This window comes from Peromyscus eremicus, chromosome 16_21 (genome assembly GCF_949786415.1).
Source record: "Peromyscus eremicus chromosome 16_21, PerEre_H2_v1, whole genome shotgun sequence".
NCBI classification, from domain to species: domain Eukaryota; kingdom Metazoa; phylum Chordata; class Mammalia; order Rodentia; family Cricetidae; genus Peromyscus; species Peromyscus eremicus.
This window is the reverse complement of record NC_081432.1, coordinates 55705096-55993453: the sequence shown is the minus strand read 5'-3', so window position 1 is coordinate 55993453 and position 288358 is coordinate 55705096. Positions and strand designations below refer to the sequence as shown.

General features: G+C 39.8%; 2 protein-coding genes across 3 annotated transcripts; one reads left to right on the top strand and one right to left on the bottom strand.

Moving 5' to 3' along the window:
* The first annotated feature begins 3033 nt into the window (after window positions 1-3033).
* On the top strand, window positions 3034-57426 carry Opn5 (opsin 5). The gene is made up of 7 exons (XM_059244005.1): window positions 3034-3163; window positions 7070-7189; window positions 15457-15627; window positions 19024-19358; window positions 32840-33081; window positions 36245-36302; window positions 57296-57426. The coding sequence occupies exons 1-7, from the start codon at window positions 3034-3036 to the stop codon at window positions 57371-57373; spliced, it is 1134 nt and encodes a 377-aa protein (XP_059099988.1). The 3' UTR covers window positions 57374-57426.
* A 43744-nt stretch (window positions 57427-101170) lies between these two features.
* Ptchd4 (patched domain containing 4) lies at window positions 101171-280217 on the bottom strand. Of its 2 annotated transcripts, none has more exons than XM_059282079.1 (3): window positions 279618-280217; window positions 220791-221271; window positions 101171-103481 (listed from the first exon to the last, which is right to left on the bottom strand). In XM_059282079.1, exons 1-3 carry the CDS (start codon window positions 280215-280217, stop codon window positions 101848-101850), a joined length of 2715 nt encoding a protein of 904 aa, XP_059138062.1. In that variant the 3' UTR covers window positions 101171-101847. The 2 variants fall into 2 exon arrangements, with proteins under 2 accessions (XP_059138062.1, XP_059138063.1); XM_059282080.1 differs by having other exon boundaries at window positions 279792-280217.
* Window positions 280218-288358: the final 8141 nt, after the last annotated feature.

Sequence of the window (288358 nt, the reverse complement as noted above, 5' to 3'; positions counted from 1 at the left end):
TCTCTGTCATTAGCTTCCCAGACTCTATACGGTAAAATTTTCACAGGTGCTGATGGATTGAATCTCATGTTCACAGATAATTTATCACCAGTGGGAATTTTTGCCGTGATGACAAGAACTTAGGCCTAGTTATGTCTCAAGTTATCATTTAATTTCTAATATGGATCCATGGAGGATAGAAGATATATCCAAACTGTCACATTTATTGTAAGGCTCCAAGAGCTGTTTAAAACTTGTATGCATGATCAGGAGTGGGAAGTGATTTTGGCTTTGTGTGTGTGTGTGTGTGTGTGTGTGTGTGTGAACTGTTATGAGAAAGCCTTAGGTGCCTTTATTTAGGGTGAAAGAGTTCCTGACTAGGCAGTGGGAGCAGTGGGTATATTTTATTGCTTAAAGGTTTATGCTAATATGAGTAATCAAAAGTCCATTAAGTCTGGGAAAAGTAGGTATTCTGGCATGTAAAAATTAGATAGGGCTTCTCGCCTCTATGTGTTTGCAAATTTACCGTGTTGGGCTGAGGAGATGGCTCAGCAGCTAAATCTCATACCCTGCAAGTGTGAGGACCAGAGTTTGCATATTCAGAAGTAAGCACAAAATATCAGGTGGGCGTGGCATCACTGCAGCCTTGGGAGGCAGAGACATGGACAAGGAACTTGCCAGCAAGAGTGACATCTGCAAGCTCGGGGCTTGACTGACAACAATGTGAGAGGGACTGAGGATGATCACCGGCATCATCCTAGGCCTCCCTCCACGTGTATGCCCCGCACCTGTGCTCCCACCCAAGCAAACGGGCCCGTGTAACCATGACAACCACACACATTGGGAAAGTCGGAAACAGAAAAGAAATTCACTATCTCGTTGATAATGGGCGTCAGATGTGATTTTTCCAGAAGTTGCCGTAGATCAGAATTTAAGGATTTGCTTGAGATCTGAGGGTGAGTGCCAGGTCTGACAGCCCTCATCTTGTGTTTCTGAAGCTAAGGATTTAGACAGCCAGAGTGCCTGAAGAGCTTGGGATGGAAGACTTTACCAGAAGGAGGGCAATCAGGAGCTTGAAAGATAGAAAGAAAACCCCTGGCTTGGGCAGGGCTGGAGGAGCTGGAGTGGGCCCGCCAGCCAGGATTTCCAGTTCAAGCCCCCTGTAGCTCCTGGGGAGAATGGGAACGGGTATTAACCACCAGAGTGTCCTCAAACTGCAGTAGCATCTGTCACATGCCAGTTCTCACCGAAAAGCCCTGTGTGGGCTGTAAACGGTCCGTCAGAAAGGGGTTAAATCTGTCCTTTTACTGAAACTGAAAATACCTCTGTGACATCTACGGATTGCCGGTCCACCCTGTGTGAGGCTGATCCTGATGCTTCTATTGTCTCAGAGGGCGGCGCAGCGACACCTACTGGTTCAGTTTGAAATGAGCTAGCTCCAAAGTGGACCCTTGGAAGTAATAGTTCTCCTCTTCTATGCTAGGACTTAATGACTGTCCCACAGGACGTTGTTACCTCAGCAGTGTGTGCCACTTTCCAGAAGTACCGACTCCTTCCTTACCAGGGAGGGGTAGCGTGGGACTTGAGTTTTTGCAGAGTTTTTTTTTTTTTTTTTTTTTTGGTAAACCTTTCAAAATCAAAATTCAAAAGATCAATAGCACAAAATTCTGTGTGTTTTGGAGGGTTCCTCATTGCTCAGGGTCTTGTCCTGGGCTTGAAGGAGGGTGGTGGTGTTCTCTGTTTTAGGAAAATCTAAACCTTCCTAAGCCTGAACTTTGTGTGCCTTAATCAAGACTCAACTCTTTTCTAAACAGCCTCATTTTTTTCCCCTAAGATTTATTTCATTTTTAAGCATGTGATTGTGTGTATGTGAATATGTATGCTAGTGTGTCTCTGTGTGAGTGTGTGTATGTATGCATGTATGTGTGTGCATGTATGTGTGTGTGATTGTGGGCATGTATGTGTTTAAGTGTGTGTGTGTGTGTGTGTGTGTGTGTGTGTGTGTGTGTATGTGCATAGTAAGTGCCAATGCCTAAGGTCAGAAGAACCAAATCCTCCTGGAGCTGAGACACAGGTGACTCTGAGCTACCCAGTCTGGATTCTGGGGACCAAACTCGGGTGTCCTATAAGAGTACTGTGTGTTCTTAACCACTGAACCAGCTCTCCAGCCCTTAATTTTTTTTTATTATATATGTCTTTAACATTTATTTTTTGAGAATTTCATATACATATACCATTCCTTCAACTCCACTCCAGCTCCCCCAGGTCACCCTCCATCTTAATTTCATCTTTTTTTTTTTTTTAATAGCATACTGAGTCTAATTTGTGTTGCCCGTATACACACGGGTGCATGGCCACCTACTGGACCGTGGTTAACCCACCAGAGGCCACATCCTCAAAGAAAACTGCCTCTCCTTCCCTTAGCAGCCTTCAACTGTCAACAGCTACTTAGCTATGGATGGAGGCTGGTGCACCCCTCCCCCATTTGTGAACAGCCTCAACTTTTAGGTTAACCTGGTCAGTTTCTGACCTCTTAGCTTCATTTAGTGAAGTACCCATGATCCTTTGCACTGAATGCTCTGTTTCTACCTTTAGAGAATTCTACAGCTCACCAAGCATGTAGGGAACGGAGACGATTGGGCTATCACTGTACTCTTGACAAGTCAAGCAGTGTACACCCTGCCCACATTTCACACAGTAGCCTCTCTTAGTTCAGATCTTTACAAAGTTTGCTAAGGAGCAATAGCATAAACCAGTCTTCGGCCTCTTATTCACTGCAGGGAGGCGTGAAGAGGCTCAGAGGAAGCCTGAGGAGAAGATGCCGTCTTGCCCAGACTGCAAATTGAACAACGGAGTGTTGGTGTGTTTACGTCATTTAAGAAAAGCGCTGAACTTCTTTTCTCCCTAGGCACTAATCACCCATAGGGCACCGGAGTGTGCCTTTTGTTTTACAGAAAACGGCGCATCTGTGAGCAGATCCAAAGGGACATATTATTCTGTCTGTTAAGATCTCTGCTGATTTGCTTTACAGACCCCTGGTGGTGTGAGAACAGCATGGCCTTAAACCACACTGCCCTGCCCCAGGACGAGCACCTGCCACACTATCTTCGAGATGAGGACCCCTTTGCTTCCAAACTTTCCTGGGAAGCGGATTTAGTGGCTGGCTTTTACCTAACAATAATCGGTAAGCTTCCTTAATGCTCTGTGTCAGAGGCTGCATTGAGAGAAGTCACAGGCTGGGTTGATTTTGCACAAACGATTCTGATACTTACATGGATATTAGCGGAGGAGGGGAAGGCGGGTTGGCATTATGGCAGTCAATCAATGTTTCATAAAAACAACTGCTACTGTCCTTAGGGGAAAATACTCCAAAGAGCTTTCACAGTGAATTCTTTAGAGATTATTTCATTTTGGTCACTTAACTAGTAGGTTGGCTTTTTGAATATCAAAAGGGTGATAACGAATATATTTCTGTCCTAAGAGAGCGGCCCTTAGACCACTTGCTGGCCCTGTGTTTCAGCTCTCTCTTCTCACAACCCAGGGAACTGTGGCCCAGCACAGCGGTGACAGCGGACACTGCCTTAGAAATTGCCCCTTATCAACACTGCTAAGATAGAAATTACACTGGTGATCAATGGAAACCAGCCTAGGGTGGAAAGATTTTTGTGTAGCATTCACGCAGGGTTGCTTCTGTCTGTGGTTAGACTGTATTATCCAACCCAGCAGCCACCCGGGGCTCCTGGGCACACAAACTATTACCTTTCAAATGAGCAAACTGTAGTGAAAATGCATGCTTCCTAGTGGAGGTTTAGTCCTGGAAAAATAATGTACAAATATCTCATTAAGAATTTGCAATGTAAAATGCCCGTTGAACTCGTAATTTCTGGATTAGATGAAGCATCTAATTGCTAAAACTCTTTTACATATGTGCTTTTATGTTACTTAATGTGGCTACCAGAAAAAGTTAAAGTGTATGTGTAGCTCATGTTTCTGGTTTATATTATATTTCTGTTGGATTGCACTAAGGCAGACAGTCCAGATTTATAACATTTGGCTGGGTGTGGTGACACATGTCTTTAACCCCAGCATTTGGGAAGCATAAGCAGACAGAACTCTGTGAGATTAAGGCCATTCTGGTCTACAGAGAAGAGTTCCAGACCAGCCAGAGCTACACAGTGGTATCCTGCTTTTAAAATAAATAATTACAAAATTTATTTAATTTAAAGTTGTCATATTAAGTTTGGGTGTGCGATGAGCAACTGCCTTCCATCTTTAGGTTTATATGTCTTTAATATTTTCAGATGTTGGTTCAAACCTGGTTTCTCAACCTCTCTTTCTTTCTCTCTCCTTTTTCTGTCCCTTCCACTATCCCTCCCTCCCCTCTTCTCTCCCTTCCTGACGTCCTTCATCTCTCTCTGACTGGCGAAGAAATTCATGTAATTCCTGAACTTAGAAAAACTCATTAGAAAGTTCTCGAGATCCCTCTATGGTCAGTGCTTGAGGCAGAAAGAATTCGTGAGATTAAAAAACATGCTCTATTGCAAAATAATTCCCAGGGTCGTTGTACTTACCATGAGCTTTCAACTACTTTTCATTTAATTCAAATTTGTCCTTTCCAACACAAATATACGAAGTGGCTGGGAATAGAGTAATGAAAAGCCCTTTGCTGGAATAGAGACTGCTTCAGAGTAAAGTCCACATCATGTTTTTATTTAACTGAGCAATCGGAAGAGGCAGACGAGCAAGTATTTCATAAATTGAACTTAATTTATTTTAGTCAGTTGCAAGGGATGGTTTGAAAACAGCATCTTTAACCAGATAAATGGCTCTAGGCAACGTAGCAGTTGGAGGACTCTGAGCTCATTCCTTCCTAGCTTGAAGGATTCTAGCAAGAGAGTCCAGCAGTGTGGGCGGGAAAACGAGAGAAGTTCTCACTTGATGCATGATGGGTTCAAGGGAATCAAAGGCAGATGTAAGTCTTGAGTCAAGCTTAGAAATTAGGTGTTGACCAAAGAGTTCCCCAAGCGAAGGAGTGTCAGATGAATCGGGGAGAGAAATTGAAGTCACAGACAGTCATGTGGGATGAGGGAAGAAGGGTAGATTTGGATGAGGATGGAGGTGCTTGAACTCTTTCTAGACCCATGTCTTGCCCATGTGTGGTTGTTACATGTCTAGGTCCCCTTTTAGGAGCCAGAGTGGACAGAGCAACATTCTTGGTCATTTTTGTTAAATACTAGGAATTGTAGGGGAAACTGCAGAATGAAACCCCAGTTTGGCAGGCAGGAGAAATAAATGTGAGACCCATTTTCCACTCTCCACTTTTTCACATTAACACCTGCTTTATTAACTGCCCACAGAGGAAGGCTTTTTGTCCTTCTTATTTGCAAAAGATACAGGATTTTGATGATCAAAAAATGTCCACCCCATAGTCTCTATTGTCTCAATCTTGTTTTCCTTAGTGTTAAAAATACATGTGATTTATCTTAAAGCTCATCTGCAGACAAGGTTGCTTGTGGAAACAATGGAATAAGGCATTTAATAGAATTCATTATTTTTTAAATCACCATGTGCACTGGGTGGAACCCTATGAAATAGGGTTAGTAACAATGTAAGGAAACGCAAATAAGAAATATTCTCAAGAGATGCTGGCAGGCAAAAGGGCATCAGACAAACCTTCTAAATTGACTGCGTGTGAATACTTAACTGTTTTTACTCTCTTTTTTTGGATATGACATGGATGGAATATGTCTTATTATTTTTGAGCTGCATTTTTGCACTTTCTTCTCCCAGCGTGCCTTGCTAGATGGTTTCTTATCAGGAGACAGGAATTGCCTTTCATCTGCTTTAGACCTGTACAATCCCTTCAACTTTTCTGCCCTTTTGCTTTAAGAAAGCTAAAGAGGCTTTCACGGACCATGAAGCGTCTTTGACTCCAGAGAGCCAGCATCTCCTAGGAGCACAATGCAGTCAGGTCCTGGTGGCTTTGTACCATCAGCAGAGACACACATTTTTCCCGCTTGTGCCCCCCCAAATGAATTGTGGTGGAGAAATTAAAATAGAAATTAAAACAGACAACTCTGGGTCTCTCCGTTAATGCTTTCCTTATTCCTTACTACTGAAGGCAGCTGTACCAGATTCCCATTTACACACAGCTACACTATGAAGCAAGAATTCCTGAGGAAATCTACTCTACATGTTAAGCTATGGAAGTAGGTGTATTCTTTTCTTAAATACAGTCAGTAGATAATGGGTCTTTTTTTTTTTTTTTTTGAATTTTAACTGGGTTTGTTAGAACTTTGGAACAGTTTTATTGTAATACCCAAACCAACTTGTCATTAATAAAAGAGTATGCAACCTTGGGAACACACGTATGTCATTGTTGTTAGGTCTGGTGGGTTGAGGGTCACTTTCTCTCCCCTTGGTGGGAGGGGGAGTGCCCATGTTATCAGTTGTTACACACTTACCCTTGACACCTAGACCAGTGCTAGCGGAAGGCATTCTGTGTTCCAGATACTGAGGGTTCATACCACCTCAGGAGTCGAAGCCCTGGGGTGTCCAGGAGATGACCCCTTCCTTGCAAGGGGTCACAACAGCCACCTCTGACCACACCTTTCTCGCATGCTGGTGCTCCTATGGAAGCCCACAGTGGTACTAAAGTCACCCTCTTGGTTGACTTTATCTTCAGGACATATAAATAGTTAAGGGGTTGATCCCAGTTATCCAAGGGAGGGAGTCTTATAAAGCCAATACTTTATAAAAATGGCCAAGGAAAACACTCTGCCCTGGGGGCCGGTACAAGAACTGACCATTGGGATTCCCACATCCTCCTGAGCCTAACTGGGAAGTTAGCGGTTCCAATGTCTGGGTAAGTTCAGTCCTGCAATCCCTGACTCCTATTCCTTTCGAGGCAACCCATCCCTTGCCTGTCATTCACAATTCATGCTTTTGATTTCATCTTCTTAATTTAGACTTTTATTTAGTGGCCTCTCATTACCCTCTGAATCTGTGGTATCCATTTTTGAAAGTGTTTCATGTGCAAGTGAATGCTAATCCTCATTCTAATGACGGGACATTTTATTTTTCTTTGTAGGGATTCTCTCTACATTTGGAAATGGGTATGTCCTTTATATGTCTTATAGACGCAAGAAGAAACTGAGACCTGCTGAAATCATGACTATCAATTTAGCAGTCTGTGATCTGGGGATATCAGGTAATATGGCCTTGCTGTTCCTTCTTTGTAGGGTTAAGATCTTAGTAGTCATTCTAAATCACTCCCTGGCTCAGAGCCCAATCTTGTCACCACCCACTTCGTTTCCACCTTCACCAAGCATATTTGCCGTGTCTGTGGACAGTCAATGAAACGTCTGTTAAGGCCGTTTAGAGAGAGAACATGGAGTTGGGTGAGTAGGAAGGTAGCAAGATTCTGGGAGGAGTTGGAGAAGGGCAAAAACATGATCAAAACATATTGTATACAAAATAAAAACAAAAATTCCTTTCTTTTCTTCCTTGCCAGTGGTTCTTTTCTCTTATCTGTAAGTGAGATGAGCTAATGTTTATCTACGTGCAGTTTTGTCCTTGGAAAAAGGTATCTTTGCTGAAATACTTTTGTCCAGAGAATGGCCCTGGCCAGATGTATGTTAATGAAAAATGAACACAGCTGGGGATGGTTCTCCAATGACCCCAAATGTACAGGGAAAGTTGTGCCCAAGATTGAGATGCAGTCATGAGATTACATGTACACATAACATGGAGATGCACGGTAAATGGGGAGAATCATAGCTGTTTTTGCACAAGAAGTTTACAACAAGAGACAGCCAGTTCATTCAAGAGGCAATAATTCCATAACGCCTTGTGTGGTGGTTTCCTCTAACAGAACCCTTAGTTCTGATAGGTTGGCCTTCTGAACTCTAGTTGTCACTGCTGTATACTCCATGGACTTTTGCTACCAGCGGCTCTCAATACTCCTGTCCTTCCACATAGCACTAGAATCCCAGGCACGCGGCACTGTGGCTGGATCTTTCTTCCTTATTTATTTTTTTTTCCCTTGCACATATATATGTGTGTATATGCATTTTCACATATTTGGACAAATTTGTATGGTTACACATTCATATGTATGTGTGTGTGCATGCATATTCACCTGTGTGTGGTGCACATGCAAGCGCGCGTGCGTGTGCGCACAGGTCAGAAGCTGATGTCAGTGTTTTCCTCCATCCTTTGCTACCTTATGGACTGAGAGGGTATTTCATTTGGATTCTTAGCTCACCAATTTGCTTCTCTAGCTATCCAGCTTGCCTTAGGGAATCCACTCTCTCTGCCTCCTATGGGCTGGCCACTCAGGGTCTATATGGGTGCTGAGGATCTGAACTCTGGTCCTCACATTTATATGACAAGCACTCTACCCATAGAGCTATTTCCCAAGCCTATCATTCAGATCTTGCTGTGCTCCAGGCATGTTAAATGTTAAGGATAACATTTCAGACAACACAAGATACTGTACGTATCTCAGAGTGCATTGGGCTACAGATTGGGAATCTAACAGCCCATGGCTTTGCACTCCATGACTGCTCTCCCACTATCATGGAAATCTGGTGAAAACAAACTGTAACAGGACAGTATCTTGAAGGGAAAATACTGGCCAAAGACAGTGACAGGTCACCATGAGAGTCCAGGAGAGCTACTGGGCCAACAGTGGTCTTTAATTGTAACTTAAAGACGATCACAAGCTTCTGCTTCCATGGTCCTTCAAGTGAGCTGCACAAAAACATTACTGGGGGGCACTTAAAAGTACTCATGTCGGGAAGTTTAATTCAGGGGGTTGAGAGGCTCAGTGGGTAAAGGGCTTGCTATGCAGCTGTGCACGCATGGAGTCCTGAGTTTGGATCCTCAGCGTCCATGGGTGGGACAGCATGTATCCATAATCCTAGCACTGGAAAGTGGAGACAGGAACCCCCAGGGGGCTTGCATTCCACCTTCAGGGATAGACTTGGTCCCCCAAATAAGATGATAGAGAAAGACATCCACATTGACATTTGGTCTACACACGTGCATAAACAAATGAGTGCACCTGCTCACACACGACACACGCAGACACACACAGAGAGATACAGACATACATCAACCCACATGGCTACCTCCATGCATTTCCAGGCGAGTAACTGTGTGGACAAAATTGAAAATTGGATTTTTCCCTTGCTTCTTAGACTGTTCAGATAGCCCAGCAAAGAGGAGCTGTAATATTTTTTCTTTAACTGTAATTCATTTAAGAAAGAGTAATTCCGTGTGTGTGTGTGTCAGCCTTTCTATAAAGTGCCAAGGTTGCCTAGCTGATTTGGATTCAAACATCAGCTAACCAGTTGTGGTTTCAGGCTGTTAGTGAAGTGTTTGTTTTTACGTGGAAACTTTTTTTTTTAAAAGCACAGTTTCTCGCTGCTCTTTAAAAATAGTATGTCTCTCTTCATAAACAGAATTTTCTACTATCACTAGTTTATAAAAATTAAGCTTAATATTAATCCTCGACCTGTCGAATTGCTACAATATTAAACAGCTGACGTGTTGTCCTCAGAGATTGCCTGCTCCCGGTTACTTGGGGAGGTGTTACTGGGTAAGGATAGACCTCAGTATCAAAAGCCCTCATGTGGTAAATGTGCGTGTTCAACAGAAAAGGAATATGGCACCAAGCCCCTTTCCCTGTGTGTGAACCCTGAGGTTTGTGAGTCTGCAAAGTGACTGACATTTGGGCTGTGGCCACGCGATGGCGCTAGAGCAGCAGGAATGGTCTGGTTTTTCTCCATCCGCTCACCTAAGGCTGGCTCCCTTGTTCTGAGTGTAAAATGTCTGTCCTAGTGAACTCTGCCATTTCAGCTACATCCTTCACCAGTGAGTAATACCTGACTGTTGCTGAAGGCTTACGTAGATCAGGCTCAAATTAAAACACCCTCTTAATTGGTCTGATGCATTGAAACTGTTCCCGGCCCTGCCAGTCTGCCCTGAGATCACAGAAACTGCCTGGCCTCCTACCTTCCCCTGCAAATGCACTTTCGGGAATCTACCAGAACGCGTTTTCTTCCATTTGAATTTTCTCTAGTTAATCTCGGTCATGTTGAGTGTCTGTAATACACTTTCTTCCACTACATCCTAGAATTTTCGGTCTTTTCCCTTACCCAGCTGCATTCTAGTCTAAATACTGAAGCACATTCTAAGTCAGACGTGTTGCATATATGCAGCTAATGCAGGTTGTCATAGGCACAAAGGCTCGTGCTGAAGGACATGCAGGAGAGTCAGGTGGAGAGTCAGAGAAGGTAAGCCGCTGCCAGAGTTCCCTCCAGGCATGTTGCATCAGCAGATCTAGGGGTTGGAAGTCCTGGACATTGACAGTGAAAGCAAAGCCAAGCAAACAAAATACAGTGAAAACAACAACTGGGGTGACTCTAACAGCAGCCAGGCTGAGGAGTGTTCTACTACATGGAAGAGACAGACAGACAGGCAGAGAGACAGACAGACACATACACACAGATGGGTGGGTGGATGGATGGATGGATGGATGGATGGATAGATGGATACTCGTAGCTGACCCTGCCTACAAGACACGTCAAGAGCTCCATTGACTCCAGGCTGAGCACAGACGTATGCTCATAACTCTAGCACTTGGAAGGTGAAGACAAGCAGATCAGGAGTTCAAGGTCATCCTGTATCTTCAGCTACAGAATGCATTTGAGGCCAGTTTAGGTTACATGAGACCCTGTCTCAAGAACCAACCAATCAACACACACACACACACACACACCCCCCAAATAAAACTCCACTATGGATGGAGACCTGGCACAGATACCAAGTTTGGTCTGTAGGCCACGTTTATCTTCTCTGCTGCTTTGGCCTCCACACCAGGGGGTTCCTCACGAGTTTGGAGTCTACTGTCTGTCTTCTCTGCCAGAAGACTCTTCAGTCCACTGGTTCTGCCTGTACCTAAATATCACTCCCTACGTGAAACAACGCTTCCTGTCTATCTCGGAACTCCATTTCTCTTTACCCCAGTGGTTCCTATCTGTCATCCTGTCATATTCTCTCCCTGCTCTCTGGGCATGGTTGTCAACACAGCGAACCTTGTATTTACTAAGAGATATCTTGCGTTTGAACTTTACATTGATTAAAATGCCTCTCTTGTATTGGAGTGAGCAATAACTCAACAGAACAAGTGAGACAAAGAATGAACAGAGGAGGAAAAACTGCAAGAGAACATGGAAAATCTGGTTTTAATCTAAAAATGAAAGAGCTTAAAGAAGTTATCGCTGAACAATTTTTGCTAGTTTTCTAGAAATAGTACCCAAAGTAATGAGTTTTCTTACAGGATTGTCTCCATACTTTTCATTAAATCTCCTCCCCTCCCTCCCTCTCCCTTCCCCCTCACCCCTACTCATTCCCGGTGTTATCCTTCCTAACTAGTCCTGTGTTCCTAAACATTTTCAAACATCAAATAATGTCATAAAATGGCCATAAATAAGATGATATTTTTTTTTCCTGATTGAAAGGAGGTTGGGCTCTCTGTGTCCAGTTTCCCCTCACCCACACAGAGTCACACACACACAGATGGTACAGCTTTGCACACAACCATCCACATACCTGTATACATGCAGACATGCACACATACTGAGCCATACACAAAGGCACACATATACACATATGAATGCATATATATATACATACGCAGAAGTATGTGTGCTATCAGAGGAGCCAGAGGGAGAAGCATTTGAGAATTACTGTAGTGGTAAAGTTTCTTCCAACTCCAAGATTCCTCCCAGTTTTCATGTTCTGAATCCTTTCATTTCCCTGGAAATACCTGAATTTCTGTTTTGTATTCATTGACAATAACCACAGGAAATAGTAAAATGAAGATATATCTATACACATCATGTGATCATACATATATATCGTAGATAAATTCAAAATTGAGCAAATATGTGTGAGACTAACACCTCTGTGGCCTTTCAGTCTCCCATTCTGAATTCAAGGTATATAATGTCTATGGTTTCTCAAAATAGGTTTTCCCCATTGTCTTAGTTAGAATTTCTATTGCTGTGAAGAGACGCCATAACCATGCCAACTTTTATAAAGAAGAACATTTAATTGGGGCTGGCTTACAGTTTCAGAGGTTTAGTCCATTATCATCATGGTAGGACATGGTGGCACACAGGTGGACATGATGCTAGAGAAGGAGCTGAGAGTCCTACATCTTGATCTGGAGGCAACAGGAAGTGAACTGTCACACTGGGTGTGGTTTGAGCATATGCGACCTCAAAGCCCACCTCCATGGTGACACACTTTCTCTGCATCTACCCAACAAGGCCACACCTCCTAATAGTGCCACTCCCTATGGGCTAAGTGTTTAAACACGAGTCTATGGGGGCCATTCCTATTCAAACCACTACACCCATAGATACCTCCCCATTTTCTCCCCCAAGTCCCCCTTTTCAGGGCTTAACTCTGAGTGTATGAAGTTACATCTGATGTTAAAAACCATGTTCACTCTCTCACTGCAGGAGTGACTGTATTAAAAGTTCAATGAGAACGGGAAACTCATGATCAGTGCATAAAAATTCATGAGCCTTTAATAAAACAAGATGTATTTCTGGTTAAAAATCCTCAACAAACTAGTGTGACAAAGGAGTGCCTTTGATTAAAAAGCATTCAATAATAAAATATTAAAACTAGCTTCCTTCCTTCCTTTCATCCTTTTCTTTTGAGTTGGGATCTGGTGTGGCCCAGGATGGCAGCAAACTCACTATGTAGAACAGTTTGACTTGAACTCCTGACCCTTCCGTCTCTACTTCAAGAGTGCTACAGTTATGGGAAGTGCCACCATGTCTGATCTGTGTGAACTGAGGATTGAACCAGGATCATGTGTACACCAGGCAAACACTCCAACAACTTATTACATCAACCAAAACCTTTAAAAACATTTGTTTTAAAATTTGTCAATACATGGATGCCTACTATGATTACTTGTGTTTAACATTATTCTGTAAATCTTCGACATTACAATAACAGAAGAAATAGAAATCAGATGAGTTGAAAGCTCTCGTTACGTGTCATTCATGAGACTGCACAGTGGGGTATCAGCAGGCTTGGAAAGTCAGTAAACTGCACACATGAAAAAGCTTAAAATTCCTTGCATTGAAATATTTCTTGGTCTAAGGGCTATTGTCTTTTTTTATTATTGAAAATAGATTCTTTTTTCATATAATACATTCTGACTACAGTTTCCCCTCCCTCAAGCTCCCCTCCACACCCCCGCACCTTCCCTCTCCTCCAGATTCACTCCCTTTCCATTTCCTTTTAGATAAGAGTAGGCCTGCAAGAGACAACAACCAAAAACAATAAAAAAAATGCAAGAAAAGGCAAAAGCCCTCACACCAAGGTTGGACAAGGAAACCCAACAGGAAGAAAAGGGTCCGAAGAGCAGGCAAAGGAGTCTTACTTCAGGTTCTTCTTCCTCCCTCCTTGGATGAGGCCTATTTCCTAATCTGTGGAGTAATTGGTCCCATCAGCAGGGTCCATGGTCAATACATTTGGGCACAAAATATTTTCTGAACTGGAAGTTTGTAAGTGTCTTGAATTTTCACCATCAAGGACTAGAATAGGTACCATTTGTTGGGTATTGTTTGACTGGCTGAGTATGGTTGTTTTGGAGGCCATGTTACAGGTCTGCCAATAAGGTTGGTGTGTTGAATAGACACTTGAAGGGCACTGTAGAAAACTGTTCCCAGGAACATTCGTTGAACACTCAAGCTTGAACATCCAATTTCGGATGGGAGCAAACAATATAGTGTGAGGGCAGTCAAGGAGGGAAACCAGCTTAGAAAAAATGTGCTTTATGAGAAATTTTCTCTCAAATATTTTAGTGTAAATATAGTGTCCTTCTTGCTCAGTTTTGAAATTAACCATTTTAATAAAAGATTAGAAGTGACCACATTCTTGTCATCACCCCCTGGAGTCCCATCTCCTGTACTCCCTGAAATGAGTCTGTTTGAGATAGTTATGATAGTAAGCAAAGTGATAATTATTTTACAAGAATTCTTTGGCTATTGGGAATGAATAAAAACTTTTCAGGGTAATTTCAAACCTGGTTTATGAAAATTCTATTTCTAAATACTTGAAAGGGGTTTTCAGATGGCTCTGCCAGCATATATTAATATAACATGACACTTTCATACATGGATATAATATATTTTAATAATATTCACTCCTCTGTTATCCTCTCTCATTCCCACACCTTACCCCTTCCCTAAGAGCCTCTCGTCTAGTTTCATTTCCCTTTTGTGTGTGTTTCAGTGATTTTTTTTTATTAGGGTTGCTTACAGAAGCAAAGGTACCTTATGAGTGTACACCATTGAAGGATATACCTCTCCCTCCCTCAGGAACCATTAAGTAACTATCATCTCCAGGGAGGGATGGACAGCCATGAGCCGCTTCCCTCCCATGGCAGGGTGTTGACAGGCCTGGTACAATCTAGTACAGCTCTCGTGCAGGTAGCCACACCTGCAGTGAGCTCAGCAGTGGGACAGTTTGTCACCGTGTCAGCATCTCATGCTCCTTCCCATCCCCTCCTGCCACTCTTACATTCTTTCTGCTTCATTGGAGTTGTTCTCTGAGAAAGAGAGAGAGAGAGAGAGAGAGAGAGAGAGAGAGAGAGAGAGAGAGAGACAGAGGTGTGATGGCCTGACACTCAACAGTCATTTATTTTCAGCACTTTTGCCAGTTGTCTCAGAAGTCACTATTGTTAACAGCAAAATGACATTTCTCTGGCCAGAGCTGACAGCGGCATTAATCTATGGACAAAAACATAGTTATTTAGAAGGCATACAGTGCCTCTTTAGCAGGTCTTCAAATTCCCCGGGGCTTCCCAAGCCATCAGCGTTTGAGTGGGTTTACAGTTCCAGATGTGCACTTGACCTCTGGAGCAGGCTTCAAATCCAGTCAGCACACAGTTGGTTACGCCTACACCAGCTGTGGCATTATTCATTATTGCACAAGTGGACTCATGGTATCATTACTGAACATGTCATCTACACTGATTAGGATTGCTGAGGACAATTGTCTTTCAGCAGTCTGCAGACCACCTTCAAGCACTAGGAGGACTATCCAACGTGAAGCAAACTTTCGTCCCAGTTCCAGCTTGATCACTTTATGTCTATGACCAAGATCTGTTGTGTCTTCAACAACAGGGTTTTATTGTTTATTTGTCGTGGGCCACTGATGAACTGTCAGAATCTTACTAATTCATCAGTTCTGTGTAATGAAGTATGTGTGTGTGTGCGTGCGCGCACGCAAGTGTATAGTTATATACACATCTTGTGTATACAAGTGTATACTCACATCTCGAAGTGTGTTTGTGGGGAGGAAGGGCCAGGCGAGTCCAGTGAGCAGGTGGAGAGGTTTTAACGGCAAGGGACTTCCTTTGACCACTGCCTGGTGCTCTAGTTGTAGGCAAGCCGTTCACCATCATCTCCTGCTTCTGCCACCGCTGGGTGTTTGGCTGGTTTGGCTGCCGCTGGTATGGATGGGCTGGATTTTTCTTTGGCTGTGGAAGCCTTATTACCATGACTGCTGTTAGCCTGGACCGATATCTGAAGATCTGCTATCTATCTTATGGTAAGTTGGAAGGTTCCTTGTTCCCTAGTAGTGACAGTTAGATGGTTTGAATGTTAGAACTGTACATATTCTTCACAGTAAATAAAGGTTGTTAATAACTTCAGTGACCAAGGATACTTCTATTCATAGTCTGTCTTGTTCTTCTATATCTTTTGATCTGACCCGTATCAATGTATATTTCCTTTAGTACTACTTTCACAATAATGCCTATAACTTTTAAATGTCTCACTTTTTTTTGTATAAAGTGTGGAAATGTCTACCACATTTCCTCATGCAAAAAACAAAAACAAAAACAAAATGCATGAACGTGATCAGGTCTGGGATATTTAGCTGATGACCTACTCCGTTTTTGTAATTATAAGAAAAATTGTCTGTGATTCTCCCTTAGGACTCAGGTTCCCCATGTTTTGAGAGATGGGGAATTCCAGAATGTTCTCCAGGTTTAGAGAGCCATACAGATGTTCCTACCTGAAAGGACACACACACTGAAAGACTGCTCTGCTGGTCTCTTTTGGTATTGGTAGGTAGAAGAGCAGCTGACTAAGGGAACCGGTGAGGCAGGACTAATGGGGTTTTCAGAGCCCTCATTTTCAAGATTGAACTAATCTACTGATTAAACTTTCAATACTTTTGGTTCTGGGGATTCTGGGAATTTATTGAACCAGAGGGAGAAAATTTGGGAGCACTTAATTTTAATATTGAGAGTTGGACCCACCCAGGAAGTGGTTCTGACTCCCTTTGCATAAAGCTGTTTGGACTGGCAGTCAGTTAGAGTGGCTAAGGCCGTAGGACAGAGGATGACCAGCACATAGATGTGGCAACAGTTTATAGTACCGAGACTATAGAGAAGATTGTGCATGGGGCAGGAGGAGGGTAGCTGTAAATGTTTTCATGATTCAAAACCCATTAAAAAAATGGCATCTCTTTTTATAAACATCTGAAACTTTCAGTAGAAACAGCCTGAGTCAGAATGTAAAATTATACAGTTTGGATGACACCAGAGTCTAATTCTTACCATAATCTTATTTTTTTTTTTTTAGCACAACAAGCTTATTTGTAATAAAATCATAGATTTTATAGACAAGAAGATAGAAAGCTCAACTTCCTGGGGGTATTTGAGGAGTACTAAACCTTGATCTCTGTTTTAAAATGTCGTCTTGAGTTTAAACTTTGTATCAGCTAAAGAGAGGATGCTATTCTATCCATAACCAGAATCATGTCAGGGCAAAAACTCTATGAGAAATGTTTATATTATTTAGATTCTTCTAAGGTTGACCCTCCGTGATGTTTCTTCATTTAATCTGATTCACTATTGGACCCTCCACACAGTGTTCTCTAGCATATTGAAATTTAAAAGGTCACTTGGGGACATGCAGACCTTCCCACCATGTAAATGTTGTAAACGGTCATCCCCGAGAGATGACTGTTTGGCCTCTTGACTAATTCCAGTGACCAGTGCCGGGGAGCTTACTATTGCACAAGGCAGCCCATTCTCTGATTGGTCTGCTCTCATTGTTACAATGTTATTCCTTATATTGAGACAAAACTGCCTCCCAGTAACCTCCACCCATTGGTCCTAGTTCTGACTTCTGGAGCAACACAGAACCCATCTACTAATCTACTCCTTCCTGTACTTGACAGCCTTTCACCATACTGGAATGTAAGTACGAAAGCATCTCACTAAGTAACCCTCACTATCAATGCTTATCCGTATGCCTATGCACCTCCTTATGAGTATATGTCCATGATCTCTGCCAGTGTTTGATGCGTTAAATGGATAACCAAGAGCTGACAAAACCTTTGTGGTTACCTGATCGCTCCCCTTCTCAGGTTGGGCTTGAGGAAGTCTTGTGCTTCATGATGTGTGATGTCGCGGATTTGAGAAAATGTAGACAACCGAGCATAGAAACAATTTATTCTGTTTTTTTTATTAGTGACGAGACATACGCACACAGGAGTTAATGTTCAAGTTTAGAGTTTGCACAATTGACACGATTTCATTTTCTTTAAACTTCATCCCCTAGCATGCACAATGCCCTGGATTCTGCCCCCCAGCACCATATAAACTAGTCGCAGTGGGAATGCACACCTGTAATTCCAGTTCTTGGGAGATGGGGGCAGAGGATGAGAAGTCTAAGGACATCCTCAGCTACAGAGCCAGTTTGAGGCTAGCTTGGGTTAGAGACTGTGTCTCAAAACAGGCCAGAAAATAAAGAAAGCGACAACAAACCCACAAGCCACATGTCAGCACAACTTCCCTTCCTGTTAAGTACGGTGAGCCTTTAAAAAGGCGACATGACCCTACCACCCTCAGAAGAATTGTGGTCTTAGTGACTTAACTCTCACTTGCTCGTAACAAGCGAAGCAGAAGCAGACTCGAGTGCACGTGGAAGAAATCACTTAGCTTCACTCCGTGTGTGTTCGTATTTCTTCCCTGCTACTGTGCAACGAAAGCAGTGAGAAGCCCCCCCCCTTGCCTCCTGCAATGTGATGGGTGAGATGCAGAGAAAACTTCCAGGCTGACTGCTGCCGACCCAGCTTTAGTGACTGCATTGCACTTTGGGAAATGATCACTAGTCCTTTGCAACCTTTAAAAAAAATCATTTTAAATTACTGCAGCATTTCTTCCTCTTGGAATTCTCTTTTGCTTAAGAAACCACACCCCTCAGCTTTCTGGAAGACAGTTTTTTTTTTTTTTTTTTTTTTTTTTCTCAGAGTTACTCTCACAGCATGTGTGACAACCTAATCAGATTCTCTGCCTTTCTCCCACCGTGGTGGTGTGTGCTTGACCGTCCCATGAATAACAAATAAACAAAAAAATCTGCATGAATTTCCAAGCACAGTCACCCTCCTTAGCATCACCACACAGGGGGGTGGTGGTGGGGTGGTCAGGATCAAAACTCACTCAAAGAGTAGACAAAGAAGGGGTGTAGGCACAGGACAGTTTTCAGGAGTAAGGGTGTTTGAAAGACACAACCAATCCTTTGTGGTTTCTCATCTCCTGGGAAGGACTCTCCTTTAAATGCTTGGACCACTGGCTAACAGACTCTTGAGATGTTTTCCCAAGCTCCTCCATTGTCTTCAACGTGCTCTCCTCCTCCTGCTGTCTGCTTTCCTACCCCTCTACCCCGTGTCACTTCTCCCTCAGGAAGCTCCTAGGTGCCTAGAGAAAACTGTCCCTGTGAATTCTCTTCAAATTGCATCCTCCTGGACAAAGGCTCCAGCTCTGGAACTTTCCCTCCCGTGACTTCACTCTCCCCCAGGCTTCAATTATCTGTCCACGTCTCCCAGAATTCAGTGGAATAAATCTTTGGAGATGGAATTTGACATGTCCAGGGGAGGTATATGGGTGTAGGGCAGGTTCCATGTGGGTAATGCTCTTTTTTCCACCTCCAGGGGTCTGGCTGAAGAGAAAGCATGCCTACATCTGCCTGGCAGTCATCTGGGCTTACGCTTCCTTCTGGACCACCATGCCCTTGGTGGGCCTGGGGGACTATGCCCCCGAGCCCTTTGGAACCTCGTGCACCCTGGACTGGTGGCTGGCCCAGGCTTCAGGTGGGGGTCAGGTGTTCATCCTGAGCATCCTCTTCTTCTGCCTCCTGCTCCCAACGGCTGTGATTGTTTTCTCTTATGCGAAGATCATCGCCAAGGTGAAGTCCTCTTCCAAAAAGGTAGCTCATTTCGACAGTCGGATCCATAGCAGCCATGTGCTTGAGGTGAAACTGACCAAGGTAACTGCAGTCACTTTATAGATGTAGTTTTGAACAGTCGAAACATCAAAGGGTGAGAGGGATAGGGACTGTTGGGACCGGGAAAACCTAGAATCCCTATTGATTGTTTACGTGCTTCTGAACCTTGTTAGGCAGGGCTTGTCTAACTTCTGTTCTCCAACAGTCTCTCTTCTGTTCCCTAACTCTCACCACACAAATATTTACCAAATTAGTATAATGGTTTCAGTGGGGCTTATTTTTTCTATTGGAATACCTGTCTGACTATCTATCTATCTTGCTTTATCTATCTATCTATCTATCTATCTATCTATCTATCTATCTATCTATCTATCTATCTATCTATCTATCTAATTGAGCTATCTATCATCTCTATCTATATGTGTCTGTCATGACACCTAATACTTCACAGCCTCTACCATTTTGCTTGGACTCTGGTGGGCATTTTAAGGACATTCTACCATTCACACTGTTTACTGAAGAAGTTCATCACAGATTGTTCCTGAAAGGGTTGTATCGTTCAGTAAATGTGAAAGAACACAGATGGCAGTTCTTTAGTTCTTTAGATACTGTGGTAAAAGAAAGGAAGACAGAATTTGACAACAGATAAGGCTTTGAATTCCAGCACAAACATTGCCCTGTTTGTAACCCAGCACTAGACACCTAGCTTCTTTTAAAATTAATTGATTGATTTTTTTTACATTGTAATTAAGATATAATTATTCTTCCTCTCTTCCCTTTCTATCCTCCAGCCCCTCCCATGTCCTTTCTCTCCAATCCCCTCATGTCCCCCTCACTCTCAAGTTGATATCCTCTCTTTTTTGATTATTATTGTTACACACACACACACACACACACACACACACACACACACATTGACAAATCTATAAGAACAACTTGCTGAGTCCATCTTTGTTCTGTGACACCCAGCTTCTTCGAGTCCATTTCCTCACTGTGTAACTAGAACAGTAACATCTGGGTTTGGAGAGACAGCTTAGTAGCTGGGAACACTGCTCTTGCAGAGGAACCCAGTTTGGCGTCCAGCATCCACGCGGTGGCCCATAACTCATCTGACACCCTCTTCTGCCTCCTTAGGCACCAGACATGCTCAAACTGTACATACATGAAGGCAAAACACCCACACACATACATGAAAATAAATTTAGAAGGAAAAGCAGTGCAACTCCCCATCATGCTATTGTACACTGACACTGTTTTTGACCGATTTCTGCTGAAGAAAGAAGAAACAATCTCACAGGGCCCTTTCTCTGTCCTCCATTCAGCTCTGTTCAGGATTGCTCAGCTTCTCACTCATTCAGAGCTTCTACTCTCCACAACACCAATGGTCCAGAAGTGTGTAACTTCAAGGCTACAGGCCAAGATTTTAGCATCAAAATAAGCTCATTTTCTGTGTTATTATCTTGATCTGCCTTCTTTTGGTCTGATTTCATCTAGCAAACTATGAAAGGGCATCTGTCTATAAACCTGTCGGCTTCTCTCATTATTCTTTTTTATGATGGTTTCTCTGACTCTCACAGTAGTCCAAAATTTCACAGATTACAAACAGAAGTATAGTGTGTACTTGTATATACATACGTGAATCGTTCACACAAGTGCACAATCTGTATGTACTTTCTGTTTCTGTGGCTCAATATAACCTCACCTTTCTGTCTACATTTGACCTTGTGAAACAAACTTACTTCATTATTGGCCAATGAAAGTAAATTCAGTAGCCCCAGGGCCTCCCCTTCTGTTCTCAGAGCTGCCTGTGAGTGCTGAGGAGGTCTTCAAAGCGTCATGGTGCTAGCTGGTTGGAGAGCCTGGTCAGGTTTTTGTTGCTCATGGGCCTGGCTTTGCTGAGGTATCTAACTCCTTCTCTTCTTGCTGTGCAGCACACTGCATGTTATTTATCCTAATCACAAGGCCTCAGTAAGCAGTGTCTCACCTCCGCTCCCCTCTCTGCTGTAACCCATGCAGCAGATACTCTGAACGTAGCTAAGACCCTGATGAAGGAGGCATGTGCTTTTGGTTTGTTCCTCCTCACACACGCAAAGGGCTTTGTTGCTTTTCTCACGCAGCCCTGATCTCTGGCGCTCAGCTAGGAAAGGCCAGTTCAGGACTTGCTCTCACCTCCTCTGAGCTCCTTTCTTGCCTCTGGACTATACACATTTCACCTGTTGGAGTGGAAAGCTGACTTGTATTTTCTTGTGCATTCTCAACCTCACTTAGGCCTCTGGCTGTGGACACTCAATTGTTTTTCACCCCCCCCCCCCAAAAAAAACCCCTTTATTCTCAACTATTTTTCCCTCACGTAGCTTTCAAGTTTTCTTCCTTCCTTCCTTCACTATCTCAGATAGCCCAGAGTGGCCTTAAAGTCACTATGTAGCTGAGACTGGCCTTGACCTCCCAATCCTCCTGTCTCCACCTCCCAGGTACTAGAATTATAGGCATACTCTACTGTGGCCAACTAAGCTTAAATTTCTGTTTTGATATTGAGATGCCCAAAAATGAATGTTTAGTTATCACACTTCTGCTGGTAAAATTATTCACACAGTGCAGCAAACCTCTTGCGGCTCATCTGATAAGGGATAGCGCTGTGGTTGGAAGACAATGTCAGGAAGGACACATCAGTTCTTCAAACATTATCACGTTATGTCCAGACCTGGAGTTAATCAAGACCCTGGCTTCCTCTTACTGTCCCTCTCACTATCATTAAACACCCCTAGCTGTCCCTGGATAGTTTAAGGCCCCCACTGCAGGGCACAAGAGAGTTTGGTATTTTGTCTTTAGTGGCACCTATCATACTGAGCCAAATATTTATCTCTCTGTCTTTGCAAAAGAATGAATGTAGTACAGGCACGTGTCACATTCTGTTCGGTTTTGCATTCCACAGCCTGGCACTTGCTAGATGGCAACCACAATGGATGGCATCATTGAATACAAGGTTAAGGCGACCCAATTACCTTGATAACTGTAAAGTGGTCCTTTGACTTCAGGCATGAGCGTCTGTTTCTTTGGGACATTGGGTTTTGCCTCATTCTTTCCCTTTGTGGCTGGCTTCATTGTTTTACCCATTGATTATTACTTGTTGGTGAGGTATCAGGTTCAGGGGACTCCCTATGTGGATGCTAAGGGCAGTTAGTAGAAATGCTTGCTCTTTTTAAAAACCAATTAGTTATTTCTCTTTGTTCTCTCTAGCTTTTCCAAGCTTAAAGGCCACTTCTCAGGGAAGGATTTTACAAATGGAATTCAGGTCTTCCTATTAGGATGTTTCACTGAAATGCAATTACTTCTTGGGAATTATCAAATTTTTAATTCGTTTGCAATTGCACACTCTACTCGTGGCTGCTTGTTCAATGTCCTTCTTTACTACCATCCAACAGGGCCTGAAGGGAAACCACATCCTTCTGTCACCTCATGTCCCCAGAACCCAACACATTGCCTCTTAGCATGTTAAGTGCTTAATATATATTTGCGGAAGGAAAGAAAAACTAGTCCAGAGAGACACAATAATAAAAAAAGGATTTCAAAGCAGTGGTCATTTCCATTTTTTCCACTAGCCCTATGAGAGCATGGACGCACACTGTTAACATTTGTTACTGATGCTGGTCGTCAGGGCTCGAATTCTGTGCTGAGAAATCTCCAACATTATTAATCGTTGTGGAGGAGTAGGAGTGAGAGCTATGTGATTCAAATTAAAAATGCCAGAAAAGCCAACAGTTTACTTCCTAGTCTCTCTGTCTCTGAGCTGTGGGACACAGCTCCTGTCACTAGCCATCCAGTCTTGGGTATCAGGGTCTAGTAAGGGCGGACCCCGGGCCAGAGTCCTCCTCACCCTAGGTGATTTGTTCTAATCAGAACCACTCCCTGGCTGTGGCTTGAGTGTATCCTTTCCTGAGCCTCAGTTCCGAGTTACAGCCCGAATTGCATCTTTTGATAAGTTCTACTCCACTCAGTGGAAGTCAGTGCTGTGACTTACAACCCAGATTCCGGTATGACCCTGCCTTGGGCAAACCATTCAATGCATAAGGCCTTAGTTTTTCCTCATCTGTGGAAAGGGTGTAAGACAGGGAGAGGGGACCATAAAACCAAGTGACATTGTCATTGACTTTAAAACTCTGTGATTCCGCCAACATGGTTCTACACACCGGTTCATTTGAAGGCCTGCTGCGGCAATTTGGCAAAAGTAATGCTAGCTGGGCCCTGTAGCTGTTTGCCTACTCTAAGCAACAGTGTACTATCTAAGGACCTTGGCTCACCTATAATGAACACACCTCCACCAGGTCCCTTACTCTGTTGAACAGGCACTTATAAATTATTCCCTGTTCATGAGGACAAGCCATGGCTTAGTCTGGGGATATCATGTTCAGTTTTAGACTTAAACTCCCAAACACAGATGGGCAAGATGAGTGACCTAATTTGTCTCCTCTCTTTCAGTCTTGGGTTTTGCTTGTTTTTAGAGTAGTGGTATTTTAAGGTTTGAGAAAATTGCAACTGGAAAGTGTGGATTTTTTTTTTTAAGCATGAGCTCATATTTTCTGCTTGGCTCATAGCCAGGGCTCGCAGATGGCAGGCGCCCCAAAGACTCCAGAAAAGTTTCTTTGCAAGTTTGTAGAAGAGGGTGTGAGACAGCTGAACTCAGTTGTTACTCTGTGGGTAAAACAAAAGGAACTCAAAGCAGACCTGTGTAGGTGGAAGTTTCTTGGTCCCGCCTGGCCCCATGGTCCGACAAATCTCTCCCACCTGTGGTCCTGCAGCCACTTAGAAAATAACTACACAGAGGCTTATATTAATTACAAATTGTGTGGCCTATGGCTCAGGCTTCTTGCTAGCTAGCTCTTTCATCTAAGTTAACCCATATGTATTAATCTATATGTTGCCATATGGCTGTGGTGTTACCGGTCTGCTGGCATCTTGCTGCTCCTTGGGCAGCAGGCTGGCATCTCTCTACCTGTCTTCTTCCTGTATCTCTGCTTGGATTTCCTGTCTGCCTCTAAGCTGCCTTGCCATCGGCCAAAGCAGCTTATTTATTAACCAATAGGAACAACATATATTCACAGTGTACAGAAAGATATCCCACAGCACTCCCCCTTTTCTGTCTAATCAAAAAGGAAGGTTTTAACTTTAATATAGTAAAATTATATGTAATAAAACAGTTATCAAGCAAGAATTACAAGTTATGATAGCTAGGCTATTTGTATTTGATAAAATTAAAGAAAATATTCTATCATCTATCCTATATTTGTGAGTCTAAAGTTTTGTATCTAATTTACCTTTTATCATAACTAAGGAAAAATATAATTATAACTATCTAGTCTTCAACTCCATCAAAGACCCCAGAAGGACATAATTATTACTTGAGTAAACAGGAAGTACATTATAAGGGCATGTAAAATTCTAGAAATGACAGAGACATCTGGCTGCCTGGACAGTCACCTAAAGTTCTTCTGTAACATTGGGGAATCCATCTTCAGCCTACAGGCCTAGAGTCTCTCCAAACTTCTTAGTGAAGCAGGAAATTTGAAGGATTGTCTTCCCTATTTGCAAAGTTCATCAGTCACTTTCCTCTGTGTCCTGCAGAATGTCTGGCAGTATCTTCTGTGAAGCAGGAACCTGAAGAACCATCTCACCTTGTTTTGGCAAAGTTCAGTGGTACTTTCCTATGGGTTCTGTATGTCTAATTTATACAACATATTGTCAAACAGTCCAGGTAAGAGCAGTTTCTTGTCCAAGTGGCTAAATTTTGCCATAAAGAAAGCAAACTCCATATGGAATTTCTTCGATGTCCCTCATCTCTTCTGAAGTAGATTGGTGCTCCCAGGAGCAGATGTATATCAATGTCCAGAAAAGTTTAAGTTCTTACAACATTTTAAATGTTTCTGTAGGTCTTTGAAGTGTTTAAAGATTACTTCCCTAACTGAAATATAGCTTTGTATACCTAAAAAACTTAACTAAACAAGACTATAAGTTTGATTGTCATAAATGACTATTAATCTGTATTTCTTAATATATTACAATTTTAAATGAGTTACATAAACATAACACCTTAAGCAAGAGTAGAAATATACACACAGTATAACAAAATTAACTTTAAATTTTTATCAATAGACTAAAATTCATAGCAATGTAAAATATTTCAATCAAGCTATTGCTTTTAAAAAGTAGATTCAATAATCTACCCTTTTACCCTGTCATATCGATATCCTCATTTCTTCTTTAGCAAAAGATTGCATTTATAATCAACCACCCTTAAATAAAAATAAACATTTATAAACTATACTTTGGGAATTTGTGTAGATGTAACCAACCGTCTTATTAAATAAGAAACACAGAGCTGATTCAGAGAAGAAAGCCAAGAGGTCAGAGCTAAGAGCCTTACCCTTTCTGCTTCAGCGATCCTCTTCAGCCAAGAGAGCTCTCCAAAAAGGACCTACTTCCTGTGTGTTTGTCTTTATATAGTCTTTCTGTTCTGCTTTCTCATTGGTTGTAAACCCAAACACATAACTGCCTCATCACTGCCTGTCTGTAGAGACTTCCAGGTCTTCTATGGTTGGTATTGAGATTAAAGGCATGTGTCTCCAATGCTGGCTGTATACTTGAACACACAGAGATCTACCTAGCTCTGTCTACCAAGTACTGGGATTAAAGGTGTGCTCTACCACTGCCCAGCTTTTGCTATGGCTCTAATAGCTCTGACCCCCGGGCAACTTTATTTATTAACATACAATTAAAATCACATTTCAGTACAAATAAAATACCACCATAAATTTGGGTGTAGCTTTTCACACTACTTCCTGCTGATTGGGGTGTTGGCAATCTTATGGGGATCCTGAGAAACTTTGAGATAATGGTCAAGTCCTGGGAAGACCGGCTATAACCTTTGTTGATAGATACCACCTGTTAAGGTTCAGGAGGTCTTACTTGATCAAATCTGAGCAAGGAAGCCTCTTGCTTCCTATGGAAACAAAAGCAGAGCCTCCTTCTGAAGCAACATATCCTTAGATCTAAATTTTGAAGTCAAGATTCCTTTAAAATATATATATATATATTGGTTTAACTTTGCAGCCTTTACAATCAAATGTCTTTCTGCAGTCAGCTCATTAACAGTCAAAAAATTTAAAGAAAACACAATATACATAATCCAGACTCTCTATATAATTTCCATCTTTATGTGGCTATTTCTTTTTTTTATTATTTCTATTGTTTCTTTAAAGACCTTATTTTTTTTAAAACTATTTATTTCTTTATATAACTGCCTATACTAATTTTCTTCTCTCTTCCAAGCCTATGTACATTTTTATATACACTGTAAACTGTTTAGAAGGTTATTCCATCTGAATCTGTTTTATTGTATATATGTAATCCTTTTCTGACCAGGAGAGAGTTTAAACTGTTAAGATGCATGGCTAGGATAAAAGTGGCAGCCCTGGTCACTGAAGTTCTTCTGTAAAGTTATTCTGAAAGTTCAGCTTCCCAACATGGAGGAGGTACGTTTACTGCCATCTCTGAGAGTCATGCTCACAGCCAACTCTGGGAAGCAGTGGGTCTATTCCTCCATCAAGCAGCATGTAGTCCAGAAACCTTTCTTTCTTTTTTTCCTGTACTAGTAAAAGCTAAATCTGCCACACAGTGAGTTGCACACCTTGGAGATGCCTCTGTATAGCTCAGCGGCAGGAATCCACCATGCTGTGCTCAAGCTTGAATGCCGCAGTCTCTGTCCCTTGGCCTGCATGAGAGACATGAACTAGGAAGCTGCTCTTGGCTCTGTTTTAGAACCCCCTTTTAAAGCTTTCTCAGGTTTTAGGTGGAAATTCTTGCTCCATGTTGGAACACCAGACATAGGCAGAAGTTTCTTGGCCCTGTCCGGCCCCACAGTCTGGACAAATCTCTCCCATCCTCAGTCCTGCAGCTGCTTATAAAAGAATTATACAGAGGTTTATATTAATTATAAACTGTATGGCCTATGGTTTCAGCTCCTGGCTAGCTAGCTCTTTCATGTAAATTAACCCATTTCTATTCATCTATATGTTGCCATGTGGCCATGGCATTACTAGTCTGCTGGCATCTTACTGCTCCTTGGGCAGTAGAGGACTGGCATCTCTCTTCCTGCCTGTCTCTTTCCTATATCTCAGCTTCAATTTCCCACCTGCTTCTAAGCTGCCTTGCCATAGGTCAAGGCAGCTTATTTATTAACCAATGGGAACAACATATATTCACAGTACACAGAAAGATATCCCACAGCAGACCTGCTTCGGTTGTTGAATGACTTAAGCTCTTAGAAGGTAGCCAGAGAGCATAGGTATCCTTACTCATGTTTTTACATACGTGTGAGGGAACGGAGGGACAAAAAGCTATGGCACTATGCAACAGTCAGGTTCCCCACCTTTTTACTTATTTTCTCCCCCCTTCCTCTCCCTCCCTACTTCTTACTGTTTTTTTTTTTCTTCAAGAATATACTGTATAGTATAGGCTGGCCTGGAACTCACTCTGAAACCAGTATTGGCCTTGAACTCATGGCCGTCCTCCTGCCTCTGCCTCCTGAGTGCTAGGGTCACTGATATGCATTCATATTGGCTTTTTACTTTTTTTGCATTTTGATAATATCATTTAGTGATAAGCATACCTCACATGGAAGACAGCTGTCCCAGAAATGGCATTACTCTCTTTTAATCTGTTTTCACTGGTTGTGGGCAAATCCATATACTTTCTAAGTAGATCTATGATGATATATCTCAATCTTTTCATCCATCCCATACTTAGGTCAGTCACACACTCTCCTGCAGTGGGCAGGACCCTCTACTACCCCCTTCTCTTGGTGCACTGATTTCACCTCAGCCACCAACTTAGCATTGCAATCACTTGTTTGGTGATGTAATTCCAACAGTGATGTTTATTCCATCTCCTTGGCCCTTCTTTCAGCTTTTCCTTTCATGTCAATTCTATGGCCTCCTCCCATCCATTTCATTATTCAATGAAGCATGCAGCTGAAGCCTGACTCAGATCTGGGCAAAGGAGCTTGGTGGGAGGAAGTGGACTCCTGAAATGGCTGTGCATAGAGCAATAGGGTTTTTGTTCTTCTTAAAGACAGTGGAGCTATACTAGGACTGAGACCATGGAGAGACACAGTATCTCATAGCCAAGGACTCTGCATCCTTCCACCAGGTCCCTCACACTGAGAGGATGGGACCTCCCTCCTTAGAACCCTTGCCTGCTCTGATGATGAGGAGGCATGTATCAATTCAAATATTTAAGTTCATCCTCATTACCTTATGACTGTGTTAACTAGCTAGTTCACTGGTATTGAGCACACGTAGGCGACATTACTTTGTAACACTTACTGCCAACTTGAACTAGAGCTGGGGAATAATGACATCCTTGGGTCTTCTGCAGCAAGACTTATTTAAAATGAACCGAGTTGCAGATGTGTGATTCTTTTGTACAAGCTAAACACGAATCCTGTGAATTTCCTCCCACAAAACTGTCTAATTTAAGAACTGGAGGTTTTAGTGCTTTGTCAGTGAACCAAGAGACAGTGACGGGAGTGAAGTCATTAAAAAATAAACAAGCTGGGAAGGGTGATGGGCGCTGAGGCCTCTGTTATCACTGGCTTAAGGATATCTGGGAAATAAAGGTTGGAAAATTGAAATGAGATTGAATTGGGTTAAATGAGGGCTGAATGGATAAAAAGTTTAAGCCCAGTCTAAGCTTTGGAAAAATGTCACGACAGTTTCAGAAAGTGTGTGGCAAATATATTAGAAAAGTTAGACATTAATTTAGTTGTGTTGGTGTGTGTGTGTGTGTGTGTGTGTGTGTGTGTGTGTGTGTATGCCCATATTTGTCACATTGCATAAATGGATGTCAAAAGACAGCTTGCAAGAAGGGGTTCTCTCCTTCTCCCACGTGAGTTCCTGGGATCAAACTCAGGTTCTCCAGCTTGGTGGCTTTGCTTTACTCTGTGAATTATCTCGCTGGCCCAGATGTAGTATCTAAATGATTGATGTTTTATGTAATCTAATTTAAAATGAGGCCAAAGGAAATGGATTTGCCTCATTCTGACTTTGCATACACACACAAGCACCACCCTTTCCTCACATCTCATCCTGACACTTTCTCTCTGCGTTAGACTCGATTTCTCCTGATTGTGTTTTATTCTGAAGCCACAAGCACCACAGTACTTAATTGGCTGTGTAAAAAAAAAACCCCAAAACCCCCCAAAACAAAACAATAACCCCACAGTATATCCAGGTCTTCTGTATCTTTTAAGAAAGAATAACATAGCACAAATGTTATAAACCTCTCTTGTTCCTCTTGAAATTCCCATGAAAGTAGAAAATATTATAGGCTTTGTGAGAACTCATTTTTTTGTCAATGACTTTGGCAGCAGCACAGGAAATGGCTTTTGAGATGGCATAAAATCATCCTGTGCCTCACCCTCGCATCCCAGATGGGGGTTATCCAGCTGCTAACACAAGCCTTATTCATGTCACTAATGTTTATCTGGGCATTTAGGAAAAAAGAGGCCTCACTGTGCACCTCGGGGCACCTACTCTTTACAAACAAAAGTCCCACAAAACCAAACAGAAAGGACTCCTGTGTATGTTTCTGTGGAATGATGGAAAAGCAAGTTGAGGAGGGTGTTTAGTCAGAATGGGTTAGAAGTGTTGAGCACAGAAGAGAAGTTTTAGCTTAAGATGCTGAAGCATGGTTGCAGGCCCTGGAGCAGGAGTTTTGGCTACTTTGGTTCATCTACTGGGGATTCACATTCTCCAAAGAGTGGAGCAAACAGCGTTACTGAGGTTTTTCTGGCCTGCCATTAGTTTTGAAGATGAGTTTTAAAATTCTTTTTTTAAAAGATTTATTATATTTTTTTGATCATGTGTATGTGTATACATCTATGTGTGGATATGTGCAGGTGAGTACAGGTACCTGCAGTGACCAGAAGAGGCACTGAGTTCTCTGGAGCTGGAGTTACAAGTGGTTGTGAGTGAAAGCACAAGCTGCCCTCAACATGGATCCATCTCTGTCTCTTCAGCCTCCTGAGCCTTGAAATTCTTGAGTGAAGTTCTGTACCCTCAGAACATATTTTGCAAGCTCTCTCTCTCTCTCTCTCTCTCTCTCTCTCTCTCTCTCTCTCTCTCTCTCTCTGTGTGTGTGTGTGTGTGTGTCTGTGTTTGTGTCTTTGTGTGCGTGTTTCTGGGAATGAAGCACATGCTAAGCAAGTTTCTTATCACCAAACTCAGCCTCATGCTTCATTCTTACATATCTCACAAAGGTATGTTTCCATGGCAACTCATCTCGCACCCATGCTGCTCTCTAGGTTACAGACAGACAAGTTTTGGATCATTCCCATAATAATTATGCTCCTACTAATTCATATGGAAATGCACATACATCTGTATGTGCTCAAACAAGACACATGCATACAAGCTTTATTATCAGAAAAAATAACATCCAGCTGTGCCACTGAAACAAAAGAGCCTCTATAAATATTTTTAACATGTTTGTACAACATGTTGGTCTCATTCCTCTTCATAGCACATCATGACCAGGACATCGGGAATGGTTATCTTTTAAGTCAAATGATGGGAAGAAGAAGCAATGAGAACTTTGTTAGCACCATTCTTACATCTTCCCAAGATCTGAGGATGCTCAGAGATAAAAAGTGAGCATCACTAAATCTCAAAGATGAATCTGATGAAGAGCCTCATTCTGTTTTTGTCATCAGGCCATTTTAGCACGCCTATTGGTCAGATCTGAGTCGTGTACTACCTATTATGTCGACTTCATAAAACTAGGAGTGGGAGAGGTGCTGGGAATTATAAAGATGAAGATGCACCAAGAAAATGAAAATGAATGCAGACAAACCAAAGGGGAAGCATACCAACATGCTGATTTAAATATACTTTCATTATTTATCTCAGTGGAAGAACAGCAGTGTAAGAACACTTAGAAGTTAGTAATGCTCTCTTTTAAGTGGGGCCTGAAATAGCTCACTTAAAATAAAATCCCGAGCCTGGACCTCATTGTCTGGTGTTAGTCCTCTCATGGAAAATCTTATTTCTTGTTTAGGCATTTGTCTAAACAAATCTGTGAAGAGTGGGGATTCTCAGTGGGCATGGTGTGTTTGCTTTTCTTTTCTGTGTCCTCCACACAAAACACAGATTCTCAATACTGCTGGTTGGCTGAGTGGACCAACAGTGGTCTGTCTGTCTGCTGTTTTCTCCAGGCAGTTTCTCCCTACGGGTTAATCTTCCACGTTTCTGCTCACAAACCTCTGAGAGCTGCAGAGCACGTGGGGGCTAAAACTCAGTAATACATTTTCACAAAACCCTGAACACATGTGTATTCTCGGCCCTCCTGGCCTTCCCTCCCTGTGCAGCTTCCTCATGTCCACACAACTTCTTCTTTTGCAGACGTACAACTTCCACTTATACATGGGTGCTGTCCCCAGAGCTTTTCTCATTTCTATCTCTCCAACTTGCCCAAGTCAGGGTCTCTGCAACACTCTTCGCTAAGCTCTTGCTTATTCCAGTAGGAAACAAACTTGCTCTCCTCTGAGCTGGTGTCAAAACCACATCCAAAAAAAAAAAAAAAAACAAAACAAAAAAACAACATCCAGTCGTGTTGTGTTCTGCTGTTTATTGTGCTCTAGAGGGAGACAATTCGGGAACTGGGACATGCTGGGAAGTCCCATAGCGCTCAGTTTAAGTGTCTTGTCCAAAGCGTTTGCTAAAACTGTTTACTTGAACTAAAATAACTTGTTAGGATCAGCAGCTGTAGGGTACTCGTTAGGGCGACACTATTGAAGAGATTGAGTTTGGGACGGTGAAAACCCGTGAGGGTGTTTTAAATTGTATTTCGAATTATTCTGTGGCCTGAAAATTAAGAGGTTATTTTAATTTTGTGAGAGAAAATCACTTTCCATATTGCTTTGGGTGAAGCTCCCCAACTTTTTTTTGTGGGAAATTTCTGTCACCTGAGCCTCAAACTTGTGAAAAATTTGGACCAGAAGAAACAACATTTAATAAAAATCTCTGAGAAAAGCACACATTTGAATTTCAAACCAGGGCAACACTTCTCAGTTTCCTGAGGCAAATGGAGATGATTTAAGGTTTCATCAAGATGAACTTATTTTTTGTCAGGTCTTTAAGTGAATGTGGGTTGAGAACCCCGGCAAGCTGAAGAGAACTGGCATCATTTTATTATGATCTCTTGCCCCAAATGTAGGCAAAATCTGACAGCTATTGTAGGGTTACATTTTGGGTCTTTGGGTACATTTGAATTCTAAAGTGGAGAGAGGACAGGATGTGGCAAATGGGATAAAGAATTATGCCAAGTTCTCAGAAGTCGTTGGGAAGCAATCTCTGTGACCGAAAAGGGACTTTTTTGGAGTGAAGGGCTTGCCCCTCCTTCATGCCTGTCACTCACTCTGGATTGCTCATGAATTCTCTTGACCCCCCTGTCTCTAACTTGCCCCATGTCAGGTGGCGATGCTGATCTGTGCCGGCTTCCTGATTGCCTGGATTCCCTATGCGGTAGTCTCCGTGTGGTCAGCTTTTGGAAGGCCAGACTCCATTCCCATACAGCTCTCCGTGGTGCCCACCCTTCTTGCCAAATCTGCAGCGATGTACAATCCGATCATCTACCAGGTCATTGATTACAGATTTGCCTGCTGCCAGACTGGTCGCTTGAGAGCAACGAAGAAGAAGTCTTTGGAAGACTTTAGGTAAAATTCAGAAGCTGGAAATGAATTGTATGTTCTTTGTCTTAAAATGCTTGGCAGTTTAAGCAGACACTCAGGTTGAAGTTGAGTTCCCAAGGAGCTGTGTTAGGAGGACTTTGTTTTCAGTTCATCAAAATTTCTGAAACCAAGTCATCAGATGTATATGGGCTAGATGACGAGCAGATACCAAGAGGCATTCCATTTTTGATCCTGGAGCCACCAGATGCCAGGCTGCGTGTATTGGAGCAATCACTAAGTATCAGTGGTTGTGAACTTCCTTTGGGGGGGATTAAATCCATATCAGTCCGGGAGCACCATTCTACGTGGCAGCAATAAATTCTTGTGAAAAAATTACTGGCCACTGTTGTTTGGGGGTATCAGTGCTCTTAGCTAAAATCAAGGGACTGAGGCAGAAGTGAGGGAGCAGGGTGAGCCCATTCCTTTCTCCTTGTTTTCTCTGTCAGGCTTTTTTAGTTATGTTCTGAGGGAGAGAAGCCATTCTTTCTCTGTGCTTGTGAAGGAATGGGTTCAAGGACAGTTAAGGCTGGGGAAGCCGTTCACCTTTACACAGGCAAAAGGCAGCAGGGTAGGAACTGTCACTTAAACATCGGCCTTTTTCATTGATGCTGTTTCTGCTGCATGGAGTACAAGAGAATCTGAGACTCCAGAATTGTCTTTTTCTAAAGGCCCAATACTCAGAGTGAGTGAAGAGCTAGGATTGTAGGGGTGGGTTTCTCCTGTGTCTATTCAGAGCCTGCCTTTGGGTAGAAAGTAGAAAATGCATATTAAGTCATTGCCTAGACTGAGGAGGGAGGGAAGGCTTCAGGGTCTCTGGTCCTCTTCAGTTATTACCTGGAGACCAGGTATTATTCAACACTCTTTCCTTTACTAATGGGTATTAGAGAAAGATCATCATGAAGACACGGAATTTTGCCTTCTGATGCTCTGCTTTACAGCTCTTCTGAACTTGGCTTTTTTTTTTTTTTTTTTTTTTTACTCTATAAGTACATGATCAAATAAAAATAATCATGAAATTTATAATTTAACGACAATATTGTCATTGTTGCTGTGACAAAGGGACAGGATCTACAATTTGAGACAAAATTAGTGCTTAAGACAGTAGTTTATAGTAGTTCGACTTTTGAGGGGCATATTAGTTGCTTAGAGCCTCAGATTGGGATGAGCTGATAATAGGAAGTTCTAGTAATTGAACCAAAGGATGTATGGGAAAGGCCTTGTGACAAATGTGGGTGGCCTTTCACACTGGTGATTGTGGAAGTCGTCTCTTTGGAAATGAGTAGTTAAACCCAAAGGCTAACATCCGTCTCCTTAGGGAGTAATGAAGCGTTGTCCTTATCTTTATTGTGAATACAGGTAGGGAGAGTAATTTTCACAGAGAATTTTGGGAGAACGTGATGGAACATTTCTTTATTTAAAAATGATGACGTGACAGGGATGGCTGGAGGCACGCTTCACCTCGCTCAGAATGTTGCCTTGGACCGGCTCTGCAATTTGCACGTTTACTCGCAAGTGTGAGCAGTGCATAGATATTCAACATCCAGCAAGAGAAAGAGGGAGAGAAAGTGACTTTGGAGTCTAAGCCTTTAGGAAACTCAGTCAGGCAAGAGACAGCTCGGTTCACTTGTTCTCATGAAACATTTATGCGGAACACAGTGACGGCTTTTCTGAAGAGGACAAGGACTCTCCCATGTTGCTCAAGTTTCTGCTTCTTCTGAGGAAGCTGGCATCAGGGCTGCAGCGGTGAGGTGACCTTGGGTTCCACAGGTTGGAGTGTCTTCTGGGAAGCCATTTTGAAGAGGTGTTGAGCTGTGCAGGGTCTGCTCCAGCGGACTGCACAAGGGTGGAAGGCATCTCTCAGCGTTTCTCTTATAAATAAAGAGAACAAAATGATTTCTTGTTTATCTTTGTTGTTGTTAAGAGACAAAGTGCTTCTTGGGTGAGGTGAAGGGATGTGAAGCCAGTTCAGAGCAAGTCAGTGGACTGAAATGGGATTAACCGATGGTATCTTGGCTCTTCCGTTTCTGAGATCTGAAATGTATTGGCTTTGAAGAAGAAAAAAAAATTGAATTCCAACGGAAACGCTACTGTGTAGAATATGAGCGTATGAAAATAAATTTTGAGTTAATTTTAACAGTCCTAGAAAAGTAAAACTCAACCTTCCACAGCCAAGTTCCCTGAAGTTTTGGCAGAAGGTAACGAGCCAGACAACAAACACAAAAGACCCCAGAATTCCACACATAGAGAAGACTCCTATTTGGAATGGCACTGCACTCCTCATTTGGGTGTCAAGATGGAGTCTCTTGTAGATGTGTGACTGAGATATCTCAGGAACTCTGAAAACTCCATCAGCAGAGATTCAATGGTCTGGGCTGGGCCTGAGTTTCAACCATTTGGCTGAATCACTTTCCCAGGTGATTCTCATCACAGCCATCTTTGAAAGCAGAGGCCGAGAAATGAAAATACTGGTGGTGGAGGGCAGAGTTATAGCTCTTCGTCTCAGCCTCCACGGAGACCTATGAGATCATCTGTGGCTGATGACGGGAAAGAGACTTCCATTGCTCGGGTAGAAAACAATGTCCAAAGACTCACTGGTCTGTGCTATAAAGGACAGACACATTTCTCATTTCTAATACGTTAGAAGATGAAGCCAAGGGAAACCAACACCCCAAGTTCTGGGATGCCTCTTAACCATTCGGTCTCCCTGACTGCTCTAGTTTAGAATCTGCCTTTGCAGGGCTCAAATGAATGAGTGCAAGAAAGTACAGATTTCACGGGATTTTATGGAATTTGTTGTAAAGAAGCAGCCTCCATGCAGAAAGCTTTGTCCAAGAGACTTTTTTTTTTCATTTTGAATACTCTAGAGTTTTAGTTTTCTTCTTTTTTGAAAATTTGAAGTTTTTCGTGCCTAGCCTTTTTTTCACAAGTTGTTTTTGTTTCTTTTTCTACCACTTGATATAAAATTGCTTTTCTTTAACGTCTGAAAATTTTATAGATGTATACAATATATCTAGATCACATCTACGCTCTCCTACCCCAGGCTTCTCTGAACCAGTAGTGATGGTAGTTCAGTTGACATGATAACATACTCAGGAGTGTGTGGATGTGTGTGTCTAGATGCATTTCCTTGTCTCTTCTCTGTTTCTAGGCTGCACACTGTAACCGCAGTCAGGAAGTCTTCTGCCGTGCTGGAAATTCATCAAGAGGTATGAAGATGGACACAGCATCACTCATGGACACACTTACTCACATGCTTGCCTTTCCACTGTTCCTAACATCCAGTCGTGGCTTCACTCTTGTCTTTAAATTATATTTTTATATTTTGTATATTCCCCCTCTTTCTCTTGAAGCCAGGGTTTGTTGGGAAATTGCAAATGGAAACTAGGCTAGGACTTGCTGAATACTAGGAAGGAAATCCCTGATACTCTCTTTTCCTTATGCCAAACCTATCCCACACCAAGTAGGATTTGCCTAAGACATTAAGAAAAAATGTTTACAAGTTTTATTTATTAGGGTATTGTTTTACTTATACCATCATGACATCTTCTTTGTCATCATCATCATCATCATCATCATCATCATCATCAATCTTCATCATCTTCATGATTTCTGAGTGTAGGACCAGGGATGGTGTGCCTGTGGTTCACCTAGGCAGCTGATCAATGGGACAGTGTGGTGCCATGGTTACTTGGTAGGCACTAGATTCTCACAGCTCTTCTCTTCTCTGCTGGCTGAGGGTTGAACTCTATGCTGGTGGTGATGGGAAGGAGTACTAAGGGAAATCAGCTTTGTCTGAAAACCCTGAATGGTTTTCTTGTACCTCTGAATTTGATTACAAAAATAATTCCCATTGATGGCAGTTTCATTCTCCTGGGTTTTCATTAGGTTCTAGCTAATTATATACAGTGAATAGGATAGGGCACTACTAGCCATAAGTACCTAAGGAAGGGATTTAGTGGCAATACTGTTTATAAGTACTGTTTCTTTTCTTTGCTTGTTCTTTGTGACCTTAGTTTTTTTTTTGTTATTGTTCAATTTATCCCACAAGTACCCTTTGAAGCCCAAGGTTAAAGAGTTAATGAGAAGGAAGGATTTCAAAAGCAGACTTGTGTCCTTTAACTGCTAAGGAGAAGACTAAGACATGCAAATACTCCACTAGATAGGCATTTGTTTCATCAGTGTCCATCTGATTTTTCCCTCCTTCCCTGGGGAATAGGCCCAAGAAGGTATCCTCCATGCTTGTGCATTGTCTACCTCCAAGTCTACTGTGAACATAGCCTTGTCCGTCAACCTTGTTTCTACTCTTTCGATAACTGCTAGAGAGAAAAGCAAGAAGTGAGTGGCCTCTCCCCTGCACTGATGATTTATTTACTCCTTGCATTTGAAGGTTTATAGAGAACCAGCCACTCCCTCAAAGGCTTAGCCCTTTGTGTATGACAACTTCAGCTCCTCTGAGTTTATTTTCCTTGAGGGTTGCAGTAGGGATGAAGCAGGAGTTTGTGCATGTTGTTGGCTTAGGATAAGTGTTGAGAAGATGCAACAAAAGAGCTGTGTGATGAAAGCAAAAGTTAGCATCTCTCTCTGGGACTTAGAGCTACTAAGTTGGGATTTGAAGAAGGACACAATTGTTATTAGAAGGGAGAGGCAAGCTGCTCATAGACAGATGTGTAATTATAGAGACATGAGGGTGAGGAACCTAGATGGAGGGGGCCAGAGGTTTAGAGCACAGATTCAGACTGTCTAGTAGTTTGCACCTTAGCTCTATGCCCTTGGCAAGCTTGCAAAATGGGGAAAGGAAACAATATCAAAGGGTTGTTGTGAGGTGTAGATGAATGACTAGGAAAAAGCTACTCAGCACTCTACCTATTAGGGAGGATGCACTCCCAACATATATATAGCTGCTCTTACTATTAAAGTAGGTGGCAATGCTCAGTAGAAAGGTGGGCAAGAGTTGTTCTGCACAAACCCATTGGGAAGTTATGGTGTTTGCAATGTCTAGAATGACCAATCTGGTGGCATGGTGGAGGGTGGATTTCTTGGTGAGGATGGAGGGTCATGACTGTACATTCTCACATTTATTGGGGACTTTGTAAAGGAAGTACAATTTATGAAATCCTGGATGAAGGGATGGCAGTGGCCCTGGAAATGAAAACAGAGCTTTCAAACGTCTTAAGAAGTAGGAGTCCTTGGCAGTTGATTGCATGGCTGCATGGTGATAGAAGAGTTATGACGAGCTTTGAGAAGTCTGCCTGGGAAGTAGTATGGATAGAGAAAGAGTGTTGATTTCAAAAGACCCAAAAGGATTAAAGCAAAGGAGGTGTTTTGAGGAGGTGATTTTTAGATGAGGGGGAGGGGGAGACTGCAGAGGTGAGTCCACTCAGTCTAGTGTAGTCTAACAGTGAAAGCTAATATTGACCTTTACAGGAGTCCCTAAACGTAGCGTGCACACTCTCATTTATTAACTAACTAAACTGTGGACTTTAGCACAGGTTTAAAGAGCATGTACAAACCAGGATTAGCATAGTGAGGAGGGAAAATAGAGTTTAAATATTAGGAGCTTTGGGGAAAGATCCTAGCATTAGTTTCTCCTACCATTTTGAAATATATGATTTAAATCCTCTGTGCTCCAAGTCCATGAGCTCCTGCTAGCTTGGGTCAGCTGTCTCTGTGGGTTTCCCCATCATGATCTTGACCCCCCCAATATAATCCCTCCTCCCTTTCTTTGCCAGTTCTTACTTTAAATTGCCTTCTTTCTATGGGCAGCCATTTAAATGTAGCTTATTCCATTAAAAAAAGAATGGATAAATGAATTTGTGAGAAGAGATTGAGAGCTTAAATGCCCTATGGAGTTGAAAATTTGATTTTCAAGAATTATGGTAAAATCCAAAAAACATTTAAACTATTTTTAGAGGAAGGCAGCTGGAATATATCTTGTAGTAAAACTCTATTTGATCAACCAAATGCAATTTTCTTAAGAATCAAACATTAAACTTATTTACAGCTTAGTTGATAACTGCATACTTCATTTCATCTACTTTTTCCTTAAAAAAACCATGCTCTTTGATAATCTATAGTGATGTGAACCAGATTCTGAAGAGCAATAGACAGTCAAGGAGCATGAGGAAGGAAAAATGGCAGCAAGTTCTCTTAAGTGTTGGGAAGGGCTAGAAGGTGCCATCATGCATCAAAATACCAGAGGGCATCTAGTGAAGGTATGTAGGAAAAGGCTAGTATGTAGCATTCATCAGCTTTGGATTCATAATTATTTTAGTTGTGATGGAGCCAGGTCTCATTGTCCAAAGGGTTAAAGTGGTGACCATTATTTCATTCCACTTTACTTTTGATTAATGCATATTCATTGTGCATATTAATGGAGTTCAATCTGATATGCCTATATATTCATTCATATATATATATATACACATATGTACACACACATATTTATACAACAAGCAGTGACAAATCTTGCCTCTCTTTATCCATTTCCTCTCCCTTCTCAATTGCTAGTCATCACTGTTTTGTTTTCAGGTCCACTCTTCTTTTAACTTTCACACATGAAAGATTATTTAAATTATTTAACTCAATGTAATATACACCAGTTATAGCTATTTTGTTGCAAATGATGGAATATTTATCTTCTCTATGGCTAAATAATATTCCATATGCACACCATACCCCTTCTAACATATTGTCTTTCTCCATTCACCTGTCTACAGGTACCTAGGTTGCTTCCATTTTAGGAAATAGTAAATAGTTTTCATGCTTCTAGTGAAAAGTTGGCAAAAGGCAAGATCTTCAAAAGTTATAGGGAATTCAGTAAGAAAACATCTTCAAAAGTATATTCTCAGTCAGCATGAACAGCCTAAAACCTCAAGGTATTAGTGTACTCCTTAGATAAAACCCTTGCTCACCACTGTGGCTGTTGTGAAATTGAATGTTTTGCTTTTTAAAGATTGTACTACTTTCAACATGTGTATTCACAGGTCGTAGTAGTGGGTAGAATAATTCTTGAGATTATTCTACTGCATAGGTTTGAATCTTAAGTGACTTTTCTCAGGTATGTGAAATATCTGTTCCTTATTTCCGACCTCTGCTGATATGTCTCAAGTACACCATGATATTTGCAGTAGACAGATGTTTATCACACAAAACATAACTGAGAGAAAAATCACTCCACATTGTACAAGGATTTCATTGGTTCTGTTTTGTTTTGGTTTCAACGTTGGCCAACTCTACCCACATAAATATTACATTGGCTCATTCACTCTAGCCAGGAGTTTTTATTATGTGTTTGCAATATATAGTGACCTAAAGGTTTTGGGAAATATAAAAGAAAGAGAATGTGTGTTTTCATTCTCTTAGGAATTGAGTGTCAGCATCAGGAAATATTGCCAACTCTCTGTATGTTTATATAGCATCTTTATCTCTCTATATGTCTATATTATCTATATCTGTGTCATCTTAACAAAAGGTCACAACTGTAGTAGTTTCATCCGAGCTTGATGTTTGAACTTCATGAATTAGTTATGTTCTGGGAAAGAAAACTAATTTATGGATTTTTTTCTGGAAAACAGAGATAAAGTATAGGAAACAGAGCATAGGAGTTTATAGCACAGTTTGGGAATTAGCCTTATATAATACCAAACACATGTTACCCAGGAGATATGTGGGTAAATGACCTTATTTCTCCATGGTCCTCAGTTGTCATAGCTGATGAATAGGGACAGCCTTACATTATTATAATTTGTTTTAAATTCATGCAAAGTCTGCAAGGTTATTAGGAACTGTTGGGATCCTTGAAAGGATAAAATAAATAGAAGCATCTAGTGTTGTCTTTATTAGAACTACTTAGTCAATCTGCACGAGACTCATAGGGCTATCATGAGGTCTTCTAAATGTTCTAGAGGGTATCTGGATCTGTAGATCTAGGAGATTTTCACTCTTCTTGAGAAGGTTAAAAACAACAGGACTCTGTGGAAGCAGCTATTTTTAATGCTTTCACAGGGCATCACTAGTGTTAGGCCTTGGACCAGAGATGTTTCCTGTGTAAGGGACATTTGGGGTATAAGAAGTGCTTCAGAGGAGGTTTGGTTCATTCCAGTAAGAGTCTCCAACAAGGATAAAGGGGTTGTGTGGCAGGGTCCTGTGCTGTTGTTCCCTTTAGGGGATGGGTCATGTAGGTGCAGAGTCAATGACACAGACTCTGGGAGAATGTTGAAACCACAAGCTCAGTTTATTCAGGAAGAGGCAAGCATTATATACCCTCCACCCCACCCTGGGGGAAGGTCTGATGAATATACTTCTGCTAGTGTGATATAACTGCTTCTCATTGGTCCAGGTCATCTCCAGATCATGTCTCAGCTGTTGTTGCTAAGGCTCTTAGGCAGATCCAGGTTGGCTCTCAGAAAATATCACAGAAACAGGTTTGGGCCAGCTGGCCCTCAAGCCTGTTAGGGATGAGTCATCCCACAGGGTTGGACAGTCTTGCCTGGCTCTGATAGAAGACCCATGGTATTCTGGTACCATGTTGCTGAGTGGAGAAAAAAATTCCCTACCATATGTGCACATGCACAGGAACAATTAGAAATCTTATTTGGCTTTCCAGACAGTTCAGAAATTCTCACTTACCTCTGCTTCCTACCTGGGGAGTGTATTTAAAAGCAGAGAGAAAACTGGGCCTGTGCTGTATGTCTGTCATCTCAGAATTCAGGAGACTTGTAAGTTTTGTGCTACCCTGGGCTTTATATATGAAACAAACAGACAACAAATGAAAAACTACCAAACAACAACAAAATATATCAGAGATTGTGTTTGGAGGGCTATGCAGAGACTTTAATCTACTAGTCTCTATGACAGTGTGCTTTAAATTCTTGCCACCCCAAATGTTGACAGCACACCCAGGATTTGAGTGCTTCCTAAGAGCTGATTAGAAATGTAGAAACAGGATCATATAATTGACTGATCCAGAATGTGTAACTTAATAAGGCTACATGGGTACCCACTGGCATTGGTTAAATCAATGGTTCTCTTAAGAACAGCATGGTTCTAAGACTTGTTCCACTGTGTATGTGTGGTGAGGATTAGAACTCACCTGAGCATCTTAGCCGAAAGTCAGGTGTGTAAAAAAGAGAGCTTGTGTGCTGAAAGTGTTTCTGGATCCCAGGGACAAGTGTTCTGTGAGCAGAGCACTTTCTTTAGTGTGTGTGTTTCATTAGGACAAAGGGACAGTAGAGCATCAGGTGTCTCAGGAGAACCTTTGTGAAGACCTTTGCAGAAGGCTGTAGGCAGAGTCTGGTCACCTCATGGAAGCAGGGAAGGGAAGAGTGAGTTGCATGTGTCAGTCTTTCTTCATAGACAATTTTAACAATGGGGATTATCTACTGCTCTGAGCATTTGTTCAGAAAGGGTATTTTTTCCCTTGATACCCAAAGTTATACTTTCCTGGCATTTTCTACTTTGAAAGTGCTATTTGCTTCTATCACTCACCTGACCCACATACACATACTCCCAAATGAACAAAGTCTAACTCGTTGGAAGAAGAGTGAAGCATCTGGTCCACCTGGAAAAAAAAAAAACTAGATTTGCCAGGAGGCAGGTGGGGTTTATCCAGACTGCCCAGAATTAGCTCTGGAGCTATGCATTTTGACATTTTATGTGTGTAGAAGCAAGTCTATGTGACAGCACAGGCTGATGAAATATTTTAAAGGGTTTGGAGGGGAGAATAATGTCATCAAGGCAGTGAGTTACAGTTCACATTCCCAGAGTGGATTAGTTGGCACCTTTCTCTAAAAAATGCGACCAGGCCTGAGACTTGTACAAACACTTTCAAAGGCCCGTGTTGCAGCCATTCGCTACCAGTGAGGGATTTGCAAGCTAGCCAAAGGATAATCCTAGCTCAGGTTGAGCCCGAGTGTGAGGTACTTATGAATTTATTCTCTTAGGATGGGGAAAGAAGCAGACACTCTCACAAAGAGGATACCTCTTCAAACTAGGGAAGATTTTATTCCAGGATGAGAGTACATCCTAGCCCTGTCTTTTTAAGCTATTTTCTGTTACCAATATATGGAGGACCTGAGCAGATCTAGAGGTTAGCAGTTGGGTCAGCCTGGGAACTAGACCAGATCAGCACCCGTAGAAAAACAGCTGGAACACAGATGTTCACAAGAAGAGCTAAAGCAGCCGAAGTGTATATGAGCTGTTCAAATATGGTAGGAATTAGAGCGAGAATTGTAGCTAGAGTTTTCCTTCCTGGCCCACAGTCAGGACAAATCTCTTTCACCTGCCAGTCCCACAGCCGTTCAGACCCAACCAAGTAAACACAGAGACTTATATTGGTTACAAACTGTATGGCCGTGGCAGGCTTCTTGCTAACTGTTCTTACAGCTTAAATTAATCCATTTCTATAAATCTATACCTTGCCACATGGCTCGTGGCTTACTGGCACCTTCACATGCTGTTTGTCATCGTGATGGCTGGCAGTGTCTCTCTGACTCAGGCTTCCACTTCCCAGCTTTATTCTCCTCCTTGTCCTGCCTACACTTCCTGCCTAGCCAATGGCCAATCAGTGTTTTATTTATTGACTAATTAGCAACACATTTGCCATACAGAACATCCCACAGCACTTCCCCCCCCCCTTTTTTTCCAAAAAGGAAGGTTTTAACCTTAACAAAGTAAAATTACATATAATTTGGGAATTTGGGCATAGCTTCTCTTACTACTTCCTGCTGGAGGGGGGCGCTGTATCTTATGGGGATACAAAGAAAATTTTAGGATCATGGAGTAGTCCGTGAGGCTGTATCGTCTGAGCCAGTTGCCTTGAAACCATTCTGGATGTTAGATCATCTGGGCCATGGTGTCATCGGAGACCTTTCAGGGGGTCTTGGCTGGTCAAACCTGATGTATCTTAATCTGGAACAAATCCATAGCCTCTGGCTTTCTGTGGGAACAAAAGAGACTCTTTTCCAAAGCAACATACCCTTATATCCAAATTTTGAAATCAAGATATCTTTAAAATATGCATATTGGTTTAACTCACCTTCCTTTACAATCAAATATCTCTCTGCAGTTAAGAATCCCAAAGACAACACAATCCACATTCTCTGTGTAATATTCATCTTTATGTGGCTTATTTTTTCTATTAATTTTACTGTCTCTTTAAAGACTTTATTTTTTAAAACTATTTATTTGTTTATATAACTGTATATATCACCTTTTTTGTCTCTTTCAAGCCTACGTATATTTTACACACATTGTAAACTATTACATCTGAATCTGTCTCATTGTAAATCTATTGCTTTAAACTGCAGCAGCTGTGGCTGCTGGCTCTGCCCACCTCAGCTTCCCAACATGGCTACGTTTACCACCAGCTCTGGGAGCTATCGTGGGTCTATGCTTTTATCCAAGCAGCATGTAGCCCAGAAACCTCTTTTTTTTTTGTTTTGTACTAGCAAAGGCTAAATCCACCATGCAGCTTAATGTGCCACTTGCAGAGGCCTCATTCCTGCTATACTGCAGGTCAAGTGTGCACACTAGGAACCTGCCAGTAGCTCAAACCGGCAGCTGCCGCTCATTTGAGAGAGACAATTAGGAACTGTTTTTAGCTCCATTTTAGAATCTTTTTTCTCAGTTTTTAGGTGGAAACTCTTGCCACCACATTGGACGCCATTTGTAGCTAGAGTTTTCCTTCCTGGCCCACAGTCAGGACAAATCTCTTTCACCTGCCAGTCCCACAGCCGTTCAGACCCGACCAAGTAAACACAGAGACTTACATTGGTTACAAACTGTATGGCCGTGGCAGGCTTCTTGCTAACTGTTCTTACAGCTTAAATTAATCCATTTCTATAAATCTATACCTTGCCACATGGCTCATGGCTTACCGGCACCTTCACATGCTGTTTGTCATCGTGATGGCTGGCAGTGTCTCTCTGACTCAGGCTTCCACTTCCCAGCTTTATTCTCCTCCTTGTCCTGCCTACACTTCCTGCCTAGCCAATGGCCAATCAGTGTTTTATTTATTGACTAATTAGCAGCACATTTGCCATACAGAACATCCCAGATGTTAGCAGAGAATGGAGGTGCATGTCCATATCTGAGAGCCAGCAGGCAAGACTATTTCCCATCCTTTTGGGTTGCAGTGGCTGCTATTGGTCAAGGCTTTGCCAATGAAGATAGGCATTAGAGGACTCAAAGTTGGTAACTATGTGGGCAGAGGAGGGCCACAACTTGTTCCAGGAAAATATGGAAAAAAGTTAGCTTATAAATGCTGATATACAAAGTTGGCAGGTATGGCTTATTTAGATTTATTTTTTAAATACTTGTTTTTGCCTTACTCTCTAGATAAAAACTCTAGCAGTGTTTATTATACCATAAATTAGCAGGCACAGGATCTGTGTGTTATCTCATGCTAGAGTACAGTAAGTTTCCTTTGAAGTCACACTGATGTATGTTGAGGGTCAGAAATACCTAAATAATTCTGAAGGTTGGTTTTTTTTTTATTTTGGCTGTCATAGTCAGGTGATAGGTGAGGGAAAGGTGGGAGCAATGGAGTGCATTCAGCAGGTTAGTATCTTAGTTTCATTCAGCATTGTCTGGATTTCATTTAACACGGCTGTTAGTTAACCATTTAGCAATCAATACAAGCAATTTTCAAGTAGAAGAAAATCATTCTTATCAGTCAGGCTGCTGCTGTTGCTTCAGTGTCTCACAAAGAATTTCAGATTAACTTCTGGTGGCAAAATGGCTAAAATCGTAGCAGAAACTATGCTTGCCCAGGTCCACCCCACTGGTTTTACTTCTGGTGACAAATATAGTTTAGAATTATGGGAAATATGAGATAGTGAGTCCCAGATGACAGCCTATGTTATATTGATTCAGACGAGTCCACATGGTCATGGTGCAATCTCATTCCAGTGGGGACACAATTAAAGGCTGTATAAAAGGTTGAAACTCAGAGTGCTCATCAAATAGAAAATTTCTCCAAGGAAAATATTAACCGTTTCAAGTTCAGCACCTGTTGTGATTTAGTCTGGTGCAGAAGTCTGCAAACCCCAGCCCTGGGGCCTAATCTGGCTCACTGACTATTAAACAAATAACAGAATGACTATTTAACTGTTAAATAAATAAATGACAGAAATAAAATTGTATTGGCATGCAACCATTCCTTTCTATATTGCCCATAGATCCTTGTCCTTTTGAATAGTTGAGAGACTCTATGTTGCAAAAGGTTTTCAACTCCTCAACCTTTATCTTAGGTTTCATAAAATACGTACTTTTATACTTTATAGAAAAAGCTTTGCCAAGATCTTCTTCATTGTCTTAAAGAACCAGGGGACATTCTTCACTCTCTATCAGAAAATTAAGACACAGAGAATTGGTGTGGTCTGCTCATGGCAGAGCTGCGCTTCCCCTCTCTCGGTCAGCCTGTAGCACCGTGCTCTGCTCCGTGACTGACAGAGATTCATCTGCACTTTTTTTCTTTCCCTTTGCTTGCTTTAAAATCTTCATCAGTGGCCTTGACAACACTTTCCTCTTTGTGCTGTAGTTACAAATGCACCGGAGAACTAAGAGCTGATGGCCATTCCCTCTAAGACCCTGCACACCAAGCTTTAACCATATGGGATAAGGAATGAGTTGTAGGGGGCTGCTGTTACAGCAGAGAATGACTTCAAATAGACAGCATCGGTTGAATGCTTTCTTTAGAGGAGGTAGGCACAAAACGAGGTGTGCTTCCTGTGTGGAAAGAGGCCATGATGCGGCAGAACAAATATTAGTAAGTAGATAGTTGCATTGCATCATGGGAGATGCTGTGATTGACGTTACTGAGGGATCTGTAAGAATATAAAAGGATTGTTCTGAACCACACGGTGTAGGGAGGAGTTGGGACCAGAGACAATCTTGGAAGAGGAAGTCTCAAGTTAAGAGTTGTTCAGAAATAGTCTTTGAGAGGGTCTCAAAATCAGAGAGTTTTGTGAGGATGAGCACACCACATCAATATTCTAGAACAGTATTTCTTTCTTTCTTTTTTTGTTTTTCGAGACAGGGTTTCTCTGTGTAGCTTTGCACCTTTCCTGGATCTCGCTCTGTAGACCAGGCTGGCCTTGAAGTCACAGAGATTCGCCTGCCTCTGCCTCCCGAGTGCTGGGATTAAAGGCGTGCGCCACCACTGCCCGGCTAGAACAGTATTTCTGGAGATCCTACCAAAGTGGGTAGTATCCAGGGAAAAGGGTCATAAAAGTCTTTGAACATCATGCCACTGAGGTCAAAAGCTTCCATTATTCTTAGTTGGTGTGGGAAAGCATAAGTTTTTAGTGCATGTAAGTTATTTTCAGATCTCCATTTTAGATGACAGACACATTGGTCCTTGTTCTGGCCCAAGCATGGCCCTCTATCAGAATTGCCTGCCAACCTTATTTAACATGTGAATTACCTGGGCCCATTCCACAGTCTGTGGACTATTATCTGTGTGTCTGTATTCAAGTGAATGTCCTAGCTAATTCTTATACAGTCTATGATTTAGAAATTGATGTTAGTTAAAGGCTGATGAAGGCCCAAAGAAGGCCTGTAGAGGAATGATAGTTAAAAATTAAAACTATTTTAGAAGTGAAAATGAACAAGTGTTGATAGTGGGTTGAAGCCTGGGTATCAAAAAAAAAAAAAATGCCATTTGTTATTTAAAGATTCCAGGCTTCGGTTATTGACATGGAGTAGAATTTCTTCCCCTCTCAATTCACAGACTTCCCCGAGAGCTTCCCTTCTGCTCACTCTGAAATGAAACATGCCAGTCAGTTTGGAAACAAATGCCCAGTTTATTTCCCCAGGATTCAAAACTATGCCCAGAACAGTAGGATGCAATGTGTATTTATACATATTTGCAGTCAAGAGTCTGATACACAAGATGGCCTGTTCATGAAACTGATTTAGCAAATATGAAATGGAGTCTGGCACAGGGCAATTCAGTTTAATTAAGAAATCTGTTCTGTGGGCAGATTGTCCACTACAGAGCCAACGAGGACCTGTTCAGGAACCACCATCATAAAGATGTGCCTCCATGGGAAAGTGTTATTTGACTAATTTTTTTTCCAAAAATCATTCCATACATTTGTTGATCAAATGAAATCCGTAGACTACACAGTGCCCCAAGCTCACTGCCATTGAAAGTGGGACAAGTGGTCCCCCATATGGGTTCAAGGGACAAGCACAAGGACACAGACTTCTTTGATGGTTCTGAACTGACAGGAGAACAACACAGAGCTTGTCCTAACTCCAGCACAGTCTTAAGCAGCATGCATACTGGAAGAAAAAACATTGCTAATACATTCATCAGAACTAGTTTCTGCCCCTGGTTAGTTACATCATCTTGGCTCCATTAGCAACTGGCTTGTAATGTTGAGTAAGACATGAGTCTAGTCATCAGGGCACTACTGTCTAACAAGAAAGGCTGAGTTAGGGAGTGGAAAGAATTGGCCTTCAAGGAGGAAGTTTGGCTTCTTCAGACTCTAAAAGAACAAATTCAACTTCTAAGCATAGGTGGAGGGCAAATTCAACTTCTAAGCATAGGTGGAGGGGCAGAAACTGGCCCCAGAGAGGCCTGAGCAGAAAGAAGGTGGTGAACTCCTTGTACCCAGTAGATTCAAGGGCATATTAGAACATCAGTTGGTTCAAGTGAGCAGGGAGGAGGTTTTGGACACATCTGTAGTCGACTCCAGGAAGGGTGAATTTCATTCTGGGCAATGATTAGAAGACAAGGAAATGATGAAAGTGGTGTCGAGAGCAAAGGGGCCTGGACGTGTAACTGTGGTTGTTAGAAGGCTCAGAAAGGGAGTTGGATGAGACGTACCTATGGATCAGTCTGCCAGACCAACTGCCTGTGCACAAGAGGGAGGTTCTGAGAGAAGCTGTTCTTGAGAACTGGACCCACACAGTCCTTATCCTTTTGGTATATATATGGGACATCTAGGGCTGCATTTAATTTTGTGCTTTTTGCTGAAGCCTAGTTTTTGCTTCACTATAAGGGGGATAATCAACTTGTCCACTGAAAAAGGCACAACCAAAATGCTTATCCCGGGCGTGGTATCTGCTGAGAAGGTGGCTTACTAATGTTAGCTTTTTGCTTTTCTACTTCTATTCTATTTATCTTGCTAGGAGAAAGGAACTAATAAACAATGTAAAACAATGGTATGGCTTTGCAGCATCAAAGCCCATTATTTTATTTTAAAACAGTGACAGTTACTGAGTGCTAGAAATCCATCCTACTATGGCCAGCAATGAGCAACCTGACTAGTGAATAAAGGCCCCTATGTTTCTTTTTCTTTTTTTCTTTTTCTTTTTCTTTTCTTTCTTTCTTTCTTTCTTTCTTTCTTTCTTTCTTTCTTTCTTTCTTTCTTTCTTTTTTTTTTTTTTTACCAATATAGTCTTGTGAAAGCTCATTTGGAAAGTCTGACTAAGAGTGGCAGGCTGTGTGTCTATCTGGAATATGACTTGTTTTTATTGTGCAGATGTGAATGTGGATTGGTGAAAATGTGTTTTTGTGACTGGAAATGCAGTGTGGGTTCACATAGGTAGAAACATCCACTTTTGAAAGTTGAATTACCTTTTCTTAAGACTCCCCCACTCCCAAGGATCTTCCTCCTTAAAGACTTTGGGGAATTTGCAGTCAAAGCAGGTCAACCTATTGTGAGCTTGGTGAGCCATTATCTCCATGACTCAATACAAGAGCTTTTTTTAAAAAAAAAACAAAACAAACAAACAAAAAAAACAACCAAACTTGTAAACTGGAACAAAAGTGATGACCTTAAGTTCTTAATTTCAGAGGTAACTCTTAGGTGAAGAAGAAAGTCGTTGTGCCTGGCTGGGAGTGAGATGAAAGAGGAACTTTAGAGGGTGGAAATACACCCAAGTGCCTTATAAATTTTGATTGTATTATAAACACAACCAGGTTGAATGAGAACGGCCCTCCCGGAGACAATGAAATTGGCCAGTTGGGAAATGACTAATGCATGGACACAAACCTTGGTGACAGGCAGGTGTGTGAATGCCCCAAAGTGAGTTCAAGCAATAAAATACACGATTCACCTATGCAAGGACCTCAATTGTTCATAATTAGACAGGACGGGGTACATTTTAAAACAATGGCATTTGGAACAAAAGAGCATTTAGAGAGAATTTGTCCAAAAGGCCAAATGTGATCGCTGCTTGCTGATTTCACTTTTAGCGGTAAAGGTAATTCTTACAATGTATTAGCATTTTGGCAAGTGAAATGGATTCTGGCCCAAATGAAACTTCCTTAGGATTTTCTGGCAGCTGGAAACCCCAAAGACCACTTCAGTTAAAATGAAGAATAGACTGTGGTTGGTATGTAAAATAAATGAAAAAATTTAATAATAAAAAAGGATTCCCCCCCCCCAATGAAGACTAGACACAGTTCTTCATGTCAAGTCCACTATCACACAGGAGATAATTGTGTTATTAGTGCTGTCAAAATTTTACTTGACTGAATACAGCAGCATATCTGACAGGCAGGGAAGAGGGAAGACTCATTTAAAGACGTAATTTATACTCTAGGTTTAAAATGCAAAATCTTTGCTGAAAGGTTGATGTTCCCATACCTCCACACACCCCATGTGGACTTGGCTTGAATGTGGTTACCATGAGTGACCTCTTGGGGTTTTGAAGTGTGAGAAGAGCCTCATCCCCAAGTTTGGTAAAGAAGCCAATTATTTACCTCTTCTTGAATAGGAGTGTAAACCCCAGTACAGTAGCCATTTTTCTTAGATTTGCTGTATATATTAAAAGATAGTCTGGGGCTTGGCGAGATGGCTCAGAGGATAATGTTGTCTAGCCCCAAGGCTGCTCAGCTGAGTTTGATTCCCAGGAATCACACTGGAAGAAGAGAGCCGACTCAGACAAGTCTTTCTCTGCCTTCTGCTTGCGTGCCATGGGACATGTGTGCTCCCCTCACCCCCAAAACACACAAAATAAATAAGTAAAATGTAGTACACCAAAGAAAGTAACAGTCTATCTGTATGTACACATGTATTTTTTCTGGTTTATTTAATGTGTTTTCTAACACTTCCATGGAACTTTTTAAACACGCACAAAAGAAGATGCATGGTGTGAATGTTATAATGACATATTTTATATTCATCACCCAGCTTCAGCAATGGCCAACTGCACTCAGTCTTTCTTCTTTCATAAGCCTGGCTAGAGGGCAAGTAGAAACAGGAATTTCACCGGAAAGAAACAAATCAATGTGCCCTGAAACTCAGTCAACTAGAAACAAAAACTAGGTGCATCCATCCATTTCTTTTCTTCCTCATCTCATATTAAATTCTTTTCTAAATTGAATTGATTTATTTGTGTGTTTCAAATCTGGGAAGCACATTGCCATGGCATGTATGTGGAGGTCTGAGTTGGTTCTCTTCTTCCCTTTTGCAGGTCTCTGGGATTGAACTCGGGTTGTCAGGTTTGGTGGCAGGTGCCTTCACCTGCTGAATCCCTTTGCTGACCCTCTTTCATACATTTTGAGGAGCTTAACATTATAGTGTAATGAATATCTGACTTTTGAGAGCAATATTTCTCAAAGCATGACCCCTTGAATCCAGCCCTGCAAAGTTTCTGCAGAAAGAAAGTGTTTTAATCTTCAAAGATGTCATGCAAAGTGTAGATAACACGCCTCCATTTTGAAGAATTGGCCTATGCACGGATGGTTCTGAGTACATTCACGTTTCCTCATAGGAATTCATCCATTTCTAAACTTAACTGGTTCTGAAAATCCTTCTTGCTTGGAGGTTCTATTCTTGTCATAGGAAGACATTTGAAGCGATAATATTTCTAGCCCTGATCAGGCACTCACTGGGTGCTGAATTCCATGTTAAATCCTCTTATATGGGTTAGTTCCTTTACTTAATCCTCACTTAGATAGTCAGATTCATTGGGATTTACTCATGAGCATATCACCCCATTTCAGAAGAGGAAATGGAAACTCTGAAAATGCTTTCATAGCACCTGAACCAGTGCAGGGTTTTCTGGGGGCTGTGTGACACCCCTGAGCCTGAGTTCTCAAGCACCACACTGCATGTGACAGGGGAGTTATAACAGCAGCTGGTGGCCTGAGGGACCTTTGGTGGTTCTGACATATTTCAGGTTCCTTGTAGAGACAAGGCACAACAAAAGGCATTAGGCTGGAGCCACTAGGAATTTATTTAACAGTAACGTTTTTGGTTTCCATCGTACTGTGTGCTCTTGTTAAAGCTCCCTTGTCTTAACCAAACTTTCCAATGCTTTGTGAAAAGGGAGGAAAGGATGGACTTCTGTTCAGCAGGTAAGGTACAGAATGTGTATGCCTCACCCAAGGTCACAAGCACATCTTGGGACTGGAATTAGAACCTTTTATTCTGGGACAAGTTTCTTTTGGATGCATAGTGAATATTGCATTCATAAATAGAATGTACCCCCAAGCCTGTATTGTTCTAGTTGATATGACTGGGAAGGCTGAGGAATATGACATGGGATGTCACCTTTATCCAGACCCACTGGACAGAGGTAAACGTTCTCCTTGGACCGCTTTTCTCAGAATCTCTTAGAGGCAGGAGCTCATGCTTTCATTAGCATTTAAGGAAACCTGGGGCTGACCTATAAATGGCCATGGCATCCCTTCACTCCTTTAGACCATGGAGACCTGTTGATGCTCTTTGTGATGTCTCCCACCCCTGCATTGTAAACTCTAGTCCTTGTCTCTTATGAGTGGCATCGTCTCTGCAGAATCTATCAGTAGCTCATTAGTGGACTTATCCATGATGTCCTTTGGAGAGGCCAGAATAGAATCATGAAAGAGACATGTGTCACCCCTATCATTCATTCTTAAAGGTCAAAGTGTTGCCTCCTAGGTAACATGTTAGCTTTATTATCTAATGAGTACAAACTTATGCAAAAACTTACAAGTATACAATTCTATTCAGTGCCTCATGGGAAGCAGGACAGTTGTATAATGGCTACAGAGAATTAAGCACCAACATTAGCAGAGCTTTTGCAAAAGTAAAGCAAAACAACAAAACAAAACAAAGAACAGCAAAAAAAAATCCCCCAACCCAACCTGAAACAAAACAAAACAAAACAACCCCCAAGCCTCTGATTCACGGGCTTTTATTCAGACTGAGCTACACTTGCATGGAGATAGGGAACATTTGGTTAGAGGCTGCTAAGAATGAACATTATCAGTTCATTCAAGTAGGTCAAGGTAAGCAAATGTGATTTTTTTCCCCCATGTGCTATAATTACCAAGGGCAATTCAGTCAGCTTTAGTGTTGCATGTATCTGGGCCATAAAATTATGTAATAAGCAATCATTCATTGCAGGTGATTAAAAGGGAATGTCTCTAGGTAGATTAAAAGAGGAAAGATACAGAATGAAGCATCTTGATCCCACTACTTATTATATCCACTCTCATAATTATGAGGTGGTGTAAACTTATAGCTTGCTGTTAAAAAGGCGGTGCCACCGAAATACAGCAGATAGCATTGATGCTGCAGTTGGCTCTCCAGGTCTGGGAGTTGCTTCTTATGCTTTTACAGTGAGTTCTTGGGAGAATAACTCTGTGAGCCTTGGTGTGCTTATCTGAAAATTGGGATATAACCCTTAAATTACTTTTTGGTGATGGAATGATATAACACACAGAACTGCCAAGTCCTACAAGTAGTTTAAAAATGGAAACAACAAAGCCAGAGCAGAGAAATGGTCACAAGTACCTTCTCCTAGAACTTGACGAATAACACAGCAAGGCTGCAAGAGAACTGGAGAGGACACCATGAGTTCAGGCTTTCCCTCTTGCAGAACTCCTGGAAGCTGATTGGATGTTTTGTAAAATATCCCCCAATGGCTATCATTCCACATTAATATTATTGAGGGAAAGGGAACCTTGGAGTACAGCGTGAATGGGTAACATGCTGAGGGGTTCTTCAGATGGATTTCTTAAAGAGATAGAAAGTTGGCAGCGACAACTTCATAAATAAGAAGACAGGGACTGAGGGGCTGGGTTGGTGAGTAAGGCATTTGCTGCCCACATGTGAGGGCTTGAGTTCAAATCCCAAGCATCCATAAAAAAAGCCAGGTGTGTCTGCACACCTGTAATCCCAGCACGGGTTGGGTTAGGGTGTTCAGGAGGATTGCTAGGGCTTGTGGGCTACCAGCTTAGCTCTAGGTTCAATGAGAGAGCCTCTCTCAAAAGGCAAAGAATAACAGAGCAGGACCTCTGATTCCTTCTCTGGCTTCCAAGAGCAAATGCAGAGGTGTACAATCAATCCCTGTACGACATTCCCACAAACACTATACTAATATACACACCACACTCACACACATAGCTTCTCCCTCCACATATAGCCCCTCCCCCTACAATAAATTTAAAAAAGAGCAAGAGGGAATATACCCTTTTTCCAAACCAAAGGGGAATGCATGAGTGGAAGTCTGGGGACACAGACTTGAGAAGAGGATGTGTAAGTATGCAGCTTATAGTTTATTGGGGGAGACTGAAAGGGGAAACCAGCAGAAGTGAAGAAGTGTTCAGCATGGTGAAGTGGAGAGGGGAGGGGAGGAGTTCAGCCTGATCTGAAGATGATCTCTGTAGTTCCCTGTCTTACAATTTTCACGTGTTGTCACTGTACAATTCTGGACAAACTTGTGATTTGAGAATTGCTAAATGTCCAAATGCAACGTCACTACTCATTTACTTCAGAGTAATGTAACAGGCTTTCTTGGACCACTAGCCCCCAAATCATGACATGGAGACCTATTATTAATTATGAATGCTTGGCCTTAACTTATGCTTGTCCCACTAACTCTTAGAACCTAAATTAGCCTATTTCTCTTCATCTATGTTTTGCCTTGGGGCCTTTTTAACCTTTTTTTTTCATTCTGTATGTCCTACTCCATGTCTGACTGACTGGAGGCTGACTGGCTGGCCCTTGGTGTCTCACTTATACTCTTCTCTTACTCTCTTGAGCATAGATGTCTCCTCCTACTTATTCTCTCTGCCCACCAGTGTAGCTGAAGTTTTCGGGTCTCCCTGAAAACTTCAGCTATGCACCATCCCCCCATCTCTCACCTTACTAGCTATTGACCATTCAGCTTTTTATTAGACCAATCAGGTGCCTTAAGCAGGCAAGGTGTCTTTACAATTAAACACACACAGCATAAACCAATGTAACACATCTTTACATAGTTAAACAAATGCAGCATAAACAAATGTAACACACCTTTGCCTAGTCAAAGTAATATTCCACAACAGAGTATGATATATAAAGATTACAAATAGTTTGAGTGACAAATTGAATTCTTGGTGGAAAACTGTTTCTTCTATAATTAAGGTTGCTATAATGTCAAGAGGAGAGCAAATACAGACATGTGATAGTTCACTCTAAAGAGGCTAAAGACACTTCAAAACAATCAGGGAGAATTTTTAAACATTTTGTTAGTAATACAATTTTATTGGCACAAATAAAATAATACTACACATGTAAAGAAAGTAAAAATAATCCATCATTCTCCTTTATTATCATCTTGGTATGAAGAGAATGGTGTGTATCTGTCTATAAAATACCTTACCTCATGTATAAGCAAAACACTTTAAAGAGGCAAAACATCAGACAAAACTAGGGAATTTCAAAAATGCTTCAGACTTTTCATCCTTAAAATTAACAAAAAGTGGGTTGAATCAGGATAGAAGAATCTGGATTGAAGGCTTATGGGTAGAGTCTAGGGGTGGTCACCAGAAGGCATTGAGAAAAGCATATTTGCAAGATATTTCTAGAACTATTGCATTTGCAGGATCCTAGATGCTAATTAGACTTCTTCCCTTAACATCCCCATTTCCTTAATCAAGTTTGACAGAGAAAGCTATATGATGGCATGCCAATCACTGATTATCACATAACATTAGCTCTTATCAGAAGAGTGTATTTAATAGGTATCCATGAAGAGAGTGACAGAAATCAAGGGAGAGAGACATGGTCCTGCTATCAGAGCATAGAGAGTCAAGGACGTGGGGTTAGGTAACCATCAAGAGAAGCAGTGGAGTGAATTGAGAACACGGTATACTTGCTGTATATGGTTTTCTCTCTGTGGGATAAGGGAGGGATGTCTGGAGCGGATGCGCAGTCAGATGAGCTGAGCCTGAAGAAGTGATCTTGCTTCAGACATTTATGCTTCAGTCTGGTGAGTGTAGTATAAAGGAGCTGGGTTAGAATCTCCAACTTGAAATACACCAGAGGCATAATTCTATTACTCCAAGTTTATTTGTTTAAGTCTTTTTAGGGGTGGTGTTTCCTTGATATGTAGTGCATTGTCTAAATTGTGAAATGATAAACTAATACTACCATAGATATACAACATATCTTTCTACTTCATGGGAGAATTGAAGGAAAAAATCTATTTGTTTCTCTATCATCTATATCCATCCACCTATTATCCATTCATCCATATAAGCACATGCATGTATACATGTACCTTTGCATACACATGTGTATTTTTGGGTGCAAAAGATCCATCTCCCATCTAAGTGTTTTGTAAAGATATATGGTAATAATTGCATTATATTTGAGGTTTTCTGAACATGGGTTGTATTCTTGTGGTCCTTGGTTATACTTCAAAAGCAGAAGAATATCTTTACTCATTTCCCAGAGAGGCATAAGACCATAGTTCATTCTGGTTTTAAGTTCAGCTGAGTTCAGATTCTATTCTTGAATCTCTCCCTTTCCCATTGGGTTTCATCCTTAGCATCTTTCTGGAGTGCCCTAAGGTAAGCATTAAACATTTCTGCTCCAGTGATCATTGCTCAAATATGGGTAAATCCATACAAATCCGAGTCTGGCTTCAGGGAGTGTGGGTTGGGGTTGTAGACCATCTATATCAGTGGTTCTTAACCTGTAAGTCGCAATCCTGTGGGGTCGCATTTCAGATATCTTGCATATCAGATGTTCACATTACAATTCACAACAGTAGCAAAACTAGAGTTGTGAAGTAGTAGTGAAGTAATTTTGTGGTTGGAGGTCACCACAACATGAGGAATCGTATTAAAAGGTTGCAGCATTAGGAAGGTCGAGAACCACTGATCTCCACCATTCTGCATCTGTGAATAGTACTGGGAAGCTGTTGAAGGCAGCCTGACGTTAGCAGACATGCACCTCAAAAATGTTGTTGTTCTCTCAAACAGAGCAGTTCCAGATTTACTAGTGCCCATGTTATGGATGGAGAGAGTCACAGTAATGATGGTGACTGTGACAAGAAATAAGCATCTGTGTTCTGAGGCCGAGAAACCCCGCACCTGTCCGTCAGGGCTTCAGAAATAAGTGGCCAGCTTCAATATACTCTTTGAAATGCCGAAAAAAAAAAAAAAAAAAAGCTTGTAGTGTATTCTTTGCATTTGTTTTTAAGTTGAGAAAATATATGGTCAGCGTTGACTGCAGTGCTGATATCGAAGTTTAATTATAAGTACATAGCATGTGAAGTGTCCACTCTTCAGTCTTTATAGATGATTAAAGTGGTCCGAGATGAAAAGCACATCCTAAGCCATGGGAAGGTGCATCGTACCTTAAGCTTCCTACTCATTGTGATAGTAACAGAGCTTATTGATGCATTAACTACTGTGAACATGCCCTTGAAACCATCAACCACTTGTTCTTGTAGACGGTTAGAATTTGGACCATTTATCTGGGAGACTTCTCAAAGAGTCCTCTGTCAAGTCAACCTGTACATAGCACTTGTAAGTACTCTCTATGAGAACATTCAGAAGATGTTTTAGCATTTGACTCATTGGTTTTGTCCCAGCTGTGTGTCGAACTGAAGAACAGTTTATTGACTGTACTGGGGAAGGATGGATTAGTACTTTTCATCTTTGTCAGTTTCTCTTTGCACACTGAAAATAATTTTCTTTGGAAGCCACAGCTGCTGTTCAAGTACATTTTTTTTAAATAAAGAAAATATATTGCACCAACATTCTGAGCCATTTTTGTTTTGTTGGCATTGTTTATTTTACATCTAAAGAATCGGCAATATTGTACGCCTCTGACAGGACTAAAATAAAGGTACCTTATATTAAGGGAACCAGCCCAATTGCACAATTTGGTAATTCTCCATTTGCCCATAATGATGATTTGTGTCGACTTCTCTAAGAGCATGGAGCTTAGGAAAAAATGTTCAGTGGTTGGGAATATTTCTTTTCCTCCCTTTCTATTGGAAACAGCTTTTCTCTCATATAATATATAGTAACATAAAACACAACCTAATATATCAAAACAAGATAAAAATAGACAGAAGGAAAGAGCTCAAGGAAAGGCACACGAAAGGGTAGAGATGCAGAGACCCATTTGTTCACACAAGTCCATAAAAAACCAATAAACTGGAAGACATGATATACATGCAAAGGATCTGTAGGGTAAAAAGATAGAAAATTAATATAAATAAAATAAAATAAAAATAAAAACAAAAGCTGTAATAAAATTTAAAAATAGAAATAATAAAAACAAACAAACCCCTCCAAAACCTTGACAGGTCATTATGAGACATGGGGCCTCCAAAGATGCTGCTGAGCTAGTTTCCTATTGACCATCAAGATGGCCCCTCAACACACTCCTTCCTCTAACCAGGCCACCCTCCTAATAGCCCATTTTATCATTGTATGAACTGCTGATGAAGTGAGCACCCTGGTGATCTAATGGCCTCTCATGGCACTAGCTGTGGACCAAGCTGTTAACACATGAATCTTTGTGAGGGACACCATGTCCAAACTGCAGCATAGGGTAACAAAGAGCAAGCCAGAGAGAAGAAAGAGCTCGACCATTGTATGAAATTCATTACTGCAAGAAGCAAAAATCTCAACTCCGACCATGTTTTTAAAACTTGAAAGGGGTCTGGGGTGGACAGCATAGCCCAGTGATGGAACATTCCCTGAGCACATGTGAGGTCCTAAACATAATTGCCAGCACTGCAAAATAATAAAAAGTATTTTTAATTTTTTCTTTTATCGAAAATAGATTTTTTTTCTCATACAATATGTCCTGATTATGGTTTCCCCTCCCTCTGCTGCTCCCTGTTCCTTCCCACCTCCTCTCCCATCTGGATCCACACCCTTTCTGTCTCTCATTAGGAAACAGACAGGTTTCTAAGGGATAATAAATAATAAGATAAAATACAATGAGATAAAACAAACCTGACACATCGGAATTAGACTAGACAAACAAATGGAAGGAAAAGAGACCAGGAGAAGGCACAAGAATCCAAGAACCTCCCGTTCACACACTCAGGAGTCCCATAAGAACAGTAAATTGGAAGTCACAATTCACACACACACACACACACACACACACACACACACACACATACACACACACACAGGACCTGCAGGGTAAAATGAGAGAAGGAAAATGTAAAAATAAATAGTAATAAGATAAAGTTATAAAAACAATAGGAAAAACCCTAACATGACATTGTGAGACAAGGAACCTCCACAAATGCCAATGAGTTATTCTTCAACTGGCCCTCTGCTGTGGGCATGCAGCTTGCCCTTAAGAGTAGTTTGTTTCCCTGTGAGACTGACTCCCTTGGATGAAACTGAATTTTCATTTGCAAGTGGTAATCAGCTGGAGATAACTTCTGGATTAGGGATGGGGACCTGTGTCCCCTCTTCCTTTCAACTTTAGGACTCCATCCGGTGCAGACCCGTGAGGGCCCTGTGCATGCTGCCTCAGTCTCTGTGTGTCCACATGTGCAGAGATCCTGTTGATTTAGAGGGCCTTATTCCCTTGGTGTCCTCCATCCCCTCTGGATCTCACACTCTCTTCACTTCCTCAGCCATCCTCAGAGAAGCTTCTTCCTCTAGCAAATGGGAACTCATACAGAACCCACAGGCAGACATTATGTAAAGAGAGAGACCTTGAAACACTCAGTCCTGAATGAGATGTCTCCATGGAATCACTCTCCTCAGGGCTCAGGGAATACTGAGGAGGAAGAGGCAGAGTGTAAGAGCCAGAGGGAATGGAGGACACCAAGGAAAGAAGGCCCTCTAAATCAAGAGGATTAATATACATATGAACCCACAGAGACTGAGGCAGCATGCACAGGGTCTGTAAGGGTCTGTACCAGGTCCCCTGCGTATGTGTTATAAATTCCAGTTTGGTGTTTTCACAGGATTCCTGAATATGTGAACGAGTGGGTCTCTGTTTCTTGTGCCTTCTCTTGGTTCCTTTTCCTTCTGTTTGTCTTGTCTGACTCTGATGTGATAGTTTTTGTTTTATCTTATATTTTGGTTTGTTGTATTTTATTATTATCCCTGAGAAGCCTGTTCTTTTCTAATGAGAGACAAAAAGGGGGTGGATCAAGATGGGAGGGGAGGTGGAGAGGAACTGGAAGGAGTGGAGGGAGGGGAAGCCATAATTAGGATACATTATATAAGAAAAGAATATATTTTCAATAAAAGGGAACACTTTCAAGCCATTTTGATGATTTCAAAAAGAAGCAGCCTGGAGAGAGTATGTTTGTGAGTGTTTGTGCTTGAGGCTGGACTAGCAGAAAGAGCAGGAGAAGGAAGAAATGGAGATCAGCATAGACACAGAAGTCAATCCAGATGCAGGAAGTGACAGCTACAATTTTGGATCCTTTAAAATATTACTGCTGATAAGTCATACTCTTTCCTCAAAGGCCATGCTATGGTAACATTAAGCAAATGTAAACTCCCCCCTCCCCCCCCCCAGCCTCTGCTCACAAACATACTCTCTCCAGGCTGCTTCTTTTTGAAATCATCAAAATGGCTTGAAAGTGTTCCCTTTTATTGAAAATATATTCTTTTTTATATAATGTATCCTAATTATGGCTTCCCCTCCCTCCACTCCTCCTATAAAACTTATTTCTTGCTTGTGTCATGACCCAGGTGTCCCCCAGAAGGACTTAGCCCCACACCATCTTCCAGGGTCAGACACATTTCACTTTGTGGAACACCTGTCTTCAGGAGAGCAGAACCTCAAACGGTATGATGCTATGTCATACCGTGTTTTATGTTGCAATCCCACCACTGTCCATTGGCTAGCCCTGTCCTGTGACTCAATCCAACTGTGACAAGGTACAGAAAAGTGAGTCTTACTGAAACCCTAAGAAAAGATACAAAAGTTTTGTTGAACACAGGACTCTGTGGTTTGTTTTCTGATTTTTTTTAACAGTGAGGGCATCAACTCTGAATTTTTTGAAGTCTTTATTAATATGTATAAGGGGAATGGATTACTGTTCATTATTTATTTGATTTTAAAAATATCCTTTCTTTTACTTTTGAGATTATATCATTTCCTCCTCCTCTTTCACCTCTCCGAATCTTCCCATGACCCCTTCTTGCTTTTTTCTAAATTTATGGCCTCTTTTTTCATTAACTGATTTTTAGAAGATGTATTTTTCTTTATTTTTTAAATTAAAAGTATGCATTTGGGTCGGTGTATGAGAACATCTACTCAAAGGGGCCAGAAGGGGGCATCAGATAGGTAGCTGAAGACAACCATTTGTGAGTCTCTCAGGATAGGTGCTGGGAGCTGAACTCTGGTCCTCTGCAAGAGCCATATAAGCTCTTAACTGCTGAGCCACCTCCCCAGCACCAAATATGCATTATTATTATTATTATTATTATTATTATTATTATAGTTGTAGTAGTTCTTCTCTTTCTCCTTCAGATATTATTTATTTATTTTCATTTTTATGTATGTGTGTTTGCCTGAGTACAGGAGCCCACAGAGGACAGAGGGTATTGGATCACATGGAACTGGAGTTGTAGGAATTGTGAGCAGACAGACATAAGGGTTCTGAGAACCAAACCTACATCCCCTGCAAGAGCAGTGAGCTATCTCTCTAGCTCCTATGAAGTTCCATTTTAAAAGTATAAAGCATACGTATGGTGGTCAAAGAATGATTCTCAGGACTTGGTTCTCTTCTGTCTCATTGCGAGACTCTGTGACCCAACTCAGGTTGTCTGTCTTCCATGCCAGTGTCTTGGCCTGCTGAACCATTTTGCCAGCCTTTCACTGAGTTCTCACTATACACACAGAATCTACAGTGCTCATTCAGTCCTTTCCTCAATGGCCTTCTCTAGATGAGATAGATTTCCTTATTATCCCTCAACCATAGAAGATAAAAGTGAGAGTCAGTCAAGGACTTCTCGGTAAGAGTCAGTCACCTGCTGCTGAAGCCTGTGCCCTTATCACACCACATTGTTTCTCCAACTATGTCTCCCTTATATATATCTGCTTGGGTTGACTCTTTGTCTTGACTCAGAGCAGGTGTTTTGCCCATCTGTGCATGATCTCATGATGAACGGGGAGTGGTAAAATACCTACCTCCTACTCTCTTGGCATTTCAAACCAAATGTGGTAACAGCTCTGGTAAATCTAGTACAATATCCTTGTCATTTAAGCGTGATTTTTTTTTGGAGGAGGGTATAGGTAATATATTCACATGGTTTAGCTTTTAAAAGATGAAAGAATCCAGAATGAAAAATCCACCAACCATTTATATCCCCTCTCCACACATTTTGTAACATGAAACCATCACTGTCTTGTTATGATTTATACACAGGCCCACAGCTGTGACGACAGTTCTTCTCTAGAAGCTCAATAGGACCTTCCAGCTGATATTTAAATTAATACCTTAATTAGCGACTTTGGTGTTTTGCTGGTGGTTGTAATTTGAGCATTATGGTCAAGACCGAGATAGATAATATCATCTTGGCCACGTCAGAATGAAGTTGATATTAAAAAACTGAATATGTGGTCAGTGACCTAAAATTCAAGAGTTCTTATTTCAGTCCTGCTTTTATTTTGATACTGGGCCTGCTATCACTCCTCTCAGCTTCTTTGAGCACAGCTCTAAATAATGACTAATATTTGTATTCACTGTAACATTGTCAGAAGGAATTATAAATACAAACTTGATGAATTTAGTTTAGATGACATTTTAAGTATATAATCATTCTGCAGCTTATGTTCTTATTCTTAATTTTGAATTATAAACCAACATCACAGGTTTATGGATATAGCCATCAAATGGTTTTTACAATGTTCATGTCAACATTTAAATTGGAGAATAAAAATAAAATAGTCCAAATAAACCAGAAGTTAATTGTTCTGTTAAGTGGTTTAATGCAATCTGGATAATGTATTCTCTTTCAGTAGAGACCCTGGTTCCTTTCACCTCTGGCTCAGTCATTCTCAATCGTTAAAATAAAAAGAGTCTTAATGTTCTACATGGCTGGGTTAACAACTCCTGTCACTTCCGAACTTCTATCACATCCTCGGAGGCTGGAGGGTTAAAAGGATAAGATATCAAGTACATTCTTCCTCAGGACACACCTTGAAAGTCCCATATAGCATCCCCCACAATCGTCTTGCCAGGACTTAGTCACATAATTACATCCAATTACATTGATGACTAAGAAAAATGTTTTTCCTATTTAGAGGGCATTCTTTTTTTTTTTTTTTTTTTAGTAGCTAATATATAGAGTTAAATCAATAAGGGTAGAGGAAATGGGGGACAAATAGCAGTTTCTGTCACATCTGTCTGACAGTATTAAGCTTGCACCATCACACAGACACACCACCACCTACCCCTCCACTTTCACAAAGGAAGGTTAGCCCCAAGTCTCAACTGGTTAATAGTTTAGGAGAGGTTAATACATTAGAAGATGTGGATGACATAACTACCTCTGTCAGATTTGGGAAAGACATCCTGGGCCTGGTACCACCATTCACTTCCATCTTACACATGAGATGGTGTTTGGGCTAGGAACTAGGTGACTATGATGCACAGTCTTATTCACAAACTAGTGGATGATGGAAACACGGACACTACAGCACGGATCAGCTTGGAAGATGTTTTGAAGCTTCCCTGTGTTCGTGAGTTCCATCTGATAGTTCTGGGTCTTCCGATGGAAAGAATCCTTATTATTTGCTTCCCTCAGCCTCTGGCTTTGTTCTGTTGGAATCCTCTTTGGCACTGTACTGTCCACAACTATACATGAACATACTAGTAATAGGAAACCACTGTATACAGGGATGTCAGATGTCCCTCTTAGAAATGCCATCAAATGGAGCAGTGCCAGGAGAATGGTAGTATTAGAAATGATGGAGAATGCAGAGATCCATGGCCGAGTCCCAGGTGGAGCTCCAGGAGTCCAATCGGCAAGAGAGAGGAGGGATTGTCTGAGTGAGAGATATTGAGACCATGATTGGAAAAAGCACAGGGACAAATAGCCAAACTATTGGAAACGCATGAACTGTGAACCAGTGGCTGAGGAGCCCCCATGGAACTGGACCAGGCCCTCTGGATAAGTGAAACAGTTGATTAGCTTGAACTGTTTAGGAGGACCCCAGGCAGTGGAGCCAGGACCTGTTCTTGGTGCATGGGCTGGCTTTTTGGAGCCTGGGGCCTATGCTGAGACAATTTGCTCAGCCTTGGTGTAGGGAGGATTGGACTGGGCCTGCCTTGGCTGAGTCTACTAGGCTGGGATGACTCCCCAGGGGAGACCTTGCCTTGGAGGAGGTGGGAATGGGGGGTGGATTGGGGGGAGGGCTGGGGGGTGGGATGACAGGGGAATCAGTGGCTGATATGTAAAATTTAATTATAAAATAAAAATATTAAAAAAAAAAGAAATGGTGGAGAAAAGGCAAATGTGTGCCAAGGTTTAAATGTGTTCTTCTAAAAGTCAGGTGGTATTGAAGCTTGGGCAGTGTGATGGTATTAACAGGCAAGAACTTTAAAGATGATGGGGCCATAAGGGCTCTTCCCTATAAAAGAGATTAGGTCCTTTGTAGAAAAGGCTTCTCCCAGCATCTGGGCAAGTATTGACTTGTCTTTCTGTCTGTCATCATGTGAAGACACAGTCTTCTTTTCTTCTGGAGAACATAACTTGAAGGTACTACCTTGCAAGTAGAGAGCAGCCCTTATTTATTTGTTTGTTTGTTTTTTTTAAGACAGGGTTTCTCTGTGCAACAGTCCTGGCTGTCCTGGAACTCGATTTGTAGATCAATCTAGCCTTGAACTCAAAGAGATCCACCTGCCTCTGCCTCCCAAGTGCTGGGATTAAAGGCATGTGTCATTACCACCCAGTTGAGAGAAGCATTCAGAAAGCTGAATCTGCTGGGTTCTCAGCTTCCAGATCTATGACAAGGTAAGTTTCTGTTCTTCATAAATAAACCAGTCATGGCTGAGAATGTAGCTCAGTTGGTAGTGTTCTTGCTTAGTACTCATGAAGTACTAAGCTTGTTCCGCAATACCACATAAATGAGGCATGATAATGCATGCCTGTATTCCATCACAGTGAGATAGAGGTAAGAGGGTCACTAGGTCCAAGGGAATTTTTGGTTACACAGTGAATTTGAGACCACTCTGGGCTACACGAGAACCTGTCTCAAGATAAAACCAACCAACCAACCAACCAACCAACCAATCAACCAACCAATCAACCAACCAATCAACCAACCAACCAACCAACCAACCAACCAACCAACCAACCAACCAACTAACTGGTCTGTAATATTCTGTTATAGTAATACAAAGGGAACAAGACAGTGTGAGACACACTAAAATAATGTGAGAAGACTAGAGGTCAGGGTAGATGTATCTGATAATAGAGAGAGTAGTGTCAATGATGCTGAGATACAGCCCTTTGTGCCAAAGCAAATAGACATGATTCTGAGAGTGGATGGTAAATGGGAAATGTGGAGGATCTGAAAAGATGACCAGAAACATTCAACTTTCCAGAGATAATTTTGATGGCTTTTGAAGAATGTTAGATGAAAATATTTATTAAATTAAAAATTGAAATTATCCATAGTAAGTAAAATTGCTACTGTCTTTTGTATAATTGTAAAATGGAAGTAAAATTGGATTTCATGTAATTTGAAGATCAAGTCGAAGGGGAAATATAATGCCACATTTTCCTTAAAAAGAGATACAAGCATTTTCTCACTTTCTCCCAGGTAAGATCTAAAGATTCAGTAACAGGGAAATTACTTCATCTCAGCAGACAAAGTGACAGGGCTGTCTCATGAAAGTCTATTCACAGTAGTGTGTTTCCATCACCATAAAGCAGCAACACACCTCTGCTGAGACTTTGCACATTAGCAATTCATCACGTCGTGAATTCCTGTTGGTGTAAAATTCCTCTGATTAAGATGAGCAGGAATATGAAGTAATTCTCTTCCTTGCCCCTCTAAACAAGTCACATTTAGTATTTCTTCAAGGTCACGTTCAATGAAAATAGGACAGGGCTATAGCTCCTTAGATGTGTACTGATGACTGGGTGTTCTCAGCAGAGGCCTTCTGGCAGAACAGCAAAGCTAACTTATGAAAATGCTTAAGAAAGCAAAATTGCTTTCCAGACAGGAGTTCCAGAAGATTCATGGCCCATCATAACCAGATTTTTCTTTTAGAATATAACAATAAGCCTAACAGGAGAGCAGCAATTGCAGTGAAGGCATGCTTTCATGAGCAGAACAGACGTTTCCCCTCTCTGTAATTTTCAGTGTTTCTTTCCAACTGGCTTCAGTGTGTGTTAGAAAATGCATGAGAGAAGCCAGTCCTTTCCAGTTTGAAGGATGTCTGGCAAGCTGTATTCAAAAGACCACGTTACTTCCTCATCTAAACTTCCAATCATTCCTGGCAAACTGGGTTCAGAAGACCATGTTACTTCCTCATCTAAACTTCCAATCCTTTTAGTCACAACTGGAGGTGTGGAAAAATAACTTTGTTGTCTATTGAGTCAAGAGAATGTAGACGGATTGGATTTACCTGATAGGTATCACAGAAGGGCTCACATTTCCAGAATGAGTCTTGCTTTGAGAGCATGGGGTGAGCTCAGGCTCTGTACTATCCTAGGTTCGAGAAGCTCGTTTTTTAACCAGGAGAATGGAGGGGATCTTTACTTCACTATGTACTCAGGATGAGTAAGTGAGATGAGCTATTGAAATATTGAAAGCATTTAGGACAGTCCCTGGTGTATATCCATTGCTGATGGGAGTGCATACCTGTACAGCCACTATGGGAAATCAGGGTGGAGGCTCCTCTGGAAGCTGAGCAAAGATCTACCTCAAGATCCAGTTACACCAGCCTTGAGCATATACCCAAAGGACTCTACATCCTACTACAGAGACATTTGCTCAACCCTATTTATTGCTGCTCTATTAATAGTATCCCAAATTGGAAACAGCCTAGATGTCCATCAGTGGATGAACGGATAAAGAAAATGTGGTACATTTACACAATGGAATGTCACTCAGTTGTTAAAAAGATGAAATCATGAAATTTATAGGCAAATGAATGGAGCTAGGAAAAGAAAATTATCCTGAGTGAGGTAATTCATACCCAAAAGACATACACAGTATGTATTTGCTTATATGTGCATTTCTGTCAATTCTTCAAGCAAGATGGTTAGAATTCATATAGTCACAGAAGTTAGGTATAGAGAAGGGACTTGAGGGGGAGGATCTTCCTAGAAAGTGGAAATAGCATAGCTAGTTACAAATAGACAGGGGCATGGGGAGGATCAAATGGGGAGGGGAGGGAAGTGAGAGGTAAGGGAGGGAATATGGGGAGGGACAGCTAAAACTAAGGTTCCTTTGAGGGGTTGTATGGAAACCTAATACTGCAGAAGCTTCTTCAAATATAGACATATATGAAAGAAAATTAAATGCAATCAGGAAATAACTGGAGAGACAAAAGCCCAAACTAGTCATCTCTCACCACCAAACGAAACCGACATGCCAAGGATGGGTTACATCTACTCGAGCTGTTGGCCAGAGGGGCCCCATGGAAACCTCTACACAACCCCAGCATTGCCAAGGCTCTCCAAGGTTGCTCTCCATAAACTTATGGTAAGGCCCTGTTGCTGAAGACAACACGTACATAACACACTGAACATGGGAAAGTCAAACTGGCACCTCCCTAGAGCCTTCACTCCCACCGACGGGTGTTGATGGTACTGGAAGGTACTCCACATGCTTCCAGAAAAGAAAGGTAAGCGCCATCCCGACTGCAGACACTGTGATCTATAGTTGTGACCTTCCTGGAAGATGCATTGGTGTAAAAGTGACAAACTGTGGTGGGAGTAACCAGACATTATCTGATTATAGTTAAGGCCGATTCCATTAGATGAAACCCATGCCAGACGCTGCTAGGGTAGACAAGAACCTGAGACCAGACAGGCCATGGGCTTAGGGGAAAAACTATTGTTCTGTTAAAGTAACATAGAAATAAAATGACTCCTTATAACGACATTCTGCTATGTTCATAGATGAGTGTCTTGATCAGCCTGCATCAGAGAAGCTCCTTCTACGGGAGATGGGAACGAATACAGAGACACACAATTGGACAACATGCCGAAAGTGAGAGACTTTGTAACACTTAGTCCTAAGTAGATGTGTGGTGGCTTGGAAAGGATTGGCCCCCAAAGGCTCATAGCTTGGAATGCTTGATTATTAGAGAGTGGCACTACTAGGAGGCGTGGCCTTGTTGGAGGAAGTGTGTCACTGGGGGGTGGGCTTTGGGATTCCAAATGCTCAAGCCTGGCCCAGTGTCTCTCTCTTCCTGTTACCCACCCATCCAGATGTAGAACTCTAGGCACCTTCTCCAGCACCATCTCTGCCTGTGCACTGCCATGCTTCCTACCATGAAAATAACGGATTAAACCTGTGAACCTGTAAGCCAGCTCCAATTAAATGTTTTCCTTTATAGAGTTGTCATGGTCATGGTGTCTCTTCACAGCCATAGAAACCCTGACTAAGACAAGATGACTCCATCAAATCCGTCCCCTCAGGGCTCAGCGAGTTCAGGAGGCAGAAAGATTGTAAGAACCAGCAGGGATGGAGGACACCAAGGAAACAAGGACTTCTGGACAAAAACAGGACTGATGTCCATATGAACTCACAGAGGCCGTGGCAGCATGCGCAGGGCCTGCCCAGGTCTAAGCAATATGGAGTCCCAGTGCTAAGGAGGAAGTAGGCACAGCCCGATCCCGTACCCTGAAGCTAGCTCTGACTGATAACCACTCAAAGAAGGAAAAATTAACTTTCTCCAATGGAAAACAAGTATACGAACTACACTTAAGGCCAGCAGTAGATGGCCAACACAAAACGCACTTAATGGTATTTTTGAAGGCTTTTTTTTTTCATAATGCTTTGTCTGGGCATTTAAAAACACAGGTCAAAAGCTTATATTTTATGGCTTTTGATTTTGTTTTTCTGTGTTTTCTGCATTGTGAAAGTGTGTGTCTCTGCATCTCTGAGTTTTTCTTGTTCTTTTGGCTCTTTTTTTTTTCTGTTTGTTTTGTCCTATTCTGGTGTGCTAATTATTATTAGATTCCTGTTTGTTTTATTTTTTTTTAAACCTGTTTGTTTTCTTTTTTTTTCTTTTTTTTTTTTTCGAGACAGGGTTTCTCGAAACCTGGGACTTTGTGCCTTTCCTGGGACTCGCTTGGTAGCCCAGGCTGGCCTCGAACTCACAGAGATCTGCCTGCCTCTGCCTCCCGAGTGCTGGGATTAAAGGCGTGCGCCACCACCGCCTGGCAAGCACATCTACCGGAAGTGGGGTACTAACTGTTTGTTTTCTAATGGGAGCAAGGAAGGGTGTGGATTTGAGTGGATGGGGAGGTGGGAAAGATGTGGGAAGAGTTGGGTGAGGCATAACCATAATCAAAATATATTATATTCCAAAAATCTATTTTCCATAAGAAAGAAGAGGCAGTTTTTTATGATATAAAGAGAAAAAATTCAATATTTTTTTTAGACTGAAACCTTGCTTTTTAAAGTGAAATTAATTGCCATTTATCACAAATATAGCACCAAACTATGCCAATTAAAAATACATACACAGTGAGAGTGAGAGATAGATAGATGATAGATAGACAATTAGATAGATAGATGATAGATAGACAATTAGATATATAGATGATAGATAGACAATTAGATAAATAGATGATAGATAGATAGATGGATAGATACATAGATGACAGATAGAGGGAGAGAGAGAAAGAGACAGAGACAGAGAGACAGAGAGAGAGAAGGGTAGCTATAGATTCACGGTACAGTTATAGATTCATGGACTGATGGACATTTAGGCACAAATTATCACACCTAGTGTGGACTGCTAGAGGTTGTGGCCTTGGTTATTTGTTGCCAATACTTAATTCTTTGTGTTCTTTGAGCCTGATATTCAGATCTCATTAAATCATGACCTGCTCTCTCAATGTTATGCCTTCATATTCTCAAGGCCCAGAAGCCATTTTGACTCCACATGCTTGCGAGGCCTGTGGGAAAAAGAATTCATTCCTCTGGTTGGAAAGAGAGAGGGAAGGAGAAGGAGGGAGGGAGAGAGAGAGAGAGACTTTAGATATTCAGTGAACAGATCTGGGAAGTGGACCCTGAGACAATGTGGGAATGATAAATATCATTTCAAGATACTCAGAGAAGGAGCCACTTACCACAGAGCCTGAGGCTTAGCATTTTCCCTCCAAACAGAGTGCAAACACTGGAGTAAAAAGGACATGAGGATCAGCATAGCTGGAATGTTGTCTGTTCTTCCTTCTCACTCTGCTCTCGAATGAGCTGTTAGATGCCGGTCAGTTTTCATCTCACACCTGTCACAAAGAGCATCTCAGAGTTCTTCCTGCCTACCTTCCCTGTGGAGGGCTGGACCGTTGGGCATTGGAGATTTGGATTTGTTCTATTCTCCTTCCATATTTTTCTCAGGTTGCTTTGCTTTTGATGATAGGGATGCTCACAGGCTATTATCCACGGGCTTGAGCATATAAAATTTCCGATACTTCCATTTACCTTTTTATCTGGGCTGGAAAAACCATGCATTACTTTAGCAGAGGATGCAAGTTTCCTTTCCAGCACCAACAATGAGCAGCTGCCAACTGCTTGTGAGTGCACGTCCAGGAGAGCCTGACACTTCCGGCCTCTGCAGCTGCAAACATGCATGTGCATGTACCGACATTCAGATGCTTGCATAAACTTATAAGTAAAAGAAATAAATCTTTAGAAATAATTCATATATATATTTCATGTATTGTGGACTGTCTCTGTATATATATATATAGATATATATCTATATCTATATATATCTTTTATACTTTATAAATACACACATATATCTAATATGACTATTGATAATATACAACATACATATATAATATATAACACAGTACATAACACATATACATACTACTATATATAAATAAATACATACAATACACACACACATACCTAACACTATATGTAAACACACACATACAATACATACATACAGTGCATTCATGAAGACTAAATGAAATGATTGTATATGGAAAGGGGGAAGAGAAAAAGGGAAAGATAGGGAGAGGGGTAGAGGGAGGGAATGAGTGAGGGAGGGAATTTCTCTTATTCTTTTTTTTTTCCTAGACAGGTCTTACCATGTAGCTTTAGATGTCCTGAAACTCTCTCTGTAGACCAGGCTGGCCTTGAACTCACAGAGATCTGCTTGCCTTCACCTCTCTAGTGTTGGGATTAGAGATGTACACCACTATGCCCAGCTGGCAATTTCTATCCATAAGATAATTTACAAATAACTCATCAAGGGGAGACATAATGGACTGGGAAGGTCACACTTCTATGCCTTTCTGTCATAGTCATTGATAGTACAATGAGATTGTAATGACAAAGCATCCTGGATTAGGTAGGCCATAAACAACAGACACTTATTAAGGAAACCCACTGCTAACTCGTCTCTCCTCTCTGGTAAGAAGATCTGGAGGTATATACAGATTCCCACAGAGTCTTCTTGAATTCTGTCATGGAATAGATGGCCTGGTTTGGTCCCTGGATTAGAAAACATTTAGTTACAAATTGTCACATATGGCATGGACTGCTGGAGGTTGTGGCCTTGGCTATTTCCTGCCAATAGTTCATTCTCTGTGTCTCTTGGGCCTGGTATCCAGATTTCATTAAACCATGGCTCGCTGCTTGCTCAATGTCAACTCTGTATTCTCAAGGCTCAGGAGTGTCTGACTCCACGTGCCTGTGAGGGCTGAAAGGAGAAATGAATGAATTGTCTGGCTGATTTCCAGCATTGTTTGTGGTGCAAAGTGGCCCACCATGAGCCTGTCTTCCCAGGATGTCCTTTCTTTAAGGTAGAACACAGGAAAAGTCCTTGGTATTTAGTTCCTTCCTACATCCCCAGCCATGTCAAGGACTTTCCTAACTAGGAAAAACTGGAAATATTCATGTCTATGACCCTACCTTAAGACTGAAAAATAACTGCTTGGAAACTATGTGAGAAAAAGCCCTCCATGCTTTTAATTTTATCTTGTTATGGGTGATTATGGCTGAATAAATTAGAGCTTTGGATGACTAAGTTGAAAATAGTTGAAATTAATATTCCAAGAATATTCCATTTGGTAGATTTTTATCTAGAATCAAAATTAATTTTGACTTATTTAAAAATTTTATCTATTTATTTATTATTTTGTGAGTGCATTCATGTGCATGTTGTACTTGTTGTGTGTTTGTGGTGGCCAGCAGACAATTCATAGGGATTAGTTCTTGCCTTCAAATATGTGAGTTCTGGGGATCTTCAGGCTAAATGGCAAAAACGCTTACCTGGTAAGCCATCTTGCTAGCTTCTTGGATTCTTTGGGCAGGCAAAATATTTCAAATGGGTGAAATTATTCTAGTAAAAAAGAGGACTCACAAAAAGAGACAGCCCAATGCAGGCAAGTTGATGCACCAATATGAATTTAGAAATCAACATGAATATGTGGTCTTTGTAAGGAGATTTTCCTTTCTCAAGAATGGAAGACACAATAGCAGTAATAATACTTACTACATTACTATGTGACAAAAATCCAAGAACTTTACACATTATTTTGTGCAAACATCTGAGCACAGTATGAGAACATGGAATAAATATTTGATGAGTGAATCAATGATGAAACAAAAAGATAATTGTCTCTCAGTGTATTTCTGTTGCATCTAAGCCTTCATATTTTAAAAATATTTTTTCTTTAATTTTTAAATTCATTTTACATACCAACCACAGATCCACCTCTCATCCCTCCTTCCTCTCTCCTCCCATTTTCCCTCCCCACTCTTCATCCCCTTCTCCAGCAGGGTAAGTTCTCCCATGAGGGAGGGATAGCTAAGCCTCCTACATTCAAATGAAGCAGGACCAAGCCCCTCCCCACTTTATCAGGGGAGAGCAAGGTGTCCGACCATAGTTGATGGGATCCAGAAAGCCAGCTCATGCACCAGGGATAGATCCTGAAGCCTTCACATTTTTAAGGGCTAAGAAAGCCTAAGCATTGGAAGAGAGAAGTAGCTCTCTGGGTCTCAGACTCAAGTGAACGGTAGATTGAGGTTTTAAAGTTTTTTTTTTTTTTTTAATGCAAAGTTTCATTGTAACTTGGTAGAAAACAAGGAAATAAATAGGTATTTCACATTAATGTTAGTTATGACCTCTAATTCCCTTCTATGGTGGTTGGGACCTTAGAAAGGACCTAGAAAGTTCTTCAGATCTGTTCTTGAGAGAGAACAGGTGGATTTTTTTGGGGGGATCATGGTACAGAGATACACTAATATTCTCCATGAAAAAGCTCTGAGGGAGACTAGAATTGACATGGGTCCCACTGGGTAGTGGCCTGTAAAGAAGCTTAAGGCTTAACAAGGATGTGTCTTCATTTCAGGGAGGTCTCCAGTTTGCTTCAGAAGCAAACCCCAGCAGCCATCTTGGTCCTTGTGTTCTTAAACAGAAGTCAGATGGGGGAAAGCAAGCAGGCGAGGATTTCATTAGGGCAATCAAGGAAGCAAGAACACACTCTCAGAAAAAGAGAAAGAGTGGGCTGAAGAGAGTCGCAGCAGCCCCAGAGCTTTCAGGCACAGGGCATGTATATCTTCTCTCCCAGTTATTCAGCCCTAATGGTTCCCTCCCTAGGGTGGCACTTCCAGGTGAGAAATGTGTTTTCTCAGAACCCCGTTTATACCCAGAATCCAGACTGCTAAAAGGAGAAGTGTTGGATACAAGAATATGTATAGAGGGTTAAACTTTCTGAACATGCTCTCTTGGTGAGGAAGTCCGTTTCATCTAATCTAGCTAGAGTTCATTACTACCGCTGCCGCCGCCGCCGCCACCACCACCACCACCACCACCACCACCACCACCACCACCACCCATTTTCCTTTACCCCCTGCTTTCAGTTCTATAAGCTGACTCACCTAGACAAGTCACTGTCTGCTATCTCTGCATCCTCTCTGGAGGGCTCTACCATCACTTATTGTTCTTTAGGTCTTGTTCATTTTTCTGTCTTTCCCAGAGCCAGATTCCTTCACCTCCCTTTCTAAATATAACCCAGTTGTACCCTCACTAACTTCTTAATGTAAGCCATTTAAAACATTTCTCTGAAGACTCTGAGTATATGCTTAGCTTTACCTCAAAGTTGGCATGGGTGAGAACAAGTCCAGAAAACAATTTCCTGTCTTTTGAGTGACAGATGATGGCCTCCCAGATTCTATCATAGCCATAGGAAAGTATCCTTGTGACCACACAATATTGTCACCTTTGAGTCTGTGTTCACTAGGAAAGATTTTGCTCCTGAGATAACCAGGGGCAAGGAGGCAGACAGGGCTCAGTGGATGGCCACAGTCGGGCTGAACTCAGTGTCAGGGACTGGAGAGGTTTGTCCTGACCAACCCGGGACTGGAGTGTATTTCCTAGACCTTCCCCGTAGGAAGAGTCACAGCTTTTGGCCTCTGGGTAAAGAGAACCTCTCCTTTGAACTTGGGAACTGTAGAAAACCTCAATGCCTCAGTCTCCCCCAGGAACTGAACATTTGACTACCCTCTGTCAGGCTCCATGAAGGACAATAGCAATCAGGTCAGGGAGGTCTCTCTCCTCACAAGCCTACAAATACTTTGCACAGCGTTTTTCTTATTCCTACATCCCTTCTCCACTCACAGAGATGTGAATTTTCTTTACTTTGTGCTCTTTCGACTTTGTATGGACTTCAAACAAATAACCTACTATTCAGTTTATCACTTTTAAAATTATGTCGGTCACTCTTTACCAAAATGCATAGGACTTTTCACAGAAAATTCGTATCTGGCTGTTTCTCTCAGAGTCTACCATGGACTAGTTGATAAACTGAAGATTACTGAGCATGGACAACTGAACGGAAGATTCAACAGTATTTCAGTGTGGTGGTGCCATACATGGACTTGGAAAAGAATGGAAGGTCCTATGAATAGCGCAGCATTTCTCATCCCATAGCCACCGGAGGCCAGGAGAGACTGTAGATGAGTGTCTAGGGAGTTGAAGGATCCTGAGTCCATGTGGAATGTAATGATGACATCTTCATGTCACCAGGCTGAGTGCCATTTAGGAATAAAATATAATGTAACACAGGGAAAAAGTAAGTAAACTGGCAGTGAGCTCTACCTTCATAATTTATAATAGTTGTTGAATATACTTTTACTCATGAAGACAAGAAGTATTTATGTATCAGGCAACTTGTCAAATATCCATAGCTTACAAATTATAGAGTCAGGGTGTGCACACAGGTCTAAGAGTCTCAAAAGATAATTTATCTCTCAGAAAACCAAGGCCATGCCGGGCAAAACCTTCTAGGGGATTTTTCAAATGCAAGATAGCACATGATTACTGGTGTCAAGCAATAAACACTTTAGAACACATATTTTTATGATTGAGATGTGGTGGACATGATCTATAACTGTGCCCCTACTGAGAGTAGAAAGGGAGGGACACATGACTGCTATAAGAATAACTGGTTGAATGTGCTGTGACTTTGTAAACACACAATAAAAATCAAAGTTGAGATCAGTCTAGTGATCCTCTTTAATGGTCTAGCAGTGAGGTACTTGTTCACATCATGAATGATTCTCCAAATGTGAAAGAATATAATGGGGCTACACAATAAATGTAGGCTGCCTCCATAAATGAATACGTCTCTTCTGATACAGCAGTAGAAATGGAAATTACTTGTAGCTCAGATGTTTGGAGGGCCTTACAGAAGACCCGAGTCAGGGAAGCTTTCAGGGAGGAACCTCTGGGTTTCCTCAAGAAGCCAGGCACTGATGGAGCATGGCCATGCAGGCCTTTTCCTTTCCTGAATCCTGTCAGGAAATCACCAAGGTGTAAATTCTCCAATTCAAATCAGCAAGAAGAGGATCAAAGAGTCACTGACAGTTAGTTAAAAAGGCTCTTTTGAGATCATGGTACCTGCCGGCCTCAACAGTTTGATGTGGCTGCCAAGACAGCTAGTGTGGCCATAGGCTTCATGAGGGAGGCCATAAATCCCCACCCCCAGAATAAAACAATATTGATGTGTTAGAATTTCCAGTTCTGGGCAAGATGCTTCCAGAGCTCCACTGAAGAGCCTGGTCATGTTCACATAGGGTGACCAGTGTGATGGGGTGTCTACAGATCATGTCATCTGAAGTCAGAAAGACTGGAAACTTCATTTTCTCATGAGAAATTTTTAAGGTAGAACAAGAGGATTCTCTTTAAATATTTGGTGATCTCTTATGTGACCCATAGGTAGATTTATTCTGATTGGACTGAGTGAACTTATACATCAGATCAGTCTAAGGCGGGCATTTCTAACAATTACTTGAGAAAAACTGTTGCTTTTGGAGGAAGTGAGATTTCCATTGAAAGATATATGCACTGGGCAGTGGTGGCGCATGCCTTTAATCCCAGCACTTGGGAGACAGACAGGCAGAGACAGAGTTCAAGGCCAGCCTGGTCTATAGAGTGAGTTCCAGGATAGCCAGGGCTACACAGAGAAAACTTTTCTTGAAAAAAAAAAAAGATATATGCAAGCAGAGCTAGACATTTGCGCATAAGACCCCCAGAACCCACATAAAGGCTGAACGGGTATTGTGGATGCCTGTAATTTGAGCACCTGTGAGGTAGAGACAGGGGCTCTCCAGGACAAACTGCCTTGGTAGATTAACTGAAATTGGCAAGTTCATGGTTCAGGGAGAGACTGCCTCGATAAACAAAGTGGAAGGTGACAGAGGAAGAAACCTGATTCAGTTTCAGGCCTCTATGCACAGACACGACAGTTGGGTATATGTGCAAGAATGTGTGCCTGAACACACACAAAAAGAGGCTCGGTATTTGGAGAAAGGATTGCAGCTTTGATTAGAGGGTTGGGCAATACATATCACACAACCTAGAGGAGACACAAGCTAATGAGACACAGGGTCTTCATTTCTGGTATAGTTCAATCAATCAGTAAGAATTTGAATATGAGAATTTCTTTAGCCAGATTTCCAGAAGGCACCCTATAGTGACCAGAGAGACAAAGGCCGGGATTTAGATGCCATTGATAGTTTTCATTCATTTTATAGATAAGGATAATCATTGCCATTTAGCTGCTTTGACTCAACCTGTGGTTCTCAACCTGTGCATTGTTACCCTTCTGAGGGGATCAAACAACCCTTTCAAAGGGATTGTACATCGGGTATCCTGAATATCACACATTCACACTACAGTTATGAAGTAGCAACAATATAATTTTATGGTTGGGAGTCACCACAGCATGAAGAACTGTATTAGGGGTCACAGTGTTAGGAAGGTTGAGAAGCTCCGAGTCTTAGAAGCATAGTTAGAGGAGCCTTTCTGCCTTTGCATTCACCAATGACTCTCCAAACTTTCCAAAGACCTTGGGGCTTTGGAAATAAAGTCAGAGGAATGGCAGGCTCCTGTGTTCAGAGGTGTGGTTCTCATTTGCTCTAGGTATTCAATTTCTGCCTTTGAAGAAAGGGTTCTACAGTGACAAATTCAGAATCCCTGCTTAGCTATTCCTCTGTCTGCTGCAGTCTTCATGTGAGTGGGATAATGGCACGGACTCTCTGGATGCATCAGCTGCCTCTTCAATCATCTATCAGCATGAGAACCCAACAGAGAATGAACAAGCGGTACTTATTTTGTATTCCCTGGCTCAGATCTGTTATGTTCCTCCCGACTTGCACTGCTACTGTGTCTCTGTTCCAGTTTTCCTAGCTTTGTCTATTTCTGTATGTGTACTAATCTAACCACGTCCAATCTTTTCTTATACTATTGAGTCTTGCAATTTGTCCCAAACTCTTTTGGCACTGGAAGTGGCCAATCTCCTTCATTTCAGTGGTATATAAAAACTATTTTCATCTCTCAGACTGATGCCACAAGTCACCCCGAATAGCGCTGACCTATTTATTTCTTATTAATATTACAAACACACTTGCAGCTTGCTCTCTCCAATCTTTGTCCAGCTTTGCTAGTCAACCCCTTCTCTGTAGTGCTTCTCCTCACTGCCCCTCTACACCCAGGTTTCTGGTCAAATTCCTGTAATTTCTCAGCCCACTTATTTGAGTTCTTCCATGCTTGCCTCTTTATGCCTGTACTTTAATTTTTTTTCTCTCTCTTTGATGCTTAGCAACATTGCCTGCTTTAGGATAAGTTGTAGATTTCATTTTTCAGTGGTTCTGATGGGGGAATGTCTTTCTGTATACTGTGAAAATATGTTGCTCTGATTGCTTGATAAATAAAGCTGTTTGGCCAATGGTGAGGCAGAAAAAGGTTAGGTGGGACATTCTAAAGAGAGAGAGAGGAAGGAAGAAGACAGAGCAGGGGAGACGCTGCTAGCCGCTGCCATGTAAAGATACCAGTAATCCATGAGCCATGTTGTAAAGTATAGATTTATAGAAATGGGTTAATTTAAGATATAAGAGCTAGTTAACCAGAAACCTGCCGTGGCCATAGTTTAAAAACAATATTAGCCTGTGTGTGTTTATTTGGGTCCGAGCAGCTGCAGGACTGGTGGGTGAGAGAGATTTGTCCTGACCAGGCAGGACATTGGAAAACTTTCAGCTACATGGTTCAGAATTGAAAATGAAGACGTAAAACAATATTTGACTCTAGGGGGTATGGTTGACACCTCTCTGTAGCAAGATTCATTTCTGCTCATTTAGTGATGTTGTCAGCTTTCCAGATACAGGAATATGCAGAACCTGAGGAATTTGCAAGCAAGGTTTCAGGAACATTATCTAAAATGCCTTTTGAGGTCTGACTGTATGAACACATTCTTTATATATTCATTTTCTGTTCCATATTGGATGATTTTTTTTATTAAAGCATGATCCTCACAGTTCCTTTTGCAATGAATTAGATACCCATTGTTTTTCCCTTTACTATTTTTTTTGTGTGTATATACTTGTTTGTATGTGTGTGTGTGTGTGTGTGTGTGTGTGTGTGTGTGTGTAGGCCAGAAGTCAATATTAGATGCCCTTCTTATTCATGCTCAATCTTATTTTCTGAGACTGGGCTTCTCATCTACTCAGCCAGGATGATTGGTCAATTAGATCCAAGAACCTCCCTGTCTCGTTCTACTCATAGTACTGTGGTTCCAGATGTGAGGTACTGTGTCCAGCTTTTGTTGTGGGCTGGGAATGGGTCTTTACAGTTGAAGCCATCTCTCCAGCTCCTCTTATGATTGTATTCATTTTCCACCATACTAATGGTAACTTTAACAAATAGTACTTATTGAGGTCTTTATTGTTCAAAGTGCCATCTTTATTCTCCTTTCCTGTACTAACTTCTAAGAAGAACATTTTACTCATGGGGAAATATTAGTATACGACATTCCCAGTGTAGTCTTCACAGCATTCACATCTAGACTGTCAGTGTTGTGAAGTATGAACTAGTTAATTCGTAAGTAAAGATCCAGAGGTTATAATGCCAATGTTAAGAGCAGAGACAGGCAGCTTAGTTCTTGACCAGTTTTGTTTTAATGTTAAAATATTTACCCTGCACAATGATGCTGAGTTTGAGCTAGCTTGGACTACATAGAGATATCACCCACCAGCCCTCCCACTCACTGTAACACTGCTTTGAAGCCTGTTACAACATCTAACCTTTCTGCTATGTATATTTTGGGTCATGATGATTTTCCATTGCAAATACTTACAACTGATTGACTTTTAAAAGTGGTTTTTGGACTTTAACAGGTTCTGGAAGAGGTGAAAATTATTTCAAGTTACACTTTATTCCAGTTAGAGCAATAGTGCATTGATCCTCAGTGGGGGGTGGGCAAGAAACAATTCATACTTTTGCTAAGTCCTACTCAAGTGGTAATGACTAAGTGGACTCTCATCACTACCAACTTACGGTATTTATCACATTCTCCAGAGGCTTGGTGAGCGGTTATGTTTGTCAACTTGACACAAACTAGAGTCATCTTGGAGGAGGGAGCCTCAGTTGAGGAAATGTCTCTATTTCAATGGACTGTAGGCAAGTTTGTGGGACATTTTCTTGATTGATGGTTACTGTGGGAGGGCCCAGCCTATTGCGGGTGGTGTCACCCCTGGGCAGGTGATGCTGGGTTGTATAAGAAAGCAGGCTAAGCAAGCCCTGGGGAGAAAGCCAGTCAGCAGTATTCTTCCCTGGTCTCTGCTTCAGTCCCAGTCTCCAGGTGTCTTCCTTGAACTTCTGCCCTGGCTTCTCTAGATGATGGACTATAACCTTTAAGTCAGCCTGTCTTTCTTCCCCAAGTTGCTTTGGGTCCTACTGTTTATAACAGCAACAAATGTCTAGCTAGAACACTTGGGATGGGAAGCTAGTGGGAACAGGTGAGCCTTCAAGATCAAGGGAGTGAAATTACAATGATGCATGACCTTAAACTTCATCTTTTGGAGGATTCTTTTTGTTTAGTCTTCCCATTTTTCTCAAACAACTTGTTCCTAGCACACTGGCAAGGCAGTCTCTTTGGAGAAGAAAACTCTGCTAGTATTTTCCTTACTAATTAATGATTTCATAAGGGATTCATCAGTGGCCATGCTAACACACATTATTTAGTTCATGCCTTTTTGATTATTCTTACTCATATTTTCTAGGGTGTCTTGGTTGATCTTGACTGCCAGCTTGATAGGGTTTAAAATTACCATAGAAACATACCTCTGGTCACATCTAGGATGGAATTTCTAGATTAGGTTATTGGAGGTGAGAAGACCTTTAAATGTGTCAGTATTTCTTGGGTTGGGATCCTAGACTGAAGGAAAAGAAGAGAGCTGAGCAGAATGCACAGATCGCTGTTTCTTGGCACAAGGACACAATGTGACTAGATGCCTCAAACGCCTCCCAGCATAATTTGCAGCCGTGATGAGCCAGAATAAACATTTCCTTCCCTCAGTCATTTTCCTCAGAGACATTGTCTCAGTAAGATGACAAGTAACTAATATATGAAGACACTTGGGTGCTGAAATTCAGTGGTATGGGCATTTTCTCTTTTAGGATATGGAATGGAACAACAAAGATTTGCTAGATATGGACATTTCCCAGAGTTCTTTGGAGGAAGCCTGGCAATGTTGAGGATGTGATGTTAGCATTTTGCCCACTTAGGGAGTAGATAAGAAAAGTAACTTTTAAGTAAACGTGATGATGTCTTCGGTCTAATCAGCTTTTAGTTACATGGAAGTTCTGCTGTTAATGTGTTGTGATAGCAGTGAGATGTGACTTCATTGTTTCCATAGTAGTTGGGATTTAACAAGCCCTCAATCCAGATGTGCTGGCTGCATACAGTCTCATCTATAAACCACAGGCAGGAGATGAGAAGACCTGGACATAACTTTTGACACTTTAATAGCATGCTTCCTTGGAGAAAGAACCACACAATTCATTTTCTTTGACAAAACTTTAATTAGAAAACCAGACTCTTCTGCTTATAAAAATTATACAAGCTGATAAATTCTGGTAAGTTATAGAGAGAATATTTGTATGAACATTTTATACCTAATAAAAAAGTTAAAATTATTAACAGCATTCATCAGATTGATTTTCTGTTCACATGGTTTTTCTAGTATAAAAAAGCATTATAGTCATCAACCTTTATATAAATCTGTATATATTTATAATAGCTTTTCATATCAGGAATATTCATGTTTAAATAGTGCTACCACTAAGTGGTAATGAATCCAAGCTGCCACAGCTGAAGCAAAGTTTATGATCGAGGCTGCGTAGAGAAACTTTTGAGTCTTTTAGGTCTGGCCAAAGTTATCTTTTAGAGAAAACCTAGATATAACTGACACAGTGGCGCTCCACCTTAAAAACATTACTTATTGTTACTGTTGTTTTAGAAGATTCTAGAAGGATCACATTTTCCTTTCTCTCGTCAGTTTTGTACCAGAGGGATACTATGTGCTGGTGTGCTATACTGCCTTTGAAAATAATCTTGGTCCAGCAGAAAAAGGAAATTTTATTTTATTTTTCTCTTTAGATAGTAAGAATAGATAGGCATTCACTATATAGAGTTTTTTTTTTTATGCCCTCTACCAGATCACTATACCATTTAAAAATAACTTGCCTTTTAAAACTTCTGTCCTGGATGGTGTTGGCATCATACTGCCTGACCACGGCAAGATGCAAGAATAGCTTGTGTACCCAATTAATAAACGAGGATCCAGACAGCGTGAAGTAGTCACCTGTAACAACAACATTTCTTTATTGCATTCTGATTTTTTTTTTTCGGTATTGCCTTGCAAGGCTGGCTTAGTTTCATACCACCTTAACCCATAGTGTTTCCTAGTGTTCAATGTGCTGAATGAGTTAACAGTTCCTTACTTTCACCTGGGAGGCGGTAACGACAAAGCCGTAAAGCGAATAACACAATGACGATGGCTCTATGCTGAACACACAGATATTAAACACACTAATAGATGCCATTAAGCATTCTTTACAAGCCACTAAAGTTTCTTTCATTTATAATAGCGTTTCCATCCACCCGCAGTTATGTGCATTCAGGCTTGGTTCCTTGAGGAATGAGGGCGGCACATTTATGGACACAGTCACATGTCTCAGACCCAAATCCATCCAAAACAGTTCTCAACGCATTCCAGTTGGTTTTGCTTGTAAGTGGGAGGGTTTCAGGGTCAGCTCGTTTCCAGATAGATTTAATTGATTGCCCACCTAGTCTCCTGTATGTTCCCTCGAAGCTGTTGGCTGGAATGATTACAAAGGAGAGGCCAGAGGAAAGCATCATGTTTATAGGAGAGGAGAGGCTCTCAGGCAGAAACATGGCTAAGTAGCAGGCACCTCCAATTTTAGATGTAGGGGCAGATGCAAGAAGAAAATGATTGTGGCCTGCCACATTCACCTCTCCCCACAAGCCAACTCCCTATGTAGGACACACAATGTGTATGACAGAAATAGCAGATGAATTCAGATCACCTCGCCTTTAAAATTCCAGCAGGTAAAAAATTTAAGTAGCAATTTCAGCAGACAGCAAGGCAGAAACAAAACAGTAGAAATAAAAGTTATCACGTATCCCAAGACACTGTTACCTGTAATCATTGATTCACAGAACTTTCCACATGCTGAAAACTGCATATAATTAATATTGCATTTAAAAGCAAGTAACTCAATGCTACTTCCTCAACATAACATTTGTTATTTTGGAGAGAATCTATTAACTGAGTCATAGGACACAAAATCTATGAGATCCTGAATGGACAACATGACTATGCTCTATTTTCTGTCTGAGTCAGAATTCCTCTGGAAAGAATTAAACGACAAATGTTAAGGAAAACGAGGCATGGTTGACATGAGAGAAAACTCACAAGAAGAGAAATTTCTCTGTGAGAGAATAAAACAAAACCAGTACCATTTGTATAGAAAACATCTATTCATTCTTACACCTGAGGATTTAAACCCATCACTTTCCCCTTAACTCTTCCAACAGTTAGAGGACTAGTTACCTATCTTACAGAACCTGTGTCTTGTTATGAGCATCTGTTTTTAAGACTAATAAATAAACCATTACTATGCACTTGGAAACAGCAGGTACAATGCTAATAAATTATTCATAGAGGGAAGAAGGCAATGCTCTAAGCATTGGATGATGTATTTCACTCGTGCAGATGCCAGGCTGGCTTTGTGTGCTTGTGTGCATATCCCAAAAATTCCAGAAGAAAATGGCTTAGGGTGGGATCTTTTACTTCCTTGTGATAGCAATCATCCATGTTTTATTATTATGGATGTGTGCTAACTTTTTCCTGATTCAAATGTATTTCTTTTTCTTTCTATTAACAAGCTAGGATGTGAACACAATCCCTGTGCTACCAAAAGAGATCATGGCTTTTGTTAATATTTAAGCTACCTAGAAATATTTAAAGGATGGTTGGCTATAAGCTAATATTACTGGGAGGGAATTCACAGGCAAGGGAGCTTTCAAATTCATTGTGAGGTTGCCCATGCTTGTACTCTTGACAATCTGGAAGCAGAGCCTCTCTCAGGGGTATTTATCTGATACTTAGGAGAATCCAAAATGAAGTGAGACAGGAAGTGGGAAGGTGGAGGGCAGACTGAGAGATGTCTCTCTTCCTTCATGAGTCTTTCACTCAGAGTTAAGGTCTGTAGAGTGCTGGGTAGATCCAACATCTTCTTCAAGGTACCCGATGTTCATTTCCTTTACAAAACGACAATCTAGTATCAAGGCTCATAGTTCTCAAGTATACAAATGAATCACCTTTTGAGTTTTATTGCTTGTGACCAGTTTCTCCATGAGCATCTTCTAATAGATTACGAGCAACTTAATGGTAGAGACCACACCCTGGAGTACTTTATCCCCGCCATGATTTAATACAAGTTCAGTGTAGTCATATGATACAAATGCATAAACTCATCTATTAAGAAAAGTCAAGAATAACACAATTTAAAAATAAATGAGCAATTTTGAGCACTTTAGACATGAAAACATACATTAACTTGGAAATCAATAGACAAGACACATTCTTTTCTGATAATATGTCATTTTTTATATTTATATTTTTATGTCATTGTTTATCCTAATTTAGAGATTATAGCCATGTGTTTGTAGATTTCTTTGTCCTTCCTGGAACACTCTCTATTTGTTAGTACTTCTATCCAATCTCTCAATATTTCCCTTATTTTCTGATCTCTTTTTTCTAAACTCATATTTCCAATTTCCCAGAATATTGTTGATTACCTCACAGGTCCAGGGCTATTAGTGAAGTACAGGTTATAAGTATATCCAAACAGACAAATGACAGGCTTAAATATCCACTAGATGGTTCAAACAATTTGCTTGAGGTGTATCCAAGTGGGTAATTATACTAAAATTGTGTTCCCAAAATTTAGTTGCTTCTTCTATGACAAAATCTTAAGATTATAGATTTGAATTAGTTTTATGTACATCTCTATCAGTTCTCTAGCAAAGCATAACCCCCCTTCCTCCCAAAAACCCACAAAGTTGATGTTCTCCGTGGTGAAACTCAATGAAGAAGAAAGCATGTCACTTGGTGCCTCTACACTCCTCACTTCTGTGGACACCCATCAGCCCCTGTCTACAGAGATCTCATAATCCCTCCAGTAGTAAATGCCAAATAGACAAACACCAGGTTAAAAAGCCAGGAGGTTATTTTCTCCATTCCTCTGAGTTCTATTTTCACAGGTTAGTTACATTGTTTCGTTTCTTTAAGTCACCCTCCCTTGGTCACTGCCATGCTAATCAGAAGTGGCAACAGATGAGAAGAGGACTTCATTTCACATTCTTTGCAAGGTTCCTGTCACACAATAGCATTATCTGCTAATCTCCTTATTTGGGTCTCAATTCTTTCTGGACTATTCTATTTGCTAGTACTTCTTCTTTTGAGATAAGTTGCAATTTTTAGAAACTTTTTGTATTCATATTAACTGATATATCTAAGCATATTAATTTCAAACATGTGGATTTGTGACTTATCATTTTTGCATTGTTAATACACTAATTAGTTGGTAGGGTATCCTTGCCTTTAACCTCAACATCTTGCTCAAATACCTCTGGCCCTTCTTGATACTTGCTTCCAACAAACAGAAAAAAACTAGTAATTTCTATTTACTATGGCAAACAAATATTAACTAGGAAGTTTGTGTGGGTTTTAGGTTAGGTTAAAAGCAGGTATATGATGGTTTTGGAAAATGTTTCATTTAGTTAAAGCAAATGGTTTACTGTTGTATCTTCTGCTAAGATCTAATTTACCCCTCTGAACTATTTGAATATTGTTTTGCCTACCACATAGAATTTGGGATATTGTGGCACATTCCAGATACTTAACAAATATTTTTTGATGAATGATCCAGTGAATGATACAGGAGCCTGTTTCATTTTCTATTCCCTCATCTTAGGTGATTTCCTTCATTTCCAACTGATGAACAGTTTCTTCCAATTAATAGTTTTTCTGTTTCTTAAACTTTGGCTGTGACCTCCCAGTGTTAAAAACAACCAAGAGCTGTATTTAATTATAATGTCTCAATAGCAAATGAACAAAATACTACCTGGAACATTTGCAGGGGAGCTCTGATATTACCTGATACAAAATTTACAATTCTTTATTGTTTTGGTATGTCCACATTAACCTTTGGTGACCTAAGAACTAAAACATCACTTTTGTTAGAAGGCTTAAATAAAGTATTCATTTACTGGTCACAACCATCTTCAACACACACAATTCTCTCTTGTAGACAATTCTCTTTTTCGATTTGTTAAAGTTCTCAAAGGAGTAACTTGCTCCAAGTGTGTTAAAATAAAGATTTCCCAACCATATTATAACGAAACTATAACACTTTTCAGAAATATGAAAATATCCATTCATATAGTTGGTTACTTGTTAATCTTTTGTTCACATCCCTTTTGGTCTGGTCCAACATGGTTTCTATTTAGTTACTTTCCTCATCCTGAACTTCTACTGGAATGAAAGGGGAAGTCAGATTTGAGTTGTCTTTGTTGAGGTCCAGATTCTCCAATTACTCAAGCCAATGAGTTGTTTTCCCTTAAGTAGTCTATTCTGCAAGTGGTTATCTACAAAGCATCAGTGTTCTTTAGGATATAACTGGTTTTCACCCTGACCTGAGAATACCTTCTTCCCCAGCTTTCTAATATATACTTATCAATACTCTGGCAACAAGGACACACTTTTCTAACAAGGCATGACTCAGTGTCTGCCAAATGCATGGATAGTAGTGTTAAGATGCTCCATGGTCAAATGTATTTGAGAAATGGAATGTTTCTGGTGTGGTGCCAGAGTGCTTCTGGGGAAGCTACCCTTTGCCAGTGTTGAGGACATTTAAGTTTCTGGTAGCAGTTCTTGATTAAGCAGGGGCAGAAAGATTTTCAAATGCTCTGGGATTTATTGTATGATTTAAGCCTGGAGTGTGTACCTGGAGTCTATGATGGTTAGCATTGGCTGTCAGCTGGACTGAATTGAGAGGTGGTTTCTTTTTATTAAATATGATACAATAATGTTTGACTTTTGCAAACTTCGTATAACATTGCTCTGGATACTTCAGCACCTTGGGAAGATTTATGCAATCAAAAGACCTTTACACAGAAGCTACTGTGTGTTCAGTCTCTTCCATACCATGTGGAAAATAACACTTGATCTATTTAGCCTAATAGTGTTCTTTCTTCTTTATTCTTTCTGGTCCTCCTGCCCATTTGACACACACCATGGCCTTAGAGTTGTCAGATTCAGCAAATTAAAAGAGCGGATACATTGCTAAGTATGCATTTCATATAAGCAACAGAGAGCATTGCATGGGATCTGCTGTATGGAGAGTATCCATTGTTATCTAATTTCAGGTTTAAGTCATGTCCTGTGCATTATCTGACACCTTATACATTCCAGTTAAACCCTTTATACTAGAACTTCTGTAGAAATGATCATCTTTCATGCTATAGGCCTTAGTTCAAAGTATGTAATTTTTATCCCTAATAGGAGAAAACTTCTTGGCAGATTTGTTCTAAACACAGATTCCTTAGTCTTATATCCAGAGATATTAACAGCTTCCCAGATGAATCTCATCATCAGTTTGATGCGGCAAGTACTGTCTCAAGTGAGGTGGGCTCCTTTCTGCAGCCTGGAATGTCTTCCATTGAGCACTTAGGCCATATGGTCTTTTAGATTTATCAGCAACATGTCTTGCTAAACTACTGCTCTTTTCAAACGTCTACATCTACGACATAAAAGTGAATGTAGGTTCCATAGGCCAGTCACCTCAGCATCAACTGGGAGCTTGTTAGACATGAAAAAATTTCAGGCCTTATCCTAGACTTCCTGAATTTGAGAGCTGACGGTGAGGTCAAGCATTTAGGTCCGAGTAGTTAGCCAAGCTTGTGAGTCACTGGTATCACTTTCTTTCTCCCAGCTGCAGACAGTTACTTTGCTTAGTAGCTCACCACTCTACAATCCTTGCTGGGCATTTGTACTCTTCTCCTCTCTGCATTCACTCTCAGACCCTGGCACATGAATGGTATTTAAAATTTTTCATGGAGTCCAAGGCTTGGTGAGTAATTGAGTTAATGGACAATTATGTAATTTTGGCAACCTGGGAAAAGCTATGACTCAAGGGGTACAGCACAAAGGTAGGCGGATGACCAACCTGCATCCACCACATTGTGTGGCAAGGTGCCAGTAAATCTCAAAGCGTTTATGTTCTTAAGCTGCTACACACACTGTCCTCATCTATCCACTTGCTCTCTCAGGAGTGTGCAAGGAGAGTATGAATGTTCCCGGATGATGAAGTGCTGTGTTGAAAAGCATGTACTTATAAAGGAAGACTGTTTGACATTTCTGGTATTGACAGGAAAAGAGTTGCAGTAAATAGAGGCATCCATTGAATTATGCAACTGCTTTGTGTAGGGATATGTTGTGAAAACAACTTTATATATACGCATCTAGCATTAATCAGTGCTGATGATTACAAACAACAATATCTACATGGTGGAATAAGACATATACTTTACACAAATCTTCCAGAGGAGGTGGTTCATGACCAAATCTCAGGTCACAGGAGAGCCAATGGTCTTATATCTAAGCCTGCAATGCTAACCTCCCTGAAACACAACATTTTAAGAATCATTTGCTTATCAAGTTAACATAATTGTTACAATTGTAAACATTGCAGACAAATCTAGATGGTACAGATTTCTTAGCTGCAAGACATGCATATAAGAATTTATCATGTTCCTGAGAGTCTATCAGTCTTATAAAAGATCAGATATACTTACTTATTTTTCTAATATTTTCCTTCTTCCTCTTTTGACTCATCTTTTATTTGTTGTAGTTAAAGAATTTTGATAATGTAAACCATATTCCCCTAGTGTAAATACGTTAGAGGATCAGATCAACCACTATGTAGATAAATTATTTCCTGATTTTTTTGTTTTTGTTTTTTTTAGGCTAATATTTTGTTTTAAGAGCTGTAAATAAAAGGGTACTTTCATGCTCAAATCACAGAAATATGATTATTAAAATAAAATTAGAATATTACAGTGAGGATATTATGCAAAATATGAATGATTGGATCCTATAGTAGTATACCCTACCAAAACCACAGATTTGAACAGACATTTGAAGTTACTTTATTTATTTGAATTAGTACAGAGGCTAATTTTTAATTGTGTGACACCATATTCTGGTGCTTTGGACAACAGAAATAAACCTTTGATGTCTATGTTATATTGTGGGTGAAAGCTTTTCCCTTACAGTATTGCATTCATTTTTCTCCCTTTTTTCTCCTTCATTTCCTCACTATCACATCCTTATTTCTGGCCAATAGTATTACATTTTTCCACTGTGACACAATATTATGCTAACTTATGTCCTTGGGTCCAGGTCTTTTATCACCCACTCAGCCTAAATTGATATCATTAAAGAATAATATCTGTACGTCTTGGCTCTGGTAATAATAATTTTGATAAGGAATTCTCGAGTCCCCAGAAGTAAACATAAAATCTTCAGTCCCATGTTCATGGGTTCTCATACTCAACTTTCCACTCTTCTGATCAACACTGAAGCTAGACTGTGTTTGTAGATCCAGGGACACTGCCTGCCCTTGGTTCCCATGACTTTGTTGGCTTCCTGCCACATGGGATACCCTGTCTGTAAGTTTCCCGGTTTTAATGGTAAAAATAATGTGCTGTCTCTGGATTTGCCTCTGCTAGAATTAACACTTTACCTTTGGATATGTCCTTTGGGATTTAAATTTCTGACATAATAATGGATACCCCCATTATTTTGTTGTGTTAATTTTTTTTTTGTAACAGGATCTATGTCTGGCTATGTTATCAAGAATGATTTTGAGAAATTTGCCATCATCCTGCTTCAGCACCCTAAATGGTGGTTCATAGATATAGTATCATCATTCTTTGTTTGGGACCTTAAGATTTTTCTGCTTAGTGTAATCACTTTGTAAGTGTTCATTGGGTTGACATGTTTGGCCTGTGGTCTAGCTACTAGTTTTGAAATTCAGCTGCATAAGGGATCACTAAGGGACTTACAAATTACTGACTTCCTTGTCTGATATCCAGTCAGGGCACTCAGGACTTTGAAAGACTTCTCTAGGTCATAGTGATGACCACAAGACATTGCAAATCACTGACTGTGTAGATTCAGACATTATTCAAATCATCCCTTGGGGTGGCTTTGTTGACATCCATCTCCTCTGGCCAGTTGGTTGGTGGCTTTAGTGTCTACCCCAATTCTGTGAGCAAAGGACCTTTTCAAACAATACTGAAAGATAGCCTCCCTATACCTTATCTATAACTCGAACTGACACCACTGGCAAATTCTTATTTCAGATTCAAAGGTTAACATGTCCTCCTTATAACTTCCTTTATTACAGCAACAAAAAAAATAATTGGGGTTGCTGTTTTATTCGGAATACCAATTATGACTAACACTTCAACTATACAAAATGAAGTTGTTAATATTCAAATGAGTTATTTCTAGACTTAAAAATTATGCACATATATTATATTTCACCATGATTTTAAGAAAAAGTAAAAGTGAATCATATGCAAGTGATTTTAAAAAAATGATTGAGGGCTGATGAGATGGCTCAGCTGATAAAAGGTGCTTGCAGCCAAGCCTGATGACCTGAGTTCAGTTCTCGGGATGCATATGATGAAGGGAGAGAACCTACTCCTAAAATTTGTCCTCTCACCTCCACTTGTATGGGGTGACATGAGTGTGCTCCTACATACAAAACAAACAAACAAATAAACAAATGTAATAAAATTATACATATGACGTGGAGCATTTTAACCAACTCGTTGTCTTAAATTTTACATGTAGAAGAGGATGAGCAGGTGGAGGGGTAAGCTGTGAGGTTATTTCTCATGTCATTTGCATCTGGACTTCTCTGTACAGACAACTGTTACACAGGCACACTTGAAAAGATGAGGCATCGTGCCCCAGCAACAGTGCTAGTTACAGTGGACTCTTCCTTGAAACAATCTGTAGAGTAGGATAATAATCCGGACTCTGTTGTATGACTAACTTGAGTGGTTAAATGCTTGAGTTGCCTTTCCTGGAGATTTTGGGACCCAGTCTATCAGGGTCCATATTTCTGGGCTGTACTTGGAGGGCCACATGATGCATATGATATGACCATGTAGCAGCTGGCATATGCACAAGCCCCTGCCAGAAACTGGCTCGTGGCACCACTGCATACTAAATAAAAAAAAATCTTATGTGATGTTCTGAGTTTTGAGTACCTGACTTTCATAATAGCTATAGAAGTAAAGAAATGAAGACTATTGTGTTTAACTTGTGTAAGAACATAATTTTAAGCCTGGAAATGTTTTTTAGAAAAGAGTTTTTTCTTCATGAATGCACTTCTCATTCCAAATGACCCCCTTAGGTCCTGGTAAGCATTTACAGCATCCTCACAATATATTCTGTTGCACCTGTACCCACTCTGTGAGGTGGGGCCACAGCCTTAGCCTGGACCATGTGTCCAGTCCTCACCCCCAACACCTTTCCTCCCTCTTCTTGTTCCACATTTAGATTCTTAGTGTAGACATTCATGATTCCCTCTCCAGTTTCCTTAAATATCACATAAAGGAATTTCCTCTAGCCACCCTGTTGGGAGATCTAACCTTGGTATTCTTCTGAATCCTTTTTTAAGATGTCAGTGCAGGGACCCCTAGTAATTGCTGAGTAAATGAACAAGATCTAAGCCATTGAGAGAGGACATAAATAAAATCCAGGCCATGAGGAGTGAAGGGCAGCTTGAAACCTCTTAGAGATTTAGATATATCAAAAAATTTTCTGATCTCTTCTAATCTTCCCCCCCAAAATGCCAAAATAAACTAACAAGAAGACACCAAACTAAATCTTTTTTTTCAAATATTTTAAAACTTTTTCATTTGTTTTAATTTTTGTACCAATACGATTTTTAAAAATTATATTTAACTATCACACTGGTTAAAGTTCTAGGAGGCAGCATTTCAGCGTATCAGCAATGGCTATGTGAACCAACATAGAATTGTTCCTCATTCATGTATAACTGAATATAAGAGAGAATATTCCAAGAGAACAAGAAATAAAAATATATTCTAGGTATAGTTCTTCACAGGTTGAGTTGGCTAAAAAAATTCACTTTTCACATAGATCACAAGTGAGAAGCTGCAGGATTCTTTTTTTTTTTTTTTTTAAAAAACTTTTATCATTGAATATATAATTACTTAATGTTCTCTAAGAGGAATGTCCCATGTTGTGGCAGCTTCTAAGACTAAACCATGAGGGGAATTTCTGCCTGATGCACATAAAGTACCAATAAGCAAACTTCCCCTGAATTGTGTGCTTGCAAGCATGCTCACATATCTATCTTATATTTTGCTAAATTCTGACTTCACTTCATGCAAGACATGTTTATTCTTAACCAAAGGAAAAGCATTTTAGTTGTTACATGGAAAAATAATTTTACCCGAAGAGGAAAAGAAAGTTAATTACAAATAAAAATATTAAATCCCAGATGGGAAACAGCTAATGAATAAATTAAAAACGTTTCCCCCGGAGTAGCAAGAGCATCTTTGTTTTTTAAAAACTGTGAGAAGTTGCCCAAAATGAGACATTCCAAGGCATATGGCTCTAATTCTGAAAATGCTGTTATTGAGGACAAAGGCTTAGTAGTGATAGCCTTTGATGTGGGCTGTGTGCTCTTAATTTGTTTCAATATGACTTTGTGATTGGTGCACTTGATTCTCGTGCATGTGGCCTAACTATGTATTCCTCACAATTCGTGATTTGAAGGACTTGGGAGCAATTGCTGAAGGCATGTAATTTCATCCAGATGTGGAGCTGTATGCCCTGGAGTGTAATAGGTCTCCTTTTCTAAGCCTGCATGCTGCCTAGGGGGTCGCTGTCTTAGTTATTGTTGGTGTTCTCGAGTGGTGAGAAAAAATGATGAATTAAAGCATTTTTTTAGACCTTTTGTCATTGCAGGAATTCACTATGATGCAATAAATTTCAGAGAGAATTGGCTCAGATAATGTAATAAATTTTGGGCAGAATTTATTTGTGCCAACTACACATTACTTCAGATTTTAAATTAGTACAATGATCGAGGCTATTTTTGGTAATAGATTCCTACTTTACATATTGTAGAGATATTTATGGACTTAGGGTTTCATAAAAATGTCTTATAAGACTGCCAAGACGTGTTAATTTGCTTTGGTTGGTGAATTATCTTAACTATGTAGGGCTGGCTGATGTACATCATAGTATTATTTTTAATAAATAATATTATTTCTCTTTCCTTTTATTTTAATTTTACATGTATCGTATTTTGCCTGCATATATGTTTCTGTGAGGGTGCCAGATCCCGTGGAACTAGAATTACAGACAGTTATGAACTGCCATGTGGGTGCTGGAAATTGAACCCTCATCCTTTGGAAAAGTGATCAGTGCTCTTAACTGCTGAACCATCTCTCCAACCCCAATAAAAATATTCTTAAAAATTCAGAGAATGAAAAAATCCAAGAGTGATGGTGCACACCTGTAATCCTAGAATCTGGGAGGTTGGCAAGAGAGGGAGGCATGGGGATTATGAGTTCTAGGTCAGGACTAGGATACACACTGAGATCCAGGTCAGCTGGGGCTGCATAGAAATACCCCATCTCAAATTATTTAACAAGCAAGCAAAAACAACAAAGAAAACAAATCTCCAATAGGGACTAAACCCCTGCCTGGGTGTAGTAGCCCATGTTTTTTACTCCCAGTACTCTGGAGAAAGAGGTAGGGGATCTCTGAGTCCAAGGCCAGTCAGGTTTACACAATGAGACCCAGCATCACAAAACAAAACAGCAAAAATATATATGTTTATATATAATGAAGCATTTAAAATGCATGGCTTATGCTATGTCACATTGTGAAGTCAAGACATTCAAAATTTGAAAATAATAATGAAATGAATATTTAGAATACAGTTTCTATTCATCGAGGTGTGAGATTCATTCAGTTATTGAATGTACATTTACAGGTGAAAATCCAGAGAGAATCTCATTTACTTATTCCTATGACAGTTAAAAAACCCTCACTTTTAAATTATTTTATTTTGCTTGCCTAGAATGGAAATACATATAAATTTTGACCATTGACAAAATTTGGGCAAATTGAAAACACTGGAATGACTTTCTAAAGTCATCTTAGTAAGATCTAAGATGTGTATTTGAGCAATCCACTATTTTGGAGAAGATATTGACACTGAACTACAAATTAAGTCACACTTTTTGGTATCAAATTTGTTTCCTGCAAGTTTCTGTAAATAAGGTAGCTTTAGGGGTGGAGTCCTGTGTGCAGAACTCTGGAACAGGTGTCTTTAATCCATTCGTTGGAACTTGGGAGTGATATGTAAGGCTTATTTTTTTTTTTTAGAAAAAGAATGCAAAGAACCTATATGTAAAAAGAATATCGTATTAAAAATCCATTCTCTTGGCCAAAGCTGACTGGCAGTGGTATTTTGCCATGTGGCTTGTATTGTTAAGATGCTGGAGCCTTACAATTCCATGTGTGTTTTCATTCTTCTTCATTTTGTTGTAGAGACTAGCATCTCACTGAGCCAGGGTTGGGAACCAGTGGATATTTCTTTTGGGAAAGGAAAAGAAATAAAACACTCAGTTTCTACTTTCATGCCTGTGGTTTTTTTTTTTTTTTAAGTCTGAGGGTGAGGTGGTCCTTCCTAGAAATTTTCTCCGCACTGATTTCATCAGCCAGTGTTTCAGAATCCTAACTGATGGGTGAAAATAGTAGTTTCCTACTGGGGGAAAAATCCTTAGGATGTAAATATATCTTTATTGTTTCATATTTGCTTAGCATTATTAAAGACACGGATGGATTTTTCCTGTCCACTGAAAGGAAGAGCACATGGGCTGCTCTTTGAAGTTAGTCACAGAGCATTTGGTGACGCATCTTGCTGACAGGCCGCTGTCTCAAAGTTAATCCTAGGCAATACTCTTTCCAAAGTAATACTCTTTCTGAATTAATTTTCATTCTTCAGGATGTCTGTGAAGAGATAACTGAACAGCTTCCCCAAGTGATGTCATATTGGTGAATGCATACAGTAATGGTAGGAACAGGTAAAGCTGCACACATGGGTATTCATTTTGCAGCTAGCTTGGTACAAGTTTACCAAGTGAAAGGGCAATAAATGTATTATATTACAATTTAGTCAAAGGCTGTACACCATTTTATCTTTAAGTATCCCTATGAGGTAGCTTAGTGAGATCTCTGCCCTTTTCAAACAGTGACAGATTTCCTACTTAAGAGCAAGGAAGTCTATTGCTGAAAGGAGATGCATAATTAATGGGAACATAAGATAAGCTTGCTGCATAAGCTCTGCAGATACCTTGCAATATTCACACTGGTAAGCAGAAGGTCGGATATTTCAGTAACGGACTTTTATGTCAGAGGAGAGAAGATGCTGGGCTATCCTGAATCTATATAGACACAGATGTTTTAGATTGTACCAGACTTGTAAGACCACAGAAGCTTCTTCTTTTCTTTTTCAAGGTCTCTCACTATGGCTGCCAGTACTTGCAATCTACCAGCTCTGATGGTGGAAGTGATTTCAATTTCCAGTGGGAGATTCTACTCCCTTCTCACATTTAGATAATGTAATGTTTCTCACAGTGTGCTGTGGACAATCTTTACCAAGAATCCAGACTAAATCTATTCAGGACTGGAAAGTGACCCATTTGTAATAAGCTCCACTTATCTTTTACCCATGGTGGTCACTCCTAATACTTTCCAGGAAACTCTTCAATGAAATCTTCCAAAAATTTAAAACTCTTATTTTTCCACTGGTTTGAGAGAGCCCTGGAGATAATGGAGTCGCTTTAGTAACTGTAAAAACAAAGGGGAAGGAAACCATATCAGGCATGCCATGAGCCACACAGCAAAGTGGAACACAATTACGAATGACTAATACCAGCTCCAGCTTGGATGAACAGGAACCCAAGAAATGGAGCAAGAATCACCAAGAGCTTGTGAATCGTTCCTACTTTCATGTTCTCAACTTTCCCTTTGATTTTTAGAATTTTCAAAAGTAGTTTGACCTATGCCAGCTTTCTTAGGGAAAATTCAGCAGCGTGAAATAGTAGGGATTGGATTCCAACAGTTTATAAAAGTGCAAAATTATCAATGATCTTATTTATAAATATTTTGTTGAATTAAAAATACCTGTCTGGCAAAGGCTCCTTGTGTAGCCTAAGCTCCTATTATATTGACAACCTAAGGATGCAGAAGAGCTAAGATGTGGTCAATACATTAGCCACACACTCTGCAATACTGGTTCCATATAGTCTTTGAATTGTTTTCCATTTCACAAGAAAAGCAAATGACTTCTTTATCAACAATATAGAGGAGGCCCTCATTAAAAACATAAAAAATGGTCAAGTTCATTATATGTATTACAGCATCCAGAAAATGAATACTTTCCTGGGTGTTAATTTGAAGTCCCTCCCCAGAGTCCTTCAGCTTCTTGCTCTCATTCACAAAAGGGTCTACATACCTGGTCATGCTTAGAAATCTAGAATCAGGCTCAGTGTCTGAATCTTCCAGACAAGAGCGTGATCTTCAAGTGGGATATAGTTGCACATAGCTAGGTTTGCTAGCAGTTAAGACGCTCTAGTTTTGAGGCACCATCTGACCCTCTGTGCTATTTTCTAACCTATAAAGTCTAGTGTGTAAGGACTTCAGTGATGTCACGCTTCCTATTACACCCACACACTCTCTTGATTTCTTAGAGGTAGCCTTGTCTGTCTTTCAGTGTCTTCCAATTTCATCCAAATGTCATCGACCTGAATTTCAAAACCTTTGAAACACAGAGCACTACCTCTTGCTTTCCTGTCTACAACACGACATAGGTGAACATTGGTCATCGGATACAGAAACGGAAGTATGACTGCGTTCATATGCAGCACCTGTGTGCTGAATGTCATGAAAATGCCTTTCATTTTTGTCACTGTCACTGCAGTCATTTCTAAAGAAAAGCTATAAAAGAAAATGTAATTATTGTACGTGCAGTGTGTCTGCAGATCATTGAGGAATAAGGCTGGCATAACAAAGATGATGCAGAGTTTTGTTTACATTTGAGATGGGGAGATTTCAAGGGCATACATACTAACTGAGCTGTAGATGTTTTGATTTGATGCCGTAAAAGTTTGTCATAACTGTTTGTTATTGTTTTTTGTTTGTTTGTTTGTTTTTGTTTTGTAACAGGAAGAGCAAGAATTTTGTCTTTTTTTTTTTTAAGAGAATGAAAGTGATCTTGTAATTCCCTTGAAATAAATGAAAACTTTCAGGGTCACCTTTGAAAGAATTATCAGGACACTGTGCAAAACAGCAACAAAACTGGTTGAACATAGACTTCCCTCTGGGAAGAGTAACTCACAGAATTCTCCAGTCCCAGGAGACAACATCACAAGTCCATTCTTAAGATGTGATAGCTTCTGGTTGACTCTGACCTTAGCAAACTCAGGGCATGTAAGTATGTTTAATCACTAGCTAATGCAGACTCTGCCTGGTCCTTTACCCAAGAGACCAGAGCCTTGGCCATCTTAGTGCAGGCAGCCGCTGTTGACACTATGAGAAGGAAATTTTCTGATTGCTTCCCTTGGTATGAAGTTTTCTGTGGACTTTAGGCCTTTGTGACCAAAACCCTATGAGACATTTATGATAGGGGATATGAAAATTTTAATAAAACGTGTAATAACCCTGAAAACAGTGTCTTTAATAATCTACATACTATTAGTAACCATGCATGCATTGTGCCATGCATTTATAACTATTTGGTTATAAAAATATCTGACTGTAACGACAATATTTACAGTCAATGTATAAAAATACACACACATTCTGAATGGCAATAGTTAATCCCCAGCTCTAGTCTAGAAGGATTGGCTTGTTATGGTAAAGTGCAATGAATAATTACAGAATGGACATAGCTCTTACACTCAAGTTCAACATACAAGAATGGCTATTATAGCATCATAGGAGCTTTGTGTGTCACAATTCTTCCTTTCACAACATAAGATAAAACATGAATTATTTCTGTGGAAATTAAATGGAAGTCAACTGAGAGAAAGACTATTCATGCACAGCCTTCAAAGAGGTTTGTGATCATCGCAAGAACTCACGGGACAATGCATAAGTACACATTCTTTCAACAGACTTACACATGATGTAAGTTAACCCATGGAACATTTCGATAAATCTTGTCTGATAATTTAGGTGAGTTCCCTCTTTGAAGAAAGTAGAACATAAACGACATTCTGATGGGGACACAGTCCAGTTTAAACAAGAAAAGCTGTGGGGTTCACAAGTTTTAAAAATCTCCCATTTTAAGGAAAAATGCATTTCAGTAAAGTAAAATATTCCACAAATCTAAAAGATTTTCCACTGATTACTTCTAGTGTTTGAATGGTCCACTGTTTGATAGTAGTTAAATTCCTAACTTGAATGCCATCAATATTTCACAAATGGACAAAATGAGCATAAACTTTAAAAACTAGAGAGGGGAGTATACAAGCTACCAGAAATTGTTGAGAATGGAGGGTTACCTCCAAATCATAATCTCATCTTTTAGGGTGCATCTTGATACACAGTAAAGGAATTTTTGGAAATATCTGCTTCACAGTGAGGTTGGAAGGTTTGGATGACGCTTGGTGAGATTTTTCTGGGCTCAAACTACTTCCTAAGACCAACTCAAGGCATTTTGGGTATTCTATTACTCTTCCAGAACATGGAGTTTCATTTCAGTTAATTATTGCTACAAATCCTTAGAGAAAATCACGATGTTCTGGAGAAGATAACATCTCTTCTAAAATGCTACCTCTCTAGCCAGTTGGACAATGAGAAATTCCTATTTATACTACACATTTGATCCTTGAAGACATTATCTAACACACAAACAAGTCTTTTCCCATTCAAGTGCATTGGGAGAGATTAAAATTATTGATTTGGCAGAATATGTGGCTGTACTCCCATAAATCTGGCAATTGGCAAGATTGCCATTTAGCTTGGCAATCATTTTGTTTGTTTGTCTTTGCTTCTGAAATGATTTATTGTAACTATAAAACTCAAATAAGTTAATATTAAATACAAAATAGGTGAAAGAATGGAGTATCACTGAATACAGCCAGAAATGGAGTGACATGTAATCCTCAGTGTCTTAGTGGCCGTCTTTACAAACAGATGCAATGATAGCAATCTTCATAAATGTTGAGGAACTGCGAAAGAGGAATTCTGTTCTCCAACTCCAAAGACTGCTCAGAAAATTCAACTTCAAATATAAGATCATGGCCTGGAGGTCAACTGTTTGAAAGCCAGTTTTCCTTTGTGCAGAAGTTCATGAGATGAAAGGCTGGCCTTAACTGTGACATGATTTTACAGATACAGAGAAAACATCAAATGTGGCTATAGGCAGTTATGTTCCCTACTTAATTCTATAGTTATTGCACTCACATCCAGGGAGACATTGAAACACAGTGGTCTTAAGGTAGAATAGAACAAATGCCATTCCATCAACTGAAATTTTATTTAACAGATGTCCATTTTAAAATCTGGATGGTTTATCAAAGCAGAGCTCTTGCTTCACGAATCTATCAACATCATTTCCAAACACTGTAAAAGGAATGGGATTTTCTAAGAGTTCTAGTAATGGTTTGCCTTTTAAGGGTATTAATATTATCAATGCAGTTAAATTATACAACCCACGTGGGTGGGAAATATCAGCTTTCTTTGGGAGGAAGAGCTTGTTAGCAGACTGTGTCATCGTTGAGCTTTTGTTTTATTCTACCTGGAAATAAATTGCTCCTTAGGTCCCTACACGGCAGGGAAAAGGAATTTTCTAGTAACTTTCTCCAACATGAATAACAGCCTTAGTCCATGTAAGTACCCAGCAGGCTGAGTACCTGCCTAGGGCACAGGTTTAAACACTAACTCAATGGAAACATTACCTCAGTACATATTTTTTTAAATATAAAGAATCCAGCAGCAATTACACATGGTTAGTATGGCCCCTGCAGAGAGCTATGCTTCCTGTAGGAGCTTACTTTCTAGTTAACAAGACAATGATAACTGCAAAAAACTACAAAATGATGCTGCAGCCATAGTGATCATGGCTTGGGTTAATGCTCCAAATTTATTCCAAGGAACATACTAGAGTCTATAGAGTTGACAAGTTTTTCTTAGACTAAGGACTGTTTAATGCTGGGATGATGAATAGCATTGGCCCATTTTACTCTCTGAGTTTCCTGTGCACTTTCTTTCTCCTGTGTTAACTGCTGTCTGCCACAGCCGTGTACTTTCATCATCTAAAATAAGAACGTGTTACTGTGGAACGTTATCTCATTCTTCCTTTCTCTCTCACACATGTACTGTGTACCCTTAAATATGTATACAAGGACAATGTGCTTAAAGTGCTCATTTGCAGGTGGGCGAGATATCCAAGAGCAGCCATGCTGGCCTTCCAAATACACAGAAATGTTAAAGGCTAATGATAAGCCATCTCAACTATTTTAAGTTTTAATCATTTGTCCACATGCTAACTAACTCAAATACCTTTTAATGTTTTTGTGAAGTCATCCCAAAGTTAAAATCTCAATGACCAACAACATGACATGTAGAATTTAATGGATTCAAATTTCTGTTTATTTTTTTAATCACACAGTTGAAAACACTCTTGCTGTCTAGACAGTTGAGTTGATTTTAAGTGGCCATTTATAGATTTTGCATCTCCCCTAGTGAGCTTATGTATTTGGCTAAAGCTGATTTGACTTTCTAGAGAAAGGCCAGCCTTATCTGCAAATGGACACCTTTCTTCACCCAAACACCAATGTACGCTAAAGACAAGTGTAAGTGTCTATATACTTATATGTACACACAAAATGGATTGGGTGGTCCTTTGGTTTAGATAGGATTAAATATGTACTTCCCATGTGCATAGGTTTCCTTTGACTGACCTGTTCAAAAAACAAATGTGAAAAGTGACATGGCAATTTAGACATTTCCTATGTCTCTCCTCCTATCTGGAGACCACCACCTCTCTTCTCCATTTCTTCTAAGCATTGCTTTTGAATCCTTAGCTCTTTCAGCCTTCTGTCTTAACGTATGATCCATCCATTCCTTGGAAAAGCTCTAAGATCAGTGTCTGGAAATTCATCTCTCATGGAGAATAAGGTTGCAAAGAACTTTCCCTCCTTTCGGTCCCTCTCCCCCCTCCCCCACAGGAAGCAGACCCTTGGACATGTCATGAAGAATACACTCTTGATCTGACTTGCCTTGTTACCCCTGGCCAGCCCAAGCAGCTGAGGTCTGAGCTTGACTTGCCCTGTATCGTTGTGCAACACTGGAAAAGGAAAAGTCTCCACCCTCAAACTGTGGTGACGTGATCAGGGTTCTCTTGGATTTCTATGCATTCGATTTCCTCTCTCTCCTTTCGTTTGGCACGTTTCTTTTTCTTGTGGTGCTTTTTGGAAGGAGGAAAAAAGGTTAGAAAAACAGGTAAGATAACAAAACAGTGCAGAAGCGTGCAACCCCCGGTCAGCAGCAAGCATTTGAACAGTGTGAAGGTCAGGTTTGAAGGCACAAATAGGAGGGGGACCAACCCAATAAGAAAAGAAGTAATGTTTTGCAAAATGGCTGTCCCATGCTCTTGCAGGGAGCGTTTTATACATTGTGTTCTGGTGTGCTCAGTTGCTAATACAAACGTGTAAAGCAGTGGTGCACAGTGGTCAATGGCAAAATTTAAAGTGTAGATAAGGCACAAGATAGAAATGCAATCCATGTCAACATTCCACAAGGTCATTAAGCCCAGAACGCCCAGCTCAATTGAGGTGACGCTAAGAATGAGCCAGAAGTTTCCCAGAGGATGGATCACTAGGATGAAAGTCAAGATTAACACCAGGAGAACCCCAAAGCCTGCGATCAGAACAGGCACAGTGACTGACAAACTGTAATGGTCTGTGAAAACAAAGGAAGGGTTAAACACGATGAAACGGATGCTCTTTGAGAGAGACAGGGGCCTCAACTTGTCCAGAACTTCTATGACTTCTTTCTGCTTGTCCCTGCTAGTCCTGGCCACCAGATACAAGCGAGAAGCAATGATGTTGTTTTCATCCCCCGCCTTAGAGAAAATGATATCATTCCGAAAATGTTGGAATTCTGGCTTTTTTAAAAACGAGCTTTGTAGGACACTGATGAAGTCAGTCTTGTTATTGGCACTGATGTTGCTGACTTTCAGAAACTGATAGTACTGCTCCACCCAGGACACTGCAGTGAACCCACTACAGAGCCTCTGCAGATCCTCCTGGACACTGCTGTTCCAGTATTCAAGGGGTTCATAGACATAGAATCCTATTACGGGGCTATAGTTGCTGAAATATTTTTGCTGAACCATGGCATAGGAAACACTTGGGGAGTCACTGGCTAGTAGGTTGATGATGCTAGCTCCATCACTGATCTGCAAGCACCCCATGAAGGAGAAGGAGGCATAAATGAGATATAGGATGACCACAAATGGCTTCACATAGATATTGGTAATCCATTCATTGTAATGTTCTCGGAGGAAGTGCTGAATGAAATGGTGCTGGTAAGGGTTTGTCTCATGATGGGATGTCTGTTGGTGCCCATCACTCATTACTGTCTGGAACCACACAGGTTTGCGGTCCAAGTATTCTGCAGAAGGGATCTTACAGCAAAAGATGCTGTGGTATCGATTTTGCTCTAGTTGTCCAGCAAAGACCAGGCAAGAGCCAAAGAAGGAGAAAATGTAGAAGTAGTTCAACAGAATAGAGACACACATATTCTGACAGAAGATCTTCACTGCCTCTATGTTTGTGAAGGGGCTGGCCCCCATACCAAACGTGATGAAGTACAGGGAGCTGGTCATGGTGTAGGTGACCATCACATCCGAATAGGCGTCTGCCACCCTGTCTTTGAAGGGTAAATTCTCTTTGGTTCTCCGCCATCCAGACAGAAGCTCAAATACTCCTTTAGTTCCATGACCTAATGTTAAAAGAAAGAAAAAGAATAGTTGTTTTTATTCCCACCTATGGTTCAAGTGGATTTCATATAGATTATTGATACTAAATGTACGTACTCTATTCTTTGAAGTAGTGTTTTTTTTTTTTTTCTTATTAGCAACTCCAAGGAAATATATGGTCCCTGTTTACACTTGAGCAAAGACTGAATTTATTGCTATTCTGGGCAAAATAAAATATTCATTATCTATTCTATTCCCCTGTAAGTTGTAGACACACTGCTGTATCCACATGATATTTTCTCCCTGAATGCTCAGTTGTCTTAAGTTGTCAAGAGCAGAGGCTGTCACCTGCATCTTTAATATCAATGCATATGCTTGGATAATGTATCCACAGTCCCTTTAAATGGATTTATGTGCTGATTTATAGAATTACAAGATGATATTAAACATTTGAATGAATACTTTTAAAAATAGTGGTGATAATATGCTCATCATCCATTCATATAGGCGTTTTTGTCATTTTTCTCTTATGAGTGCATGCGTGTTTACAGGTGCATGCACATATATGTGCTGATGTATGTTCAGGCTTACAGATGATGTCAGGATTTCTCTTTGATAGTTCTCCAACCTCATTCTTTTGAGGTAGAATCTCTTAATGAAGCCCACAGCTCACCAATGAGGCATGTCATTCTAGGGAGCCAGTCTCCACCTTCCAATGCCAGATCATAGATGAGTTGCCATGACCACCTAGCATTTAAGTAGGTTCTGAGGACCTGATCGGAACTCTGGTTCTCTTGCTTGAGCATCAGGCACTTCAACCACTGAGCCTTCTTGCCAGACTCCTTCTATGAATTTAAATGTAAATTAAGTAAAAAATTCATTATGTGTGTGCATGCGTGTTTGTGGTGAACAGAGGTACAATATGTCCTGGAACTAGAGTTACAGGTGGTTGTGAGCCATATCTTGCTGGTCTTCTGCAAACCCAGGTCTTCTTTTGAGAGTATTATGTGCTCTTAATCACACAGTCATCTTTCCAGTCCTAGGATTTTTATTAATTAACACTGGCTGCAACTGAAAAACAGTTTCCTAGGTCACACAAAAGTCTCCCAAGCCTAAAGATCACTACAAATGCTTCTTTTGAGCCCCTTAGAAGCTTTTATTTCCATGGTGACTGAACAAGCACGTTTGTTTCCTGTCTGTGGATGAAGAATACTTCTTTCTAACCAATTTCTGGGCACCCTCATATATATTGTATATAAGAATGAACAGGCAAAGGATTTAGTTAACAAATATTACTTGTAAATCTGGTATCTGCTCTCGGCTCTGTCCAGTTACTTTCAAGAAACTGAGAGGTTTAAAGAAAGAATTACTTTTTTACTAGCAAAAGAAGAAAGCAGCTGTGAAAGCAAAGACATTAGACTATAATTGTAATTTCCCCCTTTCTTCCACTTCCTTGAATCTATCAATCGTCACCCAGAGTATATGCATTGGTAACTTTCTGCATGGGTGGAAATCTGCATAGATTATTCTTCCCATTGTAGGCATAGCAATCCCAAACATAAACCATTCCTGGGAGCTGACACAAGCTGTGCTTGGTTTGTTCTCCAGGAAATGCCTTAGACAATGATGACGTTGAAGAACACAGAATGACCCAGTTCACAAAAACCTGCATGATGAATCTTGTATGTTACCTATATACTGGAGTTAGTTAAGAGCTCCACACATGATTCAGTGAGCAGTGCTTTAGCTAAAACATTGGGATTGCTACAGTCTCAGCACAAGTCCTCTGGGTTTGTATTGGTTGTAGATTTTGTGACTTGATCCCCCCATATTCATTTCCTTCTTTCCTTTTATTTCAGACTTATTGTCAAGAGTGTTTTCAACTGTGGTGTTCGTATGACACTGACACTGTGCTATACAACTCAGTGTAACTGAAAATCATCCAAGGAGCCAATTGTAAAACCAAAAGGTATCTTATCCTATCCAGCACTGTGGAGTCACCTGGGAGAACCATGAGCTACCTCTCGAGACCACTTGTGAGTTTGTTAGATGTGACTGAATCTCTTCCAAGAACAGTGATGCTTTTCAGGAGAGTGAACATTTGTAGTCTTTTTTATGGATAACTAATGAGTCATGTTTAATAAATTTATTTGATGATAGTATGTATAAATTTATATATATATATATGATGTTAATCTTTGATTTTCAAAGCATATCAGCTCTCTTTGGGGAGCTGTTATTAATTATTGGTAACCACTAAAGGGAATTAAGCAGTAGAGTTCTTACCTCAAATATAAAACCTTTGGTGTCTTTCCTGAGTCTCCTGTCAGGAAAGATGTTATCCTAACAAGCAGAGAGGATTATGAAACTGTAGATGGGTAAAAGACAGGATTACAAATATTTTTGGAAGCAATTATTTATACTTCCCATGTATAATTATAAGGTGAACACTGGTGTTGAAAAAAAATACTGATGAAACAAACAACAACGATTGTTCATTTGTATCTTCTGTAAGACTCATTGACCAAGAGGAATTCTTTCTCTCTTACTCTTTTGACAGCAAAATCTATTATGATAGTGGTTAGGGTCATTGAAATAAGACTTTAATTATAGCAACTCTCTTTGGAAACGAGGACATTAGTTTTCTTTGTAGTCACTAGGGATGGAAAAGCCACATGGTGCTGAGACTAAATTTGGCTTGCCTTTGTTAATGGTCATTTTAATGGAGCATTAGCTAGCCTATGTAGGGCAGGTTTTTGCTTTATGTAGTACAAAAGTGCTTGTGTGTGGGACAAGGATGATGGGTCTGTAAGGTTTATATATTCATTGAGAGTAAAAATGTGATCTCTGGGTATGGCATGTTTTATCTTATTTATAGGGATAGTGTAGATATTTTATAGGGCTTTCCCATGATACTCACTCAGGATTATCACACAATTTGGTGACTTCTTAGCAGCTTAAATTTATAGACTGCCCCAGCAATGGCTGTTTGTTTATGGCTTCATGAATATGGCTGTGACCAGCCTTACCTTCTCATTTTTGTTCATCCTGTTTTCTGTGTCTCTCATTGCTTCTTGTGCTCATTTGTCTGTTCAAGGTCAGCTCAGTCCTCTTTGTCACAAACCATATTGGATGATCCCAGCTATATTGACATTTTTATGCTTCCTTAAATCTGAATTTAATAAATTATTCATTTATTTAAGTTCTCATCCACAAGCCAATTAGCTACGGAACGAAAATTTCTCAGGATAAATTCTATTCTGGTTAGGATGTAGAGTCTTCCAAGTTAGGAAATGAATTGCATACTTTGTTCTGGAAAATATTATTTTTATGCAGAATATATTAGACCACTAAAGACATCTAGAACATACCCATTAACATCTTTTGTTTTTGAGACAGGATCTCATGTAGCAAAGGCCTGCTAGAATTTTCTGTATAGCCAGGATTACTGTGAACTCCAAACCTCTTTTTTTCTACCTCTCTAGTGCTGTGACTCACCACATGAACCACTAAGATCAAACTCAGGTCTTTGTGCATGTTAGGTAGGCATTCTACCCATTGACTTACATCTCCAGCCCATTTACTTCTGAATTATTGACTATAAATAAGCCTGAAAACGTATTTTTATAATAAATTAATTATCATATTATAATAAATAATAAATAAATATCATATATATATATATTTGGAAGTTTTCCTGTGTCCTGGCTGGCTGGCAGTCAGGATAATATCTCCCACCATGTCCCCTAAGTAAACACAAAAAGGCTTACATTATTTATAACTGCTTGACCATTAGCTCAGGCTTATTACTGACTAGCTCTTTATTTCCCTTTTTTCTTTCATTTTCCTTTATTAAGAAATTTTCTACTCACTCCACATACTATCCACAGATCCCCCCTCCTCCCTCCTCCCACCCCCAGCCCTCTTTCCCAAGCCACCCCTCATCCCCACATCCCCCAAATGGAGGTCTCCCATGGGGAGTCAGGAGAGTCCAGCACACTGAGCCTAGGCAGGCCCAAGCCCCTTCCCACTGCACCAAGGCTGTGCAAGGTTCACACCACAGGCACTGGGTTCCAGAAGCTTGCCCATAGACCAGGGACAGATCCTGATCCCTCTGCCTGGGCACTCCCCAAACAGTTCAAGCCAAACAAGCATCTTCCGTATCCAGAGGGCCTAGTCCAGTCCCATGGGGGCTCCACAGCCACCAGTCCACAGTTCATGGGCTTCCACTAGTGTGGCTGGTCATTTCTGCACATCCTCCCATCGTGATCTCGACGTCCCTCGCCTGCAGTATCTCTCCTCTCTCTCATCATTTGGATTCCTGGAGCTCAGCCTGGTGCCTGCCTGTGGATCTCTGTATCTGCCTCCATCAGTTAGTAGACAAAATATCATCTTGAGTGAGGTAACCCAGACTCAGAAGGACAAACATAGTAATGTACTCACTCATAAGTGGATACTAAATGGGAGGGAAGGGATGGCCAATCTGCAACCTACAACTCCAGAGAGGCTAGCTAACAGGGAAAGACCCTAGGAGGGACACATGGATGACCCTGTGAAGGAGAAGTGGATGAGATCTACATGAGTGGACTAGGTGTGTGTGGGGTGGCAGAGGGTGAGGAGTAGGGGATGAGAACATAAAGAAATGGGAGGGTCAAGCTGGAACAGGGACAGAGTGGGAGGGCAGGGAGGAAGATACCATGATAGGTGAGGACATCATGGGAATAGGAAGAGGCAGGGTGCTGGGGAGGCTCTTAGGAATCCACAGGGTTGACCCCACCTTGGTCTGCTGGCAGTGGTCTAGAGGGTGCCTGGACCAGTCTACTCTGGTGACCAGCCTAGCAAATAACCTAGCTGACATCATAGAGCCTTTGTCCAGTGACTGATGGAGGCTGACTAGCTCTTTCACTTAAATTAACCCATCATTCTCATTTATATTTAGCCATGTGGCTTGGTACCTTTTCTCAGTTCTGCCTTGTCATCTTGCTTCCTCTGTGTCTAGCTGGTGACTCCTGACAGCCTTCCTCTTGCCAGAATTCTTCTCATCTGCTTGCCCCACCTATACTTTCTGCCTGGCTACTGGCCAATCAGCATTTTATTTATCAACCAATCAGAGCAACACACATTCACAGCATAACAGAATGATATCCCACAGCATATGTATATATATAATTATATCCGTATCAATTCTATCCAGAAGAGCTGCATACTGTTTAACACCATACAAACCAATATACATCTACCTAGGGCTTTTAAATAAGTCAACACACAAGATGTAAAGGCAAAGAAGAAAACTTTTCTCTACATGTCAGTCAGCTCAGGCCATTTTGACTTACATGGTCCTGATAAGAGGAGATCACAGCTTCTAATACAACTGCTTTAAAAGTAGGAATATATACATGCAAAAAATAGTGTCACTATGATCAAACTGTTAATATTTCTATAAAAAATAAAGATGCAGGAACGTAATCAAGATGAGAATAGGTCAAAGTGATTTAAGGGTAGATACTATTCATACCATAAATCCTTGAGAAAATATAGTAAGTAGAAACAGCCTGAATACACTGAGCCCTTGGATATATAACTTAAATGCATACAGTATATATTATCACAGAGGCATATGTGTGTGTGTGTGTGTGTGTGTGTGTGTGTGAGTGTGTGTGCATTACTTTTATGACAATTCAAGAACTCATTCAATTTTTATGTTTAAAAATAAATTTTTTAAATCAACAGGCTGTGGTGATATTATGTTCCCCAAAATTGTGCACCCTAATAAACTTATCTGGGGGTCAGAGAACAGAACAGCCACTAGATACAGAGGCCAGAAAATGGTGGCACACACACTTTTAATCCTAGCATTCCAGAGGCAGAGATCTGTCTGGATCTCTGTGAGTTCAAAGCCACACTGGAAACAGCTAGGCGTGGTAACAAGAGCCTTTAATCCCAGGAAGTGATGGCAGAAAGCAGAAAGGTATTTAAGGCATGAGGATGAGGAACTAGAGTTGGTTAAGCTTTCAGGCTTTTGAGAAGCAGTTCAGCTGAGATCCATTTGGATAAGAACACAGAGGATTCTAGTCTGAGGAAACAGGATCAGCCGAGGAATTGTGAGGTGAGGAAGCTGTGGCTTGTTCTGCTTCTCTGATCTTCCAGCATTCACCTCAATACCTGGCTCCAGGTTTGATTTTATTAATAAGACCTTTTAAGATTCGTGCTACAACAGGCGGTTATGAACTGCACATACGATCTCATAGCAGATGTAACAGCATGCACAAGACCTGTGCAAGCCCAAGCCACACCAAGTCCCAGAGTGGTGAGGCAAGCTGGGCATGCATTTCTGCCCCTACCTGAGGAGCTACTGGCAATTGCTGGGTGCTAGGAGAGGAGGATCAGTTTTCCCTAAGAGTATAGCCCTTGATGAGTTGACTGTGCTCCAAAGGAGCACCATACAGTAGCACACATTGGCCATGATGAGAGAAAAAAGGACACAAAGTTGGGTGGTAAGGAAAGGGGGTGTGAATATGGGAAGAGTCGAGGAAATGAGAATGAATATGATCAAAACACATTTTATTAAACTCTCAAAGGATTATTAAATAATATAAGTAGAACTTATTACATGGAGAAATGAGCATTTGGTAAATGTTTTGTTTGTTTAATGTCAGGATTTACCAATCTTGAAACAATTAGCACTTTTGTCTGTCTAATTCTTTACTGTGGGGAGTGTCACATACACTGTAGAAAGTCGAGTTTTATTCCTGTCCTCTACCTATTCGATCTCAATAGTATACCCACAGTCATACTAATAAAATATTTCTTCAGACGTTGATATACACTCTCTAGGAACAAAACTGCCCTTCACTGAGAGTTACTGGCTTAATTGAAAGAAAAGCAAATTACTTACACACATACTTGCTTAATTAATCACCCTTTCGAGATCACAAAATAGGATACATTTCCAGTGAAAAACTGTAAAAGATACAATAACTGTTTATAATGTATTTTATATCCTACAACACAGAAAGCTTCTATTAACAATTTTGAGCATTTATTTCGGTCTCATAATTATTTATTCTATCTATATTTTACATCAGTATATCTGTAACCTATCCACCCATCCACGTATTTATTCTCCCTGACATGTTGATCTGTCTAGAAAGTTTCATAACCATGGACAGCCTATTTTTTTCTGTTTGTTTGTTTGCTTTATTTTCTTGTTTTTTTTTAAACCCTGGTGTGTTTGTTTGTTGGTTTCAATTAGTCCCTACTCTTGTGCTACATTTATTAATCATCTGCATACTTAAAAGAAGTTGTAACCTCCTCTTCTGTTTATGTAATCATGTCTTTTTTCTTAATGTTCTACCTGAAAGTCTTCAAATTTTGAACATTACTCAAGGCCAGGGCACTATAATCTCAGAAGAAGATATATGAATAAAATGTATGAATTGCCTTATTACTTGATGGCCTGAACTTTGACTATTTCTTTCTGCTACTCCAGTCCTGAGTAGTAGTAGGTCTGTCTTACTGTCCTTTTAAAATCGTCATCCTTACCTAAGGCTATAGTTAATTAGGAACAACTTCAATGAAGGTCCTGCCTAATTAGAAAACACAAGTAGTGCAGTGTGTGTGTGTGTGTGTGTGTGTGTGTGAGAGAGAGAGAGAGAGAGAGAGAGAGAGAGAGAGAGAGAGAGAGAGAGACAGAGACAGAGAGACACAGAGAGAGAAAGACAGAGAGAGAGAGAGAGAGAGAGAGAGAGAGAGAGAGAGAGAGTTGTCAACTTGATATGATCTTATCTTTGCCTGATTAGAAAGTCTCAAGCAGGAATTGTCTATGGCAGATTGGCCTGTGAGGGATTGTCTTCATTATGCTAATTGAGGTAGGAGGACCTGCCCCCTGTGGTTGGTGGCATTCCCTGGGCTTGGGATCCTGTGCTGTATGAGTGGAGAAAGCGAGGTAAGCACAAGCAAGCATGCATTCATTCTCTCTCCACTCTTGACTGTGGCTGTAACATGACTAACATCTTTCAGCTCTTGCCTTGACTTCCCCACAATGATGAACTGTGACCTGGAATGGTAGACCAATAACCTTCTTTATTCTTAAAGTTGCTTTTGTCCGAGTGTTTATCACAGCAACTGGAAACAAAACTAAGACAATGTGTGTGCGTGTATGTGTGCATGTGTGCATAAAATTATGATTATTTTTCTTTCATCAGAGATCAGTTTGTTCATATAGCAAATTATTAATAAACCCAATGTCAAAAGTACATTTTTGCTAAATACTGGCAAACTTTGCTCATGATTTTCTTGAATTAGGCTAGTACATCTTTGAAAAGCACATTGGGACAATATAAGTGACACACTTGGGCCAACACTGAATGACTGACGTTTCCTTGGGCAACATTTTATGGAAGAAGAAACAGATGACTCTTAGAGCTGAGTAGAAGAGAAACTGGGAGAATAATTTGAGGAGAGAGATGAAAGGAAACAACAGACTTGTGTTTATATATGTATGTATTGGATGTCCTGAAAGTCTGAAAAGATATTGTTGTGGACACTTCTTTCTAAGTGAAAACAAATAGAAGCAGCAAACAATAATAAAAACTTATGTGCCTGCTGGCACAGGTGACTGGCAACGATTTAATAAGTTCCTCTATTTGCAATGGAACACATGAAAAATTGATCATTTGGTTCCCATTTTTGGTTATATTAGTGGAAGAGTGCAAAGGCAAATATTTCAATATATTTTTTTAAATAGCTACTGTGTTGGTATGGATATGGAATGTTCTCAAGAGTTTTTGAACAGTTCACCCCTAGCTTGTGGCGGTGCTTTGGAAGGGCATAGAACCTTTAGAATACGGAGCCTTGCTGAGGAAGTGAGTCACTGGAGATGGGTCTTTATGGTTGGTAGCCTGGCCCTACTTCCTATCTGGTCTTTGCTTTCTGAGTGCAGATGTGACTGGATGCTTCATGGTCCTGTCACCATTCCTTCTTGACTATGATGGGCTGCATCTCAGCTTAAACTGTAAGACTCGATGAATCTTCCCGTTGTTAAATTGCTTCTTGTTAGATATTTAGTAACAGCAATGAGAAAAGCAACAAATAGTTAGCAGACAAAGCTGATCTCAGTCTTCAAGGAGATCAGCATGAGAACAGAACTGTATGATCCCACCTGAGTCTCAAGTAAACACTCCCCAATAAGCTATGTTTGCCTATGGTATTGATGTGGTAAAACAGGAAGTGGATTTTTTTTTCCAGAACAGTATTATTTTGTAAATCTAAGATACCTTTTACAGATGCCACTTTTAAAAAGATCATTTTTATTTTATGTGTATGAGTGTTCTGTCTATATGTGCACTATCTGTGTGCCTGTTGTCCAATGAGGCAAAAAAGAGGGTGTCTGAACTGGAACTGGAGCAACAGATGGTTGTGAGTTGTCATGTGGGTGCTGGGGACTGAACCTGGGTCTTCTCTGAGAGCAGTCAGTGTTTTTAAACACAGAGCAATATCTCCAGACCCAACCAATCTAATGAAAATAATTTTAATAGAATCCACTTTGATTGAATCAACTATACTATTATTTTCTACTCAATATATTCTAGGATGCATCTTCTGTGTGTTTATAGTTATTTTAATCATCAGTGGAGTTAGAATTCTCTACATTTGCCATGTAAAGAGCCATACATTGATCTACCTTCTTTCTTGAACGTGTTTAACTGTCAGTGGTGTATGAAAACTTTACACTACACCAGAGACACAGACACAGAGGTTGAAAACAATGCAACTCACTATGGCATGCTCTAGGTAGACCTTAGCAGTCATTTCTGTGTTGGTTAGCTGCTGTTTTTGTCAACTTGACACAAATCTATACCTAACTGGGAAGAGGAACTCTTAACTGAGAAAATTCTTCCGTAGGTAGGCCTGTGATCAAGTACTGTCTTGATGAATAACGCTTGCTGTGGGTGGGTCCAGTTCACAGGGGAGAGGTGCCACTCTTGGGCCCAGGGTCCTGGATGATAATATAAAGCAGTCAAAGCAAGTCATGGGGAGTTAGCCAGTGATCACATTTACGCTTTCTTTCCTTTAGTTGGTGATTCTATTTCTGTTTTGTTAGAGACAGGGTCTTGTGTGTAGCCTGACTGGCCTGGAACTAGCTATGTAGATCAGAATGGCCTCAAACTCACAGAGATCCCCCTGCCTTTGCCTCCCATGTACAATTCTTAACGTGGTCTTCAGCAGAATCTTAATAGCTGAAGTCTGGTCTAACTTCTAGCTCACTTCACCCCACTTGGCCAGCCACATGCCTATCCTCTGTTATAAAGTATCACAGCCTTTTTACTACACTCAACTGGAAGTGTCCATTGCTGATCATGTCTCATGATTTTGGGCAAGCACTTGTCCTTTTCATTTTTATACCAAACTATTTGGAATGGAGTGAGCATTTACTAAATGTCTGTGAAACTGAACTGACCAGGTTTAACATCTATTTTAACGCATCCTTATTGAAAAAAATTATATTATTATAAATTAACAAATTAAAACTTATTTTAGTTAATATAAAGCTGGTTTAGTTATGTTTTATTTACGTAATTATTTATATACTTTATGAATTCATGAAATATGGATTTAATAATACTGTATATAATTACTTTAATAATCAGTAGTATTTATTATTGGTTCTTACAGTAATGGCCAACAGCCTGACGTTCAGTGCAAGATTTCATGGGTAGATGTGATTTGCCTGAATTTACTAAGCAAGACACCTGCTGACTGTTGCCTAATAATTTGTGGTAGAGGTGGAGATAGAGGCCAGTGAGGCCCAATTGGAAAATCAGCATGTAATTCATGAATCTGGCTGACTTGGTAGTATGACAGGAAATGGAATCTAAAATGAAGGAACTTCTATGTTGCTTTTTGTTTAGTTATAAATACAATTAGAAAGACTCAGGCATTGTGTGTCACACTTTTATTCCCAACATTTAGGAGGCTGAGGCAGGAGGATCACTATGAGTTTGGCACTGTCCTGGGCTTCAGAGTAAGTTCTTGGGCTACAGAATGTGACCTCACTTAAAAAAAACCAAACCACTGCAGACTAAATCAAACAAAAGGGAGATGTGACTATAATCTACGTCGATCTAAGTGGTGGTATTTTAGGTATCTTGCCACCCCTGTGGTATCTGACCTCCCGATGCTGATCAATACATATTTATATTTTTTCACTAGCTGTCATCCAGAATAAATAAGTTATTATCAAGTCTCACAAAGGTCACTCAGCTCACCAATGATGTATAAGGCTTTTAAGCTCTTGGTGCTTGTATAAACTCAGAAGACATAGGGTAGAGAGCAATTTGGCAGGCATTCTTCAAGCTGCTGTAGGCAGGGACACGAGCTGGTTTTGCCTGGAGACTTGATTGAAGATCTCTTTTGACATTGTCTTTAAGTAGTAGAAGTAGATTTCTCTTGAAATGCCCCTGTCCTAGCATGAATGATACATGGTGAGATGGGCATGGCAGTACAAAGAACAGAGGAAATCAGCATGAATAGGAACACTACTCATTCTATCCATGTAAGAGGTTAATGGATCTTATTAGTGGCTTAATAATAAAAAAGGAACTTAACAGTCATGTGGTTTTCAGAACTGTTGTGTGATTTATATGTGTATTAATAAGTAAGCGGAAAACAGTCTCATTCTACAGTTCACATTTAATCATTTTGGACTATTTATAGTTATACTTGTATAAACATTGCTTAAATCCAGTGTGTATATATGCGTTTTTTCATATCTATACACTGCATATATGTATGTATTATTAATAGCCAAAGGCACGTCCATACTTAAATTGGTAAAATTATGTAATACTATACGATGTAGTGATTAGTTGCATAGTCTCCACAGCAGACAAAAGATTTTGTCCCAGATCTCCCACTTCCTAGCTTTATGACATGTTATTCTCTTTTTCCTTCTTTTTCCTCTTCTTATTTCAGTTCCCCGCTCTGTAAAATGGGATAACAATGAAGCTTTCCCTTGGACGACCTTTGTGCACATGACCTGGGATCCTACTAAACACTTTGCTTAGAGGAAAACCATCATGCTGGTTCCGATGCTTGCCATCAGGAATGTTCCAAATCTTTGGAGCTGAGATGCCATGTCTGTTTCTCTGTGTGTTGGTTATGGGTAGCTGTACCGCTACAGCTGAGCTGGCTGGGAACCCTGGAACTGTCCTTTTAGCTTTCCTCCCCTCAAGGCCTTGATGCTCCCATGGACTGAAGTCCTCTGTAGAAACAGCATCCATGAAGACTCTATTCTCCCTGCTAAGGAAGCATGTTGTGGAACTTTTCATTTCTTCTCAGTACCTCTATACCTTCCAAATTGTACAAAATAAACATACATGGTTTTTTGAGTGCAAAATAGAAGGCCTGTCAGCTGGGTGCTGACAAGTAGGCCTTGGTCCTCCTATGAGCTGGCGTGGTGCTCATAGCAGGGCTTAGTGTTGTGCTGCTGACTATAATCTCACAAAACAGTACCAGGCATTGGTACTCTGAGCCTTGAGAGATTGAGACCAAATAAATCCCCTCTATGGTCACAGATGAATACAAACAAGACAGTGTTTCCAAAGTACAAAATGGTCCAAATGCCTCCTAGGAAGGGGAGTGAAACTGGCGGCTGATTCTTTTCTAACTGCAGTTAAGCTCTGCATTCCTGGGTATAAGAACTCTCAAGATAATTGAGCAGAGACTTCCCCTTCTTCTTGACAGTAACAAACTATAGTCCTTTGAGCACTCTTTCAAATCCTATAATGCTTGCAAAAAAAATGAAGTGAGTCCATTCAAATACCTTCTTTCTCAAATGCTCCCGGACCTCAGTGATGTAGATTTTCCTCACTACCATCGTCCAATGAATCTAAATTTGTAAAATTGTCCTGGTATATTTGGTGGTCTTTGGCTTGAGTGTATTAGTACTTTGTGATGAATCTTATTTTGAGGAAATGAAATGTACTAAAGATTTCTTGTTGTTGTCTTATAAACTGATTACTTTGAGTGTAGGAGTTATAACCAAGAACATTGATTGAGAGGCAAGTCCAGGATGATTGACATATCCAAATCATACCAAAAGGAAGAGGCAGGGCTTGCCCAGGGAAGTAATGGTTTAGTTTGCTCTCACTGAAAGGAGAATGTAAAGTGGGCCTTTGAGAAGAGGGATGATCTGGATAGAGCATGAGAATCACTTGGATGTTATTATGGGAGGACACTGGGAATCAACTGGAATCAAAGACTTAATGCTATGGGAAAAAAGTAGATGGAAGAATTTAAAGTAGGGCAGAAAACTCAAAATCATACAATGGTTAAGAGGGACAGATTGGTAGTTTGCAAGCTAAACACAGCATGCCTTTTAAAAAGCCAAGACCGAGAGTAAAGGATCATTTTCCACAGGAAATAAGAAAGAACTTAGAGGAATGAAAAATTAAAATAATGTTAGCATTTATTGAGCTAATGACATTTAAAGTACAGAAATTGATTAGAAAATTTAAGTTATTCATTTGAAGGTTGTTTCCTGAGTGCCTCCCACTAAGAAGACACAGGAAAATACCATCACTTTGAAGTTTAATAACTGCTATTTGTCCCATTTGAAAATCATATCACATCCATATGTCTGAATTTAACAGTTCATTAATTGCCAGCTTTGGGGATTTTTAATTCTATAAAGAGTAAAATGGATGATGACTTAGGATTCCTTGTATCACCAAAAGCTACCGAGTACTTAAAAAATGTCTGATCTAATCAGTAGAAAAATGTATTTGAAATGAAAGGACTCTTACTTGGCAAATTTAAATTAGGCACCATCTCAGTTTCTATTACATATTATTTAAGAGAGAAAATTTTCAGAGTTGCCCACGGATGCTCGGTAAAAGCATGATGCTTCAGAGGACAAGTGTGTTGGGAGAATTCCAGAGTTCTCTCTCTCTCTCTCTCTCTCTCTCTCTCTCTCTCTCTCTCTCTCTCTCTCTTCCTTTCTGTCTTTCTTTCTCAAACATTTCTCCCTTGTGAAGAAAGAATGCATGCTTGCAATCCCCTCTGAATAGTATGGCCTGTTGCCCATGGAAACTCATTTAACCAGGTAGCTCACGCCTGACATGGCTCCAGTCCTTTGAGTAGTCATTAAATTAGTGAACCAGAACTTCCTTTTTGGTTTTTCTTTCATGCATGAATTAACTTCATTGGAGAAGGTCTTTCTAAAGTACATTGGATCTATATCCTCTCCTTTTGTATCCACCTCTAGAAAAAGAAAAAGAAAAGTAATCCACAGGGAGTTGCCACTTTTTCATGCACCAACTATCAGGAGGTACTAGAACTTGGGGGTTTACCATAGGGCTTTGTCCAGTTAAGTTCCCTCACTGTGATCTATCAGATGTGTGGCCTTGGGCAAAGGAGCTATTTTGTAGTTCTCTTTGCTAACCTAGAGAAAGAAAAGGGCAGTAACCTTTGAAAGGTTGGTGTGTTAAGAGGAATATAAAACAGAAGTCAGCCAGTACAAATTTCCCTGGCACATAGCTAGTGCTCATCAGAGCGTTAGCTGTTGCTGATAAGGGTGTGGTGCTGTGCGAGCCGCTGGGTGCCTCTCAGCCAATGGTAGGCTTCCCTTTCACTGGAAAGGCTCTCATTCCACTGGCTTCTTGGGGTCTGTCCTTGAGTCTGCTTCTAAGCTACGCTTTACTGCAAGGTCAGTTTATCAACAGATGGATCAGAAAATGCTTGGTGCTGGGGATGAGTGGAGGGGGTGAAGAGATGAAAGAGATGACTGGAAGGGGGGTGATTTGGGGGGTCAGGTATAAACCTGATGCAAGGAAAACTCCCATGAATCTACAAGGATGACACCAGCTAATACTCCTAGCAATAGTGGACATGTAGCCTGAAGCGGCCATCTCCTGTGTCCAGATTGGTGACTACTTCATTTGTCATCAGAGAGGCTTCATCCAGCAACTGATGGAAACAGGTGCAGAGACTCACAGCCAAACATTAGGCCAAGCTCGGGGAATTCCGCTGAAGAGAGGGAGGAAGAATTGTAGGAACCAGAGGGATCAAGGACATCACAAGAAAACCCACAGAAACTAACTTAGACTCACAGGAGCTCACAGAGACTGAACCAACAACCAGGGAGCCCTGCATGGGACTGATCTAAGCCCTCTACATACATGTGACAGTTGTGTAACTTGGTCTATTTGTGGGACTTCTAACAATGGGAGCACGGCCTGTCCCTAATGCTTTTGCTGACACTTGAGAACCTATTTCACATACTGGGTCACTTTGCCCAGTCTAAATACAAGAGGATGTGCTTAGTCTTACTACAACTTGATATGCCATGCTTTGTTGATACCCATGGGAAGCCTGCCCCTTTCTCAACAGAAACAGAGGAGGAGTAGATTGAAGGCAGGGATGGAGAGAAGGTGGGAGGAGAGAATGGGAGAAAGAGGTGGGGGAATTGTGGTTGGGATACAAAATAAAAAAGTTAATTAAATACAAAAAACAAAAAAAAATACTTTGTATTAATTTCCAAAGGTAGAGGTTGAATTTGAACCAGGCAGATCTAAAGTAGGTTTAGATTTTTTTCCTCTTTTTTGTTTTTTTTTTCTGTCTTAAGAAGTTAGGTGTGGGGAAAAATAATGATAAACAATGGGTTTTAGTTGGCTGCTTTCAACTATTGAGTTATTTTGATGTGTGCTGCTATTCAGAAGAAGCCCATAGAGCTGTTCTGTGGCAGGAGGCAAGCCATAAGGGAACTTTCCAGACTTTGAGCTATTCTTTGGCTCACAGAGCAAACCGACATTACTCCTAGAATGCAGCCTGTGGTTCAGCAGGCCCCTTCAGAAATGGTGGAGTACTGGCATCTGGATGTGCCTCTGCCAAGTATGGGTTTCCTTGTCAGTTGAAAAGGCCCCTTCTCAGCTGAGTTTTCTGATGTCTGCCACCATGGTCTGCAGCTAAGTCCACTGATGGCCTTGGCCTTGTTGCCATGGGAGTTTATAGGCAGAAGGCGTTCAAGGAAGTATTTGATGTCAATTCCTAAAGGTGGAGATGGAGATAAGGAGTGGAAGCAGCATGGAAAGGAATATCAAGTTCAAATTAGAGTTTTTAAACCCAAATTCAGATCCCAGCTGGATTTATTTCTCACTCGATAGCCTTCTACAAGAAGCTACTGTGTGTTTCGTTTCCTCATGTGCAGAAACAGATTCAAACATCTATCTCGTGGTACGGCTAGGAGTCAAACTCGGCTCCACTGGAAGAGCATCAAAGACTCTAACTACTGAGCCATCTCTCCAGCTCCTATTACTTTCATTTTACAGTAAAATTTGAACTCTGAAAGCCTAATTTCTCTAATTTTCTTTTATTCAAACTGTTTGGGCTAGCCTGAGACCCTTCCTTTCTATATGGAATTGAAGTTAACTTGGTCAGTTCCTCATCAAGGCCACTGCAGATTCTGGTGAGGACTGCGTTGAGTACTGTCTTTTGGTCTAATGACATGAAGCATCCTTTCTACATATTTATATTTTAATTTCATTCAGCAGGGTTTTTGTTTGTTTCTTTCTGTTTTGGGTTAGTTTTTAGTAGGAAATGGTATACTTTTTTTGTGAATTTATCCTGGCAGATTTTATTCTCTTTAATGTCGCAATATGTGCAATTATTTTCTTCATCTCATTTTGGCGTTATTTATTGTTATCATATAAAACACACTCCAGTGTACTGATATTGTATCCTGAAAACAATGCACCTTTCTATAAATTCTAATGTCTTTTCAGAGTATTCTTTAAAATTTTCTGAAAAAATCATGTTACAGTTACATAAAAATAGTTTAAATTCACCCTTTTTATTTGGATATCCTTTAGTTTATTCTCTTGCCTAATGGCCCCAGCTAGACCCTGAAGGAACCCCCATAAGGTTAACTGAATATGGGGGTTCTGTAAAATTTGGTGAAAGTAGAATGTTTCTGAAGGATGAAAAAGTAATAAAACATTAAGGACAATAAAATCTGCAAGAATAAACTTTCTAGCCGAGGGTGCAAGAGATTGAGGTAACCATAGCATAGTTTCCCCAGATTGCCTCACAGGACTTCACACAGCCTCAGGTCTGAACACAGCACTTGAAACACGTGTGTGTTCGTGGTGCACATACCTGCAGGCAGTGCTAATGGATGCTGCCTAAAACAAATCAAGTCTGGATGTCAGCAGTGTGAGTGCTTATACTCATGTTCTTATAGAAAAAGACAACTTAACCATAGAAAGCCGAGACTTTGAGCATCGACTTACCATTATTCCTCAGCATTTAAATATCAAAGGAGTATCCGTGCACTTTATTGTGTTAAAATGTTTGATTGGTATAGATGTATGTTTTCAGGGCTGACCATTTTGTACTGGACAACTAATCGGTGTGCTTTCCCCTGGAGAAGACCACCTCTCTTGCTCCCCCCAAAACATACATGCAAGTAACATTATGTGGACTCAGCAGGCTACAATTAGGAACACATATGCATATACATACATATACATATATGCATGCAATAGCAACTAGTGAACAAAGAGGCCAGGAGTTTAGAGGAGATGGGGAAGGGGTAGACAGGAGGGTGTAGAGGGGGTAGAGGGAAGGGAGAAATGTCATTAAATGATAATTTCAAAAATTTAAAAAAAAGTAATTTTTGATTTTTAAAATTACTGTTTGTTGTTAATTTGATAACTTGATTCTCATACAAAGTTCTTAAATGAATTTTAGATTAGGATTAAAACAGAATTTCTGAAGTGACTCTTAAACATATTTTTTTCTGTTTTTTACTATGCATTTTTGAAAACTGACATTTTCAAAGTTGTTGATTATAAAATCAAAATGTTGGTCAAATCTGATAAATCTTGAAGAGGCTCTGTGTCTTTCAGTATAAAAACCCAAATGATCAAATTTAATTGTTAAAAAAAATCATGTCCACCTCATTAGTTGTAAATTTGCTTTTGTCTTTAATAAGTAATACAATTTATACACCAGGAAACTGTTTTAAAGTAAATTTCTTTTTTTAGAAGCCATTATAAATTTATTATTTACACAGTTGTTAAAGTACACGAATACAGTGGTAGTACAAATGCATAGCTCTTAAATTTTTCTACACATGAATGTTTTTCATCCACAAAACTTTCTGGTAATTCTGGGTACAGAGGGGAACCCAGCAAGTTTGCAAATCAAACACTATTTCTTTATGGCGTTTTTGTTAGTAAATGTTTGATTTGCAAACTTGTTGGGTTCCTCTCTGTACTCAGAATTACCGGAAAGTTTTGTGGATGAAAAACATTCATGTGTAGAAAAAAATTAAGAAGCCTGTGGCTAGAAACAGTGAACGTGCCCATCCATGCTCTGGCCTGGACCTTCAGGGAACAACAGCTCCTGAAGGTCCTGAAGGTCTTTCATCAGTTAGTATGTCTGGCTTTCATGATTTTCTTATAGACACTTTTCATTGAATTACAGTTCTCTCTAAACTTTTTATCATATTTATTTACTTCTTTACTTATTCATTCATTCATTTGTGTATGTGTGCATGTGTGTGTGTGTGTGTGTGTGTGTGTGTGTGTGTGTGTGTGTGTGCACTTGTGCTTGCCATGGCACTCATGTGGAGAGGAGAGAACAGTTTGTCGGAGTTGGTTTTCTCCTTCTACCATGTGGAAGGTGACAGTTTCATGCTGAGCTGTCTCACGGGTCTAGAAGTTTCCTTCTGTTTCTAGCTTGTAGTCTCTTTGTTTTGTTTCATTTTTAAATCATAAATGGGGACTGAAATGACCAAATGCCTTTTGTTTGTGTGGAGATAGTCATGTGTGTTTGGCCTTTATTCTGTTGGTACGGTGTATTAATTAATTTAGATGTTAACATAATTCATGCTAGATATTTTTATGCATAGTGTAAACCCCCTTTGTCACAGTATATAATAGTTTCATATGGTTTTTGTTTTCTTTGGCTGGTCTTTGGTGAGGCATTTAGTTTTTGCATAAATGGTATTGGCCTTGAGTTTTCTTTCCTATTGTGCCTTGTCTGGTTTTGGCATTCTGCTAACATCGGTCTCATAGAATGGTTTAAGAGTCTTCTCCTTGGGATGGAGAGAAGGTTAAGTGGTTAAGAGTGATGGCTGCTATTTCAGAGGACCTTGGTTCCATTCCCAGCACCCACACGGTGGGTGGCTCACAACCATCTGTAGCTTCAGTTCCGGAGGATCTGATGCCCTCTTCTTGCCTTTGTGGGCACCAGGCATGCATATGGTATACAGACAGACAGACATGCAGGCAAAACACACCATACACATAAAGCGAAATAGAAATAAAAAATTTAAAGTCTTCCCCTTCATTTCAAAGATCTTAAACACAGAAACTCTTATGTTCCAGATAACCTCCTTCATTTTGTTTATAAATTACAGCACATCCAAACTTCCTCATCAGTCTGCACTTAGCAAAGTACCTATGTGATTTGAACCAATTTATTCTCATCACTAAACAGTATTTATAATACTCCCACATGATTTAAACCAATTTAGCTTTCCCACGAGAGGAGTCAGGTGGGAAAAAGAGAGAGAGGCTGTGTCGCAGATGTGTGGCAGGTAAGCACAGGGAGAGAGGCCTGAAGGACCCTTGGCATAGTGATATTTCACAGATGGTGATGACCATGCCATACCCCACTCCCCTCGCTTTTCTTTTGGACTCTTGCGAAGTGGTCTTCAGATCTGAATTTCAAAACTCGCCTTCTTTCTCCTCACCTTCCCACTGTCGTTTCTATCTCTCCCTCTGTCCTTTCAAAACTAAACAGAGATAAACTAGCTAAAGGATCAAAATCAGTATGAGGAAGGTGGGGACATGGCTCAGGGGATACAGGTGTTTGCGGTGCCTGCCTGGTGATGTGAGTTCAATAGTGGGAACACATGTAAAAAGCAGAGGGAGAAAAAGCTGTCTTCTGACCCCTCCACCTTCACCATGGCAATGTGCTCACTTGTTCACACACACGATAATTAATAATAATAATGATAAGGCAATTTGTACAGGAAGCAACTGAAGTTAGAGTAGGTGTTGTTTTCCTATCCTGACTATCATTGGTAACTCAGGGCAGCAGGAATGCGTCGGATTCAATGACCTTAGAACAGGATGACAGAATAAACTGTCCTCACAGTCCTTATCAAGCCAGGCTGCAGGAAGTCCTCTTTTCATCACTGTGAAAACGCAATCCTTTCATTTCCATGTTTGATGAACACAAATTTAAAATAAAAATCAAGTTTGAACAGGCATTTACTCAGCATGGTTCATGTTTTCTGAAAGTTTAGAGAGAAGGGGTTTCTGTTATTTCTACTTTGAGAGATTTATGGTCTGAATAGCAGAAAATAACTATTTAAGAAAGAAATAAGCACTTGAAACATTTTAAAGACACATTAATCCCAGGACACAGGCCTTGGCTGTTAATGAACAAGGCACTGCAGATCATGTAGGGGGGAGATGGGAGCTCACAGGGGAAAGTGGTCTGAAAGAAATGATTCTAAAACTCACAAATGAAGCTGCAGGTTGATTAAAGCCATGGCCAGGGCTGGAGAGAGGGCTCAGTGGGTCATAGAAGTTTCTGCTTTTGCTGAGGAATGGAGTTTGGTCTTCTCAGCACTCAGGTCAGGTGGTTAAGGTCTAAGTGCAGCTCCAGGAGATCTGATGCCCTCTCCTGGCTTCCTTGAGCAACTACACACACACACACACACACACACACACACACACACACACACACACACCCCTATACACAAATAAAAAATAAATCTTTTAAAACAAAAAGTGTCAGATATTAGTGATGAATTCCACCTGAAGACTGATTGATTGGCCAGGGCTTTCCTCTTTCAAAGCAGCCAATTTAAAAACTGCCAATTAATTTTCCTTTGATTCCACAGAAGTAAATTCATATTCTAATCTTTCTTTTTGTCCCTTTTTCATCTTATGGGACATTTTAAATATGTTTTGAGCCAATTTCCTTTGCTCATAGGTAACCTCTGCACATTTGAGAATACTGAAAAACAGTTGTTTTTCTTTGTTCTAAATTTCTGAGGAAGAAACATATTCATCCCTTGCATTCCAATTAACATTATAAAATGAACTGCTACCCTTGGGATTCACTAAAAAGAATTTTCCTGGCATCCTTGTAGCTCAGGGCAAGAGGCCTTGTCAGTACATTTACAGATACCCATAACATTTAAGCACAATGTCCCCATACACAATTCCTGTGCACGTATTTAGACAGAAAGTACATCTTTCTTGGTCTTGCAACTTGATTTTCCTCCCTCTTGATCTATTCTGCCAGCAGAGAGGAAGAGTAAGAAAGACGCATTCCAAAGTGCACCTTTCACATGTTTTGTTTCTGCAGTGCTGAGGACAGAGCCGAGGCCTCCTATGTACTTGGTGAGAATTCTGCCATTGAGCTAGACTGAACAGACCCTACAGACTCTTAAGTGTTCTTCATGATCACAAAGAGGAGCACAGATTTTTGTGGGTGAAAATAGTTGCATTTTCTTAGATATTAAAAGAGAATGAACTGCTTATATCAATGTTTTATTTCAGGGACAGAAATACTTGTACAAAGCCCCTTTTATTCATTGTTTTATTAGGTGTGTATTTACTGATTGGATAATATGAACAAGACATCATTTTACATATGGAGGAGAGAGCAGGGATCAAGACAGAGAGCCCCTTTGCTGTTAGACTTCACATTCTAGTGAGAAAAACTCTAAAAGAAATAAGCTCAGTGTGTTATGTGTTGACGAATTAGAAAACTTAGGCAGAAAGGGAGAATTTGAAGTGTTTGGGGGTAAGGATAGGTGACTTCTATTTTATTTATTTAGTGTTTGAGACAGAGTCCTGCTGTGTTGCCTAGTTTGGTCTTAACTTCAAAGGTCAAATGATCATCTTATCTCAGCCTCATGAACTGCTAAGTTTAGAGTTTTGTGTCAACATTCCCAGCTTGGAGGATTGTTAAGATAGTCAGTAAAGAGCTTGCCATGAAGATCGTATTTGAAATATGGCCTGCATAAATGAAGAAGTTGGTAATTGCATTGGAACAGGGACCTGCCTGACACATTCCAGGGGGTAATAAGGCCATTGGAAATAGTACATGGCATGCTAGGAGTTGGCTTTCAGATTTCCTAGACTAAGAAAGTGGTAGTAGGCTATAGTGGAGTCTGGACTCCTTGTCTTCATCTGAAGCTGATTCTTTCCTTTACCAATATGAGAAATGGAGAGGGTTTATTTAAGAAGATATTTAATAACTCATGCATGAAACTAGTTGTGATTAACACTGCAAAAATAGCTATAATGCAGAATAGTGCCTGAGTTCTAGAGTAGCCTCAGGGTAATCTACAAAGTAGACAACAATAGCTAAGCAAGATATGTGAAAATCAAGTTGCCATTGGAACCATGTATAGGCCAGGGACTGCATGATGAGCCCTGAGAAGGCTCTTCTAGTTAGGAGACTGGGAATCAAGCCGGATAACTTGCCTTAAGGGTCTAGTTACTATTATTGGGGCAAGCATTGGGCAAACAACTAGTCATTACTAAGTCTAGCTTCACACTCCCACCCTCACCCTCTGTCTGGTGCCTGTTTGGTATGAGGCATGGTTTGAAGTTTGGTATTTCTTTTTCTCCTTAGAATCTGCTTCTAGGACAGTGTTACATTCCCCCCATCCCTTCCTCCAGGAGACACAGCTGATTCTGCTCTTGTGTGCTTAGTAATTCAATGAATGGGCTTGTTAACACTAACATAGTATCACCCTACTGGGGGCGGGGGTTGTCTTTTGAACATCATGTGTATACAGTGAAGGCCAAACTAGGTGATTTTCCTTTATTCCAGTTTTATGGAACCAAAGAGGTAAGATTACTACACAGCTTATATAATCCATGCTAGGGGAACCTCACCCTGATTTCTGCCAATATTCTTCTGAAGAAATACCATGGTTTTCACCCAAATAGGCAAATTGAACTCACCAAGGCTTTTGATCAGACCTAATTATGCCATGACTCTAAATTCAACCACTTTAGTCCCATCTTTCTTACTGGCTTCAATGATGAAACAAATACACATTTTAATAACCTTTTCCTTCACAGTGAGTCTAAAAATCTGAAACTGCAGGTGGCTAATGATCTGTGTGAGAAGATTACAATATGTGAATAATGACATAATAATAGTAATGTACATAGAAAAGACACAGTGGTTCCTTCAATTCAAAGCCTTCCTCTCAAGAATACTGTGCAAATCAAATGTGGAATACCTAGCAGGGTGCCTGGTATACAGGGGTGTGTGAATGTATAGACACGGAAATTAAAACCACTATTTATGTTTAGAATGACTCATTTACAGTAATATGAAGTCTCAATGCTCCTTTAAATAATGATGGTCAATGAAATTCTGGAAATGAAATATAATCCTGAGATATAAACCAGCACTGTGGTTTGAGACAGTTTAAACACTAGAAGGAATACACCTAAGATACTTAGAGACAACAGACTTAACAAAGCCATGCATGCTGTATAATCTCAGGCAGACATTTAATTAAGTATTTTGTTTGCCTCAGATGAAGTATGTTAGTAATATGCAGCAAACACCTACCCCGTGGGAAAACTGGAAAGACCTCTGTGTAAGTCATCTTTGACAAACTGCCTCTTGGTCTGCGTTAACCAGTGTTAGCCTTACGAATGTAGCTTTAATTCTAGAATTCAGATTTGGTAAGAGTTCAGCTTGCTGTCATTCTGTCTGGCCCCTAGATCCTGTTCTTCCTAGTCCTATCTCCTTGTGCAAGGCACTTGTATCTGTCCTTCATAACTGCCCATCTGTAAATGAATATTCATCAGTAGTACCTAGCTCACTGGGTTTCCATGTTGATTAAGTAAGATGCTACTAATAATGATTCTGATAGTATCTTTGGATATTAGTAAAGTATCAATAAGGTAAGCCATTATTATTATTATTTAATTTCATTGTTCTTGTGCTTTGGTTGTTTATTTGTATTTTAAGTGCATAGGGTTTTTGCCTGCATGTATGTCTGTGCACCATGAACATGTGCAATACCCATGGAGGCCAGAAGGTGTCAGACTCCCTGAAACTGGAGTTACAGATGATTATGAACTGCCACATGGGTGCTGGGAATTGAATCTAGGTCCTCTAGAAGAGCAGCTGATGACTCTGCTGAGCCATTTCTCCAGCTCCTGCTTTGGTATTTTTAAAAATAGTGTTCACAACAGTCATTATGGAAAAGCCAAAGTTTGCATGTCAACCCATGTGACTCAGTGTCTGTAGACCTACCCTGTTTAATCAGTTCAAAATGTAGGAACTCAGATTGTATCTTACGTCCGAGAATGACATTCAGTGTAGTGGAAAGGGCTAACCCCAATAGGCTTGGCTTCTGGAGCATAACATGGACTCAAAAAATGAATTCTTAAAAGTTGGGGCATTTTCCCAACAGTGTGTAACCTTCAAATTTACTAGTCATTCTCAAGGTAAAATTACTCTCCCAATGCTCCTGTGTTAGCTGTCATTAGATTCAGCATGAATAAAGACTTTCTTGTCAATTCTCACTTTGTCTCTGTCTACTTCTAGTTTGCATAGCCCCAGAAGACTGATTTCCACACCACATCAATAGACTGAACGCTTGTCGTTTATCTTTGCTCTCGGTCCCCATTCCTCTGTACCTGGCTGTGTATTGTCTGAAGCTGCCAGTCTGGAAACTATTTTCCATGCTCCCATGCAGCTGGCTGTAGGTTATGTTCAACGGGAGAAGGTATGAACCAGTGTAAAAATGGAAGAGCAGTAAAAGGGAAGAAATGATTTTCTTCTTCCTTGATGATCTGGGAGGAATTTTGCAATACACCAGTGCCTATGGACTTGACAGTTGTATGAACATTAGCAGTGGTGTCGTCTCTAATCATGGGAGCAAATCCAGAACCAGCTGTGACAGTATGTCCAAAGCTGTTGTAGCAGGTACACACAAGTACATGACTCCTGCTTAGCAGTGACATCAATCTCTCACCTCTGGGTACCAAGTTTCCCACTTTGAATTCTTCCAGAATTTCTTCTGCCCTTCATCTCCTAGTTCCTGTCATATTTTTATACTTAATTCCCTGCATTACACCCTATGTTGAGATATTTGTATTGATTGTGTTAGAGAGGATATGTATGGGAAGTATCTCACATGTTTCTGCAGTTAGGGAATGTACCAAGAAGTTTAGGGCACAGACTTAAAGTCTCATATTTTATCACTCATTGGCATATGCTTGGAAATCTCGGTCCCATGAAATTTCAAAATAAAAGGGAAATATTTTTGCCCAGCAGTGAGCTAAATTTCAGACTCAGCAAGCACAATTTGGAAAAGATAATTGTTTCGCCAATATGTAATAATTAACTTGGTTCTTCTCTGGGACCATAGGTTTCCTTCCTCCCACTTAGCACAAGTAAGACTTTTCATCAATGGAGGACCCTGGTGGCACATGTTCCATGAATTGCGTTCATGCAGCTTCTTACTGGGATACTGCTTCTTGCCTCTTCTCTACCAGGAAAGTAGCTTACTCATTCCTTTAACAGAAAGAAGTTCTTCACACTGCTCAGCTTATTTCAATCTGGGTGCCAAGCAATCCCATTTCACCTATGATCTTCTTTAATTATTATTGTTGCGTGTACACACACACACATACACACACTCATGCATTTATATACAGCCTACGGAACCCATTTTGCATTGTTCCTATGTGAATGTATCCAGGGCTGACTGCTTGGGATTGGATAACCTATGTGGGAGCTCGTCCTTAGAGGAAATTGATTTTCATTTCCTCAGCAGCCATTGACCACTTGTGGTGCTTCATCGAAAGGTGAGATAATGTGGATTTTCACCTGTCCATATTGACATGTCAGCTGGTATTGTCATTAAGCTGATCTTGTTCAGGCAACCACATTGTTGAGAATCCTGGCTCTCTGGCTCATACAATCATTCCACCCCCTCTTCTGCAATTTCCTCTGGGTTCATAATAGTTTTTTTATTTCTTGAAAGATTTTTTTAAAAACATGTATACAATGAGCATTGATTATATCCACCCACCATTTCCTCCCTCCAACTGCTCTAGTTCTCTTCACGCCTTCCTGCTGCCAGCTTCAGGTCCTTTAAAAGTCTGCTATTAGTAACTCCCTGAGTCCAGTGACTCATGAGTGCACAGCCGTCCACAGCCACGCCCCCAAAGGAGAGCTGCTCAGCCACCACCAGCTGCCAATAACTCATTTTAACTCTATAGTTCCTCCAAATTATTATAGAGGAAAGATTATTAGCAGAGATTTTTAAAGCTTGGTGTGCTTGAGGAGGACTGGAGCTACTGAGGTTGTGCATTCTAACTTTTTTTGGTAGTCTGAGTTGTAACTCTCAGACTCACATTTTTATACAGTACCTGGTAAATTGTGGTGCTAACTGTTTCCTGCCTACATACTGAAATACCCTTTATCTACATTGCTGCTCTGTTTCTGAATATCCCTTATTCATGAGTGCTCTCATGGCACTGATTCTCCCTCAGTGTCCATAACATACTGATACATTTGTTCCTGTCTACTGTTCTGTCTACATCATATCAAAAATATGAACAATAATGGAGACATTTAGTCAATGCAATAAATACATCCAAATATCTGAATTCTGAATATTATGTTCATAGAATAGCTTCTGGAAGATAGATTTATTTTTCTTATTCCCAGCAGTGTATTCTATGTTTCTTTCAGTTGACATGTAAAATATTTTCATAGCATCATGTGATGGATAATTTTGTAGGTCAACTTAACCAGGCTACAGAGCACCCAGATATTTGCTAGTCTTTTATTTGAGTGTTTTGGAATGAGTTAAATCATTGGACTGAGTATATTGTCTTCAGCATGGTTAGGCTGCATTCAATTTGGTTGAAACCTAAATAGGAAAAGCTCAAAATAAGGAAGAATTTGTCGTCTGTCTAACTGTCAAGGCAGTACGGTACTCTGACTGGCTTTCTTGAATCTACAATTTGTAGAAGACATATTAGAGACTTCTCAGCTCTGCAACCATATGGAAGAATTCCTTATAATAAAATACTTATCTTGGGAGCTGAAGAGATTTCTCAGTGGTTAAGAGCACTGACTGTTCTTCCAGAAGTCCTGAGTTCAATTCCCAGCAACCACATGGTGGCTCACAACCATCTATAGTGGGATCTGATGCCCTCTTCTGGCATAAAAGTGTACATGCAGACAGAGCACTAATATACATAAAATGAATCTTTAAAAAAATACTTATTTCTCATATAATTATCCTAACAGATACGTTTAATTTTATGTGGTGAATGCATGTAACATTTTACACATCCTTTTGGTCTGTTTCTCTGGGGAATCCTCAGAAGGTAACAACATAGCAAAAGAAAATGAAGAGGTCTAGGAAGACAGTGTACAATGTGCTCACAATGTGAGCATGATGACCTGAGTTCAGATCCCCAGCACTCACACAAAAGCCAGGAGCAATGCACATGCCTATAATTTCAGTGTAGACGAGGCAGAAACAGAAGGCTTCCTGGAGCTTCTGGCTAGCCAGCTTGGTGAGATCCTGGTTTGGGGAGAGACCCTGCCTCAAAACGGTAAATAATGATGAAGTAAGACATATAATATCTCTGGTTTCCATATACATGTGCACACATGTGTACACATTCCCACAGGTACACATTCATGCAAACAAATACACACATACACAGCAAACAATAAAAAGAAGAAAGACATACTTCCTTAAAAACTAGTCTGCAGAGGGCATGGGTATGATACATTACTTGTCTTGAGTTTCTTTTTTTTCTGTTTATCTTCATCAACTTTTAAAAATTTTTAAAAGACACTTCCTGGGTTCTTATTAGAATTCATTTCATATTTGAGACAATCAAATACATCTGCCTCAGGTGGTGATTAGTCATATTAAATGGTCCACAATGGCAATTCCACAGCAAAGAAACATAATTAAATGTCATGGATGCTTTACTGTCCCTCTGCTTAAAAAGGAAAGGCAGAAAATGGTTGCCCCAGGCTCCAGATCACTTGTCAATATGGGTTTCAAAAGCTGATGGTAAGTCTTCAAGTACTTATTGAAGAACATGATATATTTGATATATTTAGTGTGTTAGCATTTCTTACACTATTGGGTATGCTGATTTATGATAAGGCATATACTGTAAGAGTCACCAAGATTGAAGTACAGTCAGAATTTAAGCATATGGTAAAGTAGAGAAAAATTCTTTATGGAGGTCAACCAAGTGTGGAGAAACACGCACTGGCTTTGGAAGTCCTAATTGGCTTTCACGGGGGAGTGGCAGTTTCATCAGCTCTGAAGGAAAAGCGTAGGCAGTTACAAAGCTTCGGAGGTGATTAGAAGAGACCCGTATTCAAATCAAAGGAGATTATCTTGCATATAAGAAAACTGCATCCAACACCAAAAGAGTGAAGATCCAATCATAATGCTATTTGTAAATAATTTGACCGCCGATTACAGGCTTGGAATTTCTAATTACCTTGTTGATTAAAACACCGATCGGGCTTTTCCTGTTGCCTTTGGTTTGTCCTTTATTCAGACAAAGAAGTACAAAGTACCGGGGGTCGGGAGAGATATCTGACTGGCAAAAGATTAGCAACAGTCTGAAAGAAACCAATGGTTGTGCCACCCCAGGAAAGGAAGTAGAGATCTGGGAGCTGGGTGCCTGGCGATGTTCTCAAATCCTTCTCCATGAACTGCAAGGTTTCTGAGCCATGGTAGCTGAGGTTGATTTCAGTGCATGGTGAACGTGAAAGAGTGTAATGAGTGTGTATGATAGTGTGAGTGTGACCAATGAGATCCACGTTAGTTTCACGTCTTCAAGCTCCAAGCAGCTAGAGCACCTGGCAGGGGCAAACTCACAAGGAACTGAGGTATAATGTAGATGGGAGCATCCTTCTCTGGTTTCCTGTAGATGCTGTCTGGTTTCATGTCAAGCTGACACAGATGAAGTCATTTTGGAAGAGGGATTAAGAAAAAAAATTTCCCCACCAGATTTGCCTGTGGTCAAGTCTCTACAGCACTTTTTTTCTAGATCAGTGATTGATATGGAAGAGCCCAGCTCACTGTGGGTGGTACCATTCCTGGGATGGTGGCCCTGGGTGCTATAAGAAAGCAGGTTTATTAAGCCATGAGGAGCAAGCCAGTAGGCAGCACTCATCCCTGGCCCCTACCTTACATCTTACCTCTCGGTTCTTGCCTTCACAGTCCTGGGTCATGAACTGTGATGTGGAACTATGAGCTAATGGAAACTCTCTCCCCACTAAGTTGCATGTTGGTGATGGTGTTTTATCACAGCAATGGAAACCTAACTATGACACTGAGTACCTCAGGTAACCACAGTGTCTGACAGAAACAGTGTAGGGTAGGAAGCGCTTTAGTTCTTTATAATTAAAATTTTTTTTTGTAAGTATGTGTGCTTAGTTTTGCATGTGTGTATAAGTGTGTGTACATGTGTGCATGCACGTGCACATGTATGTGTGTGAGCATGGTTGTGCGTGTGTGTATGTGTGTGTGTGCATGTGTGTGTGTGTGTGTGTGTGTGTGTGTGTGTGTGTGTGTATGTGTGCATGCGCATTCAGGTGCCCATGGAGTTCAGGAGAGGATGTTGAGATTTTAGTGTACATGAGGGGACGGCATGACCGAGCTCATGCCTTAGAAGCATGTGGCAGAAGTTCCTCACATGATGGTAGAACAGAGAGCGAGACTGAAGCCAGGGATAGGCCCCATCTGTAAGTGACCTACTTTTGACAGCTGGGTCCTACCTCCTAAAGTTTCCACAGCCTCTCAAAATAGTGCTGCCAGCTGGGAAACAGGCATTGAACACACGAGTCTGTCAGGGGCATTTCAGACTCAGACTACTGCACCATATGCTGGTGAAGCTGGAGAGATCAACTGTTGACCCTCTTTGTAGGAATCCTCACAAACCACCCACATCTTCCATGTGGACACTGTGGATGCCTCTGGCTGTAGGTGGCTCTATTTTGAGTCAGAGCAAGAAAAAGGCTTCCTCTCCACCACCCACAGGTGGCATTTAAGGAGCTATGTCTCTCCTAATTGTTCTTTTCCTTTTCCTATTATAGAGGAACAGAAATAAGCACCCCTTGGCAAAACCTTCCACTTACCTTTACACACACACACACACACACACACACACACACACACACACACACATGTGCGTGCACACGCGTGCAGGTACACATTCAGAAGATTAGAAGCACAGAGACATACCACTTCCTTGTTCAAATATAGTTGATGGTGGCTAATTGGATAAAAGAATGAAGATTTATAGTGAAAATAACTGTTATAATGTCTGAAACTGACCTGAAATAATAAAATTTGTCTAAATAGTAAAGGCTTATATTGAAGACAATAATTGGAAATTCGATAAAATAACTTTGTATTACATTGCCTTTGATTAGAACTCCACAGAATTTTTAGAGAAAAACTTTAGATGACAAAAACAAATCCTTACTTTAAATCAAATCCCGTTGTTCTCTTTTTATATGGTAGAGATTCCTTGTACGAACTAAAGTCACAATATAAAGTAAGGTTGACCTCACATCAAGTACATTTTCAATGACTCAGTTTATACTAATATCATCTGTGGTGCCAAATATAAATAGTACCATATTATCCAAGACTAAGAATAAAAGATTCAGTTGTTGCTACCCAAATTCTAGCAACACAGAGAAGTTAAGTAAATTTTTCAAAGTCATGTTTTGACTCTAATTTGGAATCTAATGTGTCACCAAAAACCCTACACAGTTCAGGTAGCAAAAGTCAGACCGATGGAGAAATCTTGAGTGAGACAAATGGTCTTACACATGTGGATCATGCACGTACTAAGTAGGCAGGTACGTGAGAGCAGAAGAAGCCATAAGCCACATCATGCTAGCCTTAAGTCTTTTCATCCATCTTTCTGTACATATTTCACAATTCTTTTAGAGCATCAAACATCTGGACTGGTCTATCTGTATCCTGTTATGAATTTTCTCAAACACAAATAAAATGAGACAATTGCTGGAGAAAGGAGATTCAAAGACCCACATATTTAAAAGTGGGTACATAGTGTGTATGCTTTATATGTAGAGCCTTGGAAGTCTAAAAGAGAATTCCATTTTAGTTTCTTGGAGATGGGCAGGCTTGGAGATACATCTGGGAAGATGAAATCTCAATTTTTTATTAGATTAGCCTGTAGGTAAGCCTGTGGGACATTTTTTTTATTAATGATTTGTGTGGGAGGGTCTAGCCTGGTGCTGATGGTGCCATTCCTGGGCAGGTGGTTTTGGTTTGTATAAAAAGCAGTCTGAGCAAGTCATAGGGAGTAATTTAGTAAGCACCATTCCTCCATGGTCTCTGCTTCACTTCCTGCTTCTAGGTTCCTGCCTTGAGTTCCTGCCCTGGCTTCCCTCAATGATGGATTCTAACCTAAAATCTGAAGTAAACCTTTTCCTACCCAAGTTGCTTTTATATGTGATTTCTCCCCCAGTCAACTAGTCAATGTTGTTAGATATTTAATTCATTATTTAGACTGAATCTCAACTGCCACTTCCTCATGCTCTGTGATGACCTCATTATAAGAAGTTTCCCTGTGCACCAAGAAGCTCTGTCTCTATTGTATTCCAGTGTTTTATTTTGTTTGGAGTATTGATCACCATAACATGTTACCTTATTTACTACTTAAATCAAAATTAAGTTAATACTTTCTTCAAGAAGCAAGAATAAGGGCACAGTCACAATCTGAACAAAGCAAAGCCCAACTCCAAAAGTGTTAATAACTCAATGTCCAATTTTCAGATTCACTCTCACTCTTCTGGGCCCCTCCAAGGATCTTGGGTCACTTCTCCAGCCTTGCCCTCTGAGGCACACACATCTTGTCTTCTAGGCTCTAGCTGGCTCCACTCCACTGCTGCTGCTGTTTTTGGTGATCATCCCATGTACTAGTATCTCCAAACCTGTTGGGGTCCTTTGCTGCAACTGGTCTACACTTTCACCAACTGTCTATCCTGAACCCTCTCCAGGGACTTCAGACCTGCCACACAGTGCCAAGCCTCAACTGCTCTCTATAACTCCCTCACACCTTCAAAACCAGAACCATCTGGGTGACTCTTTCACTACCAAGTTCGGCTGCCAGTATGAGGTACAGCCTTGGACAGTCTGGAGCAGGGCTTCTGTGTGCTGACTCTCAGGAAACACTTTCCAGAAGATTTTACCTTAACAATGCTGGTCTCTTCTTAATCACTGCTAATTCCTCTGCTTTAGCTGACCAGCACCAAGTATCCCAGCAGAGTAAAGGTTTCACTTTAGTAGTTCTGGTAGTTTGTTAACTACAGTTTATTATTCAGACCTAGCTAACTAGAACCACAGGCACTTCACAAAAAAGGACCTGTAAAGTCTTTGCTTCCCTTTGAAATGTCACAAGCTAGGCTTCCATCATCTGTACTGCTCTCAAAATTCTTGTCTTCCAAGCCAACATAACCACTCACAGATCTCTCAACAATGACTTTTTTAGCCCAAAGTTCCAAAAATCCTTCTATAATCCTCTCCAAAACAATACAGTCAGGTCTGTGACAGCAACACCCAACTCCTGTTAGCAACTAATCTTAGTGAGGGTTACTATTGCTATGATGAAACACCATGACGAAAAGCAACTTGCTGCAGAGAAAGGGTTAATTTCACTCACAGTTCCATGTAACAGTTCATTATCAAAAGCAGTGAGGGCAAGAACTCAAGCAGGACAGTAACCTGGAGGCAGGAGTTGATACAGAGGCTATGGCTTGATCACTAACTAAAAAATGCCTAATAGTTCGATCTTATGAAGACATTTTCTCAATTGAGGCTATCTGATGACTCTAACTTGTGTCAAGTTGATATAAAACCAGCTAGTATAGTGGAGAGGTGACTCAGTGGTTAAAGGCATTTGCTACACAATCATGAGGACCAGAGGTCAGATCCCAGCACCCAGGTAATGAACAGCATATCCTATTTGTTACCAAAGCTCTGATAGTGCCAGAGACAGGACAGTTACCAGGGTTTTCTGGCTTTCAAGCTAGGGGACAAGACGGGAGCCTCAGGTATATGGAGAGATTATGCCTCAAAGAAATAGCTAAAGAGTGATAGAAGGTACCCAGTAATCTCTTATGCCTTCTGCAGTGTCTTCACTCACACACACACACACACACACACACACACACACACACACACACGGTGGGGGGGGAGAGCTATGCACATACTCACAGGCCACAGGCAGGCACAGGCACAATAAATCAATAAATAAAAATTTTGAAAAACTTTGTCTGCAGAATAGATTGTGCATAACCTTGGAAATTTCTTACTTTGTGACATAATACCTATAAAAATTCCAACACAGAATCATGTTAGAAAGAATTATTAGAAAGACATAAGCCCAGTCAAGCAAGTTAATCGATGTGAAGAAGTAGCCCACAGATTGAGACATCGACTTTTAGCTGGAATTGGATTCCTTACCGAACGATGGCTACCACCCAGGTGTCAAACAAAAGGAAAGACAGGAAGACAGGGACCTCCTAAGTACAGCTAAATGGTTTCAGCCGATTGTTCTTAAGATTATAGGAAGAGAAAGGAAGAATAGATGATCACTGAAGGCTGATTCCATTTGCTACGCTGTTGGCTTTGGATGCTGAGACAAGGACTAAAGTGTCTGCTGGAGAAGCTGATTCGACACAGTGGGAAAAAAAGAACCAGCCAAACTAAATATTATGTAACATTTCAAGAAATACTATTGTTACCTCATAACAGACATGGCCTCAGTTTAAAACATGCTACTTTGAGACCATACTCTAGTCCCACTGCCCCCAAGATAAAATTGGTGTTATTATTATATTGTTATACAAATTAGTATTTTTTTCTTTGTGGGAGGGTTTAGTATGATAAGACAAAATTGAATCAATCTGCTGTAGCACAAATCTTAAAAGGTCTTACTAATAAAATCAAACCTGGAGCCAGGTACTGGGGTCAAAGCTGGAAGATCAGAGAAGCAGAACAAGCCAAAGCCACCTCACTTTGCCAATTCCTCAGCTGATCCTGTTTCCTCAGACTGGAAGCCTCTGAGTCCTCATTGAATCTCACCTGAACTGCTGCTAAAAGTCTAAAAGCTTAACTCCAGGCTCTAGTTCCTGGTCCTCACGCCTTAAATACCTTTCTGCTTTCCGCCATCACTTCCTGGGATTAAAGGTGTGAGTCACCATGCCTGGCTGTTTCCAGTGTGGCTTTGAACTCACAAAGACCCGGATGGATCTCTGCCTCCAGAATACTAGGATTAAAGGTGTGTGTGCCACTATTTTCTGGCCTCTGTAAGTGGTGGCTGTTCTGTTCTCTGATCCCAGATAAGTTTATTGGGGTGCACAATATTTTGGGGAACACAATATCACCACAATCTGCTTTAATTTATATTTATTTGCTCATCCCCAAATTTATTTTCCAAGATTTAGGACCCCTAATTTTTATCTATATGTAAGGCCATATGAACTATGGTAACATTTCCAACTCTTCTTTACAGCAAGCTGAGATTCTGCCATTATTTGTTGCTACATTAACTGAAAAGTTGTTCAACAGATTTTGATAACTTTATTTCATTGGCTGTGGCACGGGCCCTCTCTCTTTTCCTGCTTAAAACATGGGTGTGATGGCTAGCACTTCATCTGAGCCATTAGGTAAAGGACATCCTCTGTGGTTATCTGTTTATAAGCACACTCGTTTCCAGATGTCAGAGGACACCCTATTTCCATGCCTAAACTTTGATATGAGAAAGGAATAGATTTTTGATATCAATGAAGTTGCTAGTTTGCAGATATCCGTGACCCACAGATAAGCTCAGTCTTAACATAACTATTACAGTTTAATTTTCAGTTGTTCCCCCAAAGCTTGTGTGTTTAAAAGCTTGATCCCTAGGACAGTAGTGTCCAGAGGTGGGAACTTTAGAGGTGAATAGATCATGAGAGTACCAGCCTCTCTGATGAATCCATTGATGGATCCTTCACTTAATGGGATATTGGGGAGGACCTAGTTGAAGGAGGTAATTCAGTGTGGATATACCTTTCGAGAAGGCATACCTCTATCTGTCTTTATCTCTGTCTCTGTCTCTCTTTCCTCTTGCTGCCTTAATCCATGAGCTAAATGGCCTCTTTATCCCCACGCTCTCATTGACATAGTGTTCCTAGTTCACCACAGACCTAAGAGTCATTGGGCTGGCTGTGCACTGAAATCTTAGAAAACAAAAGCCAAGACAAACCTTTTCCCTTTAGTATGGTTTCTTTCAGGTATTTCCTATCACAATGGAAAGCAGAATTAGCACAATCATGGTTGACTTCAACTTTCTATCTTCAAATGGGTGTTGGTTTTGAGGTATTCAAGACAGTTACCAGAAGGAATGAGGAAACTTATTTGAAACAAAACAAAACAAAAACTTCCTTAATATCTTGCTTGAGCTTGCTTGATTCTCTAACTCTTCCTTTCCATTTCTTTTCTGTCTCACCCCATTTCTCTCTTCACTTCCTTCCATTCTAAATATCAGTCTTTGCTTTCCTTTGCCAAGCTTGCTGCCAGCACAACATGACTATTAATTTATATTTTTAACTATACATCACATTTTAAATAAGTTGTATAAACATAATATCTTAAACAAGAGTAGAAATATATGTACAGTATAACAAATTGACCTTAAATTTGTATCAATAACCCAAAATTCATACCAATGTAAAGTGTTTTGAGATTAACAGTTGTATTTTAAGATTAAAGTAGATTTAATAATCTACCCTTTTAAAAATCATTTCTATATTATATACCCCTTCTTTCTTTAGAAGAGATTGACCCTTGGAGGAGTTAGATCAAGAAAATCCTCAAGGTGGTCGCAGCTGCATTGGTCCATGACTTGGCAAGAGGGCTGATGGACTCAGCGAAAGGTGTACTTTCTCAGGTGGATCCAGCCCCTCACAGAACATATGGTTTAGCAGGCAGAGTCTGGGCCGAGTTTCAATTCCCATTCATCCCTTTGGCTGTGTGCCCTGTACAATAAACCCTATGCGTATCTTTTCAGCAGGCCAGTCCTTTATCTGCAGGCTTGGCTCACCTACAATAGGACTGATTCAAGGAAGCAGATGAGGGTGTCCTTGCTCAGAGCATAGACATTTGGACTCATATCAAGTGTCTGTATTGTTACTGGGTTCCATGCTTAAATATTGACTCTCTTTGTTTATCTTATTTCCAGTCACATCTAGAAATCCTATCATGGTCCCTTTGTTGATGCATATACTACCATTGCTGACTTACTTTTGTTAATTTCTACTACCCAAGCTTGTCCATTTCGATATTTATTTTATATTGCCAAGCCCTTGTGTATATTTGATGCTTATTGTATAGTTCATAGTCTTCCTAAATCCCAAATATTATGGGTTGGTGCTGGACAGAGACATAGTGTGAGAGGATGCCATGTATAATAACTTGTAAAATGAATCAAATTCACAGCCATTAGTTAAATATGTTCACTATAGAAACAACCTTTAAAAGAATCTTTCATATTTAAATTTTAATGGAGAAAATATTTGATAAACTTCCTTATGGTGCTTTAAGGAATATGGTTTTATTTTCATTCTTATATTTGTTTTTAGTTAATGTGTATAAGTGTTTTGTTTGTATGTATATATGTGCACTATGTAGGTGGAATAGAGACCGTGATGTCTCCCTTACAAACATGTGCAGATTGTAAGAAATAAGGCAGGTATCTTATGTGGTGCAGTGCATGGCCCATAGCATGCATTTCATAACAGACAGCTCAGGATAACTCTGTTCTTAGGTTCCAGAGGAATTTCCAGTGGGTTTGTCCAAACCCTACCTGGAAGAAATTGGCAGTGTGTCTTCAAGCAAAGAACACAGATACAACCATTTGAGGCTAAGGGATTGTTCCCTCTTCCTTTTGTACAAACCATTCAAATATTTGTTGAAATGTCTCCTCAATGAAACTTCTCAGATCGCCTCATGTGAAATAGCACTTAGGATCAATTTCTTTCCTTTTGTTTTGGCTTGTTTTCCCCCACTATGTTTATAAGTAGTATTCCACTGTTCATCAAACCATCTGTCTGTCTGTTCGTCCATCTACCCATCCTTCCACATTCTTTCCATAGGCTGTGAATATGTGTATGGTTAACGGTCATAGTCAATCTCTTTCTAAAGAAAGAAGGGGGATAAGATATAGAAATGATTTTAAAAAGGATAGGTTATTGAATCTACTTCAATCCTAAAAAACAACTGTTAATCTCAAAATACTTTACATTGGTATGAATTTTGGTTTATTGATACAAATTTAAGGTCAATTTGCTATACTGTATGTATATTTCTACTCTTGTTTGAGATATTATATTTATACAACTTATGTAAAAATGTAAGGTATAATTAAAAATACAAATTAATAGTCATTTATAATAGTCAAACTTATGCTAATTAGGTTTTCTAGATATGCAGAAATATATTTCAGATAGATAGGTAATTTCAAACACTTCAAAGACCTACAGAATATGGTATTTAAAATGTTGTAAGAACTTAAACTTTTCTGGACATTGGGATACATCTGCTCCTGGCAGCACCAATCTACTTCAGAAGAGATGAGGGGCATTGAAGAAACTTCATATGGAGTTTGCTTTCTTTATGGAAAACATTAGCCATTTGGACAAGAAATTGCTCTTGCCTGGACTGTTTGACAATATGTTGTATAAACAGAACCCATAGGAAAGTGACCACTGAACTTTGCCAAAACAAGGTGAGATGGTCCTTCAGGTTCCTACTTCACAGAAGAAACTGCTAGACATTCTTCAGGACCAGAGAAAAGCAACTGATGAACTTTGCCAAAATAGGTGAGACAGTTCTTCAAATTTCCAGCTTCACTAAGAAGTCTGCCAGAGACTCTAGGCCTATAGGCTGAAGATGGATGCCCCAGTGTTACAAAAGAACTTTGGATGGCTGTCCCGGTAGCCAGATGTCTCTGTCATTTCTAGAATTTTGGAAATTGCTTGCAATGTACTTTCTGTTTACTCAGGTAATATTATATCCTTCTGGGGTCTTTGATGGAGTTGAAGACTAGATAGTTATATTTTTCCTTAGTTATGATAAAAGGTAAATTAGATATAAAACTTTAGACTCACAAAAATAGGATAGTTGATAGAACATTTTTTTAATCTTGCCAAATTTAAATAGATTAGATATTGTAGTTGTAATTCTTGCTTGATAACTGTTTTCCTGTATGTAATTTTACTATGTTAAAATGAAAACCCTCCATTTTGATTAGACAGAAAAGGGGAAGTGCTGTGGGATGTTCTTTCTGTATTCTGTGAATATGTGTTGCTACCATTGGTTAATAAAGAAGCTGCTTTGGTCTATGGCAAGACAGGTTATAGCCAGGCAGGGAATCCAAGCAAAGATGTAGGGAGAAGAAAGGTGGAGTGAGGGGGGACACTTGGCCTGCCGGAGGAACAAGATGTACTAGAACACAGGTAAAAACATGGCGATTCATAGATTAATAGAAATGGGTTAATTTAAGATGTAATAGATAGCTAGCAATAAGCCTGAGCCATAGACCAAACAATTTGTAATCAATACTAAGCCTCTGAACGATTATTTTATAAGTGGCCAGGCAAGACAGAGAAAGGCTTCCGTCTATATCTCTGTCTTTGTATGTCTCTGTCTCTATCTCATTCTCTCTCCCCATCTCCATCTCTTTGTCTCTGTCTCTTTCCTGCTAGTATGGGATGGTCTCCTCCCTACTGTTAAAGCTGAGAGGAAACACACTTTATGTGGTTCTCTGCTATATTGTAGTACTCAGAAAAATGTCAAGAAAAAAAAAGAAGACAGCCACAAATACTTGCATGAAGATGACACTTAATTCCTACCTCATGTTTATGAAAATACTGTTTGTTGTGATGAATGGCTGTAACCACATTTGCTTTTAAGGAACTTTCCTGGTTATTTTCAGATTTCTTGGTCGTGAAAGTATTTGAGTATTTGGTCACTACCCATGCTGCCTAAGAGAAGTATCTGCTCCAAATTGACTTGTAGGTCTTTGCTGCTTGCAGCCTCCCTAGAGAAGGCCAGAAACATCACAGCTTCCTCAATTTTCACCTGTCTTACATCACAGAACACATGGCCCGTGGTGACAACCAGAAAGTAGGTGGGAATTCAAAGCTCTGTGGCCATCTGCATTGGCTTGCTTTTTTAGTCATTTCCCCTTTCCCAAAACATTTGCATGTGCTGCTCATTCCCTTAGACTCTGAGACAATTCATTAGAGCTTGTTTCCTGATTCGCTCCCAGTTGTGCATGACCTTTTTTCTTCTTTTAAATCTCATCATTCTTCAGCTGAGGGAAGAACAGTTCCTGGGGATTGATTGTGGGTGCCTCCCACACTAATGAGCATGCTGGTGTACAGTGACTGCTGCTTTACCTGGGGGCTGGCGGAGAGGTTGCCAGGAATCATGCATTGGGAGCTCCCATTCATTTTCCTTGCCTGTCAAGCCTAGTGAACACAAAATACCACTGTCTGCGAAGGTGCTGGAGCTCAATTCACTCTTGTTTTCAAAGGGCATTTGAAAGACATTCTGACCTCAATATTGCAAGTGCAATTGTGAAGATTCCTTCATAGGATATTATAGTATATATATATATATATATATATATATATATATATATATATATATATATATATATATATATGCATATGCACTCATGCACGTTTAGCCTTAAACTTTATTCTTTATACCATTACCCTTTATTTATAATCTATATAGTTAGAGAATTCTTGAAACACTCCCTTCTCATTCAAAGTTTATTTTGTGAGATGTGTCAAGCATTGCCCAATGAGTTTCCTCTCGATTGCCCACTCAAAGAGCCCCTTAGGACAGGACTAATGTCCTTGGGCAGAAGTCATTCTTACCTCAGCTTCTTTGGGGACCAATGATTCACAAGGTTTCTAGGTGCTGGAAGACTCATTTCCAGGGACTTCACTAAAGAGGTAGGTTCAGCTACGCCCACCCTGAGCTCACTGTAATTAGGTAGCTTTTCTCTACATATACTTGCCCTATTACAAGGGGAGAGCTATCAGGGGAGAATATTTAAGGGGCTCCTTCCTTTCTACTAGCTGCTTACACAGGGCAATTGCGAGTGACATGAGGGATAACATGTTATCAGATAGGGTAGATCCTATGACCTTTGAGAAAGATGCTGAAATGACAAAGTATTTTTTTTTTTGTTTTTATTTATTGTTGACTGTGTTGACCACAAGTTCTAGCTTGCTCCAAATGATGCTGTCCATGTTAGCCAGAGCCCCTTCCCAAAAATTTTATTGGATAACAAATGGAAAGTCAATGTCTAAAAAATTTTATCCCTTGTATGTAGAAGTGGCAGATTCCAAAGTTTGCTTGAAATTTTAATAGATTTTTATCTTGGTTTTATAAATAAAATCTCAAAGCACTTCAATAGTGCCTGTTTCATTTCCCAATTTTCAAACAAATAACTTGTAATTCTCATGAAGTTAGGAAGGATACTCCCTGCCCAGTAACTCTGGCTTTCTCTCTGTCTCTCTCTCTCTGTCTCTCTCTCTCTGTCTCTGTCTGTCTGTCTGTCTCTCTCTCTCTCTCTCTCTCTCTCTCTCTCTCTCTCTCTCTCTCTTTCTCTGTTTATTGAATTATTGAAACTTTCTCTACATAGCCCTGGCCATTCTGGAAGTCATTGTGTAGACCATGGTAGCCTCTAACTCAGAGACCTGCCTGTCTCTGCCTCCCAAGTGCTGGAATTAAAGGGGTGCACCACCACCATGGCCTCGACTCTGGTTTTCTAAATGTTGACTTTCCCAAGCACCTACATCCTTAAAGATTTCCACTGGTTGAGTTTTAAAGAAAAGATCCCATACCAGTAAAGAAAGCTCATCTGAGTAATTTTGAAAGGAGTATTCTGTGTCAGAGAGAGATGAATGGAAACATCCTTACCAACTTTAGGTAGGAATAGTTGGTGTGATTGGCATACAACTATTTCTCTAAATAGGAGTGTTAGTGAGAGACACGAAAACAAAAGTTCTCTCTAAACTGCCTAAGAAGGAAAATGCTTGGAGCTGCATTTGGTATTTGTATTAAATTAGACTAATGGGAGCTCAGTAGTGGCACAAACCTATCATTCTAAAACTTGGAGGCTGAGGCATGAAGATCACGAGTTCCAGGCCCTCCTGGGCTATGCAAAAACTCAAGGGTGTGGGGGTACTTAAAGTAATCCTATGAAAAATTAAAACATTATTCCTACATTACTTTCCATACACTTCTTTTCTGATGATGTGTCTTTTCACTTTTGTTTTTAGCCTTGTGCACAGCTATATACTATTGAATTATATACAATTGTATGGCATATCACCAACCACATGTCATCTAATATGCTATAATTCTCATTTGTAGTATTCCTGCCTTCTCTACCTGGTTGGGAATTCCATTGATAATCTTTGTATAGGGCTTGTTCCAGGCGATAATCAACAAATATATTACTGATGCTGAATGAGTGAATTGATGAGCGATTTGATGCAAGCAAACTATCACAGTGGTGCTACATAGGCGAAACATTATAAGTCATCATGGGTTCATCACATGGTGCTGGAAATTTCCAAGTTAAAACACAATTTGAGCTAAAGCTAGTTATGATTGGGGTGTGCAAAACATTTTAAAATAGCAGAGCTCTAAATGGGGCTGTATTTAGAATGAATTATTATTATCATCAAAGTTGTGAACTGGTGCCTAATACTTAATTTTAACAACCAGATCATTTTAATCACGATTGCTTTTTATAAGTACCCAATTATGGAAATTTTTTCTTAAAAACAGTTCAAAATGAAAAATTTGGTAGGTAAAGTAATCTGCACAGAAATAGCAGTTCACATTCTACAATGAAAATGTTCTTTTGAATGTGGGATTTAAATTCTGGAAGAAGATTTAGCAGAAAATAAAGAAGATCTACTTATAAAAATTAAAATGGATTACTGAACGTCAAAATCCTTCCTACACCCAGGTGGAAAGTTATTATTTTTAATTTTATACAGTCATAGTTAATAAAAATCACAAGAAGGAAGTATGTCAGATAGACTCAAAAGGATGCTTCTGCAGCAGTACATAGCATTCTTCCTCCTGAACCTTGCGAGCATGTTGAGTCCTCTTCTATTTTTAAGAGAAAGTAACTCAAGCTCTTTCATCTTTCGGTAGGTAAAAACACAAACTGAAAAAACAAAATCACCTCTGCGTTTTAGTTTATGAGAGTGTGGCATCATGTATGTTATATATGATGTGCAATTGTGAACTTCCAGAGAGGATCTCCAGGCTTCCATGAGGGCTTTAAATTGTTGCCTGGAAATGGAGTCTGCCATACCCTGATGCTATTGTATGGAAGATCTGTGGACAAACGCCCAGCATGTACTAACTGTATGTCAGTGTAAGTCACCGTGACAATTCTGCTCTCAGTCGGGTATTTGTTTGTGGTTGTATGTTGTACACGCCCAGTTTCTGTTTGCTCTTTATTTCACCATGGGATGCTCTCCTCACTGCCCAGGCTTTTGGGGCTGTGTTGACAGAGTGACCCTGAGGCTAGATCCTCAGCTCACCTGCAGTTCTGACCCTCATTTATGTGAAGCAGAACACACTCACTGTGAAATAAGAAACATGCTATGAGATCTTCATACTAAACTTCTTTTGACTAATGCATCAGTTGCTGTGACCTGTGTTTGAAACTGGGTCAATGGCCTTAAATCAGCTGTCAGAAAACAATAAGATTTTTCTGCAGGAAGAAAAGAAGAAGAAATGGGTGGGAGGAGACGCCACACATTAGGGTAAGCATGGAGGCTTCTGAAAAGGTGAAAGAGAGCAGATGATCTAAATGTGTCTCCCTGCAACATGGAAATTCATAACAAATCTTAGGCAACTGTATGTATAAGGCTGTCTGTGATGATATATTGTGTACTCTAATAAAATTTGCCGGAATATCTGAGAACAGAACAAGCCACTAGATTAAGCATAGAGGCCAGACAGTGGTGGCACACACCTTTAATCTTAGCACTCGGGAGGCAAAGATCCATCTGGATCTCTGTGAGTTCAAAGCCACCCTGGATTGTATGAGATTGACTCAGTCTAGGCGAGAAATAGAGCTCGGCAGTGGTGGCACACACCTTTAATCCCAGCACTTGGGAGTCACATGCCTTTAATCCCAACACTTGAGATCTCCTGTCTTTGCTTGGGAAGCACACATGCCTTTAATCCCAGGAAGTGATGGCTGGAGAGAAAGGCATATAAGGAATGAGGAGATAGGAACTAGAGGCTTTTCAGTGTTAGGAGTCCTAGAGATAAGACGTGGCAGTAGCTTGTTCCTTTGTCGCTCTAATCTTCAGGCAAATTTTACTAGAGTACACAATATATCACCACAGTTGTTGCACTTTTGGGCACCTTGGCACATATCCCCATGATTTAATACATTAAAGCAAATACTTTAATTTTTTTAACGTCAATGCAGCATTCATGAGAGCTATGCATGCTTTGGCAGTCCACTGGCACTCACTGAGATTTATAGTCCAGGTGCTACTTTGGCACTAGCTTAATGTTTGAGCATTAACAGGTTCACATTACTAGGGCAAGTCCTAGACACATTTATTTTTCCATACTTTAAATACTTGCAGCATACAAAAGTTAACATAGTCAATGAAATATGTACCATACTTTCTGATGTTTCTTTCAGCTACTTGCTAGGGAACGCTTTAGTTACAACCACACTGAATTTCTGTACTGTTTTTTCTCCAATATTTAAAAATGTGTAAATATTTAAGAAAATAGAGCAGCGATTACTTGAGTAACTCAGGGCATATTCAGTACAGGTTCACACTAGCTAAGGGACTCAAGCAAAAGCAAATGCAATTTGATTCCCTCGACTGAATATAATGACACCCATTTCCTCCTCTCTGTTTAGTGAAGCATATCCTCAGAGATAACCAGCAATATTATTTATTAATAGCATTACATGGGGCTCGGTAGCTGTCCTAAAACTGTAAATTCCTTATAGAAAGGAACTCTAACCTTTCCCCACGTTGAGTCCCACACAGAACTAGACAGAAATGCTCTACAAATGTATCAAAAGAGGTGTTTGTATAGGGCTTCTATTGAATAAGAAAGTACTTTTCATAGAAACACTCTAATCACCTTTCAGTGGGCATATAGGAAATATGTCATAAATAGCATTTCCTATTACCAGAGAAAAGAATTTGGCTCTGACATATGCAATCAATAATGTGTTAAATATGCAAGCCTTAATGTGCTCATATTCATGATATAGAATGCTGAGAGTCAGAAGCTAGAGATGAACTTTGAGTTAGATGTGAGGGAGAAGGGGTCCTGGGAAGAGTCATGACACAGAATCATGGATAAGGCAGTGTCTGATTGCAAAAGCGCTGGTGACAACAGAAGATGATAAGCTCCTCTATGGAAGGTGGATTGAAATGCTGGGAAAGACACCATATTCTTCCCTATGTACAAGCAAATTATAGACCTTGATCTCTAAGCTATCCATTGGTGTCCCAGGAAACCTCCTAGGCAAGTTTCTTTTCGTCTTTGGATGGGTCTCCTCTGATTGATCCAAGTCATCTGCTATTTGTTCTTACTAGGAAAAAATGGCCTTTAAGGTGTAAAGTGTGTGTGTGTGTGTGTGTGTGTGTGTGTGTGTATTTACACTGTGTTAAGATAGCCCTTAGTTTGAAATGATTTTAGTCACAATTTACTTGGGTCTATCACTCTGTAAAGATGTACCCACCAGATCTTTCCATGTGGATGCTGGGAAGGTTTGAGGAAGGTAGAGGACATTACAGTCTCAGTAAGGAGTAAGCGATGAAGGGCTGGAAGCAAGAGCTGGGGATGAGAACAAGAGTGTGGGCATGCTCCAGGTAGCCTATGAGTTAGCACTGGAGAGTTCTTGTTAACCGAGCAGGACAGAGAATTGATGTGCAATGTGAAATATTTACCAGGCTATTGGAAATGGTAGCATTCTTACTTCACACGATTTATGAAGCGTAAATTGGTATATTTGACACTGGCGTCATATAAGATAGTGTCCTTTTCAGCTAGTGTTAACCAACTAACCTCTCTGAGTATCCTGCCTTGCAGTCTCTGTTCATCCCAAACAAAAAGGGGTGACATTCATGTCCTGAAATCCTTACCAGTCTTGCTTCAATCACACTGTGCCTGGGATTTTTTTTAATTTAATTTAATTTTATTTTACAATACAATTCAGTTCTACATATCAGCCACAGATTCCTTTGTTCTCCCTTCCCCTGCTCCCCTCCCCTTCCCCCCAGCTCATTCCCCATTCCCACCTTTTTCAGGGCAAAGCCTGCCCCGAGGACTGAGATCAACCTGGTAGACTCAGTCCAGGCAGGTCCAGTCCCCTCCTCCCAGGCCGAGCCAAGCGACCCTGCATAGGCCCCAGGTTTCAAACAGCCAACTCATGCAATGAGCACAGGACCCGGTCCCACTGCCTGGATGCTTCCCAAACAGATCAAGCCAATCGACTATCTCACCCTTTCAGAGGGCCTGATCCAGTTGGGGGCCCCTCAGCCATTGGTTCATAGTTCATGTGTTTCCATTTGTTTGGCTATTTGTCCCTGTGCTTTATCCAACCTTGGTCTCAACAATTCTTGCTCATATAAACCCTCTTCTTTCTTGCTAATTGGACTCCCGGAGCTCCACCCAGGGCCTAGCCATGGATCTCTGCATCCAGTTCCCTCAGTCATTGGATGGGGTTTCTAGCACAACAATTAGGGTGTTTGGCCATCCCATCACCAGAGTAGGTCAGTTAGGGCTGTCTCTCGACCATTGCCAGCAGTCTATTGTGGGGGTATCTTTGTGGATTTCTGTGGGCCTCTCTAGCACTTTGCTTCTTCATATTTTCATGTGGTCTTCATTTACCATGGTCTCCTATTCCTTGTTCTCCCTCTCTGTTCTTGATCCAGCTGGGATCTCCCGCTCCCCCAAGCTCTCTTTCCCTCGACCCTTGTCCTTCATTACCCCCACTCATGTCCAGATTGTTCATGTAGATCTCATCCACTTTTCCATCATTGGGTGATCCCCGTGTCTTTCTTGGGGTCCTGTTTTCCAGATAGCCTCCCTGGTGATGTGAGTAGCAGTCCAGTTGGATGGGGTTGTCTACGGCCATACCACCCTGAACACGCCCCATCTCGTCTGATCTCAGAAGCTAAGCAGGGTCGGGCCTGGTTAGTACTTGGATGGGCTTTTTTTTATTCTTATCACAGTACATGCAAAAGTCCTTAGGGTCCAGTGGGACACAAACATGCATGTGACACTTTTGCCTTGACAATGTTGTCCATTTTGGGAAGAATTTCTACTTGCACAAACACAGCATCAAGAGTGCACAGTGAAGCCAAGTACCTTGAGTGGTGGTTACAAGACAAGGAACTAAACACGTGAATACAAGCACACTCGTGGTAGTGGTTTCAGGTGGAGAAACCTAGCAATTACACAGTCATTACTGTTCGAGAAGCCGTGAAATACTTCCTTTATTTTATAATGATCTGCACTTTTAAAACATATTTTCCAAGTCTGAATAAGATTAAAAAATGAAGAAATAATAGGCTCTGTGATGCTATTCTTGGTTGTCCACTTGACTATATCTGGCATGAACTACAGAAATGCAGGGCACACCTGTGAGAGATTTTCTGCTTTGTTTGAAGTGGGTTAATCCACTTCTAGTCCAGACCTTTGAGGTGGAAAGACACACCTTTAATATGGGCCGTACTTTCTGCTGGAAGTCTATATAAGGACATAGAAGAAGGAAGCTTTTGCTCTTTGCCTGCCTGCTCTCACCTTGCTAGCCCATCCATTCCTTCACTGGTATTGGAGACTACTTTTTCAGGATTCCAGCATATACAGAAGACCAGCTGAGACATCTAGCCTTGTGGACTGGTTTCTTGGACTTTCTGCTCACAGCTAGCCATTATTGGGTTAGCTGCATTGCAGCCTGTAAGTCATTTCAATAAATATCACATCTATATTTATATCTATCTATCTATCTATCTATCTATATCTATCTATCTATCTATCTATCTATCTATCTATCTATCTATCTATCATCTATCATCTATCTATCTATCTATCTATCTATCTATCTATCTATCTATCTATCTACCTATCTATCTACAGAGAGAGAGATATTAATTTCATAAGTTCCATGACTCTAGAGAACCCTGACTAATACAGACTACTATACTCATTTGTGCTGTGTGTTATTTGAATAAATATATTTTCTCCCTATAGCTTTAGCTTCTAATAGCATAATGCTGGAGCAAAAATAGAAGGATAATAATAGCCCTCATATTTTAGGGGCTAGAAAAGTTTTCCAATTAGTATGTCATAAATCCTCTGAAATGTTTTCTAAGTGAGATTTTAAAGAAAAAATAATATCATAAGTTGGAGAATATGAGATCTAAAGGCACAGTGATCCATCCACTAAAAGGATTCTCATGTACACATGAGACACATTGGACAGCCCAGCATTCCATATAAGGATGTCTGAAACATAGACTTCCATTTCCACATAGCATAGAAACTACTCCTTGTTAACATATGTTAATGTAATTCTTGTAGAACAATTTTATGTATGTATGCATGTATGTATCTCTCTATTTTATTGTGTCACAATAAAAATAAAGTGATCTCTCTCTCTCTCTCTCTCTCTCTCTCTCTCTCTCTCTCTCTCTCTCTCTCTCTCTCTCTCGTACACACAGACACCATTAGTTTTATGGTAACACAATTCCAGCTGGGATGAAATCAGGTTATTCCTAACACACATCTGCCATAGATTTCCAATACTCTCCCAGGTTCCTCTCTCTCTCTTAATCAATTAATGGTAGTTGACTTTTTGAATGTCCTTTATTTCCTCTTCTGGGACTTCATTGTAGGTTTCCTTTTTCCTTTTTAGTGACTGTTCTCTTACTTTCAGATCCTTTTTTCACTCTCATGTAGCAATTTGTGTGTGTGTGTGTGTGTGTGTGTGTGTGTGTGTGTGTGTGTGTGTGTAAGAGAGAGAGAGAGAGAGAGAGAGAGAGAGAGAGAGAGAGAGAGAGACTTTAGTTTTTCAAGATTATCCATATTTGAAAGAGTATCACACTTGCCTCTGTGAGCATGTGGAGGCTCTGTAGAGGTGTATGTCTTCCTCTCTTGCTCCACTTTATTTTGGAGACAGGGACTCCTACTGAACCCAAGTTCACTGATTTGGCTAGGCTGGCTGGTTAGACAGTCTCCAGACTCTGCATATCACTGTGATGTCAGTTCAAGGATTGAGGATGTTTGTCATCATGCCTGGGGATCTGATCTCAGATCTTAATGATTAATTGCAAGAACTTTACCCACTGAACCATCTCCCCAGTCCATGATTGTAAATCTTAAACTGAACATTTCTAAGCCAATTTTCAGATTTTCTTTGGAGTTTCCAATCTCATACGATCCAAAGACTATCAAAGTCTCTTTACCCATATGCTACAATGCACCAAAAGTCCAACAAGTCATGATGGGGTTTAGTATCTTTCCATCCAATTCAACTTTCCCTGTAAAACAGTCATTCACTCTTGTGTTCCCCTGAGGAACTTCAAGAATAAAAACCCTTCTTTGTCCTTCTCTTTTCTCCAGCTTCTCTCCAGATCATGGTTCCTCTCAAGGCTCTACAAAAGTCGATGGAATAGGTTAGTGATATGTTGACAAGAAGCTTCCCTTACTTCTTCTAGGAATATTCTCTTGTTATCCTCAATACATGTCCAATACTGGGATTCCGGGTGCTGGGTCAAGCATTTCAGAGACACTTCTCCTAAACTATAAAATTCAGTTGTCTGCAGTAAAGTCTGTATTGGGTGATTTATTTTAGAACTAATTCACTTGTTAAAAATTGTCAGTTGGAGACGAGATTTTCATCTCTTTCTTCTCACTTCCTCAGCCTCTTTATATTCTGTAGTCATAGAAGTGCCTGGGTTTTGATCTGCTTAAGGCCAGATGGACTTGAATCTCAACCTCTCCCCCTTCTTCATTTTAAAACAGAGCATCAGGGTCTCCTGGACTTCTTTCGAAGAGGGGAAGCTAGAGTGGCTGTGACATCAGGAGTGGAACATGCTGAAGTGAGTGATTACTTATAATTTCTTAGTCCAGAAAAGCTTGCTGATGGAACATAATACAATAATATTTAATATCCACTGCACAAACATTCCAGCATTAAATAGGCACTTTGGGAATATTGACTCATACATAATTAAATAAATTAACTTTTCAAACTTTGTGGGATTTATTAGTAATAATAATAATAATAATAATTTGTTTGTTGTATGCTTTTGAAACTTTTCTCAGGGGGCTATGTTACTCACTTTTCATGCCTGGCTGGAAGAAAATAATCCAACTTCAAAAAATATTGAAAGAGGAAAGATTTATTTTGGCCCATGGTTTTAGGTTTGTCAGTCTGTGGTCATCTCACTTAACTCTTTATAGTCCCATGGCAAGGCAGAAAAATCACCTTGGAAAGGCATAATGGAGAAGAGTGGTGCACGTGTGGCATTAGGAAGAAAAGAGAGATGTGCTGATATTTTAATTGTGCTGAAATGTGATTTTATTTATATGTTAATAAGTAAAGTTTGCTTGGAGATCAGAGGTCATAGCGAGCCAGGAATAGCAGTCAGGCAGTGGTAACTCATGCCCTTAATCTGATCATATGGCAGGTGGAGTCTCTGTGTGGTCAAGGACACAGCCAAGCCTGGTGACATGAGCCTTTAATCCCAGTACCAACCATAGAGACCTGGAGGTCTGTATAGACAAGCAGTGACCAGGAAGTCATGTGGTTGGGCTTAGAGCCAATGAGAAGGCAGAACAGGAAAGCAATAAAAACACAAGTCACACAGGAAGAAGCTCTCTCTGGGGAAGCGATGGCGGTGAGGTGGTAAGATAAGGTAGTTGTGGCTCTTCGCTAGTTCTCTGATCTCTTCAGCTATTACCCCTGTATTTGGCTCTGTGTTTCTTATTATTAAGACTGTTTAGAATTTTGGCTACAGAGAGATGAATAGGCAGGCACACCTGATGAAATGCTAGACCCTTCAAAGTCACAGGGCACCACCTCCTTCAAGTAGACCCTGCTTTCAAGTGTACATAATTTCTGAAGCATTTTCTTTTTCTTAATAGAAATTATGCCAGTGTATAGCATAAAAGGCAATGAAGATACTTCAAGACACTCTAGGCTAGTACAATCTTGTGAAATAAATTTTTCCCTATAGATTGATTTTACTGAAAGTCAAATCTAGCTCTCAAACTTTGGTGGCAATAAGCTTATGTCAGACTTCAGTTTCTGTGAAGGACTGCTGCTCTTTCCCAGCCAGGAATAGTACAAAACAACATCTGAAGAAAATAATTCATAACTACTGTCCATGTGATACTTTAAACTCCATTCCCCTAGTAGCTGTCATTTTTAAATTAACTTTTTATTGATTCTTTGCGAATTTCATATCATGCACCACAATCCCACATATCTCCCCATCTCTCTGTATCTGCCCTCTCGCCTGCAACCTTTCCCCCCAAAAACAACAAAAATAAAATGATTAAAAAAAAGTAAAATAAAAATAAAAAACAAAGCAAAAACATCTCACCATGGAAGCTGCAATGTGTCATGGTGTGTCGCTCAGTCTGCCCTTTTGCCCAAACAGATTTACTTGCAAATGTTTATTGCAATGAGTCATTGATCTGTTTCTAGGTCTCCGGCTTCTGCTTCACTATCCGTACTGGATCCTCACTGGGACTCGTCTTGGATAACCTCTTGTTGCCCTGTGTCTTGGAGATCCTGTAGCTTTGGTTCTGCAGGACTGGTCCATTTACATGCTCTAGCAGTTCTCAGATGGGGTAGATGTTGGGGTGGGCCAACTCAAAGCCCTGGATCTGGGCTTGAGTGGTAGCTGCGTTGGTCACCATGCCTACTGTCTTATTCTTGTGCCAGCAGGGCCAACTCTCCTGCTTCGCCTTGGTGAGGGTAGGGCCAGCTCTCCTGCCTGTGGTAGTTGGCTAGGGGCAGGACCAGCTTTCCTGCCCTCATGCCTTCAGGGCCAGCTCTCCTGTGCCCACACCACCAGGACCAGATCTACTGTGCTGTCCAGGAGAGATTTAGGATCCTGTCTCCCAGAGTGCTGTAGCTGGTGAGGAGTGGGGCCATCTCTCCTGCTCTCAGGGCCAACTCTCCCACCTACCTTAGGCAGCTAGAGGCAGGAGGTAGGCATCTCTCCTATGCCAACACCATTGCAAGACCAACAAGGGGCAGGTGAACCCTACCTTTAATAGTTCACCCTAGTTATGCTCATCAGTGACTTAATCTACTGATGTGGTCAGCACCTTCATGACCCAGTCACCTCAAAATAACACAACTATTGAGGACCACATCTTCAAACATATAGACTTTGGAGAGACATTTTATATCCAGAGCACAATAGAGAAAAAAAATAATTAAAAAATGTAGGAAAATAAGAGTGAATTGTAAAATCATTGAAAAAGAAATACTAAGCTAATATATGAGAGAATTAAAAAAATAAAGTAAGAAGGAGATGTTAAATGAAAGTTTAAAAAAGTGTTAAAGGGGAAAAAAATCAATGACACCTGTTAAAGATGTCCAGTGTAAGGACAATTGTGACAGGGGCTCTTACAGTGTGGGGAGAGGATTGAGACTCTACCAAAAACATGAAGGAAATGGGGCAGCTACTGCAAATGAAAAAAAGAACAGATGGATGGAAAAGGGATGAAGGGAGATGCACAAGAATAAAATATATTCTGTTCATGTTGACTCAATGGAACTATGCTGACGCTTGGTCAGGGTGGTTCCCCGGGTAAGCTATAAAGGAATTTGACAGATATCAAGGGTATAGTATTTTCACTAAATCAACACAGTATAATTCTTGCTAAGACAGGGCTAGAGGAGACAAGAATAGACCTCAAGACTAAGCTTAGTTATAAGGAGAGCTACAGGGAAGCTGACTCAAGTTTGGTCAAAAAACAGGGACATTTTTTTCAGGGACAAAGGTACAGAATGGAGGTGGGACAAAAATAAGTGTGTTCCCCAGTAGCTGAAAGAAATGATGAATGAGAATGAGATAAATGTGTTTATGGTAAAAGAATACTTGTGCTGATTTCTGACCCCTGAGAGACATTTATTCTCCTAAGGAGTGTGTACTAGGATGCACTTCATTAAATTCAAAGCAATGCTTCTCAGGAAATTTTATAATGCTGCATCCTAGAGTGGCCTGAATCATAATAGATGGCTCCATGCAAAGGAAAAGCTGAAGAAAGCTAGTTTTGAGGGGCTCATCCAGGAAGGTGTCAGTGCAGGGCTAGCTCTATTTGGTTCAGTGTGAAGGTTAAGAACCTGGGCACTGTGGACAAACTGCTTGAGTTTGGAACCTAACCTACTACCTGGCTGTGTGTCATTTGATAGTTTATCTCCCTGGCTTTGTCTATAAAGCAGGAGCAATATCGTCATTCAACAAACAGATTTATTGTGATGATTAAAATGATGTATACGAAGCCATAGAATATTATAGATGAACAAACTTTTCATGAGTAATCAAAGAAGACACAGAGCATCTATAATATACTAGATACATGTTCCAGGCCACATGTACAGTAAACATGTCTTCATTACATTCTTCAGTATTTCATTATGGCCAGGAAGCAAGAGTCTGAGATTATCCTTCCTGATAGGAGTCTTGCCTGCAGAAACTCTCTGTGACTGAGCAAAGGAGGAGCCATATGTTGTGATAATAGGCCAGGTGTAGTATTTTCAATGTAATTGGCCCCCATGACCTCATACGTAGGGAGTGACACTATTAGGAGGTGTGGCTTTGTTGGAGTAGGTATGGCCTTGTTGGATGGAGGATGTTTGTCCCCGTGGGGACAGGCTTTGAGGTTTCCTGTGCTCAAGATACCACCCAGCATCACAGACACTTCCTGTTGCCTTCTGATCATGATACAGCCTGCACACCACCAGTCTCCCCACCATAATGACAATGGACTGAACTTCAGAAATTGCAAGTGAGCTACCACAGTCAAATGTTTTCTTTTATAAGAGTTACTGTGGTCATGGTGTCTCTTCACAGCAATAGAAACCTTAACTAAGTCACCAGGCAGAGGTTGATGTCTACAGCAAAAGTTCAAGAGCCCAACTAAATACATGATAAAATGAAGTCATTTCCCTGCCATGAGCTCCATAGGTGCTGTAAATAAGTTCAGATGGGGAAACCTACAGATGCATTTGTAAGAACAAGCATAGAAATGCATAATACATATTTTTAGATCTTTATAGTCCACTGGTATGTAATTAAACATTCCCACAAGAGAGTTTTGGGATGAACTAAGTCTTAGTGAACTAAGACTTTTAAGGGCTGGAATTCTATGCAACAGAGAGGTTGGCTTAGGTAACTTTAATCTGGGTTGTTTTCAAAGTGATTGTTGTGTACTGAACATACTCTTTCCTGACCCTGAGTCTCAATAAGGAATCAACCAGAAAAACGTAAGTGCAGCAAATGGCTAACAGATCCTTTACTCAGACTAGATTCAATTAAACCTTTATGTAGCTGACCTTGGCCTGCTAGATAGTCAGGGAAGACACAAGTTGACCAAGTACTGTCCTGAGAAATCATAGTTTATTGTTAGTTAGTGTAGTTGACCTAAATCTATTCTTTGACAGGGAAACCCACAGAGACAGCTGACCCAAGCTCGTGGGAGCTCACAGACTCTAGATCGACAACTAGGGAGAGCCTGCATGGGACCAACCTGCTGCCCTCTGCAAGTGGGTGACAGTTGTGTAGCTTGATCTGTTTGTGGAGCCCCTAGCAGTTGGACCAAGATTTGTCCCTGGCTCATGAGTTGACTTTTTGGAACCTATTCTCTATGGTGGGATGCCTTGCTCAACTTTGATACAGAAGGGAGGAGCTTGATCCTGCCTCAACTTGGTATGCCTTGTGTTTGTTGACTCCCATGGGAGGCCTTACCCTTTTTGAGGAGTGGATGGGGGAGGAGGAAGATAGGGAGGTAGGAGGAGGGAACAGGATGAGAAGAGGGAGGGGAAACTGTGGTTGGTATGTAAAGTAAAAAAAATAATAATAAAAAAACTGGTTGAGGCCAATCATCATTGATGGTGGAAAAATACTTTATCTAAAATGACAAATACATTACCTTCTTTCTTTTTAATTTTTAAAAACAAACTATTACATAATTTTTCTAAAGTGCTAGCCATTTGCTTTGGTTCCAGGCACCACAAAACAAATGACTTATTTATAAAATGTGCCAATTAGTTAACTAGTCATGTTTCAGCTGATTGTTGCCTGCAAACATATAGGATGCTATCTTTACACATTCTTTGTAGATCAGTAAGGTTATCTGCTTATTTAAAATGCTAATGTATATGTTATAAGTATCCACATCCACATTATCAAGTTCCTCCTAAAGACACTTCGTTCTATTGGTGTAAACTTTCTGAATATTAAGTTAAGAATGTTATATTTGATTTTCAGCACATATACTATGGATCTAAAGCTAGAGACTTTATCTATGTACACACACATACAGACACACACACACAAGCACATTTATATGTGATTTAGTTAGCACGTGAGGAGTTAAGCTTGACTAGCTTCCTACTTGGTTCTCTTTTCATATTTCTTCTTAAATGTATTTCATAAACTCTCTTCATAAAGTGTTTGGGATTGAATTGAAGTGCCGTGACAGAGAATCAGAAAGCCTCTCCCTGCAGAATTCTAAATTTATACCTTCATTCATTTCCTCACCTACTCTGATTCTGTTAGCTTCAGCCCCTGGTGAGGGATATTATTCACATTTGACTGTAAAACCTATGTCAACTTTGAAGAGAGAGTTTAAATAAAATTTCAAACTTTTAGGAGTTTATAAAGCCATTACAATTATTGGATATGTATTACATCATTAAATTTTTGAATGTTTCATTCCACTGATGTATAAAATCGAATAAAATTGTCTTCACAATAGCAAGTAAATTCAATTGAATATATGTCATTTGTTTATTTGGTATTTTTGATTGAGTATTTCATTTCTAGTAAGTTGGTCACAGATCAAGAAATCAGATGTGTGTGTTTTTTAAAGAATTTCATCAGAAAAATAAACTCATATTCCTTTATTCATTTCCACATACAAAACATATGTATTTCCATTCTTATATTAAGGAAATGAAACTATCAAATCACTTGGGAACCATATTGTCTCTGTAGCTTTAAGTTGTATGTGGAGAGCTTTCATGGTGAGCATAACTCAGAGAAGAAATTAGTATGTTGAGTCTTTTAAAATGAGAATTATGCCATGGGGCACTTCATTGTTCAGATGCCTGCATGGACTCCAGAGGAGTATCACCCCTTGGCTCACATTATGCTTTCTGTCAGCTCTGGTTTAGATCATACTCTGGCTAACTCACACATTCTCTTCAGTATATACAGAACTGCATCATGAGAAAGCTCAAGCACTGGAAGAGCATTGCTAGGAATGAATTAGAATCCACACGCTTGCAAACCCTAGCTTAGTGGCTCTGGTTCACTCAAGTCCATTTGTATCTCATCTTCAGCTCTTCTTATTCATTCATGTATTCAACAAATGTTTCGATTGCTAATTAGGTGCCAGGCATTGTTTTAGATGATATGACATAGTAACGGGAAAAGGTTCGTGCTCTAATTGATATTGTTTACTGCTAAGATATGAGGCAGACAATTAATGACTATAGACAGAGTCATGTTAGGTGTGAAAAGTGAATGGAAATAAAGAAAACCAATGAAGCAGATTAATATGGTAGAGTGTGCAAGCGGCGTGGGAAGGACTACTACATAATGTGACAGGTGACATCTAAACGGGAAAGCTAGGGACACTGAGACATGAGACTAGGAAAGGGAAAAAATCTTACCAGAAGAAACAGTAAGTGGAAATCCCCAAGTTAAGAACATGTTTTGGGGAAGCACAGAAACACCTAGAAATGTTGGCACAGCAGACACTCAGTTGTGCAAGGAGAGAGGTCGATCTTGGTCCCTGTCTGCTACACTACAAAGCTGAGGTCTTGCCTTGAGGGAGAGAAAAGTCCCTAAGTAATTTGAAGCATGGAGCTGACCTGATTGGATTTATTTAAGAAGGTCATTAGAGGTGATCTGGAGAGAACAGTGTGTAGAGGACAACAGAACACAAGACAGGAGGCTGCTCATGACTAAATGAAGGAAGAAAATGACTTGAAAGGCAGTACTGGTGCAGAGGGAAGAGAATGAGAAGATTCTGAGTTAGATTTTGAAGGTAGATCTCACAGTACTTGGCATGTATAGAAAGACTATTTGTCCTGGGTTTTATTGGATACCCCTAGTTATTATAATGCTTGAGAGTTCACTTGGTTTTTACATTTTATCTATCTATCTATCTATCTATCTATCTATCTATCTATCTATCTATCTATTATCTATCTATCTTCATTTATTTATCTTTTAAACAAGGTCTCACTATGTAAACCTAGGGTGGCTTGGAACTCAAGGTGATCCTCTCACCTCAGCATCCTAAGAGCTGGTGTTATAGATGATCCACCACGCCTAGCTGAGAGCACTGTTGCTTAATATTGAAGTGTTAGAGCTGGGCATGGTGACATACACCTTTAATCTCAGCACTGTGAAGGCAGAGGCAGGTGAATCTCTGTGAGTTTGAGGCTAGTCCGGTCTACATAGTGAGTTTCAAGGTAGCCAGAGTTACATAACAGAGAGACCCTGTCTCCAAAATCCAACCAACGGTACATACAAACAAACAATCCCCCCCCAAAAAAAATTGAAGTATTCAGTTTATGATAAATCATGTGGTACTAGGATTATAAACTTTTGAACTTTCAACGATTCCCTCAAATGTGATTAGGAATATACTCTATAAAGAGGACATGATTATCCCTTGCAAGACACAGAATATGACAAAAGAAAGCTTTAGATGTACCCATAATCATAGATAGTAAAGGCGAATTCAGAATTTCAACAAGTCTTTTGGCTTTTCATCTGATATTCTTTTTCATAAGCCCAGTCAAGTTTTCTAAGTAGAAACAAGTATTCCATAACTTCATTCAATCACTCATCATTCATTAAAAATTCAATGTCATGTACCTTGCACCACACTAAATGTCTGAGACACATTAATTAGCCACGGATCCTGATTACTCTGCAGACTACATTAAAGACAAAAAGATTATTAAAAATATAAAAAATGAGTGTAATAACATGAAAAAAACAATATAAAAATGAGTGTAGCAACAAGAGTATGTGTAGTGTGTAGTGGGTAGCCATTCCAGTGTTGATCTGGAAGTTCCAACACCCACTGAGGCTTTGGTAACTGTCACACCTACAAGGCGGGGCCGAGAGAGGGCCTCTCTTGGTTCCTGGACCCGGGATGCTGAAGGTAGACCGAGCAGAGTTCTCCAGAGAACACTGCTGGACTGTGCTACACCTTTCCCAGACCCTGTTACCTATCCCTTCACTTGTAAGTTACACCACAAAATAAACCTCCCTTTTAACTACGTGGAGTGGCCTTAATAATTTCACCAATAGTAGTGGTTTGAATGTAATTGACCCCCACAATCTCATAGGGAGTGGCACTATTAGGAGGTGTGGCTTGTTGGAGGAACTGTGTCACTATGGTGGTGGGCTTTGAGGTTTCTTATGCTCAGGATACTGCACTTTATGTTAGTCAACTTCCTATTGCCTGCAAGATACAGGACTCTCAGCTATAGCTACAGCGACATGTCTGCCTGCATGCCGCCACACTCCCTGCCATGATGGTAAGGGACTGAACCTCTGAAACCGTAAGCTGCCACCACGATGAAATATTTTCTTTATGAGAGTTGCCGTGGTCATGGTGTCTCTTTGCAGCAATAAAATCCCAAATGAAGATAGCACGTCACAACATGAAGATGGCAGTAGAAATCAAATCAAAACAAAACAAAAGAAAACAAAGACATGTGAAAAGCAGAGTACGATGAAGAGCTGTGGTCTAATGAGGCTGTAAGGTTAACCTCCAGTTTTGACACAGAGATGGCCCAACCAGGTTTATGGAGGTGACCGCATCAAACAGGAAAGCCCCATTGCAGAGGGAATGGTTCGTGTAAAAGTTTCTAAGTCTGGTGTGTTGAAAAAAGAAATTAAACAATCCCATGTGGCTCAGTGGTTAAGAAGACACAGTGCTCTTGCCAAGTTGGATTCCCAGCACCTGTATCAGATGGCTCACAACTGCCGTAGCATGTTATGTCCTGGCATTGTAAATTGTGATTATAAATGCTTTCCTTGAAGGGCTCTCATTACAAGGTGGCAATCGATCGGACCATAGATTTTTCTGTTACCCTTTCATCTTAGATTCATACATGACCGTGGAGAAAATACTAAACAATACCGCAGGAGGAATGCATACAGCCATTTCTACTGCATCTTGAATGTCATTGCAATGTCACTGACCATGTAGTGACAGCAACTGACCTGAATATTGAGTTTAAATTACCCAGATGTTCCCAGTATTTTGTTCTATCATTTAGGAAGAAGCATTAGCTCCAGCCAGCTTGGGTTCTGCATTAGTCATGTATTTCCCCCTACAGGATGACTTTCTAAAAAAAAAAAATCTCATAAAGAAAGAGAGAAGCAATTTAACAAATAATTTTCCTTTAATTTCCAAAGGGTGTTCCCCAGAGTTGTTCAGCTGGATATTTTTCAGGCTTTATATCACAAAGCATTAGCCTTTCTAGGTCAGTGCACTGCATCTCAGCCTAAAATTAAAACCATAAATACTTAAAGCCTTTACTTCTACAGCCTTTAAAAGCGAGCTAAATCGACAGTTTCCTTGGCTACTTTATTGTGCTCATTTGTTTGAGAAACAGCATTTCGAAGCAGAGACACTAGGAGAATAAGCCACAAGAGGAAACAATGTACATGCTGCTGTTTTTCTTTCCTACTTACTCCTGCTTAGTTTCAGGACTCATGTGATCCTGTGTCTATTCTAAGGGGGAAGGAATAGGCCACCCCACACAAACAGGCAAATCAATGCTGCGGTGTGGGAGAGGTTGCAAGGCTGAATCTCCAATAGCATCTTTTCCAGGGCTGCACCACAGCAGATAGCTAGTAGATATTGACTCCCTGACACTGAGTCTAACATACATGTCCTCTTGGCCTGCTGACACAGCCACAAAACAGATTGTCTTGGAGCAAAGCCTCCCTGGCTTCTTAGTGTACCCCACTGTCAGCCATTTCACACTGCTGTCATTTTTATCTGCTCCCTTTGACAGGGTAGCAGCTGTACACAGGAACCACATTTCCCAGAGTCCTTGCTAGCAGGTTTGATGATTCAGTCTTTCAATGACAGCCACTTTCGAAATCTGGGCATGGGAGAAGAAAGAAAGAAAGAAAAGACTACTTGTGCTCTTCCAGAAAGAGATGGCTGCATATATACCATGAGAGGAGACATATTTGATGTGCTACGACAGGAGAGCTGTTTGTAGTGGGGTGGCTGGGTGAAGCTGGCATGTCTTCCTTACTTACTGAAGCCTATGGAGACTGTTCTTGTTTTCCTAATGGTTTCAAGCTCCTAATTCCCTACTAGGGAATTAAACTCATTTTTTCTCAACATATCCATTCCACTTGACAGAAACTGTGGGCACACCAAGATTGGGTAGAAAGAAACGGCCTGGGTGTCTGAAGGGTGCTACCAGAACCCATCTTGTAATGGGCTGCCCTATAAGAGGCAAAGCTGCTGTGGGATGGTCTGTATGTCAAGTATGTTGCTGATTGGTCAGTAAATAAATCACTGATTGGCCATTGGCTAGGCAGGAAGTATAGGCGGGACAAGGAGGAGAATAAAGCTGGGAAGTGGAAGGCTGAGTCAGAGAGACACTGCCAGCCGCCACGATGACAAACAGCATGGGAAGATACCGGTAAGCCACGAGCCATGTGGCAAGGTATAGATTAAAGGAAATGGATTAATTTAAGCTATAAGAACAGTTAGCAAGAAGCCTGCCACGGCCATACAGTTTGAAAGCAACATAAGTCTCTTTGTTTACTTGGTCTGGTCTGAGAGGCTGTGGGACTGGCAGGTGAAAGAGATTTGCCCTGACTGTGGGCCAGGCAGGAAAACTCCAGCTACACAAAGCCAAGAAGTGGCAAAAACACATGCCAAAAGATACTAAGTGCTGGAGAATTTCAGCTGAGCGGGAGGAAATTTAAGCTAGTCTAGTGAACTAAGATGATTGACTTTGGAGACTGTTTGACCTTGGAGAAGTTATATGGGTTCACTCTGATCATCTGTAAAAGGAGGTTAAAAACAGAACCTACCTCATAGGGATAGTATGTGATTTAAGGAACTAATATTTATAAAGTGCATAGTAAATGGACTGGGAGATGGTAGAACTATATGATTTTCTTTAAGTGTTAGTAAATATATATATATATATATATATATATATATATATATATATATATATATATATATATATTCATGTTTGGGACAGGAGATGGAAATACTCTAGATGTCCATTAACTAAAAAATGGATAAAGAAAATTTGTCGCACAAATGTAATAGAACATTGCCCTTCCATTTAAAAAGAATGAAATCCCATCACTCCAATACCATGGGGCTGGAGATCATGATGCTAAGTGGAATAAGCAGGGCACAGAAAGATAGGTATTGCAGGCTTCCATTCATATGTCACCTCTGCCAGGCTGATCTCAGAGGCATTGAGAATAGAGTGACTGTTCCTAAGGACTGGGGAGAGTAGGAGGAGAAAGGAATGAGTAGGGGGAATCAGCCAATGCACTAACTTACAGTTGGGTTTAAATAATAACTTCTGGTATTGTAGAATATTCATGGATGACAATTTATTGTATATTTAGGAAATAAGAAAAAGAGTTTTGGATGCTTTCTATCATAGAGGAATGATAAATGTCTGAGGAGATGGATATATAGACCATGACTTAAATGTTAGACAATGAGCCGGGTGGTGGTGGTGCACACCTTTAATCCCAGCACTCGGAAGGCAGAGGCAGGCAGATCTCTGTGAGTTCAAGGCCAGCCTGGGCTACAGAGTGAGTTCCAGGAAAAATGCAAAGCTACACAGAGAAACTCTGTCTTGGAAAAACCAAAAAAAAAAAAAAAAAAAAAGAAAAGAAAAAAAACATTAGATAATGATTACATGCACTAAATCATTACACAACACCCAGTAAATGTGTATGTTAAATATTTTATATCAGTCAATATAAATTTAGAAAAATGAATAAAACATAGGATAAATTGCATACGTTGATTGTTCCATTGGTGTTTTTGGACAAACAGACACTAACTGCTATACTTCTCATTTAGGAATTGTAGACATTTTGAAATTGTGTTGATGACCCAGTCATACCAGGCAACACCTGCAGGCCCTGAGTCTCTTTTGTTCGGGGCAGGCAGCTCCAAGTCCAGGTTCCCTGTCTAACAGCCCACCTCAACTGAGAGTGACGCACTGTTATGTAACTTGTCCGTTCTCCTAGTTCATGGGCTTTGGCTCCCAGTGACTCAGAGCTGCTCATATAAAAGCAGGCACACGCTCAAAGGATGAAGCAGTTCTACCCTCAAAGATGTTCAAAATAGCATAGTTGAGAATGCAAAGGGATTCCAACTGCGGAGCTGCCAGCCCATCCCAGACAGTGGCACCATCCCCAGCGCACACTGGTGGCCTCAGAAAAGCTACCTTGAAAAGGACAGAACTGTTTGGTTGATGCACTGAGAAGGATAAAAAAAATACTGCCTGAGAATTTCTTATATGTGTATAATGTGTTTTAATTAAACCAGTCACTCATTCTCTCCCCTTCAATTTGTCCCCATTCCTCTCAGTACTTTTCCATCCCAACTCCATGTTATCCTTTAAAAGCTTAATCAGTCCACTTAGTGTGCCTGTACATGCATGGAGATCTTCTACTGGAACATAGGCAGTTAGTCAGGGACTGCACTCCTAAAGAAAATTAACTGTGCCTCCCACAGCAGGCATCAATTGCCCAAAGGTTATTAGCTCAAGGTAGGACTTAGTGAGCCTCTCTGTCAAAAATACTTTCTAGGTTATAATAACCCTTAGGTATGGGGCTTTAAAGTTAAGATAACAAAAGTAAAAACAGTAAGTGTGCATGTACACACACACACACACACACACACACACACACACACACATGCGCACACGTGCGCGCACACACACACACTGCTGTGTACTAGCCTAGCTTCTAAGGACAGAAATATTGAGCTGTAGGTTTCTCTCTACTGCTCTTGTCACACTTAAGAAGACTGTAAAGGTGTCCCTAAAGTTAGACACACACTTAGCTCTGAAAGTTCAGGTCTACAAAAATTTCATAATAGAAAGTATGGCTCCTAATTCCCTAGCAAGCTAGAGTCTGGTGCTGCCCATCTTTCCTCTCAGACAGTGGTCAGTTTTGCAAAAGGAGGAACACTTTTTGTTAATGGAATTTGCCATCCAGGGCAAAGATGGGGAAGATAATGTTTTGCCTAATTTTTTTCCCTCTCATGTGCATCACTATTTCCTCTGACTGCTAAGAGTTTCAGTAAGAATTTGAGGAAGGAAGTCAGCACAGAAATCAGTAATCTAAAAAGTGAACTTCCAGATTTTTATGCACAGTGACAGCACACACCAGAACACTGACCTTTCTCACAGACCTTTTGTCAGGGTGTGGGAACCCTCATCTTCACTAATAAAGGTTTTTAACTGGATGTCTTCTGCCTTCCCCCATATCAGTATAGTATGACCTACATGTGAGTGCATGCGTGTACACCCTGAGGGCAAATATGTATGCTATGTGTGTGCAAGTGTCCTCAGAGGCAAGAAGAGGGCATCAGATTCAGATCCCCTGGAACTGGAGTCACAGATGGCTGTGAGCTTTCCTGTGGGTGCTAGGAACTGAACCTGGGTCCTTTGCAAGAACAGCAAGTGCTCTTAACTACTGAGCCATCTCTCCAGATCCTATAATTATATTTTAAAATGGTATAATCAGACAATTTTACATGAATGGTTCAGATAATCTACATTGTGATTACTTAAATATTTCAATTATTTGTATCCTTTTACTCGGTACATCTAATTTATCTTGTTCCTTTTTTTTTAAAGTTTAATTACATTTGGCCTTATTTGTACTGTTTTCTTCAAATAATTTCCAGTAGTTAAAAGTTATACACACACATCTATTAAGGGCTATTTGAGAAATGTTAATTTGCATGTTTCATTCAAAAGTGTCTAAAATTGATCAATAACTTACTTTCCCCTCAGTTAAAGAATATTTTATATTAATGATACTTCCCATTTATATGTCAAAATTTCCTAGACTTTTAGCTCAATTTTGATATTTTGAGCTCTGAAATAAATTTTGTTATTGTTTTATATATTCAATGTTTCACTATTTATTAGTAAGTTCATTCAGGTTTTACACCCATATTTGTCTTAATTAGTTAATATAATACATTTGAGATCATTCTTTTTTTTGAGTTATTATTCATCAACTATATTAATTTATTTTTATTAAATCCATTTAGTCTGAAAATGCCATTATTTTCTCCATATAGGAGAGACTCTTTTGTTCTTGTTGGCTATTTAATTTCGTGTTGGCGTTTTTTTTTTTTTCTCAGTGCACTAAAGATAATTCCACTCCACTGTCTGCTGTTCAAGCATCATTTTAAATCTTGGTCCACTTTATGTCTTCTTTGTCTCCATTTGATTTCAAAATGTTCTCTCTGTCTTCTGTGCTTCGTAATTTCAAATGTGCTTCTAAGTGATGGGATACATTGTTTTCTTACTGACATCACTCAAGAGTTTCTGGAGTCCCTCATTCTCCTAACACTTGTGTGTTTGCCTGAGGTTCTGCTCATACCTGGCTGGTCTCTTATCTGTAATCTAGTTTCTCTCTGATTACAGGATCTCCAACATTGCAAACCCAGTCATCTCCCAGCATAGTGTGCTCACATATGAGGTGGCTAGGCTTTTCCCCTTTCAGTGGCTTTATAGAAAGCTGACAGTGTCCCTGCATTCCTGAAAATTTAATTCGTATTTAAGAAAATGGAAAATAAGTGAGTTATCAAAGCAGTACAGGTGACTAGACCAATAACTTTATGTTTCTGAGATCATGAAAGGCACATGGTGACGTCAGAAGTTGAGGACAGTAGGGTGACTGTGGATGGGTTGGCCTCTGGCTCTTTTAGATAAGTTGTCAGGGCTGGCCTAGGCAGAAGACAATGTGAAGAGGAGATTGGAATGATGGAAAAGGAGATTCAGGTTGCAAGTGGAGAGAAGTATGAATAGAGTATGAAGATCCTAGGATTTAGGATTTGATAAACACCTGGCAAGTCTTTGTGGTCGGGACACAATAAGGGAAGGATTGTAGCAGATATGACCAAGTAGGGAAAATGGTTCTTTCCTGTGGCTTAAAATTTTCCTGTGTCCCAGCCTGCTGGAGGCTGGAACAATTTTACATGGGTCTGAGCGGTTGCAGACCGGGTGGGACACAGGAAAACTTCCAGCTACACTTTCCGGCCTCCATCCGTGTCCTCTATACTCTTGGTGTATATGCCTCCTCCTTCTCTCTGCCCAGAAGATTCATTGGTGTGACTGAGTCCACAGGTTCCCTGGCAGAAGACACAGAGCCACAGGCAGTCCGTCTGCGGGAGGGAGAGGGTGTTTGGGAAATTTCTGCACTGACTCTTTTGAGGAGTCGCTATGGATGACTGTGTCCTTTACTCAAGGTCACAATTCCTGACAGGCAGCTCTTTGCATGTGACTCTTCCCCGCCCCTCCTGTGATTCCCAGACCCTGCCTTTGATCCTGCAGAACCAGCAGTGCTCCAGTCTGCCCTACCTAATGGCCTTGACCGTCAATCAGCTGTGAATTCCCACATTCTGCTCATGCTTCTTCATCTAAATCTACCCCAAAGCCCAATTCCTGAGAGGTCCTAAGTAATGCCATAAATAACTTACAGTGGTGATAATGATTTTGACAAAGCTCTGAAGGGCTGGAAGGTGATATGTTGCATGATGTCAATCACAGCTTTAAAATAACTGGCTTCCATGTGGAGAACAGAAGCTGGGTTGGGAGCAAGGCTCAAGTGACATTAGTTTGGATCTCATGAATCTGGGCTTTCAGGTGAGTATTGACAGAAATATCACTAGTGTGGAGCAATGTAGATGTGAAGTGGATAAAAATATGTTTTGATAAATGGATACATAGAATGGTCTATATATGTCTAGGAATGGAAGTAAGAAGCACAGCTCTAAATGTGGGAGACTCCACCATATACATGGAATGTAAAATACTAGATGTTGCATGGGGACGGAGGACGTAGAGGAGAGGCTGATTTTTAAAAGTTGGGAAGGTGAAGTAAAACAACAAGAAGAGAATGAGATATAGCAGACTGAGTTGAATGAAAAAGGCCAGGAGACTCAGGGTCCCAAAGGGTAAATAATAAAGGAATGCTCAACATTTAGTCGATTGGATCTGGCAAGGTCAGACTCATTGCTGACCTGGTCAATATTGTTGGTGGGATGATGGGCGCAAACTCCCAATCAAAGGAAGTTGAACAGAGAAAATTCCAAGAAGTTTTGATAAAAATGAGAGTGAAATAATACAGTGTGATACTACAGCTGGATGGGGTCAGGCACAATATCCATTGTTCTATCATTCAAGTAACAGCTAAAAGTGGACGGTATGCAGGGAAATCAAAATGCATTATTCCAAAGCCTAGTTTATCCTTAGGCTTAAAGGGCTGTTGATAAGAGGTAGCCCAGGATGCTGGGTGGTGTTTTACATTATTGTGGTGACTTTATAGTCAGAGAGCTACATTACACAGTGTTTGAGTTTGTATGACCAGTGCTGGACAGCGTCTAGGTTCCATGTCATATTAGTTACACCATCAGAGAACAGAAGCACATCGATGCAGCCATGTGTGTACCAGACCTTCCCCCCTTCCTTCCTACATTCCCCTTCTTCAACTTGCCTAATATTTTTTCTGTGTTGTTCTCACTTTTCTCCTGATTTTTAATATAAGTTTCCTGGGTTAAAGGGATAGAGGAGAAAGTTATCAGGGAAAGTCACAGACAGCTAGATTGGTTTTTATTAGAAGGACCAAGAAGTATTATCTTTTCAGAGGAAATATCCCAAAGGTATGGGAAGAGGGAAGAGAGGAAACAGTCATTAAAAAATAAGTTTGAGATATTGTTTGAAGGGATTCTGGGATTTTTGTATTCTGAGATTTTGGGAGGGATGTGCAATAAAAAGGTGGCTTACAGAGATCTCATGCAGTTTAGAATACTAAAATCAAAGTAAAACAAAGTTTTTAGTATTTTTCTATCAATCAATCTCCTTTGGCACTTTGGTGAAATTTGAGTAGACACCTAAAACTGGTTTTCCCATGGCAGAGTAACATCTCCATTGATTGGGATGCTGTGAAGTCTGGATTTAGTAGCTCTGACTTACTATGGATGCAGTTCTCTGTTTCCTGTCTCTTTCCTCCACATGATGTCTTCCTAATTTGCTTGGTATTCTCAATACTCTCTCATAACTAATTAGCAGAGGGCACATCTGCAGAGCAGGAGCCTTACCCACTCGGAGCTGCCCAGGTTTCTATCATTAGAAGAGCTCCCACATTTCTTCTGGTGACTCCCCATGGGAGGCCTTACCTTCTTGTAGGAGGGAATGGGGGGTAGGTTGGGGGGAAGACTGGAGGAGTGGGAGGAGGGAAGAGATGGATCTGTGATTGGTATGGAAAATGAATAAAAAATGTCTTAATAAAAAAAAGAAGCAAAAAAAAGTTTTAAAATATTTGATCAAGGAGCTTCCAGCCCACCCCCTGACTTTTATTTGGGCATAAATTATATAACATGATAGAGTTTTTCAGTAACTTCAGTAACTAAAATAGCCCCATCCCAAGCACGGAAGGGTGAATTTTTTTCCCTTTTTGATTCTAATCTGGATCTCCTTTATCTCTCTAGAGATCCTTGTTTATTTCCTGGTATAATATTTGATCAGGTATGTGTCTGCCAGGAAACTGAAGAATAGAAAGTTATGTGACAATGAATGCCAAAGAGACTGGATGATGAACCTGTACATTATAATAATCTTGGAAAAGTTGCCCAAGATCAAAAGGGGAAAATGAGTCTGAAATATCACACAGCATACAAAAATAATACCAAAATTTATAGTTACTAGGAAGTTGTGAACTAGAACATAGCACTGAATTTAAAAAAAAATTATGTTTAGAATAGGAACAAAGCAAGATTTCTGAATATGCCGAAATCTCATTAGTCAAGAGAGAGGTACAATAGGTCTAAGAGGCTGATCATGAGCATGGATTTGAAAAAAAGATTAGTGTGAACCAGATAGAAAATCTTGTAAGAAGGGGTTGATGAAATTGAGTGATTGTGGTGTTAAGATAATTTATATTTATTTCCTTGACAAGACATATGAGCGCACATGTGTGTGCCTGTTTGTGGAGGTCAGAATTTAACCTAATGTATCTTTCTTCAGTAGCTGTCCACATTTTTTTTTTTTGAGAAAGGTTTTCAAATTGACCTGGAACTCAACATTGGTTAGGCCAGCTGGCAAATGATCTTCAAGAGATCCACCTACACAACAGACCATTGCACTTGACTTTTTAACATGAGTTCTGGAGATCAAACTTAGATTCTCATGTTTGAAGAAAGCACTTTACTGGATGAGCTATCAGACATTTATCAGAACATTGATTTTCCTCACCTGTGTGGATGTAAGCTTTCAAAGTGGAGCTCCTAAAAAGCACAGTTAATTGTTTCCTGGGCTACAATTCTGCAACAGAGTCTTATTTACCTCTCCTGGCTTAAGGACCCAATCTCTTTGTAATTATTTGCTGTGACTCCATCAACATGAAAGATGCACTTCTCCAGAAGATGCTCATTCCTTTTCATCTTAAGTGTCTATGAAAGTACTCGGTACACAGAGATGCTCAGAAATTATATACACACAAATAACATTATATGGACTGAGAAGATTATATCTATACACACACACATACAAACACACACACTCGTGTATGTAATAACAATCAAAGAAAGAGACCAGAGACCATACTTTTGAAAGAGAGCAGGGGGCCCTATTGAGGAGGAATTTGAGGGAGGAAAGGGAAGGGGATAAATGATATAATTATATTTTAATTTCAAAAATTAAAAGATTAAAATAACTGTAGAATAAATATGTACACACATGCATATGAATGTAAATATATATATTTACATATATATTCTCCTTGATAGGGTCCCTTGCCCTCTTTGGCCTCTTTCTTTGATTGTTAGTACATGTGTATGTGTGTGTGTGTGTGTGTGTGTGTGTGTGTGTGTGTGTGTGTTTGTGTGTGTGTGTAAACACAATCTTCTCAGTCCATACAGACTTTAAAATTGAGAGCTGCTGGTTTACTTTGTTCAGTACTGTAGAAAACAGCATACAGTGACAATAGTGATAAGATGGGAATGTCTTAAATGATAACACTGGAGCATGCTTTCCAGAACACAAGACTCTCCAGGATACCTTTAGGTTATGGAAAATGGTCCTTCTGAGAGTATTTTTTTAGCGACTTCAGTGCACTGAGAACAAACCCTGCCAACATGGAATTAAATAGCCAGCAACAACAACAAAAACATCTCTCATATATGAGGAAAATAATCACATTTTCAGACTAAATAGGTTTAATAAAAATAAATTAATACTAAAACATAGCTGATGAATAATTCAAAAGTGAAAATTATCTCAAATGTATTACATTAATTAATTAAGACAAATATGGGTGTGAAAGCCCCACGAGCTTACTGATAAATAGTAAGCATTGACTATATAAAACAACAACATTTATTATAGAGCTCAAAATATCAAGATTGAGCTAAAAGTCTAGGGAATTTTGACAATCAGCCATTCAAAAAGGTTAGGGTATTTGCCAAAAGCTAAAACTTCTACATTTCAGATGAAACTTTACTGAAAGAGCTAAGTACACATAAGCGCAGGGTTTGCTTTTTGCTGAATCTGCTTTTGAGTTTCAATGAGCTTTTAACTAAGAAGCATCTTTTTACACTTCAGAGTTTACACTTTTTATCCTGGTGAGGGTGAAATGAAACTTCTTCACTGGGCATCCCGGACAGGATTTTCTATTGCACGAAATGCTCAAAATATTCTTAAAGGAAAGATTCTAGCATGAGTACAAAGATGGTATTATACTGGCTTAGATTAAAATTAATGTAGACACTGAAAAATTAGAATTCAAGTGTACAAAACAGAGGGCATAAAAGGAATTGTTGAAAGTAAGCAAGGCCACGATTATCTTATCCAAAGCGATTTCTATGTGTTCCATTAAAAAACAAGTAGTATTGGGTGATGTCCTGACGTGACTTTGGACTGAAAATAATTTCCCCAGCAAACGTTGGCTGCTTAGCTTACTAGTTACATAAAATGTTATCTGTTCCAAGCTGGAACCTTCATTTAATTTTGAATGCTGTGTGACAAAGTGAAATGCAGGAGAAGAGGATCCAGGGAGCTGAATGAGCTCAAGATCGCAGCAGCTTTTGAATGTATATTTTCCCCCAACATTCTGTGTACAAATTTACATCCTAATTCACCATTTAAGAAAAGCTACAGTTGAGCCCCATGCTTTCAATTTTGACACAATTTATCCCATTTTACGATGGAAAAAGACTTAGTACTTAGTGGTTTACTAATGAATTGGAATTAGTTGAGAAAACATGTACAGTTTTTTGTTTATTTGTTTTCCATTGGAAAAATTCCAACTTTTCATCCAGGCATTGAACGTGTTAGCCTGCTCAGTGTAAACGTATTGCTAAGGTTTTGAAACAGAGTGAATAACTAAGGTGCAAATTATGCTTTCAGAGAATCTGCGTTTAGTGAAAGAGGTGGCCATGAATACCAAAAGGACATTAAAGAGAGGCAGACATCCCCAGAGGAGTGCAGCACTTGCATTGTCACTGTAACTTTAATGCATAATATGTCCAGGTATCTGACAGGATCATTGGCGCTGTCAGTATTAGCAGTATTAGTGTGCCACATTGCATTTTCCAAAAATTGTCACAGTGGCAGTCTCCTCATACTTTGTTCTAGAACTTTGCTACTCCTTTCTCTAATATGTAGATAGTTTCTTCTCTTCTTGACTTTGGATAGGCTCTTGGGATGACTTCAAAATACAAAATGTAGAGCTGAGTGTAGTGGTACACGCCTTTAATCCCAGCACTTGGGAGGCAGAGGCAGGCAGATCTCTGAGTTCGAGGCCAGCCTAGTCTACAGAGTGAGTTCCAGGACAGCCAGGACCACACAGAGAAACCCTGTATCAAAAAGCCCAAACCCAAACAAACAAAAAAAAAAAAAACAAAAAACAAAAACAAAACCACCAACAAAAGCAAAAAACATAAGAGAAGCAACAGTGTGCAATATCCTATGCCAGATTATTAGAAAATGTATTATAGATTCCATCTGGCTTTCTCTCTCTTGGGTTACATTTAGACCAGCTGTCATGCTGTGAAGAAACCCAAGCTCCATGGGAAGGGGAGGTATTTTGGCTGCTTGCCCTGGCAGCAACAATTGTCCAATATGAGTGAGAATGTCTTCACTTGATTTTCACACTTGGTCTTTGAGCAAGACTGTTGGTCCGATGGGTTTGAATTGTACTAGATCCTTGGGTTCAAGAATAAGTAGATTTCTGCCATTTATATTTAGGACTAGATCAGTATACATCAATTCTGAGAAGGTCTGCCCATTGGAAACTGAAAAGAACCAATTCCATACTGATGTTCAAAATCATATCGTGAGAAACAATTGATATTTCATATAATCTTCTCTAAATTTTAATAGGAAACTCTAATCTTTTGTAACAAATTGAGAAGTTACAGAGCATAAATTATTTTTTCCTAGATACTTTGCTTGTGATATTTCTACTATAGGTAGGTGTATCAAGTATGTATTAATCAGGCCAGAGTGGCTTATACTGTGGTAACAGACAAACCTAAAAATTGCACTGAGTTTGACTTTTTTTTTTTTTTTTTTTTTTGGTTTTTCGAGACAGGGTTTCTCTGTGCAGCTTTGTGCCTTTCCTGGAACTCACTTTGGAGACCAGGCTGGCCTCAAACTCACAGAGATCCGCCTGCCTCTGCCTCCCGAGTGCTGGGATTGGCCTCGAACTCACAGAGATCCACCTGCCTCTGCCTCCCGAGGGCTGGGATTAAAGGCGTGCACCACCAACGCCCGGCGATTTTGACTTTTATTTCTGGAAAAGACATAGTAACAAGGACCAGATTTCCCATTCTCCTCTTCACCCGAAACAGACCCCACATGAAAAAAACTCTCACTCAGGAAAATTGTGTAGAAAAATGGTTTTCAGTTTTTAGACATCAGAAAATTCAAGACAATGGTTCTTGAGAAATGAAGAAGAAAAGGTGTGACTCCTATTATTTGTAACATACCATCCTGAGAGAACTTCCAGTCCATAGTACAGAGGGGAAAACTCCAGGGAGAGTCTTGAATATTCTTTGAGTTGAGGGGTTGCTAAGAATATGAGGGTGTCATGCTGGCTAGTGTTTGCAAAATAAAATACTGGAGAAAAAAGTAGTTATGTAGAATGAACTCTCAGAATCTATAAAATATTAATGAGTGCATGTAAGAAAATCACCTTTAATGGAGAAGGGGGATGTATTCAAAAGAAATAGAGGAAACTGAGCCTGTGTTCAGTTAGGCTCATGAATAGTGTCTGTCAACCTCCAGCCATGTTGGAAAACTATAGTTGGTAAATCATGGTTTAAAGATTATGCATCATAGTGGGGAATGTTGAGCTCTATCAGGGTTGTCCTGCCTTTTGAGATTTTTGACAGTATGTTAGCAACAAATATGTTGAGCAATATTCATTGTTATTCTAGAATGCATGTGGCCTACAGGCACCATGCCTGGGTTCACCTGACAGTATTAATGCACATTTGAAAGAATGAAAGACTTCTGGTAAGTAAGTGCTGTCCTCATATAAATCTCTGCAGTAGTTATGGTAATGCAAAGGTAATCTTTGGCATCTAATAAAAATACAACCAAGCATCAAAGGAAGTGGAAAAATGCATTCCATAATGAGCATAAAAATTAACTACTTGAAGCTAAACCCTGCTGAGAGTGATGGTGTATTTCTGTATTCTCAACTTTCAGGATACTGAAGTAGAAGAATTCAACGTCAACCTGCACTGCACAAGGAGACATCATCTCAAAAGAAATTAAAAGTAAAAATAACAAAAGCAGAAGTGGATGTTTATATTAGTTAATAGTCATGTGTATGCCATGGACCATGAGTACTAAGACAGCTGAAAGCAACCTGAATTACACAATATCCTATCAGAGTCCAGAATAGGAGAGCAAAGAAGAAAAGTAATTGAAGACACAATGGCCAAAATTTGATGAAAACTATAAGCTATAAACCAAGTGATCCAACATTCTCAAATACAGGAAATGTGAGGAAAACTATACAAAGTTACATTGTTGTTAAAGTAGTCAGGATCAGGAGCAAAGAAAATCTTAAAAGCTATAAAATGGGAGAGGGTATATTTCATACAGAATAAAAAAATTAAGATGACAGATAATTTTTCACTAGAAAGATGCTAAGACAGTGAAGAAATATCATTGAAACACTTGGTCTTAGTAAGAGTTTCTATTGCTGTGAAGAGACACCATGACCATGGCAACTCTTTTTTTTTTTTTTTTTTTTTTGAGACAGGGTTTCTCTATGTAGCTTTGTGCCTTTCCTGGAACTCGCTTTGACAACTCTTATAAAGGAAAAACATTTAATTGGTGTGGCTTACATTTTCAGAGATTCAGTCCATTATCCTCATGGTGTGACATGGTGGAGTGCAGGCAGACTTGGTGTTGGAGAAGGAGCTGAGTGTCCTTTATTTTGCAGGCAACAGGAATTGAGCTAAGGTACTGGGTGGTGTTTTGAGCATATATGAGACCTCAAAGCCTGCCTTCACTGTGACACACTTCCTCCAACAAGGTCATACCTAGTCCAACAAGGTCACACCTCCTATTAGTGCCACTCCCTTTGGGAGCCATTTTCTTTCAAACCACTGCACACTTGAAGGAAAAAAGAAAGAAAGAAAGAAAAATCTGCCATTCTAGAATTCTGTACCTGAAGAAAATAGCAAAAATAAAGGGAAAAACAAAACCTTCACAGAAAATGTTACAAGGTGTGCTGGTCTCAGGAGAGGTGGCCCTGCACCTTGCCTGGACAGTGCAGGAGAGCTGGCATGCTGACCAACTCAGCTACCATCCAGGCTCTTATCCAGAGCTTTGAGATGGCCCACCCCAGTACCTATTCAATCTATGAGCTGTTGGAACACGTGAAGGGGCCAGTTCTTCAGAACTGAAGTTGCAGAATCTCCATGCCTTAGGGCAACAGCAAGATATCTGAAAGGAGTCTTGGTATCAATGGTGTAGAGGAAGCCAGAGGCCTTGAACCAGACCAATGACTCATTGCAATGAACATTTGCAAGCAAATTGGTTGGACAAAAGAGTATACTATGTGACACACGACAGCTTTTATAGAGAGATTTTTTTTAATTTTTATTTTCTATTTTCTTTTGTGGGGGTTATACAGGTGGAAGGTGGATATGGAAGGATTGGGAAAACACAATAACAAGACCCAAAAGGCCAAAACTGGAGCACTCTGTGTGAGCTTAGACTTTGAGATGGTATAAGCTCCCCCAAGGGTAGACTGCATTAGCTTAAGGATGTGCTATGATTCGAAAGTTCTGAAGTGCCCACTTGAACAATCATAAGAAAAAGCCCACGAGAACTGTAACTAATGACCTAAGCAAGAGAATAAGATGACACAGTAAGAGCCTTCATCATGCATGAAGGTAGATAAACAGTGTTCGTGAGGGTGTGAAGAACCTGACCCCTTGTAAACTGTTGGTGAGAATGTCAAATGGGGAAAGAACTTGGTCCAGCTGCTCAGACACTCAAAGAAAAATTTGAAATAGAACTTTCCTACGATTCAGCAGTCTAACTTCTGTACTAACAGAAAAGGAAATTTGTATTCAAGCAATACCTGTGCTCCCTTGTTCATAGCAGCTTTATTCTTAGGTGCCAAGGGGAGAAAGAACTCTAATTGTCTATGGATAGATGAATAAGGAAAACTTGGTGTACATAGGCAATTGGATATTATTCAGCCTTGAGATGTATGGAGTGCTCTCACATTTGACTTCATGAATGAGCCTGGAGGACGTCCTTTAAGTAAAGCCAGCCAGTCACTGAAGAAAATTGTGCATAAGTCCTCTAAGGCACTGTCTTTAGTAGCCAAACTTACAGACGCAAACATGAGTGGAGGGTGAACTAGTCGGCTGTTGCCCCTCGATAAATGTAAAGTTTCATTTGTGAAAGAAAGTTGAGAGAATAGGTTCTAGATACTTGTACAATATTGTGCCCTTGGTTAATAATATCATATACACACTTACACACTTACAAACTTATTGTTCAGATAAGACACAAGAGGGGATAGGCCGTATGTGTCTTATCTGAAGAATAAAGAATCAGAGGGAGACACTTTGAGGCATGGAGGACCTTGTGTCTGCTGTAGCACAGTAAGTTCAGGCGTTATCCGTGGTCTTCCATAAACCTCTCATAATTAGAATAGACATCAGTCTAGCTTAAGTGCATTGGTCAGATCTAAACACATGGACCTGATTGACTATGACAGTTAAAAGACTGAGAATGCGTGGTAGGCATGTAAGTGTTTACCATGGACTGCAAATGATATTCCATGCTACTTCTTGGAGGGTTTTTATTTGTTTTCTTTGGGGAAGAAATATTGATAGACAGTTTTAAATATCTCAGATACACAGAAATCATCTAACTTTCAGTTCCTAGAATAGCACGTTTATACAAAGTAGTTTTATGATGGAAATGTGTGGTTTAATCACGTCGTAGTTATGTCAACACCATAAGCTCTGCATTCTGTGAAATGGTTTATTTGATTGCTTGAGAGCAGCAGTAACTTTTCAGTAATTAGCAGAACATACTCTATTCCAAGTTCAATTGGAATCTCTTTTTATTTCCCATGCAGTATGTTAACACTGTGTTGGACGGCCTTGTGAAGAATTAACAGCACGTTCAAATATCTCTTTTTGCTAAAGGAAATACCTTCTGGAAGATTGATAACAGTGATTAAATGTTTCTGTTTGTAAAAGCACTCCTGTCAGTTATTAGCTAGACAACAATTTCCTTTCGTTGCTATTCAGACTTATCTAATGGAGCACACATGGGTAAACTCTTTAAATGAAAAATTGTGCTTTGGAGCAATGTCTATCAATACGCATGCTTTAGTAAGCAACTTTCAGCATTCTGAACATGTGTTAAATTCAGATGACTTTTAATTGAAACATGTCAGAACACATTTGAACACAGATTTCATTTTCCATGAAAATCATTTGCAAAGCAAAAACATCTTTTGTAGCTGTACAGGCTAGAAATGATTGCTTGTAACGTTGATATTCTAACATGTATGACAACTGTTTACCTTTGAAGAGACTGGGGAAAATAAACACTTAATGTCATTGTTTTTTAAAAGGGTGTATTTTTTATTATTATTTTTAGTTAAGAGTGTGTATGTATGTGTGTGTGGGTATGTGATGTGAATGCAGGTGCTCATGGAGGCCAGGGTGTGTGATTGGGTTTTGTCAATTTGATACAAACTTGGGTGAGCTGGAAAGAGGGAATCTCAACTGTGAAAATGTCTCCATATGCTTGGCCTGTAGGAAAGCCCCCCGGAGGGGGGAGTTTCTTGATTAATGATTCTACTAAAGATTACAGTAATATGTCTGTGGTTAGCGATATAGTATAGCACATAGTTGAGGTCATATTGTGTTTTTATTTGAAGGATAATGAACCAAAGGTAGCTAGTTTGAAGCACGAAGGATTCCACATCTGCTGTAGCACAGCAAGAGCAGGTATCACATGTGGGCTTTCATAACCTTGCTTACCCCACTGTGAGCAATGCTTAGCCCATTGTGGGTGGGGCTTACCTCACTGTGGGTGGTGTTTACCCCATTGTGGGTGGTGCTTACCCCACTGTGGGTGGTGCTGTCCCTGGACAGGTGGTCTTAGGAGGTATAAGAAAGGAAGCTGAGGAGCTGGAAAATTGACTCAGTGGTTAAGAATACTAGTTAAGAATACTAGTCCTCTCTTCAGAGGACTGGGATTCAGTTCTCAGCATCCACATGGTGGCTCCATTTCCAGGTAATCTGATGCCTCTGATCCCTAATTTGTATGTGATGCACGTATGTACATGCAGACCCCACATTCATACCCATAAAATAAATTTAAAACAAATTAAGAAAAAGAAAGGTAGCTGAATGTAAGTGTGGAAAGCAAGTCAGCAGCACAGTCTCTGTTCCTGCTTCCAGGTTTCTGCTCTTGGTTCCTGCCTTGCTTGCTTCCTACCTTGGCTTCTTCCCTCAGAAATGGACTGTAATCTGGGTGTATAACATAAATAAACTCTTTCCTTTCAAGTTATTTGTTGTTATAGCTTTTGTTTATTTGTCTTGTTTTTAAATCATAGCAATAAAAAGCCAACCAATACAGAGAGGCATTAGGTCTCTTATGAAATTGGAGTTATAGGTGGTTGTTGAGCAGTACAGCTTGGAGAATGAGAACTGAGCTCGAGGCCTGTGAAAGACCAGTGTGTTCTCTTGGCCACTGAGTCATGTATCTAGTCTCTCATGTAAATCTTAAAAGCAAGAATTACCTTGCTTTAATGTTAGCTTACCAATTTTAAATATTGATCAAGGATACATGCATATGCTTAACAACAATTGAAAAATGCTCATTTTTCATGCTCTGAATTATACTTCAAATTGATAGACAGATTTTCTACCTCTTCATTGGATCATAAGGAAAACAACATAGACGGGGGCTATGAATGAAATGCAGGCAAACAAAACTAACTGACCATCTAATATATCTAGCCCCTACATGTCAAGATTTCAGGGGTATGGAGGGGCTAGGCTTTGTTTTCATATGAGAGGAATCTGCTCACACTGACACCTGTAAAAGTGGCCTCTGTCCCTGTGAGTATGCATGACTTGATAGAATCCAGTTTTAAATCCAACGGTTCAGATAATATCCTTGAATATCTAATATTTATAGACATCTATCAGAAAATCTGAAACCAAATTCTTAAATGATTAGTGAGCTATCCTGAGAAGTTATGCCTTTCTCCTTTTACATTAAATGGAGCCAGGTATGATAGCTCATACAACTAACTCAGCCAGGTGCTGGAGTAGCTGAAGCTCTGAGTTTGAGGCCAGCTTGAGCAATATAGCAAATTCTAGGCCAGTCTGAGCTACAGAGTGAGATCATTGTCTCAAAACAAACAGACAAACAAACAAAACAGTCACTGTTTGTCATAGATGTATCTGTATGTAAACAAAAATTCCATTTAAATTCAACTGTTAGTAAACTTGAAGACGAGGAAAGTTCACAAGGTCTCATTCCTACATGAAGAGCTATAGGCCTCAGTGGTTCCTGAGAGATGGAGAATCAGATTTTCCCAGGGATTGGCTTTCTGGTAGGTTATCTAGTCCCTGCCAGTCCTGGGCACATGCGTAACACTAAATGGATTCAGTAGTATAGATTTGATTATATCCAAACACATATGTAGATATAATAATTAAAGAAACAGATGTCATTAATTTGCAAGACACTGAGGAAAAACATGGGAGGAATTAAAAGGTGTAGAGAAGAACTAAGTGAATGATGTAAATATAGCATTCATGCATGAAATTCTAAAAAAAATTAAATTTAAAAGAGTTAGTAGACTTGAATTCTAAGGTAATTACATTAAATATATATTAAATGTCACTAGCATGAAAACAGAAAAAGAACAGGAAAAAAACATCAAAAAACAGAAAAAGAAACTAAACAGAATTATATAGGTATTAGGAGATTTCTTTTTCAAAGAGCCTGAGGAATTTCCAAATGGGTAATTATCATTTTACTTCAAGCCAGTATAAATAAAAATTCAGTAAACTTAGAATCCTCAGAAAGAGAATCTCCAATTAAAGTTGGCACAATGCAATTTTCTACTCTAATCTCCTTTGAAATTACCAATATTAAGAACAAATTAAATGACAAAGAACTTAATCCTCAGTGGAACAGGAACGGTTTCACCACCCAAACAATACAGAAGGAGTAAAATACTGTCAGGTAGAGACCAAAGCAAATGAAGGTGAGAAAATCAACCCAAACCTCTCTCCAAAACCTTCTGTAGCTCACACTGGTCTGGCAGGGGAAGAACATTGTCTCACCCTGTGGGTGAATGTGGGAAGAGGGAAGGGCTCCCATGTGCCCACTGTGATGTCCCCTGCCTGTGAGTTGGTTTTCTTCTGGTTTAAGGAAACCCATAGAATGCAGGGAAAGGTAAGCATGGAGAGTGATTTCAAAGACAGCAGATTGGGCCCATACATTTGTGCTGTTCTCCAGCTGGAGCCTCTACCAGAGAAGAGATTATTTTATTATTTAAAATCTATAAGCAAAGCCATTGGAGAGACAGACTGGCAATTGTTAATGAAGAGGGATATGGAAAGCAGGGAGAGAACAGTCACTGATGGAGTAAAGGGAAGGGTGTTTTCAAGACAAGTGGTTCTTAACTAGTGCTTCCCTACCTGCCACACACGCATCACATAAAAACTGATGATTGTGCAAACGCTCAGCTGTGACTCCTGACTCTTTTGGTTTTAATAAACCCTTCAAGCACTGAAGTTCCGATCCTATACTAAAATTCAAGTAGCGGTGACCTAGAAAAACTGACTGGTCCAAGAGGCCCACTGTCAAACGGGTGACTGCCATGAAGCCCTCCCACTGGCTACATTTAAACATCTGGCACACAGGGGATCACAAGAGATTTGAAGAAAGTCTTGAAATTTGAAACCCAAATAATCAAAGGACATAGAGAAGGTATGACATTGACTAGAACCTTCAGAACCGTAAGTGGTCTCACAAGGAAGCCAAGCAGGGAGATTGAATTCCTCAATTCTGATCAGGTGGTTTAAAAGGGGCAACAAGGCATTCTCCAGGAAGTGAAAGTATGATGATGAAGGTATGATTGCTGAAATTAAAAATGGGACCTTTGTAAGAAAAAATTGTGTCATTTGAGTTCAAATGGCCTCCTTTGTGCTCAGCATAAAATTCAATAAAAAGGAAAAAAAATCCTGGCATCTATTCTGAACCTGAAACTTTGGGGGAACCAGGTTTGAGAGCGATGGCGGAAAGTGATGTATAAAATTTGGGAAATCAAATGACTTTGGCGCTGCTGCAGACACAATGGTAATAGGAAAATGCTTGTATTCAGAAATAACAGCTTTTCTGCTCCATCCAAAGATTTTAAATTTTTGTTATTTTGATTGCATGTCTCGATGTATGTCTATATGTAGGTATATACATGTGAGTCTAGATGCTTGAAGAGGTGAGAGGTACTGGATCTCCCTGGAGTTGGAGTTCAGGCTGTTATGAATTGCTTTTTGTGGGTGCTAGGAACCAAACTTGGGTTCTTGATCTTGATCTTAATCTTAACCTCTGAGTCTTCTCTCCAGCCCTGAGGAAAAAAAATGTTTTGACTGTTGTTCAGGCAAGCAACCCAAAGAACAGAAATTTAAAAATTAACAAATACACAGGATCTCACATACATACACACCACTCTCCTTTACTCAAAATATATTCTATTAAAGCAAGAATATCATGTTTCTTGCATAATAAATGTCTTCTAAACAAGAAGACATGGGGTTTGGGCCACCATTATAGGACTGAGAAGAGGGCCCTCAGGGTGATACCTAAATGGTACTGTGAGGATGGGGACAGTTCTGCAGATGTAGGGTAACCAGTAGAGGGCTCTGAAGAGCAGTAGGCGACAGAAACAAAGTCACAGAGGGAAAAATGGACTCCACATAACATTAAATTTGGGAAGGAATAGTGATAAGGACATAAAAGGAAAGTCAATTACTAACCTGAGAAGAATACAATAAACAAGAGGAACTCTAACTATGGATTAGCTTTTGAAAAATACATGGACACAGTAACATGAACATGAATCACTGGTTTTAAAGGAAGGTGTAATAAGATGAGAGCAAGGAAACTTGTGTGCTAGAAATGATGTGAGTGTGTGAAGTTGTCACAGCCCAGTAAGTGAAGTCAACAATGAACTTTATTAAATAGCTCACAAAACTGAGATGAACTGTGTGTGGGTTCAGTGAAGGAATGATGGTTGGCTTGGATTGTTTAAATGGAAATGTTTGTAAAATGGCATATGATAGCAAGGTTCAGGAGCTGGGAAAGGGCACTATAAGAGAGTAACATGTGCTAGCTCAAACATGTTTTGCAGTGGAGGCGAATTAAGGATGACCTTGAAGAGAAAAAAAAAAAGGTTTTGAAACTCTATTCTCCAGCCCTTTTCTCTTGTCTATAAAAATTCTAGAAATAGTTTTCCATAACTGTTTTGGGCTTTGTAGTAGAATATCTTTGTTCCAAACATTTTAGCTTTAAAAATATGCATTAAACAAAGTGTGTCCAAATATCTGAAATTATTTCTCATCTAAATATCCATCTATCCCTCCACCCATCCATTCATCTATCCATCTATCCATCCAACCATGATGTCTGCATATACAATAAGTGAGAAATACTCAGACGAAGACTCATTAAATGTTAATGATAATTATTCTAAGAGGTGACATGGGGTTATTTTCAACTCTTTTTGTGTTTGTTAGTTTTATATTATAATGATCTTAGTTCTAAAGCATCTGTAGAGATTGGAGATGAAAAGACTGTTGAGTTTTATATAATAATGATCATAGTTTTAAAGCATCTGTGAAGAGTTGAAATTAAAAGATTGTCCTTTAATGGATTTTGTTGCTGCATGTTGAATGAGGCTATCTTCTCAGCGTCATTCTGTGTGATGACTTCATTATATGCTTTTAGTACTCTTCTAATCATGCCCCTTGTTTCATGTTGCTCATTTCCTCACTTACTATTTTTTCTCCATATACACATCATTATGTTTTTTATCCTTATGAGTTGTGTTTAACTCACACCGTTATTTCTAACATTGTATTTGTAATTATGCATTCCACACATACCAGCCGAATGGCCATATTTTTCAATAGTTTTTTTTTTTTACTGTAATGAATTTTCCTCCATTAGATGGATCTGTATTCATGTTTAATTAACTCTTAGGCCTTTAGTAAGGATGATTCTGGAAGGCTAAATTTTGGAGTTATAGTTGGGATTTTCTGCATCTCCTGAAACAAACAAGTATGGAATTATCAAGGAGAATCTCTCACTCACGCTTACTTACTGGGACTTACAGAGATGTTCCGCTTCCACTAACAGTGAGGACAATAAGTACGGAGGGGGCAACAGTCGTGGCTGGATATACAACTGAAACTCTATCAGAACTATTAAACAAGCAGAGGTTAGGAAGGAGGGGGCACTAGTGGGACCAGGCGCTAACACCATGGTGGATGCTTAGGGGACTTGGAACAGGGTCTACACTAGGGTTAGGATTTCGAGGATGATTGTATATAGAGAGAAGCATTTATGCATCTCTTAGTGTGGGAATGATTTAGGAGTTCACTGAGACACTGCCAAGGGTTAAGTGTAGCCAGCACTAAAGCTAATGGTGAAGACCAATCCTAGTTACAGTACCTGTTAACATTTAATGGGATTTGCACACTGGGCCACCACCACAATACTGTTACAGGAGTTAGAAACATACCAAAGCAATCTTAAAATACAGACCAAATTAAAGATAGACTCTGGCCCTTGCTTAAAGTCTCAGCACCATCCTTCAGTTACTTTAAGTATTTTCATTTTTGTTTTTTAAAATGAACATAGTTCTTCAGCAATAACAGTAAAGCTATTATGATAGGCTATAGACATCTTTGCTGGACTTTCTCAAGTGATTATTGAACATAAGGCATGGAAATTTTGAAAATTGGGGAGGGTATAGAAGAAAATATAATTAACGGGGCTCTTATGGATGAGCTGATAATTCATGGAGTGAAGACAGAAGTGGAGAAAAGGGAGCATCAATAATAAGAGATTATATAAGAGAAACACCAGGGACAATCGTTTTACATTGCTAGTTCCCAGGCTCCATTCGGGAAGGACAACAGAGGATGTGTTGGTTTAACATTTCCTCTGGTTCTAGCAGCTGGCAATGAGCTTTCCTTGCCCTTGTTTCCAGGACTAGGCTATTTACTCCTCTGTGCTTCCTAAAATATTTTATGCTTTCAAGGAGCCAAATATATTAGTGATAATTGAACATGGACTCTGGGAGCAATAACAGTCTCAGATTTCAAAGACAAGACCAGATTTTGACTCTATGCCAATAGGCAAAGACTTTGCTTCTGAAAACCCAGGCTTCTCAGTCCGACACTGGACATCTGGGAGTGGGTCTTACTTTGCTGGGGCTCTTGGATGCATTTAAAGCTGTTTTTCTGCTTACCCACCAGTGCTACTCCTCCTTCCCCATCAATCAGAACTGTTTTCAGATATTGTTGAAGATCCCATGTGAGCTAAACTAGTTAAGAGCACTGTGATAATCTATGACAACACTTGATCTTAGAAAACAGAACTTTTTTTTTGCAGATTTTTCCTTTTGATTATGTTTAACGTGGGGTAACACTAACATTGACTTTTATTGGCTGACCAAAAATGGTTGACCAGGAGGGAAGTTGGTGGTAGATGTAAAAATATTAGCCAAAACAAAATCCACCCAAAATTTGATGTATTTTGTACTTAGCACATTGTTACAAGCAAGCTATGGTATATAAAGTCACAAAATACTGTGGACTCCATGATTTAAAAGGAAGAGAACTGATTCATCTTATCTAGGAAGCTTTACCTCCTCCAGTTCTAGCTAAGAAACACCTTTAAAATTCTCTTCTAAAAATCTTTCTGCTCCCTCTTCCACAACAAAATCAGTAAAAGCAAAAGCTAATGTTTGTTTAAAGAGAAAGAGTGTCTGCTGGAGGTGACAGGGCAGCTGCACACGTGAACTGAGAGCAGCTGGAACTGCATGTGGAAGACCTGCACACTCTTAAGTCTGCCCAAATCCTAGCAAGTAGAGAGCAGAGGGTCACAAAGCACCAGTCCTGAGTGGCTACTGGTAATTGATGGCTGTTGGGGGTGGGAGTCAATTTTCTTCAGGAATGTGGCCCCTGAGAGGCTAACCATGCTCCTGTCTATGGTCCTACATCCATGCGCATATAGTCACACTTGGTGGACTCTGTGGGTTTATAAGAAGAGTACATGAAGTTGGAAGGGGAAAGTAGTGAGGAGGAATTAGAGGGGAGGTATTAGGGATGGATCTGATCAAAACACATTATACGTTCCTTTTCAAATTCTCAAACAACAAAAAGGTTTTTAAAAATCAGTTCATCATACACATACACGGATGTATGCATGCTTGCACACTCACACACACATGCATGAATTTACACATACACACTCACGTGTACATGCACAACTCTCTTCTTATTGCACCATTGCCTTTATTCTCTATTCTGTTTCTTGAAGTTATAGGGTGTTTCTTGTTTCTATCATATACAAACTGGAAGCATATTTTGCCCCATATTGTGGGCTAATTGTATAGTTATTGAATAAGTACGAGAATGATTAATCCACTTGGGAAATGTTTTCCATTAAAGCTTCTAACACTAATGTTTTATCCTGATGTAGGCAGGTGTTTGTACAAATGCTGAAGTTTTCCTTCCTGGTTTCTTAACATTTGTATTTACAGCATTTTGTTTTTGTTTTTTATTTTTTGCTCCATGGATTTGTCATTTTCTGGGGTTTCCTAGCTATTTATACTACCTGGCCTTGGATCTACCACTTTTGTTCAGTGAATTTGTCCTTAATGCTTCTTCGTCACCATGAACCCTGACTTCTCTCGCATGCATCCAAGGAAGTATCACTGTTGCATCGATGTGCCCTTTTCCTAATTGTGTTTCTGCTGTCACCTTTTAGTTAAGCCCGGAGTCCCCCTCAAGCCATTCTACTGAACTGTTCTTAGCGTGGGGATGCCTTTCCCTTGGAAAGTTCACAGTGTGGCCTGTGCCTCAGCCTTACCTGCACGTCTCAGGCCATTTGCACACAAAGCAAATGTCAGGAGAGATGGGACACACAAGGCTGCTGAGGCAGCTCCTAACGGAGGTCTTCCAGCATCTCTTCTTGGCCTGCTGCTTTTAGGGCATCGTGAGACTCGGGTGCTTCGCCTGCCCTGGCCTTCTGGTTGGTGATGTAATCTAAAGACTGTTAAAGACCACATCACTCTAAAATCCCTAGAGTCTTTCCTCTGGTAAAGTGATTCCCGAGAGTACAAATCTTTTTGATGCTCTTTGCTCAGGTTGTGAGTGGAGACTCTAAACTCCTGGGAAGTCTTCCTTAAGCATAGGTCAGCCAGGAAACAAGTTTACTTCTATTTCTCTCTCTTGAGTAAGGCCAAAGGCCCAATTCTATTTTCCCAGAAGAAAAAAATGAGTTCCTTATAGCCTTCACAGATCTCAATTCCCATATGGGCAATGAATTCCCCCACGTGGCTAGGAGTCTGTAAAAATATCACTGCATCAATATATTCAGAAATGTTTAGCTTATAAAAAAAGGTTATTACACATTCACAATTTAAAGAACATATCTCACTTAAATAGGAAAGAATATGAATGGGTAACTTACAAAAGAAAAACAAGTTTGAATTTCCATTAAGAATTTAAAAGCTCAGTTATATCAACCCCAGCAATACAATAACATTTTCTGTTAAAGCAAAAATTTCAATAATGTTTAAATATCCAAACATGTAAAAGAGAAGCTATTTTATTTTTATACACAGGAATATTAAGCCTGAAAGGGAAATGCTTCTATTTTTATACACAGGAATATTAAACCAGAAAAGAAGATTCCCCAGGGACCTCACATTGAACAAAACTAAACCTAGTTTTTAAGTGTACATTCACATCCTCATACAGGCACAGACCACACCAAATCAAACAGAACCATGGTTTGTAAGCATGTCAGCATGCTGCAGGGTTTATCTTACTGTGGAAAAGACACTCAGGCTGCTATCTAGAGAGATCAGCACATCACCTCTGCTTTCCTCACCCGTTTTCAGTTCTGTTCTCCCATCCTTAACCTTTTTTTCTCCACACCACTCATCTTACTTAAAATCCTACTGACATTTGTTCACTAAGGGCTTTTCCCAAAGAAAATGAATTTGGGAAATCCATTTTTCCCAAATCATGTTTTGAATCCATCTGTTTACTATCAGTGATGATTGCTAAATTCCTTTGGTCATGGTGGAGTATTGTCATGTTCTTTAAAGTTGCTCAAAATAAATGACTAAAATTCACATATAGTTCTATTTAAGACTGTAGGTTTCTTAGTGAAAATTCAAAGTAAAAATGATGAATTTAATGAAAAACCGAAAGAACAGAATTTTAACTTCATATTTCCAATGCTAATTATTGAATATCTGCCTATTGTTTCCCATAACAGAAAGAAAGGTGTGTAGGTCTCACTACCTCTTCCTCCTCCTTAATTCTGTTATTTGTGTATGCTTGTGTATATGTTTGCATATACATAGATATATATGTATACACACACGTGTGCAAGCATGTGCATGTATACACACACACACACACACACAGCACACACACATCTTTAACAGTCACAATAATGGCCTTTTCTGTCGCTCAGCATTGGTGACTTTGGTTCTGTCTTTGAGGCAGTTTTGTCTTAGCTTCTTGTCTGAGTTTTATTTTGAATCTTCTTTTTATAGCTGCACTTAAAAAATAAACGTGTTTCCTATTTCGGAGACAGTCACGTGTGCTCCGTCCTGAGATGTCACAGGTGCATCACGTGTCCTTTTCCTAATGCCTGTGGTGGCAGGCACTTCGGTTTCCTAGTTTCTTACTTTGTCCAGAACTGTTTTGTTGTTGTACCAGTGTTTTTGTCTCTGTCTCAATCATCACGTCTCCAGTTGCTTTCCTGTTTTGTTTTTCTGGTGTGATTTTTCTCATCCGTCTTCCCACTTCTAAGGGTATTTTCATTCAAGCTTATATTATATTTTGTTGCTTCCAAAGTAGCTCATTTTTCTTTTTTTTTTTTATTTAAAAGTTGTTTTTTTTCCATTTTACATACCAACCACAGTTCCCCCTCCCTGCCTCCTGCTCACCTCCCCCACTCCTCAGAGAGGGTTGGGCAGCCCATAGGGAGTCAACAAAATCTAGCCTATCAAGTTGAGGCATGATCAAGTCCCTCTCTGCTGTATCTAGGCTGAGCAAGGCATCCCTCCAAAGGGAATGGGTTCCAAAAAGCCAGTTCATGCACTAGGGATAAATCCTGGTCCCCTTGCCAGCGGCCCCACATACTGCCCAAGCCACACAACTGTCACCCACATTCAGAGGGCCTAGTTCGGTCCCAGGCAGGTTCCCCAGCTGTCAGTCCAGTAGCTTATCTTTCTAATAATGTTTTTTTTTTTTTCTTCTAGTTTTTGTGTGCTCTGTCAGCTTTCCTCTTGCGGTCTCATCAGCTTAACTGGTTACCTTTGTGTCTACTGTATTGCTGTGATCTTGGGATCAGGGTGTTCGTATCCTTTCTGAAGTAGGCTTAGACGTTTTCTGTTTCTTGGACCACACAGCTTATGGTTGTGTGCTGTTGTTTCTTTGTTTGTTACACGAACGCACTTTTGTCTCCAGTGACTTTGCGAACATCGAGAGGATGCTTGCCAGGGAAGGGGGGGGGGGCTCGTCTTCAAGTTTAAATTTGGTCCAGCTCACTCAAAAATCTCCTGCAGCGGATCTGCTGACTTCCCTGCCGATTGCACATCTCCACACACACAACTTTTGGTGATGGGGGAGTCATTGTGACTTCGGGAGGCTGCCCATAAGTGCTGTGCTCCTCAGATTGGGAGCAATCCGCATTGCCGTGCTTCCGGTTCTCATCCAGGCTCGTTGTCATTAGTGCAGACTACTTCACTTTTCTCCAGCTTTTACAGTTTACTATGCTATCTCTCCCAAGCTGTGCCTTGGCTGCTACAACTCATATCTTTATTAATAAGATGACTTTGTGCACGTCTCATAACCACAACATTTACCTGCCAGGAAATCACCAGCCTGGCATAAATCCAAGGAGATGCACAAACGTTGATTCATATTTATTTTAATCCAGCATAACAGATAGTCTTCTCTGATAAAGTGTGGTTGTGGTTGTTGGGTCCCTTCCATTGGTTAGTAAAGAAGGGGTTATTGAAATGGTCTGAGGTAACATCTCTAAGGAGAAGTATGGCTACTGGTCAAGTTGATATCAAAACCACTTCCTCGTGAATTTTCTCCAGTAAACAAACCATGACGTCAGGTTTGTTTGCTAAATATTATTTCTTTTATCAGCTTATACCCTAATCACTCTTATCTTTCATATGTGTGAAAGGTAAGGACTTGTTATCCATGACAAACAAGTCACCCTCTTTACCCTCTCTACCTAGCATGGTATCCAACAGATAACAAGTGTTCAACTAGACTTTTGAATAAAAGGATGAACTAACTCATGAGTGTAATGTATACCGCCTCCACAGAAAGGTATGCCATCTTACAGGGCTTCTGCTATATGAAGATAAGTAATGTTAATTTCTTTAAAACATCCATAAAGTCATACATGTTATATGTACAAGTAGAAAGTGAATAAAGTCTTGGTGCCTGGGTAACAGGATTGAATTCAGGCAACAAAAGCAGAGAAACTTTTTAAGACTGACTCCATAGAGTTTATTTTTCTGGGGGTTTGCAATAGAATGGCAAAGCAGACATCCAAACAGACCAATGAAAGCTGAGCAGTCAAGGGTGGATGTGCTGGAGCTGAGATGGAGGGTGGAAAGAACCTCGCTGTGTTCTAAAGCATGTGAGCCTTTGTTTGCTTCTCCAGAAGGGAAATGAGCTTTCATTATATTAAACGAATGTGACTGAAGAAAATTTTTATGATGCCTTTGGAAAGTGAGTGCAAAGCTTATGTATGACTCAACCCGTGTCCCCAAATTTCAGAAGAGAAAGGTTTGGCTTTGGGGTGGCATAAATATTTAATTTTCTTTCTGTTCAGACAGAGGAGCTATTTAATTTAAAATAAAAAAATAAAATCAAAGCAATAAAATGTTTTTTTTTTAAGATTTTTGTTTTTCTCTTCAGGAAGGCACTGGTGCTATTTCAAGAACTGGGGGGTAAATAACTAAGATGTTCATGTGAGCACAGCTTTGGCAGGTATTTACCCCCGATTCTACACCTGAAAGGACACTGTGTGCTAATAAATCACTTTATGACTTTAGTTTAAACACTCAGACAATCCCGTAATTGTGCTTATGATCTAAAATAAAAATTATATGTGCAGAAATTAGGGCTGGAGATGTTCTAAAAGTGGTGAAAACAGATAATTTATGAGTGAAAATTTTACTTTAATTCTAAGGGTAAATTTTCATGCCATATATTTTGTCAGGATTTTCTGGATGACTTTAACATGAGCATAAGGTTACCTCAGTGCTCTGCAACGACAGACATAACATGGAAATTCCAAATATATTTGGTCATGACAATAAGTTTTCATTGAGTTGTTGTTGTTGGTAGTGGTGATGGTGTGTGTGTGTGTGTGTGTGTGTGTGTGTGTGTGTGTGTGTGTGTGTGTGTGTCCTAGTATATATGAGGGTATAGGTGCATGTATATATAGGTGTGAAGTCAGAGGTCACCTTGAGTATCGTCCTCAGTCACTATGCACCTTGTTTTATGAAACAGGTCTCAGTGGTCGGGGACTCACTGGCTTGGCTAGACCAGCTGGCCAGCAAGCTGGAGGGATCTGTCTGTCTTTGCCACTACTGCAACGGAATTAGAAGCGTGTGTGTTGCCCTAACTCTTCTTTTGAGTGCTGGGGACTGATCTCACATCTTCACGCTAGCATGGCAAGTGTTTGCCTGAGAGCCATCTCCCCAGGCCTCATTTATTTCACGAAATGACTTGTGCTCTCCAACAATAATCTCTCTTTCCGTGAGTCCCTGGAACTCCTCGGAGAAGCCACTCACTAGGGTCGGGCCCCTGCCTCCTCTATGCTTCGCTCCCATCCGTACCGTTCCTTTTAGCTGGTACAGCTGAAAGCTTTCCTCTGCTGGGGACTGTAGCATGAATCTTAAAAGTTCTTATAAATAAGATCAAACCCGGGGCCAGTTATTGGGGTGAAGCTGGATGGTGAGAGAGACAGAACAAGCCACAGCTAACCTCACCTGGCCAACTTCTCAGCTGGTCTTGTTTCCTCAGACTGGAAGCTTCTATGTCCTCATCCCAATGGCTCTCAGATGAACTGCTGCTCAATAGCCTGAAGCTTAACCAGCTAAAAGCTTCTAGTTCCTGGTCCTCATGCCTTATATACCTTTCTGCCTTCTTCCATTACTCCTTGAGATTAAAGGCTCATTCCCTGGGATTAAAGGCATGTGTCACCATGCCTGGCTCTTTCTAATGTGGCCTTGAGCTCACAGAGATCCAGAGGGATTTCTGTCTCTGGAATGCTAGGATTAAAGGCGTGAGTGCCACCATTTTCTAGCCTCTGTATCTAGTGGCTGTCTGTTCTGTGACCCCAGATAAAGTTATTAGGGTGCACAATATTTTGGGGAACACAATACCACCACAGAGGACTGGTTTTCTATGCCATGAATAAATGCTGAAAAAGGGAACCACAGCACCAAGTAAAGGACATGCTAAAATCTATAAATGATGTGAAGACAAATGTTAAGATACAGATGAAAATTTATGTAGTAAGGAGCTAGCATGGTCTAGTATTTCAAGCTGGCAATGAAATTACTTGCAGTAGCAAAGCATATGGATAGATAGCAAGTCACTGTATGAAAGCCATTTATTTTGTCTTACAATGTTTTAACATTATTAGGTAAAAATTTTAAAAGGAACAATCCATAATACAAATATCCACATTTAATCTTTTCACTTAGAATAAATCATCTGGTGGAAGGTGAAGAAACTTGTTTTAATTAAATGAAATTCATGCTGATGTAAGTAATTATTTATATGGTGCCTCCATGCTTATCCTAGATAAGTTTCTGTTCCTATGCCCTGTTTTGCACTGTTAATTTAAGGAAACAAAGGCTGTCATTTTAGTGGGAAGATTTTCATTTAAAACATGTCACTGTTGTAAATGCCTTGTCCATAGAGTGTACATCATGAGGAAAACTTGGGGTGATGTCATCTCATGCTGAGAAGAAGTTTTTTTTTTAATTTGCATTTTCAGTTGGTTAAAATTTCAGCTCTTACATTATTTCCTTTTTTTCCATTTTCCATTTTATTTTTATATGTATGAGTATATGTGCAGCCTGTGTGTGCAGCTCCTTGGAGGCCAGCAGAGGGGTTCGATCCCTTGGAGGTGGCGTTACAGGAGGTTGTAAGCACCTGGCATGGGTAATGAGAATTGACCCTGTGTCTTTCCATGAACAGCAAATGCTCTTAATTGCTGGATGAGGTTTCCAGCCACTAAATTATTTCTTGAAAGAATCAAAAGCCAACTGATGTCATGGTACATTTCAGTTTATACTGAACTGAGCAATTGTACATATATTGGGGAATTATTAGTATGGTTTATTATTAACATATAATAAGGTTAATACAATATTATATGTTATCTTTCCCTTTTATGAAATGAAAACTATATATGAGATTTGAAAGTATGTGGCAGACAGTATGAATTGTGTTTATTATTGAACTTTAATCATTCTAGGTAATTAGCTATTTTTAATGATGTGAAGAGACAATGTGCTAGGGACAGATAATGTAGATGGAACCTGAGCTGCGGAATTTGAGTCCAGCTGCATTTGTTAAGTCCCTCTGTAATCATTAAAATTTTATATACATCATTGTCTTGATTTATAACAATTTTCATATATTATTTTTGTGAGAAATAATTTGATTAACACATGTTAAGTATGCATCCTTGGTACCTTGTAAGTGCTCTGATTTCAGGACCACAAAATCTGGCTTGCAGATGTGTCTAATGTAGGTGTCATGTTTATAAAAATAGTATAAATGCTTTCTTTCAGAGAGTACAAATATTCTTCAGCAAACAGATCCCTACCAGCCCCTACTGTCCTATGAGAGTATGTTATGCATATCAGTTAGCAGCTGTGAGCCTAAGACACAGGAATTCAGAGCCTTTGAATGGATTGGTATATCACCGCTCATACCTGTCTGGAGCTGCCTTAGGAGATACTGCATGTGTTACTCTCATGGAGTCACTGGACTTGGTTTCCCTAGTGGGACTAAGTGTGATTTCTGTAGATAAGGGGTCATCAAATTCCTAGCACAGAGTGAATAAAATAATTGTGTTCTTAAAGTGAAATCAGTTAAGAGGGAGGGTACAGAGTGGAAAAGGGAGAGAGGATGGATAAATAACACTAAAGTGTAGGATGGATGTTTCTCAGGCCCCGCTAAGCCCCTACAGTCCCATGGCCCGCTTATAAAGTAATCATTCAGAACCTTAATATTATTTATAACTGCTTGGCCAATAGCTCCGGCTTTTTACTGACTAGCCCTTACAGTTAAATTAACCCATAATTCTTATTTATGTTTAGCCACATGGTTTGGTACCTTTTCTCAGTTCTGCCTTGTCATCTTGCTTCCTCTGTGTCTGGCTGGTGACTCCTGACTCAACCTTTCCTGTTCTCAGAATTCTCCTCATCTGCTCGTCCCACCTATACTTCCTGCCTGGCTACTGGCCAATCAGCGTTTTTTTTTTTTTAATCAACCAATCAGAGCAACACATATTCACAGCATACAGAACAACATCCCACAGCACTAAGGATGATTGGAAAAGTCATAAGGAATTATATTATTTTATTACTTAAATTACATATATATGTGTATCTACACATATATGTTGAAGCTATACCACTTAGGGTGATAATACTCCTCTAAAAAGCCATAGACTAACAACAACAACAACAACAACAAGAACCCACAATACCAGGCATGGTATCCTTTTGAGTTGTTTGAGGACATTTCAAGAGACCCACCAGACAATACAGGGTATTGTCACAGCCCTTGGTTGCCTCTCAGAAACCGAAGGTCAGACTCTATTCCTAAAGATATACAATGAAGAAAGAGTAGTTGGAGGGATCAAGCTTGAACTGACCTAGAAGACTCTTCCCTGAGGATTACCTCTCATAGTATCAGAAGAAGCTATGCAAGCTGCTAAGGGAGAAAGCAATCAACAGTCCTACCAAGCTCTGTAATGTCTATCAACCCCAATTACCACCATGATGAAATATTCTGAAAGGTGCAGTAGTGGCACTTATATCCTAGGGGTAACCAACAGCCATCTAATAGCACGTAAGCACAGCTAAACTGGTGGGCATTCATATCCAGCACTGTAAACCTAGATCTAATCATACATGGTGAGGACACAGATGAGAACTTCCTACTGTTACTCTCTTAAACCAATATAAACTCTAACTGCATTATAAATACTTACCCCTATTCTCATAGGTGAGTATAGTTGCCACTTGTCATCAAAGACGTTTCTTTTTGCAGCAGACAAAGACCATTATAGAAAGCTACAACTGGTCAAGATGCAGAGAACAACTGATCCTGGGTACCCATCCCCAACAGACACCTATACAACAACATTTAAGCCCCAGATAACATCACTGAAGATGGGGCAGAAATACTGTAAGAGGCAAAATACTAGTTTGTCTGAGATGATACACATGTCTTCTATATATGACAGGGAAGTTGCACCTATGAAATCACAATAGATTTTGTTAAACAAGACCTGAAAAAAAAAGATAACAACAATTGAAACACCAATGTGGACTGGGGAAATATCATCAGGCCCTAATCCTAGATGAAGAACTATAGGCAATTGATGGCTACTAAGGGAGAGGGAATGAGTCTTCTCTAGGGATGAGCCCTATGATAGGTTATCCAATCCTGAACGGTCAGCTTTAAGCACATATACCTATGAGCTAAATGAAATCATCAGGTTGTATTTAAAGATATCACACACACACACACACACACACACACACACACACACATATATATATATATATATATATATATATATATATATATGTGATGAATCTGAGGAGGAGTGGGGAAGGAAGCAAGGGAGAAGAGAGGGGAAAATAATGTGAAGACCGTACTCATGTATGAAGTTTTCAAAAAACATACATTTGGGTCAATTGAGGGTGAGCACTATAATGTGCAGTGTATGATCTCTAAATTAAGCACAAAATGTTGGGAGCAGGTGATATGATAAACATATATATGTTGTTATCTCTGCTACACATTCTGGCATCTTCCAAAATAGGTGAGTTGCAGAATCAGCCTAGATGTTCATTACCAGATGAACGGATAAAGAATATGCATGCTAAATACCATATGGCATTTTATTCAGAAAGAACAAAATTGTCATTTGCTGGAAAGTGGATGGGACTTGAGGAAAGTGATAAGCTAAATAAGCTATTGTTAGAAAAACAAATATTGCTTACTTTCTATTCAAATGCTGAATTTAGAATATGTACGTATATATGACATGCAAATAGGAGGCTACTTAGGCAGAAGAAAGGGGCAGTGGGAAGAGCAAAGGTAACAAGTTAAAGGAGTAGAGTGGCCATGACCAAAATGTCTAATATATATATATATATATATATATATATATATATATATATATATATATATATTCAAGATTTATATATATATATATATCTTGAAAAAATATATATATTGAAAATGAATCCTAGCACTGTAAACAATGAATACATACTACTAAAATGAAAAACATCAAAAAGGAATATTAGAATGTGTTAATTTAATTCAAAATACAGACAAAGAATGAAAAGTAACACCAACAAAAACATATGTGTGTGTGAGGAAATGTAAGAAATGCTGCATAGAACCCATTACTTTACATGCTAATTAAACATCGTCGTGTCGTGATCTCTCTCTTTTCCTCCTCCTCCGTTGTTGTTGTTGAGAGAGATATCTTTTAGCTACTAAAGGAATGGACTTCTCTCCTAACTCCCTGGAAAACATTGTCACATTTGGCTGTGACAATTAGCAAGAGAGATGTGGGAATCCTAAGAGCCCAGTCTTAGTGGAACAGAACACGTATATCTAATATTTATGAGGAAAAGAATCTCAGGAACTAGATTTATGTCAAATCTGGTTTTAAAGACATGAATCATTTCTAGATATAAAGGCACTTAAAACTGATAACATAGTCCATTCTAAATATAAAGGCACTTTAAGCTGATAATATAGTCCATTCAGCATAAAGACAGAAAGCACACAGGCATTTTGCACATATACAGTGAGGTAGATACGAAGTTACAGAGAAAAGCTGAAAACAAGGGCCCCAGTGATTGCAGGGAGCAGGTTGTGCTTAGAATGACCCTCAGGAGACTGCAGCAAGACTCATAATACTCTACTTTTTCCACTGAGTGGGAATCTCACATGCATTAAAATGTTAATATTAACAAAGGTAGGGTGGATAAAGATTTTATACATTTTTCTACATGCATAGAAATTCTCGATTTAGCATTAAATGGGAAAGCAGGTTGAATATAGGGCAGGCATATAGAGAACCACCTCATTTTTGTTTTGTACTTCTCTGTGTTTGTGTATTTATCTAAGCATCAATTGACGAAGGCAAAGGCTATATTCACCGACTACTGTCTCAGGTGGTGGTTTTATACTGCTTCTCTGTCTTCCTGTAACAAATGTGCATTATTTTCTCAGTAAGGCAAAAACGAATTTAAAACTCTACCATACTGACAGGTAATAGTATGCAGACTGAGAAGGATATACTGATGGATTTAGGAATATCTATTTGTATGTACCAGCAATCAATGCAAAAATAGGCCATGACTTTGAAAGAGGGCAAGGGGAAGCACACAGGAGGGTTTGGATGGAGGAAAGGGAAGGGGGAAATGATGTAGTTATAGTATAATCTCAAAAAAATTAAGAAAAATAAAAATTAAACCCTACTGTCTAGGAATAGCGAATATTGTTTCTGGAAGAGCAGAGCTTGGTGGAGGGATGTGTGTCAGTCTGGAAAACGGAGAATGACTGGGCTCTGTGTAGCGAGAGACACAGATACTCATGGAGAAGGAAATGCTTGGAAAGCAGCAACACAAAGAGGCCTTCAGGATGAGGGTGGACAACAAACTAAGAGAAGCCTCCAGTGCCGTGTGCCAGGAGTGAGTGCCAGCACTATTTTTATCTGAGGAAGCACAGGAATCACGGCACAAAACAAGGGCAGGCAGCTGCTTTTATATATATCTGGTAACTCTGACTTTAAAGGCAACGTTTTTATATCCAACTACTTTTAGCTTAAACTAGGTATGTGGGAGAAAATAGCCACTGCGATCTGAAAGCGACCCCTGGGACAGGGTGTTCTTCAAGGGATCGTCCCCTGTTCTTACTTCTTAGAGAAGATAGTTGCTATTAATGACCACCTCAACTTTTACCAAGAGTGACGATAAAAACATGAACCGTTTCTCAAAGGGCAGATTCATCACAATAATGAAGACATTTAAAAAAATAAAAACAGTCGGCACGGAAGCTTTGGCCTGGAAATCTCAACTTACTAGGGGAAGCATATCCCAGGAGTTATGAAAGGGGGGTGAAGTGAACCATGACTCCAGCCTGGTCTCTGAAAAGAGATACAATGTGCAACAAATTAAAGGTGTTGTGAACTTGAGATGGACAGAGGGCAAGTGTCGGCGGGCAGGGCAACATCTACAGTCAGGTAGATAATGCAGGCTTTCTGTTAGGACCATTGATGGTCAGGACATGATTTGGTAGAGAGTGGCATCGATTGCCCATGAAATTGGTTGACAACACCTAACATAAGTGAATGGGCTTCTGGGAAATACTTCAAATTCAGCAGGTTACTGGGATGCCCTTATCATAGGCAGGCAAATTTTAAGAGGCTTGGCAGGACATAGATTTCCTTAGGTGGTGTGATTATACACTTATATTAGGGAACTGTTTTTTGTAGATATGGTCAGAGCCAATGAAAAAACAAAAGAAACAAAGGATGTTGGTGATAGGTTTTCTGTACCCCGATAATAGGCTTCTCTGCAGATGCAGTAAGCCAGATCCAGCCGAATTAAAAAGTAAAAGACTAGGTTTATTTTGAGCAGAGCAACTTCTAGGTGAGTCCTCCAGTGCTGCCCCCCCCCCCCCCCCCCCCGCCCCGAGATTAAGGAAGGGAAGGAGCAGGAGAAAATCACATGGCCCAATTAAAGGAGGTGCTTATGTAGCCTGTAGTTGAGGGGTGATGATGACGTGTCTGCCATAAGCTGGGTTTGTGCCCAATTATAATGCTTTAGGCCAGGATTGGGCCACTGGCAACTTTAGGTGAGGAGCCGCCACAGTTACCAAGAATGCTGATCCAGGCTTTCTCTGAGAGTGTGGGACTTGGAGAGAGAGAAATCCAGCTTTTGCAGGGGCGAGCTGGAGCTTCCAGCCGAACATTTGGTATCTTCATATTATCAAGGGCAGGAAGTTGTTAGGACTGTTAAGTCCTAAGGAAGAAAGGCTTCGAACAGTGTGACCAGTGAGACTAGTGAGAGCTGAGGGTCTCTAAACTCAGTCACCTTTACATTTATCCTCTGATTAAATGAAAGCTTTTATGTCCACATACGCAAGGCTGTGTCTGAAGGCTGAGTGAGCTGCCTCTGCAGAGTCATTGCCAAAGAAACAGTGCCACAGCAAGACAGGCAGGACCTGGAGAGAGCTCTTTGTCTCTCTACCTTCCTCTCACCTTTTTTTAGTCAGTCTTACTGACCAAACTAAACAAAAAGCTTGAAGGAAAAGGTGAAGGAGAGAGGGTCACCCAGTCCCTAGAAGGAAATCACTAATCCAGAGCAAGAATCAGGAAATAGAAAGATGGAAAGAAAGTATGGTGTGATAGTTGAAAGAGAATCTAGCACTTCTGGGAGTTCAAGGCTGAAGCCCAGGATATATAGTGGGTCAATGGCAGAGCATCCCTCCATTCCGGCAGTACAAAATAACTTCAAAATACCTCCCACACTAGGCTAGGCCCTGTTCTACTCATTGAGGATACAGAAATAGTCTCAATCTCTTAACGTGGGCTTTGAAACTCAGCAGGGAGGTAGAAGCAGTCATGTAAACAAGCATGTAGAGAAAGCAGAAGAGGAAGCCATTCAGCCATCCCTGAATTTGGAGGCTATTTTTTTTTTAAGCCATAATGAGAGAGCCCTGAAAATTAGAATAAATGAAAGGCCCTGGGAATTTTTAGAAAAAAGAATATCATGAGACAGGAAATAGTCTTGTGTTGGTGGACATAAAAGGTTTTATTTGATCAGAGCAATGGATGTAAAGGTGATTGAACTTAGAAGCTCTGTAGAGGCAACAAACCTCATTAGCCTCCTTGAGTGAACCACTGTCCCTGGGCCATACAGTTATCAGAGCACAGCAGTGCTGAGCTGTGTAATTACAGCTCGTTGGGGACACTGTTGAGATAGGATTAGAGAGATTCAGCAAGATTCTCACCACATGCTAGGGGCTTGGGTTTTCACTTCTTCAGGATAACATTCAAACTTCGAGTGACCAATGCAAGAAATCAGCTGAAGTAACGCAAACCTGAGAATACTGTCCTTGGGGCATTATAAGGAGAGGCAGTGGGAAAGAACCCCGGACAGTCTGAAATGGGAAGAAGTTCACTCACTCGAGATTAAACATGTTTAATCAGTATGGGAATAACAAAGAAAGATTGTCTCCCAGTCTCAACAGAAATTGTACCTGTTTAGTTCATGGCAAGCCATACTGATCCGTTTAGAGACTGCTTAGCAACACAAAAGGGAGGTTGCCATAGACTGGTAGACTCTAGCAAGATGGGCAGCGCTCTAGCATGTAGAGAGATTTCCCAGGATGAATCTGGGAGACAAAGAGGAAGGGATGTTGACAGTATTTTTGAGTCTTAGATATTTATAAGATGTCCCTATAGGGACTCTGGCCAGCCTGGACCTGGCAAACATGGCTCTGGCAGGTCTTACCTTTCTTCCACATTTCCTCTGCCTTCTGAAAAACATCAGATTATATTCCTAAAGCTAACAGCTAATGTCTATTCCCTTATGGCCACTTCCTCCTCCTGAGGCTGATTACCAAGGTCCTGCTATCAATGTGTTGATGTCCAGCAATCAAAAGCTATCTTTGGCTCACCTAATTAGCATGACCAATTAAAATTAAACACCTAACATCGGTTTCCCCTTTTACTTTTATAAACTGCCATTTTCCTGTGGGCTGTATCTGTCTGCTCTCTATCCAGAGGCAGTCCTTTGTCCTCCCGAACAAATACCCCTGCCTCCTTTTCCTTGTTCTTACCCCCTTTTCCCTTGTCTTCTCTCTCCTGTCTTTGTCTCTTCTTTCCTGCTCTTTGTCCATCTGGTGCAAATAAATCTCTTTTGTGTTGAGATCTTTGTCTTGGGGGTATCCTGAGTTGATACTGATACTTTTGGTCCCCTTGCTGTAGGTTATGGCCACGACAAAGCCTTTTTAGTAATAAGCAGTATTTTACACACTGAGCAAAAGGAAAGCCTTTTTAGGAATTACATGTAAACCACTGTTTGTAGCGATTACCAGAACACAAGTTCTGGATAACATTTTTATCTCTTGTCAACTTGGTTAACATTGACGATTTTGCTACTGTGTCTTTATCCTGATCTATAGGACAGACATTGGAAAATAGTGAAACTAAAGATCATGTCATAATTGAATCTCTTGGCATTCTTTCATTGCATTCCCCATGGAAATCCTGAGCTCTTATCTCCTGCCACCCTGTAAATGAAGTCCATCTGTGTATAAGAGGGGAGTTTGAGGTGTACAATAAACATCACACCTGCAGAAATACTTCAAAGAGGACAACAGAAAGTAGTATGTCATCTAGAGCACAGCCATTCAGGCTAGGAGCACATTTAGTTTGTTTCTACATTGCATTATATTATGAAAGAGGTGGCATAGAATGGGAAAGGAACAATTACATTCCTGTGTGTGTGTGTGTGTGTGTGTGTGTGTGTGTGTGTGTATAGTTTCCTCCTTTTTTCTCCCTCCTTTTCCCTTTCACTTCTTCTTTCCTACCCTCTCTCCTTTCCCTCCCCCTTCTTTCTTTTGTGATACAAAAGTAAACCCACAGTCACTTTCCCTTAAACACATGTAGAAGTGTGACAATGTGGACAACATGAAGAACACTGTCAGAGGCAGGAGGGGGCAACTGGAAGTCCTGCTACCTTAGCTCTTCTCAGAACCCTGAGAAGCCTCCAATGCTCGGCCGAGAACAGCTGTAGACTGAGATGTCTAGGAGAGGAGGGAAGAGATGCAGGTTCTGATCCTTGACCCACAACAGAGCACAGAACGGGGTTTGACGGCTTTACTTAATTATTGAATAGAAATGCCAGTCCTTACTTACATCTAGGCAAGCAAGGAGCTGATTTGCATGAGAAAACAGCCAGCAGAACACTTTTCTGTGCCAAAAGAAGCACCAAAGAAAAGATAAAAATCTTTAAACAAAACTTTCATATTTGGAATCTAGAATTGCCTTAACATTTTCAAAGACTTTTCAAGTAAATGAAAAATCTTGAATGAGCTTCAAGTTTCATTCTTAGATTTTCATCCCTGCCAAAGAAGCCCACACCTGTGAACTAGTGGAATAATAAAACATTATTCCAGGCATAATTTTTCAGAGAGGTAACCAAAAGCCACCTAATTGGACTTAAGGCCCACTCATAGCTGGTACTGGTAACCTCAGTTCTCTGTGGTTGGTGAAGTCATGGGCCCCAGAGGAGAACAAGCTGTCAATATTCTGACTTTGCCCCTTGAAATTCCACCCCTTGGCACTGCCCTACATCCTGATGTAAAAGCTTCATTAAAAAAAAAAATTCCCTCCCCTTCCTCTCTCTCTTCTGCTCTCTTTCTTCCCTGCCATGAGGTGTGCATACCTCCACTTTTCCTCTCTTCCTCTCTCTGCTTTCTGTCTTTCTGTATCTTTATCTCTATATTATACTAAACTCTTTCTGTGTGGATGCAGCTCCTGGGTTATGAATGAATGTCCGCTGCCACCACCGCCACCATGCCTGCATGGTGTGTCTCAACCACTGCCTGCCTCTGTATCTGCCCAGCATGCCAGAATGTCTCCCTGCACGGGCGGGATACCCTGGCCAGCCAGAGTCCCTTGGGTGCATATATCATAACATCAACTACTTTCCTAAATCAGTATCATTCCCAACTGCATTCTAAAGATCTAATCTCATATACACAAGTAAAAGTAGCTCTTAGCTATTGTAGAATATTACTTTAACTATGTAAAGGTGTGTTTTACTTGTTTATGCTGCATTTGTTTAGTTACGTAAAGATGTGTTGCTTTGCCTGCCTAAGGCAATTGATTAATAAGTAGCTGAAGGGCCAGTAAAAAGCTGAACAGCCAATAGCTAGGCAGGGGAGAGATAGCAGGGCTGGTGGATGGAGAGAATAAGTAAGGGGAGGAATCTAGGCTAGGGAAAGAAGGATAGAATGAAGAAGAAAGAGAGGGAGATGCCAGGGGCCAGCCAGCCAGGCAGCTGCCAGCCAACCAGAAACAGAGTAGGACATACAGAATGAAAGATAAAAAACCTGGAGGCAAAATGTAGAAGAAAAGAAACAGGTTAGTTTAAGTTATAAGAGCTAGTAGGACAAGCATAAGATAAGGTAGAGCATTCATAATCAAGAATAAGTTTCTGAGTCATGATTTGGAAGCTGGTTGTTGGCCCAAGAGAAAGCCTGTCACACTTAGCCCTCATCATAAAGAAGCTTATTTCTGCAACAGACAAGATCACCCAGAAATACACAACTGAAAAAAAATCATCAGAGAAAATCTGATTATGGGGTGCCTAGCCCCAACTTATGCACCTATAATACAAACCCTGCACCTAAGACTAAGGGAACCCGGTGGAAGAGGGTGTGGTAAGTATGTAAGAGGCAGAGGATCAATACTACAGCTGCAAGATAACGTCTTCTCTAAATGACGGGTATTAAACCCTAAGATCTTAATAAAATGGTGACTTAAGACATAATGACAATTTGACATGCCAACTTGAATGGGGAAAATCTCACAAGCTCCCACCCCTCCTGTGATGTTACAGACAATCAGTAGCTGCTAAGAGAAGGAGAATCAGTCTTCTCCAGGGATGAGGCTTCTAATTGGTTATCCAATAGCAACTGGTCATTTGTAAACACTAAATGGATTCAGCAGGTTGTATGTACATATACATATATGTGTTACCATAACAATTATAGCAGAAATCATGTAGATGAGAGAGAGAGTAGGGGAAACAAAAAATATTGGAGGGGAGAGAATGTGGGTGGAAATGATGTAAACAAAGTACTCACGTATGAAATTTTCAAAAGTAATAAAATAAACATTAAAGCAGAAGTTAATTGTTAAGGACACAAATTATAACCCAAGCATTGTAACAGCATTGAAGTATACAAACTCAGAATGTCCTTTGAGCCCAGAGAGGAAAGGAAGTGAGATGTAATGGAATGTTAGAGGGTACATCCACCAGTTCAGTCAGTGTTAAAATGAGTCTTTACTACCAACACAGTTTCCAAATCTTACAGGGGTTGACTCCTCCTGCACTCTCTTTCTCCTTGTTTTATGATCTTATTTACTTTTATCTTATGAGCTGGGTCATTTGTCTTGTTTCTTCTATACCCTGCCCCTTTTGTTCCTAAAAATAGATTAATCTACTAATAGACAGGTCATCCAGACAAAAACTAAACAGAGAAGTAACGGAGCTAACAAAAGTTAGAAACCAAATAACTCTAACAGATATCTACAGAACATTTCACTCAAATACAAAAGAATATACCTTCTTCTCAGCACCACATGGAACTTTTTCCAAAATTGACCTCATACTCAGTCACAAAGCAAATTTTAACAGATATAAGAAAATTGAAATAACCTCTACATCCTATCAGACTACCAGGGGTTAAAGCTGAATTTCAACAATAACAGACACAATAGAAAGCCTGCAAACGCATAGAAACTGAACAACTCTCTACTGAATGACTAATGCGTCAAGACAGAAATAAAGAAAGAGATTAAAGACTTCCTATATTTCAATGAAAACGAATGCACAACATACCCATATTTATGGGACACAATGAAAGCAGTGCTAAGAGAAAAGTTTATTACACTAAGTGCCTACATAAAAACTGGAGAGATCTCATACTAGCAACTTAACAGCACACCAGAAAGCTTGAGAACAAAAGGAAGCAAATGTACCCAAGATGGCAGGAAATAATCCAACTAAGGGTTGAAATCAACAAAATAGAAACAAAGAACAGTACAAAGAATCAATGAAACAAAGAGTTGGTTCTTTGAGAAAATCAACAAGATAGACAAACCCTTATCCAAACTAACTAAAAGACACAGAGAGGATATCCAAACTAACAAAATCAGAAACAAAAGGGGGACATAACAACAGACACTGAGGAAGCCCAAAAAATCATTAGGTCATACTTTAAAAACCTGTACTGAACAAAAAATTGGAAAATCTAAAAGAAATAGATAATCTTCTTAATAGCTACTGCTTACCAAAGATAAATCAAAATCAGATAAACAACTTAAATAAACATATAACCTCTCTAGAAATAGAGGTTAAAAGACTCACAACCAAAAAAAAAAAAAAAAAAAAAAAAAAAAAAAAAAAAAAAAAGCCTAGGGCTAGATGGTTGGTTTCATCACAGAATTCTACCAGACTTGCAAAGAAAAGTTAAATCAAGACTCCTGAAATTATTCCACAAAACAGAAACACAAGGAATTCAAATTCATTTTATGAGGCAACAGTTACCCTGATACCATTATAGATCAATTTCCCTTATGAACATAGATGCAAAAATACTCAACAAAATATTTGCAAACAGAATCCAAGAACTCATCAAAATGATCATCCACCATGATCAAGTAGGCTTCATTCCTGAGATGCAGGGATGGTTCAACATAAGAAAATCAGTCAATGTAATCCACCCTATAAACAAACTGAAAGAAAAAAATCACATGATCATTTCATTAGATGTCAAAAAAGCCTTTGACAAAATCCAACACCCCTTCATGATAAAGACTTGGAAAGAGTAGGAATACAAGGGATGAGACAACAAAAGGTGATCAAGGGGATACAAATTGGAAGGAAGAAGTCCAAGTATTATTCACATAAGGTATGATAGTATATATAAACAACCCACAAAATTCTACCAGGGAACTTCAACAGTTGAGAAACATCTTCAGCAAAGTGGCTGGATACAAAATTAATTTAAAAAAATCAGTAACCCTCCTATATACAAATGGCAAATGGACCTAGAAAGAAATTGGGTAAACAACATCCTCTACAATTGCCAGAAATAACATAAACTATCTTGGTGTAACCCTAATCAAGCAAGTGAAAGACTTATATGACAAAAACTTGAAGTCTCTGAAGAAAGAAATCGAAGAAGATATCAGAAGGTAAAAAAGATCCTCATGCTCATAGATTGGTAGGATCACCATACTAAAAATGGCCATCTTACCAAAAGCAAGCTACAAATTAAACACAATCCCCATCAAAAATTCCAACACAATTCTTTACTGACCTGAAAGAATAATACTCAACTTCATGTGGAAAAACAAAAAAAAACCCAGGATAGCTAAAACAATCCTGTACAATAAAGGAACTTCTGGAGGTATCACCATTCCTGATTTCAAGCTGTACTAAATAACTGTAGTAATAAAAACCACATGGTATTAGCATGAAAACAGACACATTGATCACTAGAATTGAATCAAAGACCCAGACATAAAATTCACACAGCTATGGACACCTGATTTTTTTTTTAAATAAAGAAGCCAGAAATACACAATGAAAAAACATCATCTTCAACAAATGTTGCTTGTCTAACTGGATGTCTGCATGTGGAAGAAAATAGATCCATATTTATCACCCTGCACAAAACTCAAGTTCAACTGGATCAAAGACCTCAACATAAAACCAGACACACTGAATCTGATAGATGAGAAAGTAGGGAATAATTTTGAATGCACTGGCACAGGAGACAACTTTCTGAATAGAACTGATAGCACAGACACTAACAGTAACAATCAATAAATGGGACCTCATGAAACTGAAAAATTTCTGTAAGGCAAAGGACACTGTCAGTAGGACAAAACGACAGCCTACAGAGTGGGAAAAGATTTCCACCATCCATATCCGATAGAGGAATAATATCCAAAATATATAAAGAACTCAAGAAACTAGGCATCAACAAACCAAATAATCCCATTAAAAATGGGGTAGATATCTAAACAGAGAATTTTTAATAGGGGGGATCTCAAGTAGCTGAAAAACACTTAATGAACTTAATGTTCAACATCCTTAGCCTTCAAGAAATGTAAATCAAACAATCCTAGGATTCCATCTTACACCTTTCAGAACGGCTAAGATGAAAAACAAAAGTGACAGCTCATACTGGTGAGGATGTGGAGCAAGGTGAATGCTCCTCCATTGTTGGTGGTAGTGCAAACTTATATAGCCAAATGGAAATCAGCATGGTGGTTCATCAGAAAATTGAGAGTTGATCTACTTCATGACCCAGGGATACCATTCTTGGGCATAGACTTAAAGACTCTATCCGATCACAAGGACATTTGCTCAACTATGGTCATAATGGCTTTATTCATAATAGCCAGAAACTGGAAACAACCTAGATGTCCCTCAAGTGAAGAATGGATAAAGAGAATGTGGTACATTTATACAATGGAGTATTAATAAGCTGTTAAAAATGACATCATGAAATTTCCAGGAAGATGAATGGAGCTAGAACGCAAATCATCCTGAGCAAAGCAACCCAGACCAAGAAAGACAAACATCATATGTAGTCACTTATAAGTGGATATTAGCTGTAAAGGATAATCATGCTACAATTCATAGACCCAGAGAGGCAAACAACAACAACAAACAAACAAACAAAAAACACTCTAGGGGAAATAAATGGATCTCCCGGGAAGGGAAAATACAATAGATTATGCTGGTGGGTGAGAATGGGAACAGGAGGGATCAGATGGGGGAGGGAGAGACAACTGGAATTGAGGGGCATTTGTGGGTGATGTGGAAACCTAGTGCAGTGGAAACTTCATGGAACCTATGAGGGTAACCCTAGAGTGGATACTCAGTAATGGAAGATAGAAGATACAGAGTCTGAACTGGCCATCTTCTGTAACCAGACAAGGCATCCAGTGTTGGGACTGAGACCCAAATGAGCCTTGAAACCTTCCACCCACAACCTGTCCTACCTGCAAGATGTGCTGGGGCAATGGTAGCTCAGAGCTTGTTGGAATGGCCAACCAATCACTGGCCTAACTTAAGACCCATGTCACAAGAGGGAGCCCATGCCTGACATTGTCTGGGCTGCCAGAAACTGGAAGCTGATGGCCCAGAGATCTAGGATAGAACCAAACATGATTGGCAAAAAAATTGAATAAAATGATTCCTAATAGTATGATATTGTGCAATACTCATAGAGTAGTGCCTAGCCCAATTGTTATGAGAGGGGCTTCCTCTGGCAGCTAATTGGAGGAGATACAAAACCAAACATTAGGCAGAGCTTGGGGGAATACTGAAGAAGGGTGAGAGGAAGGATTGTAAGAGCCAGAGGAGTCAAAAACACCAGGAAAACAGGGCTCACAGAATCAACCAAGCAGGGCTCAAAGGAACTCAAAGAGACTGAAGCAGCAATTATGGGTCCTCCATGGGTATATGCCAGGTCCTCTGCATGCATGTAATGGTTGTGTAGCTTGGGGTTTCTATGGGACTGCTAACAGTGGGAATAGGGGTGGTGGTGTCTCTTTTGCCTGCTCTTAGGACCCATTTCCTCCTACTGGGTTGCCTTTTCCAACCTTGATAGGAGAGTTTGTGTCTAGTCTTATTGCATCTGGTCATGCTGTGTTCAGTTGATATCACTGGAAGGCCTGCTCTTTTCTGAAGAGAAATGGAGGAACAGTGGATGGGGGGGTGGGTTGGAAGAGTGGAGGGAGGGGAGGTTTTGGTCAGGATGTACTGTATGAAAGAAGAATAAATAAAAAGAAAGGATAAATTAACTTTTATAAAGTTTGATGGGAATGTCATTTTATATGCTGTGAATGTGTGTTGCTCTGATTTGGTTGATAAATAAAATGCCATTTGGCCAGTAGCCAGGCAGGAAGTATAATATAGGCAGGATAAGCAGAGAGGAGAATTCTGGAAACAGGAAGGCTGAGTCAGGAGTCACCAGCCAGACACAGAGGAAGCAAGTTGTGAAGACAGAACTGAGAAAAGGTACCAAGCCATGTGGCTAAACAAAAATAAGAATTATGGGTTAATTTAAGTGTAAGAGCTAGTCAGTGGAAGGCCTGAGTTAATGGCTGAGCAGTTTTAATTAATATAAGCCTCTGTGTGTTTACTTGGGTCTGAGCACCTGAGGACCAAGAGGGACACAGGAAAACTTCAGCTACAAAAGTTTGTTTCTTTTTTTTCTTTTCTTTTTTATAAAAGCTTAATCAAATATAATCTGTCCTTTCTGGTAAAAGTACCTCCATTTCCTTCAGTAGTTTTTGTTACTCACTAATGTATCTATCCTTTGTCTCTGTCTTTCATTGTGTCATTTCAAAGAATGTCTTTAGATATTTAACTAATACAACACAAATTCCCATTTCATGCTGATTTATGTTGTTGACTATGATACTGTTTAGAATTTTCATTTTAAATGGGAACCATCCCTAGAATAATCACTCACCTGTACCTATTCTTATTCCCATTTAGGGCGAGTCAATCATGGCAAAAACAAACAGCAACGTTTGCTTCATAGTAAATGTAAACTTAGAGGTGTACTCAGGTACTCTAAGGGTGACATCTAACAAGCCATGTCCATAGCCCAGGCTTGAATATTAGAGTTTTGCCTTGGCCTAGATGAAAAAAAAAGCTCAATCATAAAAAGAAATCCAGAGAATGAAGAATAGGATAAGAGATAGAGAGGGAAGGATGAGTAGCATGGAAGGGAATATGCTCAACACACAATACATACTTGCATTAAAATGTCCTCACACAGCACAGTACCATGTATGCTGAATAGACAATGAAAAAAAGTTTTTAAATGGAAAGGGTTGGAGATACGGCTCAGTAATAGTTAAAATACTTGCTATGTAAGGGGAAAGCCCTGAGTTTGAATCTCTGGAACCCACTTAAAATCATAGTGATAGTCTACAGTCCTTTTGTTCCTGTGGAGTGAAGCAGGAATAGTAGAATCCATGGAAGCTAGCAGGCCACTTAGCTTGGCATCCATAGTCATAGTGGACAAACAAAGGATAACCACAACCCAACCCAAGGGACAGAGACTCTATTTCAAACAAAGAGAAAGACAGGACAACCTCCAGAAGACATTGGCATACATGGACCATATTCAATAAAACATGTGTGTACACAAGCACACACAGAGACATAGACATGTACACACACACACACACACACACACACACACACCACACAAGGAAGAGAGAGAGAGAGAGAGAGAGAGAGAGAGAGAGAGAGAGAGAGAGAGAGAGAGAGAGAGAGAGAGAATAAAAATGAAAGTAAAAAGTAACCAACAATTCAGATACAGAGGTATTTGATACATGTAGAAGTCAAAATGTTTCAGAAAATCAGGTACACTCATCTCCCAGAGGCTCTTCAGTTCTTAGGAGGTAGTCCTCTAGGACTGCCAAATAAGCATAAAGTGTACTTCTTTTCTCTATGTCAATATTCTCTTGTATTAGGTGAAAGGGTATGAAAACTCTAGCTTAAAAATTAATTTTACATAGGAAATAAAATTTCACTTTTAGAGTAAATTTTGCGTGCTAAGGGCTTTATTTTCTCATTGGAAATGAAAAAGCAATGATATGCGCTTTACTGCATTCTCAGAGTGTGAACGGCAGTGTGTACTTTGAAGCAGCTCTGCAGAAAAATCACGTTCTGCCTGGCAATTACAGCTGCCCCATGTCAGAAATATTTTTCTTGGCACATTCTGACTTGACAGCCAAGTCAATTATAATTAACAAGGATTGTTGAGGCTGTTTCTGATGGACATGTATTTGAGGACAGCTCAGAAGTCCTGGTTGGGAGACTTGAAGCTCTGTGGCACATCCATCATTCTACCATGTAGTGAATAAATTGCAGCTTCACTCAGTTCCCTATCTGCTTACTATTCAATCCTGATTTATCAACTGATCCACCAACTAAAAATAGAAGCACCACAAACTGCAGTGTGAGGCATATTTACACGTATTTCCAGAGTATTTACACAAATTAAATTCTTCAGAACTGGTCTACATGCTTCTCACTCTGAGTAAAATTGTGTTATTTAACAGTATTCTTCATTCCAAAATTCAGTACAGTGCTTGAACAAATACATATACAAAAAAATGAGGATGGAGTCTATAGAGCAGTATTTTTCAAGCTGTGGGCTGTGACTGCCTTGGGGGGCACATCAAATGACCTTTTCACAGGGGTTGTGTATCAGAAATCCTGCATATCAGATGTTTACATTATGATTCAAAACTGTAGCAAAATTATAGTTATGAAGTAGCAGTGAAATAATTTTATGGTCGAGGGTCACCACAACATGGGGAACTGTATTAAAGGACTGAAGCATTAGGAAGGTTGAGAACCACTGCTATATTGTAAAGGAACCTTAAGGAATCAGGAGTCAGCCTATAATTCTAACTAATTTTGTATAGCATTATAAACAAAGAGTACATCCTATTCAGTGCTACCTCCAATATCTGACATAACTTTTAATGTTTTGTTAGGCTAAGATCTTCCTTTTCTCCTTTCAAAAAATATCTATCAAAACAAGAAAGTGAATGTGATGGTCAGCTTTAATTGTCAACCTGACACAACCTGGAATCACCTGGGAAGAGAGTCTAAAGAGGGATGTTCTACACTGAGTTGGCCCTGTGGGCATGACCAGGAGAAATTGGCTTTATTAAGTTCATTAATGTGGGTGGCCCTGATCCTAGGTGTGTGTGGATCCTTATGAGAGTAGAGTGATTGAGTTGAACATAAGCAAGTAAGCATGTATGCACTCATTAATTTCTATTATTTAATGTGGGGGTGTCATGACTAGCTGTCTCAAGCTACTGCTGCTGTGACTTCCTCTTAGTAATGGACTGTACCCTGGAATTGTGAACTAAAATAACTAAAATAAACCTCTTCTCCCCTAAATTGGCTTTTGTCAGAGTATCTCATAGCAAATAGAAAAGAAACGATGGCAGTGAGACGATGTCTTAATTATTAAAATGGACTCATGTCAAAGCTCGGAAAGAACAGAGGACAATGTAAGGAAATTAAAATTGAACAATGGCATATACGACACATTAAGACTTCTAATTCAAAAACAAACAAAATTTCAGACATCCTATTCCGAGAAAGCTAAGAGTTAGAAAAACCATCCACAAGTCAGTGCTCAAAAATGCCCACTGTGTGTGCTTTAAACAGTGGTAATGATGCCAAGTAGTCACAGCTGCATTACCCAATGAGGGAAAATTCTAGCTATGATACCATGGAGCATGTGACACAAGCATGATAAACAAAGGGAATACAGTCCTTTCCTAACTCTACTCCCAACAAGACCAGGTGCTGTTTGCACCTCTGATGAGTTCTCCCAGCTCCCTCCTTCGCTAATATTACCCCCTTGCCACCATACTGTGTTTAAGATATTAATCCAAAGAAGTTTCTAGACACTGTCTTATAAGACAATATTGAAAGTAACCCATGTTAGGAAGTTTATTTTACATCATGACCCTTTGTATACTTATATATGAAACTTAAGAAAAATATGTTACAGAAGCACCTTATGTAGCAGTTTCTTATATTTACCTTCCCTCTTTTCTTCTCAGTGAAATAAAAATGATGTTCATGACACATTACATTGATTTAACGATCCTCTAATACATCATAAACCATTTGAAAAACACTAGCAGGCCATTTGATCATTAATTCTATGTACATTTGTTAAGTCTACTCTTTACCAGATGCTGTTTATTATCATGGGAAGTAACTGAATGGAACAAGGTGACTGCATATTTTAGAGGGATTTGCATTCTGGTGAGGGAAGGTAGATAACAAGTTAAAAAGTATACACTTAAACAATGATGAATCCCCAGGAGACTGCTGAAGCAAGAAGAGATGGGAAATATTCATGATCTTGCATAGAGTTGTAAGGAATACCCTAACTACAAATGTTATGTATGGAGAATGGCTTATAGGATATAGGAAGCAGGAAGACAGAGAAGGAAGGGAGAAGAAGAGAAGGAAAGATGTAGACGAAATGGAGGAAGAGGAGGAGGTAAAAGGAAAAGAGAAGAGGAGGAAAAAGAGGAGGTGAAGAATGAGAAGGAGGAAGAGGAGGAGATGGAAGTTGAAGAGGAGGTGAGGGAAAAGAAGGATGAAGAGGAGGAAGAAGTAGAGGGAGAGAAAGGAGAAGGGGGATGAGGAAGAAGAGGAGAAGGAAAGGGAGAGATTATTGGAACTTGGACGTCTTTTACTTTGATGAGATGAGAAGCTGGGGAGGGCATTACTACTATTGCCATAAAATCTCTCATAATGGAATGCTAAACATGGTGCAAGAGACTCAGTTCATTTCTTGGGACTCATATTCCTATACAATTCTATACATTACCTGTCTGACCATTTTCTCATCCCTCCCAAAGGTCTTAAAGGTGCTCTTGAAAACATACTTCCAACTCAAAGATTCACTACTTCCCAAGTCCCCCTTTCAGATAGCTCTAAAGCAGTGGTTCTCAACCTGTGGGTCATGACCCCTCTGTGGATTGAACCACCTATTTATAGCAGATATCCTGAATATCAGATATTTATATTACGATTCATAACAGTGGCAAAATTATAGTTATAAAATAGCCATGAAATAATTTTATGGTTGGGGGGCTCAATACACTATGAAGAACTGTATTAAAGGATCACAGCATTAGGATGCTTGAGAATCACTGCTCTAAGAGTCTTGCTTTAAGAAAAACTGGTTGCTCCTTGTATATGTACCTGAAGAAAGTTCTAGTCTATTTCCTTGTGTTACTGGGATTGAGGGTCTTACAAGTACTGTAGTATGAAATTTAATAGGTCTTTTAATAAAAAACTCAGAGCTAGATATTGGGGTAAATGATGAAAGATCAGAGAGACAAAGGAACAAGTCACACCCACCTCTTACCTTTAGGACTCCTCAGCCTGAAAAGCCTTCAGTTCCTGTCTCCTCCTGCCTTATATACCTTTCTCTGCCCAGCTATCACTTCCTGTCTCAATCTTCCTAATGCTGGGATTAAAGGCATGTGTGCTTCCCAAGCAAAAAGGCATGAGATCTCAAGTATTGGGAATAAAGGTGTGTGCCACCATTGCCTGGCTCTGTTTCTCTCCTAGACTGAGTCAATCTCATGTAATCTAGGGTGGCTTTGAACTCCTGAGTGCTAGGATTAAAGGTGTGTGCCACCACTACCTGGCATCTATGTTTAATCTAGTGGCTTGTCCTGTTCTCTGATCTTTAGGCAAATTTTATTATGGTACACAGTATATCACCACAAGTACCATTCTTCATCCTCAGAGGTGGTCACAGATGTCATATTTTATCCTGTTGGAAAACTTCACACTTCTGAATTACATATTACATATTGTACAAATTATCCTTGGTGTGTTTTAACTTCTTTACAGATTGCAGGGACAGTTTCTCCTTTTTGTTAATGGTTTGTTAGTAATTCAGTGTACTTGTGGTCACAGCTACTATCATAGTTTTTGGTGATATTATTTTCCTTGGGATAAAATCCATTGTATATCAAGCCTGTTTGGTCCCATGAAATCCCCAAATCCTCAATCCTACACTTGCCAGAAAGAGCAGAATGTAGCTATTTCACTAGAATAATCCCTCCTGAAAAAATCTCCTGAAAAGTACCTCTAGATTCTCCTTTATTTTTCTTGCTCACTCACATTATGTTTCTAAAAAGAACACATCTTCTAAAGACTGCCAGAATAGTAGCTCTTGTTCCACACCCTCCTCTGAAATGTTATCCTGCCAAGAATCTCTTTAAGACATGGAGTCCTACTGTCCCATTCTTTAATCTTGCTTGGCCCTAGTGATTGGTATGCAGCCAGGAGAATATGACAGTTTTGATGTGATGCAAGTTCTGTATGTAGGACAGACTTGCATCTTCTGCATAGATTTCTTGAAATACATTTTCTAGGAGACCCTTGATCAAATATAAGAAGTCTAACTATTCAGAGAACACCATGGTGGTAAGGACACGTTTACATACTCAGTTCAACAGTCAAAGATGAAATCATCCTTCAGAGATCCAAGATTCAGTACCAACCATGTGAACAAGATCATATTTGCTCTAGCCCATCTCTGTCCAATGTGAGCACATGCTCCAAGACAACTAGCTATGAGTGTGGCCCAACACAAAATGGTGAACATTGAAATTTTTTTGTATGCATGTTATTTAGGATCTGTTTTTTTCTGATCAAATTCAACTTCTTCACCCAGTTACTTGTGGCTGGGGGCTTAAAAGTTCAGCATTCTTGCTCATTCATTAGTTTATTAAAATCATGAACATCAATTGAAGCCACAGAGGAAAACTTCCACATGCAGGCTCCCATGCCTTCATCAGCCCACTGAATGGTTCTGTCCTGGTATTGTTTCTTTGCTTATCTATAGACTAGCTATGGCCTTATATAAAGCCAGTGTGATCTAGAGGCAGAACCTTCTCTCCTCCTTTTGTAATTTCCTCTTTTCTTTCTGTTTTACTCTGAAGTTTTCCTTCTTTTGACCATCTCCTACTACACATAAACATCCTTGCTTTCCATTTAAAGCAAATAATGCAAAGGTAGTTGGCAGTGTTCTTACTCACTGTCTTTCTTTTGCCCACCTCGCTGAACATCTTTAAATGATCCTTTCACCCTCACCATTCCGGAAAGCAGTTCTTATTAAAGTAATCCCTGGCCTTCAGATTGATGAATCAGAGGCCACTTCCACTTCTCAGTTCTCACGGGACATAAGGTACTAGAAGCTCTTACATCATTGGTATCTTGCTCCTCATAAACATCTTTACTTTGCTTCCAGCACACTATTGTTTTTGGTTTGCAGGCTTTTCTTCCTTGTCAAATGATTTTTATTGTTCATTTCTCTGGATCAACCTATCTTCCCAGTCTTAAATATTGACTATTCCAGGCTGGAGCCAAAGGCATTTGCTTTGGTCTATAATCATCTGTCTAGTTGATTTTAGCAGATTTTCACACTATTTAATATTACTAATGCCATGAGAAGTGACTAATATCTCCAGCTCCAACTTCCATATATTATCTCTGAACCCGCATTCCACACAGTCTTATATATCTAGTTGAATCCACATTTCTGAAGTTGGATGCCTAATGGACATATCTGGCTTAACAGATACAAAAGTAACCTTTTGATTACTTTATCCTTAACTCGTGACTCATTTTTTCCAAGACCTTCTTAGCAGTCAGTGGCAACTGCAGTCTATTAATTATTCACTCTGCCAACCTTGGGGTTACCCTTGATACCTCTTTCTCCTATAGGGTATATGCAGTCGTCAGCAAATCCTGTCTGTTGACTTTTGGGTACCTATTCCAAGTTGAATACATTTTTACCACTGTCACTGTTGCTGTTACGTTATCACTGTACCCCAGGATGGTTTTGTGATCACTTTTTGCCTTATTCTTGCTCTTTTGCAGACTGATTCACACAACACAATTAAAGACTCTTTAAAAAAGGGTATGAGAACATACCTTCTTGTCTCAAAGTGGTTCGTTCATATAGTATTCTATTTCACCCAGTTAAAAATCTGAAGAATTACCTGCTCAGTGCCCCATAGAATCTTTCTAGCCTTTCTCCTTAGCTGGCTGCTCATTCTACTCCATCCATCCACTTATTCTTGTCCTCAGTTCCTCTTCTCATTTCCAAAAGCTCTTTGCTAGATTTCTAGGTGGCTCTTTCTTTTACTTCACTTAGCTTTCTACGTTAATTTTAGTTTTAGACAAGTTTTTCTTTCTGGCTACTGAGGGAACCTCAGTTGAAAACATTCCTCCATCAGAATTGTATATAGGCAAGTCTGTGGGAGCATTTTTAAATTAATGATTAATGTAGGAGGGCCCAATCAACCCCTGTGGAGCTGTCCTTAGGTAGGTGGTCCTGGGAAGTGTAAGAAAGGCAGCTGAATGTTAAGCCTGGAGAGCAAGTGAATAAGCAGCATTGCTCCATGGCCTCTGCTACAGTTCCTCCATCCAGGTTCCTGCCTTGACTTCTCCTCATGATGGAATATGATGTGAAAACATAAGTCAAATAAACTCATACATCCCCAAGTTGCTTTTGGTCATGATTTATCACAGCAACAGAAAGCTAACTAGGACAGAAATAGAGGTTTCCAAGAAGTGTTGGGCTTCCTCCCATATACTACTGATTTTAGATGATGTAGCAGCCTCAAAATTTCATAAACACAATTCACCCGAGGGTTTGCATCAACCAATGTCATGCATGCCACTGGCAAATATGTATTTGACAAACAGAATTTACTTATATTTAACATCACATTGTTCTTCAGCACCTCCACAGCTATGTGTTTTCTGTGACTCTTAGCTTTGCTTATCTGATGCTCTGTATGCAAAGGTGTGATATTTCCTATCAGTAAGTTAGTTTCTGTCTCTGTCTCTGTCTCTTTGTCTCTGTATCTCTCCCTGTCTCTGTCTTTCTCTCTTTGTCTCTCTCTCTCTCAGGTTAGAGGTTGGAAGTTAATATAAGCCCTGCAATTTGAAAAAAATGACAAAATTCTTCCTTCAATGAATGAGGAAATGAATAATTCTGTGGCATCTTCAGACTGAATACTGAGTAGCCCCAATTATTCATTTTCTATGTGAAGAACCAGAGCAAACTGATATTACTGAGTGTTCAGTATCACACACAGCATAAGCAGAAAACTGGGGTGGAAACAGACTCTTGATGTTGATGGAGCAGAATTTTTAAACATGTGCTTGTGGGTCTTTCACTGCCATGCCTTCAAAGCATTCCTCTTAGAACTGCAGGGGCATTGAGAATACTCACTGAGCTGTCTTCTTAAGTCCATGCCCACAGTGTCCAGAGTTGATTTGTGGTTCTAAAGGTCAGTGGATAGGCACAAAGTGCATGCTGTGCATCTGGACTTCTCTATCACTACTGTTTTTAGTGTTCTTGGTATTAGGGATGAAAATATCCCTTTGCCCTTGCAAGCCTGGCATTACAATCTGGCATTAGTATAGGCAGTTTTTCACCTTCTTTGTATATAATGTATAATTCTATTCTTTTCTGAAAAGTATCTTTCTATTTCATGATTAGGATGCCACTGGTTTTGACCAGGCTTGAGCAAGCCGTGACTTACTTGGGAGTCTTACTGTGATTCTTAGAAATCTTGTGTCAGTTTTCAAATCAAGAAGAGACTGGAATATTTAGAAGAAAATAAAATATATAAATGATTCAGTCTTAGGCTCATATTTATCACTGATGGCAAAATATTTTACATGGTTTTTTGGAAAGGGCTTTTTTATTAGCTAATGAATATGCATTTGTTATGATATGCAAAATCCTGAAGACTCAATTTCATGAAGCCAAGGGCTGTTTCCTTATCATTGTGGAATTCATTGCCCTTTCATACAATGTAACCCACTAACACTTGTAGCTATTTGTTGAGTGTTTACTTTCAACTAGTATCTTTCATTGTATTCTCTCAAAATAAAAAGCAATCATTTGAAGAGCTTCCATTAGTATTTTATGAAAGAAGTGGATGCTTAAGTTGGATTCCCAATACAGACATCTCACCTCAGCTTTTACAATTTGTGTGCCCTTCGTGCATTTACAAATATGCTTGTGAAGGTAAAAAGAAATAGGTGCTTGGGCCCACTTAAAGAGCTTTCTGCACCCATACCTGCATATTTAGCATTTAATAATGAAACTTACTTACAACTGGTTTTAAGCTAGTACATCAAAAGTTGCTCTTCACAGTATAAGAATCTCTTGGTCATACCGGGTCACCAGGTCAATACCTGAAGGTTCAGTTTCTGAATTGTTACACACACAATTATGCTACCTAAAGCAGAACCTTTCGAAGAGCACAGGTATCACCATCATCTTCTCTTTATCAACAAGATGCATCCATCCTGTCACTGAGTCCTCACTCATATTTTATTCCCAGAACAAATCCATACACGTATACTACATACATGCATGCACACATGCAACGTTTTTATACTTAGGAATCATTTATGTTTGGCTGGGAGAAAATTCATAATCTTAATTAAGGATTATTACTAATTATTTTCTCCAGAGATAAACATATAAACTGGATAATATATCTAAGTGGCATCAGACAGGTGTTTTTTTTTTTTAAATATTTACTCAGGTAAAAGAATAGAGTAGGTTCTGTGCAAAACTACCAATTGAGTTTGAGTTTCCTTTAGAAGATCTTTGAGATTAAGATGTATTAGTTGTTCTTACACTTTTCATTTGTCAATATTATTAGCTATCATGTTGCTATCATTGAGTATAACTATGATTGGGGCCACAAAATTCTGTTGGAAATAAGCACCCACTCTCCTTAGTTTAAAGTCAGATACTTCTAACCTGTCAGCTCTGAAGAAACTGAGTAGAGAATTGCCATATTGTGTAATTTAAAGACTTCTGACATCACCAGATTAAAGGGAAGGATGGTTTGATTATTGCATAATGCCCTTTGAAGGCCTCAAAAAGGTAAGAAAAACTCCAAGGAAAAATTTACACAACTACACAGGCACACCCAAGCAAAACTACAACAGATTTCCACCTGAGAAGTCAAGAAAGTACTACCTTGCCCCAAACCAGCCAGACTCCGATTACCACAAGGATGGATAGTTACCCATGGCGAAGAAAGGGATTCCCAGCAGGGTGGAGTTGTACTTCCCATCAGTGATGAAGAAGATCCCGGCGGCAGTGGCGATGGAAATGCATACCGTGAGCACCCCCAGGAGGCCCAGGAAGGGCTTACTGCGCAAGCAGTCCTTCATGGAGCTGGACAGGGTGGCTGTGGTCAGGATCAACACAAGGCTCACCAGGACCTTGCTTCTGGCCAGGATGCTGGTCTTATGAAAGTCTCTCCAGAGGCTAAAAGATGCCAGAGAGTACAGTTGGAGGTCTTGGTGCTCCTCCTGGAGCTTCCTCATAAGCTTACAGAACTCATTCTCCCACTTCTCCCCTATGAGGTCTTGAGTGGCAGAACCATAGGTCTGGAGGTAGTAGGTGATTTGAATGGCTCTGGCTGACTTGACCCGCTGGTCTTTGCTGTTTGGCACTTCCACTACCCCGCCCAGCTGGTGTCCAATAAAACTGTTCCTCCCATCCTTGAAAACAGAAAGAGGGGAGACTTCAGTTACCAGAAGGATGCACATTCCAAGGAACAGTTTCTTATTCTAAGTGAAGAAGCACAAGGAAGGCAAAGAGAGGTACTGGTGATTGTGGAATTGATGTGGGTGGAGAGGAGAGTCAGGGTTTTATTCTTAACCTTTTGGAGCTGTGTGGGAAACCTTGCGGGACTAACAGGAATAGAGACAATGGAGACGGTGTCACAAAAGCTACACCAGACTTGACTCATTCCTTACATCGCTTCTATAGCAATTTAGTCAAATTCCTTAACAGCAGATCAAGATTACAATTTGTGTTTAGCTGTAAGTAGAGCATGGCATGAGGCTCACCCTGGACCATGCTGAGGACACGGAGTACATTTTCCTTCAATGAGATACTACACCTTTCCTCCCAGAATTCTGGGCCCCAGCCCTGTCCTGGTGAGCCACCATGAAGTTCCACTGGTCTACAGCCCTCCAGTGGTGTGGGTCAGAAAGGCGTTCCCTTTTCTGCCTCTTCCTTTCAAACATTGGCCAGAATGTAAATAAGCTTTTTCCCCCTCTTTGATACTTTGGGTTTTCTTACTTTCTCTAAAGCCTCCTTCCCTGCCATGTATCTGACCTATGTGCTAGCTTCATTGCCATTTTTTCTTCCTTCTTTCTTCCCGTCTCCTCTATCAGTTTCCAATATTTAGTTTGCCCTGGGTGTTTTCCTTTTAAATTGTAAGAAAATTGTCTTTGAGCTTCAAAACTTAAAAAAAATAATCATCCAGTATATAAATATGCTAAGCTTTCCAGAATCAATATAGGCACCAACATGAAGACAAGAACAGTCTTACTTCCTTACATTAGTGAAGCTATATGAACAGTTGAGAATAGGATAAATACCTTTCTCAAAGCTAGTGTGGTATTGAAACACTTTTGCATATGATACCAGCCTTGCTGGGTCTCTACAGTCTTCCCCCTAACACCCAAATCTGTCTCAAACTTATCTTCTGCTACAAATAAATTCCCAAAGAAGGCTGAGAAGATTCTCAGGTAGTGTCACCAAATGGTGTCCTAGCTTCCACGTTGGGCTTGAGGAGGTGTGGACAAGATCATTGTCCTAGGAGTTGGGTAAACAAAGCAGCCATTCCTCCTTAAAGCACACTTAGATGGACATAGAATTGGCAATTATTCTCATCCAATGAGGGTGCTTCCTGACAGCCACCACGAAATTTTAACCTAATTGGAAATTTTATTTTTGTCACAGTTGTTCCCACACTTTAATGGTAATGGTTCATAGAACATTGAGCTCAACAACAGGCTTCAGGATGATTTACAGGGCTGAAAATACACTGTTGATATTGGGTGAGAGATGTAGGCACAAAAGGAAGTTTACGTCCCAAGTAGTTTGTATGTGAATGGAGTCAGGAAAGATAGTCTCTCAAAGGTATAATAGAGTTGATTCTTAGCAAGAAACAGTTCTCTCTAGAGACCAGTAGGCAAGGGCAGCAGAACACTGACCAGTGTGCTGACCATAGGTGTTTACATGGAACTACTAGGCATCTAGCTAGCACTTGAGATAATTATCCTAGATTTGTTTAATCCAGACACCAAAATATGAGGCACTTATTTGCATTTTGCTTTTCACATGCACAAAAGTAACCCTAATGTTTCAGCATATATTGCAAATACAAAAGGTTTGAAATGTTCAGAGAATACAAGTTCAACTTGGAGAATGATCAGACATTGAACAATACACAGTCACTCTGTGTACCTACATGTTAAATAGTTACAACCATCTTAAGAAACCAAACTGCTGGGCAGTGGTGGCACCTGTCTGTAATCCCAGCACTCAGGAAGTAGGGGCAGGTGAATCTTTATGAGTTTGAGGCCAGCCTGGCCTACAGAGCAAGTTCTAGGACAGCCAGGGCTACGAAGAGAAACTCTGCCTTGAAAAACTACAAAAAAAAAGAAAAGAGAAAGAAAGAAAGACAGAAAGAAAGAAAGAGAGAGGGAGGGAGGGAGGGAGGAAGGAAAAAAGGAAGAAAGGAGAGAAGGAAGGAAGAAGGAAGGAAGGAAGCCAAACTTGACCAAACTTAAATGAACAAGTTATTTCTTAACAACAATTTGATTTGTGGGTTCTCCCTTGGTGTATCATCTGCTGCCATAGGATCTTTATAATCTTACTATTTCTTTTCTTTATAAAAACTCAACTGGGTCTGGAGAGATGGCTCAGTGGTTAAAAGCCCTGGCTGCTTTTCCAGAAGACTCTGGTACAATGTCCAGAACCCAGAAGGTAGCATATGACCATCTGTAACCCCAGTTCCAGGAGATCTGACTCTTCTTCTTGTCTCCATGGGCATATGACACTCACTAGGTGCACAGAACTACATGCAGGCAAAACACCCACATGCATTAAAATAAAAAAAAAATAAGTAAAAAACATCAAACTGAAGGTTTGGCTGTAAGTTTCCTTGTTTAAACCCATTGGATCTTTCAAAAAGGGTTGGCAAGCTTGGAGAAAAGAGATGTGAATCATGCCTCAGAACTGAGTGATTGTGGATATAGTTTGTGTTTGCTCACTATACCAAAACTGCTCACTTATTTGGTGTATTTTTACCTAAAAACTGGCATAATGTTTTGGTTCAATTTTCTTTCTATGGCTTTGAAATTCTGTCTTTATTTAAATGTGTGTGTCTGATCATCTGAGAAAGCAATATCCCCATATCCCCAAAGCTCTGTTTCTTTTTAAGAATGTCTTGCTTTGTCTTAGCTCATTTCTGTCATTAAAAAGACCTCTGGGGAACTTTAGCAGCAGTGCAGAGTTATGTGTCCCTCAGGTCTCACTTGGAGATTATAGTAGACAAGGAAGGCGCTGATTGTATATCTGGACAAAAATCAAAATTTTAAAGATGTATAGATTTTTAAATAGCCAAGCTTTATTGAGTTTGACCAACTGCCAATCTTTCTTTTGAAGTTGTATAATTTTCATTTTTTAATAAAAATGACTTATAAAAGATACACCTTTGGTGTATCTTAACTTGTTATACTTAAATAATAAGAATAAATTACTGGTCTATGCTTAAAGCTACAAATGAGGTGTTTTGATATCCTGGATCAAAACTCCATTGGATGATTACAACATGTATATGCAGTTGGCTCAGCCAATCTACCCATTACAGTCTTTAGAAACCAAATCATATACATTATGGGCATGAGACCATTCTACTTTTGGATAGGAGTAGCAAAAAGTTCCTCTTCTCAAGCTAATCAATCATTACATACTTCTAAGTATGAGATACTAAGAATGAATGCAGCAAACTTTCTGTGTCTTGTAGAGAACTTCCTTGGAATCACAGTACACTCAATCAGGTCAATGCAATGAAGATGATTTGACTTGAGTTGTACCGTGGAACTCATTCTAATTGGGGGAAATTTCTTTGTAGTTCATTGCTTGTGTCTTCTTCAGTTGTCTTAACTTAGGAGGAGGAGATAGGAGTATATGAAGTGATGATTATAGGATATAGAAGTAAGTTTTCGGCTCTCTTACTCTGTGATAAAACTACCTATACAAAGAGTTTGAAGAGACGTGAATGTCAGAAGTGCTGTTCATACTAGTCATAGGCAGAACTTTTATTTGTTAGGTGAGTGAATCTAGATGTTTAGAAAACGCATACCTGTTAGTTCCTACTCACATCTTCTGATGCCAACTCCAATCCTTTCTAGACTTTCATGATTCCAGAGCAGAGAAACCACTTTGACTCATGTGTCAAAACTTTATTTTACCTGTGAATTCCCCTTTCCAATTTCTTTCTCTTTATCTAAGGCAGCCTGTCAGATAAAGTGTTGCCTGTAATTTGACTCAATCTCTTCATTTCTCATAGTAACTTATCCCATAAATTTTGAAATTTCTCTGAATATAGAATTCTTGTGTTACCATAAAGGTATGTGTTAATTTTTTTTTAATGGCTGACTTCAGTGTTGCTTTATTTCAGTGCTGGACTGAGCTCAGTTGTTAAGTCAACAACACAAGATGACTTCAGGTCTCTGGTTGTATCATGGTCTGATTCTGCTGTTCTCCAAGGCGCTCTCCACGTCATAGGCAGAGCCTACTCAGTCAACTGAAAATGAGAGAGACCACATCATCTCTCTACCTGATCCTTCCACTGGTTTGCACTTGCACTAGGCCTGCCACAGGAGCCCTTTATCAGACCTGCAGAGCGATGATGCATGGCCACAGCAAGAGATGGCTTTTGACCCTGCCCGATGTTCTCTGTCTCATTCGCCCCTTCTCCTCCTCCCTCTGTTCATCTTTCTCCTTGAGCACATCAAGTTAATCTCCACCTCCAGGTTTGTGTCTGGTGTTCCCTTTGCTTTGAATATTTCCCCATATTCTTCTTAAATCCAAGACCACTTCCTGCTATGGATGTCTTAGCTTAAAACAACAACAACAACAACAACAACAACAACCTATTTAAATCATAATCTAAACTGGACACCCTGTTCTGCGAAGTCAGGCCATTGCATTACCCTATTTTATGAGCTTCTTGCTAATGATATCTACCTGAGAAAATTGTATATAGTCATTCAATTGCTCCTTTTCTGTCCCTTCAGTTAGAGTACACACTAGCTGAGAGCCATGACCTTTCCGGGTTTGCTTATTAATAACTTCCCCAGAGCCTTAAACAAGCCCATTCTCTGTATAACATTTGCTAACTGAGTGAACTCACCTTTAGGTGTAAATTACTAACCACATTATATTTTAGAGACAGTTTTTGCTAAAATTGGGTAATTTGAAACATTATCCTTTTTTCAATCTCTTTAGTTTCTTGTATCATTCCCCCAGCATGTATTACTGTTCAGCATTCACTGTGCATCTAGCACTTGCAGGACTCTAAGTCACTACTAGTGACAGCAGACAGGGGGCCTCAGTGAGTGCAAGACAGCCAGGAAGAAGCATTTGCATGCAATAGGACTTGAAGGCAAAGGACACAGGGTTTTCAAAGAACCGAAGGAGTGATAAGATGTGAGGTTAGAGAGGAAATAGTGCTCCTTCAGCACCGCCTTCTTAAGGGAAAAGGTTGGTAGTTCAGTGTGAAAGCATGGGTGAGTTTATTCAGGAGAAAGATTTACGTACTTTTCTGAATTCTTACACTCACGCACTATGGATAAAGATTTTGGGGGTCAGGATGACTCCCCAAATCACTCAGTTAGGAAACCCTGAAGGATTTCAGATTCTGGATGCAGCATAAAAAAATGCCAGCCAAGGCAGTCTCTGGTAGGTAAATTGTTGCAAGGAGAATCAATAAAGTCACAGGTCACAATGCTGTCTCACAGTCATAAAGCATTGCATCACGGTCTCTGTCCAGGAACAGCGATGCAGGAGAAATATCCCTGGATCCTCTAGATAGTATTGAAAGCTACTACTCTGAAACCTTCAAATTACATCCAGCCAATCCACACCTCTACAGTGCAGGGAGGAATTAAACTCAGAATAAAGATCAGAGAATATGTTCTCACAGAGATAGAATGTGAAGATATTCATGCTGTGGACAACTGTGCAAAGCAAAAACCACTCAACAGTGCTTTGACATGATAAGGAAACAAGCCAACTATTTGCTTCATTGGATGCTGGGTTAACATCCAGATAGTTTTGTGGCTGTGAAATAATTTGTCAGCACAGCTCCTGGCCAAGGCAGTTGTAATACAGATTTCATTGCTTTTCAATGAGGCAGATGCTACAAAGGTATTATAAACTTTCAGATGGTCAACTGCCTTTTATTACTGAAAAGTAAGTTTTCCTGCATTCATACCAAGGAGCTCATAACAGTTTAGGAAGAATAATGAGATTTTGTTTATTTTTATGAATAATACTTCCACCATATTTCCTAACGTATTTCTTTGTTTCATTCCCCCTTGTAAAATGTAAATACAAAATAGGATTAAATGAAATCATCACTTATCTTGATTTTCCATCACAGGATCTCATATTTGGAAGGAATAAGCAAGTAATGAGAAAACAACTTCCTACAAGGTATTTGATTAAAGAATAATAAAAAAGTCATTTTCTAGATGAGGTCTTTAAAGCATTAAAATGCCCTTAAGAGAGAATAAAAGTAATTCCTTTTGTCATATTTTAAGCTCAGAAAGTGCAGATTGTTTTTCAGAGAGGAAGGTTAAAAAAAATAAACACACAGTTTCTGTGCTGCTGAAATAAAACAAAAAAGTTAGCCTACCAGAATATAAAAATAATTTTAACAGAGCATGTCAGCATATCAGTGGGCCGAATTGGTTGGAATGATTTTATCCAAGTAACAAACTCAAAGACTTAGGATCCTGATTTGGATTTTTATAGGCAGCTATTCCATTGTTCTATGAGGAAGGGTTGTGCTGAAGTAGCTTCAAAGCATCAATGGGGCCAAAAGAGAGTAAGCAGGCACAAATAAGGTTACAGCTACAGTAGCACCGATAATAGCTTCATTCATGTTTCTGGCTCCAACGTTCTCCTTCCTAACACAGTTGTGCATATTTGGGGATAATTTGTAAATGTACTTGAAAGAGAGGATGTGCAAAATAGTGGTTATATGACAAGACTCGAGAGGTCACCTATGACGCTTAGGGTCCCAGCCCAAGCCTGACAAGGAGTATGGGTGTCTTAAGCTCATTGGGCATAATAAGATTTATTACTTCTTAAAACAATTGAGGGCTCTACCTTCCAGGGTCATTTCTATAGTCCATAAAATAAGTATTTTAAGGTCTTGTGAAGGTCAGATATGTTAATATAAGGTATGATCAGTGCTCAGATATGGGTGGGTATTGTTCTTATTAATATGCAACAATGGATATTTATATAATACTTTTTTTCACTTAATTGTTTAAAGTTATTTTCCACTTGCAAGCAGGTGTCTGAAACGAGGGGTCAAGAATATAGGAACAGGACAAAGTCATAGGAATTTAATTCCTACTTCTGCTACAATAACCAGGTGAAAACGGCCGCTTCCTGTTTTGTCTCTTCTCCCAGTAAGGCAAAAAAGTTTGGCTTATATTATCTCTGAAGTTCTGATGTACTCTTCATTAAATGATGTCCTGTTTTTTGTTTGCTTGGATTTTTTGTAGCTGTTGTTTTCAACTTGACAGAGCTAGTGTTATTTGGGAAGATGAACCTCAGTTGAGAAAAAGGCCACCATCAGATAGGCTTGGGTGCAAATTGGTCAGACATTCTCTTGATATTGATTGATGTGGGAGGGTCCAGCTCACTGGGAGGCAAGGGCACTCCTGGGCTGGTGATCCAGGGATTTATAAGAAAGCCGGCTGAACAAGCCAGTAAGCAGCACTCCTCCATGGCCTCAGCATCAGCTCCTGCCTCCAGGTTCCTGCCTTGAATTCCACCCTGACTTCTCTTCTTGATGGGCTACACCTGAAGCTGAAATAGACTTCTTCCCAAGTTCCTTTTGGCCATGGTGTTTATCACAGCAATAGAAACCAAATGATTCCTCAGTGGCGAAGACATCAAATGCTACAAGGCAAGCTAGATCTGTCTGCTTTATTGTGATAAAATGGAAATATGCACGAGAAAACAACATAACCTGTGCCCATTTCCATGGTAACAGGAAGTGTTATCACTTTCTAAATCTGGACAAAGTCACTTATTTCTTTTCCTTTCTAATCTCCAGAGAGATGTCTTAAATAACAACAAAAAGAAACTTGTCCCCTTTCTCTGAGATGTAGATGGTAACCCAAATGGAACTAATCAATTTTAGATAGTAAAAAGTCATTTGCCCTCAGATCCCTATCAAATCAACTCTGCCATATTTGCTTAACACACAATAGCATACAGACATTAAACTTTTTTCTGTTTATGACAAATGTTCCCATAAATTTATAAGCTGAATAGAAATACAGTTATCACTTGTATTAAATATAAATTATATTGGTGAGGACAGGAGACAGATATAGGGAGGATAAGGATCCCCTTCCCCCCCCCAAAAAAAAATAGCAGTTCCATTTTTGTCCTGGGCCAAATGATAAAGATGTGCTCAGTCCTGTCTTGGGTGGAGAGTGGAGGTGTCATAAGACAGTTCTGGTTGTGTGTGTGTGTGTGTGTGTGTGTGTGTGTGTGTGTGTGTGTGTGTGTATGTGTATGTGTGTGTGTGTGTGTGTGTGTGTGTGCATGCATGGAGTGTGTGCTAATAATTGGACTTACAGTCTAAAGTATGTTAGGCAAGTGCACAACCACTACATTATATTCCTAGCCCTATCTCTAATATGTTATCATTCTTTTCTTAAATAGCACTACTTACATGGGGCTGTAAGTCAGTGTGTGATTAACATTCTAGTCTAGATACTAATCCCTTCTGAGAACAGCTTTTGGATTTTCACAGTGGAAATGGGTGTTTTCTAATTTCAACCCATCTCTTAAGTGATCTTAAAGACTCAACTTTTGAGGAACAAATGCTACAGTAGCTTTGATGGTGATATCAGGGTTTGCTGAGCCCCATTGAGGAAAAGCTATTGCCTTCTGATCAAAGGAAAAAAAAAATCACGTCCTGGATGGAGACATGCTTCAAAGATTAAAACATTACATATCAGTGTCTCCTTCTCTTAGCAGTTATTCCAGCTGGGCCTGTCAATTAGCTGGCCTTGCAAGACATCACCCCTTGGAAAGGCTGATTCACCTAAGTCCATGCAAAGAAGATGGGAAGAATAATTATCCCTTTAATGAGATAATGCACTTCTCTTTCTCAGAATCCACTCACTTGCAGAGACTCCACCATCAGCACTATGGTCTGCCAGCTTTTCTGTGTTATTCAGAAAAGCATAACTTTTTCTTTTGCTTTTCTCTATCTCGTTTTCTTTTGGATACTGGCCAAGGCCTAAGCGTACTCTTGAGACACTCTGGGCTTTCAGAGTCTCTTTTCTCTAGAGGCTCCCTCTCCTTCTGCCACTCCATTCTGGCCTGTCTTGTTTGCTGTTCCATTACTAAATCTTCCTGCTTTCTCTTTCCCTCTCTCCATATCCCTCCTCATGGCAATTGCCAGATTTACCTCTTCCCAGCTCCATTCTTTTCATACTCTAACAATTTTCCTTCAAATCCATTTCAAAAATCTTTATTAATGAGACTAAGAACCAAAGAGAAAAATCCCCCCTTTTCCCATAATGATATGAAAATTAATATTTTGTTTCTCTGTAGCTCATATTAATGATCTTATCACCCACATTTTCTTTAAAAACATTATTTTTTAGGTAAATTATTCACAAAGGAATCATAATGGCTACTCAAGGATGAGTGTTTTACATCCATCAGTATATCACTGTGATGCTGACCTGCTTTAAAGAAGCTCACTGACACCTAAATTAGCATGTGCAGAACACTCCAAGTCCCTGTGTCTAGTGATGCCCCCACCCTTTGGTAGAAGTATTGAAAGTCTCACCATTATACTCCTTTTTCTTTTGGATTAAGATTCTTTCCCCTTATAAAGCTCTGTTTAGAACCATAGGTCCTATAAGGAATATGGTACTTAGGCTATCAGCTCCTGAGTTGAAAAACAGGTCATATTGACAAATTACAGGGGAAACCTCAGAGTGGCGTTCAAACATTCTTTAAACAGGGAGAAGATAAGGTCCTGTTGCTGAAAACACTATACACTTTGGACATGTGGTCTGGACCGCACCTTCCCTAAAAGCCTGCTAAGGACTAACTTTTGCATTTTCAGAACTTTCCATACAAGCTGACAAAAGAGGGAAGCAACCAATAGCTCTACCTAGCCTCTGGATCATAATAATGACCAGCATCATGGCAAGATGTCCTTACGGCTCAATAGTAGTACGAATATCTTGGTGGTAAGCAACAACTGTCTAATTGGATGTATAACTCCCTTAACAGGAAAGAAATCACACCTGGTACTAGAAACCTATCCAACTACCAGGGGCTAGTGAGTTCATAGGTGTTAGAGGAGAACTTAAAGTCTCACTTTACTAGACCAGCATAATTCCCAACTGTATTCTAACCACTTACTCTTAAACCCACAGATAAGTGCAGCTCCCACCTCTCATCAAAGAAGCTTCACTTTGCCAACAACAGAGACCATCAGAGAAACCTACAACTGGTCAAAATACAGAGAACAACGGATCGTGGGCTGCTCATCCCCAATAGATACATCTACAACATGACTCCTGCACCCAAGGCTTAGGGACATTGCAGAAGAGGGAAGCAGAAAGATGGTAAGCATCGAAGGGCCAGTAAGTCAGCTGTGAGACCGTCTTTTAGAAATGACAGACTATTCACCTACAATACCTCAACCACATGGCTGCCTGAGCAAGACCTGAAAAAGGACAACACCAACAGATGTGCTAATATGGAAGGGAGCAATCTCGTGACCCCCATCCTTAAAGACCTACAGGCACTTAAGGAATTTTGAAGAAGAGAAGTATTCTTCGCCAGGGATGAACCCCCCTAATTGGTTATCTAATAATAAGTGATCAACACTGATAATATACATATACAAGCAACACACTAAATAGGCTTAGTAGCAATTATGTATTTATGTATGTAATTAAAGAAAAAGAGGCCATAAATTTGAAAGGAAGTAAGGGGGCAGATGGGAAGGGCTGGAGGAAGGACAGGGAAGTGGGACTGTGCCATAGTTATATTTTTATAAAAAATTGTTTAAATAAAAAACATCATCTAAGCAATGAGAAAGTTAGGAAAATCAGGAAAACTCAAGCATTGCAGATATTTACATTAGACTTGAGTCTAATTAGACTGAGTGAACATATCTAGGTATCTAGATATTACACATGGGTGGAAACAAATAAAAGGCAGACTCATTCATTTGTTCAAATAGTCAGTGGGCCCCAGATAGAGCGCTGAATTGAATAGTACAGTTACTTACTTCAGAGACTTCGTGGCTGTGGGATGGAATATAAGAGTGAGGTTTGAGTGATAAGTAGGTAGGGGTATCTATCTATCTATCTATCTATCTATCTATCTATCTATCTATCTATCTCATCTATCTATATCTATCATCTATCTATCTATCTTCTATCTATCTCATCTATTTATATCTATCATCTATCTATGTATCTATCTACTTATCTCTCTCTTTCTAGCTATGTATCACCAATCATCTATCTATCTGTCTGTCTGTCTGACTGTCTATCATCTATCTCTACATCTATCTATCTATCTATCTATCTATCTATCTATCTATCTATCTATCATCCTTCTATCATTTATATACCTATGTATCTGATATAGGTTATCATAAAGTGCTAAGGGAACATTAAGAAGGAATCATCTGTCCTAGAAGGCGCTAAGAAGGCTTTTCAGAGGAGTAGCAATGAGATTTTTCCTGGCCTGTGCACATAGAAAACAACACTATGAATAAGGCCTCCAGAAGAGTGTAAGTACATTGTATTTCTGGAACATCCAGAATGCCTGGAATCTGCAATGTGGGGGCTGGGGTAACAATGAAATTGGAACAGATAGTGAGTAGGATAGTTTTACCCCCAAAGCTTTCATTGATTGCAATATAAAGAACTGAACTTCTGGAGTACATCAGAGATGGAACTGTGTACTGGAGAGAGAAGATGACATACATACCATATATATATGTACATATGCATATTTTGTCTTCCTCTAAAGCATATTACCTAACATTGTGTGAGCCTTAGAAAGATATTTTTAGGCATCTTCTGGAAAACACACTATTCTGAAAATAAATGTCTCCACACCTGTGTTTTTTCCCCAAGAACTACCTCTTGTGGAGTGTTAAAGGCATTTTAGAAAAATTTTGCCTCTTAGAGATGTAGGAGTTGTTGGAAATTATATAGATTTCCCATCATGCCAACGTATCAAAAATATCTGTATTAAGTGTTTGGGGAGGCAGATTGCTGGGTATGAGAAAACATCATAAAGACAAATAGAAAGAAAAATGCATTTTCTCCCTTGGAAGAGTTTGTGCTTTTGTTACAGGAACAAAGCACATAAATACAATGATGAAAGAATAAAACATGAGGAACATTGCGGGACTGAAGAGGTAAGTGCTGGTGCTGCAAAATCACACACATGAAGTATGACTCACTGAAAGTGTGCACGCACATATCAGCATTCCAAGGAAAAGCACTGGCTTGTACTTGGTACAGACTTCCAGGTCATTTTGCTATTATCTGTAGTGAATTTTATATTATTTTGAAAACTGACCCCTCTTGAGTCATCTACAAAAGTAACAGAGCAATGTGTCATTGGGACAGAGCAAAGAGGTAGATGGAGGTGAGAGGAGTAATTAGGTGTGACACTTCAAGTTTCACATAGAACAGAATGGCAGTGGAGAAGGTGAGGGGCCCGAGAATCAGCATTCCCTCATTCCCAGCTCAAATTCTAAGCAATGACTTCATCATTGGACATTTCAGCCTTCTTCATGATGGCCTGGGGTTTTGCCCACCAAGGTACAATTAGTAATGCATTCTATTTAAATTCACAGGTGAGTGTCAGTAGATTCCCAGTATTAAGGGTAGGGTAAAATCCTAATATGCTTAATCTCTGAGATGATCCGACCTTGCACTTGGCTAAATACTGTTTTCTCAAAGAAGAAAATCTCATGAATTTGGTGGCCCAATAATACTTATCTTTTTGAGCAGTTACTATGCATAAAGCATCCTGAAAAATGAATATGGCTTATATATTTTCTTGGATTATCTAAATAGCTATAATTATAAGACTCTAGAATTATGAAATTAAAATAAAACTACTAAGAAATATGACATTGGTTTACATAATCTAGAAGTAATGTTAGAAATTAGAAAATGCAATTTTCTAATTTTAATTTTCTTTTCATTTTCAAATATATTGAATATGCCTTCAAAGAGACCTCTTTGGATACTTAATATGTATCTCCACTTAATATCTGAGTTTAATGGAGATAGGGCATACAGATTGCACCTTTCCTTAGGTCAAAGAAACAGACATTGTGTGAAGGAATGTGAAGTCAAGAACAAAGCCTTTATCTGCAGCTGTACTAGAGTTTGGCTGTACCTTATTCCTCTGATAAAACCCAAGTGCCAATTGTCTTGGGTCTTGACCAAGTCAATTCAGACCTCAAAGCTTCGTTGTTTTTCCATCAACAAACTTCTCATCTCTTCCTTGGCTCATCATGGACCTCTCTTTTCACCTCCCCCCACCCCTTTAACTGTCTCAGAACCTTCCTCCCCATGTTCTTGCATTTTCCCTTCTGAATCTGTCCTTCTGCTCTCTGAAAGTCAACTACCTTAAATTCACAATGAGGCGTAATTATTGAACTCTGTCAGCAAAATGCTAGATAAAGGATGCAACATTTGCTTAAGTCCAATTTACCACCACTGAATTACCTTTTCCCAGAGGACAGGCATGCTTTGAAATCACAGTCTGTGATATACATCCTAGTGAGATCCCTGCAATTGATCACTACTATGACCAATATATTCTACCTCAATTATGAAAATAATTGAATGTCATTTGATAAAGCCAAGGAGGTAAGTATTCTCTTATCTTGCAGCTCCATGTGGTAGCTAAATATTATTTTTCTCAGCATGAGGAATGAGAGTGTAATGGCTTAGCTTTGCCACTGTGTTAACCTTTCCTGGGCTGGTGAGGTATATTTTAGAAAACAGTCTTAAATGTTATCTGGAAGAGGGATACCCCGATGCCCCAGGAAAGGAAACGTCACAAAGAAAACATCCAGATATTTGAGTTAAAAATCACTCTAGAGAAAAGCATATGTGGGTTTTTTAAATGATATATTTAAAGTATCATTGCAAAATATTAATCAAAACTCATTAAAAGTTTAAGACATAATCACTCTTTTTTATTTCTTCAGAGATAAAACAAATTTTTTCTGGTTGTTTTTGTTTAAGGTTAACACTAAAATTAGTTTGTATTCCACCTATAGTCACTTGTATGATGTGGCAGAGAAGAGGCCAAATCAAACTAAGTGTGTTGTAAGCTGGAAATTAGATCAGAAACACGTTAAATTATTTATAGTAACAGTTTACTAATTTTAGTGAAGAAGGCAAAAGTTCATGTAATTTTATTGTTTAAATGAGAATAGTTCACAGAAAAATTCCCTACTTTTCAAAAATTTTATATCCTTGTGAGGATTTTCAGTTAATAATATTCACAAATTACATCTTTCTTTAGATCACACACCCACATATTTACTTAGAAAATACGATAGCCTTAGAAATCCAAGTGGTTGTAACTTAGGTATAAGTGGTAGATAAGCCCAAAGTTTTAATACTGGATTTACTTAGGTTTCTATGTAGTAAGGGGAAATATTAAGCTAGACAGTTGCATCAGAGTGAAAGCAGTTCTTGTGAAAGCAATAATGAAAATGAGGCCAATTTTAAGCAGACCAACCTGCCCTGTGGCCCTGAGGGTTTTATTGCCTTCACTACATACTCTTGGACTGCTTTTCTTTCTAGTAGCACAAAAACATCCCTCCTCCCTGTGTCATCCTGATGAAACCGCATCCTAGCTCACTGCGTTTGGAGCCTAGACTTTGATCCAAATAGCCTCTCTCCATTTGATTTTAGTTTTAGCAGCTTAATTTCTCATAATCCGACAATCAATACTTCTCTTCAATAAATTACTGGTGTTCTTTTTAAAGGATAAAACTTCAGCATAAGGAATTCTTGCAAACCCTCTTTTATAACATTCTAGGAAATGCACTGAGCTCTCTTGCCCACTCTTCAGAAGGAAGACCCACTGTACACAGTAGAGACTCCAGTGTTGAAGGCAGGCCACTCTGGCCTCTCAGGCAACGTGACTGGAAATAGTGGTATGGTTTTCAGTTCAAGAGATTTGGGCTGCAATGGTCATTTGGCCATGTGTTACTACTTGGGCTCTTCTAATTTCATTCACATGCTGTGGTCCTTCTTCAGCTATAAATTGAGATTGGAGAGCTTGTAAGCTTCATTATCAGAGTCAAGACTGATATTTGAAGAGGGCTGGCATCCTGTGTGTTATTTTTATGAAACATGTATCAATAGTTAACTATCTAATTAAAAAACAGTGGCTGAAAGATTTCCTGATCTTGATAACATGAATTAAAACAGACCATGGCTTTTGACACCAAAAAGCTCCCATCAGCCCCAGCTTACAATACAAATGAACGTTTCTAGGGTTCTTTAAATAGGGTATATTTAGCTAAGATGAGGAATGAAAGATCCAGACAAGGCCTGGAGATTTGCTCTCAATACCACCTAGAGCTTGCTTCTAGGTTAGTGAAAGTTTGCAGGACAGTTTTGAAGGGAAATATAAAGAAGACAGGTCACATGCCTCTGTGAGGTACTTTGGGTGACCACCTGGCCAGGGGTCTTCACAAACAAGGAAGACAGTTCATTATCAGAGCAAACCCAGCGATGCTGATACGACTCAGCTCAGAGAGTCAGGCCATTTCCCCTGCTTCATGGCAAGGATGCCAAGATCCCTTGGGATTCAGCGTCAGAGGAACCTGTCAGCATTACCATCTGCTTTATTCCAGATGCTAAGCAGGTGGAACTTCAAGGTGTGACAGGTTCCATAAACAGGCAGAGTCTGCAGTCTGTGGAATGCTCTGGAAGCCAGAAAGAAAGATGGAAAAATCCAAATCTGACTCCACAGTTATAAGAGGAGGGATGGGAAACTGCAGTTGGGATGTAAAATAAATGAGTACATTTAAATGAAATTATATTTATTATTTTAAAAAAGGGAAAGAAAGTCCCCCCACTGGAGGGTCCTGTAACTAAAAGCATTAGCTGAGGCACAAAAGAGTCTCTCATGGTTTCTTTCTTAAAAAAAAAAAAAAAAAAACCAAAACAAAAAAAACCTATCTTGCCAGATGTGGTAGTGCATACCTTTAGTCCCAGCATTGGGTGGAAAGTTGGGCAGGGGATCTCTGTGAGGTTAAGGCCAACCTGGTCTACATAGTGAGTTCTAGGACAACTAGTACTGTGTAGAGAGATTGTGTCTCAAAAGATAAAATACTCATCTTAATTTCATATGTAAGATGGAGTATGTTAAAGTCAGAGGGACTGATCAGTTTCTCCTGGTATTTGGAGCTCCATAATTTGAATACTGGACTGGATTATTCAGAGAAATACATTTCATCAAGATAATTCGCAGCAAACTTTGATTTTAATGTATTTGTTTCCACACAATATTTCATTGATATATATATATATAGATAGATAGATAGATAGATAGATAGATAGATAGATAGATAGATAGATATGCGCTGTACATATTATAAAGGTATGTTTAAGAAGTCCAATAGATAGAATTTGGTGACTAATTAAATTTGTGAAATAGAAGATGGAAGAGTAAAGAGGGGCTGGAAGTGTAGCTCAGTAGTAGAGCCCTCGCTTTGCATGCACAAAGCCCTAGCTTCGGTTCCCAGTTCAGTACAAAAAGGGAAGAAAAAGGTCCTATTTTTATTGCTTAGAAAGTTGATCATACTCAGTGAATGGAAATTTGATATACCTGGTGTCATTTTATCACTTATAACTCCAGCGACTATTTCAAACATTGCATACTACATGAATAAATAAATGTCTTAGTCCTATGATCTTTATTCTCAACCGTTCTGTCTCTAGCTCCTGAGAGAAGGTGTTTTGTTGCTGTTGGTTTGCTTTTCCTCTAGATGCCTGGGCAAGAACTCTGAGCCAATTGCTCTATCGTTAAAGAGACTCTTGCAAAAACACTCCAACATGTAATCTGAAAAGCCAGCCCCTTGAACTGTGAAAACAAGTGGACCAGTGAGAATTTCCAGAGATACAAGAATAACGGATTGGTTCATGAAAATGTAAGCTGAGATTCAAGCAAAACAAGTACTCCTGTGGGAATTTTTATAGATGCTTCGTATTTAACCCAGATCCTCACACATGGTTGACGGGGACTCTGTCGTTGAGCTACATCCCAAACCCAACATTTTTTTTCTATCCCTGAGACAAGTCTTACTATGAAACCCAGATGGCCTCAAACTCCTGTTCCTCCTTCCTCAGCCTTCCGAGTCCTGGATTACCAGTGTGTATCACTGTACCTGACTCCAGTGATTATTTGTTAAGAAAAAACTATGACCTATCAGTATCCAAGGGCATGTTTTTCCAAGGATAGCAGCTACTGTGAGAAGACTCTAACTCATAGGAGTAAGAGCATAACACTGAGAAAATTCATAACGAAATGATATTGCAACTTAGCATTGTCTCATAGAAAGTCCTTATTAATGAACTATTTCATCCAGCAAACAAAGAGGAAATGGAGATGGATGCCAGCCTGTTGGCTGACATGTGCTGAGCTATCTCAGAATAAGTTTTTCTTGGCTCTGGGCTGAAAATGCATTCACATTTCCTAATTCATTAAAATAAAAGTAACTTGGATCCTACATTGTCTCTAATTGGAACATTCTTCCAGTACTCTTAACAGGGAATTCTCACCAGTCAAGTTTAAGTTGTATCCGGTACAGCCTTTTGAGAAGGAGGATTTGCCTTTTAATGAGAAATTTGAATCTCATTATAAAGATGTATCTCTGTCCTTGACGGGGCTACCCTTCACAGAAGGAAGGACTCCTCAGGATTCTGTGCTCAGTGCATAATAATGACACAGTCTGAAAAAGTTATGCTAGATATTAAAAAATGTTAAAAGAGAACAAATATTCAAAAAAGAACGCACATTCTTCTGGGTACAATATAAAGAAAACCGTTAGAAGTGACTTCAGAGATTTCCTGGTTTATGACCAGGCATCTGGAAAGATAGAGCTACTGATGAAAAAAATGGTGTTAGATTAGGTGTGGAATATGCAAGGATTGCTTGTAAATGGGTAGCTTGTTTATTCAGGGACACTTGAGTCTATGGCAGTTTTTAAGCACGAGATGGCAATGTCTCTGTCTTTTTCTCTCTGTGTGTACATGTGTGTATGTTTGTTCGTGCTGGGAAGGAATACTTCCAAAATTTGAACTTCATTTGACCTGAAAATAATATGAATAGACAGAAGTAAAATTAAGCTATGAGAAATTAACAAAAAAAGTGAGCTCCTGTTTATGAAACAATAGCATATTGTGTGGGGAGCAATTTGACAATACATTTGCTGGTGAGACTAAAACAGATTTTCAAATTGGATCAATATGAGCATTAAAGCTCCAGCATTTCTGAGAAACACAATGATTTAAACAATTTTTTTTCTTTTTGCCAGAGAATTTCATATATGGGATAGTCAAAAAGTTAGAAATAATCAACATTTTTGATAAACTTAAGCTGAAAGAAATCTATTTCCTCTGGTTCTAGGCTATTTTCTGTATCATTCCTATGACATTTCTCATTATTACATGATATTTTAAAGATTTTTCTTTCTCTCTTCACTGAAAATTCCCTAAAGGGAAGATAAAGTAGTCATGGTTTTGTTTTATAATTGTCTATCATACGTATCTTCTCAAAAGTTATTTATTAAACAAAGAGACAAGTATGTCTCATTAGATTAAATTATTTTCTTTGCATGGTATTTGCTTTTCTAAACAGAAAAGGTAGGTTATGAGTACATAAAGAAACCTGTTAGCTTTCCAATTAGCATATGTAATTTCCAAATCTGAAACCTGCTGACAGTCACCCATGCAAAGCATCTTTCAGAAGGTACTTTGCAAAACCTCCTTCCATCATTATGGAAATCCCATCCACCTAAACTTGTGGATCTGGAATACTGTCACCCAGAGAGTCTGTCACCTTTAGTGTGGGGTGATCTCAGGAAGCTGGGGCAGCACTAGGGCCTTTGAAAGAAAACTGTGATGTTTTGTCTTCTTTCCATCTCCTGTGGTCATCTTTGCATCCCAGTGCTCTCTTCTATCCTGCTGTGACTTTCACGATGAGCTATGTGAGTGTCTGTCTCCATTCAACAGCAGCAGCAAATGTCTCTATGGATCCTGTGTTGGCTGTGCCTCTTCATCAAGTGGCATTAGGCCTCCATTTTTTTCTTTGGACTTAGAGTAGGTTTTGTGGACTCTGATTGCAAACCACACTCTATCTCTCAGACCTGAACTTCTTCACAGAATGTGTCAATGAAGGTAGGCGTTAAGACATAAGGACTTACTGAGAAGTCTACATACTGACACACAGAAACTTACAACGCCACATCATACTATCAGATAATGGCAAAATATGAATGTTCCTAGCAGATGAATGGGGCCCAGGTAATTAATATCTTTATATAAAATTGGTAATCGGAATGAATGTCAGGCATATTTGCATGGTTTCTGCCTTCTCTCAAAAATCCCTTTGTACTGATTTCCATAGCCTTCCAATCACCTCTTATTTGTCCCTGAAACTTTCACAATTAGTTGCTAATCTCCTTTTAGTAGACAAAGTAGGTAACAACATTCCCCAAGAGATCACTGTTAAGAATATCACTGAACAGGAATAATCGGTTTGGATCCTGCACCTTTCCCATGAGCAGAATTGCCCACAGGAGATTCTGTTACTCTGGAAATGGCTATCCACTAAATAGACAGATTTTGAAAAGTCAAACATGATATATGAAGCATCATGAACACTGAGCTTTTAAGGAAACCCTGAAAGCCAAAGGAAGCTTGAGTATATTGTAGAGTTCTGACTAAAATTAGCCATGATATTTGCCATCTCAATTATGTGATATATATGTATGTATATATATATAGTTTTTATATATTTATTATATATTATTTATTTATTTCATACAAACTGGTATATCTACTTTATCATGGAAGGCTATAAATACGGAGGTTTATATCTCATTAATGGCATGTGTAGATAAAGAGATGTCTAAGGACAGTCATTACCAGGTAACTACATGTGGTTACCAAAGCTGGTAGATGGGATATTATCATGAGAGACCAGAATTAGAGGACAGATGTAAAGATTAATGATTGGCCACTACGGCATGCTTTTCCTGCTTTTCCTTTCTTTGGAAAAAGCAAAGATTACATGGAAACAATTTGGCTAATACTTTTTTGAAACAAAGCTGATTAGGGGTAAGAAATATTTATTTATTTATTTATTTATTTATTTATTTATTTATTTATTTATTTATTTGTAAGAAATATTTAAATTAATGTTTATATTTTAGGATCTTGTAGATTTAGAGTGTTAATATTTAAATAGAACTTGGAAATCTCACACAGATCCATTTCAGAAATAGCCGAGGGAGTGCTGAGGTGGGAGAAATGGTGTTCTCAGAGTTACCACATCTCTGTTCTGGTGCAGTTTTGTTCATTTACATCTGAACCACACTGGAACCTTTCTGCCTCTGTCAGCAGCTCCACGACTCTGGACCTGACTGCCACAGGCACCAGCCCTTATCAGAACAAATTCTCTTTGTCAGCAATGAAAACGTTGCATTTACTTCTTAACCACCTCATTCTTCAAATTATGATTAAAAGATGAAATGTCTTGAACAGTGTACAATAATAAAATTCTGGTTGATGGTATCTGAGAGTGTGCTTCCTTAACAGGGACCACAGAGCCCTCCCTGTTCCATCCAGAACCCTTTGGCCTTACAAGGAATCTGCATTTATATATCACTCCAGAAGAAAAAGGGGATGAATTTCTCATGAAATTCTAACTCCATTATCACAGTGCTTTATGATTCTTACTACAATGCATTTCAAGTACAAAATGTAAATTATTTTACCTTTCTCCCTTATTTCATATTCTTTTCCTACATTATCTCTGTGGTAGATAAATAAGAACTTCGTCATATTGCAGAAAAATGCATTCAGACATCATGCCTCATATACATAATATGCCATATAGATTTTTCTTGAATAATGATAAGGCACATATAAACAGCAACAGTTCAAACTCTGTCATTTATGATGGAAAATTATAAGGATGAGGTGGGTCACTGTGAATTGAGAAATTAATATACCATAGAATGTAGATATTTCTAATATAGTGATACTCAGAAAGTGCTTGTAAGGGACAGAATATAGCTCAGTGGCAAAAGGCTTCCACAGCATGATCAAAATCCTGAATTTTATTCACTGTATAACAAAGTACATTCTCTGGACTAACAGCCTTAATATGAACCGAGAACCTAATATGATATGAAATTCACTGACTTTCAGTTCTCTGAATCAGAAATCAGGGGATGAGACTCAGTGAGAACTAGTTTATTAAGCTGTGAGATGAGTTTGAGGTGACAAGATCCTATCCTTGACAAAACTGTATTAAAACTTCTGTTCTGAACAATTTTTAAAAGCAGACCCTGCTCTTCGGTCTTCTATGTTAATGCATACAATTGGAGGAATTTTACAAATGTTCTGCAAGCTGTTTTTGAAGAATGTCTCAAAGTTGATCCAGGATTCCCTGTCCTCAACATATGATCATCCTAGATATCTGCCTCCATTCAATGGGTTCCTCATTCTCTACCATCTCTCCAGGTAATGTCTGATTGGCAAGAATCTTACCATGTCAGTTTAGTTAGCCCTCCTGATGTTTCCTCTTTGTGAATTTTACCTAGAAATCCTTTCAATTGTTCCTTGGTTTGTAAATCCTCACTTTCCTGTGTGATGCTTAGAACGGACTTCAGTCTTTCTTCCCTTTCTGTTCACCACTATGCTGAGGGCCCTATACCTGTTCATGACACTGATGAATCAGTCTTCCTCACCATCCTTCATCAGTGTCATTGAATGCCTGTGTCTTTAGCAGATGTATGCTCAAGTTTGAGGATCTCTTTCCTAGGATATCTTTCTCCAGTCCTTGCAATGTCAGCTTAATGTTAATGACTCAAGGTTGGTATGAGAAATATGAGAAAATAATTGGTTTTTGGTTTCTGAGACATTGAAAATGCACATGTGAGTAGAGAGACTGCAAGAGAAGCCAATGAAATAAACACAATGCACAGGAGGAAAAGACTATACAAAGAAGTTGGACTGAGGGTTTTGGCCATGTGATAGTTTTAATTGTAAACTTGATACAATGTGGAACTGCCACCTTGATGCCTGGAAAGAGTATTTTAAAGAGAGAGGGCCTAGATCAGTTGGCCTGTGGGCATGTCTGTAGGGGGATTGTCTTGATTACATTAATTGAAGTGGGAAGATCCAACTCATTATAGATCATATATGAGATTGGATCCAGGACTACAGAAGAGTAGAGGAGGTGAACTGATCAATAGGCATGAATTGAATCCTTTTTATCTCTGTTCTTGACTATGGCTGTGACTGACTGGCTCAAGTTCCTCCCTTGCCCTCCCTGCAGTCAGACTGTGACCTGGAATTCTCAGCCTAAATACCCCCTACTCCTCTAGGCTGCTTTTCTTAGGGCATTTTGATGGTGCAACAGGAAGTGAAAGGAGTTCAGGTAGGTAGGTGGAAATATGTAGTTAATGAAGCTACGGACCAGCTGAATATTGAGCAAGGCTCCAGAAGCCAGGGGTCCCTTTGTTCATAAAGGACGTGTACACAGATGCCTTGTCTTCACCTCTTTTTTAAAAAAATCTCATTTCAATCAAGCTTGGACTTTGTCAGACATGACATTGTGACCTTTAGAATGGGGAATTTAGGCAGTTTAAAAAGAAAATGTTGTCATGAAACTGTATAACAGAAAATGGAAGGCCAAAGGTTGGCAATGTCTTCAAAACATTGTTCACATTGTGCAAACACAAGCATTTCCACCGAGGGAGAGAAAATAGGACAACCTCTAGAACCCATTGACCCACGGAGTCTTCAGTGAACTTAACTCTTAACAGAGAGTCCAAAGAACAGACTGAAATGCATTTAAAGAACACCGTGAGTCTATAAAAATAGTGTTCAAGGGCCAAACTTAAAACTAGCAACCATGTGCTAAAAGTATGGAAAAATCTCTCTCTGTGGTTCAGGTTGATTTGTGTTGTTTTTCCTCACTTGGGTCTAGATTAGAGATGACATAATCTCAGAGATTTGACTAGGAATATAACTCCTGTTGTCTCTGCAAATGCAAAACTCAAGATGAACACAGTGTTTTAGGATTTTTCCCCTTCTTTCAATAACACTAGATGTGAGGCTGGAAAGTATTTCAGTTTCCAGACTTCTTACCATGAAAGCATGAGGACCTATATTCAACTTCCAAAACACAAGTAAAAAGACAGGTATGATGGCACATGCTTATAATCCCAGAGCTGAGGAAGTAGAGACAAGCAGATCCCTGGGGTTTATGGCACCCAAGCCTACTTGGCAAACTCTAGGATAATGAATGAGAGACCCTGTCTCAAAAAACAAGGTGAATAGTTCCTTAATAATGATACCCAAGGATGACCTCTGGCCTCCACATGCATGTTCACACACATGTAAGCACATTCATGCACCCCATATACATGTGCACACACAAAAAATGTGAGCAGTGAGTAACAGATGGGATTGAAGATGGATTAAAGCATTGGTAAATGATGGCTTTAAGTCATAGACATCTTCTAACCTGGGTTAATTGCCCATGCACTATTCTAAGAGATCCCAAGGAAATACTGAGTTGTCCACAACGATATTAGTAAAACCACAGAGAACAGTGCAGCAGGAGCTTGGTATAATTTCAGTTTGATAAAAGAAGAAAATGAATTTCTTACATTTGTCTGTGAAGATTGATTTTGTTGTGACTTTGAAATATCAGGGAAGGGTTGTTGACAACTTAAAATGAGAAGTAAGCATAAATGAAAATATTCCTTGAGCTGTGGTTTTTACTTTGCTTTCCTTCTAAATAGGATCCCCCAGCAGCATATCTGAGCTTCTTTAAGCCACTTCTGAAAAGGGCTCTTATGGACAGTGACAAGACTGTCATTCCTCACATGAGAACATAACCCGGTAGAACGCCTGTTCTAGTTGGTTTTTATTATCAACTTGATAAATGAGGACTCACCTGGAAAGAAGACATTTCTATTTAAGAAATGTTCAGATCAGACTGGCCTACAGGCATGTTAGGGGCATAGTCTTGGTTGCTAACTGATATAGAATGACCCAGGTTACTGTCAGTAATATCCTCAGACAGATAGTCTTGGGTTACATTGTATAAGAAAATTAGCCAGAAGTGATAGACACAGAGACAGAGACAGGCAGACAGACACACATGCATGCACAGGACACATACACACACACACACACACACACACACAGAGAGAGAGAGAGAGAGAGAGAGAGAGAGAGAGAGAGAGAGAGAGAGAGAGAGAGAGATCCAAAGAACAAGGAAAATAAAGGCTCATAAACATTAGAAAAAATAGGTTTTGAAATTATAACTCAATGAAAAAGACACCGCAGCAAAGCAAAGGGTCACTTAATGCTAAGCAAATCAACATGGATAAATAACGCATAGTTGAGTCTGTGACGTATTGAAGAATCCCATTCATGCAAATGACCAAGAACGCACGAGTGCCAGCATGTTAGTTACAGATGTATGTTTGTGGAGACAAACCATAAAGGAAAACAAGAGAAAGGTTGTCACGAAGGGCATATTCTGTTATCGTGACTAGAGAGGAGGAAATGGGGTGTAATGTGACAGATGTGGGATGGATGTGGAGCTCCTCACAGTGGCTTGGTGCTTCCACGAGTATTTTTGTTTTTTCTTTTTCTCTGTCTTTAAATTATTTTGGAATATATTATATTTCCCACACAAAGGAAGCAAAGACGGTCTTTGGGACATTTTATTTTTTCCTGCCCTTCTGCCCACTTGTTGTTTACCACATCCTTAGTGTTTGTTACCCTCCCCCACATGTAAAACTCTTTCTCATCATACTTCTTCCTCCCGTCATATCACTCGTGTTTCACTATCCCCCTTCTCTTATCATGTTTCTTCCCCAGTGGTTCCTCTCCAGTTTCCTATATTTTACAAGTATTCCCTATTAAACACACAAGTCTAAAGATTTGGTGCTAAGATCCATATACGATTGAGAACATGAGACAGCTGTCTTTCTGGGTCTGGGTTTCCTCAGTAAGTATAATGTTTTCCAGTTCCATCCATTTACCTGCAGATTCCATGTTTCATTTTTTTTTTTACAGCTGAATAAAATTCCATTGTATATACGTACCGTATTTTCAATATCTGTCTACCACTTAGTGGACATCTAGTCTATTTGTGTGTTCTAGCTATTGTGAGCAGAGTAGCTAGGAACACCAATCAGGCTGTGTCTTTGTAGTTGGAAGCAGAGTCCTTGGGAATGTGTCCAGAAGTGGTACAGCTGAATCATATAGTAGATCTTTTTCTCGTGTTTGAGGAACGTCCACATTGATTTCCACAGTGTCTGCATCAGTTTGTGCTCCTACAACAGTGCCTGAGGTGCTCCATTCCCCACAACCCGGCCAGCATTTGTTGTCTATTGTTTCCTTAATCTTACTGTTTTGACTGGGGTAAGATGAAATCTCAAGGTAGTTTTACTTTGCATTTTCTTGGTAGCTAAGGATGGTGAACTCCTTTTTAAAATATTCATTGGCCATTGGTATTTCTTCTTCTGAGAATCCTCAGTTCAGTTGCTTAGCCCACATTTTAATTGGGGTATTTATTTTTTTGGTGTTTAGAATTTGAAAGCTTTGCATACTCCAGACAGGAGAATAGTTGGCAGATGGGTAGTTGGCAAAGAGTTTTTTCCAATCTGTATGTGGCCTCTTTAGTCATTTAACAATTTCTTCTGTAGTACAGAAGTTTTGTAATTTCATGGAGTCCAACTTGATGACCATATATTTTCTGGGCAAGTGGAATACTATTCAGAAAGCCCTTACTCAGCCTATGTCCTCAAGTGATCTCCCTAGTCTTCTTCCATCAGTTTAGGGCTCAGATCTAACACTGGGATCTTTGATCCATTTTGAGTTGGTTTATGTGTAGAGGGAGAGTGAAGAATCAACTTTCATTTTCCTATATGTAGATATCTAGGCTATCTGGGGTCTTTTGTGTTTCCATATGAATTTTCAAATAGATTTTTTTCAATTTGTGTGAGGAATTGCTTTGGAATTTTGATGAGGATTCCACGGAATCTGCAGATTGCCTTTTTGCAACACTAACCTACCAATCCATATGCATGTGAGAGCTCTCCATCTTCTGGTGTCTCACTTAGCTACTTTTGTGTTTTACAGTTTTCATTGTACAGATCTTTAACTTCTTTGGTTAGGTTTATCCCAAGGTATTGTATTTATTTGGAGGTTAATGTGAATCGGATTGTTCCCCATTTTTCTTCTCACTTTGTCTTCTTTATATAGGTGGGCTACTGCTTTTGGTATATTAATTTTGTAACCTTCCATTTTGCTGAAATGTTTATCAGCTCTAGGAGTTTCCTTATAGAGTCTTTAGGATCTCTCATGTAGCAGATTATATCATCTGCAAATAGGGATACTTTGATTTCTTCTTTTCTATCTATTCAGTACTTTCTTATTTCCTTCTCTTATTGCTCTAGCTAGGATTCCACTACTATACTGAGTTGGAATAGTGAAAGTTGACAACCTTGTCTTGTCCTCAATCATAACGGGAATGCTACAAATTTTCTTCATTTAACAAGATGGTGGCTATTGCTTGTCATAGGTAGTCAATTATCCTGTAAGCTAGCTACACACCTCTTTCTTATGTATGCATGATATGTTACACAATTAAAATGTAAGAGTGAACATCTCATGATTTGTCAACATGAAGAAAAAGCACTGGGAATGTTCCTGTACAATATGCTGCTTTAAGCCATAGCATGAGATTAAGTATGACTTTTTTTTCAAAGGCATTTTGGACAGCTCTCTCCTCAAACTTACTGAGTGCTTCAATGAATGTTTTATCAATTTTATCAGGTGAAAGCATGACATACATATCAACTTTGAAGCTAATAAGAAAATGTAATGGATATGGCCTTGGCTACAACCGAGACTGTCTTCCAAACTCACCACTTAGCTGAGGCTGGACTTGAACTCCTGATCCTCTTCTTCTATATTCTATACATTCTAGGTGCTAGGATTCACAGATGTAAACCTCCACATGTGTCCTGCTTCTTATACTTGTGCACACAGAAGGATAATCTGCAAGTCTTGCAAAACTGCAGACTCTGGTTTGGTGAGTTTTGGATATGGCTTGATTCTTTGTTTCTAATATACTATAGGTGATTCTGAGGCTATGGGTGTCCCTTTTCTCACCATACCTCACCTCTGTGTGTGTGTGTGTGTGTGTGTGTGTGTGTGTGTGTGTTGCACACCCATATATGTACGTGTGTAAGAGCAGGACATCAGGTGTCCTATTCTGTCACTTTCTACCTTATTCCCCAGATAGGCAATAAACTAACAATTCTTGACCCCCCTCTCTCCACTCCTTATATTGCTATATTACAGGAATGGTCACAGCCATGCCTACCTAACTTCTGTTTTCCATGGGTTCTGCGATCTGAACTCAAATTCTCATGCTTGCACAGCAATTATCCATTAAGCCATCTCATCAGACTCAGTGGGTGTCACTTTGAGTACTACAGTATGGACAATAGTCGAGGCCCTGCATGATCTAAAAACTTAATGATGATATTATTCTAATTCTTACTTCAGGGACATAGGTATGCCAGTCTCATAATTCTGAAGCCATGTCACTCTTCCCCACAGGTTTGTAAGGAACATTTGTGTGGTGGTATTGTGTTCCCCAAAATATTGTGCATGCTAATAAACTTATCTGGGGTCAGAGAACAGGACCGCCACAATATTAAACATAGAGGATAGGCAGTGGTAGCACATACCTTTAATCCTAGCATTCCAGAGGCAGAAATCCATGTGTTCAAGGATACAGCCAAGCATGATGACTCACGCCTTTAATCCCAGAAAGCGAGCCTTTAATCCCAGGGAGTGGTGATAGAAAGCAGAAAGGTATATAAGGCGTGAGGACCAGAAACTAGAAGCATTTGGCTGAGCATTTGGTTGGTTAAACTTTTAGCTGGTTAAGCTTTTAGGTTTTGAGCAGCACAGTTCAGCTGAGAGCCATTTGGATATGAGGACACAGAGGCTTCCAGTCTGAAGAAACAAGATCAGCTGAGAAGTTGGCCAGGTGAGGTTAGCTGTGGCTTGTTCTGTCTCTCTGATTTTCCAGTACTCACCCCAATAACTGGCCTCAGGTTTGATTTTATTAATAAGAACTTTTAAGATTCATGCTACACATTTGTCAATCCTCTTCACTGACGTTCATGTTTACATCTTATATTCCTTCATTTTTAACTGCAATGAATGTAGTTCTTCCATCATGAAATGTGACAATGGGCCCCTATTAAGGACCCACCTTGAAATTTTTTCTTTTATAAAGTAAAGTAGCAAAGAGTATACTCTGGCATATACTTCTGTTGAGGCAGTTTCCTCTTGCCTTCAATGATAGCCAGCTGCCAGGCTGATTTATCTCAGGGAAGTCAAGGGAAGAAAAAAATGGTTGAGTGTTGTTTGCTTGTCTCTATAATTAATGAACTAGGAAGGTCTACAGATATAAGTTACGTTTTTGAGGAGCAGCTTGTTATGAAGGAGTATTTTACCAGTAATATAGGAGAGTAAGAATGACAAAAATAAAAGCATTTATTGTTTCTGTATACCACATATTTTGGTAGATGCTCTGAAATACTTTAATTGCCTTGATAATTCTGCAATATAGGCATTATTCTTATTTTTAATTCCTATTTTCAGAGAGATATGAAGAGGATTTTCCAATGCAATACATCTCATAATAGAAGCAGTCAAGCTTAGAATTCAGCCTTCTCATTTGTGAGACTGATGTTCAGCTTGGTCCAGCATTCTACCTCCTCACTACAACATCTGAAAAAAACAAAGGCTTATTTTGGTGACTCATGAGTAAAGATAACAGGTAGTTAAGGGAATTCAGAAATGTCTTTAAAATCATGTCTTTAGGGATTAGGTATGGCTGAGTGCTTATTGAGTTTGCACCAGACCTGGGTTCAATCCCTAATACCACCCAAAATATCAAAATTACCTCTTTGTTATATATAAAAACGTATGATATCAATTGTAAATACCAGCTTTTACTAGAATCCACATGCTCAATCTTTATGTGCTGGCTAGTTTTATGTCAATAGCACAAGAAGGGAAAAAAGAAAACCTCAACTGAGAAATTGCTCCTTCTCTACTGGCCTATGAAGCATTTTTTTTAAATTGATGTTTGACGTGGAGGGTACAACTCACTGTGGGTCATGCCACCCCTGGGCTGGTGGTCATGGGTACTGTAAGAGGGAAGTCTGAGCAAGCCATGTGGAACAAATCATGAGGATCAAGCTAGTAAGGAGTGATCTTCCATGGCCTCTGTGTCGGTTCCTGCCTGCAGGTTCCTGCCTTGAGTTCCTGCCTTGACTTTTTTGAATGATGGATTGTGAGATGGAGTAAGCTCTTCCCTGACAAGTTGGCTTTTGTTGTGGTGTTTTTTTTTCCATAGCAATAGAAACCCTAAAGAAGACATCTTATTAACTTACCAATCACCAACTTCTATGGATTATGGTGAGATTAGTTTTATTTTAAAACTAATTTTTATGGAACAGTAGTAGCAGTTCAGCTTAGTGAAAAACTGGTTCATAGAATGGAACATATAGAGAAGGCTGGTGTCCACCCAGGATGTACCTGATTAGACTCCAAATTTTCACAGTGCTCTATCAATGTTGTTATTGCCCATTCAGTTTTATTCCCCCACATTTACCTTCCACGATGTGAGGGTTAATTTGCATGTCAACTTGACTAGAATTAAAATCACCGTGGCTACAAACTTCTGAGTGTGTCTATGAGGGTGTTTTCAGAAAGCTTTAACAGAGTAGAGAGGATCCACCCTGAATGTGAGAAGCACTATTCCATGAACTGGGGTCCCAGACTGAGTAAAAAGGAGAAAGCAAGCTGAGCACCATTGTTCATCTCTCCCTGCTTCCTGACTGGAGATGCAATGGCCTCACCTCCCATTGCCACGCTTTATTTACCATGATGGAGGGTGTCCTCAAACTGTGAGTGACAATAAGCCATCCCTTTTCCTGCAGTTGCTGTGTGTCAGATATTTTGTCACACAACAACAACAACAACAACAACAACAAGAGACTGATACATCTACTTAATAATATAGGATAGTAGCTCTTAGGTCATATCAGAAAATTAACTTCAAACATCTTGAAATCTGCCTCTTACCAAGTGTCAGGTAAATAAAGTAACTGTGGTAAGGCTATCAAAGGATATCAAAGGATAGCTGCACACTCACTCCATGGGATATGTTAAAATCTCTCTCCAGCACCAATTGAAACAGAAGAGATCTACAGAAATATCCATATCAGCTTAGCCCTTTCAGAGCATTCCCTATTAAACTGACTTACTGATGCCCTCTCTGTCTTTATCACAGAATACTGACAGCCAAAGCTGCATATAATTTACCTCTGTGCTTCCAAAAATTTCCCTGGTGTTTTCAATCATCATATCAACTGTCTATGATTCAATGATGAGGGGAAAAGCTCATTTCTAATGAAAAGGTTATGCTCTTTCTTAGTCTTATAAAGTATCTAGAAAAGGTATCTGAATTTGAAGTCAAAATCCAAATCCTGACCTCCAAATAGTGGATTTCTACATGAGAGTAAAAATGACTCCATTACACTTTCACCATGCAGTGTGCATAAGGGAGAAGTTCATAAACATGGAGTCAGCTTTGTATTTTAACCTCTCCTTCCTAGCTTTGTGCCCTTTAAGGAAGAACTCCCTGAAATCATTCTTATGTGATCTATAAAGAGGTACTACTGCAATATAATGCAGTGTGACAGAGCAGGGAATAGTAGAGTGCACCTCCATGCAAAATGAACAGAAATGTAAAATTCACCCCTGGTTGGAGAAAGACATCCCCACCCTGCAACTCTCTGTTAAAGTGAGTCCATTAGACAGGCTGAAAGGCACTGCAGAATATCAGTACAGCACTTTGAATAGAGAAAAGGACTGGAATAATCATGGCTGCCCTTTCCAACCAATTCTCTGACCTAATTTGTTTTTCTAGAGGTTGTTTGCAGGACTGATCTTTGAGACATCCTGTCCCGAAACTGCACTGCAGTTTCCTCCTTCTACAAATATATTCTGTTTTCCAGGTCTTGCTTAATTCAAGACATTAGGTAGATATCTGACACCAAGAGAACTTAATAAATATATCAATCAACAAAGTACTTAATTAGAAACAACTGACAAAAAAATCCAGCACTTCAATCAGATGCCCGACTTTTCTCATTGGCTTAATTTTTACCATAAAACAGTAGCTAGAAAGAAACAGAGTCACACAGAAGACTAAAATAATGCATGCTAGTGGTCATGGGTCTAGCTCCTTAGCAGACATGTCAAACACATATGCTGATTTTTTACCATGTAAAGGACAGAAAATAATAGTAGCTGTGCTGGTTAGTTTTATGTCAATTTCACACAGGCTGGAGTCATTTCAGAAGATGGAAGCTTGACTGAGAAAATGCCTCCACCAACCTGGCAAGACTGTGGTAGATTTTCTTAATTGGTGATTTACATGGGAGTTCCCAGATTATGTGTGTGTGCGCGCGCGCGCACCACCCCTGGGCTAGTTGTCCTGGAGCTATAAGAAGGCAAGCTGAGCAATCTATGAAGGAGCAAGCCAGTAAGCACCATCCTCTCCTGGCTTCTTCTTTAGTTCCTGCCTCCAGGTTTCTGTCTTGGGTTCCTGCTGTAGGATAATGCTTTTGTACACTGGTTTAATAAAACACTGATTAGCCAGTAGCCAGGCAGGAAGTATAGGTGGAGTGAGCAGACTAAAGGAATTCTGGGAAGAGGAAGGCTGAGACAGGAGTCACCAGCCAGACACAGAGGAACAAGGTGACAAGGCAGAACTGAGAAAAGGTACCAAGCCATGTGGCTAAACATAGATAGGAATTACGGGTTAATTTAAGTGTAAGAGCTAGTCAATAATAAGCCTGAGCTAATGGCCATAGAGTTTGTAAATATTAAGCCTCTGTGTGTTTATTTGGATCTGAGAGGCTGCAGGACCAGGCAGGAGAGAGGACCTGGGCTACAGGGCCCAGGCAGAACCAGAGAAACTTACAACTACAGGTCCCTGCCTTCACTTCCCTAGATGATGGACTACAAGCTATAAGATGAAACAAACCCTCCCATCCCCAGGTCGTATGTTCTATTATAACTATATAATCCCTAAGACAGTGGCTAAGTTGATATTATAGGGAAACAAATGCAAGAGTGGGGTCTAGAGAAACACAGTCTTATTAGAAAAGATCCAGAGAGATAAGCATATTAAAGTCATCCACAGTTAGGAAGGTATGAATGGAGCTTTAACACAGAAAAACACACAAAGGCCCTTCAAAACTTTTCTACATTCATTCTATTGTTTCTCGTAGTACTTATACCCAAATTCTAATTAACTGGTGTGAACTGTTCTTTTACACAGCCACACTATTAGTAGTGTCTTAATGCCAACTGAGAGACAAACTCATATGATATACATCACTCATTCTTTATAAGAGTATTGAATAATTCATTTTGTGAGGAGAAATGGCAATTTTTTTAAAACTTTCATAATAAAAAGACCTTGACTTGGAGCATTAAGCCTCCATTTTTCCCACTCATTTCATTTGATTCTCAAGTGACCCCCTCACGTATACCCTCCCTGTCTGTGTATTTCCTTAGTCTTACTTTGTGTCATTAACAGAATAGCTTACACTACAGGTATGTTGTAAGAGGTTCATCTGAACACCATGACATGGATAAGATCTCAAACCCAAAAATGTCATCACTCTTAATTCAAATGCTCGTGATTGCTGGTCCATGTTCAGTGACTCTCCGAGATGTCACCTAAAATAGGCGCTAAGCTCATAGCAATATTCATAAATAAAAACGTGCTTCCAGATGTCAACTATTTATAAAGTTGAGGCTGTCTGCGTTCTGGGAGGGGGCGGGTGGGGATGAAGCTTATGGGAACTATGGCAGTTATATTAGGGCTCCAGAAGATCTAAGGAAGATGTGCCACTTCACCTAGAGGTAGAAATATCCTTGATCCAAAATCTACAGTAAAATTGTGTCCAACATATGAGATGTATGATGTAAAGCTGCAAGGGGTCTGTGGAGGGAGGTGCAGGAGAAAGGAAGAGAGAGGGATCCTTGTTTTTCCTGACTGTGTTTTACAGGGCCCAGCAAAAGTTGTACAGTAGAGACCATTCCCCTTGATAACTACATGCTGATATGTTATGTAGTTTCATTAATATTTTAATTTCTGCGCTTGTATCCCTAGGCAATTTCAAGACAGGAACTTTTTTTTAACATAAAGAAGGAAAAATTTAACATTTTCTTCCTTAAAGTTTCAACATATCACCATGAAGGTATTTTCAGGTCATTCTGTTGTGTTCCTCTTCATAACTCATCCTTTTATGGTTCACAGATGACTTCTCAACTGGACACAAGAATGGAATAATAGCCTGTGTTTGTCATTTTTTTATAGAACAGGGCTTTTATTTTAAAATTACTTTTTTGCATTTTAAAATAAAATATAATTACATTACTTTCCCAATTTGCTTTCCTCCCTCCAGCCCCCTCCTAGGCCCTTCCTCATTATCAAATTGATAACCTCTTTTTCTTTGATTAGTATCATTACATATATGACTGCTATGGGAGAATTAGCCTCTACCAGGGATAAGCTCCATGGTTGGTTATCCAACACAAAGTGGTCAGCCCTATGCAATTTTTCTGTTGTTGTTAAAGTTTAGTTATAGGATGTGTTTTCTAAAAATAGAAAGAAAACCTAGATAGACACAGAAACCGTATTTGTGGCTGACAATACAAGACACCTAGTAGAAGTATTTTAAGAATTATTCATCAGAATTAATAGAAATGCTATGCTTCTTGAAAAAAAGAATCATTCAACATTTTGAAAACAATACTTTTTTTCTTTTAAAAATATAAAGCAAGTTCAACAAATTATAGCCTATATATAAAAATCAGCCCCCCTCCTTTAAAAAATAAAGTCTTAGTGGGATACAGCCATGATTATTTGCTTAGATTTCTTTTTATTTTACTGAAAAGTCTGCTGATGCATATAGCATACAAAAGTGAAACCTATGAATCTCAGTTTTATCAACCCCTACTTTCATTGTGCTTAGAAATGTCTTCTACTGAAATGAATAACATATACAATACTCAGGTTCAAGTCTCCAAATGTGCTTTGCCACACATTCCAAATGATACCTACAAAAATCCTCTCAAATCACGTCTTGTGAGCTAAAAGTGTCATTGGACGTCAATGCAACAGTATTTTAAGATACTGTTCTTATTGTAAGGATAAGAAGTTGTGGTTTTAAGCACAGCTTTTGAAAACAAATTTTATCTTCATGTTCCCACATCAAACTTCAAGAGACTACACAACTCCCTAAATTACAGGACATATAGCATTTCTTACAGACAAACAGCTGAGTTTCCCTTGACCTGTTATAACACCCTTCCCATCTCTGCCATGGTGTTTTATTGTAAGTTGTCAACTCTGCATGCCATCCTTGCATCCATCATATGATAGGAGGAGGATTCTAAAGATGTCACCCCTGGCTCCAGTCAGCCCTGCATCCAAATCATCCAGAGGAGACAGCTGCATGTCATATTTCTAAAAATATCTTTTTGGGGGTGATAAATTTTACTAACAACCTCTGGAGTTAGAACATTTTGCTTAGCTCTGATTACTTACCATAGTACAAGTCCACTCCCTCCTCTAGCTCAGAAGAAATGAACCCGTTTAAAAAGTTTAAGCTGTAATAGTTCTAAAACATCGTCAGGTTTTCATTAGTATATCACTGGGGATACACCCTTGAAGGATTTATTCAGCTTCTAGGTGGTGTATCCTCCACCACATGATCAGACCTTTGTCTGTGTGATTCCACAGATGAGTATTTTGCACATTAATTAGTGAAGCTTGAAGAGTATTTTTTGGATCAAATATATCTTCATTTCCTTCAGGGTTTGTGTTGGTCAGATTTTTGTTAACTTAATACAAGTTAGAGTCATCTGCAAAGAGGGAGCCTCACTGGAAGGAGGGGGCCTCACTGAATACACTCACCAGATTGCTTCTGAGAGAGTCCATGGGGGTATTCATTTAATTAATAATGTTATGGGAGGGCACAGCACACTGTGGGTAGTGTTATCTCTGGACTTGTGCTGCTGGGCTGTATAGGAAAGCAGGCTGAGCAAGCCATGGTGTTCATGGCAGTAAACAGCATTCTTTCATGATCTCTGTTCTGGCTTCTGCCTCGAGTTCTTAACCTGACTTCCCTTCATGATAGACTGTAGACTCTAAAAAAATAAAAATAAATCTTTTGTGCCTCATGTTAATTTTGGCCATGACATTTATCACAGCAATTGAAATCTCATTGAAACAGGGTCTGTAACAGGTTATGTTAAAAAGGAGATTATCGCTGCAGTGTATGTTGAATGAATGTCTAAATTTATTAAGATGTTTAAAGTTTATACCATGACATTAGCTATAGAGTTGGACACAATGGTGAATGCCTTAATCCTAGCACTTGCTCTAAATGTGAGGTCACTCTGGTCTGTTACATAGTGAGTGAATGCTAGACAGTTCAGGACTACATAGCAGAACCTTGTTTAAAATAAAAGCACAGCAAAAAGCTATACCCTTGCTGGTTGATATGTTCTGGTTGACTTGTGACTAAGGACTCCTCATGAACTCACAATTTGTTTGAAGAGGACATTATAAAATCATTGAAAAGGCAAATCTGAGCAGTGAAGTAGTCAGTTTCCCAAATAAGATAGTCCAAGGACACAAGTTTGTTGTCAGAAAACATAAATCAGAACATAATCCTAAAACTGACCTTCTTTGAACTAACTCAGTTTAGAATGACATAGAACTAACTAACTAAGCACTTTCATTTGGTATTCTTGAGTCACTGGATTCAAGACATTTATCTGGCTTTAAATCCTCATTCATTTCTTTGGGAGCTGATTCTTTACAGAATAATTTTTTTAAAAAATTATTTTATGTGTGAGAGTGTTTTCCAGGCATGCATGCCTGTGCACCCTGTGTGTCCAGTGTTCATGGAGGCCAGAAGAGGGTGTTGGACTCCCTGTAATTGGAGTTACAGACAGTTATGAGTCTCCATGTGGTTGCTGGGAATTGAGCGAGGGTCCTCTGGAAGCCAGGGCTCTACGTCTCTGAGCGATTTCTTTAGCTCTTCTTCTTCTTCTTCTTCTTCTTCTTCTTCTTCTTCTTCTTCTTCTTCTTCTTCTTTTCCTTCTTCTTCTTAAGATTTATTTATTTATTATGTATATGGCGTTCTGCCTGCATGTTGCCTGCCTGCTTGAAGAGGGCACCCGATCTCATAGATGGTTGTGAGCCACCATGTGGTTGCTGGGCATTGAACTCAGGACCTCTGGAAGAGGAGCCAGTGCTCTTAACCTCTAAGCCATCTCTACAGCTCTCTTTAGCTCTTCTTTACAGAGTTAATTAACTCAAGGTGAGAAGAGCTTTGCTTGGAAGCCTCTTTTTTACAAAACCGGGACTGTGCATCTAGTCTCCTTTGCATGGGATTCTGACCAATAAGAACTGCTAACTATGTTCCCAGCTCTTGATTTCACTTTAAATCAATCAAGCACATATGTAATTAATAAGATGTGCTGATTCTGTTAACCTTTTTATATTAGCTATAATACTAAGTATTTCCATATGTTTTACTGTACTGACTGTATTTTCTCTAGGGACATTTATTTCAGTCTTCTCCAGAAATTTCTAATTATATTCCATTGTGTATTTCTAAATTTATCTGTATCATACAGTTCTCAATTGTTCTGACATTTGAAGGCCCTATAACTTATTTGTTACCCATAACATATGCAAGACAATATCTGGTTTATGATACAACCTGTCAACTTTTCAAATGAAATAAAATTCAAATATGTTTCCAGAGGAACCACAATAAAATGGAAACTCATTTGGATTAAATGTTCTTCTTTGGGGTGCACTAAAGGCAACTGTGTATTCAAGAATTTGCACTTTCTCAGGTTATTCCTAACTTCTAAAGGAGAGAATAGCATGAATGCTCATAAAGCCCCCTGAGCACCACTACCATAAGCTGAGTATTGCTTGTAGTGTCGGGGATTCATTATCAGAGCCTGACTATCGAGCTGCATGGCTCATGGGTCCCATAAACAGAATGCTTTTCCTTTTTTGTTCTTCTAATTGAAGAAAGAGTTTAACAATTGAACTGAAATTGAAGATTTTGTTTCCTAGAATGCTCCCTCCTCCTTCTTTCCTGCTCCGAGAGTTACAGTGTTTATTCATTCATTCATTCATTCATTTATTATTTTTCTGATAGACTACAGTTGTACAAACCATACCTGGCCAGTTTTCATTGAGAATTTAAGTTTTTGTAGATGTATCCATATAGATGTTCTGAGGGTGGGGAAATCTCCCTAGATAAAGAACTTAATTATCACTTAGAAGCTTGAATTGCCTCGATAGCAGATTGCCTTGACTATGTGTAGAATTCTGTTACCTTTTGCTTTTCTCTACATTTGCTTTCAGGAGAACTAAACACAAAAATGAGAAGCCTGGCTATCAGAAATGTTTGCTTTGACTTTGTATCATATGGTTTCACCTGTTCAAATAGGCTAGGTCATAAAACATGAATGTTTCCTAAGTTTCCATCTGAAAAATTCTCATTTGCAACACACACAGTCAGTGACCCTTGTTTAGACCAAGTGACAGCAGACTGAATGCTTTGCTCTCCCTGAAAGAGTATGCTGAAATTCTAGTATGCATGTATGTTTGTGGAGATGGGGTCCTTGGGAGGTGATTAGGTGACAAGGGGGGTGGTTCTCACCCCATCCACTGTGTGAGGACACACAGGCAGAAAGAGCAGTCCACAGACTAAGAAGTGGGCCATCATGGGATGGGAATCTCTCTATACTGACCTTGGACTTGTCAACATCCAGAACTGTGAGAGATAAATGCTGCTTGTTTAAACCACTTTCTTTACTGATGACTTTGTTACAGCAGTCTAAAGAGACTAAGACATGAGTACACATATAGTTAACACACAGATGGACCTTGTCATGTGTAGACGTGTGTCATTATTATGGAAAATGGACACTCTGGTGAGAGCAGAACCTCTTTTCAAAGGGTAAAAATAAAAGTTCTAGGATTACTAGTTACCTAAAAGCCTGATAATGAACATCTAAAACAGGCTGTCAGAGAAGCCGAGGAGTTTCCTGAGTAACACGAAACCCAAGACAAGCTTAAAACAGAAAGATAATTTGGATTGAAATAGATTATGCAATAAAAAGCCAAATGTGAAAACAGAAACTCCAAGGAGAAATATCTATCGCCAAGCAGCCAATCAAATGCCGTGTTTGCTACAGACTACACTGGGACAGACAGATGGTTCTGGCTTCCAGGCTCACCTTCTGGTTCCAGAGGAAAAGTGTTTTTCAGAGAGGTCAAAATATTTCACTTGAAAAATGAACTACACACATGAGTGACACAAGTCTGACAACGTCTAAAAAGTGTGTAAAGGATGACTTCTGCTTAGCTGGGTTTTATGAGACTCTCCCAGGACAACCTTTTGTGCCCATGTTACCAAATCGGGGAAAATCAAGTTAGTAAATAGCATTTTTTTTATGGCTTCTAAGTCTGTGGAGGAAGGCCTCTGTGATTTAGTAGGCCTTTCCCTCCTTGCTGCCCGTGACTGTGACTAGGTTTACAATATTACCTTGAGGATTTAGCATCTCAACTAGCTGTTTCTGACTCCCTGATGTAAGGAAGATGAATCATTTACCATCCAGAAAGCACCAACTGTGCTCTCTTCCTAGGGCTGAGCTTCCCCTACCAGCAGGATTTACAATTGAAATAGGTTTTCAATCTCAACAGGACTACAGTGTTGACAAGTGAACAAGCCTGGGGAGTTTTTCATTAGGGGGAAAAGACATATTTGTGAGTATTTCTCAGTGGCTCTCACTGGACATCAAGAAATTCTGCAGAGGTTGGTGTCCGGCCTCCTGCCAAGAAGACTAAATCCTCCTGACATGGTAGGCATATACCCTCCGAGATGACACAGGCAAAATGCAAGATTTAGGTTAGGGACCAGAAACTCTTTCCTGATAGCCCATCTTAGGGAAGGACAGAGATCTGAGGGAATGGATTCCCTGAGGGTTCACTGGATGAGAATAGAGGGGCTCAGCAGGGGGTTATTTCATACCTCAGAGAACATTGGCAACATCTTCAGATTTGTTTTTGTCTGTCCCGAACGGGGGCAGGAAGGAAACAGTACAAGCATCTGATGGGCAGAGGCAAGTACCCTGCTGGATCTCCCTCAAAGGAAGACTTTTCCATTTCCAAGGATCAATAAAGGTTAAGAAACCCTGGTCTGAATAAAGAGCTCACACAATTTAGGGTTCACTTAAATAAAGGCATACTTGAAGTTCTTAAGGTAAACAACTACTTGAAGGCTTTCTGTGGCTCCTTCATTCACCTAACATAACCTCACAAAGTAAAACCATCCTCTTCTGTTTGTCTACTGAAGATAAAAGGGCCACTTTATCACCCAAGTAAGAATACTATAAAGATTGTCCCCCCCCCCATCCAAATGCTTTCCTTGTATTTTTCTATCTTGATTTCAATGTTTGTTTTTAGAACCAGCTTAAATCCCCCTTCATCCTAAAAGCCTTATCGGACAGTACAATGATTTCTTGTCCTCTATAGTACAAGATAGTACAGATAGGACAGCAGTGTCTACATCCCTTAACAGGCATTTATTGCATTGTTGACTCACTGTATCTATGTGACAGATCAGTTAACTTGTAAAGTCATTGCTAGTTGGGTTACTACTTCACATTGGTTTGAAAACACACAAACCATTATTGTCTTGCATAAAGGAAGGGATCCATAAAGGTCTATTCACCATATCTTCAAATACAAGGGACACCCGCAGGTTAGAAGACTTGAGTTGCCCATTTCTCTGAGTGTCAGAAGTTGTGTTCACAAAGCTACATCCAATATATTCTTGTTTACAATGGCTTATAGACTACAAAGCCACAGTAGACTCTGATTTCTGGCCTTCATAAAACGAGAAATCAGTATGACTTATTAGAATAAGAAGAATTATTTAAGGTCATTCTGTATCATTAATGGAAAAAGGAACAATAAAATATCATAATAAAGAGAAATAGTTTTATAATAGTGAAGGGCTGTGTTATTAGTCAGGTTTATGAGTTCTGTAGACGAGTATTCCAAGGAGCATGGCAGAAATTCGATCAATTAAATGGGGTGCACATAAATTTCACTTAATAAAACTGACTAAATTACTTCTGGAAAAGGGCTATAGGGAACATAGTTTTATTAGTTCTTGGAGTGGGAGAATTTGATGATCTGGTGAATACTTTTCAACTTCTAATTTGAGTTTCCTATGAAAACCATTAGGAATAGCTAGAAATAGTATGAGCAGCCCAAAGCAAAACTGAGACACAGACGTGGTGGCCCATGGCCAGTAATGAGAAAAGTAAATAAGATTACTGGCTCCATCCAGTTTGAATGGACTTTGATAAATTATTTAGCTCTCTGTTCCTCAGTTTCCCATTGTTAAAAATGAGACTACAATGTTGTGTGGTATTTTGTTTGTGTTCTGACAAATAAAGCTTGCCTGGAGATCAGAGGGCTCACCTAGCTACTAGTTAACCAGAGAGGCCAGGCAGTGGTGACACACACCTTTAATCCCAGCACTTGGGAGGAGGAAGCAGGAAGATCAGGAGTTCAGGGCCACCCTGGACTACATGAGACTGAACTAGTCTAAAAGAGAAATAGAGCCAGGTGGTAGAGGCTCACAACTTTGATCCCAGTACTCGGGAGGTGGAGACAGGGATATAAGGCCGGTAGAGACAGAATCTCTGGCCTCATTCAGTCTGAGGATTCATAGAGACAGGATCTGCCCATTCAATCTAAGGATTTGTAGAGACAGGAGTACCCATTTGGTCTGAGTTTTTGTAGAGGTAAGAAGTCTCTAGTGGCTGGCTGCTCTGCTTCTCTGATCTTTCAGCTTTCACTCTCACATCTGACTCTGGATTTTTACTTAAGACTAATTAGGATCCTGCTTCACTATAATAGTGAGAGACAACTAAGTTGGTTCATGTGTAGTTATTTAGAGCAGGGCCTGATAAAAATGACATAGAGTACTTGGTTCATTTGAGTACCCACTGCCATGCATCGTAAAGCTAATTGCATGGGTCTGCATCATATATGACTTGATAGATATTTCTGCCTTTAAAATATTTAATGAAAGAGATTTCACTACCTACAGCTTTAGTATGTTTGCATGAAAGAAAACAAGTAAATATTAGTAATCAGAGAATTGAATTACTGAGACATGTAAAAAAAATTGAATCATGTGACAGTCAGGTAAGAATGTCTGTGATTCCCAGATATCTGTGATGATGACTATTTAATGTTGTACTCGAAACATTAATACAAAGAATCCATGTGAAAATCTGCACATGTCTATAGCTTATTTCTTAACATAAAGGATCAGAGACTTATGATTTGTAAACATTAATTCTCTGAAAAATATATCACAAAACCTTGCAGTTAATAAAATGTGATTTTTTTCTTGTAGAAAAATTTTATCCATTCTGTTCTAAAAAAAAGTTTAATGTGACCTTTTTATTAAAAGTGTAAAAATGATTCATTTGTTGAGTGGGAATAAAATGATGATTTACCATTCAAGTGGACATTAAAAAATGTTTTTGAAACCAGGTATTACATAAAACAGGCTAGAAACTAACTTTTTATGTCCTGTCCTTTTTAAAATGCACAAACTTGAAGCTTTATAGTTTCTCCATCTTCACCACAAATGTATCACAATTTATAAAAGACATCTTATATACATGCTTCACTTTTGCTAATTAAATAATGCCATGGTTATTTTAGCAGTCATTACATACTATGGGGAAAGCCAGAGGCTGGATGATTTGGGGACACTCACGGAAAGTTCCACTCGGAAACAATCTTCTAGCCAGCTCCTGTGGATGATTTATATCCTTGGTGGTTTTTCATCTTGATATTTCTTGGTCCCTACCCATAATAACTTTGTGTTTCATATTCATTTTTCTATCTATAAAATTATTGGGAATTTTATGCTGACTTCATAACCTTCAAAGAAACTGATCACAGCAAAATATCTCCCTGCTTACAGGGCACAGCTTTCCACTAACCTCGATTTTAATTAATACATTTTGAAAGGAAAGCATTCATTACCAATGGAAATAAGCCTCTCTGAAAGACTTTTCCTACTAGCAATACCCTTTTACAAAAGCCAATTTGATTATAAAGCTCTTGAGGAAGTTGAAAGCAACTCTGCATCAGTTTTGTTTTCCTTGGAGTTCTGGATCATTCTGGATTAACATGCAATACTGAAGCACCAGGGGTGAGTTTCTAAACTCCCACTTACATGTTCTCCTTCCTGACTGGATGGTGTGTTTCTGGCAAAAGCCTACAACTATGGCTATAACCAGACACTAGCACCTAATGCAGAATGTCTAACAGTGTAAGTATAGAATATGTATCTCGTCAAAAAAAAAAGCTACTCATTGAAATAAATGTGGTGACAAGAACATTCAGAAGAGGGAACATTTTCCAGTCTCTATAATGACAACGTACCCTATGGGGTTAAGTCTTAGCAGATTCATGACTGTGCCTCATTTAAAAGTGTTCTCTGTAAAGTGCTGAAAGCAAGAGGCTAAGACTGAGCCCATGTGTAATAGACTGCCTAAGCAGTGAAGAGAATGGGGAGAAAGCATAACTATATTTTCAACGTCACAAGTAGAGAATGGCACACGAAAGAAATGCATCATTTACAGGAAATAGATTGCTCCAGCGATCACTATGTCACATAATGTAAGCCAAACTCACAAAGACAAGCATCACCTGCTCTCTCTCATATGTGGAGTTTAGGAAAAAAAAAGATATGAAATGAAAAAGTACTTACTAATGATATGGAGGTGGGAAAATGGGAGCAGAGATTGTAGAATGAGAGAGGACAGTATGGGGGTGAATATCACCAAACATGTGACATGCATGAAGTCTATATTGCTAGGGGAAAAAACATGGTTATGACCAGAGTTCTTCTCTACTGGAGAAAGAATAGCTAGAAATACTTTGTTTTAAATAAATATGAGGAAAACTTCCCTCTAGAGATATACTACCTAGTGAGATGACAATGGAGGACTTTTACATATTACAAAGCTTTCTAGATAAAGCATCGTGGATCCATATTTAAAAATGCTATGTTGTAGATATTGTTTCTTCAATGTAATCACAACTACTTAACAATTTGGAAGTAGTACACAGAAGAGGAATAATCCCATTTTTATATAGTTCTGGAAAATATAATATGGATATGGATTCAGGTTCATTAAGTGATTTTTGCCATCTTGCCAAAAATAAAGTACTTAATATGAAGGTGGCAGTTATCGACAGCTTGTGGTGGATGCTACATCACTCATGTTGACCAACTAAACATCCATTCACCCCATGTATCAAGCAATTTACAACCATCATCTAAAAATAATAAGAGAGTAAGGGTGTGATTTATGAGCCCACTGGGAATCAAATGGAAAGGCTTTCTTGTGACCCAAGGGAAGCACTTAGATTGTATGGCTGAACTACTTTAAATATTCGTTACTGTTTAATGAACATGCGTTTTCTTTAATTAGACATCCTGTAAATGCTGTTTTAAGACGGGTTGACTTTCAGCCATGAGCCTCCTGGTGAATCCAGGGGACTTGTATGTATTAGCTACACATCTCAAGTAGTAAACACATCAAGAAAAAAAATTATATGATTATTTTCACAGGTGAAGAGGGAAAAGAAAAGACATGCAACTTGGCTGAGAATTTTCTCCTCCATCCTGTTTAAATAGAAACTGGTGGCACTTCATTTAATCTTCTTCTTTTGAAGCAGGGTCTCATGTAGACCCAGCTGGCCTGAATTTTGAGCTTCTGCTCCTCCTGCTCTTACCTCCTAAGTGCTAGGGTTCCAGGTATACACATGGTTGTTCATGTGGTGCTGGGGATTGTACGCAGGGCTCAGTGCATACTAGGCAAGGGTGTTACCAACTGAACTCCACCATGGTCCCATTTAAATTCTTAATATGAAGCATTCCATACTCAGAGTGTCAATTAAAAACACCAAGAGTTAATCTACCCAACCTTTCACTGGAGAAGCACTTCTTTATCTCCTATCATGTGGCTAGTTAAAGCATAGGTTAACAATGGGTAGTATTTATGAATGCATTTCCAAGTGACAGACAATAGCCACCTTAGGCTGTGCATGACTTAGATTATCTTGATGTAAGTTGGGGAACTAATAGCAATTAAATAAAAATCAAAGGTCTGCTTCAAGTTCTAGTATTATTACTCTTGTGAACTCTCAAGAGTTATCACATCTATGTGTACCACCATGACAGTAACTATTTACCATACAATTGCAGTTTTAAAAATTAATCTCTTTATGCAAATCCATTAAGCAAGTGTGTCTTTCAAGTAAAGATGATATATTTTCGCAGTGATGAGCAATTCAGGACATCTTTGGTGCATAACAAATTAATTAAGATGATATATTTTGTTCGGTCAATTTCAGATTAGGTGAACACAGAAGAGGATAGGGTCACTTTCATTAGCCACCCAGATGCAGTGCAGGTAGCTTCCCTAGGAAGAAAGTGGCACCACTAAGTTCATGGTATTCCTTCCCCTTTTTGAAACCCCAAGATGAACATAAAGCTTAGTTTCTGCAGGAGCATCATGGGCCCTCACTAATGTGTCTGATTCTCTCATTTTATCTGCTAAAGAGCTGGGCAAACTCAGTCATTTTTAGGTCTAATTTTTCCAATCCGATTGTTTACTGGAATCACTTAAGTGTATGAAAATACCAGCGCTCAGCTTCTTATCCCTAGATTCTGACTTAATGGATCTGAGGAGAAGCCAGGGTATCAGGGAACTAGAAAGATTCTGAGGTATTTTTCTGGAGAATCATTAAGTTTCACCAAATGAAAGGTAGTGAAAACTAGTTCTCAGTTTGATAAGCCACAAGGTACTCTTAGAAGCTTAGTCTTGGTTGTGGTTCTTAAAAATGTATAGCATTTCAAGCTGGCTTATAAATAACTTAGGTCCTCCTAATGTCTATTCAAGGTCTCTCCTGGGATACTGCTACCCAGGAATCTGTTGACCTATTTATTTATATTTCACGTGCACAAATAGTTATACTTACAGAAGTAGCATTCTAAGTCATATAAGAAAGTTCTCTACCTAAATCTCCTATTAATGAGCCAGAAGATTTTGCTTTCTTCCTTATGCTTATTAAAGATTAAAAAAATCCTAGAAGTGTTCTAGAGTGAGGAGTAGCACCACCAACTGAACTTTTGTGAAATTGATAAAAATGATATTATGCATATGTTTACAAAACTATGGAAATAAAAAGGATCAAACAGGTATCCACCCTATGATAACAACTATATATTTTATTGTTAGAACTGGATTTTTAAAAATTGGCTTGGTGAGTGGGAATGGTAAATCACTTTTCATTTGATTCCTGTGATATTGCCATTACAAGTTTATATTAATAAAAATGCTAAAGCTGATGAAGAAACTACCAGGTGCTGGAAATTAGACATAGCATGAATATTAATAAAGAATTAATTATTTTACACAAAAAGAGGAAGGACAATTGTGTAGCTTGATCTGTTTAAAAGGCTCCTGGCAGTAGGATCAGGATCTATCCCTGGTGCATGAGCTGGCTTGTTGGAGCCATTACCTATGTTTGGACACCTTGCCCAGCCTTGATGCAGTGGGGAGGGGCTTGGACCTGCCTCAGCTGAATGTACCAGGCCTTGCTGACTCCCCATGGGAGGCATTACCTTTTTGAAGGAAGGTAGAAGGGGTGGGTTGTGGAAAAGGCTGGGGGAAGGAGGGAGGAGGGAAGAGAGGGGATCTGTGGTTGGTATGTAGAATGAATAAAAGATTTCTTAATAAAGAAAAAAGAGGAAGGATAAAGAATTTAAGTAATGCATTCAAACTCAAAAAATGGAATTGAACACAAATTTTGTTCAATTCTTATTTTAAAAACTAGTCTGGGAGTTTGGGTATGGTGGTGCATGCCTATGATTACTGTATGCACATGGAGGCAGGAGGATCAGAAGTTCAAGGTCATCCTCTATTCCTTTATGACTTCAAGGCTAGGCTGGACTATAAGACCCCAACTCAAATAAACAAGCGAACAAAAAATTAGGAGACAGATTTGGTCCTTAATTATTAATTGTTAATTGTAATACTTAATTATTAATTGTAATACTTATGGTTAGTTATTACTATTTTAATCTCCAAAGACAAAGAATTTACCTTTATAAATGGCTACTGTAGGGCACACTGTCAGATTGGTAAAGAATTCCAACCACTTTAATGCCATCAATAAAGCATCAGTGTCCTGAGCACAGGGAAAGTTAGGAAGCAAATAGCACTTAACATTGCAGCTATTAATTACTAAAATATTCTACCGGGGGGGGGGGGTGAGTAAGATAACATCTCCTTACAAGACAAACAATGAATAAAAGCATAAAACTTAAACATCGTTTAGGAAAAGATACTCTGACAAGACATTTTTTTAAAATGAATGCGTCTAGTTTCACAGCCCAGAAGAAGTCCACTTCCTTAGAAATAATCCCTAAGATAAAACAAAAATAGCTGAAAAGAATGAATTGAAAACAAGTGTCAAGTTGCTAATATCGGCTTTATGTGCTATTCCCTGAGAGAGGGTGTACTATCTATGAAAGGGGGTCATTAAACTAGTTCAAACCCCGAGCTTCTCTCAGGCCCCCAGGGAGCTCTAGCAAGGTGTCTGTCCTCAGGGGCACCTCCTCTGCCCTAGTGTCCCTGTTCTTGTGGCCTGTGATGCAGTCTATACCTCATCTACCCATGTCTTTGTGCTGTGAAGATCATTCTATACGTCTAGCTGTATGGGAAGGTGAGTCATGGGAAGGGAGAAGTAACAAGCTGGGCTTTTGTCATGTGGAATGGGTACCATGAGAGAAGCTAGCTGCACATGGGAGGTTAGGATCGTGTGGGAAAAGAAGGATAAAGACTGTCAGCACTGATGAGAATCTTCCTTTTAAAAACACGTTCACTTCATTGTATGAAATATTTCTTATATATGTAAGACTGTCTTTCAATAGTATGGAGAAGCTATAAATAGGAGCAAGGTATGCCTTCTAACCTTAAGACATTTATAGTCCCGAGGAAAGAAAGACACATTTTAAATGATATATGTACTTATTACTACTGTTGCGAAGATGTTCAGAGCATGTATCATCTTTGTTTTTAGTAAAAGGTTTCATTCATAGAATGGGTACCAAGCTATTCTAGAAATGTAAGGTGGTAGTATTTCCAGACTACAAATTGTATGTATACACACCCATCATATATTTTTCCATTAATCGACTTTCCTTTAAAATCATTTTCATTTTATCATAGTTAAAATATACAATAAAAGGTTTTTAGGCTAAGTGGAATCTTCACTCAATAGTCTATCAGTATTAGTAGAACAATAAATGTAATGGTTTTCTGAGGCCAGAATATGTAAGTGAGGTCATATTATGAGTGACTTAAGTTTCATTTGCTCCCGTCCCCACCCGAATAAGACTCTGGTCTTTTCAGAACTTTATATGTCCATTTCTGGAAATGTTTAGAATAAATTTTATTTGTTTGCAGCTAGACTTTTCTTGCCTTCCTTTCTAGTTCCCTAGATAGTTGGTGATCACCAAGCATTAGAATTGGGGCTGGGAAAATTTCTTCCCTGACTTAGACTCAGCTCTTCCATCAGAGCCAATGGGAAGCTCCAGACTGTTCTACTCCCTTGCAATGTAAGAGATAAAACAAAGCAGGGCCTGTTCCTATTTTCACAGCAAGGCCTCCAAAACTTTCATGAGGAAGAATGAGTTGGTCCTGGCAGCCCGGTGCCAAATCTTCAAACATGTTTCTATGAATTCAGATGATGTAGTACTTACCACGTATGCCTACTATCTTTTTTTAATAAAATTTAATCAGTTGTCTTACATTTTTATTTGTTAAATTTGGCAGCTCTCTATAGTGTTAGATACATGTAATGCTCTCTACAGCCTCTCCTGAACTGAGGCCACATAGACGGATGGCAAAGTATCTTTCTTTTTCTGTCACTTCTTCCTTTCTCAAAACTAAAACTATGTCCCTTGTTCTTTGTGTATTTTGTAGTCATTCATGAAGATCATTCTCAATGTATTTCAGAAGGTATCTCTCTTCCGAGCTAATTCATAGCCGCAGGATGTTAGCCTGACCTGAATGAGCTTTTCCCTGTTCTATTACAACCTTCCCCGAGGCTTACCTCAGCAACTTCCATTTTGTTGGCTAGATCCTTCCAGGCAAATTAATTTATATAAAGAGATCTCCTAACCCTATAAGTTCACTAGGCACATACAGACTCACTTTAAACCCATAATGCAAATTAGACAGAGATGAGAATTCCCTAAAGTACATAAGAGTGCTTTATGTACCTAAATATCTTAGCAACATTCCATAAGGGAAAAAAATGGCTTGGAGGCTTAGCATTTCAGAGACATGTAATTTTGACACTGTGAAAGACAGTCCAAGCCAAAGAAATCATTTGGGTGAAGTAAGAAAACAGAAACACTTGCTGGCTTAGCTTTCTTGCTGCATATGATACAATATGGTCTGATACTACAAGCGAGGTTGGAGGCCTCACAGAGTTCTCAGTAGTCATGGCCAGGAGATGGTAGTTTGTTTTATAACAGAAGCTCTTGTGTGTGTTTCTTAAAGGAAAATACATTTGGAAGAGGCATATAATCATCTCACACAGGCTAGTTTGTCTGAGAAGTTATTAATGCAAAATCAGAGACAGAAGTACAGTAGGCAAAAGGGAATGAAGGCCAAAGGTGGAAGTCATGATTACAAAGAGGAAAAGAAGCCTGAGAAGGAGACATCAGTCCCCAACCTTGGTGATCTATTATAAACACTAGAGGAGATTTTTAAGATCACAATGCCCTGGCTACTCCTAGATGAATAGCTCATTGTCTCAAGAGATGAAGCCCATACAGAGTATTTTAAAAGCCCTTCCAATGTCCCCTATACTCAACCAGTACTTCAATTTCTAGTTCCGTGGTTCTGACACTTTTAGGACTGGCTGAACTCTAGCTCCAGAGTTTCATCAAAATCAGAAGGATGTCTGCAAATCTGGATTTATAGCAAATTCCCAAGTGATGTTAATGCTGTTGGCTCGTAGGCATGTGCTTTGAAATAAGATAATCATTTATTGCTGTATATATAAATAAATAGGTGTGAGGAGGCAGATCGAAGTGTTAATCATACAAGGCTGGGTCCCCAAGTTTGGGGGCATGGCAGAATGGAGAATGCCATGTTAAGAGTCACATGTATGAATGAATACAGCAGCTCTTTGGATGGATGAGAATACCGAAAGAAAAGAGAATGAAAATGACTTGTTTGCTGAACAAAAGTCATCCAAATGAAAAAGAATGGAAAGCAAGCCATTATGGTGCAGAGAGTCATAATATTGCCGCAGACAGGAATAGACGGAGTGGTTAAGGCTAACTCTGTTGAGGCAGTCATAAAAATAAAAACCCCAAGGTACTTTCAGACCTAGGTGCACACACAGTCCAAGGTATGACAGTATCTTTTGTTATCTTTCTTATTCTCGGTCGAAGGTCACATTCGGAATGATGAGCTTGTTGGCAGCTCCAGATCGCTGTGTGAAAGGCACACAAGCTCCATCACCCTTCACTTTGTAGGGAGTTAGGGAGAGATTCTGTAAACTTCTAGCCATGAAATCAAGATGGTTGTTTCTTTTGATAATTACTTCTCAAAAAAGTTACTTAGCAAATTCTATAGGTCTTCAGGGTAATATGATGCTTGTTACGAATTTACACTGGACCCAGCGGTGTCCTCAGAAAGTACCCTGTGCCCTTTCTTCTCTTAGACGAGAAACATTTAGCATCTTTTGTGAGCTTGCTAAACATGCAATCTTAACTCATGCTGGATTTCTGAAGCAGACGATGCATCTTTAATGATATCCCCAAGTGATAACTCTACTTTATGAAGCACCCATGAAGGTATACCAACTCATTTTAGTTACTCAATACCAAAAGGTATAGGTTATTATGAGGAAACTGATTTATAAATAAACTTAAAATGGACTCCAAGTCATAAAGTTAATAAAAATAGAGAGAAGATAGACACATACCTTGATATTCTGGGTCCACAAACCTTGATCTTAAGAAATTATCAATATGCCCCTAACACCTTCATGGCTGTTACTCTATAATTTCCACCCATGGTGGCTTTTGTTCAGTGTTCCCAAAGTACCCCGATCTCCTAATCAAATGTTTGTCTCTACAAGCATCTAAGTCACCCTTCTCATAGAAATGCCTTCTCACTCTTCACAGTTCAGCTCACAGCCATTTCTTCAGAAAGTGGTTTTTAACACCACAAGACTTGATACCTGCTCTTACAATGTCATGTATTTTTCACCCATGGTAATCTGTAATTATGAATTATCTGTGTAATTTTTGCCTCTCTCAGGCAGCTAGCACCACATCTGATTTAGTTCCAGCTGAACTCACAGTGGGCAATACAGCGCCTGACACTGAGCAGACACAATATTTACCTGAGTGAACGCGTTTTCGAATGCCTGTGAATTTTATCCACACGATGTAATATGTATCTCACCACATCAGTATGGTCAATACTGACAGCTAGAATTGAGCAATCTTAGTTGCTAAGTTATTAAAAGATCCTGCCACTCAAAGAGTGGTATAAACTTTGATGCTAAATTCTGAACACTCAGTGAGACCTGCATCTGCTGCAAACACCCAAATCTACATCAAGGGCTTTCTGAAACTGTGAGAATGCTTGAAACACATTTTTGGCTTTCCAGGACCCAGAGCCTAGAGTCTTTCTTTAGGATCTATGGGAGGTAAATCCAGGATCCCTGGGCCAGTATCAAAATCCATGATGCTCATTTTCTTATATGAAATGACACTCTGTATTTACAGAACGTATATGCATCTTCCTGCGTATCAAGTTATTCTTCCTTTTTACTTATATGCTTTAAATAATCTCTAGAATACTTACAATAGTTGACATACTGCAAGTGCCATATAAAATAGTTAATGAATGTTGCTTAGGGAATAATGAAAATAAAAAGCCTATATAGGTATGTGGTAGAGTTACAATCTAACGTTTTCCATCAGTGGTTGGTTAACTCTCCAGCTTCTGAGCTCAGAGACCTCACTCTGTCTGCAGTTTTTGTGACAACAGGGGTGAGTTAGATGATCATAGGTGGGTCCTCTCACTTAGCAGGGTAGCTCCTGAGAGAGAACACCGGCTGTTCCATTCCAAATCCTTTACATAAACACAGACTTTTTTTTTTTTTTTTTTTTTTTGAATGTAGCTCATTAGGTACCTTTCAGAGGCCTGGATTGCTCAGCACGACAAAGAATGAGTCTTGATTTCAGTGAGGAACTCTGAAAACTCACAGATTACCATACCACGTTAAAAGGCACGCTACAGTCCCTTGTGATTTTAGTCTCACCTCCCTCAGATAGTCTCGCTCCCATGTGTGCTTCCTGTGTGTCACGTTCTCTGATGCTCTTAATGTACCTGGGAGAGAAGAGCTCAGCGTGGGGACGGCTATTCAGTACCTGCAAAAGAGCTTGAGAAATGCTACTTTCTAAAAGAGCTGGATCTAATTTTACTATTTTCAGGGTTTGCTGAATGACTGTAATCAGCTTTAAGTGTCACCAAGTGACTGGCCCAACTCTACAGGATGAAGACGAGGGCTTTTCAATGTAGAATGGTTACCCGATAATCTGCCACACACTTCCTTGATGTTTCTCTACACTAAGCTATTTCTCTGTTAACATTTCCGATTTGAAGCAAATACATGATAGTCTAAATTCAAGTCATGGATTAAATATATTAGGTCTAACACAGGGACATCTCAAACTCTGAAGTGTGTATAGAGAAGAAACTGAAGTGTAATTCATGATTTTGGGGGGATAATCTAGAAGTTTGCAATTTTCAGGTGTCATCTTCAAAAATTTTTATGTTGAGCAAAACCCATGAATGTCTGAACATCACTGAAATAGGTCTGAATATATGCTGATCAGTTCTAAAACTGAATTAAAAGCAATGTGGCCCAATCATGTTGCAATAGCCAGTGGGTGAAAAATTCCAAATGTTACCCAAATGTATTATAAAGAGTCGCTGTACTAAAAATTTTGAAGTTGAAACGATGAGAGAAAATTCATTACAGTGAATTATGCCTTAAAGTGGCAGAAGAGGCAAAGGCTTGTCTTCTAAGGGGTGCCAGGAGGCGTTATGCCCTTCATGCATGTCTATCACATCACTGACTTCCATCCCACTTCTGTTCCTAGCCACTGGTGTCCTGAAGCCTCAAGGAACTCCTCAGACCAGCTAAGAGTAGTGAAATGAGAAGAAGAGTGTAGGAAATTAACTCTCCCTCCCTTCCCTTTTTATCTATTCATTTATTTATTTATTAAGAGCTTCCTTTAAAATATTGTATTAAGCAAGCTGACCCAGACTCAGAAAGACAAGAATTGCAACCTCTCTCACACATAGATTTTTAAGGAGGATGTGAGTATGTTATAGACTATAAAACTAGATAGGAGACTGTGGGGGAGGAAGGAAGGGGTACAGAAGGGGTAGCAATAGACACATGTGACAGAATAGAGAGAAATCTACTGGAGGTGTAAGAATGCAAGAGGGTAAATGGGGTACAGGGGAGCAAAGGCAAAAAAAGAATCAACATAAACAAACTTTTCTAGAAGTTCAATAATGAAATCTAATACTTTGCATGCTAATTAAAAATGTTTGTAAAAAAGCACAGTGTATTAAAAATAGCGACATGCATAAGTACATGCAAACATAATAATTTAATTTGATTTAAAGTAAGTCTTTGCTGCAGCCAGTGAGCAGGAGGTAGGCCCCAATACTGAGAATGTTTAATCACAATTTGTGTACTCACAGATTAAGGAATCAATAAATTCCTGGTATGGTTGCTAGGATTCATGTACAGTAATTTAGTTAGGAATCCATGATCAGTGTTTTTCAATAGCATCATTCAAATCTACTGAGAATCCATCATGATAACACATACTACATGTAGGAATGTCGCCTAACACTCATGAGAGAGCTTTGGAGGGTGACAAGAATTCCTGCAGTTTCTTGGCCTGGCTCTGTCAATGTCCTTCAATAAAAAACAAACAAACAAAAAAAAACAAACAAAACAAAACCAAAAACCTGATACCTAAATTGATGGTGAGATCAGTCAGTCACTAACCTGTCTTCAAAGAATTAGCACTGGAACCGAGGTCTCCTGAACATTTCTCCATTTTGAATTAGCTCTTGTATCTCATCAATTCTCCTCCCTCCCCACCCCTTGGTGCTAGAGCAAGCCAGAAAATCACAAGCTTCCTTGACACGTAAGCCCCTGGCTCAAAACCTTGGGTCACCTTCAGCTTTCTCACCTTCAGCTGATCATAGAGGCAAACTCCCATTGGTTCTTAGCTGAGGGGACATGATATCAAAGGTGAAGTCATGTGCCAATGAGTAGTTTGCTCAATTTGTAGCATCTGCCATGTTAGGTAGAGAGCAGGAGTTTGCCCTGACTGGAGTGCCATCCTGCCATCTTTTTAGGAGCCAGTCACTCCCAGGAAGCAAGGGGGTAATGTGGAAATGGTTCGCTCCACCTTTCTTTCTCTCCCTTTCTCTCTCTTTCTCTCTCTCTCTCTCTCTCTCTCTCTCTCTCTCTCTCTCTTTGTGAGAACATTTCAGAAAATGGTAAGACCAATAGCATGTTGTAATTAGGCTTTGGAGCTACACAGATCTGGGCTTAAGTCTGAGCCTGAATATATGCACTAACTTGAGGATCACAAGGAAATAATTGAAGCTCCCTGTTTTTTTTCCCTATAAAATAGGAATGCAATTTATAAATTTATATAAGCTAAATGACACATAACATCTGGAAACCTTTAGGATACAAAGAAAATATTTAATATGGTAGCAACTTTTCTCCCTTTATTGAAAAGCAGAGTAAAAAAGGTAAGTTTAAATCACAATATCTGAAAATTTATATATATGTATGTGTGTATATATGTATATGTATATATATATATATATATATATATATATATATATATAGAGAGAGAGAGAGAGAGAGAGAGAGAGAGAGATTTTAGACTGAATTAGGAGTAGAAGTAAAAACTGCTGACCATAGTTTTTCAATTTGGCTCTAGTTCCCCTTCCACTGAGATCAGAACTATATAATTAACTGCAACACCTTCTAAAAATGGATAATGTACTTAAGAATGTACTTAAGAAGCACTGTCTTCTATTGATGGTCAGAAATGTGTATCTTTGCTCCTATTTGTAAAGGTGCTATGCTGATGTACATACTGATTGTGAAATGTGTCCAGATATATGGAAGTTGGTGTAATTTCAAGGGAGAGATAGATAGACTGCAGAGAAATCCGATCTGAGTTACTCCTTTCTAGTAGTAGCAAAGTTGCTGAGATCTAGGACCCCCTTATCTGCACTACATTTGCTTTAACTGTACGGAATTGGGGCTACATGAGAATTGTCACTTCCATGGGGAGAAAGGTGAGATTACAATGACTTGTCTAAGAAGCAGGGACACATGATCTGTAACCACCCAAGCTGCCTACATGATAATGAAAACATTTATTACAATCTAGCACAGCTCATAAATACAGAATTGTTTAACAATTTGCAGGAATTTTACTTAAAAACTCAGTCTGGCCCCATAGTATTACTGTACCTCATGTGTCTATTTAACAGTTGTATGTGTACGTAGCCACATTGTACGACTTTACCTAACGTATATATTTAACTGTTGTGTATGCATGTATATACGTATGTATTAAGAGTCTTTCAATTATGAGGGTAAAAAACACTTTAAAAACATCTGTAAAACATGAATAATATCTTTAAAATGGAAGCATGTCACAAAGGCTGATAATAATTTTGTGACACTGAATGAACAATTGATTACTAAACTAGTCAATAAGTATTCACTGTAAATATTGTCTTTAGAGATGTAGTCAAGGCTGGGGAAGAGAAAAGGAGTGCACAAAGGAAGTGAGACATGGCCCATGGGCTCAGTTGAGGCTACCCCATAGAGATCAGTACCAAGTAAAGATTACAGAATTCATATTATACATGTGTTTCTGATCTTACAGCTTTTTCTGTATTTTCAAAGCCTGTATCAATCTGACTGCCTCTGTGGTTCTGTAGGCCAAGGGCTGCTTTTTTCACATTGGGTATATTTAATCTCCCAGGTGGATTTTTCCATTTTGGCCAATTTATGTGACCCCGCTTGTCTGAATCACATTTTCAGGATTATTATGTTCACCAGATCTAAATCTTTCTGAGTTCAGGACAGTCCGGCTGTTTTTGTACTTTGATCATCACAACTCAGGTTTCTGATGACTTCTCCCTGTCAATCAGTGCTTACCTATCATCATTCCATGTCCAGCCCTCACCCACTGCCCCTTTGAAGCCAAGTGATTGACAGCTCCTTTTCACACTGTCCAGCTGCTACTATTTATCTTGCCATTTCCCCAAACTTGTGATTCCTTCCTACTGCTGGATTTTCCCAGCACAGAAGTTTTTAATACTGGGCAGAGGTGGGAATACTGGTAAGATAGAGCTGAACAAAATGAATTAAAAAACTAAAATGTACATGTGAAATTTCCCCTCTCGTCTTTAAAAACAGTAGTGATCAAACTTTTGAGTACCAACATCATGGAGATACACCTCGGGACACATGACCACACATGAATTCAAATCATTTAAAAACAACACACAATCAAAACAAGCCATCTCATTTTACTCTCGGCCAGAGAGTTCTGCTCCTGTTCTAGATTTTTGTGGTACTTTTAGAATTGTGTTTTATACTGCATGAGCACCTGTGATTATGTCTAGCCTTGAGAGGGTTTGTTGTTCTCGGAATACCTCAAAAGGCTCATTTACCCCAAGATAGCTTAAAGACACCCTCCCCATTGAAGCCATAAACACAGACTCAAACCAGCACACTTGAGAAAAGATTAATGATCGAATAAAGCTAAATAAGAACATTGGCCCATATGTGATAGTCCTGTCCCTTCTGTGGGTAACAGACTAATTCTATTACTCAATACACTTGCAGTGAGTTACATGTTTTCTTTATGATTACTCAGAGTTCTGCCTATACATCCATCAACCATCCAATCAGTCAGTCAGTCAGAAAGTGTATATAGAAGATATACCATAGGCCAGCATGGTGTGGGCTCAAGAGTGCACACAACAATTGCAGAGCCTGTGCTGGCAAGTTACTCTTGCCTTGGTGAATGAAAATGCTGACATCTACTACCTTGAAACTCACTGGAAGTAACAGCAGTTATATTACCATAATTCAATCTCATGTGCCTAGAAGACTGCGCAGAATATCATACAGGCACAACTAATAACTACTGGATGAATAAAAAGAATACCACATAGATTGGTATTGTAAATGTCAAGATGACATCGCTACACCATCAAAATGTATACAGCTGCTGATTGGATGATGTTTTTCCACTTGGATAGTACTGCTGAATAAAGGTGATTGAGACCCAACTAATTATACATATTAATGACCTGCAAACTTGACTCAATAGGGAAAACACACTGAAGTGTGACTATGATACAGCTCAAATCTTTCTTTGCACGGTTGACACCAAAGAGAACTGGGTTAGGACTATAGGTGAGAAAGACCACCTCTCCACCACATCCTTTCCTTAGCAAGCAATGATGGTGATGGCGAAGGAGCGGGGGAAATGAAAAGCATGCTGCCCAACCACAGATCTCCATCATGCTTCCTCAGTAGCACAAAGCAGACAAGCCCTTCACCTCATGTAAGCTAATGACTCATCTTTCTGCTTTCCTTAAACCTCAGAGGGGCTGCTCAGTTTGGTAAAGCCGAGACCCGGGCAGCCTCTGGATCCCTGCAAACAAAGTACCATGCTCAAAGGAGGCAAGGCAAAGCTATCATTAGTTTTCTAACCATACTAAATTGTTGCTTAACTCAGGAAATACGCATTTTCTCTTAAAAGTCCTGAGGAAGTCATTTGCATTTTCTATACTGGTGACTGTTAAATAGATAACTGGGCATTGCGATATTCTGTACTGGTCTTCCCAATTCCATGATCTCCATAGAAGAGCACACACACACAGACCCACATACTTCATTTTCTTCTTGGGGAACACCTGTCTTGGGAGTTCTTGGAGGCGTAGCTTCCGAGCACGAATAGGGTCAAGCACACAAATGGTGCAGTGAGTCTTTTGGAAGTCACACTTGTCCCTGAGACTTCAGTCACCTGCAGACTGCATGCCTCATCAGCTGCAGCATCTCAGTCCTGACAGTGGAGAATGAGTTCAGGAATCTCACTGAGTGTCAAAATTTGACTTGAGAGTCCAAACAGTACAGCAATTTAATGTTGAAATGCCTTGTATTTTCTGCTGATTGTGAACTTTTTTCTTTACTTTTGTTATTTGGCAGCTGTAATCAATCTTCTTTGGGTCTGGGATACTTTATGGGATAGGAAGGGCATACTAAGGAAACTAATGCATCAGTTAAGCACACATACCTGTTCTGATTCATAGAAAATTCCTACTTCTTTTGCTATGCAAGCTCACACACACACACACACACACACATCATACACACACACACACACACACACATACACACACACACACACACACACACACACACACAATTCCTGGAATCCCTGCCACATTCATAACCCACAGACATAACCACAGGGCAGCAAAATTCCATAACCACACCTGTAAAAAATTCAAGCCAGGCGGAAGATGAGAAAAGGTGGATATGATATCAGGTGAAGGTGTAATCAGTAATAAGAAATACATTGAGCCCCATTATGAAAAGAAATCCCCCAATTGTTCAGGACACCCCCTCCCCCTTCCATCCACTGATTTATTAACCCTGAACAAAGATGTAACTGCAGGGTCTCAGAAACTTTTTTTTTCTTTTTTTTCTTTTTTTTTGGTATTTGATTTGGCTTTGAATTTCTTATCTAGTTGTACCGTTCATTGCACATTTTCTTTGCTCAGTTGCCCATCATTTCCCCTCCACCCCTCCAGAAATGAAAGAAGCCGTAGCCTCTGAGCCTTAAGGATGAGACCTCTGCATTTTCTTTGCTTGTTTAGGGCAAGAAATGAAGTGCCGCCTCTTTAAGTGGCAGAAGCATGCAGGAGGAGCATACCTTTAATTTAGTGTTGGGATACCTTACTTGCACCCTGGCTGTTGTCTTATTGGAGACGGCAGCCTGCCTGAGATCCTCTAGCACTGAAATAATATCATCCAGCACGCATTTCTTATCCTGATTTCTCAATACACATAGATGGGAAAAAGTATAATTATAGCCCTTGTGGTTCACCTTCATTTCCAGCACGGCTCGGTGGGTCTGCAGGATCCCCTCAGCCTGGAGCAAAATATTGTCCCCGGGTGAGGAGAGGAGGATCACCCTGCCATACCTCCCAGGGGTGTGTAAGTCCGAATAGAGCTGGCTTTTGGACTGGTCCAGGGGGAAAAGGCTGCTGGCTAGGCTGCGCTCGATCTTGGCCAGGCTGTGGCTGGGAGCAACCAGGCGCTCCAGGTCGCCCTCGGTCTGGAAGCGATTGAGCGCGCTGAGGCCGAAGGTGATGGTCAGGACTGCCGGCACGGTGAGGAAAAAGACCGGGTGCCGGCTCACGCACAAGCCCAGCCTGTGGCAGAATGACTGGAGCCCTCTGCGAAGCACCTGCCGCAGCATCCTCCACCAGATCCAGCTCGCAGGCGCTCCCGGCCGTCTTAAAAAGCACATGTGACATGTGTAAGCGCTGGGGCTACCCCTCTCTCCCCCATCTCATTCCCCCCACCCCCGGGGATCAGCCTCCCCCCCTTGCCACCTCCGCCACCGCCTCCTCCCCGCCCCCTCCCCGCGCACACCCCGCAACCACCGCTCCGCCCGGTCTTCCCCCGGCCCCACCTCCATGCGCTCTTACTACTCTTTCAAACACTGCAGCAAGTTGCAGCAAGGCCCCGCAAGTCTCAAGTCTCGGGAGCGCGCGTGGGGGGGCCCCCCGGACGGCGGGCGCTGCCGGGGGTGGCAGGGCCCACCCGGTGTCCCCGGCCTCCCCGTGCCCTGGCCGGCGCGCGCGCGCGCTGCCTCTCACCGCATGAGCCGCGTCCCCTAGCTCTAGCCCTTCTTCATGTCGCTGCTGCAGTCCCCCCGGCCTCCCTCGCTGGAGGTGGCGGTTCTGTGCGGAGCGTCCCACAGATGTGGATTTCCTCTCTGTCCCGATGGGGTTCGGTGTCTCACTGGGACCATGTGCCTCGCGGTGTTGTAAGAAGCAGACATGTGCCCCGTGGCGCGGAGGGAGGGCGGGAGTAGAAGAGGGGGGTGGTGGTGGTGGTGGTGGTGGCAGCGAAGCTTTTCTCTTTTTAAGATGCTGACAGTTATTTTTAGAGTTTTGTTTTCCTTCTCTTCCCGGCTGGAGTGAATGGAAGAGGAAAGGGTGATGGAGCTGCTGGCCCGCGGGAGCAGGGACCATTAGAGCCTAGGAGGAAGGGGCTCCACGCCTCCTCCAGAGGGCAGATTTCAAGCTCCTCTTAGAGCCCCGTGCCCTCGAATTCTGTCTTTTGGCCAAAGAAAAGGGAGCAGAGAGGATGATGCTGCATTTTCAACATTCCACAAAGCAAATGCTTTCCTTGCAACACTTTCCAGGCTGCCTTGCCACAAGCTCTAAGCTGAGGCCTGCCAGAGACCCCATCCATGCCAGTGCTTGGGGCTCCCTGAATCTCTTCATCATCTCTCTGGAGGTTGAGGAGGAGGCATTTACCCATAGAAGTGTGTGTGTGTGTGTGTGTGTGTGTGTGTGTGTGTGTGTGTGTGTGTGCGCGACACAGGGAGTGTGTCTTCTCCCTAAGTATTATACTCACGTTCTGTAAGCTTGAGGGTTCAGGACCTAAAGTTTTCAGTACTGGCTTCTGCTCCCCACCCCCACCCCCTTTCCTTATCACAGTCACTTCAGGACCTTCAGTTTAGGATAATTTTCTTCAGTCAACCCAGTTTCAGAAGTAAAACTTTCAGAGACGCAGCTGGCAGTTTCGACTGATGAAAGAGAGCTAGGTGGGCAGGGGGCAATATACTACAGATTTTGCAGAAAACGCTGTCTCCATCATAGAGAAAGAATGCTACCACAATGCTGCCCTCGGTGCTCCTAAGTGTGAAGGCAAGGGACTCTGACCAGCAGACCAGATCAGTTTCAAACGTGTGTAATTTTAAAGCTGCTAGGGTATTCATAAGTTCCTGCTCGGGGTGGGGGTTGGAATAAAACAAACAAACATACAAACAAGATGAAGAAATTCTGAGAACAAGTTGTACAATTTGATTGTGAACTGATTTTTCCAGTTCGGAACGACTTCCATAGAGAAGACAGAGTCTCAAGGGATGCTTTTTGTTCACTTTCTTGGTAACAACCAGGGACCCATTTTCCATTAGATGCTTACAGGGGTGCACATCTCAGCACACAAACAAACCAATGGACCCATCTTCTAAATAGATACTTTATATATTTGGTTTTTCTTCATTAGAAGTGATCCCTCAGCTAAGGCAGCAAATAAAACAGCCTAGTCTAAGAGAAAAGATAATATTTAAAAACCAGAATTTATAGGACTGGGTAAATGAGATTGTAGAAAAATTCCAGACTTATAAAACTGGAAACGATCCTGGTGACTGTGTTGGGAAATAGTTTCTGTAAGATTCTTGATGTTTCACTAGGCAGTCTAAGCTACAAACTTCTTCACATCTGAGGCCTTTCTGGTTGTCTTGGAAGGTCATTCTACTGTTAGACTGCCACTCCTTGTGTTCAGCTGACTCCAATGTCTTTGCAATACTCTTCTCTCTCCCTCAAAGGGAAGCCTTTTTTTTCCCTCCCTATCAGATTTTTACACCATTTATAATGTGTTCCATCAGTGCTACATGATCCAAAACTTTTGGTTACGCAGAAAAATAAAGAAAAGTATTTATATCGGGGTTGGAGAGATGGCGCATCAATTAAGAGTATATATTGTTGCAGAGGATATGGGTTCAGTTCCCAGCACTTACTTGGTGGCTCACAACCATCAGTAACTCCAGCTCCAGGAAAGCCATTGCCTTCTTCTGAGCTCCACAGGCACCAGCTATGCATACGGTACACATACCCACATTCAGGAAAAACACTCATATACACAGACACTAAGTGAATCTTAAGTATTAGAATATCTACAACCATTTTCTTCAGTCTCTTTATTATATTAAATATACTTGGTCAGATTTTTTGCATGCATTTTTCTAAGAAACTGTCTTAAAATAACAACAGTAAAATTTGGGAATGGATTCTGTTCAATAAGTTGCATATTCTGTTTTGTAAACAAGGACCCTAGACAGTAGGGAGATTAGGGGGCTTCGAAGCTACACCCAGAGTTAATGCTGAGGCTGGAACTGATATCTGGGTATTTTCTTTCTCAGTACATCATGTTTCCACTGTTATCAACAGTAGACCTCCACCTCACTTCTCACAATACACAAGTATGCCACAGTTATTCTGTGCTACCTTTTTCTTTGCGCTTCCTTCATTACCTTGCTTAATAGATCCATCATAATTTGGAGGAAAGATTATAATATATAATTGACTAAAAGTGAAGTATAATGGCTTGCTAAAATGAATGACTGTTATAAATAGACATAGTGTAGAATTATAATACATGGAAATACATTCATTCACTGTTAAGTGAAAATTATATGCAGTATGAAAGTCACCTGGAAAGATAAAGGCATATATTCACAAATGAAAGATAAAGGTGGCATTAAAATGTTTCTATTTATAATTTGATGATGAAATTGATGGTGATAAAATGAAAATGGCTTAATTTTAGACATTTTAGATTGCAGAAAATTTTAGAAAGTACTGAAGTATTTTAGAAAGTTTTAGGAAGATAACTTCAAACTATCATCCAATTTCTTCCATTATTAATATATTAGTACAGTGTATTTGATATAGTTATTTCTTCAGTTTCTAACTCATGTCCTTTTTCTGTCCCAGGATCCCATCTACAATCTCACATAATATTTAGTGGCCATGTTTCCTTTGGTGTCCTTTAGTTGGGACAGTGTCTCAGACAGTCTTTGCTTTTGATTGATCTACTCAAAACTTTTGAGGTTCATGGGGTCCTTTTAGAATTTTTCCCTAAAGGAACTATGGGATATTTCTCTCAGGATCAGATGCGATTTGATGAAGGAAGAGCATAAAGAGAAAGTGCTGCTTTTGTATACCATCAAGGATGTGTTCTATTAAATGTGACTCTTAATGTGAACCCAACTGCTTGCCTGGAGTCATGCTTATCAGCTTCCTTCATTGTAAAATAAACCATATTCCATACTATATTTTTGAGAGGAAAATTGCAATGTGCAGCTACTCTAGAGGTGTGGAGAGCTAGCCTTTCCTCCTTCCTCCTTGAAGCTGGGACTGCAAATCATTTGAAAATCATCTATGCAGGATACTGGTCTATTTTACAGTGTTATTCTATTTAGCTTTTATTTACCTTCATATAAACCTATATATATTTCTTTGCACTTTGCTTTATAATTATAGACTGTTTGATTATTGAAATTATTTTAAATTTAGCCCTTGACCATACTTTCTGTTAACCGCTTGGCTCCTGTGTCTCTTTGACATACCCTATTGTGATGGGATGTCCTTTTTCTCTTTTAAAAAAGCATTCATTAAAAAAATTCATTACTTTATAATCTTACAAGATGTTCCAGGCTCACCTTGTATCTTTCCACGACTGGTTCTAGAATTAGCCACTTTTTCTAGAAGTCTTAAATATTTTTGTTTTGATTGTATTGTTTTGAGAATTATATCAGAAACAAATGTTTGTCCGTTTGCTTGCTGATTGCCAATCTTTTTAGCCTTTTTCAGTAGATAGAGATAGATATATGTATATATATTCTACACATATGTTCTTCGTTACTATGTTAAACTAATAACAAGAACATTTACACTGGCGCCTCTTGCTGTACTATAGTACTACACAGATTGTTGCAGTCCATCTCTCTTGCTAACCTGTAACCAGAATTGCACAGCGAAAAACCTGACTATTGAGGTGACTTTCAAATTGCTTTTCTTTTTCCTCTATGATAAAATGTATCAACTCTTACTAGAAAAATTTGCTTAAATGAAGACGGAAGAGCCTAGTTTCCCCTAATTTTGATACTTCTGAGAACCTAGCATTAAATGCTACCAGAGATTCATTAGAAAGACGATGGGGGGAAATTAGAATGATCGACCAATCTTCACCAAAACATCAGTGAATATGAGTCACATGATAATTCTTGCAAACATGACTTAAAATAAAGCTTAATAGAAAGCTAAAAGCAGCTGTATTTAGGAATGTACACATAAAACAATAATCAATAATGTTTAATTCACACAGCCTTCATTATTTAGTGTATTGGTCAATATCAGTTTTCAAGAATTAGAACCAAATTGGAATTTATTCGGTGGTTCTTTTTTAGAAAGGGCCTCAGGGGACACAGAGTGTTTCCACAGTTCACTTCTGGGATGTTCCGAGTGAGGTGCTCGATTCTCAGACCCTCACTTTCCTAATTTGTAAATCTGGATTGCATTAACTCACCTATTCAGGGCTGACACTCAATGCTGCAAGTCTGATGAGCTGACCTTGTTAATAGTAGCAACTCTAACAAGCCTCCAAATCTTATCAGACATAAGACAAAAATTTGTATGGTGCTCAAAGTTAATATTTATTGTGGCTATTCCTGGGTGGCAGGAGAAGGGAGAAGACAGGGGTGTGGTTCTGTGTTCACTAACTTTCAACTAGTGACATTCAAGGTCATTCCTGAGGTCATTTCCTAGCCAAGCAAATGAAAGGGAAACAAGCATGGAGGTGCCCTTCAGGAAGGTGTGGTGGCTTGGGCAGAGAGTGGCAAGCATTGCTTTTTTTGCTGCGTTCCTCAGACTAGAACCTAATCTCTGGTAGGAGGCTTTAGGATGCAGCATAGCAATGGGTCTCAAAAGGGTCAATAAATGCAAGGATCAGGCAACAAATTCTCCCACCATCTTCCTGTGATCTCTGACATTGTCTGCCCCAGCTCTCTGCTGTGTACTCAGTCTAATATGTGACTCCCTTAGGACATTTCACCCAGGACTTGTTTAACCAGCACCCCATGAGCAAGGCTAGCCATGAGCTTCATGAAACTATTTTCTAGCCTTCAGTGGCGGTTTCAAGGAGTGTTCATCCCTAAGATTAGCAGTACCTATTGTTTGGGGTTGTTACATCCCAGAAACGTACATCATTTATATATATATATATATATATATATATATATATATATATATATATATATATATATATATATATATATAATGAGAGAGAGAAAGACAGAGAGAGAGAATTCTGAATTCTGATCTTCAGCATTTTGGAGGTTTCCAGCTGCAGCTGACTCAATTAATAAGGAGATTTCTTATCTCACACACATAATAAGATAGGACAAAGAACGACAGTTACAGAACCAGTTGATTCGGAGATTCAAAGGCATTTTTAGAAACCCAGGTCCTCTCCCTCATCTGGGTTGGCATTTTGTGCTGGTGTTGCTCACAGACAAGGCATGCAGACCAAACAAGATTCAGAGGAAGAAGAAACGGCTTCAGCCTGCATGTGTCTTCAAAGAGTAAAGAAGCCTTTCCCAGAAGACTCCCTGTGGAGTTCTTGGTAAGTCTTATTTCCCGTGCCTATGTCTAGATGAATCACTAACAGTAGGAATGATAACACTGTAATTGGCTTAGGCCAACGTGGATTCTTACTGGGCTGGGAATGGGGCCAGCTCCATCCCTGAGCTTGCTGTCATGTGTGAAGTTTATCTTGGGTGTGTTTTGGGTTAGAGCAACATTTCTCTAGGAAGAAGCATGGTATGGTACAGATGTTTGGATATCTGGCAGTCAACAGTAACCTCTGAGCAGATTTTTCTGCACAAAGAAGATTTGTTTTAAGAGAATCTGTTTTTTTTTTAATTTGAAAATACATTTAAAAAGGGAATAATTGATTTCTTATTTTATTTTCTTTTTGTCATTTTTGCAAAGTTTTATAATATGATAGAAAGAAAATCTATTTATGTAAATAATATACAAACATATTTTTCTCTTGGAAAGCCTAGCTCTCATAATCACAAAAGATAGATCTTACTGATATTTGGAATCTCTGCAAATAATCTTGTCTTTGTCAGAAGTTTGATTAGGATTTGGAGCTGGGGAGAAAGCTCAGTGGGTAAGAGCACTAGCTGTAGACCTGAGTTCAAGTCTACATCACCCATATAAAATGTGGATATGGTAACAAATGCCTGTAACCCCAGAATCGAGGGGGCTGGAGATGGATAGATCCTAGGAGCTCATGCTGTGTGCTTAAAACCTGAACTAAACACCATTTTCATTCTAGTAGCAAATATTCCACTAGATATTATTAAAAGAGGGAAGGTCATATTGACCTATGAGTTATAAGCACAGACATTTTCACAGAACTAGTGTGTATGTGTGTGTGTGTGTGTGTGTGTGTGTGTAAGGGTAACCGATATTTAGAATCAGGCCATCACACATGCCAAAACAAGCTCTTTATATCAATGCCTGTATTCCCATCTCCTAAACTAGTACTTTTTAGAGGTAGAAAAATGGATAGTGTTATGGAAAAATAGCAGTTAATCAAGAGGTAGTTTTACCTTAATGATCAGCATCCAGTCCTCTTTACCACCGCTTCACCTTGGCCAAACCATTGCATGTGAATAAATTTTAGCTTTTTATCTGTAAGCTAGTGTAAAGTAATGGACTTGAATTAGATGCTTATTAACATTCCTCCTGCTTTGACTTCATGACAATCTGGAGATTGCATTAACTTGCTGGATTTCTCACATGCTGACAAGCAGTAACCGTTGGTCCCTGCTTGAATCTCAGCCTACCTTTTTATTCCCCAGTGACTTGTACATTTGTATGATAGCAAAGAATTAAAAGTGGCCCAGAATGTAAGAACCCAAACTTTGGTATTGCTCTGTAAATGATAAAGGCTGCAAAATTACCTGAAATACGGCCACAAGAATAGCTGGGCTGAAGATTAAATTCTTCTGCCAAATCATATTACAGTGTGGAGTCTTCCTGGATCAACCTATAATGGCTACCTGCTTCTGTGTCCACAATAGGTTTTCAACTACTTAAATAGACAGTTTCTAATCTGGGGAAAAGGTGGTCACATATTAAAATGTGTCTTGAACTTGTTTTTGTTTGTTTGTTTGTTTGTTTTGTTTTTTCTTCTTAAATTCAAATGAAATACAAGTCAGTCGGGTTTGGACCCAAAATAACTTATTTTCTATATTTCTTCTTCCTTCTTTCTTCTTTCTGGTAGGAATTCACTTTTCTTCCTTGGAAATCTGCTTAATACAACTTTATTCAAATTACTCTAAAATATATTTCATTCTTCTGGATGAACTCATGAGTACATTCCTGACATATCATCACAACATTATACATATTTTCTTCACAAACTCAAACTAATATTCAGATCAGGTTATGTTAGATGATGAGTTAGATTTTCAGTGGTGTTCACCATGCCCAGAGAGATGCTTGCTCCTTCAAGATGAGTTGCCAATGAATGTGCCATCCTAACCATGAAAAATAGTATTTTCCAGTTGAAAAGGCTGTTCTCCATGTGACTTCTGAAACGTAAAGCTGGCAAAGCCATTGCTTGAGTTGAATTTGGCATCAGACTCCCATTAAGAGGCATTCTGTGTTAGTATAGACATTAGTGCTTTTAACAAAGATCCATATTGTGATTGCCCTATCAAATAGCAACGTTTGTTTTCACATCACTGGAAAGAGAGCACTTTAGTAGGAGAGCTTTGATTATCTATGCCCTTGTTTA

Bases quoted from the DNA above. Each gene is read 5' to 3' on its own strand.
- Opn5 (XM_059244005.1), top strand. From the start codon at position 3,034: ATGGCCTTAAACCACACTGCCCTGCCCCAGGACGAGCACCTGCCACAC. The intron at 3,164-7,069 runs GTAAGCTTCCTT...TTTTCTTTGTAG, and splicing joins CTTTTACCTAACAATAATCG to GGATTCTCTCTACATTTGGA. The intron at 7,190-15,456 runs GTAATATGGCCT...CTGGTGCTCTAG, and splicing joins CTGTGATCTGGGGATATCAG to TTGTAGGCAAGCCGTTCACC.
- Ptchd4 (XM_059282079.1), bottom strand. From the start codon at position 280,217: ATGTGCTTTTTAAGACGGCCGGGAGCGCCTGCGAGCTGGATCTGGTGG. The intron at 221,272-279,617 runs GTATGCTCCTCC...TCTGTTTTCAAG, and splicing joins ATCCCAACACTAAATTAAAG to GATGGGAGGAACAGTTTTAT. The intron at 103,482-220,790 runs GTAACTATCCAT...TTTTAACATTAG, and splicing joins AATCCCTTTCTTCGCCATGG to GTCATGGAACTAAAGGAGTA.